We start from the raw sequence: 288,358 nt of genomic DNA on the forward strand, positions 1-288,358 counted from the left end.
AGGGCCCTTCAGGGAGCTTGTTAAAATTCAGATCCAGGCCGGGCACCGTGGCTCATGCCTGTGATCCCAGCACTTTGGGAGGCCGAGGCGGAAGGATTGCTTGAGCTCAGGAGTTTGAGACTAGCCTGGGCAACATGGCGAAACCTCATCTCTACAAGATATACAAAAATTAGCTGGGCATGGTGGCATGTGCCTGTCATCCCAGCTACTCAGGGGGCTTAAACACGAGAAGTGCTTGAACTCTGGAAGTGGAGGTTGTAGTGAGCCGAGGTCACACCAGTGCACTCCAGCCTGGGAGACAGAACGATATTCCGTCTCAAAAAAAATGCAGGTTCCAGGGCCCCATTCCCAGAGATGGCAATTCAGTGGGTATGGTTCAGGGGAAGAACAGAAATCTGCAGAGTAAACTCCCCGAGCTCCACCAAACACTGCAGGTGATTCTGGGACAACGGGTCCTCCCTGGAAAGACTCTGAGAAACACCAATTCAGAAGAGGTAGATTTGGGGCAGGACAGGAGGATGCACAGGACCCAAGGATGCAGCAGAGCCCCACCCCAGGGTGGGAGGCAGGAACTCTCCAGCCAGTGGTTTCCCAGTGCTGGGGCCCTGCCCTTCCAGCCATCTGGTCTCCCTCTGCCAAGATCTCAAGACTGTGGATCCTATCCACAGAGCTAGACCAGCTGAGCACTCACATCTCCCCAAGGGGAGATTTGTCAGGTGACTTGGGCCAGACAGGGACCAGAGCCAAAAAGTTTGAATTTTGTAATGTCCTTTTCAGTGGATAAAGCACACTGCAGTGTATAAAGTGCTCACCCACATCGTGAAGCACTTCCCAGTGAGTAAAGGTTTCCAGAGTGCTTCTGCCCTCCTTGCCTTTCATCTTCACAACCACTCCTTGAGGGGGACTTCTCATCACCATTTTGCAGTTGGGGAGACTGAGTCTGAAGTAGCCAGCCCAAGGGCCCCAGCAAGTGAGTTGAGACTGGAACCCACGGGCTCTGAATCTGAACTCTGAGCTTTTTCTGATCGGGAGGCCATGGAGGACAAGACGTGGCCTGAAGGTGTTTCTAACCTCAGATAACCAATGCTGCCACCCACTGATGGGGAAAATGCCCAGCACAGGGCATCTTGCCATGCCTTCCCCTCTCCTAGCATCCTTTGGCTCCTGGCACTTGTAGCAACAAGTCCTCGTCACTAGTTGAGGTCAGCTGCCTGCACATCCTTCCTGCTAACCCTGCCCTCTACTTTTCAAAAGGCTCCCATTAGAAGACCAACCCCAGCCCTTTATATCTAATCCTCATATGGACAGCTTTATTCCTGTTTCACAGAAGAAGAAACAGAGGGTCTGGGAGGTCAAGTTGCTTGCCTGAACTCACATCCACTGAACCAGTGTGGCAGACCTGAATCCAGGTCTAAGTCCTATGTATGTGCTTCCCACAGCTGAGCTGCATTCTCTACCCTGTCTTCGAAGCCTGGATCCCAACCACAGTCCTCAGGACCATCCTCAGGTGGGCAGAGACAGTGGTCAGTCCATCTATCCGCACCTGTCCCCAGAGCGGAGGGAAGGGGGCTGCATTGCATCATTCAGAGTGCCCCCTGGTGGAGCCCTCATCGCTGAGAGTTTTGGGATGTTGTTATTGCTGAATACTACAACAATTAATTGCAGAGACAAATTAATTGCAGATGATTCTAGGATAAGGGGTCCTTCCTGGTAAGACTCTGAGAAACAGCAATTCAGAAGGAGAGGCAGATTTGGGCCAGGACAGGAGGCACCAGGCCCACGGATGCCGCAGAGAAAGACAGAATTAATTGCAGAGACAGAAACAGAGAGAAACAGATGGAGACAGAGACAGAGAGAGAGAGAGAAGAGGATGGGCTGAGAGGGCCCTTTGCTGGATTCCTCTGTTGGCTGTGTAGAAAACAAAGAACAGAATTTTTTTAGGCCAGGCGTGGTGACTGATGCCTATAATCCATCCAGCACTTTGGGAGGCCGGGGCAGGCGCATAACTTGAGGTCAGGAGTTCGAGACCAACCTGGCCAACATGGTGAAACCCCATCTCTACTAAAAATACAAAAATTAGCTGGGTGTGGTGGCACAAACCTGTAATCCCAGCTACTCAGGAGACTGAGGCAGCAGGAGAATGGCTTGAACCAGGGAGGCGGAGGTTGCAGTGAGCCGAGATCGTGCCACTGCACTCCAACCTGGGTGAGAGATCAAGACTCCGTTTCAAAAAAAAAAAACAAATAAACAACAACAACAAAAAACCAGACTCTCTCTAACCTGGTGAGTGAGTTTCTGTTCAAGAAATGACCAAAAATAAATCTATAAAGATTAGGTTGGGACCCATAAGATGTGGCAAGGCCGCCAGTGGCCCAGAGCCTCTGAGACTGAAACAAACCAGTCCTGGGGGTCAGAAGAGGCTGCCACATACAGACAGGCAGGCCGGTTCCTGCAACAAAGGTACTAGGCCAAGGAGATGTCCAGTGAGGGGGAGCGGTCTGTCTACCAAGCCATTGCCACAGGCCCAGGGTTGTGCCCACCTGGAAGATGGGAAGCCTTTCTCTAATTTGTACAAAGATGCCCTATGGGCGAATGACAGTGCTGGTTCAGAGGGAGTGGGAACCTGGTGACCGTCAGTTTGGAACTATCCCCAAGCTAGCAAAAGTCTGGAAGGAAAAGGTTCAGTTTCAGCCTCATTGAGTTATACGGGAACCTCAACCTCCCACAGGAGAGAAACACAGAGCAGAAGAGAAGGAGATGACTTTCATTTGTTTTGATTTTCAAAATACCTTATTTGCTTGAAGATCAGAGATAAGCCATTGTTGCCAGGTAAATGCTACTTCAATTTTTTTTTCCTCTTTCAGGAGACTTGCCTTGTTTCAGTTTTGATGGGAATGATATTTTAAAGTGATTTTCATTGGAAACTTTTCCTTTGGAGATTCAAAGTCTAGAATGGAAAAGCAAACCCTTCCCAAACCCTAAGACTATCTAAATTCCATCCATCCGTGCATCTATTCATCCACCCAACCATTCATTCATCTATCCATCCTTATTCATCCATCAATTTTCCATCCATCCATCTATCCATCCGTCCATCCTTATTCATCCACCAGTTTCCCATCCATCCATCCATCCAGTTTTCATCTATCCATTCATCCTTATCTATCAATTTTTTTTTTTGCTTTCTTTCTTTTTTTTTTTTCCTTGAGATGGAGTCTCGCTGTTACCCATGCTGGAGGGCAGTGGCACGATCTCAGCTCACTGCAACCTCTGCCTCCCAGGTTCAAGCAATTCTCCTGCCTCAGCCTCCTGAGTAGCTGGGATTACAGGTGCACACCACCATGCTCAGTTAATTTTTGTATTTTTAGTAGAGATGGGGTTTCGCCATGTTGGCCAGACTGGTTTTGAACTCCTGATCTCAGGTGATCCTCCCACCTCAGCCTCCCAAAATGCTGGGGATTACAGGCATGAGCCACCGTACCCAGCCTATCAATTTTCCACACATTCATTCATCCATTGATTTCTGTTTATCTACCCATCCATCCATCCATTTATCTAGCCAGCCAGCCAGCCAACAAATGCCTTTATTCATTCACTGACTTACATATCTATTGAGCACTCACTGTGTGCCAGGCCCTCTCTAGGCACTGGGGATCTAGTGGTAAACTATGCAGATGGAATCCCTGTTCCCCCCACCTTTTTTTTTTTTTAATTTTTGAGATGGAATTTCACTCTTGTATCCGAGGCTGGAGTGTAGTGGCGTGATCTCGGCTCACTACAACCTCCACCTCCCAGGTTCAAGCGATTGTCCTGCCTCAGCCTCCTGAGTAGCTGGGATTACAGGTGCCCGCCATCATGCCTGGTTAATTCTTTTGTATTTTTAGTAGAAATGGGGTTTCACTATGTTGGCCAGGCTGGTCTCAAACTCCTGAACTCAGGTGATCCACCCGCCTCAGCCTCCTGAAGTCCTAGGATTACAGGTGTGAGCCACCACACCCGGTCTGAATCCCTGCCCTTCTGGGGCTGACTTTCCAGCTAGGGAAGACAGACAAAAGACAAGTCAAATAAGCAACATCATGTCGGTCAATGCCAAGTGCCACACCAAGAGTTAAGACACGGTGATGTGCCAGACAAAGACCACACTGAGACCACATGGTCAGAAAAGGCCTCTCAGAGGGAGTGACACATATACGAGACCTGCCTGGCAAACAGGAAGCTCTTCCATGCTGATGATCGCCCAGTAGTTGCTAATTACAATCTGGTGCACCAACATCATCAGCATGAAAGCTCTGCAAAGCATTTTATAAAACCTGGAAATATTCACAGCCAGGCTCATACCGGTTGGCAAGGCCAGTCTCTCAAGGTGATTGAGAATACACAGCTGGTCCTTGGTAACTATCTTCAGCTGACATCAAAAACCACGTATTGATTATCACTGATGACAATGATGTCCTCCACTTGAGGGGTGGAGTAAAGTGTAGTGTGGTGGGAAGATGAGAGGGATAAATTCCCTCATCCCTTCCTCTGCTGCTGCCACTCCTAATCCCTCCCTTTGAAGCTTCTGACAGCACGGCCCTTGGAGATCTGGCTCTGTCATTTCCAAGCTGTGTGACCTTGGACAAGTAACTTTGCCTCTCTCAGCCTCAATTTCCTCATTTGAAATGAAAACCTCCCTATGTTCTTGATTCGAAAACATGCATTTCCCTCCATATTTCAATGATGCCAAAATCAAAATAGGTTTTTTAATCCAGTGCCTCTCAGACTTCAGTGGGCACAAAAATCCCCTGGGGGTGTCGTTAAAAATGCAGATTCTGATTCAGGAGGTCTGAGGTGGAGGCCAAGATTCTGCACTTCTCCCAAGTTCTCAGGTGACGTGGATGCTGCTGGTTCACGGACCACCCTTCAATGGCCAGAAAGCAGCAGACTTATACATTTAATGTAGTTGTTATTAAATCTAGGGGCAAAGCTACAGTTGATGGAATTTTCGATTTCAGGAAATGCATTAACCCTGTGTTTCATTTTATTCCCCCAGTAACCCCATAAAAATGTTTGTAAAGCACCCAGCACACAGCTCGGTACGTCGAAAACATTAATAGATGTTAGCTCACTCCTTTGAAAACCTCAGGAGCTGGTGCGGGATGTGAAGGCAGACGCTGGACTTTGAGGTCCATCTATAATTGGATGCTATCCCCATGAGGCCGAATGCAGGAGGGGGCGGGACGCCGGCAGGCTCAGCAGAGAGAAAAATGTTAATTCCTCTCTCCATCCCCACATCCTCCAGCTCAGGGACGTGTTTGATCAGGCCTGCATCAAACGACACATTTGCAACAAGACAAAACCGAACGCAGGGGACTTGAGCCTGTTTGAATTGGTCCCACTCACCCCCCAGCCACCCCCACCCTGACCTCCTTCAGACGGACACGTGCAAAAGCTTGTTTCAAGCCACAAAAACTGACAAGCACCTGGACAATTCTGCCTGCTATGAGAGACTCCAAGGGGAGGGGCGGGCAGGAGAAGCAGGAAGGGGAAGCTGGGTTTCATTTAGGGACTGGGAACTTGGGAGCAGAGAAACAAAGAGAGGAAGAGGGTTAGTTAGAAAGGAAGTTGAGGAAGCAGGGTACTATTTATAACCCTCCAACCACTCATAACAGGAATGATGCCATCTTGTAAACGGCGTATTCAAGTTTGCACCTTACAGTCCATTCTCTCACCTGATATGGCAACAGCACTAGGAAGAGGCAGTAAAGGGCTTTATTACCTTTTATTTTTCAGCTGAGGAAACTGAGACTTGGAGACTTATTGCAATTACCCTTGAGCGAGTGGTGAACTGGATCAGTCGATGCAGATGTCTGGGGTGGGACCCTGAGATGCTGCGTTGCTCATGAGCTCCCAGGTGATGAGAATGGGCCTGGTCCATGGACTACACGTGGAGCAGCAGAGATGTATCGACTTGTCCATTGAAGAGACACAGACCAGGAAATTGATCTGCTGCCACCCCAGAACTGTGTCATTTATTTATTCTGCCCATACGTATTGGGTGTTTCTCCTGTCCCAGGCATTGTATTGAGATACAATAGAAGACTAGAAGATGAGACAGGCCTGCTCCCTGACCTGGTGGACTTTAGACCTAAAGCAAATAAATTAGGCTCTTACACAAAGTGTAATAAGAGGGGTTTTGCTTACAGCACACAGAAGTACATTATATTGTGGGGATGGATGTGATGTGTAAAACGGCCATGGCGAACAGACATGGGTGGGTGTAGCAGAGGCAGGATATCTGCAGACAGGCTTGAGTGCCAGACTCTCACTTCTCTTGAGAGTCTCTGAGAGTGGTATGCCTTAGTATGTCCATACAAGTGGTGAGAAAATTACCCCCCAACCACAGTATGGCGCTGAAGCCTAGCCCTCAGTTTACTGTGAGAGTTAGCTCTTTGGATTTTTTGAATTGCAAAGGATGTCACTGACCCCAGTGTTACCCTATCTTCACTGGGTCCTCAGAATTTTCTGGGCATATGGTTGCCGGAGTTGGCAAATAAAAACACAGGATGGCCAGTTAAATTAGAAATTCAGACAGACAAGGAATAACTAGGGGCATATGAGTATATCCCATGCAAAATTTGGGATATACTTATACTAAAAAATTTAGCAACCCTAACTGGGAAGCTTTTAAAAATACCAGTGCCCTGGCCACAAGCTCAGATATTCAGGGTCAACAGGTATTAGCAGTGTTTTGAAACTCCCAGGTGATTTTAATCAGTGGATGAGAGATGAGATCCACTGATTTGAAAGTGGCAAATCTAAGCTGGTGAAAAGAGCTAGTTCCACATGGCAGTGATCACCTGGCCTTATTGCTATGACCCTGGAAGAGGCTGGGAATCTCCTACATTCAATTTTAAAAGCAGTCTTGGGGTTAAACATACTACAGATGATTTTCAGCCCCTTGCCAGTGCTTAATAAGAACTACTTTGATGGGCCAGGCGTGGTGGCTCACTCCTGTAATCCCAACACTTTGGGAGGCTGTGGCAGGCAGATCACTTGAGCTCATGAGTTTTATAACATCCTGGGCAACATAGTGAAACCCCATCTCTACAAAAAATACAACAACAAAAAATTAGCCAGGCATGGTGGTGTATGCCTGTAGTCCCAGCTACTTGGGAGGCTGAGGTGGGAGGTTGGCTTCAGCCCAGGAGGCGGAGGTTGCAGTTAGCTGAGAGCATGCCATTGCACACTAGCCTGGCCCACAGAGACAGACCTTGCCTAAAAAAGGAAAAAAAAGAGAACTATTTTGATGGATTAGCAGCTGTGAATGAAAGCAGCAGCAATGAGTGAAATAGTAACCAACTCCTTAGTCTAATATGTAATATTATTATTACTTTTATTGAGCCCTTACTCTGTGCCAGGTACTGTGTTAAGCATTTTCACAACATGCTGTTAGTTTGTTAACTAACCCTCACAGCAATGCTATAAGATGGGCACTATTATAATGCCCATTTCAGAAATGAAGAATTTGAGGCCCAGAGAGGTTAACTATTTTTCTGAAGGTCACACAGCCCTTTGATGAACTCTGACTCACTGGCCAGACTGATGTGACTGGCTTGGTGGAAATCTAAAGGGAGAGGGGTTGGTAGAGTGGGAAGTGTACCACTTGCCCTTATCAGCCCTCCACTGGGCCAGCTCTGTAGAGGATGACAGCTCCTCCAAAACTGTAGGCTTTCCTGGGAGGAACAGTTAGAAGCTGACATCACCGGGATACATAGTTCCAGACAGTAGATCCAGAAGACCTGTTGCAAAACCTTTTTTCTCAAAAACTGTAGAAGAGAACCCTGGACGAGAAGGAAGCAAACTTCTTGGCTACTGAGAAGGACAGTGTGTGCGCTGGTTCCAAGGACAGGAAGGAGAGCTGGCACTTGAGTCCCCTGTAGCAGAGAAGGGGAGGTTGTCAGGACCCCATGCACTGAGCATCTCTTCTGTATTCCCCGGTCTTCCCTCTCCCCCAACCTCTTTCTGTCTCTCTCTCTCTCTCTCTCTCTCTCTCTCCAGGCTTCCCCATACCAGTTACAACTACTTAGATCTACACATATGGTTTAATGTGGTCACCTTGTACCTGCTGAGTTTACATATCCTCAGTCAGCAACAGATAATTCAATGTGGTGATCAGAACATAGACAAGGCAAGGTGTATTTGTTTGGAAGTCTGGAAAGTGTACTAGTTTCCTGTTGCTGCTGCCATTTGGGCACTTGGCTTAGCTTTCTGAGTCATCTTCCTTTTTTTTTTTTTTAGTAGAGATGGGATCTTGCCATGTTGCCCAGGCTGGTCTAACTTCTGGGCTCAGCCAATCCTCCTGCCTTGGCCTCCCAAAGCGTTGGGATTATAGGCATGAGCCACTGTACCCAGCCATCTTTCTTTTCTTTTCTTTACTTTTTTTTATTTAAAAAAATGATAGCATGTTTTCGGCTGAGTACTACCATCAGCCTATTTCCTGCCTGTAGAATTTTGAGAGACTGAGTGGCCAAGGCGAGATGGGTCAAAGTCAGAGTGGTGGTCATGGTCCTGGAGGTGGCAAGAAGGATGACAAGGACAAGAAAAAGAAATATGAACCTCCTGTACCAACTAGAGTGGGGAAAAAGAAGAAAACAAAGGGACCAGATGCTGCCAGCAAACTGCCACTGGTGACACCTCACACTCAGTGCCGGTTAAAATTACTGAAGTTAGAGAGAATTAAAGACTATCTTCTCATGGAGGAAGAATTCATTAGAAATCAGGAACACATGAAACCATTAGAAGAAAAGCAAGAGGAGGAAAGATCAAAAGTGGATGATCTGAGGGGGACCCCGATGTCAGTAGGAACCTTGGAAGAGATCATTGATGACAATCATGCCATCGTGTCTACATCTGTGGGCTCAGAACACTACGTGAGCATTCTTTCATTTGCAGACAAAGATCTGCTGGAACCTGGCTGCTCGGTCCTCCTCAACCACAAGGTGCATGCCGTGATAGGGGTGCTGATGGATGACACAGATCCCCTGGTCACAGTGATGAAGGTGGAAAAGGCCCCCCAGGAGACCTATGCAGATATTGGGGGGGTTGGACAACCAAATTCAGGAAATTAAGGAATCTGTGGGGCTTCCTCTCACCCATCCTGAATGAAGAGATGGGTATAAAGCCTCCTAAGGGGGTCATTCTCTATGGTCCACCTGGCACAGGTAAAACCTCGTTAGCCAAAGCAGTAGCAAACCAAACCTCAGCCACTTTCTTGAGAGTGGCTGGCTCTGAACTTATTCAGAAGTACCTACGTGATGGGCCCAAACTCGTACGGGAATTGTTTCGAGTTGCTGAAGAACATGCACCGTCCATCGTGTTTATTGATGAAATTGACGCCATTGGGACAAAAAGATATGACTCCAATTCTGGTGGTGAGAGAGAAATTCAGCGAATAATGTTGGAACTGCTGAACCAGCTGGATGGATTTGATTCTAGGGGGGATGTGAAAGTTATCATGGCCACAAACCGAATAGAAACTTTGGATCCAGCACTTATCAGACCAGGCCGCATTGACAGGAAGATTGAGTTCCCCCTGCCTGATGAAAAGACGAAGAAGCACATCTTTCAGATTCACACAAGCAGGATGACGCTGGCTGATGATGTAACCCTGGAAGACTTGATCATGGCTAAAGATGACCTCTCTGGTGCTGACATCAAGGCAATCTGTACAGAAGCTGGTCTGATGGCCTTAAGAGAACGTAGAATGAAAGTAACAAATGAAGACTTCAAAAAATCTAAAGAAAATGTTCTTTATAAGAAACAGGAAGGCACCCCTGAGGGGCTGTATCTCTAATGAACCATGGCTGCCATCAGGAAAATGGTTGGGAGATTTCTCAGTCCCTGAAAGGGATGAGGTTGGGGGAGTTGCCCAGAGGAATCCCTGTTCCCATTGATTTTTATTAGCAAAACATCCTGTGTCTTTTGGAGTACGATGTGTAAGTGCCCATTGGATGGCCTGTCTGTTGGTCACTGTGCAGCAGTCTGCTTCCCAATAAAGCGTGCTCTTTCACAAACAACAACAAAAAAAGAATTTTGAGAGACTGATAGCCTTTTTTAGTTTGTCATCTCTCTGTCCCTCTTAGTCCAAGGTGACAGTGTTTCTGCTGGTATAACAGTCTCAGAAACCTTGTGGATTTCCCATGCATGTCACAGAGACTCACTTCATTAGACAAGAGGCTCCTCCACAAATCTTTCCTGGATTGTCTCATCTCTATTCCTGTCTTCTGCTGAGATGGCTGAGGGAATCATCAACAAGTCACATGTTTAATCCCTCCAAAAGCCCTGTATGTGACTCGATACTGTGACCTTTGGGTCTTTCTGAGGCACTGGTAAGGTGCTTTCCAGCCATACCCTTGGCTTTCTCTCCAGAGCACGCTTTGCTGACAGGGAATCTACTAATGTTAGCATCATTTGCAATCCGAATAATCTAATAATATCTCAAATCTTCAAGTCCTGGTTCCTTTTTGTTTAATAGTTCTTCTCTGAATTTTTTTCTTTCCTCTCACATTTTACTTTAAGCAGCAAAAAGAAGCCAGGCTACACTTTCAACACTTTGCTTGGACATCTTCTCAGCTAAAATATAGAAATTCATCATTTCCAAGTTCTGGCTTCCACATAATTGCAGGACAGAATTCAGCTAGGCTTTCTTACACTATATAACAAGTATCCCCTTTCCTCTACTTTCCAAAAATGTGTTTTTATTTCCTTCTGAGCCTTCATTGGCAGAATCATTAGTATTCGTATTTCTATCATCAGAGAGTTTTTGATGCTTTAGATACTCTCTTAAGATGATACGGACTTTCTCCATCTTGGTCTACTATTCCTTCTGAGCCCTCACTGGCAACAGCTTTAACATCTTTTCTTTTTCTTTTCTTTTCTTTCTTTTCTTTTCTTTTTCTTGTCTCTTCTCTTCTTTTCTTTGGAAACAGAGTCTTGCTCTGTTACCCACCCAAGAGTGCAGTGGCACAATCTTGGCTCATTGCAACCTCTGCCTCCCAGGCTTAAACGATCCTCCCACCTCAGTCTCCCAAGTAGCTGGGACTACAGGTATGTCCCACCACACCTGGCTAATTTTTGTAGTTTTTGTAGAGATGGGGTTCTGCCATGTTGCCCCAGCTGGTTTCCAACTCCTGGGCTCAAGTGATCCATTCACTTCAGCCGCCCAAAATGCTGAACAACCACATTCGTATCAACAGTCTGTTTGAGGCAATCTAGGCCTTTTCTATCATGTGCCTCAAAATTCTTACAGATTCTACCTATCACCCAATTCCAAAGCCACTTGCACATGTGTAGGTACTTGTTACAGTAGCACTCCACTCTTGGCACTAAAATTTGTAACGGTTTTCTATTGTTGCTGTGAAAAATTACCATGTACTTAGTGGCCGAAGACAACACAAATTTTTTCTCTTACAGCTGTGGAGGTCAGAAATCTAAAATCAGCCTTACAGGGCTAAAAGCAAGATGCTGATAGGACTGACTGCTTCTGGAGGCTCCAAGGAAGAATCCATTCCTTGCTCTTTCCAGGTTCTAGAGGCTGCTTTGGCATTCATTGGCTCATACCTGCATCACTGCATTCTTTCCTTCTGTCTTCACGTTGCCTTCTTCCCTAACGTGGACTCCTCCTGCATCCCTTTTATAAGGTTACTTGTGGTTACATTAGGACCACTCAGATAATCCAGATAACCTCCCCATCTCAAGGCCCTTAACCTAATCACATTTGTAAGTCCTTTTTGCCATATAAGGAAACACTCACAGGTTCCACATGGATCTCTTTTGGAGACCACTATGCAGCTTACCACAAAAAAATATACATCAGGTTATGAACTGGTTATTAGGGCTAGGTCTGGGGTGGGGGAGGGTAACGAAGTGGAAGGTACGCAAAAAGAAGAGGACAAAGTGAGGAGAGAGGGTGTGAGGGAGGAATAACGAAAAAAACCCCTCTATTATAAGAAAAAAAAATGACCATATTTAAGCCAGCACATGTGACATGAGCCCATTCATTTAAAATTCCATTTATATAAAATTAGATATATGTGTGTGAGTTAATACACAAAGAAATGAATGAAAGAATGGTCACCAAATATAAATGGCTAACAAGATGATGGGCTTTCAGGTAATTTTTATTGCCTTCCTTCTATTTTTATGTAAAAGTTTGAATATTTTTTACAATCAGCATGTATTATTTACATAATTTAAAAATAATAAAACGATTTTATGTGACAGTTTTAAAAAATTAAAAAGAAAAAGATTAGATTCCCAATTCCAAACTTTAGGTGAGAGAGGATCTGATTAGCCCATCTTGGATCAGGTGATCACCCTTGATCCAATCAGCCTGGGAGGCAGGGTCACATGACACCAACATGGCTCCCAAGGGCTTTCCCCATTAGGGAATGAGGGAATGTGAGGTGAAGAAGGGTGTTGACCTGGCACACGCCTCAGAAATATTGATTACTCCATGTTAGGGATTTTGTTAAAGAAGAACTGTATGTGAGCCATGATCAAAGTGTTATAAACTTGAATTTGCTATTTTAATTTCTGACCCAATCTGAGTCAAGAGCAGCCATCTTGATGGAAAGCTCAGCTGTAACTCTCAGCCTTTCCTGGGCATGGATATGATTTCAGGCATTCTTCCTTGGTGAAAGGCTATAGCTAAGATGACCAATGGTTTCTGCTGAGACAGTGATGGGGCTGGCCCCTGAGCCAGGTTCCCAGGGAGGGATGATTTGTTGACCAGAGTTCCAGCCCTGACTGGGCTTCCCTTGGCTTCCCAGACTCCCTCCTGTAGCAGATCAATGAGGTGAAGTTCCAGAAGACCTTGTTTCCAGCCCTGCTTCATGTCTTACCAACTGTGTGACCTTGATCGACTCATTTAACCTCTCTCGGCCTCAGTTTCCTCATTTGTAGAGTAGGGATAATAATGCCTACTTCTTGGAGGTGCCCAGGGGATTCCTGGAGATGATACACATAAAAGATTTAGTACAGAGAAAATGCCTGATAATTTTTTATCTTCACGATTATCATGATCATCATCATCATCACTATTAACAGCCACAATGTGCTTGGATTCCAGAAAAGTCACACATGAGCATCCTGGGTCCAGATGCAAACAAGGCCCTCAGAAAGAGATACCAGGAGCCAGGAGCAATATCTGCCTCACTGGCTGTGTGAGGATTGAGGAATGAATGCCCATAAGTGTGAAGAGCTCAGGACAGTGTCCAGAACAAAGCACACACCCAATAAATGCTAGCTGTAGTGAATACCTATAAAGAGAGAGGAGAGGGGGGGAAGGAGGGAGGAGGAGGGGAGAATAAGAAAGTCACATCCACACCCAGAGAAAAAACAGAGGAAGAGAGAGAGGGAGGGAAGGAGAGACAGAAAGAGATGGAGAGAGTGAAGGGGAAGGGAAAAGGGGAAGAGAAGGAGGAATGAAGGGAAGAGAAGGAAAAGGACAAGAGAGAAAAAGGAAAACCAAACATAGATGAGGAGACAGAGGCAGAGACATGGAAAGATAGAATGTGAAAGAGACAGTATGTATCTAAGGGTCTCTTGTCCTCTCCCCAGATCACCACCCAAGCTGTTCCCACTGCCACCCTTTTATCCACCTTCCCCAACCTGGCGTGAAAATCCACACCTTCCACCCATCCATGCCAGGTTGCAGAGGGCTGTCCAGCTTGTTCCCTACCCACAGGCTTACTGATGGGGCTGTGGTGGGGGCTGGCTGTCTCTGCAGTCATCCCTCTTGGACTCATCTAGATCCTATCGGTCGTATGTACCACCGACCACAATGACCTATCTGCTGCCCCGCTGGCCTCCACCCCGGCTTCCCTATTGGTCCATCAGAACAATAAATGTCCTGCTGTCACTTTCTATTTGCCCACCACCCCTCCTGCTTGGATCCAGGACAGACAGGGCCACAAAAGGAGATTTATACAATAAGATCCTATCCCTATGCAACTGTCATCCTCCACCCATCTGCAGAGGGGGCATCTAGGGGCAGGGGGCTCTGTGGGGGCACCTGCAAGGGGCCCCACCATGGTCCTCACCCCTGGGCAGCAGCAGTGGTGCTGATGGATGAGGAGGCCAGCTTCCCTCGCACTGTCTGCCTGCACGCTGCTCAATACTTCTCGGAGTGGCTCTATTTGTATTGCGTGATATATAGGTCTATCCGGGTACCATTGTAGTGGATCCTGCTGCCACCTCCCCCTCCTCACCCTGGCGCCTCTGTCAAGAGGGAGGCAGTGAATTCAGCCAAATCGCTTCACCAGCCTTCTGCCTTCTGGTGCCCAGGGCAGTGAGCATGGCTGCGGCAGTCATGAGAGGAGGAGGCCTCCCAGGACATGTCACATGCAAGAGGGCATGTAGATGATGGGTCAGTTCAAGAAACAAGAGCATCTCCTATGTGCCAGGAACCGTGCAATACATGCGGGATCCGAGGCTCCATTAGACATGTTCCATGCCCTTGGGGAGTCTGGTGAGTTAGGCAGGGAACATGTCCAAAACCAAATAAGGATGAAGGAAACACCAAAGTAAGTGTCCCTTTGGGTGCCACGATCACTTGCTTATCCTTCAAATATTCAGTATGAAATGGTCACAATAGTTTCTGCACTTGGTCACTGAGAGGCTGGGAGGATGAAATACGTAGAATGCTCAGCACAGTGCCTGGCACCTGACAGGCCTGCAGGAAATGAGAGACCGCTGGAGTGAGGCTGCCTGGGTGCAAATTCCAGCTCAAGCTTGAGCAAGCCCTTAGTGTCTTTTTATTTCTGTTTCCTCACCTGTAAAATGGGAAGAATCATAGTAAGTCCCTCATCAGGTTACTGTGAGAGTGAAATGAATTAACATGCATGCAAAGCTCTTAGACCTGGCACGTCCAGGTCTGGCACGTCCGAATCTTGTGGAAGTGCAAGCTGTTTTTATTATTACAGCAGTGCCCCCTGACCTGAGGGGGATACATTTCAAGACTTTTAGTGGATGCCTAAAACCATGGATAGTAATACACAGATGGTCCCCAACATATGATGGTTAGACTTATAATTTTCTGACTTTACAATGGTGTGAGAGTGATATGCATTCAGCAGAAAACATACTTACAGTACCCATACAACCATTCAATTTTTTACTTTAAGTACAGTATTCAATATATAAGAAGAAGCTGGGCACAGTGGTTCACGCCTGTAATCCCAGCACTTTGGGAGGCCAAGGTGGGAGGATCACTGGAGGCCAGGAGTTCAAGACCACCCTGGGAAACATAGTACCTCGTCTCTACAAAAATAAAAATTAAAAGATTAGCCAGGTGTGGTGGCACGCACTTGTATCCTAGCTACTCAGGAGGCTGAGGTGGGGGGATGGCCTGAGCCCAGGAGTTCAGGGATGCAGTGAGCTATGATCACGTCACTGCACTCCAGCCTGAGTAACAGAGCAGCCTGTCTCAAAAATAAAATAAAATAAAATAAAATTAAGAGATGAGATATTCAATGCTTTGTTATAAAATACGTTTTGTGTGATGATTTTTGTTTCAACTGTAGGTTAGTGTAAGTGTTTTGAGGATGTTTAAGGTATGCTAGGCTAAGCTCTGATGTTTGGTAGGTTAGAGGTATTAAATGCATTTTCAACTTAAAGATATTTTCAACTGAACGAAGGGTTTACCAGGACACAACCCTATTGTGAGTTGAGGAACATCCGTACTGTTTTTTCCTATACACGTATGCCTGTGGCAAAGCTTAATTTCTAAATTAGGCACAATAAGAGACTAACAACAATAACGAATAAAATAGAACAATTGTAACAATATACTGCAATAAAAGATATGTGAATGTGGACTCTCTCTTTCTCAGAATATCTTAGTGTACTGTACTGTACCATGGGTAAAGGGGACAACTGAACATGGTAGCTATTGGTTTTACTTTCCTCGATGCTGCAGTTCTTTGGGAGCTTGAGGTTTTACCTGCAAACTGGGGATAATAGCGGTATCTACCTAATAAGTGAGGATTAAAAGAGATAATGTAGGGAGATAATGTATATTCAGGGCAACTTGAATCTATGTTCCTGGGTAAAAACATTATTTTTAATAAGACAGATAATGTATGCAAAATGCTGTCTTGGTCCACTTTCTGCCGCTATAACAGAATACCACAGACTGGGTAATTTATAAGGAAAAGACATGTATTTCTCACAGTTCTTGAGGCTGGGAAGTCCAATAGCAAGGTGCCAGCATCTGGTGAGGAGCTTCTTGCTGTGTTATCTCATAGTGAAAGGCGGAAACACAAGCTAACATGAGAGACAGACGGCAAGAGAAAAGGGGAGCCCACTACTGCGATAACGGTATTAATCCATTCACGAGGGCAGAGTTCTCATGATCTGATCATCTCTTAAAGTTCTCACCTTGCAACACTGTTGCAATGGCAATTAAATTTTAGCATGAGCTTTGGAGGGGACATTCAAACCATAGCAAATGCTTATCTCAGGCGTGGTGCTTAGCAGGCACACAATATACTCGTAGTGATGATTATCTGTTCACGCAAGCTTGTGTTGGAATAATTAAGGTATTTGACTTCTCTGTCCTCCAGAGGAGGTTCATAGTGACATACGTGGTAGCAAATATGTATCATAGGTGCTGTAACTACATAAAACAAAGGCACATGGGTCTGGGCAGCTAGGATAGACAATTCCAGCCTCATCTACATCTACTCTTCAGGCAGAGGAGGCATCCTGGCACCTCCATGCCTTTGTGCTGGTAGGATTTTCCTCCCTGTATTCATTTCCTAGGGCTGTCATGACGAAATGTTACACACTAGGTACCTTAAAATAACAGATGTTTATCATTTCACAGTTCTGAAGACCACAAGTCCAAAATCAAGGTGTTGGCAGAGTTGATTCCTTCTGGAGGCTCTAGTAGAGAATCAGTTCTCTGCTGTCTCTCTTTTCAATTTCTTTTCTCATTTCTCTTGTTTCTATATGCATTAAGACTCAATCTGGCTTAATGCCAAAGGGTATTTATGAACTCAAGTAACTGCAAAGTCCAGGAGATAGTGGTGGCTTCAGGTGCAGCTGGACCCAGGGGCTCAAATGATATTTTCAGGCATCTGCTCTCCCACCATCTCTTGGCTCTGCTCTTCTCTTATTGGCTTCATTATCAGGCAGGCTCTCCTATCATGGATGCACATATTATCAGTAGCCCAGCAGAAAGAGAGTGCCCCTTTCAGAATAGTTCCAGGCAAAGCCCTGCATGTCACTCCCTTGGTCTGGCTTGAGTCACAGGTCCAGAGTTGAACCAATCACTGTGCATTTGGTTGTCCAGGCTTGAGAGCTTCACTCATTTATGACTGGGGGAAGGAGGTGGTGCCTTCAAAGGGAAATTGGGTTGAAGTTTCTAGACAAAGGGGGAAGGTATGATGAGCTTGCCAAAATACTGACTATTCTCCCCACTCTCCTTCCTTTCCTCTGATTCCACCTCAAATGCTGAGCTGGACTCATGATGTATGCAGAGACCCTGAGTCCTGGGTGTTCTCCAAGAGCACATGCTAAGTGGTGGGTGGAGTGAGAAGAGACAAGCGTTTGAAAGGTGAGATGTCAGGGTAGAAGAAGACCACTCAGCACCAAGAGTTTCTTTTCAGGGAATAAAAATGTTGAGACTTGAGGCCATCAGGTCCACTGCCTTAGTAGTATAAATGGAGAAACTGAGACCAAGAAGGTGAAGGGACTTGCTTGGGGTACCCTGTGAGTCAGTGGCAAAGCAAGAAGCAAAACATTCATCTCAGATTCCTGGGCTGGTCTTCATTCCCCCACACACTTGCATGGTCAGATGGGTGGTTGTTTTGTGGGATGTAGCTACCTGCTTGAAGGAGACTCTGGAGATGGTGCCCAAGAAGAGGTGCCATTTTGGATGGACACTGAAGGATGAGTAAGCATTTGCCAGGGTTGAAGGAATGGAGCCCACACATCCAAATCCATACATCCTTCCATTCTCCCTCCTTCTCTTTCTTCCTTTCTCTCCCTCTCTCTTTCATTTCATTCTCCCTCCAGCCCTCCCTCTGGGGTGACTTCGGAGGGAGTGATCCTGGCTAGCACCTGGGAAGAGAGGGAAGACATTGTTACAGCATCCAGGAGTGGACCCATGAGAGCCTGAAGTGGAGGGGTAGCGGTGAGACCAGAAGTCATAGCATTCAAAAGCTTCCCAAGAAATGCAGGTGTCCAATCACGGAGGGTGCAGCTTCCCAGGAACAAAAACAAAACAAAACAACAGCCTCAAAACCAGGAACTGTACCTCCCTTGCCCAGAGTGGCCACTAAAAAAATTAATTTTATTGTGGTAATCATTTTGCAGTGTATTCATATATCAAATAATCACATTGGACAGCTTGAATATATGCCATTTTAACTTTTCAATTACACCTCAATAAAACTGGAAAATAAGTAAATAAAATAATGAAAGAAAAAAATTCCAATTCACCAGTGAGTTCAGGCGCAGATCCCTGGAGATAGCAAAGCTTGTGGTTTACAAATGCTTAAGGAACAAAAGGGAAACCTCGGAGTTGGAGAAAACCATTTAAAGCTACATGCCAGCCTCTACTTTCTCTGTGTCCAACCCCACACAATTTATAATCCCAGTCTCCCTGGCAATTAGCCCAGATCTCCCTCCGCGGGGAGGGGTAGTTAGAGCTGGTCATGTGACCACGGGGTCACATGGCCCAGAGCTGGGCAGAAGCAGTCCAGGTCCTCAAAGTGCTCCATGTGCTTTGCTCTGTCGGGCTGATTTGTCGCCCCTTCTGTCCCAGCTTGGCCTGCTTGGAGGAACACCTGCTGTATTGGGGTCTGCCTCTGCACTTCCCAGCCTGGTTTGCCTTCTCCTGTGCTAGAGGGGAATGACTGGGAGAAGAAGCTGGGGTGGTAGGCTTTGTGGCCTTGGGCAAGTCCTTTATCCTACAAATGGAGGCTCCTAAGTGAGCCTTAGTCCTCTCCTAAGTGAGCCTAAGTGAATTATCCCCTAAGTAAGCCTTAGTCATTTTCTAAGTGAGCTTCACCATGGCTTTCCTTGGCTGCAAACTCCAGGAGCTGCCCCTCTCAGGGACAGTAACAGCTGAAGTCCTCATGGAAGGGGGAACCTCTCCACCCTCATCCCCTCACCCCCTGCACCTCTGGGAGGTTCCTTTCCCACACCAAGCTCATTCCCTCCCCACTTTAGGTTTCTGCATTTGCTGTTCCCTCTGCCTGGCACACCATTCCCCCAGCTCCTCCAGTGGCTAATTTCTTCTCATCCTTGAGGTCTCATTTTAATTGTCGCTGTCTCTTGTCATCCAATTACTGCCTACCCTCACCCCAGTTCCCATCATTGCCTCATCACCCCATCTCTCCGTCTTCATAGCACTCACCCTATCTGAAACTATTTGTTCATCCGTCTATTGCCCATCTCCCTTCTAGAATGCAAACTCCATGACGTGTGTCCCATCTTACTTGTCTTGTTCACAGCTGAATCCCCGTTCCTGATAACTGTGCTCAACACAGTAAGGACTCAATAAAGTTCATGAATGACTGACTGCCTCATTTTGCAGATGAGGAAACTGAGGCTCAGGGAGAGAAAGTGATTATCTTAAAGTCCACCGCAAACTATCTGCAGACTCTGATGTCCTTATTCCTTCCTTAGGTTACACTTTTCCCCTCATCTGTAAAATGAGGACAATGGTGGCTCCTGACTCTTTCTAATGAGAAAGTTACAGGACCTAGAGATGCCGCTTCCTCTAGGTGGGAACTCGAATTAGAACAACACAAGCCCAGGTTTCTTCTCCCTCTTCAGGTGGGAAGCCTTTCAAACTCACTGCCAGCAGTGCCCAGAGAAGGAAACCATAAAATCCGTGACAGCATGGTTTATTGCACCCATGCAAACACACCCCCAGGCCAAATCAAGTTCCTCCCAAATCATAAAACCCTAGAATGTCAGCGCTGGCAGAGAACTGGGAGACTGTGTAGCCTGGAGGCTCCCAGACCTCACTCAGCAATGGCCTTACTTGGGGAACAATTTTGAAACTCAGATTTCTAGGCTCTACCCTGAGCATCTATGCTAGTTGGAAGTGTGAAGGGTTTGCTGGGCTCTAACACCTGGAAAAAACAAAGGGAGGAAGCAGGATGGGGCACGGGGTTGGGTCAGAACACAAATGTGCAGATATGACACATTTCTGCCAGCCCAGTGGGGAGCTGCAGATCAAAGGTGGTTAGAGGAGTCCTGAGTTGGGCAGAAGTGACCATGGCCCTGGTGCCACTGCCATGCTCACTGGCCAGGTGCCACCCTAAGGAGATCATGCCCTCATCTCCCAGGGCCTCGCTCAGCCACTGGCCAGGGGCAGCCCAGAAAAACCATCACCTTGAAGGATGCAAACATGGATGAGCTGGAAGTTATCCACAGAACACACCCCCGCAGCGGGGCAAGGAGGCTTTTCTTGAAGGGAAGGCAGCACATCTCCATGCTGCTGCGCTGCTCAAATCCATAAATCATAAAATCCCAAATCATAAAAGCCTAGAATGTCCCCTGGAGGGACCTGAGATTTGGTATTTTAGTAAGTTCTCTGAGTGCCTTAAGCTCCTAAATGACTCCTTTTCCAGTGCTCTTTCCTTTGCTCAGGCTTCTCTAGGCCAGCACAGTCAAGATGAGCATCCATCCCATATCTGGTAGCCACATTTCAGGAGAGATGGAAAGAGGCAGGTGGCCCAGGCTTCAGGATCTGAGAGAGATGGTTTAAGGCCTTGGTTCTCAACCAAGGGCAATTGTGTCCCCAGGAGACATTTGGCAATGTCTGGAGACAGTCTGGTCATAACAACTGGGGCAGGAGGTGCTAGTGGCCTTTAGTGGGTGGAGGTCAAAGATGGTGCTAACATCCAACAGTGGACAGGACAGTCCCCACCCCAAATAATTATCTGGCCCAAAATGTCAATAGAGCTGTGTTAGTAAATCCTGGTCCACGACCTTCCTGAAATCAGGGATGGTATTTGGTGAGTACTAGGTGCATTTTCCTGATTTTGGCTTCCCCAGTTTGGGCTGTGACCCAGACTAGGTTAGGACCTTCTGTCCTCTGGGCTCTGACTTGCCAGAGCCATCTGGTGCCTAAACCTGCCATCCTTGTGTTCCCTCCAGGCCTTTGCACTTGCTATTCCCCCTGCCAGAACAATCTCTCCTACCCACCCCCAGCCTTCTTCATCACCTGACGCCTTTATTCATCACTTACTCTGTGCCAGGAACTGTGCTCAGTACTTGCCTGGTTTTTCTCATTTAGTCCTCACAAGCACCACCCTCTGAAGGTGGTGTGATTGTTGTCCCCCATTTAGAGATGAGGGAACAGAGACATAAAAAGGTTAAGTGGCTTGCCCAAGGCCACACAGTCAGGGAGTGATAAAGCTGGAATCCCAGCTTAGGCAGGCTTCAGAGCCCAGAATCCTAACCACTGCACCACCCTGCCTCCAACAGCTGCCTTCCCACCCTGTCTGTCCGTGCACTGGTCTGCAGCCTCCTCCAGGCTCTGGGCTTGGTGTGGGCAGGGACCTTGTGCCTGGCATGGTTCCTTTTACAGAAGGGGCCCTCTGGAAACATTGAGTGAGTGGATGAAGTCATAGCATTCTGGTCTCCATTCTTGAAGTTCTATGGCTACACTCAGGTCAGCATCAGAAGGCAAAGAGCCTGTGACCCACCACTGAGTTCGAATTGAGCATTCGACTTCCTGGTTCTCACTGGAGAGTGATGGAAGAAGTGCCCACTTGAGGAAGGCTTCTCTAGGTTTGGTGGAAGCCATAGACACCTATGTTCATTACTGTGACTCCATGTCCTTTCTGTGAATGGTCACAGGATAGAGCTTGCTTTTGAGGACATTGTATCTAGGGAAACACTGGGCCCCTTCCTCACCTTGGCGTTTCCAGTGCTGGGTGTGGTGCCTGCTGAACAGTGGTGCATTAGGTTCCAAGGGCAGCTGTAATAAATTGCTACAAACTATGTGGCTTAACACAACAGAAATTTATTATCTCATGATTCTGGGGGCCAGAAATCCAAAATCAAGGTGTCAGCAGGGCCAGGCTCCCTCTGAAGTCTCCAGGGGAGGATCCTTCGTTGCCTCTTTCAGCTCCTGATGGCTCCAGCCATTCCTTGGCTTGTGGCTTCTTCACTCCAGTCTCTGCCTCCATCTTCTTGTGGGTATGCTTGTGGTCTTCTTCTCCTTTTCTGCATCTTATAAGGACACTCGTCATTGGATGTAAGACCCACCCTAAATCTAGGATGAGTTCATCTTGAGATCTTTAACTACATCTGCAAAGACTCTATTTCCAAATAAGGTCACACTCACAGGCATCAGGGGTTAGGAACTGGACATATCTTTTTGATGCCACTATTCAACCCATGATAGTGAAGTAGTTACAATAAAACAACAGTATTGGTATCAATGATACTGATATCCACGGTTAATTATTCATTTCCAATCCTGAGTCCTTTCCGTATGCCTTGGCCTTATTAAAGACTTTTTTTTTTTTTCAGAGTCTTGCTCTGTCGCCCAGGCTGGAGTGCAGTGGCGTGATCTCGGCTCACTGCAACCTCCGCTTCCTGGGCTCAAGCAATTCTCCTGCCTCAGCCTCCTGAGTAGCTGGGACTACAGGCGCCTGCCACCATGCCTGGCTAATTTTTTTTGTATTTTGAGTAGAGACAGTGTTTCATCATATTGGCCAGGCTGAACTCCTGACCTCATGATCCACCTGCCTTGGCCTCCCAAAGTGCTGGGATTACAGGTGAGAGCCACCACGCCTGGCTGGCCCTAAAGACTTTACCTGCAACTTCTTCTTTGATACTCACACCAACCCTCACTCCTCCCCAATTCACAGACAAGGAAGCTGAGACTCAGAGAGGCAATGTGACTCTCTTCCAAGGTCTTAAATTTCCAAAGCTGGCTGTGCATGTGAATCACCTGGGGTAGGAGAGCTTGTCTTAAAAAAAAAATGCAGATTCTTACACCTTATCCACAGGTGATTCTGACTTATGAAGGTCTAGGATGAATAAAAAAATCAGCATTTTTATCAAGAGGAAATTTCCTCCTAGTTAGGTTTGGGAATATGTCCTGGTTACTGTTGCTGTGTAAAAAATTACCCTGCTCCTTAATGGCTTAAAACACTCATTTTAATTTGTTCTGGGTTTTGTGGGCCAGGAACTTGGGAAAGGCTCAGCTGGGCGGTTCTCACTTGAGGGTCTCTCATGCGGTTGCAGTTCACATGTTGGTTGGGGCAGCAGTCAGTTGAAGGCTCAGCTGGGCTGGATGTCTGAGATGGCTCACTTCTGGTGACTGGCAGGTGATGCTGGCTCTCTGTCAACAGGGGCTTCTCCAAGTGGCTTCTTCAGCATGGTGGGCTCAGGGGCGCTGGACTTCTCAGAGAGAGGCTCAAAGGCTCCAGGCATGAGGAGATCACACAGCATCACTTCTTCCATATTCTTGGTTATAAGTGAGTCACAAGCTCATCCAGATTCAAGTGGGGGGAGGAGGGGGACATAGACCTCATCTCTCAGCAAGAAGACAGTCAAGGAATTTGTGTTCATTTAAAAAAAAAAGACTATGACAGAGTGGCTGCACACTACCTAGCAATACTTTCCTTTTGTCTTTTGGCTGAATGTTCATTGAAGTAGGTTATTTTAAGATGAACATTATCGTGGAAAAAGGACGTCAAGCCAGGCTGGAAGACCTCACTCCTACCTACCCCATCCACCAGATTCCCACCCCAACCAGATTGGAGAAATGTTGTTTAGTCACCAAGTAGGGGGACAAAAAAGAGAATGGAAACTTCTATGTCGGCTCTGACACATTCTCTCCCTCAATCCCATCCATGCCATCTGCTGTGGTCTAATGTTTGTGTCCCCCCAAAATTCCTTGCCTTTAATGTGATGGTATTAGGAGGTGGGGCCTTTGGGGGGTGGTTACGTCATGAGGGTGGAGCCCTCATGAATGGCATTAGTGCCCTTATGAAAGAGACCCTTGAAAAATCCCTTACCCCTACCACCATGTGAGGACACAGCTAGAAGGTGCCATCTATGAACCAGGAGACAAGTCCTCACCAGATACCTAATCTGCTGCCATCTTGATCTTGGACTTTCCAGCCTCCAGAACTAAGAGCAATAAATTTCTCTTGTTTATAAGCCAACCAGCCTATGGTATTTTTGCTACAGCAGCCCACGTGGACTAAGACACCATGCCTCGTCATGGGAGAGAGGAGGAAAGAAGGAGGTCTCTGTGTTTCAGTATTAACCAGTTCTAAAGGCAGCCACAGCCTTCTGGTTCCCCAAAACAAAAGTGGATCGGGGTTGTCTGTCCCTTGCCCTCCCTTGACAAATGCTTCTACCTCTATCTTTCTAGGTGACCAGCTCCTATTCTCTTTGCCTCAGTTTCTGCTCTATATCTGGGCTGAAACACAGGTTGCAAACTTGTTATCAGATTTCATGTATCCCTTTTAATGCTTTTAATCTGAATGTGCCATCATTTTTAAAAATAAGAAAATTTCACCTTTAAGCAAAATCTGGTTTAAGCAAAATCAGCACAGTTGGCCTTTCTGAGCCCCTCTTCCTGCATGGTAAAGACTGAATAGTGGCCACCCCCATACAGGGGCTGGGGCTCACATGGTGCCCATCCCTCAACGCTTTTCACATGTCTTCCCACTTGCCCAGCCCCTGCAGGCACTGGAAGCTGCAAGCCATGGTGTACATTGTACATTGTGAGTTAGATAGCGTGATGCCTACTCTGCAGATGAGGAAACCGAGGCACAGAGTGTTTAAGCAACTCCCCTGAGGCCAAATGCACAGGCGATTGCAGGGCCCAGATTCAGGACTCCTTCTCCCTTTTCTCCACAGGCACTGCCACCTCTGAGTGGTCAGCACTGCCCCTCAGAGAGAGGCCTACCTGGTTCATTTCCCAGAGAAGCACCTGAATGACGCTCCTCCCCGTTTGTCTCTTCAAGGGGCTGGGCTATTACAGGGCCAACCTCCTCACCATCTTCACCTGCAAGGCATTTCTCCTACAAGCTGGGAGAAGCCTGTTTCAGAGAAGATTCAAGAGACAGAGCAGATCCTGCTTAATGAGCAGTGGGCAGCAATGGAAGAATGAATGTCCAAGGAGGTGGGGGAGGGGATGCTGTAAGGAGAACCGGTGAGGGCACCCAGTGACTTCACGGAGCTGGCCACCCTCTCTCCTGTTGGTGCCTCAATCCATGGGGAATCCAGGTAAGAACTACCTGTGCCATGAGGGCCCTCTCGGCTCTCAGCTCCCATCAGGCTCCTCCTGTGCCCAGTACCCCCAGAGAGCAAGGGGTCCGGGGGTTCCTGCCATTCATTCACTCTTTTGCTCATTCATTTATCAGCACAAAGCGTATTTACTGAGCAACTACTATGTGCCAACACCAGGCACTGCCTTAGCACTGGGAACACAGCAGAGAATAGGTAGAAAAAGAATTCCTGCCCTGGTGGAGGTGACAGTCTGTTGGAGGCGGCGGCTGGTAAATAAATACATCGACACACAAAATCATATATAGGAGGACATGCTATGCAGGAAGAGCAAAACAGAATAAAAGGCCAGACAAGAACGGTAAGGGTCACTATTTTAGATGCAAAAAAAGGAGAGGAGGGGAGGGGAGGGGAGGGGGAGGGAAAAACCCCACCTCCCTGCAAAGGGACATTTGTAGAGACAGGGGTCTTGCTATGTTGCCCAGGATGGTCTTGAATTCCTGGCCTCAAGGTAATCTTTCCATCTCAGCCTCCCAAAGTGCTGGGATTAAAGGTGTGAGCCACCATGCCTGGCTGGGGCAAAGTGACATTTGAGAAGCCACTGGCATGAACTAAAGGAGTGAGTCATAGAGGTGGAATGTTCCAGGCCAGGGACAGCAGGCTGGAGTCCCTGAGTGGGTGGGTACCTGGGGCGCCCAGGCCGGGGTGGTAGGGTCAGGGGAGATCAGAGAGGTCGCAGGCAGGATCTGGTAGGTGCTTGGTTTTAGCCTGAGTGAGATGGGAGCTGTGGAAGGAGCAATAGGATCTGACTTAGGTTGTCAGAGGCTCACCCTGGCCACCAAGTGGGAAATGGATGTGGAGGGCAGTAAAGCCAGATGGAAGCAGGGAGAACAGGGAGGAGGCTCTAGTGTCATCCAGGTTAGAAGCAGTGGGGGCTTGGACCCACGTAGGTGTAGAGGCGATGGGACAAAAAGGTCAGACTCACGGGGAAAGTGACAGGTTTGGGCACCTCCACCCCAGCCAGCTGTCCTTCCTCCCTTTCCTGCATAGGTGGAAAAGGAGCAATAAGTGATAGGCCCATTTCCAGATTCCTGAATGGGTGAGAGAAGGGCTTCCAGCTCCTCAAAAAAGATGCCCTGCTGGGAATCCACTCAGCCTCCCAGGAGATGGGGCCTGGGAAGCCACGCTGGGGTTAGCAGCAGAACTGGTGAGTTCAGTGCTTGGGCAATGGTATCAAGTGAGACCCACGTTTCCCCTCTAGTCAGCCTCTCTAATGCTGGTCAGCCATCTCAAAATGCATGTCTTTTGCAAGAAGGGTCTATTGTGGCTCATGACATAAGGGCTAAGTCCCCACTCTGCCACTCACTAGCTGTTCGACCTTAGGCAAGTGGCTGCATCTCTGTGAGCTTTAGTGTTTCCATCTATAAGTTGGGGACCTTTAAATAGTGCTTATCATCTCAAAGGGTTACTATGAGGATGGAATGAGATAGCGTAATGAAAGCGCTTAGCACAGTGCCCAGCACTGGCCCTGTCAGAAATGGCCATGATATCTAGGAGCTCTTCCTATCAGGAGGTAGAATCTGTTTCCCCAGTCCTTGAACCTGACCTGGCTCTGTGTCTTGCTTTGTCTCCTAGAATGCAGGGGAAGTAATGGTGTGCCCATTTCAAGCCTCAGCCTTAAGTGGCCTTGTAGCTTCTGCTCTTGGAACCTGATGCCTACAAGCAAGGAAGCCTGCGCCAGCCTGTTGGATGATGAGAGACCCCTATCCCTGTGGACAGCCAGCCAGCCGCCAGACATGGGAGTGAGGCCTAGATCATTCAGCCAATGTTCAACCTACCAGCTGCCTGCAGACACATGAGCAAGACTGGCCAAGACCAGCAGAGCCAGCCCACACCAAAAGTGTCACCCAGCCAACTCACAGAGTCACAGACAAAATCAATTGTTGTTCTGAGTCCTAAATTTGGGGGTGGGTTGCTGTGTCATAAACACCAACTGACCCAAAGCCAACTCAGCTTATGTGCCTTCCTGTTGTCTGGGCTTAGCACAGGTGCCACACTAAATAATGCCCCACCCCAAATGTCCACATCCTAATCTACAGAACCTTTGACTATGTGACCTTCCATGGCAAAAGGGATTTTGTGGGTGCAATTCAGTTAAAGATCTTGAGCTGGGGAAATGATCCTGGATTATCTGGGTGAGTCCAATGTTGCCACAGGGATCTTTATAAGAGGGAGGCAGAGTCAGAGAAGGAGATGTGATAATGGACGCAGAGAGAGAGACTGGAAGATGCTACACAGCTGACCTTGAAGAAGGAAGAAGGAGCTACAGGCCAAGGAATGTAGGTGGCCTCTACAAGCTGGAAAAGGCAAAGAAACAGGCTCCTAGAGCCTCCAGGAGGAATGTAGCCCTACCAATGCCTTGATTTTGGGACTTTTTTTTTTTTTTTTCAGAGATAGGGTCTTAAAAAAAAAAACTCTATCAAAACTCACAACAATGATTGATTTTGTTTGTGACTCTGTGAGTTGGCTGGGTGAATCTTTTGGTGTGGATATGACCCTTGGCTATATTGCCGAAGCTAGCCTCAAACTCCTGGATTCAAGCGATCCTCCTGCCTCAGCCTCCCAAGTAACTGGGACCACAGGCATGCACCACTATGCCCAGTCTCAGGACTTCTGACCTTCAAAACTGTAAGAGAATAAATGTTTGTTATTGTAAGCTACCAGGTTCATGGTAATTTGTGACAGCAGTAACGGGAGACGAACACGGAATACTAGGTCTCTGTGCCCGCTGCACTTCCAGCCTTCTGATTAAAAGCAAGCTGGGAACCCGTTTTCCTTGAGACAGGTGACCCTGACTATTGACAGGTATAAGGAATCAGAGTAAAAACAGCAATCCTAATAACAGTTACTATTAATTCTTGAACCCTTATCACATGCCAAGCACATTAGGCTAATGGCTTTGTATATGTTATTTCATTTAATCTTCACCTAAGTCATATGAGGAAGTACTATTACCAGCCCCATTTTACAGATGGGAAAACTGAGGCTCAGAGAGTTTCTAAAACATACCCAAGGCCACACCACTAGAAAGTGGCAGGAGAGAGTCACATCTGGGTCTGTGTGATCCCTGACGATCAGACACTCAAACCTTCCCTGGGCTCAGCTCATGCAGGAGGAACTCTCTTCTCCCTCCCATCTCTGTTTTGCCTCTTCCCCAGGTGGGGGAGGGGGGCTTCCCATACATTTCCCTTGCTCTCAGCCCCTTTTTCTTTCTCCCCAAGCCTCAACAAAAGGCTCTTTCACTCTTCACATGCCATTTTATCCGGCACAGACAGCCTGGCGTTTTTGAGAGGAACTTTATTTTCTTTTGGCTTTCTCTCTGCTTTGTAGCAAAGAAAACAGAAATTGCAAAATTATAGAGAAGTTCTCAGACTGTAGATTTCTGATCCCAAGAATTCCCTGCAGCCAGGACCGGTTGGCACTGATGACTGGCACAATGCCTGGCTTCCCCTCCTCCCAGCTCCAGGCCTCCACCTGCTGGGCGGCATCTTGTCTCCCATCCTTGCGAGAGATTTACCTAAAATTAACAGTACACGATGATCTCACTTGTAAAGGACGTCTGTGACTTGTACTTGACTCCTTGTTATGTGAGAAGCACTCCAGTTTTTTTAGGGGAACCGCAACTTGCTCCCTCTCAGGCCAGGTGGCCTTGATGTAGCTGACTCCACCCCCAACTTGTGGGAGAGGCAGGTGACCCAAGGCCAATGACAGTGCCACATCCCCTCTCCCATAGTGACTGGTCCAGGCACGGGCATGTGCCCCAAGATGAGCCAATCAGAACTAAGGAGCAAGGATGCCTGTGCCTTTCCTGGCACTATCGGGTAAAAGTCACTCTCATTTTTGCTGTGGTCAGTGGCTGAGCAGCTGGCGACCATTGTTGCCAATGTATGGGGAGAGGGTGCCTGAGGCTGAAGCCAACACAGAGGAAAGTACAAGTGAGGTTTCAAAAAAGACAAACTCTTGAGGCCATTGTTTGAGGACCTGGATCCAGCTGTGCCTGAAGTCCCAGATATAACCATTAACTTTTCAGTCAATGAGAACATAAATTGCTTTTTGCTTAAGCCACTTTGTGCCAGGTGTCTATCACATCCAGCTTGACCAATGTAATAGCCAACGTTTATGAAGACCCATTTATTTTATTTTATGTTTTTGAGACAGAGTTTTACTCCATCACCCAGACTGGAGTGCAGTGGTGTGGTCTCGGCTCACTGCAACTTCCGCCTCCCAGGTTCAAGTGATTCTCCTGCCTCAGTCTCCTTAGCTGAGATTACAGGCGCCCACCACCATGCCCAGCTTTTTTGTCAAGATGGGGTTTCACCATATTGGCCAGGCTGGTCTTGAACTCCTAACCTCAAGTGATCCGCCCACCTTGGCTTCCCAAAGTGTTGGGATTACAGGCATGAGCCACCGCACCTGGCCAGAACTGTTTTAGTTTGGGTTCTCCTGAAAGCAGAACTTAAGACAAGGACTTGGGCGCAGATAACTTATTTGACCAGTGATCTCTGGAAGCAGGAGTGAGGGATGAGGGAGAGTAAGTCAGAGAAGGAGGAACGTCAATGTAAAAGTGCCATTACAGATAACAAAGACTCAATCTCTGAAACCTGTTGAGGGGTGTAGAGAATGCTTTCCAGAATTGTCTACTGAAGACCAGAAGACTGCAACAGCATCCACTGTCGTTCACTGTCACGAGGGGCTGAACTCAGGGGCGATGTGGTAGGCAGAATGATGACCTCTAAAGCTACCCATTTCCTAATCTCCAGAGCCTGTGAAATGTTCGGTTACATGCCAAAGGGTATTAAGAGTGCAGATGAAATGAAGTTAGCTAACCAGCTGACCTTAAAACAGGAAGACCATTTTGGGCTATCTAGTGGGCCCTGTGTAACCACGAGAGCTCTGATAAGTGGAAGGGAGGGGATGAGAGAGGGACAAGCAGAGATGGCAATGGGAGAAAGACTCAGCCCAAACATTGCTTGCTTTGAAGATGAAGGAAGGGACCATGAGCCAAGGATTAAGGGCAGCTTCTAGAAACTGGAAAAGGCAAGGAAACAAGTCTCCCCTAAGCCTCTAAGGGTGCAGTTCTTGATTTTTAGCACAGCGAGTCCCATGTCAGGCTTTTGACCTCCAGAAATGTAAGACAGTGACGGTGGAGGATGAATCCACCATCCTCCTCAATAGCAAAGCTTCAAAATCCTAAAATTGAGAAAGGAAAATACTCTTGGGAACACAGCTCTGCCTAAGAGAAATGTTACTAAAGGGATTCCAAATTCTTCCCTATCTCCACCCTATATCCACATCACCCCAAGATTTGCCTCTTCCATTAGGTCTTCTTATTACTTATATGACTACCACATGCTAGTAGATTACTAGTGTCTACAACCATGAAAATTGCTTCTACTTATTGAGCACCTATTCCATGCCAGACACTGTTATAGACCTGTGGCCTAAATTTTAGAACATTCTCAGAATGAAGGTATTAGCCCTACTTTAAAGGTGAGGAAATTGAAGTTCAGAGACATTAAGTGCCTCTTACTAGCCTAGGGTCACATCATTGCCACCCCTAGTAAGGGAAGTGCTCCCTTAAATGAACAAAACATAAAAGCAAGCTGCTTGCATTTAATAATACAGCATGAGGGGCCGGGCGCAGTAGCTCACGTCTGTAATCCCGGCACTTTGGGAGGCGGAGGCGAGAGGATCCCTTGAGCTCAGGAGTTTGAGACCAGCCTGGGCAACATGATGAGACCCCACCTTTACAAAAAATAAAATAAAAAATTAGCCAGGCATGGTGGTGTACGTCTGTAGTCCCAGCTACTCAGGAGGTTGAGGTAGGAGGATTGCTTGAGCCTGGGAGGTCGAGGCTGCAATGGGCCATAATCACGCCACTGCACTGCAGCCCGGGCAACAAAGCGAAACCTCTCTTAATAATAATAATAACAATAATAATAAATAAAGTATGAGGTCGGGGCTCAGATAGCTTTAAAATACTCAGAGCAAAAATGGGAGAATTATGTGAAAAGGGGACTCATTCCGTCATTTACTCATCCAGAGTTTCCTAAGCAGCTACTATATACTGGGTGCTGGGGCTACCGCACTGACTGTGCCAGATGTAGTTTCTATCCTCATGGAGTTCACAGTCTCCTCAGGGAGGAGAGACCACACACACAGGCCAGTACACAAACAACAAACTTCCAGATTGTGACAAGTGTCCTGGTGGGCATGAGGAAGGCGCCAAGATAGAGAACTTCAAGATGGCCTCTTTGAAAGCAGCTCTTTCCCTCCTTACAAACTCCCTCCCATCTGCTTTCTGGGCGTCTCCCAAGCAGGTCACTTTTATCCTCAGTGCCCAGTGGTACAAGTCCATTTTCTCAAAAAGCTACCCATTTCCCATCATGGTTCTCATTTCAGTCTCCCTAATCATTTTGGCTCACCTTCCTGTATTAATTAATTAATTAAACATTTATTGAGCTCTGACAGTATGAGGATGGCCGTATAGTTCACTCTGACTCTGTGATTAGCCCCATGAACTCTATTATCCTGGGTGCCCAAAACCATGGTGACTGAGGTATGAGGTCTACAATCCATATGTTAATAGACTGCTAGAGCCATAAGGATCCTGGAGTTTACTGCAGAGTTTGAAAGTTCACCAGCACTTTGGAAGGCTGAGGCAAGAGGATCGCTTAAGCCCAGGAGTTGGAGACTGGCTTGGGCAACATGCTGAAAGCCCATCTCTACAAAAAATACAAAAATTAGTCGGGTGTGATGGTACATTCCTATACTTCCAGCTACTCAGGAGGCTGAGGTGGGAGGATTACTTAAGCCCAGGAGGGAGGTCGAGGCTGCAGTGAGCTGTGATCACACCACCATACTCCAGCCTGTGTGACAAAGTGAGACTCTGTCTCCAAAAAACAAACAAACAAAAACCCACAAATTCCTACAGAGGGCAGGCAGTCACCATGAAGGTGTGAAAAGTAGCTGGGTGTAAGACAATAGGGAATGGTGGAAACTGTGGTAAACTGGAGACCTCATACTCTGCTTAAACATGGGGACTACTCCTCCTTTCCAGCACATGGCTGCCATGCGGAAATACAGGCCCAGCATGCATAGATTTTCCTATTTTTTTAAGAACCCAGAAATTAAACATTTTTTGCAAACTCTCCCAACTTTTAAATGCTGGCAATTAATGCAACTAAAAATAAAAACTGAATGGGGAACAGGGGGCTCATTGCCCATAGGCTGATCTGACTCTCCATCTATAACACTTTTTGTGTTACAGATGGGGAAACTGAGGCTCAGAACAGCGAGGTGGTTTGTCTAAGATTTTACAGGGCAGCTCAGTAAAATTGGCCCATTTTCCTTAGGACCAGAAGCCCATGGCGCCTCTTTTCCAGGGTCACTAACCCCTCCCCAGGAACTCCAGGGCAAAGGAATCTCCCCGTGGATGGGGACCAACGTGGGAGGTGGAGGCAGAGCTTTTTCTAAGTTCACGACTCAGCATGGGCACCCACATTCCTGATGCATTTTTCAGAGGCTGGAAAATGATTGTGGGTGGGTGGACACAAGAGTCCTTGTTTTCACTCCAGGTCTCCGCCTTTGTGTCTCTCAGTCTCTCTCTGTCTCTGTACCATCTATCCGTGTCTCTCAGTCCATTTCCTGGTCTCTCTTCTTTCCGTCCCTCTCATCGTTTCTGCCCATCTGTGTCTGTCTCTCTTCCTCTCCTTTCCCTCTCCTTCTCTCTCTTCCTGCTTCTCTCTCCCGCTTGTGTCTCTCTGCTCTGTCCGTCCCTCTCTGTCTCTCCGCATCTCTCCCTTCAGCTCTGCTGCTCTCCCTTACTCCCTTCCCACACCCCCGTCCCCCCTAGGTCTCTCCTCTCCTGCCCTCTGAGTCCCTCCGGCCACCACGGAAAGGTTACTGTAAACGGGAATGAAGCTGAGGGCAAAAGTAATCAACCCCCTGGCTGACCTCCGATCCCGCTCTCCACGCCCAGGCTGGCTCCAGCGGTGCCCCCTCCGCCGCCACAACCCCGGCCCCCCTCCCTCCCCACCCCCAGGTCCCCTTGCTGACAAAAGGCCTATCTTCTCTCTGCCTAAATGATTTAAATTCTAATCAAACATCATTTATAGTACATCTCGGAGCCGTCTCCTGGGAGCTGCTCCCACATGAGACGTTGCCATGGCAACCGGGGGGTCTTGTTTCAGAAATGTCAGATTGTATTATTGTCTTCACACTTCTCTGATAACCTGGTGTCTCTCCCTCTCTCTCTCCCGCTCCCTCACTCACACCACCATCCCCAGGATTTTATTCCTCCTCTCTCTCTCCCCCTCTCACTGCCTTTCTAACCTCCATTCAACCCCCTAGACTCTTCCCAGGACCCCCCAGCCTTCCTCCAGCCCCAGGACAAAATGGCCTGATCGATTTCATCCTCCAGCCTCTCACCAGGCCCAAGGCCCCCTCCCGTGCCTCTGGCCCTGGGGCCTCCTCCCTTTGGGAAAGGTGTCGTCCCCGCCACCACCCCTCATCTTCAGCAGACACGCTCCCCCCTCTAGGGGTTTGCTGGAGTGCTCTGCTGTCATTTTATTTTGCTAGATACGAAAATGAGACATAGATTTTTTCCAGCGATGCGTATGTGAAGTTCTAATCTGGCTTTTCAGATTTTTTTTTCTTTTTGGGGAGGAGGTAGTGGTGGGAGAAATCAGGCACCGGGCTCTTAACAGGATCCAAACGGAGAAGCAGAGCATGGGGCAAAAGATGTGATGAGGTGTATGCCCTTGTGCATGTGTGCATGTATGTGTGCGCATGTCCGTGTGTGTGCACGTGTGTGTGCGCATGTCCGTGTGCATATGTGTGTATGCGCATGTCCGTGTGTGCATATGTGTGTGTGCATGTCTGTGTGTGTGCACGTGTGTGTGCGCATGTCCGTGTGTGCACGTGTGTGTGCATGTCCGTGTGTGCATGTGCATGTCCGTGTGTGCATGTCCGTGTGTGTGCACGTGTGTGTGCATGTCCGTGTGTGCATGTCCGTGTGTGCACGTGTGTGCGCATGTCCGTGTGTGTGCATATGTGTGTGCGCATGTCATGTGTGTGCACGTGTGTGCACATGTCCGTGTGTGTGCACGTGTGTATGCGCATGTCCGTGTGTGTGTGTGCATGTCCGTGTGTGTGCACGTGTGTGTGTGCATGTCCGTGTGTGTGCACGTGTGTGTATGCATGTCCGTGTGTGTGCATGTCCGTGTGCATGTCCGTTGGTGCACGTGTGTGTGCGCATGTCCGTGTGTGTGCACGTGTGTGTGCATATCCGTGTGTGTGCATGTGCCTGAGTATATGCACACAAGAGCATGCCTGTGTGTATATGTGTGCATGTGAATGTGCGCTCATGCCATGTATGATGTGTGTCCATGCGTGTGTATGCATGTATGTGTGCGCAGGCCAGTGCCCATGCATGTATTCATATGCATGCACGAGTGTGCCCATGCCCCATGTGCATTGTGTACATGCATGTGTGTTCGTGTGTGTCCATACCCATGTGTGCATGTGTGTGTACATGCATGTGTGTTTTTTGTGTGCATGTGCCTATGACCATGTGTGTGCATGCATGTGTGTGACATGGGAGATGTCTTTCCCAGCCTGGCTGCTGGCACCTGACAGCTCTCAGGAGCTGTGCACTTGCCCTGGTTGTCGCACAGTCCTTCCTGTGCGTAAATGGGCACATTTCAATGATATTTTCACATTTAGGTTAAATTCTTCACCCTGTCTGCTGCGGAGATGCATTGGCCCTGCAATAGCCCAAAGAGATTTTTCTAAACCCAATGACCCCCTCATTCCACAGATGGGTAAGCTGAGGCCCCAGGAGGGGCAGTGGCATGTTCCAGGTCCATGGTCACAGGAGGGCCAGAGGTGGCACTGGAGCAGAAGTTTCCCTCTGCCAGGCCACTCAGGAGACTGGCCAGGTCTCAGGGCTGGAACTGATGGAGCCCCACTGCCCCTCAGAGATGGCACCTTGGAGGCACAGGCTGGCAGCATTTGTGCAGCCCCTGCAGGCTCTTATAGGGCTGGCAATGATGCTCACTGCGTGCCACACACTGCTAAGCCATTACAAGAATTATGTCATTGAATCCTCAGAACAACTAGGAGGAGGGTCTATCATTATTCCCATTTTGCAGCTGGAGAAACTGAGGCTCTGAGTGGTGATGTGAGGCAGCCTAAGTTTGCAGAACCAGTAAATGGCAAAGGTGGGACTGTCTGTGGTTCTACAGCGCACCTTTTCCATTCACCACACTGCTTCCTGCAGTGAGGGACAGAGAAAGCCCTGCCCCCTTGAGCACTCAGAAGACTGGGAAGTGCATTCGGCTTTGTCCCTGACACCCTGAGAGTCACATCAGCAAGTTCAGGGATCAATTACGGTGGTCAGGCGCAGCAGTGTGGGGTGGAAGGCCTGGGATGGAGCAACCACAAAACGTGATTCAAAATGTCCCCCAAAAATCTTATTCCCCTATTTCACAGATGAGGAAACTGAGGCTCAGGGAGGGTCAGGAACTTGTAAAGGGCAAGGATGGTGCCCAGCTGGGTCTGAGCAACTCTGGTGATTTCTACTGTGTGATGAGGAGCAGACAGCCTGGGTCTGCCCCTCTCTGGTTGAGTGACCCTAGGATCACTCCCTACTTGTCCGGAACCTCAGTTTTCCCATCTGTAAAATGGGGAACAAAAGCGTACGACCTATGTAGGATGGAAGTGAGGATGACGTGAGTTAACACTAGCCAGCACTGGTGCCTGGAGCAGGGAAGCCCTGGATAAATCTCTGCGTGTGATCCATGTTTTGCAGCCGTGAGCACCTCTGCTTGGATCTAGCCCTCTTCTGAGGCTGTTTTCTTTCTTCCCCCGTCCCCGCAGCTGAGTGGGGTCAAATCCTTAACACATGCCAGATTCCCCCCTTTCCCTGTTTTTTTTTTTTTGCCTATCTCTCCAGTGAATGGGGCCTGGAAGAGCAGTACGTGGGCTCTTATGGGCCTTCCACCCCTCTAACCCCATGCCTGGTACCTCTGCAGCCCCACCCCAGCACACATAGTAAGACAGAGAGGCTGCCAGGGCCCAGAGTGTGCCTCCTGTGCAGCCACGCACAGGAAATTCTTATTAATTTTTTAACATTTTCATTTCCCATTGGATTTTAAGAAGTATGGACCTGGTCTCGACCTAGACACAGCCAGACACGGAGAAACATGACCCGCCGTCTCTCACTGACTCTCTGGTTTCTCACTGTCTCTGTCTCCCTGGGAGTGTCTCTAGATCTCTCTGTGTCTCTCACTGTCTCTGTCTCTCTCTCTGGTGTCTTCCTGTCTCTGTCTCGCTGGGTCTCTCACTGTCTTTCTAGGTCTCTCAGTCTCTGTTTCTCTGTATCTCTCACTTTCTGTGTCTTTGTGTCTCTCACTGTCTCTGTGTCTCTCTCTGGGTGTCTCTCTATCTCTGTCTCGCTGGGTCTCTCAGTGTCTCTCTGGATCTCTCAGTCTCTGTCTCTGTGTCTCTCACTGTCGATGTCTCTGTGTCTCTCACTGTCTCTGTGTCTCTCTCTGGGTGACTCCCTGTCTCTGTCTCTCTGTGTCTCTCACTGTCTTTCTGTATCTCTTGGTGTCTCTCACTGCCTCTCACTGTCTCTGGGTCTCTCACTATCTCTCTGTATCTACCTCTGGGCCTCTCTCAGGGTCTCATTGTCTCTCTGGATCTCTCACTGTCTCTCTGTATCTCTCTCTCTCTGGGTCTCACTGTCTCTGTCTCTCTCTGGGTCTCTCACTGTCTCTGGGTCTCTCGCTATCTCTCTCTGTGCTTCTCTGTCTCTCTCTCTGGGTCTCACTGTCTCTCTGTCTCTCACTCCGGGCGTACGACTCAGCCCCAGGGACGGCATGTGGAAGCGAGGGAGACAAGGCGTCCCCGAGTCGCCGAGTCCCAGCCAGAGAGCGAGGAGGCGCCCTCGAGCCCCGCCGCCCCCACCCGGCCCCCGCGGCCGCCCCCCGCATGTTTGTCCAGGGCAGGCCGCATTGATCCGCCGCGGCCGCGCCACCGTCTGATAAATCCTGGCCGCGGTAATGAACCTCCCCGCACACCGCTCACAAAGCACACACTAGCCCTGGCCCCAGCGGTTAATATTTAACTGAATAAGGGCCATAAATATGGAAAATGGGACTTTTAATTAAATAAGCAGCTTTTAAAAGGGCCCTTGGGCGGGAGAGGCTTTTGTTTAAATATGATTGATTTGACATGTCCTTTAGCTCTCACACTCTCCCGAGCTCCCTTCCGACGTTAACTCTTGGCCCCCGGCCCCGGTAGCAAGTTGGCGAGGCCAGACCCTGTTCTGCTGGAGGGAGGGGGCTCCCTGCTGGAGGAAGCGGGGTACGGTGGGAAGGAGGTGCCCTGGGGACTGGGATTGAAAATCCGGCTGCCTGGGCCTCTCGCATTTGGCTTCACCCCCATTACAAGCTGCCTCCATTTCGCAGAATGTGTATTTCACCCTAAAAGAAGGGGCTAGTGGGCTAAGATGCCTCCAGATCCGGGGGCATAGGTTCCCTTTTAGAAGCCACGCCACCAGCTGCCTGTCCTTTGGCGGCTCAGCTGGTGGTCCGTCCTTCTGTGCCTCAGTTTCCCCATCTGTAATATGAGGATAACAATAGCACCTACTCCACAGTGCTGTGTTCGGATTAAGCACATCCCAGACCATGGGAGTGCCCACAGTGTTTGCCAGGATTCCAGCTGAGGGCTCTGTGACTGCTGCGAGGCGCGAGGCCACAGAAGCAGCTCGATGGGCACATTCTCGTATTTAGCGCCGACCCCTCATTTGCATTTTGCACTGAGCCCCGCAAAAGAAGTAGCTGGTTCTACTCATACTCACCCAGAGGCTCACACTCTTGGCGGCTTATGACTCATCTGACGAGCTTGGAATGCTCCAATTTCAGGCCGGGAAGAATTCAGCAGTCAGGGAGGTCTGTCTTCTGCCTCCAAGCTAATGGCCTTTACCTTTCAAAACTTTTCCAAAAAAAAAAAAAAAAAAGAAAGAAACCATATCCCATTATAAATTTAATATTTATGAAGCACCTTCCATACACCAGATTCTGCACATGCCTGACCTCAGAGCCCTGTCGTCTGCCCTACTTCTTGGGTGAGGAGGGATCTGATGCCCACAGACGCCAAGTAACCAGTCCAGAGTTGCCCAGCTAAGAAGCAGCCGGGATTTGAACCCAGGCTGCTTTGCCTCCAGTGCCTTAAGCCCCCTGTGGGCCTATCCTGGTGCAGGCCCATGCCCTGGGACTCATGTCTGATCTGGTCCTGGCTTCTCTGAGCTGACGTAGAAGTCACCTCCCTGGATAATTCTGACATTCTCCATTATCTAAGGAGGGGGATGATGGTGGTCACACAGCCTCCTAATTTATCAAGACTCTGCCCCTTATGCCCAACCACCGTTTCTTCCTCTCCCCAAGTCAGATAACTTAGTTTTTTCTTATTCCCACTCACAGGCTGCCTCTTCCAGGAAGTCTTCCCGGATGCACTCCGCTTGTTATGGTGGATCCCTTTTCTAACTCTTCCAGTATTGGTGAGTGTAGTGAGCATAGTGAGTATTTGACTACATTCTACTGTATTGTCATTTCCTGCAATCATTCATTCACATAGTCAATTACCATTTATTAATGACCTATTATTTTATTTCTCCAGCTTTAAGATGAACTTGTTTTTCTTTTTAACATTTTGAAACTGGGATCTAGTACATATATAATGCCCATTTTTATTTGATCCGGCACTTCAGAAGGCTGAGGCAGGCAAATCACTTGAGGTCAGGAGTTCGAGATCAGCCTGGCCAACATGGCAAAACCCTGTCTCTACTAATAATATAAAAATTAGCTGGGCATGGTGGTGCGTGCCTATAGTCCCAGCTACCCAAGAGGCCAAGGCACAAGAATCACTTAAACTTGGGAGGTGGAAGTTGCAGTGAGCTGAGATCACACCACTGCACTCCAGCCTGGGTGGCAGAGCGAGACTCCATCTTAAAAAAGAAAAAGAAAGAGAAATGCTCTAATTAAATGGATGCTGCCTCTTATAACGGATGGCATTTTCAGACTGTGGAAATAAAACCTTGTGCCTAGTCCTGTGCCAGGTGTTGGAAGGATTGGGGGAAATCAGACAGACTTTTACTTTGCTTTCTGCTCCCTGAAAACTTACTGTCTAGTGCAGAGTATATTAAGAAAGCACCCTTCAGCTGGGCATAGTGGCTCACGCCTGTAATCCCAGCACTTTGGGAGGCTGAGGCGGGCGGATCATCTGAGGTCGGGAGTTCAAGACCAGCCTGGCCAACATGGTGAAACCCTGTCTTTACTAAAAATACAAAAAATTAGCTGGGCGTGGTGGCGGGTGCCTGTAATCTCAACTTCTTGGGAGGCTGAGGCAGGAGAATCGCTTGAACCTGGGAGGCGGAGGTTGCAGTGAGCCGAGATGGTGCCATTGCACTCCAACCTGGACAACAAGAGCGAAACTCCGTCTGAAAAAAAAAAAAAGGAAAAGAAAAAAAGAAGGCACCTTTCTTTCTAATTCCCAAAACTCTCAATTCTCACTTGTTCACTCTTTTACACTTTTACTTAACCCTCTGAATTCTCATGGCCAAAAAGGTGTTCCTCTCTTCCTAGGAATGGGGTGATTTTAGTGAAGGTAAGAGGTTATGGACATTAAGTGTTTATATTCTGCCAGGCCCTGTCCTAAGATTTATCATGTATTATCTCATTTAATCCTCACCACAACCTAATAAGGTCAGTGCTACTGTAATCACTACCAGTTTGCAGATGATGAAAGGAGGCTCAGAGACATTAAGTAACTGGCCCAAGGCCACACAGCCAGTGAGTGACAGAGCCAGAGTCAAATTCAGGCAGGTCTGGCTCCAAAGGCCTCACCCCAACCTCAGTTCTTTCGACCCTTCCTTCATCCTCCCCCACCGCACCTGTGAGCTCCAGGCCCATCACAAAAAGGAGGCTCAGAAGCTCATCGTCCATCAACAGTGCAGCAGGGAGACAGCCCCGAGGAGAAAATGGAAGCAGACCGTCTCCCAGAGGGGCTGTAATCAAAGGTGTCATGTAGAGAAAGCTGGAAAGAGCCAGAGAGCTCCATCAGGAGGCTGGCCTGGAGCTCTGTGTCTAGTGACTAGTCTGTAGGAGACCTCTCCTTTGGCGGGATGTCCAGTGCCAAGTCCCCAGGGCCAGCTGCAAGGACAGTTTATGGTTCATGCACTCCTCTATAGGGGCTGCCAGCGGGCTGGGGATGGTCAGCAAAACTCCCTATGTCTGTGCCAGCACGTCTGTTGCCATGGTAACTCCTCTCAGGTATCACCCGGTTTTGGGTCTGTTTCCCGGGCTCAGTGTTGGGGTAGGTAGGGCTGAGGCTGGTTTTGGGATCGAGGCACAGGGCTGGTGCTGGTGTTGGGGAAGAGGCACAAGGGCCATTTCTCATGCAGACCACCCACGGCGGTGGCAGGGGGTTGGGGAGCACTGAGCGAGGCATCTGTATTCCTTCCTTGTAATCCCAGAGCAACAGAGGACAAAACCCTTTGTTGAGTACATTTGAGAAGAGACCTCCTCCCTAGAGAATCTCCTCCCTACACCCCTCAGGCTAATGGTTGGGGCCCTGTACATTCCACCTTCCCGGTGACTCTCCTGCTGGCTCCATTTCTTGCCAGCACTCGGGTGCACTCACTACCATCTCCTCGTGGACTGTTGTCCTCCTGACGGGGCTCCCTGTCTGGCAATCTGTCCCCATGGAACCATCCTCTACAGGTGAGCTTGATTTATCTATTTATATAGAAACAAAGTCTCACTCTGTCGCCCAGGCTGGAGTGCGGTGGTGCCATCATAGCTCACTGCAAACTTGAATTCCTGGACTCAGTGATCCTTCCACCTCAGCCTCCCGAGTAGCTAGGACTACAGGTTTGTGCCACCACACTTGGCTAATTATTTTATTTTTGTAGAAATTGGGGTCTTGCCTCTGTCTCAAAAAGGAAAAAAAAAAAGAAAAGAAATTGGGGTCCTGACCTCAAGCCATCCTCCCACCTTTCACTTTTGAGTAGCTGGAACTATAGTTGTGCACTGCCACGCCAAGCTTATTAATTTTTTTTTTTTTTTTTTGAGAGACAGGATTTTGCTGCATCGCACTGGCTAATCTTGAACTGGCCTCAAGCGAACCTCCCACCAAGGCCTCCCAAAGTGCTGGGATTAAAGGCATGAGCCACTGCACCTGGTCGCAGATGTGTTTTCTTGAGCCAAAGGCCTCCGCTTGCCCTGTCCCTCCCTACTCCTTTCCCAAGCACTGGTCCATCCAGGCCTCCCTCCACTCACTCCAGGCCACATCCATGCCGTGGGCAACGTGACGCCCATCAGGCCCAGGAAACACCAGAAATCAGTGAAGCAGGGAGCAAAGGTCGGGGTGAGGCCAACTCTTTTTGGTGTCAAAGGAGATTACGAGTCCGGCTCTCAAAGTTGAGGGCTGGGGCCAAAATCAGCCTGTGATCCCAAGTGGGATGAGTTCAGAGGTCGCCAGCTGGTTCCTTTGTGTGTCAATATTAACATGAGAGTCACCTAATTGGGGTGGGTCAGCCAGTGGCCAGAGCCAGGACACACATCAGGAGAAGAGAAAGGGCCCGATCATGCCCCAGGCAGTGTTGGGTGCTTGGCATAAGGCAGCTCATTCATTATATTAATATTACTACCTACTAATACTAATATAGGAGTAGTAGAAGAATAGCAGTAGCCACACACATTGAGTATCTATTAAGTTCAGGCTTGGTGGCTGGCACTTAATTCATTAAATGGCCTCATCGTTCCAACCTCTCTAAGAATTAGATTCTGTTGCTCCCTCATCCTACAGTCAAGGAAACTGAGGCTCTAAATGGTAAACCAGTGAGCCGTGTTCACACAACGTGAATGGAGGAGCAGAGACTTGGACCCAGCCGTCTGTCTCCTTGCAACAGAGGGATGACATCTCCATTTTACTGACGAGGAAAGCAAGTCTTTGAGATGGATCAAGGCTGTCCAAAGCCACACAGCTAGTCAGTGACAGGGCTGAGTTACAAACCCAGGTAGGTCTTCTCCAGAGCCCACAATACCCTTATTTTATTTTATTCTTTTCCTGTCTCAGGAAAAGAATAAAAGGCTGGAGTGCCTTTCATATCTCAAATGCTCAGTAGCCTCATGAATAAAATGGGGATATTAATATACCCTCAGTGCAGATGCAACATGAAAATATGTGTTAAACCTTTGCACATGCTGTTCCTTCTGCACAGAATGCTTTTCCTTGTTAAAATTAGCATCTTCTTTGTTAACCTAGCATCTAACCTGCACTCTAGGCTGGAGTACAGTGGCATGATCATGGCTTACTGCAGTCTTGAACTCCTGGGCTCAAGTGATCCTTCCACCTCAGCCTCCTGAGTAGCTGTGATGACAGATGTGTGCTAATTAACCAGTCCTGGCTAATTTTTAATGTTTTTTTTAATAGAGACAGGGGTCTCACTATGTTGGCCAGGTTGGTCTCAAACTCCCGGCCTCAAACAATCCTCCTGTCTAGGCCTCATGAGTCACTGGGATTACAAGTATGACCCACCACACCCAGCCTTCATCTCATTCCTTTTAAGCTCATCCCTTCTATGGGTTCTTTGAAGGCCACTTGTCCTTCTGTGTGCCACTGTTCCTGCCTTCCTGGACCTAAGGGAACAGTGACTGTCCATTGGCTGATGGATGAAGACCTGCCATCTGCATGGCTCAGGCTAGTCATATACAGACCAGTGCTCATCTCCATTGGTTTTGGGTCGAATGAACCCACGTGGACACTTGCTGGAATCATAGCATCCTAGTAATTTCAAATGCTCACTTCTGTGTATGCTGAGTCCAAAGAAACACTACTTACCTAAAACTTTTTTTGTTTTCAATTTTTAATTTTTATCTTTGGAGACAAGGTCTTGCTCTGTCACCCAGGCTGGAGTGCAGTGACAGGATCCTAGCTCACTGCAGCCTCTAACTCCTGAGCTCTAGTCATCTTCTTACCTCAGCTTCTCAAGTAGCTAGGACTACAGGGATGCACTACCACACCCAGCTAATTTTTAAAATTTTTTTGTAGAGATGGGGGCCTCGCTATGTTGCCTAGGTTGGTCTCACCCTCCTGGGCTCAAGCAATCCTGCCATGGCCTCCCAAATCACTGGGATTATAGGCCTGAGCACCCAACCTCCTAAAACTTCTGATTAGAGTCTAGTGCAATAGCAGTTAATGCACTGACCATTTCTCAAAGGCCTGCTCTGTGCAGGGTACTGGAGACATAGTGGTGAGCGGAAACTGACACTTCCCTGTCCCCCTGGAACTTACATTCTAGTAGGGGAGGTGGACATTAATCACATAGTCATGCCTAGAATGACACATTGATTCTTTAATGAAAGCTCCAGAGGATGGGACAATTTCACAGAGCAACGGGTCTTGGCCAATGAGGTTAGGGAGATAGCTCTGACAAAATGACTCTTGAGCTGAGACTCTGAAGATGAATAGATGCTAAGTCAGCAAAGAAGAGAAGGAAGAGCATTCTGTGCAGAAGGAACAGCATGTGAAAAGGTTTAACAAACATTTTCCCGTTTCATCTGCACTGTGAGGGGAGATATTAATATCCTCAATTTACAGATGAGGCTGCTGAGACTTTGAGAGATGAAAGGCCTTGCCCAAGGGCTTCAGGTCTGGAGGGAGCAGCAGGAATTTGATCCAAATCTGCCTGCCTCGGCCTCAGCAGTCCGATGCCACATTTTGACTCTCTTCCACACTGGTGCTTAGAAATAGCATCACATGGCCGGGTGCAGTGGCTCACACCTGTAATCCCAGCACTTTGAGAGGCAGAGGCAGGTGGATCACTTGAACTCAGGAGTTCGAGACCAGCCTGGCCAACATGGTGAAACCTCGTCTCTACAAAAATACAAAAATTAGCTGGGCATGGTAGCGCATGCCTGAAATCTCAGCTACTTGGGAGGCTGAGGCATGAGAATCGCTTGAACCCGGGAGGCAGAGGTTACAGTGAGCCCAGATTGTGCCACTGCACTCCAGCCTGGGCGACAAAGTTAGACCATGCCACACACACACACACAAAAAATATATATATATATCTCATATATACATACATATATATATATACACGTGTATATATATGTGGCATCACATGATGATGGGAAGAAAGCTGCTTTTGGGAAAAAAATTATGCAAATGGGCCAGACATTTGTGTCAGACAGAGCTTTTTAAGCTCTGTCTTTTTAACTCAACTCACACTGACTTAAGCAAGAAAAAGGAAATTTATTGTCCCATGTAACAAGAATCCAGGAATGGAAGACTTTAGGCTCAGCCGGACCCAGAGGCTGAAACAAGATCATCAGGGCTTTGTGTGTGTGTCTCTCTTCCCCTGATCCTGCTTCCTGGGTGTTAGCTTCCTTCTCAAGTCCCACGAGATGGCCCCCGGAAGTCTCTTGCTTACCCCTTCCTCGCTGTTAGCAGTTGCTGAATTTCGAGAGACTCCTCTTTTTCAGCCGCTCCAGGGAAATGCCCCTGGGTTGGCTCTGATTGGACCAACTTGGTCATGTGCCCATCCCAAAGCCAATCAGTGTAGTTAGAGAGCTGAAATGTTCTAATTGACCAAACCTTGGTCACCTGCCTATCCTGGAACCAATCAATGAGGCCAGGGGCTGGACTCCTTTGGCGGGTGCTGGGTCATGTGATCACCCTTGTATCTGAAGCTGGTTCAGCCTCACCCAAGCTCTATGGACTGAGCATGTAGGAAAATAGGAACAAGGAATAGGGAATGCTGGAAAGGAAAAAAAAAAAAAAGGCTGGACCCCCAAAAAACTCAAAATAGAAAAGTCAGCCAAGCGTGGTGGCTCACGCCTGCAATCCCAGCACTTTGGGAGGCTGAGGCAGGTGGATCACTTGAGGTCAGGAGTTCGAGACCAGCCTGGCCAACATGGTGGAACCCCCTCTCTACTAAAAATACGAAAATTAGCTGGGCGTGGTAGCACATACCTGTAATCCCAGCTACTCAGGAGGCTGAGGCATGAGAATCGCTTGAACCCGGGAGGCAGAGGTTGCAGTGAGCCAAGATCATGCCACTGCACTCCAGCCTGGGTGACAGGGTAAGACTCTGTCTCAAAAAAAAAAAAAAAAAAAAAAAAAAGGAAAAGAAAAGAAAGCTTGGGTTTTACTGAACACAGGGATGCTTATGAAGATAATTTAACTTGCCCTGCCCTCATGAGGGCTCTGTCCAGCAAGCATCCCAGATAGTCACAGCATCATTTAATTTCCCAAACTTTTATGGTTGAATCTCCCATTTTTATCTCATACCCCGGGTTTATCCCAGTTTCTGCTAGAAATTAAGATGTTCCCTACTTCTGAAACTGCCAGTTCTACCTCTGGATGGTTTTTCTACCTCATCTGGAAAATGGAGATCATTCTAATACCAACGTTACACACTTCAGGGGTCGTGTAAATAAATAAATTTAGCCCAATACATAGGCACATAGCATTATGTCAGTGTTAGTCTTATGAGCTTTATCACGCCCATTTTGCAGACACATAACCTGAGGCTGAGAAAGAAAACACAGCTTGCTTTCAGCTACGTAATGGGTGGTGGAATCAGACGCGGCCAGATGCGGGTCTTCAAAGCCTGAGCTTTGTCATCTCACCTCTGGAAGGGTAAATCTATGTTGTTTGTTGTGGTTTTTCCTTTAGCTGCTTGGGCCAATTCATAGAATGGATGCATTTATGCACATCTTATTTTAATCGCAATTCTTATTAGAAGATCCCTTAGACATGGATTCATCCACACATGGGTAAGTCGAGGGAATGTATCCATCACTAGAAATTAATCATGTGTTCTACTGTGCCCTACATGAGAATCAGAATCATCAGGTCTAGCAGATAACTGGGATGGTAGCACAAGGCAGGGATGCGAAGGAGACATCCCATGTAAGGCACTTTCAGAAAATTGCACTAAGTGCTTCTAAAGGCCATTACAATGGCTACTCTTTCTTCAGTACCTACTATGTGCAAAGTACATTAACACAATCTCATCAGATCTTCCAACAGCCATATGAGGGAGGTATTATCATGCCCATTTTAGAAACAGAGGTTCAGAGAAGTGAGGTGACTTGTGCAAAGTTGCAGTTACATGGTGGAGCCAAGATTGGAACTCAGGTCTGTCTCCAACTGACTCAGGAATCAATGTCATAACCCTGACCTTCCATCTTCTCTTAGGGTGTCCTGTGGTTTACATAGCTGGTTCTTGATTGATTGATGCTTAAACGGGTTCTGGTTTTTCAGCAGGGCTGGGCATTTGCACGACTCCAAGAATGGACCCTTCCTTAAAGTTTGGGCCTTCGGCACCTCTCTTGCCTCACCTGGTCCCGCTCCTGTTTTTTTCTTTCTTTTTTTTTTTTTAATAACAGGCAATATGTTGATTCAACAAGCATTTACTGAACACCTGTGATCTTAAATTAGACTCCCTTTCTAGGAAGAGCCTTAGAGGCTTAGGATTCACATGAAGTCTTTTATGGAGGCTGCGTTTGCCGGAGAAACCCGTGAGAGGTTAGGGAAGCAGGGCTGAGCAGGAGAAGAATCTGGGCAGATGTGATGGTAACTAGAGTCCAACCTCAATCAGATCCCACAGGGAACTGTGGGGTGTTACTGGTCCCACAGAGTTTCCCCCAACCCTGAGGCCAAGGGCTGGCCTTTTGTACCCCTGTATCAAACAGCATTGGCTGTGGGCCGCCTTAGGGGCTGCACGTGGCAAAACTTCCTACTCAATGGCAGCTCCCATTAGCAGAGCTCTGGTTCCTTCTCTGGACATGGAAGATGCTGACAGCCTAGAGGAACAGTGAGGGACAGGTCCATGAGTAAACAGATCTGAGTGAGATACCAGCAGCATCTACTATACCTACTATGTCTTGGGCACTGTTTGCCCTTGTGGTATTACCTACCTCATCCAGAAGGGCTATCATTTGCCTAACATTTTAGACACGTGGTCAAACTGAATTCTCCCTACAATCCTATGAGGCAGATACAGCCCATTTAACAGATGAGAAAGATGAGACTCAAGGAGATGTTGGTGCCAGAGCTGAGAAAAACACAAAGCCCATCTTCTGTCCCTGAGTCCGGTCCGCAGGTCTGGGAAGCTCCCTGCTGTGCTGTCCTCTGCTTTTGAGAAGGTCAGCAGGGAGGCGGAGACCCAGCCAGCAGCAGGCAAGAGCTATAGCTGAGGATGGCTTTAATGGCCCTGGCATTGGCTGACATTTGGGTTTTACTCTCTGTGGGAAGTGCACTAATTACTCCTCTTCACTCAGAAGTCCAACTTAACTACTGCTTGGGTTTTATGGAGTGCTTTGGGGTTGCCATTTCTTGAGACCACGATGGTGACAGGGAGACTTGCTTCTTCCCGAGTCTCCAGTGGTGGCTCGCACGTGGACCATTTACAAGCCAGATGCTGGGGGAGCCTCTTTGATCTGTTCTGTCTGTGCCAGGCACATCACACACAGCTCTGCCACCCTCTCAACCATCCTAGGAGGTAGGTTCAACAAATCCACCCCATTTGGCAGATGAAAAGACTGAGGTCCAGGGAGGGTAAATGGTTGCCCCAGCTCCCTGAGCTAGGAAGTCTGACGTCAGAGCCTGGATGGTCTCGACCGCTTGGCATCATGGTCTCAGCCTCCCTGACAGCCCTCAGCTCCCACAGGGAGAACTCTTCTCAATACCCTTGCTAGGTCTGCAAGGAAGATACTGAGAGCCCCACTTGGTAGGTGGCGAAACTGAGTCAAGAAGCCATAGAGCAAAGAGGTGGAAAGCACAGGCCACGATGAAGTTAGACTATCTGGTTGGAAGCCTAGCCTCCCTACACACCAGCTGTATAGTGTTGTGCACCTCTCTGGACCTCTGTTTTTCATCTATTGGGAGAATGAACTGTAAGGACAACAAACGGAGAGTGGAAAGTTCTTGGCACATGCTGGCGATGGCTAGGGTAATGAGTCCAGGGTGAGTTTGGAGCACTATTTTATGTCCCCACCTCTCCTGCTCTATGCTCTACCTGACCCCCACCTTAGTTCCTGGGTCTTTGCCCCCAAAAGCAACTGCTCTTAAGAAACTCTCTCCCTTCAACAAGTGTCCTGAGTTCCTGTGACTGGGGACTGCCACGATTTCTGCCTTTGGGGAAAAATATCACGCAGGGAACAGATACAGGAGTTGCTTCCAGGGAAAAGGGGGAGGGGTTTCTCAGTCTCATGTTAGAGACATGCTGGTTTCTCATCACATGGTAGACAAGAAGGAATTGCCTTATCCAATGGTCCCCTCCCCATGCCCCATTTTACAGGTGGGGAAACTGAAATGGCATCAACAAATATTCACTGATGAATGAATGAATGAATGAATGAATGAGTCACACATGAAAACAGGAGGCAACACCTGCCAAGCCCTAGGCCAAAGGCTGGGATCTCGCAGTGAGCAGAGCTGCCTGGTAAGGTGACTCAGCTTGTGTTCTGCAGACCTTTGTGGATGCTGGTCACTGGTCATGAGGTGGCAGGTGCCTCCAGAGTGGCCCTAGGTCTAGGACACAGACTTTGCTCCCAAGGAGTCCATGAATGGCTAGTAGAGACAAAAGACGACCATTCCACGTGATAAATGAAATACAGTTGGCTCTCCATATATCCATGGTTTCACATCTGTGGATTCACCCAACCTTGGATAGAGAATATTAAAAAAAAAAAAAACAAATGCCAATATACAATTTTAAAAATGCAAAAAATACGGTATAACAAGTATTTACAGAGTGTTTACATTGCATCAGATATTATATGTAATCTAGAGACAATTCAAAGTATAAGGAGGATGTGTGTAAGTTACATGAAAATACTATTCCATATAGTATATACCTTATATCAAGGACTTGAGCATTCATGGATTTTGATATCTCTGTGTGTGGTTGGGGAGGGGTGGGTGTCCTTGAATGAATTCCTCGTGGATATTGAGGGACAATTACAATAACAGTAGGAGGAAGCACCCATTACATGCAGGGCACCACTCTAGGTATTAGTTGCATCTTCTCAGTAACTCTCGAAGACGGTGTTACCATTCCCATTGTATAGATGAGGAAATGGAGGCACAGAGAGGTTAGGTAATATGCCCTAAGTCACACAGGACACAGTTGATATGGAATCCAAACCCAATCTCTTTAGGTCCAGAACTGCGTGGCTGGGACTGGGGACTGCCCACCTCTTCTGTCTGCCCTTGAGGGGAAATGAGTCTCTGAAGAGGCAGGAATGTGAGCCAGCTGAGGTTTCAGCCCTGGAATGTGGTACCCGGATGGGCAGCAGTCAAAGCAAAGCCCATCCAAGCCAGAAGCTTCTTAGCAAACTCCCTCCTCCTCCCCATCTCCTCCTGGGACGGGATTCAAACTGAGCTTAGCGCCTTTGTGTTCCGTCTGGAAAGCAGACATCCTGCCCCCACAGGGGCTCCGGCTTCCATCCCACCCCCTACCTTTCCCCAGATTCCAGTGGCTTTCAGTGCCCCACCAGGCCTTCTAGACAACTGACATTTTACACCGCCCCATGCTTTCCCCTGTGGTCAGCGCCAGGCAGCGGTAAAAGGATTAACCCCATGGAGGCAGATCACTTAATTAAACTTTGGGAGGAAGAAGGCTGTCTCCTCATCACAGCTCTAGGGGAAGGGGAGGGAGCTTCTAATGGGCCAAGTTGAGGGGTTGTGTCCCTCTGCAGTTAATACTGGCTCAACCAGTGGCCGAGAACACCCACCCATCATCTTCTACCTGTACATCCGTCCAACAGTCACTGAGAGCCCCACCTGTGCCCTGGCATGTGTTATCACTAGGGATAGATCAGTGGTGGACCCCACTGGCTTCCCTCTATCCACTCTTCCCACCTTTTGCCACCCCGTAGTTCATTCCTCACACAGCAGCCGGAGAGATCTGTATGAACCGTAGTGGGATGGTGTCTCTGCCCTGCTTAAAACCTTCCACCTTCTGTGACTCCAGCTCTCCCCCATCTCCGTGTTCTCCCCTTGACATGTGACTTGGACTCCACTTTTTGATGGGAGGAGCTTCAATTTCCCCACCCCTTGAACCTGGGCTGGACTTGGTTTGACAAATAGAATTTTGCAGAAGTGACATTGTGACAATCCCAAGACCTTGTGGCTTCTATGCTCTCTTACTAGTAGCCCTGCTTCCACTTTGAGAATAAGCCTAGGCTGGAGGATGAGTGATCACATGAGTGAGAGCCAAGTCCACCCAGCAGGGCCATTCTAAACCCACTGCCAGGAAGCTGACCCTCAAACAAGTGGGAAAGGCCAGCCTAGATCAGCAGAGCCACCTATGTGACCCCTAGCTGACCACAGAAGCATGACAGGGCCCAGACAAAGCCAGAAGGACTATGACACCTAGACTCACGAACTAATACTTAATGCTTATTGTTTTAAGCCACGGAATGTTGGGGTAATTTGTTTTGCAGCATTATTGTAGCACGACAGTCTCCCTTTGCTTTTTGTATTAAAGCCAACGTCCCCCTTGATCTCAGCTCTTCCCACTCCTCCCCTCTCTCACTCTCGCTCCCTCACTCACTTTGCCCAGTCACAGTTTTTTTGCATTCATTTTCTTATAAGCATCTCCCTTTTTCCTGCTTCCTGGTCTCCCTGACCATCCGATCTGGCATATGATAGGTCCTCAATAAATATTCGTTGAGTGAATGAATGAATGAATGAATGAATGAATCAGTTGATAAATGAACAGACACCATTACTCATTGTTCTTATGGGGTTTATCACCCAGTGGAGGAGATGATGTTACCAGATCACAGACAACCTGGCACAAAGGAGAGTGTCTAAGGAGGGAAAAGTCAGGCTATCGAGAAAGGCTTCCCCAGGGAAAGGACATCAGAGCTGGGATCTGAAGGATGAGTAAACATCAATTAGGTAAAATGGGCAGGGAAGGGCATTTCAGGAAAAGAGAACAGCAGGTGCCAAGGCCCTAAGACAGGAGGGAGTGTAACAAAGTCAAAGAAATGAAGAGAAGCGGCCAGGTGCGGTGGCTCATGCCTGTAATCCCAGCACATTGGGAGGCCGAGGCGGGTGCATCACGAGGTCAGGAGTTCGAGACCAGCCTGGCCAATACGGTGAAACCGCATCTCTACTAAAAATGTAAAAATTAGCCGGGCGTGGTGGCGGGCGCCTGTAGTCACAGCTACTAGGGAGGCTGAGGCAGGAGAATCACTGGAACCCAGGAGGCGGAGGTTGCAGTGAGCAGAGATCACACCACTGCATTCCAGCCTGGGTGATAGACTAAGACTCCTTCTGAAAATAAAATAAAATAAAGAGAAAAGGAAAAGAAAAAAGAATGAAGAGAAGCTGGAGAAGGGGATTTTGATTTTTTTAAAGCAAAAGGAGCCTTTAAAGCCCCAAAGGATGATCACCCCTTCCTTCCCCTGCATATGCACCCCCACCTTGGGAAGTTTGGGGCTATTTCATTAGTATTTTCCCACTCTTTCTCTTATGAGAAATAGGGGACCTGAATTACTAGAAAGCAGAAGATCCTAGGGTTTAGCTAACTACCCTCAAAACTTCTCCCAGGATTTGCTAGACCCAATTTCTTCCATTTGGGCTCAAATCTTCCAGACAAGGCCATCAGAAGCCCAAGTTGGAGCCAGTAACCTCGGAAGCTCCTATTTATGGGGCTCATGGCAACTCCCATTTATGGGGCTCATAGTATTGTGCTAAGGATTTTACAAACACTTTTATCTCAGACTTCAGGACTTTCCTGGTCATAAAAGAAACTAGCACTAAAGCAGCTATTTTCTTTCTTCTTATGGGGCCTGAATGGCAATGAGCTTTTATCACAGAAGCAACTCTATTTGATTTAATGGCTACCTAAGGTGGGAAAGATTGTCTTGATTGACTAGTAATGCCTGCCTTGGTACAGGAAGGGAACTTGCATAACGTGTGCTCCGCATTTGCCATTTTGCTTTAGGTAGTGCCCTAGTAGTTCCTCAAAATCTCAGCTCGGTATGTGAGCCAACTCTTGAAGATCAACTCTGCACTGACCAGCCACGGAAAGAGTAAAGGCATTCCCACCAGGGAAAACTTCAAGGAACAAGTTTTCGGAGGGCCACAAGGCAGGACGGTGGGGCAGCAGGGAGTGACAGGAGGCACGCACTTGGAAGGGCAAGTCCAGGACAGGTCAGGGAGGGAGGACATCCAGGGCTGGTGTAAGGAAATGGTTGGGAAACTGATTCAGCTTTTGGAATTGCTTGTGTTTTCCTGCAATCCTGATGCTCATACACACAACTGGGGTAATTTCAGCTTGACAGAGTGCTGATCTGGGTGGGTTTCTCATACTATGGTTTTGTTCCATTAGACCAGGGGTCAACAAACTGTGACCCGTGGGCCAAATCTGGCCTGTGGCTTGTTTTTGTAAATATGTGTTATTGGAACACAGTCACACCATTTGTTTACATACTGTTTATGGCTGCTTTACTCAACTCTGCTACAATGGCAGAGTTGAGTCATTGCAGCAAAGACCATCTGGCCTGCAAAACGGAAAATACTATCTAGCCCTTTATTGAAAGAGTTTGGAGAACCTCCAGTCGTCACTATACTAGGCAGGTCACACACAGTATTGCTTACTCCCAGCAACCCTGCGAGGTATTACAACGTGCTCTTTGCAGATGGAGAAACTGAGGCCCAACGAAGTAAAGTGACTTGCCAAGGGTCACAACATGGGTGATAGATCTAGGACTCTAACCAGATTTGTTTGATGATAAATTCTGCTGCTTCTTTTTTTTCTTTTTTTTCAACCTCTCACTTTAAAAGCTCTTAAGAGCTTTTTATACACATGAGAAATGGCAACTCCAAGGCATTACCCACTGTCAATTTGGGGCAGCGAGAATATGGGTGGCGGTTGGTAGTTCCTTTGTCATTTTCTGTTATTTCTCTTATTACTACTATTGAGTGATTACAAGGTGCCAGACACTTTATCTATCATTCTCAGTTTGTCCTCACAATAGCCCTATGAGATATGGTGCATTAGTATCCCCAGATTACAAATAGGGAAACTGAGGCACAGACAGGGGTTGCAGTTTTCCCAGGTCCTCTTAGGACGGCACTGGGATTTGAACCCTGGCTTGTTCTGGTCCCTGCCTGCAGGCTTCATCTGTCTTTGGAGAACATCGATCCTATTCCTCCCATACCTTTGTTTTCATGGTCCAGATTCTCCGAAATGTTCCCATCTGTTATCTCCTATGTGTGTTGTGCAGGAAGGGGTGCAGGTGGTGAGTGCAGGAGGGCTTTATTATCCCTGTTTTCTTAATGGGGAAACTGAGGCCCAGAGCAGGGAAGTGGGCCTGAGTAGCTAGGACAGGAGGGCAGGGCTCCATGCGTGGCTCGGTCCTTCCTCCCGCCCTTCGATCAGAGCTAAGCGCCATCCTCTCCCCTCCCTCCCGCGGCCCCCCTCCTGCAGACTCATCCCCACCAGGGAGAGCCAAGGAGGACACTGATGGATTTGGGCCAGCCTTCATTTTCATTCTCGATCCCTGCATCTCGCGCTCACTCTCCCTCCCTCTCCACTTCTCCTCCTGCAGACGGATGACAAGTGAGAATGTCTGTGACCCAGAGAAATTATCTTCCCTTCTCTTTCACCGCATAATTTTCTGCCCTCTCGTCTGGACAAGCCTGGGTGATTTTTAGCTACAAAAAAAGGGGGAAAATTATCATTCAGGAAAAAAAAAATAGAAGGAGGCTTCTAGCCATCCGACAGACAGGCTGTCTTCTGGGTGAAAATGAGAATCTCCTGTCTTGTGAACTCGGTGGGAGACTTTGCAGGGGGCGTTCACACCGCAGGATGACTGTGAGCACTCCAGAGGGCCAGGCCCATGCCCCAGCAGATTCTAGAGGCTTGAGGCCCCTGCAGATTTTTCTGGGAGTACCCCAATGTCTACCACATGTGGGTGCACACCTGGAGGACTTCATGGGGGAGGCAGCACGGTCATGAGGCCCCTGTGATTCCCTTGCATCACCTCACTCTCCACCCCTGTGCCTAGGACCTGGCAACTTTTCCCCAGCCTGTGGCTTTCTGGAAGTTTCTTTCTCCCTCCCCACCAATCACATACACCTGCCTGCCCAGACACTACGCTACATGCTCAGGGCTTGCTCCATAGGTCGACATACTATGTCTTATTATTTCTAAAACAAAATCTGTTTTATTTTTCTGATTTAAAATTTCAAACATTACAAGAAAAGGTTTAGCAAGTAAAGGTCCATCTTTTTTCTCAACCCTTTTAGTATAACCACTGCTAATGGGTTGGTATCTGTTTTGCCAGACTTTCCCATGCAAACATCATGATTATAAAAAGGTACACACACGCATATGCGCAAGCGCAAGCGCAAGTGCACACGCACGCGTGCGTGGGCGCACACACACACACACACGATTCACTGAGTTCCTCACCCAGCACTGCCATTTTCTGTGTGACCTTACGCAGGTTGCTCAACCTCTCTGAATCTGCTTCCTCATCTGTAAAACAGACACAGTTATAGATTGTAGGTTGTAGGGAAAACTGAATAAATTAACACATGTAATGTGCTTTGAACAGTGCTGAGTACATAGAAAGGATAGAGGAAGAGTGTTGGAATACACTCTCCCCAGCCCCAGCACTTTAATCAACCTAGCCTCTCTTTGTTTTACATATTATGAATTGTTTAGGAAAATAGGTTCTCCTGCTTAAAAGAGCACGCACACACACACATACACACACATCAGTTGAAAAGCAGCTAGCACTGGGGTCTGAGCAAGGCTGTGGTTAGCAGACTAAGCTGGTGTACTCCTACTGTGTGACCTTGGATGAGTGACTTTGCCTCTCTGGGTCCCAGTTTCGCCATCTATAAAATGGGAATAATAATAGCATGGAGGGCTCTTGTGAGGAGTAACTTAGGTAAAGTGTGTAAAATAGACAGCAGTGCCTGACATACCATAAAGATTGCCCCCAAATAGTAGCTGTTTTTGTTATTAATTAGCTATGAACATGACTGCATTGAATGGATTAGAGGGGGTGTGTCCTTATTCGGGGCCCAGAAGCAACTATGACCTCCCTCTTTCCCAACCCCTACTGTCACTTTGGGGTCAGAGATGGGCCTCAGAGGGTTTGTGAAACCTCTGAAATTATGTGCATGCACACCCCTTTTGCATCCACTAAAAACGGTTTTCTTCCCAGGCAAAGATCTTTCTCTTTCATCAGATACTAAAAGTGGTCATTAACCCAAGAGAGTTAAGAACCCCTGAGGCTTAACACAGGCTCTCTGCTTCCTGCAAAGATCTGCTTTTCTACTAAGGAGAAGCCAGAGTTTGAATCTCTAAGCAGTGTTCTGAGGACTCTTGATGGTCCCAGAAATCCTTCCAGGGAACCTGGGGGGCTTCTCCCTTTCTCGCCTCATATTTGTGTACAACTAGATTTTCTTCATATTCCTCAAGCAAAACAACAGGTTGCAAAAGTGGGTTTAAGAATCCAGGTGTTGCCAGGAGCGGTGGCTCATACCTGTAACCCCAACGCTTTGGGAGGCCGAGACAGGTGGATCACTTCAGCTCAGGAGTTCAAGACCAGCCTGGGCAACACAGTGAGAACTTGTCTCTACTAAAAATACAAAAAATTAGCCAGGTGTGGTGGCATGTGCCTGTGGTCCCAGCTACTCAGAAGGCTGTAGTGGGAGGATCACTTGAGCCTGGGGGTGGAGGTTGCAGTGAGTAAGCTGAGATCATGCCACTGCACTCCAACCTGGGTGACAGAGTGAGATCCTGTCTCCAAAAAAAAAAGAAAAAGAGAAAGAAAAAAAAAAGAATCCAGGTGTTTTCTATTAAGCCAGACAGTTGCAAAAATGTAGAACAATGCCAATCTGCAACCTCCACCTCCTGGGTTCAAGCAATTCTCCTGCCTCAGCCTCCTGAGTAGCTGAGATTATAGGTGCCCACCACCACGTCTGGCTAATTTTTTGTATTTTTAGTAGAGATGGGGTTTCACCATGTTGGCCAGGATGGTCTCAAACTCCTAACCTCAGGTAATCTGCCCACCTTGGCCTCCCAAAGTGCTGGGATTACAGGTGTGAGCCACTGTGCCTGGACCTCCTCATTAAATTTTTATTTTTAGAAAATTATTTGCTTTCTATAAAATATGTTATGTTAATATATAATGACTTTATAATTATTATTTTAAAATAATTAAGCCTTTTAAATGTCTTAGTTTAATTTATAAAACAGTAAATATGGATACACATAGCTTACATAAATAAAAGCTCTTTGAGATCCTCAATATTTTATGAAACCCCAAAAGTTTGAGAACTGCTGTTCTTTGGAAACCTACCTGGTTGTGATAGAAGGAGCTGTGACACATCCAGCTCTAACCCAGGGCTTTGGCTATGGGGCATTCTGGGAGATGTGGTAGGCAAGGCAGGCTAGTGGCAGAAAAAGGGGTGGATTAAGGATCAGGCCAGCTGAACAGTAGCCAGAAGCAGCCACCTTTACGGGTCATAAAATCAGCAATGGATGTGTAATAATATGGAGAAAATAGTGTTTTGTCCAATTCCTCTCAGGAGAGTCTTGTATGAGGCTGTTACAGGGATAAGTAGTGAGATCCCCTAGAGGCTTTCTCAAGTAACAGCGATGATTGCTAAACTGCCTTGTAAGGACTGTGTACCTAGTAACTAACTACAAGGCCATTCTTTGCTGAAGAGGTTATGCAAGTTTGGGGCCAGAACGGAATTGCTGCAGTTCCTGGAGGAGAGGCTGAACTTTGCCACCAGAGGGCACTCTTTCTTGCCATCTCCCCTAGAAGCTCTCTGCTACCCCTTAAAACAGTGCAGAGCAAATACCTTTACTGGCTTTTACTTGAAGGGGCAGCAAGTTATTGGTTATACTGGGCAGAAAATGTGGGCTGATTGTAAAGAAGGAACAAATGGAGAAGCAGGTGAAATCAGCAAAGAGGCAAATCAGGACTCCTGGGCAGGGAAGGGCTCCCTTATTCATCAAGAGTGAGTTTGTGGATCACTCTGTAAGACTCAAGACCCAAGGTGAAAACATGAACTCTCCCATTAGGAAATGATGCTTGCTGAGAAACATTCTCAGGGGCCACAACGAAGGTGAAAATCCCAAGTCTGCTCAGGAAGGAGGCTGGCTATAGGAAAGGAGTTTCCTTGACCAACTAGCGTGGATCATTTAATATGGAATGCTTTAAGAAATAGATTCAAAAAATTCCAACCCAAGGCTGACTCACATAGAACCTGGCTGTCTTTGCAGGTTGGAGGTGAATAATCAGGATATCTGTCTGCCTTGTTAAAGAGGCTAAAATTCTTTTCCTTCCCTTCTGTTCCTAGTTTTCCCTGAGCAAGGAGTGCAGTTACTGCCCACCTGAGGAAATTTTTAATGCTCTTGAAAAGGTTCTGGAATGCAGTTGTGAAGCCAGAGGTATTTCTTTCACAGATAAGCTCTGGGGCAGTTAGCCACAAGAGAGGCAAGTCATGCCAGGCTCTGCCAGTGGGAAGGACAGAGGTTTTGGGATTGGGGGAGCTGTGGATGACTCCCAACTCTCAAATCTTACTTCTAGAACATCCCAGAACATTCCTGTGGTATGTTCTTGGTTCTGTCACTGAGTCTCCATCAGCCAGGGTTCTGGGAGGAATGAAATGCTAATTGAAGGGGGTTTAAAGGAACAAATGCGTGGATGAGGTTAAGAGACATCAGAAAGGGGAGTGAAGCTACTTGGGACCGGCAGCAGTGAGGAGCCATTACACCTTGTTCCTATAAGGCAAGGTGAAGCAGAAGCTACTGGTGGTCCCCAGGGAGCTCATGATTTCTTAATAGGGTCAATTTCACCCCCAAAAGGGGCAAAAATTGATTATTGGGAGGTGAAACAAATCTTACTCTGTATGTAGAAAGCACAAATATACATACAGCACATAAACAGCAACACAGTATATCTGCAGTATTGTAATTTCACGGGGAGGATGAGTGATTAGAAAAAAGTCTAGAAAGTCTTCTTAGAGGGATGATCACTTTTAAAAAGGTTGGCTGAGTGTAGTGGCTCACACCTGTAATCCCAGCACTTTGGGAGACTGAGGTAGGCAGATTGCTTGAGGCCAGGAGTTTGAGACCAGCTGGGAAACAGGGAAACCCCCATCTCTGCAAAAAATAGAAAAATTAGCTGGGTGTGATGTCCCATGCTTGTGGTCCCAGCTACTCAGGAGGCTGAGGTGGGAGGATCACCTGAGCCCAGGAGGTCAAGACTGCAGTGAGCTGTGATTGCGCCACTGTACTCCAGCCTGGGCAACAGAGTGAGACCCTGTGAAAGAAAGAAAGAAAAAGGAAAGAAAGAAAGAAAGAGAGAGAGAAAGAAGGAAAGAAAGAAAGAAGGAAGGAATAAAGAGAAAGAGAGAGAGAAAGAGAAAGAAAGGAGAGAGAAAGAAGGAAAGAAAGAAATACAGAAAGAGAAAGAAAAAAGAAAGAAAGAAAGAAGAAAGAAAGAGAGAGAAAGAAAGGAAGGAAGGGGAAAGAAAGAAAGGAAGGAAGGGAGAAAGAAGGAAAGAGAAAGAAGAAAAGAAAGAAAGAAAAAAGAGAGAAAAAAGAGAAAGAAAGGAGAGAGAAAAAAGGAAAGAAAGAAATGCAGAAAGAGAAAAAGAAAGAAAGAGAAAGAAAGGAAGGAAGGGGAAAAGAAAGAAAGAGAGAAAGAAAGAAGAGAGAGAGAGAGAAATAAGGAAAGAAAGAAATACAGAAAGAGAGAAAGAAAGAAAGAAGAAAAAAGAAAAGGAAAGAAAGGAAGGAAGGAAAGGAAGGAAGGAAAGAAGGCCAGCCTCAGCCTCCCAAAGTGCTGGGATTACACGTGTGAGTCACCACGCCAGGCAAGACATGGATGTTTTTCAAAAACTCCCTAGGTGATCTTGATATTTATCTAGGTCCAGTCTGAATCATATGATATGCTTTATAACTATTATCTACCCATACATGTGTACATTTCTATCCTTCCTATGTTTTTTAAACTGAGATATAAATTAGATAATGTACACATGTTGATGAATTTTGACCTAGGTATACACTGTGTACCTATTACCCAGATTGAAATATAGAATGTTTCTCTTCCCCAAAGGCCATTGCTATCCTGTTACCACCTTCAGTTTTGCACGTTCTTGAACTTCAGGCCAGTGCTGCTGTGGATGCCAGTGGTTTTTCACTGCTGAGCTGTATTCTGTTGTGTGGATATACCACAATTTTATTATCCATCCTCTATTGACAGACATTTTGGTTGTTTCCAGTCTTTCGCTATTGCAAATGCTGCTGCTACGGACATTTGTATATAGATCCTTTGTCTATATTCTTATTTTAATGAAATTTTATTCCTTTCTCCTTTCATGTTATATTCCAAGTCCAATTTTCTTTTTTTTTCCCCACATCTGCAACATATTTATTTTTCAAAGGAATGGATTTTGAGAGAAAATAACATGGGGCAGAGATATGAAATAGAAAATAAATACAAGGCCAGGTACGGTGCTCACACCTGTAATCCCAGCACTCTGGGAGCCCAAGGCGGGCAGATCACTTGAGGCCAGGAGTTTGAGACCAGCCTGGGAAACATGGGGAAACCCCGTCTCCACCAAAAATACAAAAATTAGCTGGATGTGGTGGTGCGCGCCTGTAATCCCAGCTACTCGAGAGGCTGAGGTAGGAGAATCACTTGAACCCAGGAGGCAGAGATTGTAGTGAGCCGAGATTGTGCCACTGCACACTCCAGCCTGGGTAACAGAGTGGAACTCTATCTAAAAAAAAAAAAGAAAAAAAAGAAAAGAAATACAAATGTAGGCGATTTTGCTAATTGTTTTATAACCATAACAAACTAGTTCAGTGACTGTCCTGTATAAAACACAATGAAGGTTCCAAGATCAAGGGTAAAAATTTCAGTCTCTGGTTTTTGGGACTTAGGGTGCAGTTCTTGATTTTGGTTGGATCACTGGGTGCGTGGTACAGTCCATGCTTTTAAGCAGATTTGAACAGAAGAGTGGCCACTTGGCCCAGGTGGAAACAGATGAAGCATTTGGTTTCATGTGTCACATAACTCCTGAAGTTCCTCCCCACAATGCAAGCCGCATGGGATTGGACTTCTTGTCAAATTCCTTCTTGATATGAGCTGGAATGTCCTTCTCTATATTCTATTTCTCTAGCGCCCGAGTAGTGCACTCCACCAAGTCCTGTTGCATCTCTTCCAAGATGTCAGCATTTTTTATTATAGCCTTTAGGTTGCACATGGTTACCTAGGGAGCAAGCAACCCTCCTACCTTGGCCTCCCAAAGTGCTGTGATTACAGGCATGAGCCACCATGCTCAGCCATGTCTGGAGTTTTCTAGGTACAGAACGACCATGTCCTGGTTAAAATGCAGCTGGAAGCACATTCCCTAGAAGCAAATGTGGCATGTAGAATATTATATATTATTTCTGGGACAGCTACCTTGACATCCATCTTTTATGATAATCCTTTGGTCTTAGATGATTCCAGCACACAAGGCAGTATGTACACAGTAGGTAGGTATTTCTTCAACAAATGTTTGTTGGTGTATTAGTCCATTCTCACACTGCTAATAAAGACATACCTGAGACTGGGTAATTTACAAAGGAAAGAGGTTTAATTGATTCACAGTTCAGTATGGCTGGGGAGGCCTCAGCAAACTTACAATCATGGAGGAAGGAGAAGCAAACACGTCCTTCTTCATATGGCAGTGGGGAGAAGAAGAATGAGTGCCTAGTGAAGGGGGAAACCCTTATAAAACCATCAGATCTTGTGAGAACTAAATATCATGAGAACAGATGGGGGAAATGGCCCCCATGATTTAAGTATCTCCACCTGGTCCCTCCCACAACACATGGGGATTACAGGAACTAAAATTCAAGATGAAATTTGGGTGGGGACGAAGCCAAACTATATCAGTTGGTTACAAGTCAATATGCCACACACTTAGGCAGACAGCTGCATATTTAGCATTTATACTATAGGGCGGATGCCTTCTCCTTGGGCATGATGGTTTCTCTTGGCCCAATTGGACCTTAACACTTGCTGGCATTAGATTAAGTGGACAGGATGGGGACTGCCCTGATGCCGGATTCTTGGAACCAAAGCTCACAGTTTCATCTCATCCCATGTCATTCGTGCTCTCAGTCTTCCATGATTTTGAGACCTTAACTCTGTGCTATCTAGAACCTGTGGCCATCCATATGATTTATATTTCATTGCAGACTTTTACTTTACAAGAATTTACATGGGACTTGAGGAAACACAAAATGCAAATAAACGTTCTTTTTTGTTTGTTTTCTAACACTGTATAATGAATCTGCACATCCCATAACTTTTCTTTCATATTCCACAAAAAGTTTATTGTCACAATATGCCTCAAATCCTGGAAGCCCAGGGAATAGCAGAGCTCATGTGGAAAGATGTTCTACTTTCCACTGTTTTTCACTTTCCATCATCTTTGGCCCTTCCCCATCCAGGCTCAATGGATACACAAATTAAACCCCAAGAAGCAGTCTTTCTGCAAGGGTGCTGTCTGTCCACCAAACTTGCTTTTGGGTGAAATAAGGATCACATATAAAATAAGGATTCATGCCTATCTTGATTCATTTCATCTTAGCCCTTCCCCCAAAATATGGAACTTGAAGTGGAGATATTTAAGTAAGCAATAGATTCATTTTACCATCAGAGATGGCTCTTTCAAGCATAGTGTCCATCTTAGAGTCTTAAGGCTGCTGCTTTTGAATTCAGACTCACCCATATTGTTATTCCCCCATCCACAGCCCCAAACCCTTACTCCACGGATCAACTCAAGAATGCATTTGAGAGCAAGTAACAGAAAAGCCAACTATGGCTTAAACAGATGGGAGCCGTTCTTCTTATATAATGAAGAGTCTGGAGGGAGGTAACTGGTGTGGATTAAATAGCTTGTTTGTCTTTGTGATTCTTTTGTTTGCTTGTTTTTTGAGACAGAGTCTTGCTCTGTTGCCCAGGCTGGAGTGCAGTGGTGCGATCTTGGCTCACTGCAACCTCTGCCTCCTAGGTTCAAGCGATTCTCATGCCTCAGCCTCCCGAGTAGCTGGGATTACAGATGCGCACCACCACACCCTGCTAATTTTTGTATTTTTAGTAGAGATGAGGCTTCATCATGGGGGACAGGCTGGTCTCAAACTCCTGACCTCAAGTGATCCACCCATCTTGGCCTCCCAAAGTGCTGGGATTGCAGGCATGAGCCATCAAGCCCAGCTTCTGTCTTTGTGATTCTATTGGCCTTTGCCTCACGGTTGGGAAATAGCTGTCATGGCTCCAGACATCCCAACTGCCTCTGTTAAAGAAAGACAGAAAGAAGGCAGGAAGGGAGAGGGCCTACGGTTTCACTATCATTTTAATCAGGAAAACAAAAACTTTTCTGGAAAACTCCTAGCAGATTTCTGGTTTTTTTTTTTTTTTTTTTTTTTGATGGAGTCTTGCTCTGCTACCTACGCTGGAGTGCAGGAGTGCAGTGGCACGATCTCAGCTCACTGCAACCTTTGCCTCCCGGGTTCAAAAGGTTCTCCTGCCTCAGCCTGCCGAGTAGCTAAGATTACAGGCACCTGCCACTACTCCCAGGTAATTTTTTGTATTTTGAGTAGAAAAGAGGTTTCACCATGTTGGCAGGCTGGTCTTGAACTCCTGACCAGCGATCCACCCACCTTGGCCTCCCAAAGTGCTGGGATTACAGGCGTGAGCAACCACACCCAGCCAGATTTCTGTTTATGTCTGATTGGCTAGAACTCTGTCTTGGACACCCCCTAGCTGCCATCAGGGCTGAGAAATCAAGTGGAAGGCAGCACTGGTGAAGGGGATGGGAAATAACTGGTTATCCCACAGTGTCTGCCGCGTCCTGTTTTCACCCCGTCTCCTGCACCTCACTGTTGCATCATTGAACCTTCCAGTTTCAATGAATGGCAAGCTCTCAACAGTTGCTTCTATGAGGCTAAATATCTCTCCAGTTCATTCCGCACATGGATTGTGTTCCAGAAACCCGGGCCAACTTTACATCCTCAAACACAAAGTCTCCCCGCTTCTGGACTTTTGAACTTTCTTTTCCCTCCACCCCAGGTACTGCTGGCCCCAGCTCCATTCTCAGCAAACATGGGTGGTATCTTCTTAGCCTTCAAATCTTGCCTGAAATGTCACCTCCTTAGGGTGACCTTCCTGGGCCACTGCAACCTAAAATCAGCCCTTTCTTTACCCCTCATCCCTATCGGAAATGATAAATGTTTTTGTTCCTGCCTTATTATCTGTTTTCCCAGGAGACCTCAGAAGAACTTTCTCTCCTACTATAGTATGCCCACGTGCAAAAAACAGTGTAAAGATGTTGATGAATGTTTGTTGAATGAATGTGTGAATACGTGAAAGGGAGGAGGGAAAAATTCCAGTAGTCTCTGAACTGTTGGTATATATTGTCAAGTGGGGACCATGGCCCAAATAAGTACAGAACTTTAAATGGTTACTACAGCACTTGTTAGGAGTAAAATGCATGTACATGCAAACACGCACACACACACACACACGCCAAAATAAGACAATTAAATAAGAAAAAAGCAGAGGAATATTGAGGTAAGGGAAAGAAGTAGAGGCAAACTTTGTTGCCAGCATTTTTGCTTCATTATTCCATCTTAAGGAGTACGAGGCTGAAGGCAGGCGGCCTCACCGAACAGATAACAGAATTTGTCATTTGCAGTGGCCGTGTTATTTTTAGATCCAAATGCATTTCTTTCAACGTGGACTCCATATTGCTAGCTGCCAGCTCATGCAAATCGGGCCTCCATATGGAGGGACCAGGCTCTATTTTACATGTAATGCAGATGTGCATCTTTGTTTGAAATAGGTTAGCTTGAAAACAGCCCTGCTCCACCCAGCTACAGGGGTCTCAGTGCATGTGTGAAGTTGGTCTTTCATCACTGTGGCAACCTCCCACCTGGATGCCCCCTTTCTAAGAGGTCACCTGCATGCAAAGGTCATTCCCAGTACACTTCAGCCCTCCAAGACCAGAGACTGTGTCTCTCATGTTTGCCACTCTTGTGCTCAGCACCTAGTGGTGTTTATTAAATGCTCATAGCATTAATATCTGAACCCCATCTTGTTTTGCTCTTTCAGAAGCCTCTGCACCTCTCACATGGAGTTCATTCAATTCGTTCTTGTCTTCTGAACCCCACATGCCATTTTAAGCTCTTTCACTACAGGGTCTGCAGCTCTGCCCCTCAACGCCAAGCCCCGTGCCTGGTCAATCACAGATCTCTGCAAATGGCGATTCCAGAGTTGATGCCCAGCTTTCAAAATGCTGAGTACAAATTCCCTGCCTCTGTGAACTCTGAACAAAGAGAGGTGTTGCTTTTTGGCAAACGAGGTTGTCAAGAAGCTTGCGGAAAGAAGCCTCCCTCTGGCCCCTAACCTCCCTGAACCTTCCTTTGCCCCATCTTCTGCTTCTGGAATATTCTGGATTTGGAGAACATCAGTTACACATGAAGGGAGACATGAGGGAACCAAGTGGGTGGAGAGAGAAGCAGAAATCTGTCTCTGCAAAAGCACTGTCTAGAGTCTCCTCGAACCCTTGGGGCAAACCCTGAAGACCTTCCTTTATCTCCATCCTTCCTGGACAATCTCAGCAGCCGAGACCTCCTCCTCTCCATGCACAGTGCCCAGCCCCTCCTTCTCCCATTGCTGGACTCCATCCAGCCAGCCATGTTTGCTTCTGTGGAAATTTCCCCCACCCAAATTCTTCTCTGGCCCCAACTATCCCAGCCACGAAGGGAGAGTGAGCTCCATGTAGAACGAACTGAGCCTGCTGTGCGGAAGACAGACCTTGCCTACTTAGCAGGAGGGCAGAACTGACCTCCTTGCAGGCCCGGGTAGCCTCAGGTGCCCACTGCCAGGGAGCAAATGGTCAGGACCTCGGTGGCATTCTCCCTCTTTCTCAAGGACAGGAGGGTGACCATCTGGGCCTTGGCCAGAGTTCCACGGAGGAAGCCCCAGCCTTTTCTCTCCAGCAATGATGCCATTATCAAAACCAGGAGAGGGAATTTGAATAAAAAGGAGGAGGGAGAGAGAGTCACCCCCCACCCCCACTGTGGTTTCCAGGCGACACGTCGTCTGTTGCGGTCGCTGTCATACAAACCCTTTCCCCGTAAGACGGCGGGTCCCACGGGGAGAAAGGGTGAAGAGGAATATTTTATCAGCCGTGTACATATGTAACCAGAAAAGGGGCTGAAAAGCAAAACCTCGTTTCCCTGAATAGGGGGAAGGAGGGAGGGGGTGGGGACGCTGGTGGAGGTGGCAGAAGGGACTTATCTTTAGGAGGTCAACAGTGGGAACATGCGGTGACTGATTTCCACCCTCCGTCTTGTCAACGCGGGGAGCGTCTGCACAGACGGCTGTTTGGGGCACAAAGTTTAAAAGGCATCTTGTTTTTGTATTTAGATATAAGAACCCAATATACATAGCATAAGTGAAAGAAAAAAGAATAATAAATATTCTAAAACCATGCCAGAATGGGGTGGTTGAGTCTTTAGAGAATGGGACATGAATTTCTCATTCATGGGCTACTTCTCACTCATGGTTTGAAGATTACTTTGCTCCTTTGGGGAAGAAACCCTAAGCACTGGGAGGCCTGCCTTCCTCTGTATTGAAGTCTCACGTTCATTCTACAGCACGGGGCAGTGCGGCACTGGGCTGGAGAAAGTCCAGCTTCCCCGTCCAGGTCTGAGAAGCCTGGAGGCCTGGTCAGCATTGAATGTCCAAGCATGCAGGGCAGAAGAGACGATTTCATCTCTGCTCCGCAAAAGGCAGCCATCTCGCCCCTTCCCCACTAAGCACCGTCCTCAGAGGACCTTAACAATGAGTTAAAAGAAAACAATTGTGATGACACACGAGCTTTGCCCAAGAGTTTAGTGTGAATGCAACTAACCTTGCAGACAGTCACCAGCCCGCTTGCCTGGGGGAAGTGACCACTCACAAGGTACTTCACGAAGGAGGCTGGTTTATTTATGCCGCTTTGTTTATTGTGCTGGTTGGGGAAGTCTAGCGGGAGAAGGTGAAGCTGTGCGTTCTCTGGGAGGCATTTTTCTGGTGACTGGTCTGTAAGCCCGTTTCCAAAGAACACGGCATGAAAATGATCAGATGTGAAGACAGCCATCCTGCAACCACTCTACCCAAATGCTCGGGTGGGGCTCCTGTTACTACTGGCTCATTCAAAAGTTTGGGAGGTTAGGAAATAAAAAAGTTAAGCAAAGAGGAATGGAGACAGAATGAGAGGGAGAGAAGAGGAGAAAGAGAGAGAGAGAGAGAGAGGTGAGAAACGCAAGAACCCATCTGGACCATGCATCACATTGAAATTGCCCCGCATTAAAAATTCACCAGCCAGTGAATTTTCAAGGGATTTGTAGTAATTAGATGACAAAATGCTGGCAAATCTCAGGCTTGCCAAAGATGTTACTCAGGGGTCAAAGACTCGACACTTTCGGCTGGGTAATTTGTAAGTGTCAATCACTCGCAGCCATCAGAGAGGATGCAGCGATCTAACGGCTGCATTCTAAGTAAGTCAGGCGAGCCCGCAGCCGGCCGGCTGCCAGCAAGCCCCCAGACCCCGCGGCCTGCCGCTCTCTGCCCCGCTCCCGGCTGGGGCACAGACAGCGGCTGCGGCCTCGCCAGGGACTTGGAGCCAGGCGGGCCGACCCAAGTTTCCAACTTCTAGTTTGATTTGATCCCCATTTATTCTTTTTTGAAAGCTGCGGAGGCTTGCCAGGAGTTGAACGTCCCACCTTCGTGGAGGACAAAGTTCCCTGTTGTGCTGGTGCCATCAAAGGGTGACATGGGGCTCTCTGCATTTGTGCAGGGTGGCCATTTCAGTGTCAAGGAGACTAGGTTCTCCTGCTTCGAGCTGCGTGATACTCAGCCCCTGGGACCTCAGTCTTCTGATCTGTGAAGTGGGGATAAGATGACTTACCTTGAAGGGTGGTGATGACTAAGGAGGGAGCCCGCGGCACTCTCTGCCTACAAACTCGTTCACTCCATATCCATGTGCCTTTGTCCAGGCGTCGTTCTGGGCACTGGGGACTCAACAGAGACCAAGATAACACACCCTGCCCTCATGGAACATTCTAGTTGGGGAGGGAGGAGAAGCAATAAACAAATAAATATAAAGTATGTCAGACGATGTTAAGTGCTAGGAAGAAAATCAAAGGAGTTGGGGACAGAGCGTGTTGGGGGTGGTACTTTACACAGGATGGAAGGGAAGGCCTCTCTGATGAGGCCACATCTGAGCAGAGACCTGGAGAAAAGAAGCGGACAGACAGCATAAGCGACTGCAAGGTGGCCCTAGTGGCTGAAGTGGAGCAGACAATTCTAATCACAATGAGAATTATTACCATGAGGCTGGAGACCACTGGGCAAAGGCAGCAGGGATACAGTGGGGGCTCGGCTCCAGAAGCCTTTGACACTTTGAAGCTTCAAGAAGCTGGACTCGTGTTGCCCAGCCTGACGGCCCCTGATAACCCCGATTCCAGAGCCCTACGAGGGCAGAGAAAGCACCCCGAGATGCCCACATGTGGTGCCTGACCCTGCCTATGGGCCAGGGCTGACACTGGCGGGAGGGTCTCATTCCAGTTGCTGGCACTGATTAAAAGTGAGCTGCAAAGGGGACCAGTGAGCCTGAGGGGAAATTGATGCTGTGACAGCTGCAGCCGGCTGGGACTGCCTGGACCCGACCGGAAGCTGTTTGCAAGATGATGGCCCCGTTTTCTCCCTCCCTGCTCCAGGCCATCCAGGTATCTTCTGGAAAGAACACTGACTTCAGAGTCAGATGGACAGGGGTGGGGAGAGGGGGTGGATGGGTCTGAAGCCTGAGGCCTGAGTCTGTCGTTTCTGAGCTGTGTGACCCTGGGCAAGTCACCACACCTCTCTGAGCCTCAGTTGCTGCACCGAAACATGGGCATAAGAGCCTCCCTCACATGGTTATGGGCCGGCATTGTTAATGAGCATCTGGGGGAGGGCAGATTCTCAAAAGTAGCACTTCCAACCCCCCTATAACTAAAGATGATCACACCCCTGGCTATCACAATCAAAGCAAGAATTCTGCAGCTGAACCACACTTTAGGGAAATGGACCGGGGGCAAATTGCTGCTCTAAAAGATAAGGAGCTGCTACAGGATGTCTTTGTGCGGTTTGCTGTTCAGTTTGCAAAATAAATGTCCCAAAGTGGGATCTCTGTGCGGTGTCTCTTTTTGTATTTGGGGAATGCTTGTCTTGGAGCCAGAGCCAGTGTTTGTAAATCACTTTCTCCTTTGAGTTCTTCCTGGCCATTTCATATTTTTGTGTGTGTGGTGGGGGCAGGGCACAGTGTGGGGTATATTTGCTTCCCCTCACCCGCCTCCTTCCTGGGCCTGGGTCTCCATCCCAGCCAGCCTTTGCTGCAGGTTTAACTGGGCTGTGAAACTACTCAAGGGGAAAATGAGAAACTATCCAGTGTTTCATGGGAGGCAACGGGCTGGGCCTTCCGAGCTCCGATGGCAAACCCTCTCCAGCCGCCAGCCATGGATGCAGAGAGCCCCTGGATTCCCTCCGACCAGGGGGCAAGTGTCCCCTGCCCCCACTGAATCCTCGTGGTGCTTCCCCACATCAGGAAGGCGACAAGGCCCACTTGAGATGCAAATAAATATTAGCAGCAGTGGCAAGCTGGCCCATCTATTCCCCATGGCCCTTCATGAATATCGCTCATCTTTGCAGTTTAGATGGGGAAATTTCAAGCTGACCTGGCATCTGCCTAAGAATCGATGGGACCAAGAATAGGAATGTAAATAACAAGAACAGGCACCACACCAGTGGTGGCCGTTTACTGAGCACTTACTATGTGCAGGCCCTGTGTTGAGGGGCCCTGGACAAGCTTCCTCCCGGTCATCCTCAGGGCAGCTGTAGCATGACTGTCACCTCATCGGCGAGGCTGTGCCTGGGTCCCGAGTGAGGGCACTCCCTGACCGATGCGGTGCCTGCCCCTTGCTCTGACGACATTGCAGTCCCCTCTGCCTGACATTACGTTCTGACTTGCGGAATGTCTGTCTCTGGGAGTGAGATGTGAGCTTCAGAGGGGCGGGGCTTTCTGTCTGTTCTCTTCACCGCGGTATCCCCAGTGCCTAGAAAAAGTCTTGGCACTTAGGTGCCATTCAATACACACTTACCAAATAAGCGGATCCCCACTTTATAGAGATGGAACAGGGGCCACGAGGATCCCAGGGGCAGGTGGGCAGGGCTGGATCTCGGCCACAGTGCAGGGCCATGGGCCATGCCCTGGTTCTTGACCTTCCACCCACCCACTCCTGGACGTGTCCTTTAGCATTTAACATTTGATCAGGAGAGGGGGCACTCACCCAACCTACGCCCTGTTTCCTCACAATTCAAACCTTTCCCGTCTGGCTGACTCACACCTTCCAGCAAAGGGCCGGGTGACCACACAAGCTGGGAGAAGATGCTCAGAGTATGCTTTTGAAGCTCATCTCTCTCTCTCTTTTTTTTTTTTTTTTTTGAGACAGAGTCTTGCTCTGTCACCCAGGCTGGAGTGCAGTGGCAGGATCTCAGCTCACTGCAAACTCCACCTCCTGGGTTCACGCCATTCTCCTGCCTCAGGCTCCTGAGTAGCTGGGACTACAGGCGCCCGCCACCATGCCCGGCTAATTTTTTGTATTTTTAGTACAGACAGGGTTTCACCGTGTTAGTCAGGATGGTCTCAATCTCCTGACCTCATGATCCATCCACCTCGGCCTCCCAAAATGCTGGGATCACAGGTGTGAGCCACCGCGCCCGGCTGAAGCTCATCTCTTGATGGGCTCTGACTTCCATAGGCTGAGTGGTGCAGGCAGAGGTCCCGCCTGCCGGGAGCCCCCTGCCAGGAGCACAGGCAGGCGTGGAAGGGACCATCCCAAAGTTATGGTGTGCTGTGGTCAAGGGTATAGGCCCTGGAGCCAGATTCTCTGACTTCTAAGCCTACTCCTGCCACTTAGAAGCTGTGTGGTCTTGGGCACTCCATGACACCTCTCTGTGCCTTGTTTCCTTGTCTGGAAAAAGGGGAGAACACTAGTATCTGTTTCAAAGGCTGAATGAGTTCATTCACCTAGAGGACTTAGAACAGGGTCAGTGCTCATGGACTTCATGATCCAGAAGAACTGGATCCTCACACATGCCAGAGTGAAATGGAACATGGTGTGCCTGGGGTGTTTTTTTCTTTTTCTTTTTTTTTTTTTGAGATGGGAGTTTCACTCTTGTTGCCCAGACTGGAGAGCAATGGCGCGATCTCAGCTCACTACAACCTCCACCTCCCAGGTTCAAGAGATTCTCCTGCCTCAGCCTCCCAAGTAGCCAGGCACCCGCCACCACGCACCGCTAGTTTTTGTATTCTTAGTAGAGACAGGGCTTCTCCATGTTGGTCAGGCTGGTCTCGAACTCCCAACCTCAGGTGATCCACCCTCCCCGGCCTTCCAAAGTGCTGGGATTACAGGTGTGCCTGGATGGATGCAGCGTCTTCTGATTTGAGCCCCACATTTCTCCCGTCCCTAATCTGGGTTGACCATTGTCCCTGATGGAAGGGAATCTTTTGAAGGTAGAGAAGCTGTCCTCTCCTGGAGCTGGGCTGCAGCAGACACCATGAGTGGGAGCATGCAGTTGCTTCTGGGAACCGATCGCGTCTTAACGGCTAGGGACAGTGGCACCAAGACGGCGCTGCACCAGGAAAATAAAGGATTCGGTATGATTGATTCTCTGCAAATCCCCCCATCAGCTCCTGCTGAGAACCCAACGCTCCTTCTGGTGCGAGAGGGAAGGGGAAGTTCTGTCAGCCACCAGCAGCCTGCAGCTGGGGGCTGGAGGGAGATGTCCAGTTTCCAGAGCCTTCCATTGCTTTCTCCAATGGGTAGGAGCACATGCCTGTATTTAAGACATTAGGTAAAGACTGACCCAGCCAGCTGAGGGGTACAGCGCCAGGTGGAGAGCACAGACCCCAGAGTCAGGCCGCCTGGTTCTAACCCTGGCTCACCCATGAGCTGTGTGGTCTTGAGCAAGTGACAGGCCCTCTCTGGGCTCCTGCTTCCTCACGGGAGATAAGGATGGCAATAATGGTACCCATCTTGTGGGATGGTGTGAGGGTTGAATGAGTTAACCCATGACTAGGACAATGATGACAATCACATGTCACGGTAGTGGATGAACCGAGACTCCAACGGGGGAGGTGGAGGGAAGGAGGAAAGCGACCCTCATCCAATGCCCACAGTGTGCAGGGGGCTTTCTACCTCCCATTTCAGTCTCCTGACCTCACCCTACAGATGGGGATGTGGCTGAGGGAGGCACAGTGCTTGCCTGAGTCACACAGCCGGGAGGCAACACACCCAGGTGCACTCAGTTAATCCTCGGAGGTGAGTGTTCCTCTCATGCCTGTTTTAAAAAGGAGGAAACTGAGGCACAGAACAGGCCTGAGGTAACTGCCCTGAGGTCACAGAGCTTGTAAGCAGTAGAGCCAGATTTGCACCCAGCACTCTGGCTGGTTCCCATGAAACTGTCCACAATTCAGGCTTCCAGCTGGTTCTGCTGAAGATTGAGCCCGTTGCTCACAGGAAGTGCTCAGAACAGGGCTGGGTGCCACCCTCGACTCTCAGGGCCCCAAGCTCTCAGGGCGCTTTCTCCCCTGGACCGTGGCCCCAGGAGTCTCACCCCTCCTGGAGCACTCTGCCCAGACAACTCATCTTTCCTGGGATCCCCAGTCAGACCCCACAACTGCAGAGAGAGGCACTGGCTCTCAGCCGGGACGGAGAAGAGACCCGCAGGGCTCTCATGTTCCTGACGCCAACCAAAACACTAGGGTGGGCATCAGACATCCCTGAAAGGCTGCAGCCCTTTCCTCAGCCCTGCCTGGGACCGACAGCTGCCTCCTTCTACCCTGAGGAAGCCCACCAGCCCCTGGCCCCTCGTCACACTGCAGGGGTTTTTGAAGCATTCCCTTGGGCTACACATGCTCTGTGCCAGGGCTTAGAGCCTGCTGCCGGTGAGGGGACCTCCTCTCCCCAGGCTGTTTGGCGGCCCCTCCAGTGAGCAACCACGGCCACCTTGTTGCCTGTGGCTCTGCTGTCGGGTTTTCCAATTCTGGTCACATCATGCCCACACCTGCCTGCTGCCCGCCGCTGCCACTCTCCTTCCCCAGACCCAGTTTGGGGTGAAAGCCTTGCTTATTAGTCAATCTGGATCTCACTTACTGTGAATTACCAGGCCTCATTGATATTCATGAGTGGTCACATCTGAAACCTCAGTCAGCTGCCACGTGACTCCCTGCCTCGGGGAGGAGGCCGGTCTGAGGACAGGGGCACCTGCGCAGCCCTGACCCAAGGCGTCGGCCCCCAGATGGGGACAGTTCAGTGTCCTGGGAGCAGCCGCCAGCTGATGGCATTCCATCCTGGGACTGGAGGCGCCAGCAGGGCTTTCCAGCGGGGCAGGTAATGGAGAAGAGGGGCTGGGGGCTGGGGTTGGAAGGGAGCCGGCGCCACGCACTCAGTTCCCGCTGCTGCACCTTTGCACAGGCCGCTCCTCCCTCCTGAACCTCCTCTTCCCTTTGCTCAGCTGCCTGCTACTCTCCCTTGGCTGGAAAATCACTTCCTAGAGAAATCTGCTCATTGTTCCTCTGAAGGGGGCTCCCCAGCATCCTTCTCCAATGGCACCCTGCACTGTCCCTGCACACATATTACACAGGTGCCACTGGTTGTCATTTTGGGTCTGGATGTGTGGGGATGACTCCCATGGGGACCTGGATGTGGATCCTTGGCTTACCAACCAGTGCCTGGCACTGGGCAGCATTTAGCAAAACTTGGTGGAATGAATGGTTTATGTGTTTCCTGCAAACCAGGCACTCTGCCGTGGCTCAACACTCATCTCCTGGGTCTTCCTAACACCCCTGGGAAGGAATGGACACGTTATCCCTGTTTTCAGATGAGGAAGCAGATGCAGAGATGTGGGAATCGGGAAGGAGAATCCTGGCTGGGGTGATTTTCCAGCCTGTGCTTCCAGATTAAAGGGAGAAGCTTGACCTGTCACTCCTAAGGGACTGGGTTTCTTTTTCTGAGACAAGAGTCTCACTGTGTTGCCCAGGCTGGAGTGCAGTGGCGCGATCTAAGTCGCTGCAACCTCCGTCTCCTGGGTTCAAGTGATTCTTCTGCCTCAGCCTCCCAAGTAGCTGAGACTATAGGTACCCACCACCATGCCCGGCTAATTTTTGTATTTTTAGTAGAGACAGGGTTTCACCATGTTAACCAGGCTGGTCTTGAACTCCCGACCTCAGGTGATCCACCCGCCTCAGCCTCTCAAAGTGCTAGGGTTACAGGCGTGAGCCACCATGCCTGGCCAGGGCCTGGGTTTCTTGGAAGCACTGGAATCTCATCTCGAGGGGCCAATGTCTTCTGCCCCAGAAGCCAGGACTTTCAGGCAAGATGCAATCAAAGTAAAAACAGAACAATCAACTCAGAAAACACAAACATTGACTGCAACCCTTCCCATCTATCATCCCGCCTCATTTTGAAAACCGCTTTACTGAGTCCGTTGGGTGGAGGGCGAGGGGAGAGGTATGAATACACTATTCTTCTAAGTAGATCACCTACCTAACCAGAGAGAAGAGAGACTGAAGAATCGGGACTGCTTTTAAGACACCAGGAAGTTAAAAATCTGGGCATCTCTGGGCAGGAACAAGGACAAGTTGGTTTTTCATCTCCCCCCAGAAATGAGGCCACCCCAGCTGGGTGGCGAGGCAGGGTGGGGCAGCTTGCCCCCGATTCAGGGCTCCACAGCGAGGGCAGGGAGGCCTAGGGAATTGGAGAGGAAGCAGAATGCAGAGAAATGAGGCTAAATCCAAAACTCAGATTTCTAAATTCAAAGGTTTCCCAGGGAAAATCGGGTTTGAAATGACTGAGTCTTGGGAACCAGAATGAACTAGATCCGGCTGTTGAAGAGCCCTGGGGGCGCATTTTAAACCGGGGATGGGCACCATTTCCAATCCACACCGCAGCCAATCTGAGCAGGCCGGGAGAGCGAACGAACGTGTGGGCACGTGCAGGGTCTGCTACGGAGGAGGTGGGTGGGGGGAAGGAGGGGGGTCCGGTTTGCCATCTGCCCTGGCCGGGAAGGAGGGATTGGCCTTGAGCTGGCTGGGCTGGCTTCCCTTCCTTAAAGATGATTGGGACTGGAGGCTGCCTGGTCCGAGGGAACCTGTCAGTGACCTCTGGGTGGTCCTGGGATCCACCTGGCTGTGATGATCAAGCCGGTTGGACCACAGTGAGGGAGAAAGACAAAGAGCACAGACCCCTTTGGCAGGAGGGAACTAATTTGCTGGCCCACTCACACCTGGGGATTGGGGAGCGCCATCTGGGTCCCTTGGCAGCACAAATGCCCCTGAAGTCGGAAGACAACCATGGGTGAGGCTGAGCTCACCTGCTGGCCAGAACTTTCCTGGTTTTGGCAATGACAAGTCTCTGAATGCTCCGTTTCTCAAGGGGACAGACTAGGGGCTACCTGCATGCTAGCAAACACTTAGTGGGTGCCTCTCGCTTGTGGACGCTGCTGTGAATAAGACATGGTTTCTGTTCTCAAATTGCTGGCAGCAGGGTGACAGAGCACAGAGACTCTACAGTGCAGTGAGGGAAGTACCCTATAGCAGTGGCAAGCGCTACAGAGGACCAGAGGGAGAGCACCTGTCTTGGGTGGTCAGTGGACTGCTCAGAGGAAGTGATGTCGAGATCTCAGGATAAGCAGGTGGTAACTAGGGGAGTGGGGTGAGGGAAGGGGGAGAGGGAGGCTGTCCCACTAATCTAGGCAGCATATGGGGGCTGGCACAAAGATGGTGCCCAAGGAAAATGATGGATACAAGATATGTTTAAGAGGTATGTGGGAGACAGACTGTATTCATGGTCCCAGTTTTTTGTCCCTTTCTAGCCCATATCCATGCCTTCTGATAGACCCCTCCCTTGCTGACTTGAAGCTCCACCATGAGAATTGCTTTGACCAATGGGGCAGGCAGCAAACTTGGCACAAGAGGCTTTGAATAAACTCTTCCTCTCTGGCTCCTCTGCCTCACCCATGAAAAGATGCCTAGGCTGGCCATTTGGAGGATGAGAGAGCACCGAGTCAGTTCAGCCTGAGGCCAGGCCAGACAAGGAGACAGCTCTGAGATATGGAAGAGTCCAGCCAAGATCTGCAAAGCCACCTAATTAACCTGCAGCCGAGGGCAGAGGCATGAATGACCAAGCTGGACAAAGACTGCCCACCTCACCTGCAGACTCCTGAGCTAAATAAGCATGTAACGTTTTAAGCCACTGAGTCTTCTGATTGTTCATTAAGCAGCAATAGATAACTAATACAAGATGGAACTGGCAGAGCTTGTGTATGTAGCAGATATTTAAGGCTATGACTTTTCCTCTAGGCATAGCTTTAGCTGTCATCAGAACCATGAGTGTTTCTATTACTGCTGTTTTTAGAAGATATTATGCAATTTCAGTGTATTTTTTGACTCAAGTTCTTTCAGAGTTTTAATTTATAAGAGCTTTTCTTTCTCCTGTTTTGATACAAATTTCTACTTTTATTGCATGTAGTCAAAGGATGTAATCAATATTATTTCCTCTTTCTGGAATGTATTGAGGTTTTCTTTGGTAGCCTTATATATGGTATTCTTTTATACATGTTCCCATGATTGTTTGAAAAGAGGTACATTACATTCTATGTTTACAGCAAAGAATCTGATTCCTGAAGGCAGAAAATATACATGTACACTTCATAACGGTGGATCCCAAACTGGGATACAGACAAATTGCAGGGGTGGGGTGCATTTGCATTCTCACACTGATATAAAGAAATACCTGAGACTGGGTAATTCATAAAGAAAAGAGGTTTTAATTGGTTCATGGTTCCATGGGCTATACAGGAAGCAGAGCAGCTTCTGCTCCTGGGGAGGCCTCAAGAAACTTACAATCATGGCAGAAGGTGAAGGGGAGGCAGGCACATCTTATGTGGCCAGAGCAGGAGGAAGAGAGAGAGGGGGAAGGTGTTACACGCTTTTTTTCTTTTTTTTTTGAGATGGAGTCTCGCTCGGTCACCCAGGTCTGAGGGCAGTGGCGCGATCTCGGCTCACTACAACCTTCTCTTCCCGGGTTCAAGCGATTCTCCTGCCTCAGCCTCCCGAGAAGCTGGAGTTACAGGCATGTGCCACCATGCCCAGTTAATTTTTGTATTTTTAGTAGAGACAGGGTTTCACCTTGTTGGCCAGGATGGTCTTGATCTCCTGACTTCGTGATCTGCCCACCTCAGCCTCCCAAAGTGCTGAGATTACAGGCGAGAGCCACCATGCACTTTTAAACAACCAGGTCTCATGAGAACTCACTCAGTATCACGAGAACAGCACCCAGTGGGATGGTGTTAAAGCATTCAAGAGAAACCGCTCCCATGATTCAATCACCTCCTACCAGGCCCCACATTGGGGATTACTATTTGACATGAGATTTGGGGGACACAAATCCAAACCATGTCATGGGGGTAGGGGAGAAGGTGCCTGGCTCAATACAGAGTCTTAAGACTCAACCTCAATGGTATTAATTCATTTGGTACAAGGAGGGCCTGGTAATTGGGATTTTACCCCCCTCCATCCCAACCATAGCCAGGTTCTATGTAGAAAGTCACTGACTGTTCTTTGAATAACATTATTCTTTATCTTTGAGTGTTTTTTCTTTTTTTCTTGTTTTACTTTATGCAAATGTTCCCATTTTCAAATAATTTTATTTATATATATATATATTTATTATACTTTAAGTTCTAGGGTACATGTACACAACGTGCAGGTTTGTTACATATGTATACATGTGTCATGTTGGTATGCTGCGCCCATTAACTCATCATTTACATTAGGTCTATCTCCTAATGCTATCCCTCCCCCCTCCCCCCACCCCACAACAGGCCCCGGTGTGTGATGTTCCCCTTCCTGTGTCCAAGTGTTCTCATTGTTCAATTCCCACCTATGAGTGAGAACATGCGATGTTTGGTTTTTTGTCCTTGCAATAGTTTCCTGAGAATGATGGTTTCCAGCTTCATCCATGTCCCTACAAAGGACATGAACTCATCATTTTTTATGGCTGTATAGTATTCCATGGTGTATATGTGCCACATTTTCTTAATCCAGTCTATCATTGTTGGACATCTGGGTTGGTTCCAAGTCTTTGCTACTATGAATAGTGCCGCAATAAACACACGTGTGCATGTGTTTTTATAGCAGCATGATTTATAATCCTTTGGGTATATACACAGTAATGGGATTGCTGGGTCAAATGGTATTTCTAGTTCTAGATCCCTGAGGAATCGCCACACTGTCTTCCACAATAGTTGAACTAGTTTACAGTCCCACCAACAGTGTAAAAGTGTTCCTATTTCTCCACATCCTCTCCAGCACCTGTTGTTTCCTGACTTTTTAATGATTGCCATTCTAACTGGTGTGAGATGGTATCTCATTGTGGTTTTGATTTGCATTTCTCTGATGGCCAATGATGATGAATATTTTTTCATGTGTCTGTTGACTGCATAAATGTCTTCTTTTGAGAAGTGTCTGTTCATATCCTTTGCCCACTTGTTGATGGGGTTGTTTTTTTCTTGTAAATTTGTTTGAGTTCTTCGTAGATTCTGGATATTAGCCCTTTGTCAGATGAGTAGACTGCAAAAATTTTCTCCCATTCTGTAGGTTGCCAGTTCACTCTGATGGTAGTTTCGTTTGCTGTGCAGAAGCTCTTTAGTTTAATTAGATCCCATTTGTCAATTTTGGCTTTTGTTGCCATTGCCTTTGGTGTTTTAGACATGAAGTCTGGAGGCATCACGCTACCTGACTTCAAACTATACAAGGCTACAGTAACCAAAACAGCATGGTACTGGTGCCAAAACAGAGATATAGACCAATGGAACAGAACAGAGGCCTCAGAAATAACACCACACATCTACAACTACCTGATCTTTGACAAACCTGACAAAAACAAGAAATGGGGAAAGGATTCCCTATTTAACAAATGGTGCTGGGAAAACTGGCTAGCCATATGTAGAAAGCTGAAACTGGATCCCTTCCTTACACCTTATACAGAAATTAATTCAAGATGGATTAAAGACTTAAATGTTAGACCTAAAACCATCAAAACCTTAGAAGAAAACCTAGGCAATACCGTTCAGGACATAGGCATGGGCAAGGACTTCATATCTTTGATTGTTTATTGCTTTCTTGTAGACAGAGAAAGGGCCCTTAAAGTCTCTTGACTCCTCCCACTAATAGCCTTGCAAATTTGGGCAAAGCATGCCATCTCTCTGCAGCGGTTTCACTTGTCAAATGGGGACAACAACCCCATCAATTCCGGCTGTCGTGAGAACTCCCTGGCTTATTATAGTGCCTGGCCCAGAGTAAGGCTCAATAATTGTGACCACTGCTGCTATGATGGCCTTGGATTCCCATGTCTGTTCTTTAGGTTCTGATGCTGGAACTGGCTTTCAGGCCTCTGCTGACAAGACAATGACCTTTTGTCTCTTGCAATGAGTTAGCATTTACAGTTGAAATGGGGCTCAGCACCCACCCACGTAGTCAGTCTTCAGCAAACCAGACATGTTTCTAGATTTTATACACAGATGATGTAAGCTCACTCATTAAGCAAATATTCTTTAGCTCAGACTAAGTGTCCTGTGCTGTGTGGCTGCAAGTCATGGTCCCGCCTGAAGGTAGCCTTGCCCTCAGCTGAAACCTGTCCCCGAGTTGCCTTCTCTACCTATTCCCATTCCCCGCAACTCACTCCAGGCCCCCTGGAGTGGTACCTGCCCCACTCTCAGGAACATGCTTTGAAGTTATGCTTTCATAGTTCCAGAGTCCACAAGTCTGAAATCCAGGTGTAAGCAGGGCTATGCTCCCCTGGAGGCTCTAGGGGAGGATCCTTCCTTGGTCCTTCCAGCTTCTGGTGGCTCCTGGCGTTCCTGGCCTTGGCTGCCTCGCTCTGGCCTCTGCCTTCTCTACCCATCATTGGAACCTACCCACTCTGCTACAACCACGGCTTCAAAGTCAGCCAGGGAGAGAACAGGTCGGGCTTCGTGGGGTGAGGGTGTTGTTTCTGCAGAGGTGGCGGAGGGCTGGCCACAAGGTTATCTACAAAAGGAACCAGAAGGTCCACTAGAGGAATGCCTTCCCTGGGAGTGTGGGCTGCAGGGGCGTGTCCCTGAGTGTCGGGGTGTGGAGGGAGAGGAGGTGGCAGCTTCACAGGCAGCTGGGCATGGCTGCTGTCCTGCTCTCGGAACTTCAGGGGCTCTCTGCTGCCCTCAGGGTAAGTCCACCTCTCAGGGTAGCCCCTACTCACCTCCTGGGACACAGTTTAGAAGCCATGTCTTTTGGGAAGCCCTCCCCACCCTTCCTTTGGACACCTGCCTCCCTTCTCCCTTGGCACCATGACCACCTGTTACTTGGCCATCTCCCAACAGACTGTGAACTTTCACAGCAGCAGTGAGCCTACTGTGTTGTATGTTTACTTGTTTTCGAGACAGAGTCTCACTCTGTCGCCCAGGCTGGAGTGCAGCGGTGCCATCTCAGCTCACTGCAACCTCCATCTCCCATGCTCAAGTGATTCTCGTGCCTCCTGAGTAGCTGGGACTACAGGCGCCCGCCTCCACGCCCGGCTAATTTTTTGTATTTTTAGTAGAGATGGGGTTTTGCCATGTTAGCTAGACTGGTCTTGAACTCCTGACCTCAAGTGATCTGCCCACCTCAACCTCCCAAAGTGCTGGGATTACAGGAGTGAGCCACAGTGCCCAGCTAAGTTTTGTATTTTAGTAGAGATGGGGTTTCACCATGTTGGCCAAGCTGGTCTCAAATTCCTGACCTCAAGTAATCTGCCTACCTCAGCCTCCCAAAGTGCTGGGATTACAGGCAGGAGTCACTGGGCTTGGCCGATCCTGCTGTGTTGATTGCTGGATCCCTGGCCGCCAGTTCAGGGCTGGCCAATAGGAGGTGCTCATTAAATGCTTGTAGAGCAAGGAAAGGGGACTCAGATGGTCTGCAGAGGGTTGAATGGTGACCTCCCCCAAAATATGTCCACCTGGAACCTGTAAATATGACCTTATTTGGGAAAAAAGGGTCTTTGTGCATATAACTAACGATCTTGAGATGAGATTATGGGTGCCAACTGTCCTTAGAAGAGAAAGGCAGGCTGGGCATGGTGGCTCAGGCCTGTAATCCCAGCACTTTGGGAGGCTGAGGCGGGTGGATCACCTGAGGTCAGGAGTTCAAGATCAGCCTGGCCAATGGTGAAACCTTGTCTCTACTAAAAATACAAAAATTAGTTGGGTGTGGTGGCGGGCGCCTGTAATCTCAGCTACTCGGGAGGCAGAGGTTTCAGTGAGCTGTGATCGTGCCATTGCACTCCAGCGTGGGTGACGGAGCAAGACTGTCTCAAAAATAAGTTGAGCAAGGATCCTCCCCTAGAGCCTTCGGAGGGAGCATGGCCCTGCCACACCTGGATTTCAGACCTGTGGACTCTGGAACTGTGAGAGCACAACTTTCTGTTGCTTTAAGCCCCCCAGTTTGAGGTATTTTGTTACAGCAGTCACAGGAAATTAACATACTGCCCTATCAGTGAAAGCCTTTCTGAAGATCTGCGGAAAAGAAGGACGTTAGGGAAAAGCCAGCCTCTGTGTAGGCAACACCCCGAGGGTGCACTTGGTCAGACATGAGTGAATCTACACATGGGGCGAACTTGATGCCTTATTCCCCCGGCCCCCCAAATTGGCATTTTATCTTAATGTGTAAGCAACAAGATCCACATGTTACTCTGGAGTTTTTCACTGACAATCAGCACTAGTGTCTAACACAGTGGGTTAAGAAAAGTGGGTTAACTTTTCTTGGTTTAAGAATGTGATGAGGCCAGGTACAGTGTTCTGTAATCCCAGAACTTTGGGAAGCCACGGCTTGAGCCTGGGCTCAAGGATTACTTGAGCCCAGGAGTTTGAGGCCAGCCTGGGCAACATAGGGAGACTCCTTCCCTAAAAAAATTAAAAAATTAGCCGAGCATGGTGGTGCATGCCTGTAGTCTCAGCTACTCAGGAGGCTGAGGCAAGAGGATGACTTGAGCCTGGGAGGTTGAGGCTGCAGTGAGCCGTGATCACACTACTGCACTCTGGCCTGGGTGACAGAGCAAGACCCTGTCTCAAAAAAAAAACAACAAAAAAAACAAACAAAAAAAACCCAAAAAAACAAAAAACCCCAAAAAATCTGATGAACACATTAGATTCATGAGTCTTTTCTTTTTTTCTTTCTTTTTTTTTTTAATACTTTAAGTTCTGGGATACATATGCAGAAAGTGCAGGTTTGTCCCATAGGCATACATGTGCCATGGTGGTTTGCTGCACCCATCAACCCACCATCTACATTAGGTATTTCTCCTAATGCTATCCCTCCCTTAGCCCCCTACCCCCGACAGGCCCCGGTGTGTGATGTTCCCTTCCCTGTGTCCATGTGTCCTCATTGTTCAACTCCCACTTATGAGTGAGAACGTGTGGTGTTTGGTTTTCTGTTCCTGTGTTACTTGGCTGAGAATGATGGTTTCCAGCTTCATCCATGTCCCTGCAAAGGACATGAACTCATTCTTTTTTACAGCTGTGATACATGAGTCTTTAAACAATGCTTATGTGGGGTTAGGTTCTAACGTTAGCTCAAAAGGTAGAAATCAAGGACAGTCAAATTGACCTTGAAAATGCCCTGGGAAGACCCCAGGCAGCACCCAGCGATCTGTGGCTGAGGCTGCTGGCTGTCCCCAGCATTCGTTTTCCTGCTTCCTGTAGAAGGAGGGGCTGCATATTTTGAGGGGCATATGGCTGCCCAGGAGAAAGACCATTTCCCAGCATCTCTTGCAGCTAGGCTCAACCAGGTGACCATATTCTGGTCAAAGTGACATGAGAATGCTCAGGCTGTGTCCTTGAAGGGCAGGGCAAGCCGTCTTTTTCCTCCGCATTCCCAGTGGCTGGGTGGTGGCAGCACAGTGGGGTGCTGTCTGGGCCATGGAGGTGTGTCAGAGCGACAGTTCAGAGGTGCTGGGCCCCTGCTGCTGTCAGACCAGGCCTGCTCACCTTCCAACTGTCATGTGACGGAAATCCACCTCCATCTCATTTAAGCCCACTAATGTCTGGGTCTGTCACAGGAACCAACACATTCCCTGACCTATATACACTGTTGCTCTGGGAGGCGAACACAGCAGGCTGTCCCCTAGCACTGGGGCAGCTGCTGTTCTTTGGTAGAGCACTGGGTGAAGTTGTTGACTTGTGCTCAGGGTCCACAAAATACCTTGCAGCTCATGAGGACTGCAGTGAGTGAGATGCTTACACTATGAGGGTTGGGCAATTGAGCTCAGGAATATAAAGTCCTGGGAGGTGGAGGGGTTAAGGGCTCTGGACTCCACTCCTTCAGCCCCACATCTCAGCACCTCTGCGGAATGCAGTCTGAGAATTGTTCATGGGACGCAGTGTTTCCTGCTATCCCTTGCACGGACTGCCACGTATCCAGCTTCCTGTCCTCTTCCACAAAGCCAGTGGGGAAGGAGAGGAGGGTCTTTGACTGTGGAGCCACAGCCTGGGAAAGGGGACTGCGTTCTTTCTGGAACATCGGCCACGGGCTGCCTCCCCTCCTTTCCTGGAGCCTCAGTTTCCTCATCTGTGCCATGGCAGTGACAGCCCCTACCTAGTGACTCAGCTCCCACCTGCGAAAGTGCTTTGTAAACCGCAGGTGTACAAGGTGGCAGCGATGTTATCACCTGGAATCTTTTTGGGGACCAGGAGAAGGGAGGGTTCCTGACAGTTTCCAGGAAAGGCAGGAGCAGCTGCTATCCAGAAATCTGCACAACAAAATGTCTGCTGTTGGCCTAGGCCCAAGGATGGGACATGGTGGCCCCAGCGGACCGCTTCCATGAAATCTGCAATTATGGGGAAGTGGGGCTTATTAAGGAAGCTGGAGGGGAATGAGGCCCTGGCTTCTAGCAATGCTATAATTAGATTGCAGGGCCCCTTTTACTTTGCTGCCGATCCAGAAGGCCTTGGCCTGGGGCTTGTGCTGAAATACCCCGGCCTCCTGGGTGGCGGGTGATGGCCCAAGCCTGTCGGGGTGCAGGAGGATACTGCCTTTATGTTGGGGGGATGGGGTAACAACAGCTGAGGTTTGTGTAGTGCTCATGTGGGGCCGGCACCACTCTCAGCCTTCACTTCATCCTGGCATCTGCAGGAGTCTGTCATGTTCTCGGTTCACAGGTGAGAACACCAGGCACAGAGAGGTCAAGGAGGTTGCTCAAGGTCACATTGTGGCTAAGTGGCAAAATAGTAAAGAAGGGACATGAATGACGGAAATCAGGGGTCGCCAAACCACAGCTCATTTTTTTTTTTTTTTTTTTTTCTGCTACTGTTGCCTGGTCTTGTCACTAAAGTTTTACTCAGCACATGTGCCGAGGCAGCATTGCAGAGGTGAAAGAGCCGGAATGGGGAATTCTGCCACAGTGCGACCTTGTAGAAGACACTCTGGGCTTTCTAATCTGTAAAATGATGGGGGTTTGCTTTAGATCGGGGTCACCGCACTTGATGCAAAGGGCCAGATGGTAAATATTTCAGGCTTTGCAGGTCATAAGGTCTCTGTTGCTACTCAACTCTGCTACATGTAGCAACTATTGACAGTATGTAAACTAATGGGCATGGCTGTATTTCAATAAAACTTTATTTACAAAACCAGGCAACAGCAGCAAAAAAAAAAAAAAAAAAAAAAGAGGGCCATGGTTTGCCAACCCCTGATTTCGATCATTCACGTCCCTTCTTTACTACTTTGCCTTAGGAAATTCATGTTTTTAATACTTTTCTTTATACGAATTCACTGGTATTCCTTAGAGCTTAGCAACACCATAGGTTTGATGACCTAAACAAACACAGGTTTGTATTTGTGGCATACATGTAAAAATAAACTTGTGGGTTAAAAATTAAAAAGAAAAGCATGTGGGCCACCTAAACCATCCCCTGAAGCACAGAGGTCCATGCTCTGTGCTTTGGGAGACATTTTTTAGTTCAAATTTTTTTTTTCGAGATGGAGTCTCACTCTGTCGCCCAGGCTGGAGTGCAATGGCATGATCTCGGCTCACTGCAAACTCCACCCCCCGGGTTCAAGTGATTCTCCTGCCTCAGCCTCCCGAGTAGCTGGGACTACAGGCACGTGCCACCATGCCCAGCTAATTTTTTGTATTTTTAGTAGAGATGGGGTTTCACCATGTTAGCCAGGATGGTCTTGATCTCCTGACTTTGTGATGACCCGCCTTGGCCTCCCAAAGTGCTGGGATTACAGGCGTGAGCCACTGCACCAGGCCTAGGTCAGTGTTTTTCAAATCGCTGAGGTGTTGAGGGGGAAGAGGAGTCTGGGTGGGGGAGGTCAGGCCTGTACCCTGACTTGGAACAAAGCAGTTCTTGCTTAATCTGTTTAAGACATTTGTTTGGGAAACGGGTTCTGGGGCCAAAGGAGTTTGGAACCATCTAGAAGTGGCTTCAAAATGAACTTGAGGCCAGTGCAGTGGCTCATGCCTGTAATCCCAGCACTTTGGGAGGACAAGGCGGGAGGATCACCTGAGGTCAGGAGTTCATGACCAGCCTGGCCAACATGGCAAAACCTCACCTCTACTAAAAATACAAAACTTAGCCGGGCATGGTGGTGCATGCCTGTAATCTCAGCTACTTGGGAGGATGAAGTGGGAGGACTGCTTGAACCCAGAGAGGCAGGGGCTGCAGTGAGCCAAGATTGCACCACTGCACTCCAGCCTGGGTGACAGAGTGAGACTCCGTCTCAAAAAACAAACAAACAAACAAAAAAACCAAAAACTTGAAATGTTGAAGCCATGAGATTTCCCAGGCCCAGGTCTGTCTACACAGGGCTGTTAGTTCCCATGCTGACTCTTAGATTTCTTTTTTTTCCCCTTTTTTTTTTTTTTGGGAGACAGCATCTCACTCCGTTGCCTAGGCTGGAGTGCGGTGGTGTGATCATGGCTCACTGCAGCCTGGACCTCCTGGGCTCAAGTGATCCTCCCACCTCAGCCTCCTGAGTAGCTGGGACCACAGGCCCACACCACCACAGCCGGCTAATTTTAAAAATTATTTGTAGAGATGGGGGTCTCCCTATGTTGCCCAGGCTGGTCTTGAACTGGCCTCAAAGCGATCCTCCCACCTCAGCCTCCCAAAGTGCTGGGATTACAGGAGTGAAGCACCGAGGCTGGCCCCTTTTAGATTTCTTAACCAAAGAAGGAGAATTTCCCATTATACCTCGGTCCAACCCTCTCTCCTCAACCTGAGACACATATCCTCCAGTGTGTTCTCTACCTCTTAGCAGTCAACAGCTTACCAAGTTTAAAGCCAGTTCCTGCTTCCCTCCAAGCCGGCTCTTCCTGCAATGGTCTCAGCGCACACTAGCTCCCTTCTTCCCACTGCTTGGGTTGGAGCCAGGGCACTAGCCTTGGTTGTGCACACCCTACAGCCAAACCTTTAGGCCACTGGCTGCATCTTCGATCTGTCTGCAGGCTCGGGCCACCTCACCCCTCCACTGTTACCTCCCTGCTCTGAGTCACCACCTCCCTGCTCTCCTGGCCACTGCAATGGCTTCTGAACACCTGTCCCTGCTTCGGTCCTTGACCTTCTGCTATTGATCCTCAACATGGTGGCAGACTGGGCTGGCTCTGCTCCCCTCCACAGGCCCAGACTTGACACCCAAACCTGAGCCGGGTTGGTGGCCCCCTGCCCACTCTCCCTGGCTTTTTCTCTGGTCCAGGCTGTCCCCCTCACTCTCCCTTGAGCACACAGAGCTGTCCCCTTCTTCCTGGCTCTGCTCACATGCCACCTCCTCAGGGAGCCCTTTCTTGACCCTGCCAGACATCCCCAGAGAGAACAGAGCCTCAGCAGTGCCAGGGAAGCAATCCTCCGCCCACTCGTGTCTGGGTCTCCCCACATTTGACTACCAGCTCCTCGAGGCCAGGGAGTCTTATCTGCTGTGTCCACTCCTGCATTCCCAGCATCATGGCCACGCCTGGTGCACACAAGCTCAACACACACTTGCTGGGTGTTTCAGGTTTGAACCTCTCCCTTGCGCTCCTGGTCTGTATGAGCCCTGGAGGATGAAGCTGAGGACTCAGTTCTTGGAAGCCAACTGTCCTGAAGGTGGTCTCAGGGCTGCCCCCATCACCCCATTCTCTACCCTGAAAACCTATGATGCCAGGGCAATGCCTGGCACTGGCTGTCCACAGCCATAATGAGCTGCCACGCATGCCCACTGGCCCGGCACTGATGGCATTTGATGATATTTAAAAACAAAACAAAAAACACCCTGGGGGTTCCATGGCAAGCAGGACCTGAACAGGAGAACCTCATCAGGGGTGAGGAGACAGAGCCCTTCACCCACGGTGCCTTGAGGACAGGGCTCGAGTTGGCACACATTGGGCCTGCCCTCGCTGCCTTGAGGATAAGGCTCGAGTTGGCACACATTGGGCCTGCGCTCGCTGTAAAGAGGAGACAGTAGTCCAGGCCCTGCAGTAGGAGTGAGAGCGCAGGGTGTACCTCTAAAGCCCAGCATAGGGCCGGGCCCCCTGCATGTGGGAATTGCCCTCACTGCTCTGGGGAGGTAGGGGCTTGGGCTTGTGCCAGAGCGAGCTGAGTGTGAGCCTGGTGGCAGCCCTCTGTGCAGCACCGTCTTGGAAATGTCACCCACCTCTCCATTTCTACATCTCCCATCAACTTACCTCTCACAGTTGCTAAAAGGACAAAGTGGGGCCACTGATTCCTTCCTTTGGAGTAGATTCCAAAGCATCTACTCCATGATGCAGCACGCACAAAACAGGCACAGACCTTGGTCTCCTGGGACTTCCGGTCCAGAGAGAGGTCAGACATGAAATAAAAACACAGAAACTGTTCACAGCTGTAAGGAGCTAGGGAGGCGTTCGGTGTGACGAGTGCATCTAACGAGGGGCCTGGGCTTGTCTAGGATGGGGCTTGGGAAAGTCATCTAGGCAAGGTGCCTATTTCAATGGCCTAGGCGGCATGGGCGAATAAATTATTATTATGCAAGCATTCTATTAATCTTTTATTATTAAGACGGCTGAAAAAAATGATTACATATTATAGTGAAGCTCAGCGGAAGAGAAGCGGGTGGAAAGCTCTAACCCGAGAGGCTGCTTTCACAGGATGGGAGGATGGCTTACATTTCGCAAGGTGTACCAAAGGGTTAAAGTCATTTTCATTAAAATTTAAATTTCAGCAGGCGCTCACTCTCCCTTCCCCGTCCTTTGAACGTTTGACTGGCAACCATTTCATATTTCAATCTCGGCAGAACAAATTGAATTAGATGTTGAAACCAAGCTCGGCTCTGTTCACCAAAGCCTGCATGCTCTGCTCACACTAATCCTTTCCTAGACGCTGCAGAGCACAGACGGGCGCTGCGAGAGACGGCCCTGCACAAAAGACAAAAAAGACCAAGGCGGCAGGAAAAGGAGAGGAGGAAAAACAAGCGGGCAGAGGCCGCTGGAAATTGTCTTCCACCTGATGCATGGGGCTTAAAGCCTAGGAGACAGAGCCTGCGTCCACCCAGCAGGGAAGGCCCGTGTGGAGGCACACAGGGCGACCCGAGTTTCTGTCTTGTGTCTGGGGCAGCCAGCACAGTGCCTCGCACACAGCAGATGCCCAGCAGGTGTCTGATGGATGAATGAATGAATGAATGAATGAATGAGGGAGAGGACTCACTCTATCAGCCCATGCCTCTGGCCTGTGCCCGTTCCTCCCCTCTGCAGAGTGGGCCCGGCTACTCTCCTCACCCTCACAACTTCCTGAGAAGTGACAGCCTGCTGAGCTCAGTGGCCTCGTGGCTCTCCAGTCCCCGTGCCCAGTGCAAACCAGCGGAGGATGCCAGTTCAAGTTTCTGGGGAGGAAACAGGCAGACCTCCGGGCCTGGCTTGGGATCCCACTGGCACCCCAGGATCACCCCATGTTCGCTGGCTCTTTCTTTAAACTGTGTAAGTCTGTGGAATGACCTAGAGGTGCTGACCCAGGGGCCCCGAGGTCTGGTTTTCAGAAGAGACAGTTCTGCTGCTGTGGCCACGGAGTCCTCACCCACTTGAGACCCCCAGTCGAAAGGGTTAGGAACAGGCTGGGCATGGTGGCTCACACCTGTAATCTCAGCTCTCTGGGAGAATGAGGTGGGTGGATCACTTGAGGTTGGGAGTTCAAGACCAGCCTGGCCCACATGGTAAAACCCTGTCTCTACTAAAAATACAAAACATTAGCCGGGCGTGGTGCACACCTGTAATCCCAGCCTTGGGAGGCTGAGGCGGGACAATCGCTTGAACCAGGGAGGTGAGCCCAGGTCATGCCACTGCACTCCAGCCTGGGGAACAGAGCAAGACTTTGTCTCAAAAAAAAAAAAAAAAAAAAAAAAAGGGTTAGGAACAGACACACAGACACAGCAACAGACAGGCAGCTACTCCTGGGGGTGTGCTCACCTGTTTCCCCACAACCATTGGCCCATTTGGGCTTGAACTTTGGTTCTGTGCAGGAATAGCCAGGTGCTGGTTTGCCTACTGCGGCCAGTGGGCAGGGGGGCACCTCCTACAGGCTCCTTCCTGGATCATAGGCTCCTCCCCAACATGGCGCAGTGCCCTGTGAGTCCCTATCCCGTCCCAGCCTCTGGACGTGGGCCCAGCTGGCCTGACATCTGCTGGGTGCAGCCCCACAAGCTTGCCTTGTTTTGAAGTTATGTTCACAATAATGATGGCAACTACCATTACTAAGCACTCACTAGGCATGACACAGTCTGCTAACTACTTTCCATTCATGACCTTCTGTTTCTGTCTTAACCAGTCCAATGGGGCAGGAATTCCTGGACCCTTTTGAAAGACATGGAACGCAAGGCCTGGAGACACTGAGAGCCTAGAGATTCTAAGGCAGGCCTTTGGAGTCAGGGCCTGTGCATTCTGCTCTCCTCCTCCCGTCCCCACTGTCCCTCACTCGTGTCCCTCCTCCAGGCCCCACTGTCCCTCACCCCTGTCCGTTCTCCAGGACCTGTCTGACCACCCATCTCCCTCCTGCAGTCTGACTGTGTGCATCCTATAGTAGAGATGCCAGGGCCCTCCTCACCCATCCAGGGGTGGACCCTTGGTGGAGATGCCATGGGGACAGAGGGAGAGGGCGGGATGCCTGGAGTTTCTCTTCTACCAGCCTTCCAGGCGCCCGCTAGTGCCCACTGCTGGCCAAACTGAATACAAACCTCTTGACAAGGGAGCTTCAGAGACACAGCTCAAGGGGCCAGGCCCCTGAGACCCACAGTGGGTGGGAGACGGATGTAAGGACAGCAGATGCAGTTCCAGCCAGCCCTCCACTCTAGAAACAGCCTGTCCCCATTCTTCCCAGCTAACTGAGCCACACTCTGAACACCGGGTCACAGGCCTCATCCAGATGTGTGCCTCTGGCTTTTCTGAGGCATGTGTCCTGCTGACCTCCCACCTCCCTGTGTCCCTTTGGCCCCTCTGGCCTCTTGGTGTCACCTCTCCCTTCCTAGGCATATGCTCTGGTCCAGCCTGTCATGGTTCTCTTTCCTGGCTCTCTGGTGACCGTATCAGCAGGGGATGGGTCACAGCCCCTCTGAGAAGTGGCTGAGGCAGTTTCCTGCCCCCTGCAGCAGTCCTGAGCTGGGTCAGGGGGCCCACCGCCCTGGAGCAGTGCTCCTTCCTCAGTGCCACCTCTGTGGGTTATTTCTGGAATTTCTCTCCCAGATCTTCTGGGTGTCTGGGTCTACCAATGTCCCATCATTGCTTCAAAAACCACCAAAGCCGCCTTTCAGAAAGCTCCCGAGTCCCCCTCCCAGTGACAGCGGTGACTATCAGTCCCTTGCTGTCTTGGCTTGAAGGCTTAGAGTCTCCCAGTTCAACCCCCACATGCTGGATGGAGGAATTTCTCATAAGACGCTTTCACCAGTCCCTCCTCTCCAAAGGAAGAAGAGACGAAGCCCCTCCTCTGGGCCAGGCAAGTGACTTTCCCGAGCTCCGCTTCATGGCTACCTGGCTGTACTTTACTGCATTCTAGAACAATGATGATCGTAAGAAAAATCTTAATTGTTTTCCTAGTTCCTGTTTAAAACAGTTATTTTCGAGGGGGTAAAAGGCTCTGGGTCACTGAAATCTTGCTCACACTCCAGGTTGTCCCCTGTACTAAGTGCTGTGACTGAGAGGGACAGGGGATGGAAGATAGGGGGTTGGGGCTGGGTGTGAAGAGGAGCTGGGTGTGGTTACTGCAGACTAACTGATCGGGGGCTGTCTCCCTCAGTGAGGAAGAAGTTAAACCAGGGCATCCAAACTTTTGGCTTCCCTGGGTCACCCTGGAAGAACTGTCTTGGGCCACACATAAAATACAATAACACTAGTGATAGCTGATGAACTAAAAAAAAAAAAGTGCAAAGAAAATCTCATGTTTTAAGGAAGTTTACAAATTTGTGTTGGGCCGCATTCAAAGCCCAAGCTTGGGTTGGACAAGCGTGATTTAAGATCTCAAAGGAAAATAAAAAGGCGCCACACAGGAAGAATGTGAGGGAAGGGCATCCCAGGCAGAGGGAAGAGGCAGCGCGAGGGCCCTGGGGTGGGAGCCTGCTGGGAGGAAGGCCGGGACAGTGAGTGCAGGGTCAGGTGAGGTGGGGCCTTGGTGCTGGGGTGAGCAGCGGGACTCGACTTTCCATGCGTCGGGGAGGCCCTAGAGGGTTTGAAGCTGCAGACTGACATGATCCAGCTCACGGATCAGTCAGGCCACACTGGCTGCACGAGGACAGCTGAGCCGGACGAGAGGAGATGAGGGTGCAGTCTGGTGGGCACGGCATGAAGGGGCACCCCGAGATCTCTGTGGGAGTGGACTCCACTACTCCTGTGTGCTCACAGATCTGCCCCTTCCAAACAGCACGTGCCCCGGGCAGGGGCACAGGGGCCAGGCTCAGTATATGGCCTCTAGGCTGCCTCACTCCCCACTGCCAATCCCAGGCCAGGCCTGGCGAGTGACTGGAAGCTCTCCCTCCTCTATTCCTGAACCTTCCCCAGCTCACTGGCTTTTTCTTTTGGCCACAGGGAAGGCAGTGACGCAGGAAGGGTCACACAGCCCTGATTCCCATCATTTCACTGTGTGAGCCCTGGCAGGGGCCTGCAGCTGCCTGGGCCTGATAACGCTTTTGTGACGGAGATGCTACTTGCATCACCCCATTTTAAAGATGAGGAGACTGAGGACTCAGCAGCTTAAGTCACTTGCCCAGGTTCATAAGGCTGGAGAGTGGTGGACTGTTATGGAGCCCAGGCAGGTCCGAATACAGAGCCCATGTTTGCTCATCCTGCACCAAGCCCTGGACGATGCTGAATCCTGCTCTGGGGGGAGGTTCTAGAAGCATCCTCTGGGCCAGTTAAGTCAGTGCCAAAAGATGCCTGCCCCTGCACCAGGCCCGTGGGTCTACACCTGAGTTTTGGTGACCAGCCAGCCATCCCCGCTGGCTCTGGTGGTGTGGAAATATGAGTACAAATTGTATAGACCAGAAAGTTCAGCTAGAAGGAGCCATGTGCCGCCGAACAGGACACGATCCAGCTCACGGATCCGAGCAGTGGGAAGGCATGGGGTAGGTCTCCAGCCCTGTCATTCCGCACGACCCATGGCAACTTGGGACCCTGGTCACCTGAGGGTTGGCCTGGGTGTGGTTTAACAGAGACACTGTTCAGCCCCCACATCCAGAAGGCTGTGGTCGATGTGACTCTGTGAGCCACCCCACTATAAAAGCTGGAGAATGTGGCTGGGTGTGATGGCTCACACCTGTAATCCCAGAGCTTTGGGAGGCTAAGGTGGGAGGACCACTTGAGGCTGCAGTGAGCTATGATCATGCCACTGCACCCTGTCTCTAAAAAAATAAAAAATAAAGGGCTGGGGAATGAGCCATTCTGTGTCTTTTGTTTCCACGAATTCTCAGGGATGAGCTTGGATGGCTAAGGGGGTGTCTGCCCTAGAGGACACGAGGCACACGCTTGGTCGTGCAGGCTGCCAGCTCTGTGTGGCCTTGCCTGGGCTCTGGGCCACTCCGAAAACTGGATGAAGACTGGAACCTCATCCCCACCAAAATGCACAGACCATGTTTTATGCACAGAGTCTAAGATTCCCGAACTCTCACTTGGAGCCCCACCCAGTGATTCTAAATGAAGAAGAAAACAAAAGTGCTGATGAGAAACTTCTCTGGGCTTTACTTGGCTTGACTCACTTAATTCTGGCACTGTCTATCTGAGGTAGGCACAATTATCACCCTCATTTCCTAGAGAGAAAAACGGAGGCTCAGACAGGACGTCATTAGTCTGAGGTCGCACCTTGGGGAACGGTGATGTCTGGATTCAGACCGCAGTGAGATGCAGTGCAGTTCTTGCTCTGCCCTCTCCGTCTTGCCCTCTGGCTGGTGCTGGCACAGGCCCTTCCAGGCAGGAGGCTGCGTCTCAGGCTGGAGAAAATGTGAACATGGGCGCCTGAGAGAAGCCTGGGGATGCTGTTGGCCAGCGGAGAGGACCTTGATGCACTTCACAGGGCTCTGGGCCAGTGAGCAGAACGCATCCACCATGAGTGACATCATTCAGCTCAGCCAGGGAGCTTGGCATCTGGGCTTGGAGCTCGATGCTTCATGAGCTGCTGGGAGGCTTCCCTGGATGACTGAACCAGGGCTCGTGGTCCCAAGTGACGAGGATGAGGCAGGACAGAGACCAAGTCCCAAGCCGTGAACAGTCCCTTGGAAAGACATAGGTGGGAATTCTAGCTCAGCAGCCCTGGAGGGAGTGCAGGAACAGGGCTCAGCACCATGCCCGGCACTCTTCATGCATTACTGCGTTTATTTCTCTCTCAAATCTTATGAGGTAAGAACTAGCTAGCAAGGGGAAGGCTGGGCCCAAGGAGATAAGGAAACTGGGCCAGGGTCTCCCAGCTTGAGCTTGGAGACGGAGTTTCATGTCCAAGCAGCCTGATGCCAGAGAGCTGGCCCTCGTCCCCTTACTCTCCTGGGGTGGGGACAGGGGGAGCAGGGGTTCTAGCTCCCTGTGTAGCTGTTCCCAAGTCTCTCTTCCTAACGTGGCTGCTCCCTTGCACTCTTCCGTGTCTGCTACAGAGCAGGTGTGCAGTCAGTGTCTGCTAGAACGTGTCACTGGTGAAACCCAGGATGCCTGGGCCACTGGGCAGTGGCCTGAGGCCTTCCTCATCCCGTCCCCTCCGACCTTGGACCAGTGCAGGGTGGGGCCGCCTGCCGCTCCCTGCCCCGCCCCCCAGCCCACATGGTGGGGAGTGCAGAAGCTGGAGCGGCTGTCCCGGTCCCCAGGGCCCCGGAGCCATGCACCCTCTCGGCGCCAGCTCACAGCTGAAGGGTCTGCTCCTCTCTGTCGCTGTCACTGCCTTCCAGCTGCTCCAGGATCTCGTCCAACACCACAGACCGCTTTTTCTTCGGGGGCTCTGTGGGAGCCCAGATGGCAAGAGAGGAGAAAAGAACAGCCGAGAGGGTTGGGAGGCAGGAAGAGAGAAATGACAGAGGAAGGAGGGAGAGGGGAGAGATGAGCAGAACACGGGTGCGGGGAGACAGAAAAGAAGCGAGAGAATGTGAGAGAGGGAAGTGGGGGGAGAGTGGAGGGAGAGACGATACAGAGGGAGGGGGAGAGAGGACGGGGCAATGAAGAAAGACAAGGAGTAGGGGAGAGAATCAAAGGGGGAATGAGGAGGAGAGAGAAACACTAGGGTTAGTCTCAGCATCACCATGGCGGGGCTGCCTCCCTCGCACCCCCAGAAACTCTCCTGCTTCCCTGGCCATCCCCTCCCCATCTTCTACCCGCAGGGGAAAGGATTCCCTCGAGAAAAAAGAGGGAGAGGGTCTCCTGTGCTGCTTCCTCACAGCAGATCAGAGCTTGGCTTGGAGGAAGCTGAAACCCTTCAGAGAGGCTGAGCCAAGCAGTGGGCAACGGCTGGAGAGACAAGTACAAGCTGTTTCTGTTTTCTTGGAGGCCAGGCTAATGGTGTAGCACATGGCTGGCATACAGCAGGTGCTCAATAAGTGGTGGGTGAATAGAACATATGCAAAGCTCAAGGATTCCAGAGGAGGCATGGAGGGAACGACAATTAGAGGTGGCTTTGAAGAGGAGGACTATTTGACTTGGGCTTTGAAGAATGCAGAGGAGTTTTCTGTTAGGAGAGGGGATTCAGGGTCATGAAGAAAAGATGGAGGTAGGAAAGGGTTTGGTGGGCTTAGCCCCACAAGCACCTCCTAATTAGGCACCATCATGAGCCATGGCTCCACTCCTGTCAGCAACCCCACAGGCAGGTGGTATACTGCCTCTTGCAGGAGATGGAACTGAGGCACGGACAGGCAGGTCTGAAGTCACCCAGCTAGGAAGTGGTGGAGCCAGAATTCGAACCCCAGTCACACCTAAGCTCACAGTCTTTCTGCTTTTTATGAAAGTCTCGGGTTCTAGGCAGAGAACTCCAAGGGGATCAATGGTGGCAGGAGAGGACGTGTGGGGCCCCTTGGCCCTCTGGGAAAAGAGCGAGGCTGGGGGAGGCTGGGATCCAGGCTGGCTTCCTCTCAGTCCCTCTTCTAGTCTAACCACTTGTCAATGAGCAGCCTTGCTCGCAGATGAGACAGAGGCAGTGTAAAGAGGCTGTCCAAATCTCCCTTTCCACGGCTCAAACACCTCCCCAAATACATCACCCTGAGGCCCTTTACCTCCGTTCGTCCGCAGGCTGTGAGCTTCCTGGAGCTCACAGCAGCGGCCTAGCCTTTTCTACTGAGACCTCCCCAGGGCCAGCACAGTGCTTGGCCCAGAGATGAAGACTTGGTTTCCCTCTGCGTGTTCCTGGGTGAGCGATTTCACCTCTCTGAACCTGTTTCTTCAATCTCATCCCTCCCAAATCAATTCAAACATTGACCCTGTTTCTCATCATCTCCATGGCTGCACCCCAATCCAAGTACCTCTCAGCCCCTCACTAGAGACCCCCCTCCCACCAAGGGATCCCTCTAAAACGTGTGCGTCAGATCCACCACTCCCTAAGAAAGCCCCAAGTTCCTCTGGAGGCGTCACTGGAGCTGGCCCACCTCTCCCTGCTCAAGACATTTGCACCGGCAGCACCCAGATCTCCCTCTCCCTCTACCCCTGAGCTCCAATGCCACCCCACCCCCTGGCACTTTTTATTACCCACACTGCCGCAGGTCTTTCTTTGTGTGGGATGCTGTCTCACTGCTGTGTCCCTGGCCTTAGCACACTGCCTGGCACCTAGCAAGTGCTTGTGAAATATCCCAGAAAGGGGAATGAGCGGACGGAGCCAGGGTGAGAGACAGACAGCAGAGCCTGCCCCATGGTGAGCGTGCAGAAGGTGCGGGAGGTGCCCACCTGCCTGCCACCTGGGAGCCTCAAGGCCTTGCACTGTACCCATCATTGTTAATCATGAAAAGGGAGAGGGGAACAGGGTGGGCTGGGGTGGTGGGGGCTGGCGGCCTAGGGCTCAGACTCCGGCTTCCTCTCCTTCCTCGTGCCCTCCTAGACACTCTTGGTTTCCTTATAATCGCCAGCCCTGGAGGTGCACAATGGCCTCTGGAAATTGAATTTGTGGGCAGGTAATAGGAGCTGGAAAATAGAATGCAACGAAACAGGGCCTGCAGGCGATCACTGGCGCCCCTCCCATCTGCTAAGATGAGTTGGGGGTGGCAGCTCACTCCTGGGGCAGGGTCCCTGCCTTCCTGCGCCAGGCCTGGCCTGGGGTCTAAGGGATGGCCAGTGGTGGCGGCATGGGATTTTTTCTTCTCTCCCACATCCTGACAACTTGGAGGGACTGGCGAGGGGAGTTCTAGCCTCATCCATTGTGTCAGCTCAACCTTTAAGATAGACCTGGACTTGGGGCGCTTCTTCCCCACGTTCCTGCACTCCTGGGCCGCACCACCATCGCCTCTGGATTCCTCTGCCCACCCCTCCCAGAAGTCTGGTCTCGAACGGCAGCCAGAGGGAGCTTGTTAAATCCTCCATCACGGCATGCCGTTCCTTTGCTCAAGCCTGGGGCACCATCTCACCTGGGGAAAAGCTAAAGTTGTCACGTCGGCTGCCAGGGCCACTGAGCAGGCCCCGCCACCTCTCTGCTTCTCTCCCACTCTGCTCAGGCACTTGGGCCCCTTCCTGGCTCCTGGCTTCCAGCACTCCCACCTCAGGGCCTTGTACCTGCTGTTCCCTTGGTCTGGAATGCTCTTCCTCCACGGAGCCACTCAGGGGCCTTAGCTTTTCAGTGAAGCTTCCCTCCTTATTTAAAATCCCAAGTCCTCGGAGTGCCCTGATGTGCACTTCCTAATCCCTTTCCTGTCCACTTCCCCCACAGCATGTCTCCCGGTCTCACTGCGTGTCATGTTTCCACTTTACTATCTGTCTTCTGTCTGTTTTGTCCACTGTTGCATTCCCAATGCCCAGAACTGTGCCTGGCACATAGTAGATGCTCAATAAATGTGTGCTGAGAGACTGAGGGAGTGAATGACAGGGAAAATTGAGGGTCAAGTAGTGTAGGTTGTTGAAGGACAAACAGCAGCTGAGACGAGGCCAAGAGCAGTTGTTCAGAGCCTTCATTCCTGCTCTCATCCCCTCACATGACGGAGACACCTGCAGCACCTGCTCTGGGTTGGGCATGGTGGGGAACAAGCCTGGCTTGGCACCACCTAAGGCTTTCTGGTCTGGCAGGGGGAGATGGAGAAAGAACCAGATAGTTATGCCTCAATTTCTAACCTGTAAAATGGAAATACTAGGGGTTGTGGTGAGGCTGAAATGAGTAAAAAGGGCAATGCCCGGCCCCTGGTTAGGGCTCAGTCGATGGTGCTAAGACTAACACCTGTGTTACTATTATTGATAGGAAAGATGCTGACTTCGTGTCTCTCTTGGTCACTGGGGCAGTGAGTGCTCACGGGGCGGGGCCTCTTACGCGGAGCCTGGCTTTGTGGCCTCGATGAACCAAAACATCTCATTCCTTTACCTGCCAACTATGTACTCATGTATCATAAGCCAGCCTCCGTGCTCCTGGGCCTGGCATATCTGCCATGGTTCAGGCTGGGCCCCCAACTGCCCCCTGGAGGACACATCAGGCCCCGAGTTCCCACCAAATGACACCCCGCACCTCCCACTGGCCCTGCTTCCTTGAGGAGCACCCTGTTTGCAGGGAACAGCTGCTGAAATCCTACTTCCCCGACATCAAAAGCCTCAGTGGGTTTTCACCAAACAAACATAATGCAGAACCGGAGAAAGGTGTAAAATAAATAAACGAAACAAGCTGTGTATTTTCTTTCAGTATTACAGCTGCACCCGAAGATAAACAACAAGTGAATGTCACCAAACATCAATACCCGAGAAATTAACTTGACAAAAAGCTCAGCCGTCCCCCGACAACCCCCCAGTCCTGCCCCCCTCCCCCTCAACCTCCAACCACCATTTTTGCATTTCTGGAGTTCCCACCTAATGATTTTATTTTTCAATTAATTCCTTGACAGAATGCCAGCCTGTGTCTCTCCCTTCCCTGGCTGGAGCTGTCGGCCCTGCATGGGAGGCACAGGCAGGCAGGGAGAAAGGCGCAGGCAGGGAGAAAGGGCGGGGGGGCGGGGGGGGGGCGTCGGGAAGACAAGAGAAAGCGCTTCTTGGGGTTTTGTTCTGGAAGCAGACGTTGAGGAAAGGCAAGCTGGGGGAGAGGAGCGTGGCTGATAAGGGGAGAAGGGAGTTCTGAAAGGAACCCTGGGATGAGGCAGGCGTGAAAAGCTCGGGGAGGGGAAAAGCACTGGGCCAGGAAGCCCAGGGCTGGATTCTGAGCGGAGAGGCCTGAGGTACAGGGTGGAGGGTGCTAGATGCAGGGTGCTGGGTGGGTGAGCTGCCAGGATCAAACTCTGCTGCTCCTGGCTGGTCAACCTCGGGTAAGTTGCTTCACCTCTCTGGGCTCCTCTCAGTTTCTGCAGTTACTGAATGGTGATGAAATGTACACGCCTAGGGTGTGTAAGGATATTAAAAGAATGAATATATGTATGTAACGCCTTCACAATAGTGCCTAGCACACGGCAAGCTGTCAATACAGGTTGGTCATTCTTACTGCTGTTGATGGAATCTGTTACTGAGAGCACGAGGGTGGGCCACTCCCCTCCTCTATAACACGAGGATAGCAACAGCAGCTCTCGACTCTGTCTCAAAAAAAAAAAAAAAAAAGTGACCAATGGGATGGAGCAGGGCCTCCCACTGTGGGCCCACAGAAGAGCGTCTGGATTTGCTGACATGATTTGCCATGAATACAGAAATCAGTGACTAATGTTCAAAAACAGGGAGATGCTACATGAGAATCTGCACCTCTAGTTTCTCTTGAACCTGGAATGGCTAACCTGTGAGTGTGGCAGACCTGTCCCCTCCCTGCCTACAGGTAACTGATGAGGCTGTGCACTAGCTGCCCCTGGAGACAGGAAGCCTCACTTAAGGGGGCTTTTCTTCCTGTTCCTGGAGGCTCCTGAGTTGCTACTTCCTGAGACAGAGAATAGGCAAGGCTTCGACAAACTCCGCTAAGTTGGAGACAGAACTGATTCCAAGAGGCCGGGGTGAAGGGCAGGGGTCGGGGGCACAGGTGGGTGAGGGGAGGAAGGAGGTTGGGGCAGAGTGTGGAGGCCAGAATGAGGCACCACAATCTTCAGACTCGGTGGTGTGCAGTCCTAGGCTGCTGGGGGACACCAGCCACCTGTAGCTCCCACCCTTGGGGAGTATGAGGGTGCCATGGTGTGGGTACCGCAGGGGGCTGGGCACCCGGGGGCTGGCCTGGCTTGGGAGGCTGCCTGCTCTGGAAGGCTGGCTGAGCCAGACCCCCACCCTCAGCTGCTGGTGCCTCTGCCTGGGTCTCTCCCTGTCCTCCCTGGCTTCAGATCTTGCAGCCCCCACGGGCAGAGCTCTCCTACCCAGATGGGTCTGCATCTCAGGGCTCTGTGTACAGCAGGCACACATTAGGTAAGCACAGAATAAAGGGTACTCTTCAGGAGATTGGCCTGGCTCCTAAGACCAAGCCAATGTCCCTTTATTGATACAGGAGGCTGTTTTAGGGCTGTGCCTTTTTTTTTTTTAAATAGACAGAATCTCACACTGTCACCCAGGTGAGTGCAGTGGAGTGATCTCAGCTCACTGAAACCTCTGCTTTCTGGGTTTGAGCAACTCTTGTGCCTCAGCCTCCCGAGTAGCTAGGATTACAGGCGTGCACCACCAGGCCCAACTAATTTTTGTATTTTTGGTGGAAATGAGATTTCACCATGTTGGACATGAGCTCAAGTGATCCACCCGCCTTGGCCTCCTAACATGCTGGGATTATAGGCGTGAGCCACTACGACCAGCCAGTTGTGCCTTTTTAAAACACAGCGAGTCCTTCTAAGAACTAGGTATGATCTGAGAGGGTCCTTGTGCAGAGCGGGTGGGCAGGAGCCTGGGCCGCAGACGGGCCTCTGCCACTGTGGGACTTTCAGAAGCTGCTAAGCTCCTTAACTCAGTGCTCCCACCTGTTAAATGGGGGCGGTGCCTGCTCTGCTTATCTCATGGGGACCGTAAGGGTTCCTGCCTTCAGTCACTCTTAGCAAGCATGACCCAGCATATTCTATGTGCCAGGAATGATGCTGGGGATATGGCAGTGAACAAAACTCCACAGGATAAACTAAACCACCAGCCATGGGGGCCACACTGGGGCTCAGGATGGACAGGACGAGGTGGGACCTGAGTGCTGCCACTTGATGGTCCTAGCCTTCTCTGAGTTACCAAAGTTACTCTTCTGTAGACAGGACACAGTAGTAGCAGCCACTACAGGGGATTTGATGAGATAAAGCATGAGATCACTTAGCCCAGGGCCCGGCCCGTTGAGGTGCCAGGCAAACATGAAAGCTAACAATCAAAGGGTCCTGTGAGGCCACCCCAGAGGACAGGCAGTGCCCAGCAAAGGGGAAATCCAGCTGCCCAAGATAAAGCTGAGGGGCGAGCCACAGGGACCACTCCTCAGGCGCCTGCTGGCTCTAAGCAGCAGGCTGGCTCTGGACTTTCCTACAGAAATTCTACCAGCTGGGTAACATCATTGTCCCACTTTTCAGATGAGGAAGCAGCCACACTAGGGCTCTGAAGAGTCAAGTGGCCACACTTTCCAAGCAGGACCTTGAGCTCAGATAGGGTTGGCTCCAGCCTTGCTGGCACAGCACAGTAAAGCCTGCCCTGCAGTGGGGGGACACTAGCCCAGCCTCCCTAGGAGGGAGGGTCTCAACAGGAAAAGCATCAACAGACCTGGGCCATGTAGCAGCAATTTCCTTTTCAAAGGCCATTAGTTCTCAATCCAGCTGTCTGACAGAATCAGCTAGGGACCCACTGATACCTGGATCCTCCCTCCAGAGGTTCTGATGCAAATGGCCTGGGGTGGGCACGGGGTATTATGACTGCTATGATGACTGATGTTATTAATCTTGGTGCTGAGGACTTGGGCTCCCTGACTGGCTGGAGACTGGGTCAGTGGGTGGAGTAACTTCCCTCTGTGCTCTGGGTGTCTTGTGTGTGTGCAGAATTCTATGACTGGCCACGCACAACCCCATACACAGGGGCCGGTGAAGGTGCTGCAGCCCGGATACCCGTGGAGTTACCCTGAGCTAGGGCTGTGGGCGTGGGCTATATGCCTGGGGGCTTCTAGACTTGGTCCCACGTGTTTGTATTAGTTACAGATACTGGGAGACCTGTGCAGGCTGGGAAGCAAGGGGAGTGTCCCGGTGAAGGTGACTCACTGCAGAGGGAAAAGGGAAAAAGAACCAGGAAAGGTGGGAAGGCATCCCCTACTCCTCTGCCTCAGGTCTGGAGGAATCTCCCAAGTCTTAGGGTTTGGTCCACATTAGTTACTGATCTCTTTTCTTTTGGCATATGCCCTGGGTTGGAAAGCAGAGGCTGAAAGGGAGCAGCTGGTAACATCTCATAGGGCCAAGGTATAGTGGTGTCTGTACCAGGCTGTGTAAGTGCAAAGGCTCGAGGGTCCAGGTAGGAATATGACGGCATCAAACAGTCCAGGGGGTCGGCGGAAGACTACAGGGAGGGCTATGCATTGTGGGTAAGCAGAAGCCCAGCCTTCGTATAAACGTGCAGCCATTCCTTGGGCCTGGTGCCCTGTGGGAATGTGGAACCAGGCTGGCCAAATCTGATTTTTCAGAAGAGGTCAGAATCTTGAATTTCAGGTCCAATCTTCCAATAGGAAAATAGTGATGATTCACTCAAAACCATTGTTTTCATATCTGGTAGGCAAAATAAAGATCTAATTTCAGCCGACAACTTGCCAGTGTGGTCTCTGCTCTTTTCTCTGTCTCCTCTCTGTCTACCAAACCCCACTACTTTCACTTGTGGTCATGAGGCAGTAATAAAAACCTTGTCTGTGTGTTTTCCTTGGGTTTCTCCGGGCTGGGCCAGCCTACAGCTCGGAAATAAAACTGGCCACCCCCTACCACCAGCTACAACCCTGGAGGGAAACCCACCCTCCTCCTGTCCCTGTTTCTAGCACTGTGGTCCCCAAGTCCCCAAACCCTTGTCCAATCCTGGCCCAGCCCCTGCCCCTCCCAAGTCGCTCTGAAATTCTCCTTCTGTCAGTTTAATTCTGTGATCGATGAGGAAGAGCACGAGAAATGGCCCGGCACAGCTGGCTTCCCCGTTAGCCCTAGCAGGGATTCCTGGCCTTGCTGGCGACGGCTGAGTGAAATGTTTGCGGAACGCAGAGAACACAAGTCAATAACAATTTAGCTGGATTGGGAGCAAGTACCTTCCCCGCACGGACAGTCGCTCCCGGGGGAAGGGGAAGAGAGTGTGCGGGATATTGCCGAAGCACTTGGAATTATTTCCAAAACACCGCCCAGCGAGGCTCAGGCGTGGGGAGTGGAAGGAAGTAGGAGGTGGTGACTGGGCGATACCTGCTCCAGCTGGTCTCCAGGCCCCCCAGCCTCCCTGCACCACTGCAGGGAGAAGGATTTTGCTCTCTGATCATGGCTCCCTGCACGGCCAGCCATGTGCACCACTTGGGCGCACACTTGGGAACTGCCTTGACCGAAAGAATTCCCTCTCCTTGATTTTTCTCCTCTGGATTCAGCCTCCAGCAGCTGAGGTAGCTAGGGGTGTGAGAAAGAGTGGGTTTCCTGGGCAACCTCAACCTCTCCTGGAACCACTTCCCAACATGACCAGGAGCTGGAGATAGGTTAAAACACACTACCCTGAACACAAAAAGTGATCATTTCTTTTTTCTTTTTTTTCTGAGACTAAGTCTCACTCTGTTGCCCAGGATGGAGTGCAGTGGTGTGATCTCGGCTCACTGCAACTTCTGTCTCCCGGGTTCAAGTGATTCTTCTGCCTCAGCCTTCTGAGTAGCTGGGATTACGGGCTCACGCCACCACGCCTGGCTAATTTTTGTATTTGTAGAAGAGACAGGGCTTCGCCGTGTTGGCCAGGCTGGTCTTGAACTCCTGGGCTCAAGTGATCCACCCACCTTGGCCTCCCAAAGTGCTGGGATTACAGGCGTGAGCCACCACTTTTGGCTGAAAAGTGATCATTTCAAAGAGGTCAGGGATAAGTCACCCACATATCCCCATGCCCCACCCAGTCTCGGCCTTTCCTGTCAGGACCCGCTATGGCAATCCGGGACAGTCTCCCTTTTTGCCCACCTCCTGCTTAGGCCTTCAACACCTCTGGAGGAAGGGCTGCCACAGTCAAGTCTCCAGGAGAAAACAACAAGGACCCAGGTGAAGGAATGAAAATGGGAAGCTTACAGAAAACCTCTGTCTCCAGGTGGATGGAAGGAACCACCACCAAGGGATATTTTGAATAACAAATTCTGTGGCTTCACATCCTTGCTTGAACTTAAAGCCCGATGATTATGTTTTCATGGGCAAGATCAAGGCGGCCTATTCGCAAGGGTTGACGTGGGGATAACAGACTCTCTTGGTCTCCAGTCTTTTGAAAATGTATGGTCCTGTGAATGATTAAGTTACAGAAGTGGGGAGGGGGGTGAACTCTTGCAGGCTTTAAATATCATCTGTCTGCTGATGACTTCCAAAGTTATATCTCAGCCCAGACTTCGCCCCTGAGCTCCCAACTCATAGATCTATCTGCCTGACATCGAGGGGAGTCCTAATAGGTGTCTCAACTTCAACACATTCAGAACACCCCTGCCCAGCCACCTGTTCTTCCCACCTTCCTGGGCCTCCACTCACTACGCAGCACCACCATCCTGTGAGTGGCCTGGAGCAAAAACCTATGCACCAGTTTTGATTTTTTTCCTGCCTTCCAGAAGCAAGTCTGGCCGGCTCTACCTTTACGCAAAATGTTCAATCCACCTGCTTCCCCACCTCCACAGCCTCTGCTGCATGGTCCTTGCTGGCCTGGATGGGACCTCTGCCCTCCATTCTTGCCCTTCTACAATGCAGGGGATGAGGTCTGACAGTGTGAATCGGGTCTTGAGACTCTTCTCCTCAAATCTTCTGGGAGCTTCCCACTGCACCTTGAATACAAGCTGGGCTTCTTGCCAGGCCAGAGAAGGCCCCAGGAGGAACCCCTGTTGGCTTCTCTGCCTACTTTGAACACACTCTGACCCCAGGACCTTGGCACCTGTGGCTTCTGCTACCTGGGATAGTTCCCTCCAGATCTTTGGCTGGTTGGTCCCTTTGAATCATACAGAAATGCTGACTTGGCAGAAAGACTTTCCAACCACCATATTTGGAATCTCTCCTTTCCCTCTCTGGTCCTGAAGAGCTCATTATGCTTCTTTTTTCTTCTTTTTTTTAAAGAGACAGGGTCTTGCTCTGTTGCCCAGGCTGGAGTGCAGTGGCATAATCATGGCTTGCTGCAGCCTCGAACTCCTGGGCTCAAGCGATCCTCCCACCTCAGCCTCCTGAGTAGCTGGGACTACAGGTGTGCGCCACCATGCCTGGCTAATTTAAAAAGTTTTTTTTAGAGACGGGGTCTCCCTATGTGGCTCAGACTGGTCTCAAACCCCTAGGCTCAAGTGATCCTCCTGCCTCGGCGTCTCAAAGCACTGGGATTACAGGTATGAGCCACTGCATCCAACCATATGTTACCCTTCCTAATTTCCACCACAGGACTTGGTATCATTAGAACTTTGTTGCTATTTATTTATTTTTTTTGGTGAGGCAGGGGAAGGGGGCAATCATCTGCCTCTCTCACTCAAATATCAGCTCCATGAGGGAGGACTTTCTCTTTTGTACACTGCTTTGCCCTCAGTGCCTAGAGCACGGCTTGATAATAAGGTAATCAGTGAAGAACTGTAGAATGAATGAATGAATAAATGGGGCCTCCTATCCAGGGAAGCTGGAGATCTAAGCACAGGACTCCAGTTGCAGGGCACTGGGGGTACAGTTATGATGCCTCTAGAGTTATATGCTCTGAGAAAGTGGGGAGTCACCGTGGGAGGAACTAGCCACTCCTGGCTTTTGGATAAAATAAGGGCAGCCACTTCAGAAGGCCTAGGGGCTGCAAGCCCTTTCTTTGAAGAGCCAGAAAGTAAAAACTTTAGGCTTGGTGGGCCATAGGGTCTCCGTCACAACCACTCAGCTTTGTCCTTGCAGGGGAAGAAAGTAGCCCTAGAAGATATATGAACAAATGGGCATGCCTGTGTTCCAATACAACTTTATTTATAAAAATAGATTGTAGGCTGTGGTTTGCAACTGCTGCTGTACCTGGATCAGGAACCCAGATCCAATAAAGAGAGGGCAATTTGGGATTTAGGAGGTGCTGAGGATATAGGGTATGATGGAACACCCAGGTATAGACATTAACTACAGTTCTGCAGTGTCCAGACCTGTATGCCTTCAGGCCGGGCACTAGACTGCTCTGGGTCTTGGTTTGTGCTTCGGTAAAATGGAAGCAACACTGTTCTTCGGGGAGCTGTGAGCCTGAAATCAGACTGAGTTATGTAAAACCACCTGGTATCACTCTCTGCACATGGTAGGTCCATGACAAAGCTTTCTTGCCCTCTTTCTTTCCTTTCCTTCTGACTTGATCTTTATAAGAACTTACATGATTGCCTTTTCAGACCAGCGGTGCTTCAAAGCACCCAGTTAGGAATATCTGGCTTTGACCACACAGGGCTCCAGTGCCAACCGCACACCTGGCTAAGCGTGGGGCCTGGAGCACATTAGCCAGCTTTTCTGAGCCCGGCTTCCTTCCTTGTGGGGTGACTGTGAAGATGAACTGAGTTAATGCTCACACAGTGTCCAGCACCTATTAGATGCTCAATTAAATTCTAATCATCATTCTGATGATTAGGTTCTTATGTATGTTCATTTTTTCACCCCACAAATGGTCACTGAGTGCCTCCTCTCTGTGTTAGATGTGGGGCCCAGGCAGGGTGGGCAAAGGGCCTTGTACCCTCCCAAAGGATAAAATGTCACATGGAGAAGGATCTTAATTGCACACGTGAGCACCTGACAGCAGGCTGTGGTATTCGAGGAGGACCAGGGGAGGGGCATGACAAGAGAATCACGAGAAGGAGGGGTGTGGGGGAAAAGCTGCATCTTTGACACTCTGGCTGGGAGGCAGTGGGGGCCGGGGTCAGTGGGGGCTGCTGGGACCAGGGCTCTAGCAAGCAGGCTCCTTCCCTGCCCCCCGTGAGGCTGGGAGGGTGACTGTTTGCTAGAGGCCAGTGACCCATGGGGACAGCCACCCGTCTATGCCGGAAGAGCGCTTCTCTGGGCGCTCTGCTCATAGATCTCCCGCCCCAGCCCAGCCTGGCTTGGGCAGGCGGGGGAAGGCGCCACTGCCAGCCACTCGCCATGCTGGTCATGTCTGCGCTCCCAGCTCTGGAGGTGAAAGGTAGAGACGCTAACCACAGCCCATCAGTCCTCCCCAGCTGGAATAAGACAACACGGGAAGCAGAGCCACGCTCCCGGCCAAATAAAAGCCTGTTTGCCCGGCCTCCCTGGCTGTGAACGCCGTAAAACAGAGGGTTCTGCGCACGGATTTCTTCCATACCATTATATTCTCTCGGCTGCGCTCGCAGGTACTGTGGCCTGCCGTGGCCCTGAAAGCTTCTCGATGCCGTGACCCTGCTGGTTTGTAACACGCTCGGGAAGAAAAGGACACAGCCAGCGGCGGACTTTCCTCTTTCTTCCCTCCTTGCTCTCTCTTTTCAAACTCCCACATGCAAGGCAGTGAAGAATAGCACTTCACCTACCACGGGGCTGCTGCGCTGGAGATGAGAAACCTGATTTTTGGCCAGCAAGGAAGGGAGGAGGCGCGGGGCACCGGGCAGGGGCAGGAAGAGGACAGGGGAGATGGGGAGGGCAGTTTGGTGGAAAACGTCTGTCTTGCTATTCCCTTTTGAAAGCATCTCCGTCTGGTGTCAAGGTCTTTGCCTACTCAGGCCAACTTTTACAATGACTTTCAAAGCCCTGTCCTTCGCTGTTCAATTTGACAGGTGTTTTGCAAGCATCAACTTGCAAGGAAAAATATAATGCCCTGCCATTATACAGGGACAATGGATAAAATGAAGGCTTCTGCTTGGTGGGGAGGGGCTGGGGGGTTTACAACAAGCTTCTTTTGGCTGCCAATAAGGACCTGGATAAGCAGAGAGCTCGAGTCTGGGTGCGGAGCATAATGAGTTATTGTAACTGCCTTGGAAGGCAGGACATTACAGTTGCTGCTTGAGCAGCGAGTCCTCCTCCTTCTCCTCATGGCACCTGGGCACTAATAAGCTCCTACAAGGTGCCAGGCTCTGTGCTATGCCATGGAGACAAGGGAGAACGGGTGGCATCTGTGGCCAGATGTAAACATCCTATCCCAAGCAATGCTTATGTGTCAGGCATACCTGTCCTCCTCCTTACCCCACCCCCAAACACACATGTCCCAAGCAATGCTTATGTGTCAGGCATACCTGTCCTCCTACTTACTACACACACACACTCACACACACACGTCCCAAGCAATGCTTATGTGTCAGGCATACCTATCCCCCTACTTACTACATACATACAGACACACACACACACACACACACATACGTCCCAAGCAATGTTTATGTGTCAGGCATACCTATCCCCCTACTTACTACATACATACAGACACACACACACACACACGTCCCAAGCAATGCTTATGTGTCAGGCATACCTATCCCCCTACTTACTACACACACACAAACACACACACACACACACACACGTCCCAAGCAATGCTTATGTGTCAGGCATACCTGTCCTCCTTACTACATACATATACACACACACACATACACACACACACACACACACACGTCCCAAGCAATGCTTATGTGTCAGGCATACCTATCCCCCTACTTACTACACACACACACACATCCCAAGCAATGCTTATGTGTCAGGCATACCTATCCCCCTACTTACTACGCACACACACACACACACACACAGAGACACGTCCCAAGCAATGCTTATGTGTCAGGCATACCTATCCCCCTACTTACTACACACACACACACACACACACACACACACACACACGTCCCAAGCAATGCTTATATGTCAGGTATACCCATCCTCCTACTTAATACACACACACACACACACACACACACACACACACACACATACGTCCTAAGCAATGCTTATGTGTCAGGTATACCCAGCCTACTTACTACACACACACACACACACACACACACACACACACACACACACACACACACAAAGTCCCAAGCAATGTTTATGTGTCAGGTATACCCATCCTCCTACTTACACACACACAGACACACAGACACAGACACACACACACACAGTGTTACTGCCCAGGCTTATAAACACCAGGGCTCGTCTCTGTGTCTCGGTCCTTTGCCCAGAGAGCATCCTCCCTTAGCCTGGCCTGACTGGAATGCAAAGAAAGTGGGAGTATTTTTGGCAACTCAGAAAAGGAAGAGAGAGTGCCCCGAATGACAATGAGGCCCCTCAACAATCCTATTTGTTGACTGCACGTGATGTGCCAGGAGCTGTGCGCCATCTCCTTTATAGGCATCCTTCCCTTGGAGCCCCACCATTTCCCTAACGAGGTGGGCGCTGTGGCCCCATCGTACCAATGACAGAGCTGAGGCAGAGCGACTTGCCTGAGGTCACAGAACGGGTATGAGGACACATTCAGGTAAAATGCAAGCAGCAGCCGCTCAGAACAGCTGATACAAAGACTCGGTACAGCAGGATGGTGGAAAACACAGGTTTGAATCCTGGCTCTGTGGTCAGTAGCTGGGTGCCCTTGGGCAAGTTACTTGACCTCTCTGTGCCTTAGTTTTCTCATCTCTAAAACAGAGGATTGCGACAGTACAGTAAATTGACAGGTTCATAGGTTTTTGGCAATCTCGCAACTTTTAGTGAAAAGATGTATAACAAACTCAATGTTACCACAGGCTAATGGATGTAAACAAGAGCTAAACTCCTACACGCTAATGTATTTCTAATAACAAAAACATCACCAAACTTCTGAATAAAGACACCAAAATGTCTAAATATTAAACACTGAAATAAATGTGAGCTATATGTACATTTAAGACAGATTAGTAAAAACAAGGAAGATAATGATTTACCCAACGATTCCAGTTCACGGCTGCAGGTGGCCAGAGCCTCTCCTGGCAGCTCAGGACACTGGGAGGGAACCCACCCCAGGTAGGGCACCGACCACACACATAACTGCACTCACCCACTCTGGGACCACTGAGATGTGCCAATTCACCTGGCGTGCATGGCTTTGGGATGTGGGAGGAAACCAGAGGACCTGGAGAAAACCCACATGGGGCGAACACACAAACTCCACAGGGTGAGCACACAAACTCCATGGCGAGAACACAGAAACTCCATGGGGAGAGCACACAAACTCCACAGGATGAGCACACAAACTCCATGGGGAGAACACGCAAACTCCATGGGGTGAGCACGCAAACTCCACGGGGTAAGCACGCAAACTCCACAGGGAGAACACATAACCTCCACGAGGAGAACATGCAAACAACACGGGGAAAGCACACAAACTCCACAGGGTGAGCACGCAAACACCACAGGGAGAACACACAAACTGCACACAGACAGTGGCCCTGGATGGGAAGCCATTTTTTTCTTATCAATTATGATAAAATGATGTTATCTGAGGACCTGTATTTACCTCCCAGGATTCTGCAGGACTCATACCCATGAAAGCTTGCAGATAGTACCTGGCCGCCAAGTAAGGCTTGACACATGAAGATTGCTAGTTACGGTAATGATAATTGGTATTATTTAGCTTGAACTACAAATTGAACGTTCTACTATGACCTAGGTGCCTCAGGGACCCAGGGGAGATGAGGCCAGTCCTGGGAGCTGGGAAGCTGAGCCCAGGGGCAGGGGCATTCTAGGGTAATTCACACTGGTGGGGCACCGACCACATCCAGGGCTTCGGCTGGTGCCAAAGCTCCACTCTATCTGCTCTGGCCACTTCCCACTGTCCCTGAGTGCGGCTCACAGGCTACGGTGTCACCGGCATCTTCCTGCCAGGCCCTGCCGAATGTTACGATGCCTGCCTTTCATTCTGTAGCCCACATTCTGCAGGGAGCTCTTTGTTGTGGCCTCAGAGCTCGGCAGCCTCCACCTGAGATCTGAGTGCCTTCCTGGCAGAGTTCAGGGCCGAGGCCGGAGCCAGGGGAGGGAACTGGGCATGGACACCACCTGCCCTTTAGGGTCTGCCAGGGCCCCGGGAGCTCTGAACAATGCGGATTTCACACAAATGAACTGAGTATTTTTCTCCATGGGAAAAGGGCACAGGGTGGGGAGAAGGGTCTGGCCAGGAGGGCAGGAGGCCAGCAGGCCTATTCTGAACATTTGAGGCTGCTGTGGGCACCTCCTGTGTCCCAGAGACATCAATCGGACAACGGGTGTCTCAGTGGGTGAGAGAGACTGACATCTCTAGTGCGCCTGCTCTGTGCTGGACACACTCCAGGCATCACCTCACTTTCCCAATCCAGTGTCACACTCCCAGGGGAGGACAAATAGAGAGGTAAACCTGAGTACTGTCCAAGTTCAACCATTCACTGCCTGTGTGACCTTGGGCAAGGTGCTTCATCTCTGCGTGCCTCAGTTCCCTCAACTGTAGAATGGGGAGATGAACAGCATCTCACTCATCGGTGTGGTGTGTGAATGACATGAGACCCCTCACTGCAAGGGATTTAGAAGAGTTCCTGGTCCCCAGTAAGGAAAGCTGCTACTATGGCTTTTGTTACTTTCCTGATCACCATCAAATCAATTCCAGAAGGGGTACTCCCGTTAACATCTTTCAAATGAGAAAACAGAAGCTCACAGGGCAGAGCGACTTGCCCCAGGACAACAGCCAGAATGCAGAATCCGGGTCTTGCTCTGGGACACACAGCCAGAATGCAGAATCCGGGTCTTGCTGACTCTAAAGTTGACGCTCTTTTTCCTAAGCTGGTGGTTCCTAAACCTTTTGGGGCCCATGATCTCCTAGAAAATCTGATGAAAACAAAAGATCCTCTTGCCAGACACACACATAGACACAAACGCAATTACCAGGCGTTCCCAGTCCCTTTGAGGCCAACCATACTGGAAGAAAAAGTTCCATGGGTTCTTAGTTAAAAAAAATCCCCATCTCACATCTTGCTGTATTCTACAGAGTGTGTTCTTTTGTTTTCAAGGGATTATCATGTTTCTTTGGAAAACAGTGCTGAAAAATGCAATGAGGAATTCAGACTCTGGCTCCAAACTCTCAGGCCACCTTCTTGCCCCCTCTTCCTGGTCCCCACAGGTGAGGCCAGCAGGGAGGTCTGACACTCTGCTGTGCTTGGCCCTGACACCTGTGGATGGGTCACATCCAGGACCATATCAGCATCCTCTCCAACCCGGGCACTGTTTCTCAGGGCTGCTCCTGCCCCCAGGAAAACACAACCCCTACCCGTGGCAACATGCACTGACATGTACGTAGGTCACCATACATGCTGGACATTCTCTGTCTGGTCCCTCCACATCCATCCTCTGTCCTGCTCCATCCCCGGAAAGCTGAACCCCACTGAATGTGTCACAGGGACAATTTGGGCCTGTGGCCGACAGGTGGGATGGCCTGATGGGAGGCCGCGGCCGGAGAGCCGAGGGCCGCAGGAGAGAGAGCTGCAGCTGTTCTGTCCCCAGCCCCTTCTTCCTGCTTTGCTGCTGTCCTCTGGCAGGGGCTGTGTGCCTCCACACTGCAGTGCCCACTGGTAGCTGCTCCTAGGTTCCTGTCCTCACTGGACCCCAGGAACATCACTTCCTCCCCCTGCCCTTTCAGCCCCTGGGGTGGTTAAGAGCTCTGACACTACTCCGCTCTGGGAGCCCCAGCATCCCGTTGCTCCATGGGCACTGCCTATACCCCCATAAGCTGCCATGGCATGACAGGGTCTTTCTATAAGGCTCCTGTGCGAATTCTGTTCCCTCCTGGGGCCTCGGCCCATCTCCCGTGGCAGTGGGGAGGGTCCGTTAGTGCTCATCTTTGACACACTCGGGGAGCCCAGAGCTGATGTCCCCTTCCAGAACCTGGGAGGACAGTGTTCTTTCAGAGGGACTCAGAGGGGTGGAAACACGCGGCTCTGACACTCAAGCCCGCCCTGAGGGGCCTTATCTCACCTATGCACGTCGGCTTCCTCATCTATACAATGGGGACAACGAAACATGCACATGACAGGGCCTTCTATGAACACACGCTGTGCCAATTCTGAAGGGCCAGCAGTGTTTGTCATTATGATTTGTTATTCATTCTCTTAGTTTCTGAAGGAACCCTGCAGATCTTAGGTTCATGGTCTGGATGAGTCAGAAGGGCCAAAGCCATGCAGTCAGTAAACACTCACACACCCCAGGTTTAGTGAGGGCCTGGGACTTTCTTTTTCTTTTTTTTTTTTTTTGAGATGGAGTGAGTCTTGCTCTGTAGCCCAGGCTGGAGTGCAGTGGTGTGATCTTGGCTCACTGCAACCTCTGCCTCCCGGGTTCAAGTGATTCTCCTGCCTCAGCCTCCCAAGTAGCTGGGACTATAGGCATGCACCACCAAGCCTGGCTATTTTTTTGTATTTTTTGTAGAGACGGGGTTTCACCATGTTGGCCAGGCTGGTCTCAAATTCCTGACCTCAAGTGATCCACCCACCTCGGCCTCACAAAGTGCTGGGATTACAGGCCTGAGCCACTGCGCCTGGCCAGGAGTTTTTTCTTGAGTGACGTTTGCTAGTATAACATAGTTGGGACCGGTGGGTGGGGTGGGAGGCTCTAGACATGGTCTGGAGATCAAGTCTGAACTCTGCCACTTCCTCGCTGAGTAGACATAGCACTGCCTACAGCTGCTACAGTTGCTGTGAGCACTGAGATGATGCTGGTGTGAGGACGGCCCTCTGATGCACAGTAAGTGCTTAATAAACACTAGTCATCATAAATTACTGCAGTGCTTGGCAGGCCTCAGTTCTCTCATCTGTGAAATGGGGCTAATAGTGCCCATCTCGTAGAGCTGCTAGGGAGTGAATGGGAAGATGTAGGCAAATGAAGAACTGTCTTTGTTACTGTTATCATTCTATCTGCCCCTGTCTGGGCCTTGGCGGCTGGTAAGTGGCTGTGGAGACAGTCAATCCCACAGAAATGCTGCCAGCCAAGTCTTTCCACTGTGGCGAGGCAATAGTGCTGTCTTTGGAACTCAATTTATTGAAGGGGGCTTCTCTCTAAGGCAGGGCAGAACCGCTAAGCCTGCACTCCTCGGCTGGCCCCGGGGGTGGGGGATGGGGGTGGTGGGGGAGGTGAGCCCCCGTCTCCACTCCGGGGAGAGTCCCTTACACAAACATTTGCCGACGGGCGCATTTGGGCTTGTCAATGGTTGTCGATAAGGACAGGCTCTCTTCCTGCACGTCAGGATTTGGGGTCTTATTGAGTTGTGAGCTTGCAACTGTGTATTTAGCCTTCATTTCTCTGGTTCCACATCTGCCTCAGCTCAAATATTCCCCAGTCTGAGACTGGGAGCCTGGCATGTGCCAGGTACTGTGCTGGGCACGGGGGACCCAGGGAAGAACTGATCACTAAGAGAGATGAGCACGACACAGCCCCCATGTTGGGAAGGCACGGGTCCAGAGAGGATAACAAACCGTAAAGAAATAAGTTACAACTTGGCAAGAAGGCACGGCGACAGAAGAGGAGAGTAGAGGATGGAGAAATTACTGATACCTGTGGAGGGGGAGGGAACAGGGAAGGCTTCCTGGAGGAGGTGTCATTCTATCTGGGTTTTGAAGGCATTTATCCGGTTTAAAAAAAAGAAAAAGTGAGGGGCAAGGCATTCTAAGCAGAGGGAACAGCTTGTGCAAAGGCACAGAATCCTGTCTGGAGTCTGGGGAGCAATGAACTTTGTGGAAAGGTGCGGTGGGAGGAAGGAGGAGTCTGGGAAGACCATAGGCACGGGCAGGAGGCAGTGTTCTGAAGCGTGTGTTAGCTGGGCTAGAATCAAGGGGCTTCCCTGCTATCTCTGGAGTTCCAAGTCCACTTGTGGGGGATGCAGTCCTGCTGCATTGCTGAGACGCTTCTTCTCAGAAGCCCAGTCGTTTCACCCTAAGCAAGACCAGTGGCCCCACTGGAAGGCTCCCATCTCCATAAGAGAAACTGTTCCCAAGGTGCTGCCTGGTTTGGCAACAGAGTTGCACCGGTCAGGTGAGGGAATAATCACTCCTGGCAGGTGTACACAGGATTATAGAACCTGTGTAGACAGGTTCCATATTTACACAGAGAAGTGGGGTTGGGGGATGCTGGCAGCAAACACCCCCAGTCTGTGCCCAGGTGACACCCGAGGCCCTGAGCTGCCCCACAGAGAAGGGATGGATGAGGGCACAATGGCGGCCCCATCCAGGAAAGCTCCTGAGACCTGGGACCCAGGCGACAATGAGGTGGGGAGGAATGCGGTGGCGTGCCAGGAAGACCTCAGAGCACCACGGGTGGCACCACAGACAGGACTGTTGCCTATCACGGAGCCTGGCTTTTCTGGGCATGCAAAAGACAGAGAAGCTCCCCAGCTGGGTGACCCATCGCCAAGTAAGCGGGATCCAAAGTGGGTGGAAAGCCAGCAGCTGCCCTTTTGCTGCCGGGCCCAGGCCACAGTGGAAGCACTTCTGTGATGGGAGGCGGAGCTGTGGAGATGGGGATCAAGGTCAAGTACCCCTTGATATCCCAAGTTTGGAGGGTGTGTACCCGACAGCAAGGGTTACCTGTCATACCTTCCATGTGCCCAGGGTGGAGCGATTCTTGGGGCTGTCTCACCCTCTCCTCACCTGACTCAACACAACCTCTCGGAGAAAACGAGGCCCTGCCTCGTCTCCCTCTCTCCTCCCTCACCTCCAGCCACGCCGGCCTCCCTGTTTCTCACACATACCGAGCTTGCTCCAACCTTGGGGTCTCCCCTGCCCCTGGCCTCCTGCTTAGGCAGCCCTTTGTTGGGTACAGATGTCACCTCTGCAGTGAAGCCTCTCTAGCCCACCTGATGAGGAATGTGTCCCAGCCTCTTCCACCTGAGCCTAGGGCCCTGCTTGGTTACTGTCATGTGGGTGCATGAGGGCACAGTGGGCGCTCAGTATTTTCTGGCCACCACCTGAATAGTCACTGAGGCCACGTGACACCACCAAGGTGGGTAAGAGGTGAGTGAGACCTGTGGGCATCAGCCCTCCAGCAGGAAGTGGATGGCGTCATGCAGGAAAGTGATCGGCAAGAGTGTGGTCCCCAGGGCTGGCCAGCAGGAAGGCCGTGAGCATCCCTGCCCTGCGGACACTGGAATCTGAACACAGAGCACTGTGAGGACAGAGCCAACAGCCACGAGCTGTGACCTGGCAACCTGGCAGGCAGGGAGGGATAAACACTCTGACCTCTGTCTCTTCCTGCCAAGGCCCCCAGTGACCCAACCCGACTGCAACCCAAAAGGGCACAGAACCCAGATACTTCTACACAGGCCAGCCTCCCGGCAGGGAGTGCCCAAGGAAAGTGGAGAGCAGGTCTGGAGGGGCTGCGGGAGGATGCCCAGCAGGAGGTGCTTGGCAGCCCTTGTGCCCATAGCCTGCTGGGTCGAGGGCAGTTCTCTCAGATGCCCCACCCACCTCTTGTGTTCTGCAGGGGGCCCATGAGTCAGCCCAAAAGACCATCCCGCTCCTACCGTGAAAGTGCGCGGCCGTCTTCCGCCGCAGGGCCTGCAGGGTCACCTCGGAGTCGGCCCACTCCAGCACCAGCCTCCGGCCGTACAAGTGGGTGCTGTGACACAGGGCGTTGAAGGCTCTCTGCAGAGGGACAAGAAGTGAAACTGCACATCAGCTGGATCAGCACGGCAGACACTCCACTCTGCCCGCCAGCTGCCTGCCCGCGTCTCAGATGCCAAAGCCCAGGTTCTGGCCCCGTGACATCTGATCTCTAGTGAGGGTTTGGGGAGCGGTTGGGCGCATCTATTTAATTAGTGGGTTGCATTCCCAGGGAGAAAGCTGCAAGTGACTGAGCAGTCAATATATCCGCCGTCTGGGCTGTAATTGGTGCCTGGGCCGAGGCAGCCGTCTATTTGCCGCGTGTCATCCGATCTGTGGAGGGCGACCCCATTAGTGGGCTTGCCTCCCACCCGGCTGTCTGCATGGCGGCCACTTGAGAAAGCCGAGCCCTGGCCAGCCGCCGGATGACAAGCGCGCAGGCCTCTGGGTGTCACCGGGTGTCGCTCTCCTTCACTGCCCTGGTGACTCTGTCCCCCACGCTGCTCTTGAAGGGGCCCCTTCTGTCTCTGCTGCCAGTGCCCTTTGCCTCCTTGCTGGTTCCCCCAGCCCTGCACTCCCAGCTCCCACCCCCAGCTCAGCAGCCTGGGTTCTGGCACAGGCTGTTCCTGCTTACTCTTTGCTGTTCCCGACTCCCACATGCTGCCTGGTTCCCTCTTTCTGCTTTTTAACAGCTATACTGAGACAGAACTCACATACTATATACACTGCTTGTCTGAAGACAATTCAATGCATTTTAGTATAATCACAGAGCTGTGCAAAATGTCATCACATCCATTTTAGAACGTTTTCATCACCCCCAAAGGAAACCGCACATCCCTTAGCTAGCAGTCCCCCAGCCCCTGGCAACCACCAGTCTGCTTTCTGTCTCTATGGATTTGCATATTCTGGACATTTCATAGGAACAGAATCATACGATAGTGATCAGTACCGTCTTAAACATTGCTAGGTCTCAAGTTCAATGGCACTGCACAGGGACGCCCTGACTGGATGGGCTCATCCCCAAACACTCCCATGGCACAGAGGCTGTAAGCATAGTGGCCAAAAGCTTGGAGTCTGAGGTCACCCTGCCCAGGAAGGACAGACCCTGCAGGTCCTAACTTGAAGATCTTGGGCAAGTTAAATAAATCTTCCTGGACTCTGTTTCCTTATCCATAAAATGGGTATGTTCATATATGCCAATCTCAATGGTTCCAGGGACAAAAATGAGTTAACAGCGTCTAGAACAGTATGGGCACACCATAATTACTCAATAGATGCTACTTCTCGTTGCTGTTGTTTTGCTACCGTAGACATCACATTTGCAGCTGCTTTTTCTCAGCAGACAGCTTTCGGAAAGGCATTGGTTTAAAGAGCAGTAGGCTCCAGGTGCTCGAGCATTGGCAGTGGAGAGCAACAGTGGCTAAGAAGGCCCTTTGCTTTGCTTCTGGGTTGCAGAGAGCACCAGTGGGTACAAGAAGAGGAGGGGTTTGCTGCTCTTGTTTCTTATATGCTGTGAAGAATCATATAACCGGAAGGGTCTGGATGGGAACCCATCCAACTGTGCTCCTTATCTACAATGTAGCTCTTATGGTCAGACCCTGTCCCGCAAGAGGGGCCATGTTGAGTCCTAACCCCCTGTACTTCAGTATGTAACCTTATTTGGAAATAGGTAGCTGCAGATGTAATCAGTCAAGATGAGGTCATACTCGAGAATGGCAGGCCCTGAGCCAATGACTAGTGTCATTGGATGGCCATGTGAAGACAGAGACACACGGCAAATGCCGTGGGGAGATGGAGGCAGAGACTGGGTGATGAGTCTACAAACCAAGGATGCCAACTGTCCCCAGCAGCCAGGAGAGAGGCACCAAACAGGATTTCCCTCGGAAGGAACCAATCCTGCCAGCACCTTGATTTTGGACTTCCGGCCTCCAGAACTGTGAGACACATTTCTGGATTTTTAAAATGTGTTTTGAGGCAAGGTCTCGCTGTCACCCAGGCTGGAGTGCAGTGGTGTGATGATGGCTCACTGCATCCTCGAACCCCTGGGCTCAAGCAATCCTCCCACCTTTGCCTACCGAGTAGCTGGGACCACAGGCACATGCTACAATGCCTCGCTAAGTTTTTACTTTTTTGTAGAGACGGGGTCTCCCTACATTGCCCAGGCTGGTCTTGAACTCCTGAACTCTAGTGATCCTCCTGCCTCAGCTTCCCTAAGTGCTGGGATTACAGGCCTGAGCCACTGTACCCAGCCCATTTCTGTGGTTTGAAGCCATCCAGTCTGTGGTGTTTTGTTACAGTAGCCCTAGGGAAAGGACACAATGCCCTTGGGTAATCAACTGCCACATCTTGAGCCTCCGTTTCCTCATCCCTGTTGGGACTGGCTGTGAGATTTACACAAAACGAGCACAGAGGGCAGCACATAATATACATTCAATAAACAAATGAATCTGAAGAGACAAAAGGGAGGTGACTGGAACATGCATCTTTTTAAAACTAGACATGCAGCCAAATTAAAGAAACGCTTTGTTCTCCTCTGTGCTGTTCTGAGAAGGACCAGGTGCAGAAAACTTTTTCTTTCCTTTTTTTTTTTTTTAACTTTAATTTAAAAAACTCTTTCTGACTGCCAGCAGAGCCTCTGCATTTTTTTCCATGTGGATATAAAAATGCATCTGGACTCCGAGCCGAAATGGCCCATTCAGAGCTTTAAAACACACGCGTTCTCAGCTGGCGAGGCAGAGAAACGGCTTGACTGGGGGAGCTGGGGTTTTAAGATGGGGGGAGAGGAATTGGTGGGGAGTCTGGTGTGGTGGATGTTCCATCCTCGTGCCAGGGTCCCTGAGGAGCTGTGGTCCCGGGGACACGGTGGGGTGGGGGTGGCCAAGGGGATGCATCTGGTGAATGCTAGGCTGGAACTCTCAAGAACGGAATAAGATCCCAGGAGGTAGGTCTGGGTGAGAGGCTCCAACCCCAGCCTCTCTGATTCCCACTGTCAGATTTCAATGTTTCTTTCTCTCCCTTGGAAGCCAGTTCTCTATTCCTGTACCACAGAAAGCCCGAGAGATCTCTATTCATTGCAGGAGTCACTAAAAATTCCCTCTTCTGGCTTCTTTGCGACATCACCTCTCATAAATCTTTCTCTCTTCCCTCTGCACTCCTCTGACACGTTATTGGCCTCTCTCTGGAAGAGCTCTTCATGGTAAGGGAGGAGGTGGCATGGCAGTTTAGAGGGTGGGCTCTGCTGCTGGCCTGCCTTGGTTCAAATCCCTGCTCTAGTGCTTATGAGCTGTGTGATCTCAGGCAAGCTGCTGAACCTCTCTGAGCCCGAGCTTCCTCATATGTAAAAGGAGGGCAGCAGCAAAGAGTACTGAGAATTCAGAGAACTGTTAAGTCTGACACTTAGAACACTGTCTGGCACATAACATGTGTCACTTAAGATTGGCTGTTATGATGATGATGTATGCCTCCACTTTTCATTATCAGGCTAAAGAGCGAGGAGAAGGGAAGGTAAGACACAAAAGCTCTTTTGTATTTGAAGTTAGAGCACAATACGTGGTTCTCCAAAAATAGCAGAATTACCCTACTGAGTTCTAGTCCCTGCAGGTTAATATGAAATCAGGTTGCGTTCCCAAGTGCCCACTGCCTGGGTGGCTGGAATGTGGTGGCCTCAAACTGTCGCAGGCGGTGTGAGGACAGTGATTTGAGGCTAAAATAGGCCCTGGATAATCCAGAGTAATTGTGTTTCATTAAAAGAGCGTAACGAGAGCTTGTTATATTTGACACATTCTAGGGGCAAGGCAGGTGGGGAGGAGGAGGAAGATGCAGGCCCGGGTCTCAAGGGGCTTTCGGGTTGGCACAGAAAAGACTGTGAGGAGCTTGGAAGGTTCCAGCCATCACAGAAGGAAAAGCGCAAGCCAGAGAGGTCCACTAGCAGCTCCCTCCCTGGTGTCTGCCTACACTTGACCCCATTGAAACTTGACCTCCACCTTCTCCCAAGCGTTTTTCTAAACCTCAGCTGCAGGCATGGTGCTCCTCTGCCAAAACAGCCCCCGGGCTTGTTCATCTCAGGAGACTGAGGAGTTACTGCACCTTTGTTCCTCTCCAAGTCTGGCTCCTGCTGTCTGATTTTCCTTTTGTGGCATCGAAGGCCTTCTTAGCATGGATGATCCTATCTCCTAGCTCCACGGAACTCCAAGCATATGACCTCAGCCTACTCCTGAGAACAGATATTATTCTCCCATTTCAATGAATGAGAAACCTCCAGTTTCTCATTCTGAAGGCACTGGCCATTCTGAAGGCACTGAGGCACTGGCCAAGGTTCGTATGCAGGTCAACTTCCTTCTCCTTCTTCCTTTTGGCCTCTACACGTTGTCTCTGGCCCCTTACACAGATGGCCCAGAGAGGGTTCTGCTCCTCCTGCACAGGCAACAGCCAGGCACCCTCCCTGTGCCCTGGACACCCGGCCTCCGTTTCCAGAACCTGCTCCCTGCCCCGTAATGCCTTCTGTGTGCCAGTCTTCCTGACTCAACCTTGAACCCTGGAGGGAAGGCGCTCCATGCTTAAGATCCTCAGCCTGGTGCTGGGGCAGAGGCCACTCAGTCAATGTTCACAAAGCACACTGTGGCGTCTCCTTCACTGGGTGTCTTGAGAACACGTCTCCAGACTGGGGTAATTGGTTAGGCTGGTCCTAGCCGGTGATGGAGGGCTGGCTTAGATGTCCTGCCACAGTTCCCTTCAAACCCCTGCACTTTATAGACTACAAACGCAGTGGGGATAGGAGTGTGTCCCGTTCTGAGAGAGCAGGCAGTGCCTGACCATCCAGACGAGTGGGACATTTGGCCTTTTGAAACGATACACAAATAATCTTGGGTCTGGCTCTGCTCCCAACATGCCTGGCTTGGGGCTTTGCAGGACGGGAACAGTAACCTGCATCACTAGGGCTCGAGAGATCGCATGTCAGACCCCCAGATGGTCTGCTGGAGAGGCCTGAAGATCCAGCACAGAACCCCGAGGATGCAGGAGTCCAGCAAAACGAATGTCACAGAAGAGAAGCCACCCCTGCTGTTGGGAACACTTCCTGCCATCATTGATGGCCAGGGCTGGTTATTCCTGGTCCCCCTTCCCCCATCCTCTATGCTTTAGGAGCCGACTCCACACAGTGTGACCAGGGCTCCCTCGGCCTCTGGTTTCTACTGAGGTGAAGCAAATGGGTGGCACTTCTGGGAGACTGGAGGAAAGAGGGGAAGAGGGAGGAGAGAGGTTGGTGCTGTGTCCCTCCCCCTCCCTGCAGGGCTGTAGCTCCTGCTAAAGGCCTCTCCTCGGCAGCTTCAGCCCTGGCTTTCCTTCCAACCCTCCTCTTGGCCCAAGGGAGACGACAGTTCTGGGGGCTTTGCCATCCCTGGGGAATCCCTTAGCCCTACCTACGCCTCTGTAAACACCTCTTCATTCACACCACCGGGGGGTGGGGGTAGATTCTGTTTCCTGCCAGATCCCTGGCAGGATCTGGAGTTCCTTTGCCTTGACCGGGGGACAGGTGGATTTCCTACTTCAGATGGGGTGTCTCGCATGCCTTGGCCCTACTCAGAATTTGAGGCCTACCCAGGAAAGCTCTGAGCAGGTCTAGCCAGACTCCAGGGCTGCCCTCATGATCCAGCTCTCTGGCTCTGCTGTCCTGAAATCACAGCTCTTTCAGCTCCTCTGACTCAAGCCATGGACTCCAGCCATCAAGAGGCCTGGCCTCCTGCCGCCTTTTCTGAATTCCCTTAGAAGGCAATCTGCTAAGGTGGTGTGGGGTTGACAGCCGCAGGCTAGACTGTGGCCCGGCCTGGCGGCCTCTTTCAAGAACTGGGAAGGCATTGGAAGGCTGCCAGTGCAGCACTGGGCCTGACCTTTCTGCAGCTTCCCTGGAGACAGACCTCCTCTCAGCAACAAAAGGCATTGCACGCCCTTGGCAGGACTTCCATCCCAAGGGGCTGCGAAGAACTGCCCAGGGCCATGGCTTCTGGGCAGAGCTGAGGACAGTATTCCTGTCTTTAGAACTCTAAGGCATTCTCCTGGCCCCTTCTGCTCCTCAGGGAGCTGTCTCTGGCAGAGCCAGAGGGCTGCATCTCTCAGCAGACGCTAAATCTGTCCTAACAAGGACAACACCAACCCCTCCGAAACCCGCTGTGCCCCCGACACCTAGAGTAAGTCGCTGGCACTGTTGGGGCCTCTCGGCAGAGGTGGTCAAAAAATTGAGGCCAAGGACTTCTGGGAGGAGGGTCTGCCTCCCTGGGGTGTTTTAACGCCATCACCCTGAGAGAGAGATAGATCCTTTCCTTCGCGTCCCAAGGCTCCCACTGTCCTGTGAGTAAGCTCTCAGCAAACCTCACTAGCTGCTTCCGTCCTCACAGGGTAGCTGTCTGCTAGGTAGGAGTTTACCCAGAATAAGTCAAGCTCCCTGCACAATCTTGGGCGACTCCCATCCCAGTCCCTTCCCAGAAATGACACCATGGAGCTGAGGGTGAACTTCTAGGAGAGACATCCAGGGTCCGCTTCTGGGTGATACTCTCTGAACTCTTCAGACAAAGAGGCACCTCTCCCTCTCATGCATTCATTCCCTAGCTCGCTCAGCTCAGTGCGATTCGACTCAAAGTCTCCGGGGAGCTGATTGTGAGGCAAACACGAGATGAGGAGACAAAGGTGGGACACACTTCGGACCTCTGCAAGTTTATAGCAACCCCTGGGAGAGGAAAGAGAGCCACTAGGGAGAGAGGGTCAATGCCAGGGACCCAAGGGCACCAAGCCACAAGGCCACGGGCAGCACGGGCAGCTGAGGCTCTGGGCTCCCCTCAGGCACAGGCCTGGGCATGCTGCTTTCAATAAACTTCTCTGAGTTTTCACTTTTTCAACGGCAAAATGGGGGTGCTTCAGCCTCTCAGAGCTGCTGGGAAGCATAAATAAGACAGCAAATCTTCCTTTAGCCCAACGCCTGGCATAATGGGAAGGGCCTAATTCCTGGTACCTGTTGCTGGTGCCATTTGTGGTAAAGTTTTTTTTCTTTTTTTTTTCTAATTTAAATTATTTTAGGCTGGGTGCGGTGGCTCATGCCTGTAATCTCAGCACTTTGGGAAGCTGAGGCGGGGGGAATCACTTGAGGCCAGGAGTTCGAGCCTAGCCTGGCCAACATGGAGAAATCCCGTGTCTACTAAAAATACAAAAATTAGCCAGGCGTGGGGGTGCACGCCTGTGATCCTAGCTATTTGGGAGGCTGAGGCAGGAGAATCGCTTGAACTGAGGAGGTGGAGGTTGCAGGGAGCAGAGAACGTGCCACTGCACTCCAGCCTGAGCGACACAACGAGATTGTCTCAAAAAAAAAATTATTTTAATGCTGTTAAAAGGGAGGAAGGCTGTCAAACTTGGCTGGGAGTTTTACCTTTCCTTGATGACTAGTACTGCCTGCCTGATAAATCTGAAATGAGGACGTCTGAATCTGAGTCCTTCTCACTCTGATCTCTGTAGGACTGTGCAGTCCTCAGTCCGCACAGAAGCTCCAGGGACACAATTAGCAGAGGGGTCCGTCCTGGCACTGAGTCTTGGCCACAAGGGCTGCTCACCTGCCCGTCTGAGGAGGGCAGCCTGTCCTGATCCCAGGTCTCAGCCCATACATACGTGGGCTGGCCGAGCCTGCCTTGAAATGCAAGCTCGGGATACAAACACATTTTCAATTCCTCCAGGGCTCGGCTGAAGAAAACTTGGCAAAAAGCCCACAATTACAAAACAGTCATGAGCACACACACGTCACATGCACACCTGAACAGAAAAGTGGGGACAAAACTCCAATTCCTCAATTTGCTTTCGGTTAACGCTTTGGGACACACAGGACAATGGACACCTAGGTTTCAGGCTGCAGCACCCTTGATCCCCAGGGGCCCAGAGGAACACTCAGCCACCCTCACTTCTTTGGTGTCACGTGCCACAGCCTGTGTTAAATGCTTTGCACGCAACATTCTGCTTCATCTTCACAAACGCCTCAAGGGCAGCCTTATTATTGCCCGTGTGGGGACAAGTCACTTGGGCTAGAGGGATCTGAAGTCCCTTGTCCATGTTCGCACAGCTGCAAAGAGGCCGCTTGATGTCACAGGCCACACTAACCACCGTGCAGCACGCTCCTCCTTCTCTGCACTCAGTTTAAACAAACGTGTTGAATGCACGCCACTGACAATCTAATAGCGATGGTTTACTGTGTGCACGACACGGCTCAGCACTGTGCTGGGTGCGCTGGGCACCCGGCGAAGAGGAAGGCTGTCCCTGCCTTAATGAGCTTTGTCCAGCTCGCTCATCACTGGTCCCTTCCACTCCAGGTCCTGTTTGGCTAGAATCTGCCAGGTGAAGACGGTAGGCTCACAGAACATTCCTCGAGAGGCCCAGTGTGAGCCTCTGCCAAAACACTGGCATCCCCTAGGCTGGGGAGGGCCTGGGCCACATGTCCACATCCCTTCCTCTGCTCCCACCCTTGGCAGAGTGGAAAAGTGAGAAATGAGGAAGGAGACATTAACTGGTGCGACCCTACAATGAAAGCTGTGGTTGTTTACCACAGTGAGAACAGCTCTGCCTGCCAACGCCAACCACCATCGCGTCTCCCTACTGCCGGCTCCCCCCAAGTGTTTATTTAAGCCAACACATTGCTCTGCTAATTGGATAACATTCCATGTGAAAATAGACCTTTTAAAACAACAGCAGCCGCGGCAAATAAAAACAGCTGCAACTGCAAAAGTACAAAGGCATGGCAGGCCTGGGGAAGGGAAAAATTAAAGGCGCATTGCATGGGAAAAAATTAATATTCTGGCTTCTGGGCTGCAAGTCTATTCTTTGTGGTCTTCCCCTTCCGTGTTGCCCTTCCTTTCTTCCTTCAGGACCAGCCCGGTCTGGGTAAAGAGAGAGGAGGTGGTGGCTTCTAACTGGAATCCCAATGGCTATTGGTGGCCACTCAGCCAATGGGGATGAGTGTACCTGGTAGGGAGTCCCCATTACAGCTGCCCAGGTGAAAGGCTGCTGCCTCCTCAGTGAGGCTACTCCTAGGGATCGGCAGGGTTGGAAGGCAGCACGGTAGAGTGTGCTAGTGGGGGCAGCTGACTGAATGCCCACTCCTCCTCTGGGGGCTGGGGGGAGTTGATTTCATTCTGGACTTGTTCCCAAGAGACGTTTTAAGGGACAAGCTCTTGGCCTTCCTCCAAAGTGTCCCTCTAATTGGAGAGTCCTTCTCCTTGGTGAGGTGTCAGGGCTGGGTGAGAGGTGGTACGCACGGTAGGGAGAAGGGGCGCTACCCAGAGCCTCGCGTGGAGATACACAGAATTTAAGTGAATCAGTGAATGAAGGGAGGAGGAATCCCTGAATACAAGCTTTGGAATCAGATTTTTCCCAGCTCTGCCAAGTACCACTATATGATCTTGAGCAAGTAACTTTGTCCCTTTGAGCCTTGGTTTCCCCAGCTGTCAAATGGCCTCCTAGCACCTATCTCCTAGAGTCCCACAAGGATTAAAACTTATATATGCAAATATCCTACACCATCCCTGCCAAAGACGGGCTTCCAGAAGTTGATAGTTTTTATCAACTCAAAGATACTGCCCTTTTAGAAACTTCCAGGTCGTGTGGTCCCCTGGTTGCGTGGCGCTGATGACACAACTGACAGCCATGCACACGGTGTAGACCCAGGCCACCCAGGAGACCACTGCATTCAGGATGCAGTCCTGCTTGAGTCCTTGACTTCCTACACCACCCCCATTCTCCTTTCCCCATCAACCTCTGTCCCCTGCTTCCCTCCACATGTGGGGAAGTCTCTTTAAGAAATGCCAGATCATCACACCTGGAGGTTTAGATAACACCAGCATTTTCAGAGGGACTGATATTTACTGCCCAGGACATCAGGGGCTGATAGAATGTCCTAGGGTGGGAGAATATGCCAGCTCATCGATCCTGCTTCCTCTGAGCAGGCCTCTGGTCACCAGGGCCCGTGATGAGGGCAGATGGTCAGGACCCACCCCTGGTTCACTGGAGCAGTTCAGTAACAGACCAGGGTCTGGGCTTCCCATCAATTCATAGGGCTCCACGGTGGCTTCAGTGCTGGAGCTTAGCAAATGCTCAGCGAGACTCGGGAGGGAGACTGGATGCAAATCTCCCGCCCGATGCTGGGGCTGCCGCAGGCTGGGGTAGGGCAGTGAGAGTGCGGTGAATGTCACATACAATGCTGGCGTGCTCTCGGGAGCCTCTTGCTATTATCATCAGTTGCCTGGTTACTTTGAGCTCTGCCACAACAGCCTTCGAGGAGCCTCTGGCTAGGATTCTCTTTCCAGTTTGGGGGTATGTGTGCTGAATCCAGAAGGGGCTTGATAGATATCACAGAGCCCTCGAGGATATGCACAGTGGGACGTGGGTCTCATGGAGAAAGGTCAGACAACTCAGAACCCCTCAGTTCAGGGACGGTGGAGACGGCACATGCTCAGGGCCACAGCAGGGACTGTGGTGTTGAGGGGATGCCTTAACTCTTCTATCCTCTGTCAGCAGGCAAATGGACTGGTGGATGATGGGGAAAGAGCACTGTTCTGGGAGTCGAGATACCGGGGATCAAGCCGCGGCACTGGCCCCTCCCAGAAACCATTCATTTCTCCATTCCTTTTCCAGCCTCAGCTTCTACAATAAGCTTAGCTGCCCCCTCCTTTCAGCCTATCTCGGTCCCTTCTTTCCTCCCATCTGACGATTGCTGGGGCAGACCTCCTGGCTCAAGAGGTGGCCGATGCCAACACAGGGGGTGACTATTTATCTTCATGGAGGGTGCCATGACAGGAAATGGGATCAGTGCCCTTGGCAGGGGATGTGAGTGGGTCAGGGTTGAACTGAGCCCTGGGAAAGGTTTCTGAAGGAAATCTCCTTCCCTAAGAGCTTCAACAGGGGGAGGATGCACAGGAGCCAGCCCTGAGAGGCTGGGATCATGGAGGATCCTCTACCAGCCCTGGGTTCTCACTAATTCCTTCTGCTGAGATAAAAAAGATCACCAGTGCTTTTGACTCCATGTCTCTGGCAGTATTGCTCTCCCTCTTCAAACTCACGCCCACCCTCGAGAGCTAACTAGATATTTACAATATTCAGAATCCTATTCACTAATATGCAGTGTGCACGATTCTACAGGTCAGTGGAGAGTGCTAAATGTTCCACTCAGAAGACAATAAAGTTCTCCAGACAGACCTGGAGCTGGGAAGGGAGAAAGCAATGGCAGCTTCCCTAGGAAACAAAAAGAGCAAAGGGATCCTTGCAGGAAAGATGTGCTTCTGATGGGCTCCTCCTTCCGGGAAGACCAGTGCGTTCCGTGGCACAAGCCCCAATGTGGGAGAGGGAAGTCACTACAGGGATGGAGGGGCCAGAAATAGCCACCTGACAAGGAGAAGGGCCAATCCTGGAGAGGCTGTGAGTTGAGCCTGTACTGTCCTCGGCTGCCCTTTCTCCTCCCAGAGCCCAGAGTAAAGGCAGGGAAGGGATGGAGGGGGAGGAGCTGCCACCTCCATAAATCACTAGAGGGCTGTGCTGGGCTTCAGAACGAACATCCGCAGCCGGGCCTGGGTGTGCCAAGTGCGAGCCACCTGGGCACTGGGTGAACTTCCTCAATAGCACTCACTGCCTTGATTACCTGGGAGTCCACCTTCTGTCCTAATAAAGGTGAAGAGCAAAACTGAGCCAACGGTGACATGTCAAAGGGCTCACGGCTGGGGCCCAGCCCTGGTTGGACCCTCCATGTCTCAAGGGCTGTGTCAACTCGGCATCAACCTCTCGGTACTGAAAGAGGGCTTCCAGTGAAGGGGCTCCAACACCTTTGCTCTCTGCTCTCATCAATGGCTGGGATCCCCTCCACTTCTGACAAGCCGTTCAGAACAGCAGTGAGCGTTTCCTGGAGGTGCACCCACTGGGCTTTAAATTTAAGGTTGGCATCACAAGAGGCCCAGCGGGTGGGTGAGAAAAGAGGCCCAGTGGGTGGCCAAATAAGAAGGGGAACACCCTTTCTTATTTCAGACCATCACCACTGTCACCACCAACGCCTTATGCCTCCTCATCACAGCCAACAGCCAGTATGTAGGGGCCAGGCCCTGTTCTAAATTATCACCCCATCCAAACCTCACAATGACTCTATGAAAATATGGAAAACCCTATGACCATTTTACGAGGGGGGGAAACTGAGGCACACAGAAAGGATGTCACTTGCCCAAGGTCACACGGGAGATTCGTGGCAGCCCTGGGGTTCAAACTCAGGCAGTCTGGCTTTGAAGTTTGTGTTGCAACGACAAGCTCTCGTATTGTTCTTTGTAAGAGACATTTCTTAGGAGCAGAGAGTGAATCCCTCATTTCTCCCCCAAGCACAGCCTCCTATAGGAACTCTGATATAAGACAGATGACAACACTTCTACACCATCACTGCCCAATCCCCTCGGATACCCAGAGCTCAGTGGAATGCAGTGGAGAAAAGACACTGCCCTGTACTCTCTTCTATCCACAGAGCATCACATGTGTGCATGAATCCACGGACCAAGGGTGGCTCTGAAGGGAACCAGGCTGGTGGCAATGAGAAGGAAACGGTGTACCAGTATCGAGTACCCACCACATGCCAGGACCGAGTCAGTGTCTCCCATGCACCACCTGCCCTAACCCTGGGAGGGGGGCGCAGCCATCATTCCCGTTTCACAGATCAGAAAACTGTGGCACAGGGAAGGCCAGTGTGGGTTGAGCTGCCGTGGGTAGGAGCTCTGAAAGGCAGCCCTCCGCTGCTGCCCTGAGCCAACGCAGGGCACCACGTGCCTGCCCCGCTGTGAGGGTGAGGGCAGTGACCTGCTGCATGCAGGTGTGTCCCCTGCTGTCTCTGATGAGAGGTGAGGGAAAGGCTGCCAGCCAGGAGGAGAGAGGAGCAGATGTCCAGACAAATATGGCCATGTGTCAACAAAACAGGCACTTGAGCTCAAGACTCGGAGACAAAGGTGGCTGGCGAGGCGCTCCGAGGATCCCCATGCGCCTTCTCTGCCTGTGCGTGTTCCCAGGGCCCACAAAGGCCGCAGCTGTGTCCCGGAGCTGCCACCTTTGGCTCTGCACAGCTGACCCACCGCCTGAGCCTCTTGTGATGCCAGCCTGCTAAAGCCCAATGGGTGTGACTCCAGGAAATGTTCACTGTTCTTCTGAGGAACAGCTCGTCAGAGGTGAAGGGGATCCCAGCCATTAATGAGACCTCCCTGTCACTTTATTTTAACCTTGAGGAACAGTGAGGCTGAGAGAGGGGACAGGCCACCTGTGGGCAGAGCTCACGGAAGGCAGCCCACTGTGACAGCTCTGCAGCCACCTTCCTTCTGGATTCTGACCTGGAGCTCAATGCCACGAGGGCAGTGGCTTTGGGTACAGCCGGGCTCTTGTTCACACAGCCTCTGCCCCACATCGGCGGCTGGGCCCAGCACCCACTGCAGGAGCAAAGCCTGGCTGTGCTGCACTGAACCAATTTGGAGATGCCGCCTTGCTTCAAAAATAAAAGGTTCTCAAGGAGCCTGGAGGGATGTCGGTACGCACGCTTGCATGCAGCTGCACCTGCCAGGGCTGCCCTCACAGATAACCAGCACAAAACAGAAGCCCTGGCCATGAGCGGAAAAAAGGAAGGGAAAGACGCATTCCTGTGGCTGCTTCTTGGGTGTCTCTTACTCTCCTTTCCAAGCGCTCTGCCCTCTCCGCACTGTTCTGCGTGGCATTTCCCATATTGCCTACCCCAGGGGGCCACCTGAACTGAGGAATTTTCTGATGACGTGGAGAGGCCTGGGAAACCCATTTGCTTCCCATCCCCAGTTTATGTCCCAGGTTCCTGCATATGTGAAACGGGGGGAGGGAAGGGGACACAGAAACTGCCCCTTCCTCCAAATACAAAACCCCCAGGATCTTCTCCAAGGGTGTTGTACACATTAAGCAGAATCAAAGGCAAAAAAAGAACACCTGCATGGGGAGGTGACTCTGTGTGTGTTAGAGGCCTGGCTGCCTCTCCTACAATGGGTACTGGAAAGGGGAGGCCCGGACAGGTGGGGAAGGGAGTCACAGTCTCACCTTCGCATCCTGCTTGGTGAGAAAGTCCACAAAGCCGAAGCCTCTGTGTGTGCCTGTCCCAGTCACCTTCTTTGGCAGGCGGACCGTCTTCAACTCCCCAAAGGTGCTAGAAACAAAAGGCAAGACATAGGGATTTAAGAATAGAGGCCCGCAAGGGAGGTCGGGAAGGCAGGACTGATTCTCACACGTAAATCCCTTTGAGTTATAAAAGACAAGTGCATGCAGGCACATAGACGCTCGCATACGTCAGCTTAGGGGCATGAGCGGCCTTCTCCTCCCAGGCCCGGGCCATCAGGCAGGGCAGGGAGGGAACAATCAGGCTGGAGATGTGAATGCAGAATTTTCAGTTCCTCTGCAACCAGCTAGAGACTCCCTGCACCCATGGGGCCCCACTTCCCTGCAGGGTAACTATGCACTGGGGAGGACCCTGCCTAGCACACAAGTAGCCAGGCTCTGGTTGGGGGGCCTGGGGGCCTGGCCAGAGCAAGGGACTGCCCATGTGTGTGAGTTGGGGCTCTGGACATGTGATCAGCAGGGTTGCCTGACCTTTCCAAACTACCTGTATGTCTGAGCTGAGTACAGGGTGACCCCAGGCTGAGCAAATGGGATGGGGCCCTTTCTCCTGGATCTGGGACCTGGGACATGTGTATCTTCAGCGCTCAAATGATACGCAGCTACTCCCTCTAAACCCTGCTTCCCCTCCCTCTGACCTTTCATTTCGGTATCTTCTAAGCCAAAGTCAGGCAAAGCTCTGGAGAAGAAAATGGCTTGGCTCCTCCTGACAGGGATCAAACCAGTAACCACGGCCTTGGACCATCCCCCCCGGTTCCCTCCTCTCCTCTCCTCCAGGTTAAACCTTTGAGAAATTGTAGGACAAAGGGATAGGGCTTTCTCAGGCCTCCCTTGCCTCCCTGTCTCACTTCCCACCCCCTAATTCCTTCCTAATGTCCATTTATCAAATATATACGCACAAATTGCTACCGATAAATATTTAATGTGCACGGCATCTAAAGAGAGGTATTATTTTATTTGAAAATCTACACACACTTGCGGCTGCCTGGGCACACACACATATGCACGATGGTCTAGGATGCTTCGGGGCCAAAGACCGATTGGGTAAAAAACACAGTAAAGGCCGTAAGCTCTCGTGAAATGATATAAGCTAAATCCAAAGTGTTAACCCACAGCCCTGCCAGCATGACCAGGCATCTGCCAGCCCAATTTCTGAAGGCAGGACGGTGTGTAAATGTGGCATTATGAATCCTCAAAATGAATCTGCACGTCTCCTCGGAGCTCTCCCCAGCAGCTCTGCTCCCCCCTCCTGGTGCCTCCTCTGTGCAGGCAACGAGAAACGGCAGAGAGGCACTGGTGACAAGGCCAGCCTCCTGGGGAGGGGAAGGAGCCAGGAACGTGGGGAGTGGAGCCCAGTCAGGTTTCCCTGCTGGAGGGGGGCCGGGGCTGGGGACCACAGGCTGGGCAGGTGGGGACAAGGTGAGATTGGAGAGCTGAGGAGTCAAGCCCGCAAACCCTGCTTCATTCTGCCACCTAAAGGCGGATGCATCCCATGACAGACACTGTCTCTCTTCCCTCCACCAAAGCCCCTCTGCCATGCTGGCTTTGAACAGGGAGGGCAGGGCGTGGACAAATTTTCTTGTAAGCTCGTTCAGATGAATGGTTCTTTGGGTCCAAGTCTTCAGAAGCCCACTGGGACTACAGGGATGGCACATCTGGTGGCTAAGGGGCTGAAGCCTGACAGCGTTCAGAGCTGGTATGAGGCAACTGAGAGGCACAGGGAAGACCAGGCTGGGTGCTTTCTCAACATGGCCATAGACAGCCACTGGGTGAGCTGGTTCCTCCGTCCCTGCCTTGGCCTCACCTAACTGCACTAGCCCCGAGATGTCTTTCCTGACCCCTCGAGGCTGGGGTGACTGCCCCCATCCACAGTGTCACCGCTCACTGTGCTCCCCGACCAGGGGTCTGTGGGGTGCATGCCTTCCCTGGCCGGGGCTAGGGCTCAGCTCCGCAAGAGTCCAGGCCCCATCTATCTTGCTCATCACTGGACCTGTGGCAGTGAGCCCAGGAGTCTGGTTCAGGGTAGAAGCCTGAAGGTATTTTGGAACGAATAAACAAGCAAATGGTAGCCCTGAAAGGTAGACATTACCATGGGTAAATTACACCTACCCTCAGAGGGCGGTGATGAGGGTGAAATGAAATACACATAGCACAAATGTGAACCATTGTTAGCCTTATCATTCCCATGTTACAGATGAAGAAACCGAGGCTCTGGGAGCCAGGGGGTCCTTCCTCACAGGCAGCAGGGTTAGAATGTGAATCCAGCCATGTCTGACGTTAAGCCCAAGCTCTCTTTCTGCTGAACAATGACTCGACCCCCTTGTATCATCTGGACGGGGACTGGCCACTTGCAAGAGCTGGGGCCTCTTTCTTCCCGAGTCTCGGCCAGGTCTGGGGTGAAGCAGGAAGGCCCCATGTGGGGTGGCTAGGAATGCCCTGTGTGGACTCCCAGGGGTCCAGTGACTTCCCTAAGACCACCAGGCAAGGTGGGGGTAGACCGAGTCCCAGTTCCTTCTGCCCACACTGTGTGCAAACCCTCTACTTCTGCCCACAAGGGCTATAATCTCCTATCCCTTGATGGTCTCAATGACCTCTGCCCAGATTTCTGGTAAGCCAGACTCTGTGTGTGTGTGTGTGTGTGTGTGTGTGTAGGAGAGAAGGGGTCGGGGGGGTGGTGTGAGAGAGAAAGAGAGAAGGAGAGAAAGAGAGAGAGAGAGGGAGAAAGAGACTGTCGAGGTTAATTCCTCCCTCTCTGCAGCACATTGCAAGCTGTGGATGCTCTGTGCATGGTAAGCAGCTAAGGGTCCGGAGAAAGGCGAGAAAAATAATTAAAAGGTAGAGAAAAACGCCGTTGAGGAAAGGCTGCAGAAGCCATGCTTTTGTGGCCTGCAAAAGTGGCATTTGAGAGTTCAGCAGGGAAAGCTGGGACAGAAGGGCACCCTGGATCTACCAGGGATCGTAGGCAGGGATCAGGGAGCTGGGGATCCCATCCCAGGCAGCTGAAGGGCCTTGGGGAGGTCACAGCTGTGGTCGGGGGTTTCCAGGCAGACATCAGCATGACAAATGAAACGCCGCCCACGAAGACTCTAGAAGCTTCAGAAATCCTATTATTCTTCAGAGTCGGAGAAATGGCTATGGTGAGCAGGTTTCTTTTCTCCTTCTAAGAACAGGACATGAGAGAACTGAAGCTTAAGGAGGAGCTGAAAGATCAGGGTTAGATCTTAGAAGGAACTTCCCGAAATGCATGGATGAGGCTTCAAGACACCACCATTGCTGCCATCATCTCCGCTACCAATGAGTGCCTGCAATATGCAGTCTTTTAAATACATCATCTCCATGCCTCTGTTTTACAGATGGGAAAACCAAGGGCCAGAGAAGAAAAGTGACTTGCCCATGTCTCACGGCCCCAGGAACTCAAAATCCAGCCGAGATGTTTCTCATCTGGGCTGCTTCTCCCAGCCCAAGAACAAAGCTGGACAGTGAGTGGCTTGGTCACTTGTATAACGGTGTGGGATCATATAAGGCCAATACTAATGATCTCAGAGAGCTATCGAAAGAGAATTAAAAAGAAAAAAAAAGGTTGGGGGAGAAGAAATCGATGAAGTACCTTTAGCTCCTTGGAGATAAGCGATATATAAATACCAGCCATTATTAAGGTTCTTATCTGACAGCAAGGTCTATGAAGCTGTTTTTAAGAGCAGCTTTTGAAGGAAGTTGTGCATGAACCTTTGTCTCCTGGGAGCTTAGGTCGCTGTTGGGGCGAAGCTGCGCAGGGCCACCAGGGACTGGGGAGGAGGAAAATCACAGGGCACCCAGGAACTCCTCCCTGAGCCCAACTCTGCCGCTCAGGGGAAGGAGACGCACACCACACTCCCCACTGTGCAGATAATAGAAACCACAAAGTAGCAATTACTGTATCAGAAGCTGTGAATAAAGAGGACATACCGGGCTTTTAAACATAGCCCTCCTTCCCTCCCCCACCAGGCTCACACTTCGGTAACAAACTCACACCTCACTTTTCCAATTATTTCATTCACCCTGGGTTCACCAATTACTCCCCCACCCTGCAGCCCCACCCCCTCTGCCATGCCAGGAGCATGATTGGTGGTGGGTTTGTGGGTTTTCCACAACTGGAGTTTGTTGTCACGTTTCTCATTTCTTTTGAGGTGTGTGGTGGGGGGAGAGAAGGGAGGAGGGGGGAGGAGGTGGGATGGGGCTCCGAGGTGTTGCATGAGGCAAGCCAATTATGCCCAGCACTCATAAACAAGTCGGGGGATGGAAATCGTGTTTGCACACAGGCCTGAAGGCAGACACAATATGTGTGTGTGTGTGTGTGTGTGTGTGTGTGTGTGGCCAGCGTATGGGTGGGTGGGGATTTCCTCTCTCCGTGCAAACTGCGTGCCCCCTGACTGGTCTTGCCCCAGCCTTGGCCAGCAGCTGCTACCGAAAAGGGATGAATCATCTTGGGTCTCTCTCTCCCTCCCTGATTGAAGTGACAGGCTCAGGGGGAAAGAAGAGAGAGGAAGGGTGGAGCAGAGGAAGCGAGAACCCTCCAGAGATGCGGAGCTGGACAGTTTTGCAGCTGTGCTGGTACCTGGAGCCTGGGCAGGCTGGGAGTCCTGCTTAACCCCACAGCCTGCATGCTGGCACCAACTGGGAGTCAAACCTAGGGCCTTCTGCTCCCAGGACATAAGTCCCCCTCACTATTCAGATCTGCTGGAAGAACCAGAATCCCAGCAGAAGTGCTGAGTCATGTGGGGGAGTTTGCTGGCATAACTTCTCCCCACCTGTGCCCAAGGCATTGTTGAGAAAAGAACGTCTGCTGCCACCCAAGAGACCCAGAGTCAGAACAACGGTGTGATCTGAACAAGATGAAGGGGTGGTTTCATGATAAGAATAAACTGCAAGCTTCTTCTGCTCCTTCTAGAGGTAAGAAAAAATAGCTAAATCTCTTGGCATTAAAAAGCCTTTCAAATATGCCACCCCCACCAATTTTCTAACGCACATGATGCACATACACGCACATCTGTCCATTCACTGGGTACTTCCTCAGTGCTTACGTGCCCAGCAGCACGTTAGCACCTGCTGGACATGAACTCACAAGGCCCATGTGAGCTGAGCAATGTCAATCCCATTTCCTAGATGGAGAAAACTGAGGCTCAAAGAAGGAACATGATTTCTCCAAGGTCTTGTTGAGCCCTTACCTACCACAACGGGCGAAGTGACTTGCCCAAGTTTCCATGGGCAGCATCAGGCTGAGCTAGGCTCAAAGTAGGCGGTGTGCCCCACAGGTCTATGCTTTGCTAAGAGCTCACACGATTGGTCCACCTATCCACAAGCAGCCAAAGATGATGCAGAGTGCAGGGAGGGAGTCACCAGCAGGTCAAGCATTAACCTTGCCCTCACCTTGATTGGGGGCAGCTGCATGGGAAGCCTCTTAGCTGGGAAGCAGCCAGTGAGCTCCCTCCCCTCTTCCTCAGATGCACAAGAAGACTATGGGATAAAGCCACTTATCTCAATTGATAAAGGTCTAGAGCTGAGGATGCCTGATCTTTGCTTACTGCTCCCCTGGCCCCATCCTAAAGAAGGGCCCCACCAGTGAACTTATGGACCCATGGAACCATTCCCATTAGGCAAGAAATATGGTAAGATGGCAGCTGCCTTGCATGGTGTCCTGTCTCACATTCCCCTTCCCTTACAGAGTTCCCACGTGGCCAAGGGCCCCAGTTGTGGCAAGTTGGAGAGACAGACCAACTGCACAGCTAGGAACAAACCTATCCCTTCATCTATAACGGGCAATTTCTGTAGTGGAGGGAAGCTTGGGAACAGAACTATCATCTAAAATTCTCACTTTTCCTGAGATATATACAAACTAAAGCCTTTCGTGAGGGCTGGTCTCAAGCCTGCCTCATCCAACTCTCTAACAGAGGCTAATCCAATCAATCTGGTGGGTTTCCATGGGTACTAGTGCCCCGAGTTTCACAAATGTGTGCTAGTCATCACCACTCCCACAGTGGGTTTCAATGGCTACTACTGTCCCCAGTTTCATGAATATCTGTTAGTCATCACCATTCCCACAGTGGGTTTCAATGGCCACTACTGCCTGGAGTTTTGTGTGTATGTGCCAGTCATCATCTCTTCCAAATTGCTTAACTCTCTAATGGTTTTTGCATCCTTAGAATAATTTCTGAGCTCCTTACTTGGGAATCAAGACTGTGCCTGATCAGACATACTTTTCTTGCTCTCCAATCTTATCTCATGCCCTGCACCCCCTCATTTACTATGGAGAATCCACACTGGCTTTCCCCATTCCCTGAATCCACCAAAGGTATGCTTACCTCAGGGCCTTTGCACTTGCTTTTTGCATCACCTGGAACTCTGCTTGCCTAGATGTTTTCACAATTGACTCTTTCTTGCCATTCAATTCTCCGCTGAAATGCCACCTCCTCAAAGAGGCCTTTCGTGACCATCCTGTCTAATGTTGCCTCCTTTGCACACCCGCCCCCACCTGTCACATCTGAGCACTGTCTGAAATGGCTTGTTTACTTATTTATCTTTCCCTTCATTTTGCTAGAGACTGAAAGTGGAGTCCAAGATGTCAGGGTTCTTATACTCTGTTGTGTCTACAGAACCTGAGACTGTGTCTAGCACTCAGAAAACATTGTATCCATTCATTTAATCATGAATTCATCATCTACTGACATGTCCCCGAGTGCCAGGTCCCTATACTTCACATGCATTATCTCATATAACTGTATGTTCTTGTGGAAGCATAGTCACACTTGGGCGCAACACATTCAGTCTTTCTGTCCCATAGGATGATGCTCTTTTATGCAGTGCAACCATATGCTATTACAAGGAGCGTTTGGTCCTCAAGAATCAACACTCTTTCCAAAGTATCCATGTTTATTCCTTCCAGGCAATGAATCACCACAGCAAGAAAAAAAAAAGGGCCGGGGGGGGGGTGGGGGTGGGCAGCTAGATCATTTACCAAGGGAATACTGTCTGGATAATGATGTTCAAATCATGTGCTGCTTGGTGGGAATGAGAAGACACTGGCTCCTCCACAGGCAACCCTGGCCAAGATGCAGACACAAATAAGGAGTTTCAGCATGGTTTGCCCTGCACTGAGATGCTTTCTCTCCCGCAGAAGGTTATGTTGATGAGTGTGTACAAAGTGCAGGGTCAAGCCTGCTCTGAAAAGAGGCAATGGCTTTGGAAGCCATTTAATGGAGGCATATTTAGGTGTGGAGTTTATTCCTCTTCTGTTCTTGCTCTCTCTTCTTAGAAGTGCCTTTTAGACTGAACTTCTCTAGTTACTGCTCATCATGGTGACAGCCAGGTGTAGAAAGGTTACCTTATCACCATCAATGCAATATTCCCTTTCATTTTTGCCTCCTGGAGGCTGAAAAATGGCCTAGTTTCCAAGAAAGTGAAAAAAAGAGGTGTGGAGGACGGCCTTTAGCTTTTCTCAATAGCGTTTCATTGGGGTCCTTTCCAGGCAAGCATGACCCTCCCATTTTCTAGATGAGAAATCCCAGGGATGAGCACTTAAATGGTCTTTCTAAATCAGAGTCAGGGCCTGCGTTTCAGATGGAACCCACGGACTCTCCTGAGAGGCTCTGGATGGGGGGGATTTGGTATGCAAAAAGTAGGCTCCTGGCCTGCCTCTGCCCTCACCAACTGGGTGAACCTGGGCAAATCATTTCCAGCCTGGACTGATCCCTGGACTGGTAGCATCGGCATCACCAGGGAGCTTGTCAAAAATGCAATGTTCTGCCCTCCTCTTGTCTTTCTGGATCAGAAGCTCTGGGGCTGCACCAAACCCTCTAGGTGAGTGTGGGCCTGCTCAGGGTTGAGGTCCACTGCCCCACTGGAAGGGACAGGGGCCACTCAGCCCCAAGCTAGACAGCCAGGTGGACATCTGGGCCCGGGACTAGCAGATCTTCCCCTTCTTCCAAAGAAGCTAGTGGTCCAGATTATTTTAAGAAATGAGATTTTAAAATATTGGTAACAAAGTCAAGACACCGTGTTGCCAAAAACAACAGAAGGAGTCTGTAGGCTGCCTTGGGTACTAGGTTCTACATCTGGGCTCCATTCTGATTTTGGTTTCAAGAGATTATAAGGGCTGGTCTACTTCCCAAAATGAGGAATCCTCTTAGCTCCTTATGACCTGGGGTTAGGTCTTGGGACAAGCAACAGGGCCTTTCTGACCTCTCCTTTGGCCTCTGCAGCCTACCAGCCCTCTCAGTTGTGTTCACATCATGTAGCCTCTGCAGGATTCTAAGCTCCTTGGGGACAGAGAGGGTCTTGCAATGGCAATTTGCTGCACAGCATCTACCTCAGATGTGAACACATTTGTGGCTACACTTAATGAATGAATCATCCCTCACCAATCTCCAGCACTGAAACCACAATTTGAAGCTTGGTAGGAATTTTCATGGGACTCATCGTTCAGATACTATGGATCCTGCAATCACCAGGCAAATATTTCCCAAGCATATCCTGTGTGCAGGTACTAAGCTCTGGGCTGGGAAAGAATTGTGGATCTGATGTGCTCTGGCCTCCAGGGGGCGTGGATTTTAAGCCAGTGGTTTTCAGTCCCCTCCAACCCAGGGTTGGTGCACACTCTCAGCAAAATAGTTTTCAGAATGCATCTCCAATATATGTACAGTTTAAAACTGATAAATGATATGCACATGTACCGCTATTTCATTCTCTATGTAGATCTTTAAATAAAAATTAGGAAATTTAAGGCCGGCTACGGTGGCTCACACCTGTAATCCTAGCACTCTGGGAGCCCGAGGTGGGTGAATAACTTGGGGTTAGGAGTACTAGACTGCCCTGGCCAACATGGTGAAGCCCCATTTCTACTAAAAACACAACACAAAAATTAGCCAGGCGTGGTGGCACGCACCTGTAAACAGCCCAGCTAGTGGGGAGGCTGAGACAGGAGAACTGCTTGAACCCGGGAGGCGGAGGTTGCAGCGAGCCGAGATTGCACCACTGTACTCTAGCCTGGTCGAGAGTGAGACTTTATCTCAATAAATAACTAAATAACTAAATAAATAGGAAATGTAGAAGGATGAAATAAAACCTAAGTAGAAATGAACATTCTAGTATTTTTTCTCCTGCTCCATCACAGGCACCTTCTGTAGTCACACCCTTTATTTAAGAGCACACAACAGGCCAGGCATTGTGCTAAATATAGTCCATGTATTACTCTTATGCATCCTCAGTAACCCTGTGAGGCAGCTATGTGCCCATTTTACATACAGGAAAAATGAGTCTCTGGCTGCTTAAGGTATTTACCAAAATGTACAAAACTATTAAACGGTGAGCCAGGTCTCACATCAAGGCCTGATGAAACCCCAAAGCCTATGCTCTCCTCACCTGTTGCCTCACAGTAGACAGGGTAGATCTGTGAATGGAGTTTAGAAGCAACTGAAGGGGGAACCCTGTCTGCTGAACCTGAATAGAGTCCTCGGGCAGAGAATTTCATAAAAATAGAGTTTTAAAAATCAGAGATAACTTTTTAAAAACAGTGTTTCTTGAACTTGTCCTGAAAGATATTAATAGATATTCTGTGTGTAAAGTCTTCTGGGATTTGGTAAGTTTGGGAGACATCTGTTTAAACAGAGTTCAGCAAGCTTTTCTGCTGCAGACCTTGACAGTGCCTTTAAGATGTCAGGTGCATGGAGGATTTCTCTGGGACAGGAAAAGACATAGTATTTCTCAAACTCCCAAACAAGGAAAGCTATTAGCATCTCTCGGGACACTGGTATTCCATGGAACACAGCTGGGAGGTACCATGTGGGAGAGGAGAAGAAGGCAGTCATTTCAGAAGGGCCGAGCATATACATTAAGGCACAAGGCCTTGGTCTTTAACTAACATTCAGGTAATACTTCTAACTCACCAGGGACTGTATACAGCAGGGAGCTTCTGCAGAGGAAGTCTAGCTCTGACAGCGAGGGGCTGAGTCACAGCATCACCAAAAGAACCTAAGTGTGGAGCCAGACTTTGGTTCAGATCCCAGCCCGGCACCTGCTACCACCTTTCTGAGGCTCAGTTTTGTCACCTATAAATAGGCTCCAAGCAACGCCCCCCAGCCCACACAGTGTCGTGGAATCCACGGTTCCTGGCATATATCAGGAACTGAAGAAATGGGAGCTGTTGTGAGTAATGCACTTGTCTGTGAAAAGGATCTGTATTGGTGCCAAGCAGGTGACCCCTCCTAAGCCCTTATGGTGTTTTGGGTCAAAGCGAGGAGCTGGCTGAGAGAGTCCGACCCCTCCTAGTGAACATCAGGAGTTCCCAGAAAAGAGCTGAGATAGCAAAGGGGCCTAAGCAGAAGAGGCCAGATGTGATTCTGTGATTCGTGGAGCTCTGAAGAAGCAGCAGATCTCCCTCTTATCCACATGGATAATTGCAAGAAATTGTCCCCAAGGAGGCATCTCTCAGCCAGACCCAGGCACCTCTGCCATCCCTTGGGCAGAGCAAGCCCTTGGGACCGCTGTGCATGCTCCTCCTCTCAGAAGAGGATGGAGGCACGATTTCTGGCCTGGGGTACTGCATTCTGGTCAGTTCCACCCCTCTGCCTGAGTGAGTTAATGAAACACACAGTGGACGCTCTCCCCCACTTTCTCCCCCTCTGGTCTTCAGCTGCCTCAAGTACAGCTAATCCCATTACAAGAAAATAAAGTGGATAATTTAGGCTAATGAAATCGTTACTAAAATGTGGCCAGCCAGAGGTGGACATTCAGAACCCATTTAACACCCTTTGGTGTCGTTATCCTCAGTACACAAAATGTTTGAAAAGAGGAAGGACAAAAATTAAAGAGGGAAAAAAAAAAGCCATTTGCTTGTTAGCTTAAAAACGGTTCAAGAATTAATCAGCCACATATCTTGCTTTTTGCTATTATCTCCATCAGGCCTGATATCTCCACGGTAACTCCAGAAACTCCAAGAGGAGATGAAGAGAATCCACGAAGTCACCAGCTGTGGTGAACATTGTGCCTAACTTGACACCCTTTGTTTTGCCCATTTCGGCTGCCACTCTAAGAAAAGCCACTACGGGGTGAACTCCTGGGCTCCCAGGGCTGCTCCACGTCAACACCAAATCTAGAAACCTCTGGTACTGGATTTAACTACCCCTGGGGTTGCTATGAAGATGAAGTTCCAGGATCCTGGAAGGCTGAGGGTGGAAACCAAGTTAGTGACGAGGCAGGAGGAGAAGATGGGGTGAGCTCTCTTGTAAAACAGAGCAGGGAGCTGGACCTACTGTTTCAGAGTGAGCAGGCGATGGCAAGCAGGGAGACACACTGTGTCGCCGGCTCACACCCACTCCTGCTGCCTGCTGCCTACTGATGGCCACGCCTCCTGAAAAGGCTGGATTCAGGGTGGCCGCTCAACTTCGCAGCACCTGCTATCTCCACTCTGTGCCCACTCCTTCACCTGCCACGTCTCCTACACACACTGAAAGGGCCCTATCAATTTCATTTGGTTCCAGAACCCTAATGTGGTCTGCAGAGCATGAATCCAGATGGCCTCGGGTTGCCTTGCACCAGCCCTGTACTGTGCTGCTCTCCCAGTCTGTTTTGACTCCTCGACCTAAGGCAAGAATCTTCCAATGACCTGGATCCTCCTATTTAGAGAACGAGGAGGGCAGGTGATGAGAATAAGGGGGCTATCAATGGAAAAGTAGAGCAACAAGATCTTACAAATACAGGGAGAACATCCACTGAGCTTGCAGGGTTTTATAGGGATCAAGGGGCACAGGTGGGTAGGTAGAAAGTTCCAGTCCCCAGGAAATTAGAAAACTCTCCATGTATCGTCTCCGCACTAACAGCACCAAGCAGCAGCCCATAGTCACCAACACCGGCTTCTGCTTACTGGTCAAGAGGAAGACATCCCAGGGAGATTTGAGATTCGCGACATAGCAGTTTGTGACTATCAGGGTGCTGACCTCTCTGAGAAGCACAAGGTGACACACCTCAACATCCAGACACATCTGCATGGTTTCCAGAGGGCATCTCTATGACAGGGGCCCTCCAATGGCAGCAGGAGGCCCCTGCATATGGTTCAGGGAACCAGATTCCTCTTGTGGGGCACAAATGGAATGTGAGGCAATGCCACCATTTAGGGGCCAGCACAGAGACTCAGGGGACAAGGAGCTTAGAGCAAAGCAAGTCACATGCTGTTAAGGCTACGTGACTACTACAGCCTGCACAAGGAGATGTTGTCACCCACTCCTCAAGACTCCAGAGAAGCCAAAATAAAGAAAAGAGCCCCTGGCAAACAAAATGATGCCTGAAACCCACATACTAAGCTTCTACCTGTCACCCATGGGAAAGCCCTTGGCCCTGTCCCGTGGCCCAGCCACTGAAAGCCTATTTACTTTTATTTTAGAAACAAACTCGTTTATTTAATTTCTCACCCCAGAGGAGTTGAAAAGGGCACTGGGATTAATAGTGGCAGGTTCCTAAAAGACTTCCAGAAGTGACAACTAGCAGCCACGAATTAGACCAGGGATACACACATTTTTTCTATAAAGGGTCAGACGGTCAATAATTTTAGCTTTGCGACTACTCTACTCTGCCCTGTAGCGCGAAAGCGGCCCCTGATAATATGTAAATGAGTGGGTATGGCTAGGTGCCAATGAAAGTTTATTTACAAAAACGGACGACGGGGACGTAGGCTTTAGTTTTTTGATCCCTTGATTACACAGAAAGTATCAAAACATGATATTAAAACCACTGGAAAAGCACAGCAGTCTGGGGCTATTTAGGACAGGGGAAAACGGCAGACACACCTCAACAGATCTGACCAGTGTCTCCAGGCTGTGGCCTGGGCTCAGGATTCCTTGCACTGGTTAGAAAAGGCACTGTGTGTTTTAGGAAGATTTCCACTGAATGGTCAACATTTTCAGAGGGCTGATACTTAAAGGTATAAGGTGGCAAAGTCACTTACTGGGGAAACCCCTCATTCTTCAGTGATGGGAGAAATGAGACGCATGATGCGGGTGATGAGCTGAGTTACATGTGTCTGGACCAAGTGGGGAGTGCTGTGCCCCAGAGGGCCAAGAGCCAGACATCTCGCCATCACCCTGGAGACCTGCTTAGCACAGAGACAAACAGATGAACCTAGAAACCCAGTCATCGCCCTGCTAAATGGAAACAGAGAACAGCAGCAAGGTGGAGGGTGCCACCTCAAAGGTGCTCCAACCCAGGTTGCTTGTCTGCACACGACTAGCATTTGCTGTCACCCTGCTTCATTTGTCACCTCGATGTTATGGGACTTTGCATTCTATTGTGCATTTTTTCCCCTCTATTTGTTTATGGTTGGTCTTCCTTGCTGACTACTGAATGGCCGGCATCCAGAACAGTTCCAACAGCACCTGGCACGCAGTAGGTGCCCAGTAAAAAGTGTCTGTGGAGTGCTGACGAAGGGAGTTATTAATGAATGCTTGTCTTTTCCTGGCTTTTCTGATTTCTGGCCCCTCTCATGATCGGGCTCTCAATACCTGAAATAAGAAACGGGGAGTGGGAGGAAGCGGCACTTGCTGAGCACCTGCCCTGGCCACGCCGAATGCTCTACATGCGCCGCCTCCCTTCAGGCCCAGAGTGGACCCACTGGGCGGCAGGCCTCCCAGGACGCATGGGAGACCTCGAGGGGAGGTCTTATCTGAGGTCAAAGGACTTGCGTGCGGGTCTGTCTGACTGTGGATTTTGCTTTGGCACACTGTGCCCCACTCTGGGGATAGGAACCAGCTTCAGCCCTTGAACTCAGTCCTTACGTTCTAGCTGGAGCCCGCCAGCCACTGGGAAATGATGGCAGAAGTGGAAAAAGAGGCTGAGGAGATGATGATGGATAGGGAGGGTGGCTTCTGAAGAGCTAGCATTCTAGAGGTTTCTGACACCTGCCATGAGGAGGAACACTCCAGAACCCCCAATGATGTTGGAAAGCCCAGTTCAGACGCTCCTCATCCCCTTGGCAAAAGGCCCAAGCATCCAAATGGCCCTACTCAACAGCTGCAAAGAGGGAGCAGGCATGGTCACTGAGTCTCCCTGGGAAGTCGCAGACCAAGAGGTCACAGCCATGAGGGGACCACTTTTCCAGACCAGTGGGGTAGAGATTGGGGTGTACTTCAGGTAATTGAGTAGCTTCAACATCTGAGCTTCTCAAGAAAGCCAGGCCTACTGTCAACCAGGAGATGAAAGCCAAGACGCCTCTGCAGAAGATGCAAGCGGCGAAGCCACAGTGCGGACCGTTCGACAGAAAGCGTTGGAGGCCTCCCAGGGACATGTCAGGGGACTCGCATGGGAGCGAGTGATTCATGCCACACAGCCTGCCAGCGCTCATCGGGAGGAGAACGACTCACCCTGCTGGGACAAATATTATTTTTAAAAGTCTGGGAAAGAAAAACAACAACAAAACAACCCGAGCTCAGGATGACTTGTGAGTTTTAAGATGCAGGGAAGAGTTGAAATGAATCTGCGAGTTGGACCATTTGTTTGAGGCCAAATAAACCAACAAAGAACTTGATTCAATTACAAAAGTTTAGAATTGGACGGTGAGTCAGAAGCTGAGAGCCCAAGAGGTCTAATCGGGTCTGTGCATGGCCTGGAGTCCAGGACCGAGAGGAATGGACTCTGGAAGGCTGGTTCCTGGTGGCGATAGGAGAAGGCAGAACATGTGAGTCAGAGCACGCAAATGTGACAGCCCAAGTGGGGACAGCCCTTGGACATCTTGGTGTATGTAGGTGGGAGGCTCTTTTCTTAATAAGAAACCCAATTAGGACCAGATAGGATTTGGGGTGTAGCAAAACCAAGGAGCCTGAGGCAGAAGTGAAGAGAAAGAAGAGAAAAATCAATGGTCAGGAGGCCCCTTGCAACAGCCAGTTTATCTCACAAGTGCGTTAAAGAGCATCATTTGCAAAGTTCGCGCGGAGGGAAAAGTCAATGATTGTGTCTCTGGCGATGCACAAAGCCCAGGATGTGCTTCATCTCCCAGCTGCCTCTCTGTGCACGCACAGGAGAGGGGCTGTTTGTGTGAATCTCGGCTGCACCTCCCCTGTCCTCACTTCCTCCTCCTCCGTTCCATTTGGAAGATGGGGAAGTGTGGTCACAGCTTTTTCTGAGGCACAGTGATTATTCCAGCAGGCCTGTGGTGACGTGTGCCTTGGGGTGGGTGTGGGGTGGGGAATTTATTGTTAGAGGAAGAATAATCAAAGGTTTTCACACCCTCATGGGGCAAGGTGGGAAATAATTAAAACCAGACTAGGATTCTCTGGCTGGAATCAAGTCCCCCATTAAACAGAAATTCTGTCTGGATCAGATGTTGTGTTTCCTATATCCGGGTGGGAGGCTGCTCCCACAACTGCAGGGCAGAATCTGCAACCTATGCTGGGAGTGGCCGCCACCCACACTGGGAAGAAGGTAAGTCTAGAGGCATAGTGGGGAGGTGGGGGTCATGAGTGTGAGCCTGTGAGTCCAGCTGCCTCCAGTGCTTATGAGCCTCTCTCCTCCACTTGGCCTCGGCTTGCCCATCTGTGAAATGGGGACAGTGGTCTCCATGCTCAACAGAGTTGTGTTAAGGCTTAAAACAGATAATAAATCCATGGCAATGAACACAGAGCTGGGCCCATAGTGAGTATTCAAGAAGAAGTAAAATGGGGTTGATCATGGTGGCTTATGCTTGTAATCCCAGCACTTTGGGAGGCTGAGGTGGGAGGATCATTTGAGCTCAGGAGTTCGTGACCAGCCTGGGCAACGTGGTGAAACCCCGTCTGTACCAAAAATACAAAAATAAGCTGGGTGTGGTGGTGTGTGCCTGTGTTCCCAGATACCGTAGGGGCTGAGGTAGGAGGAATGCTCGAGCCCAGGAGGTTAGAGCTACAGTGAGCTGAGATCGTGCCACTGCACTACAGCCTAGGTGACAGTGAGACCTTGTCTCCAAAAAAAAAAAAAAAAAAAGTAATAATAAAATAAAAAATGTAAAAAAAAAAAAAAGAAGTAAAATGGACAAATTAAATGAACGAATGACAGGATGAACTTTGGGATTACATGTGGGGCAGTTTAAGAATAACCCTCCCTCCAGAGTGTTCTGACACCTGTGTTCTCTCCTGGTCCTCGGACCCAGTGAAGGGCCAGGACTGAAATCCCACTTTACACATGAGGAAAGGGAAGGTGCTTGCACCTGCCTAGGTGCAAAATGTCAAGCCACAGAGATGGCACCTGGAGCCCACCAAGGTCCCATGCCCCCAGTGGGCTGCCCCTGCAGCCACAAGGATGTGTGGCTTGTCTCAATCTCTGCAAATCAAGACAGGGAAGCTTCTCTAGGGTGTGGAGGTGATTTTACTTGAAACAAGGTTTCCGTCGGGGAGAGGCCCTCCTCTGATACACCAGTGACCATTGGTGACCGTGAACCACAAAGACCCACAGGTTGGAACTGTGCTGTCCCAGGAACATTGGGTGGGGGGAGGCCCATTACCATAGAAGAAGCATTACCTGCTTGCCAAGTATCTATGGCCCCCACTACCCCTCCCAGACCCTACAGGGAGGTGGAGTTAGGGGAAGCCTTGTGGCCAGATCTGGCCTGTGAGGTGTGAGCAGAGACCTGAGTGTGGGGCTGCAGCTGTCTTCTCCCCGGCCACGGTGAAACCTGGGGGCCTGAGTGACTATGTAGAGCAGAGCCTCCTGGACGTGTCCATACACTGTAGCTAAGGTAAGCTACTGAAGTTTGAGGCTAAGTTGTTACTGCAATGCATCTAGTCCATCCTGACTAAAACAGTCCTCAAAAAGGAAGTGCTGAAGGGAAGATCAGGACGGGTATGAGCAGGCAGCAACGAAAGCAAGAGAAATGTAAAAGGATAGCAGCTGCAAGAATAGCAGCCCCAGGATGAGAGCTCATGTAGACTGGTCTTCAGAATCCAAGTTGGGTTTGGTTCTCTACTCAGTTACAAATCACCTACTATGTGCAGGCACCTACTATGTTCAGAACGGATGGGTGAGGCCGGCCCAGTTCCTGCTCTCTAATGTCCACTGGGACAGCAATTCCCATTTCAAATGATAGAGGAAAAAAAAGGAAAAAAATGACTGGTTCTTTTAGACAAGGGCTCAATAAACCACGGCCTACCGGCAGAATCTGGCCTACTAAATATTTGGGGTAAATACAATTTTACTAGAACACGGCTACACTTACTCTCTTATGTCTCATCTATGGCTGCTTTCAAGCTATGGCAGAGGTGAAGATCTGAGACAGAAATCACATGGCCCATGAAGCTAGGGTATTTACTCTCTGGCCCTTTACAGAAACGTCGACGACCCTTGTTCTCAACTCATCTCCTCCCCATCCAAACCCCACTCCATCCTTAGGCATCACATCACCACTGTATCCCCAGCCCAGGGCCCCTCTCTGCCACTATGTCCTCATCATGTCACCCCAAACACCCGGTGTCTTGACCTCCTCACTCCCTGAGTTATTTGTTTTCCTTAATCAGGCACTTACAGGGGGCACTTATTAGAAGCCGTGAGAAGATCAAGTCAATTGGTAATTAGGGAGGTTAGCACAAAGCCTCATTAGGCCTCTCCACCTCTGCCTCCCAATGTGTCTTTACCTGAGGGGGCCTTAATAACGGATAAATTTCCAGGGATCCTGCCACTGTAGACAGCTGAACCTGGCATCGGCCATCACAGCCCCCATGCTGGCTCTTTTCTGCAAGTGACCAGGAGATGGGACAAGCCACCTTACCACCCTGCCCTGAGAGTGGCAAGTTATGGGGCCCAGAAGGAAGAGGGTGCATCCATTCTCCCTGACACACACACACACAGACACACACACACACACACACACACACACCCCTCACTCAGCAAACGTCCCATAGCACGGGGATGGCAGGAAAGCCGCCCAAGGTCACCTATGTGGAGGCCCATTAGAAAACTGCTCCCTAAACTGGACCATAGCCAAGGCATGCGACTGAGGCGACTGAGTGAAAAGAAAAACAGCCAGGTGCCAAAGAATTGAAAAAAAAAAAAAAAAAAAGGCGGGGGTGGGGGGCAGTGAGAGGGTGAGATTGGGGGAGGAGATGTACATATGTGTCTATGTATGTGTATCTGTTGTGTGTCACACACGCGAGTGAGTGGCACACAGAGCATTAGTTCTGGAGTGACTGCAGGGGCTGCCTGTGGGAGGCAGAACTAAGAACTAGACCGTGTGTCCCATCCCCGCCGTCTTGCAGTGTGGCTGCAGCTGCGGTGGATGGTCCTGTGAGCACTTGGCTTCCCCGTCCCCACCAGTGTTCTGCCCCTCCTGGCCACCCATCCTGCCCTGGGAGCTTGCTCAATCCATGGGGAAGGAAAGTGAAAGCCTGGGGCAGTCCTCTGTGGGGTCCACCAGGGCACAGGACACCAGTGGGCAATTCTGGACCATATTCTGTACATTTCTTGCATGTTATGTTCATTGCAGTGGCTGCAATGACATACGTATGTATGGACCTGTCCCTTCCCTGTCTGTCCTGCTGTCCCAGCTCCCTGGGGTCATCTGTACCTAAGGTCTTCTGGTTTGGAGAGAACAAATTAAGATAGACATTTAGCATTTTTCCATACTCTTTTCTGTAAAAATGATCATACATACATTTTATATATATATGGACTTTTCTTTTTTTAAAGGGAAAAAGAAAACCCACTGACACCTCAAACACTAACCCCTCCCGCCACGGCTGGATGACTTGCCCATTCCTTCCTCCTAAGAGCTTAGTGCACAGAAAACACTGTTCTGCCTTGATCCCCGTATCCATAATGCCCAGGAGAATCACTTGCTTCCCTTCCTCCCTAGGCTGCCGGGGAGCTCGGGCTACATCCAGCATTCCATTGCAGGAACCCTCCTTAGCCTAAGTCTCCTGGCACAAATACCACCCTCCTCCACCCCAGCTTGTACATGGCTCCATTTGTCCTTTTCCCAGATGCCCAATGGAGGGCAGTACTGTGACTCCTAGTGGGCAGGCGGAGGGTGAGCAGAGAGGGGCTGAGGCATTTCTTCCTGGTGCCTTCTTGCTTAGAAGCCCCTTCTCTGGCAGCAGCTCTGCCCTCCAAAATGACAGCTCCCTGGGCAGCCCCTCCTCTGTGCTCAGTGCTGGTTCTGACTGTCTCCCCAAAGCCCGTCACTCTGGTCCCGGGGGTGGTGATGAACGCCACCAGACAAAACGAAGAAGGCTCACTTAAGTATAAATTCCAGAAAAAGAACAAATAGGTATTGCATGTACATCCAAGTACTGTATGGGACACACTTATACCAAAAAAACAAAAACAAACAAACAAAAAAAACACTTAAAAAATTTTATCTAAAATTCAAATTAAATGGTGAATCCTGTTGTTTTATTTGCTCTGATACCCCCTGAGGTGACAGATTCTGTTTGCTGTGGTTGGTCTCTGGGCATGCTGAGTACATCCCCTACCCCTCACTGGTTCCTCATGGGTTCCATGATCCTGCCTACATCTGTAAAGATCCATTCGGTAAGTACTGAACACAGCGACATGAATTCTGTTTCTAGCTGAGATCCTGACAGGTACGACAGCTCTTATTCTGTGAGCCTTGTCGTAAACATTCTTCTGCATGAGGGTCATATTTCAAGTGGCTTCAGTCTCAGGGGAAGCAGGGTGATGTCACAGCTGCGAACGGCGAGACTCTGGGCTACAGCCCTACTTATTCAGGGCTGGGGCACCTGACATTCCCCCTGCCTTGGTCTCTGCTAGCCTCCCGTCAAAGACACCTTTCCAGGGAAACCTTCCCTGCCCACCGAGCTACACTCCCAGGCTCCCTCAACCCCATCGCCCCATAACAAGCCTGCATCACGTGACCACTCTCTCATGCCCCCTAATTTACTGTTCCGTTTTCCCACCTGTACATTAGCTCCGTGACTGCAGGGGCCTTAACTGGTCTTGGCCAACAACACATCCCCTGTGACCCTCTCATGTGCTCAATAATTAAAGAAATGAATAAATAAGGGCAAACATCAGGAACGTAGACAGAAAGAGGCTCTCTCTGCCTTGCCCCCTTCCTAAAAACACTGCTGTCATCAAATGTCCCTTAGTCTGCAAACGCGGGTGAGTTTTGGGCTGTGAACATCAGTACCCACATCACATCCTGAACACCATCATCCCCTCAATTTGCTTCCTTACACACGCAAGGCTTGCCTCAACTGGGGCGCTGCTCTAATGGGTCTGAGGAGGCAGGAGGGAGTTCTGGAACGCACACCGTCTTGGATTCCCCACCCAGCCCCGATAATGACTTTTCTTGAGCGAGTTTCTTGGTAGCTGCAGCTGCAGAACCACGGACAGGTACAGTTGCCATGATACGGCCGTTGTGGTAATTTAGCCTCAGAGCTCTGGCTCCCCTGGAATAATTTAACGATCTGTCATGGGAAGGGAGGAAGGAGGACAAGTGTCGTGTGGCTTGGTGTCTCCACCTCCAAAAAATAATCTAAGTTCCTGTAGCCAGAGGAGGCCCACGGCTAGGGAGATGGAAGAGTGAGAACAGTTTTTCCAGGACCCAGGTGGGAATGCCTGACTTCTCTACTTTTGGGGGAGGAAGCAAGTGAATTAGAAAAACGGCAGGGACATCTACACCAAACGGTGTCTTCCTCCGGCCACCAGTTCCCTCCCTTTTGCATTCAGAGCCTGGAGTGTCTTTCTTTAAAGTGACAGCTTATATTAATAAAAACCCTGATGTGGCAGCCTCTCTCTTTCCCTCAAGGGCCCATTTCATGGAAGACGAAACTATGGCCAGACAGGAAGGCAAAACGATGGGTGTGAACAACTGTCCTGGCTCCCTGACTTAAGAGGAGGTCTCTTCCACAGGCTGGACAAAATCCTTCCTTGTAAAAACCACATGTTGCTTCCTTGCAACACCAACTCTTGGAAAGAACTGAGGCCTGGTAGTGTCTCTTCGGGAGGCCCAGTTATTCTGTGGGGTAGAAGCAAAGCCTTCCTGCAGAGACGGCCCACATGCCTCCGCCCATGGGGGTGCACACACACCCTGACTGTCACTGATTGTGCTGCTGGCCACTCGGTGCAGCTGGGTCCTCTTATAACAGAGCTTCTGTCCTCAAATCCTCCAGGTCCCCATGGGCTGGTCACAGAGTCCTGGTGGCCCCTGTTCTCTGGGAGTTCTGTCTCAGATCTGTCAGCTTGTGTGCTCTCCCCTCTAAGGGGAGAAGGGCTCTGGCAGCTGGGATGAGGAGACAGTGAAGGGCAGGTGTGTAGGGGAGATACGTGCTGGGGCCTCATGGCTTGGGGTAAAAAGAAAGAGAACCCCATTCCTCTTGCATAGGACAGGCACCAGGTGTCTTAAGGAGGACATGGTTCTCTCTGTCTCAACTGGCCATTGAGAGTTGTCCCAAACCTGGCCTGTGGGGCTCAGTGACCTTGAGCAAGTCACTCACACCCTGTGTGAAGTGGAGGAATGGCCTGGCCACCTCCATGGGAGTTCAAGGCTCTGTAAACCTTAAAGCATGATCCTAAATCACCAGAATTCTGTGTTCTAGAAAACTCTTCCTCCTCCAAGGTAAAGAATCAGCATATTTTATTTGAAAGGAGCTCTAGGCTCATAGTAAAAGGAATCTCAAGATGAATGACTGGCACAGCCTGCTCAGTACTGAAAAGAGCCAGAGAAGGCCCTGGAGCTGAGTGGATTCTAAATGAGAGCTGGAGGCATGGGGGGAGGGGGAGGACTGAGAGTTATGGGAAGCGGGGCCCATGCCGAGCCCAGGGGTGGCTCCAAGGAGCAGCTTGGGGTATCTTAACCCTCTGGACTACCACTAGCCCCTCCCCAGCCACCCAAAATCTACATAAAAGCATGTGCTTACTGGACAAATGGAGCTCCCTGGCAGGTACCCTCAGATGCCCCACAGCATTGGAGAAATTCTGGAGCCACTAAGAGTCCAGAGATACAAGAGTTCAAGACCCAGCTCTTATGCTGAGTCTGCAAGCCCTGTATGGTCACGTTGTCAATAATAAAGCAGCCCTCTTTTTCCCAGGAGAGGCAGTTGCTGGCAACATGAAGCCCTTGGGATGCCTTGAAAAAATTGCCAAGCCTAAACATTTTTGGGAAAAGGGAAAAGGAGAGAAAGAGAGACAGAGAGAGAGAGGGAAGGAGACAGAGACAGACAGAGAGAGGTTGTGGGGAAGGAGGGAGAAAAAACAGAGAGAGAATTTTGAGGAACAGGACATGCAAAAGGCAGGTCATCGCCTCTAAAGAAAACTGCCCAGAAATTTCAAGAAGTCACCTGTGGCTACCAGAGTGACAGTGACAGTAGGAAATGGTGAATAGAGTGATTGCAGGTGGTACTCTGGACAATGCAGGCCTGGGCTGGGGGTGGCCAGTTCTGGCAAGAAAGCAAGAGAGGCTGCTGTCTAGTGCAGACAGAACCCTCTTTGATGCCACATGTGGGTCAGGGTGTCTGCTGGAATTAGCTGGCTGAGCTATCAGTCAAGGAAGAGGGAAAAGAAGGGGCTTATCAAATATTGAGAAAGACCCTCTTGTAGTCCATCTTCTCTTTTCTTCCGGAAGGTTCTAGCAGAACACTGCACACTAACAGGGCACAGTGACTGACTCCAAATTCTCAATCACAAAGACAGCTATTATCTTCCATAACCAGTGATTCCACAATAGTGCCTACAGATATTTTTCCCATTTTACACATGAGGAAATCAGGCAGGTTAGGTAACCTGGCCAAGGCCATGAGACTGATCAGCATTGAGCTGGGATTTGGACCCAGGTCTGTCTGGTTTCTGAGTCTCTGCTCTTTCCCATGATGCCATCCTGCTGTAGATGGCGCCACTGTGGGAACTCAATTGCCTGTCCACCAGCCTTGGATAACAGCTGCCTGAGAAGACAGCTATAAACATGAAAAGGGGGAAGTAGAGAATGAACACTGTAATATAACCCTGGACAGGAACTGCAGGTATCAGTGTGAACTCATGATTTTAATACAGATACAGAAATAGAGATAGAAGTATATGCATCCGTGTGTGTATTTAAAAATATATATGTTGGGCACAGTGGCTTACGCCTGTGATCTCAGCACTTTGGGAGGCTGAAGTGAGAGGACAGCTTGAACCCACGAGTTCAAGACCAGCCCAGGCAACATAGGGATACTCCATCTCTACCAAAAAAAAAACCAAAAAACTCGCCAGGCATGGTGATGCAAGCTTGTGGACCCAGCTACTCAGGAGGCTGAGGTGGGAGGATGGCTTGAGCCTAGGAGTTTGTAGCTGCAGTAATCCATTACAGCACCACTGCAATCCAGCCTAGGTGACAGAGCAAGACATTGTCTCAAAAAAAAAAGTATATATATACACACACACACACACACACACACACACACACACGTATTGTTTGCTAAGACAGATTGGTTCTCAATTGGGCAATTTTGCCCCTGTCCCCACCTCCATCCCTCCAGGACATCTGGCAATGTCTGGAGGCATTTTTAGTTGTCATATCTGGGTGAGGGGCGCTACTGGCCTCTAGAGGGTAGAGGTCAGGGATGCTGCTGAACATCCCATAATGCACAGAATGGCCTCCCACCACAAACAATTATTCAGCCCAAGATGTGCCAAGGTTGGGAAACTCTGTCCTGGAGGCAATGAGACCCTGTAGCCATGAGCACACCTGGCACCCAGATCTTGGCTTCTAAATACCATCACCCACTGCAGAGAACTAGGGCTCCCTGGAGAAATGGCTGATTCCAGGTTGGCACTGAGAAAGTACAAGATGAATCTGAAATATCTTCATAGAAAATGCTTAAGAAAGAATAACTTAAGGGTCTAAAAAAAAAGATGGGGGCACATCAAAAGGACACAATCTACCTTGAAGGGGTTCCCACTGGTCAAATTAGGGACAATTTGCAAAACAAAATAAATAATGATAATAAATGATTTGTAACTCATTAAATAAAATAACCACTGACACCACACTGATAAAAAATAAGAAAGTAAATAACTATGAGGAGATGGAATGTGAAGAAAAGCCCTTCCCGCGGGAGAATACCCACTAATAAATGTCATGTGGGAAGAATGATGGAATTACACAATCATCAGTTGGCCACCAGCACAGTGATGAATAATTCAGGCAAGGATTTTCAGTGGAAGCTAAAACTAGTAAAGTGCGTCCAGACACAGGATATTTTCAGGGTCTTGAAGTATCTTCCAACATATTTCTTAATTACAAAGGGAAAAATAGTAATTTGGTGGAGAAAACCTGGCTGAAACTACTTTAACCAAATGATCAAAGATAACATCACCAGCAATGGGACAAATCTTTGGTATTTCTATGAGAGAATCCTAACCCATCCAATCAGGATGAATCATCCCACAAACCCAATCGGGGAACTTCTACAAAGCAACTGGCTTGTACTTTTCAAAACTGTCAGGGTCATGAGAAAGAAAGCAATACAGGGTAACATTTTCAAAATTAAAGAAAACTAAAGAGACATGAAAACGAAATGTAACGTGTGGTTCTGGATGGGGTTCTGAATCAGTTGTTTCTGGTTCTACGAAGAACATTATTAGAATCAGTGGTAGCATTTGGAATAAGGTCTATAGATAAGATAACATTGTCTCTAGGTTAATTTCCTGGTTTTGATAGCTGTACTATAAGGTATAAAAAGGATCTTGTTTTTTTAAAAAATATACTCTTAGATATTTACGGGTGAAGTAGCATCATCTATGTAACTTACTTTCAAATGGTTCAGAAAAACCAGTATGGGATATAGAGAGAATGATAAACATTAACTTTTGGGAATATGAGTGAAGGATATCTGGAACTCTTTATAATATTCTTGCAACTTTTCTATATGTTTGAATTTTTTTTAAGTTAAAATAAGTTTAACATCATATGCTTTTATATTGCCTCTCTCAGCTTTGCCTTTTTTTTTTTTTTGGAGACGGAGTCTCGCTCTGTCCCCCAGGCTGGAGTGCAGTGGTGTGATCTCGGCTCACTGCAAGCTCCGCCTCCTGGGTTCATGCAATTCTCCTGCCTCAGCCTCCCGAGTAGCTGGGACTACAGGCACCCGCCACCATGCCCGGCTAATTTTTTTTGTATTTTTAATAGAGACAGGGTTTCACTATGTTAGCCAGGATGGTCTCAATCTCCTGACCTTGTGATCCGCCCGTCTCAGCCTCCCAAAGGGCTGAGATTATAGGCGTGAGCCACCACCATTCTGTTGCCCAGGCTAGAATGCAGTGGCGTAACCACAGCTCACTGCAACCTCTGCCTCAGAGGCTCAAGTGATCCTCCCACCTCAGCCTCCAGAGTAGTTGGGACTACAGGCATGCACCACCATGTCCAGCTAATTTTTAAATTTTTGATAGAGATGGAGTTTCACTATGTTGTCCATGCTAGTCTCAAACTCCTGGGCTCTGCCTCCCGAGTGCTGAGATTAGAGGTGTAAGCCACCGCAACTGGCCAACTTTGCTATTTTAACCAGTGACAGACCCAGGCCCGTTAAGATAGATGCAGACTCCTCTAAAGCTTTTTTGAGTAAGTAATCACATAAAGTAACGCATGAACAGCTGCACTGGAGTCTTACTCCTGTGCTGGATAAAGACTCAGCTCTGCATAGTCCACCATAGACCTTGCAACTGTGGTGTGGCCTTTCTCAGTAGTTTGGCCCTAACAGGCGCTTTTTGCAATGTGGTTTTTTGTTTTTTGTTTGTTTGTTTTTTTTTAAACCCAAAGATTTGCTCTTGTCTTACGTGAGGAAAAAACACTCATTTTCTTTGGATGGGGATCCTATGGGTCCACCTCCAAGAGAATCCATTAGTTCCAACTTTAACATGAGTTTCTCAAACAGTAAACATCACACAGGCCACGCAGCCCAAGGACAGAGGGGTCTGGGTGTGCAAGCGCAGAGGACTTTAGAGATGAACACCTGTTTCTCAGAGGAACGCAGAAAGCCTGCGCTGAGAGGGAATTCTGTGTTCATTTAGACCAGGGGTTGGCAAACCGTACCGCCTGTTTCGTACAGCCATCGAAGCAAGGGTGGTTTTTACATTTTTAAAATATTTTGGGGGGAAAAAAATCACAAGAATAACATTTTGTGACACAAGAAAATCATATGAAATTCCAATTTCATCGTCTATATACAGATTTACTGGAAGAGCCACACCCACTTGTTGACTTCTTGTCTTTCCTTTTTGAGCTGTAGGCAGAGTTGGGTAATCCTGATGGAGAGCTGGGGGCCCACAAAGCTAAAACTCTTGACTGTCTGGCCCTTTATGGATAAATTTGACAATCTCTGATCTAGAGGAGCCTTTCTCACCCATGGCTGCATATCTGAATCACCTGACAGGGAGTGTTTTAAAAAATGCCAACATTGGCTGGGTGCAGTGGCTCATGCCTGTAAATCCCAGCACTTTGGGAGGCCAAGGCGGGCACATCACGAGGTCAGGAGATCGAGACCATCCTGGCTAACACAGTGAAACCCCGTCTCTGCTAAAAATACAAAAAATTAGCCAGGCGTGGTGGCACGCACTTGTGGTCACAGCTACTCGGGAGGCTGAGGCAGGAGAATCGCTTAAACCTGGGAGGTGAGGTTGCAGTGAGCCGAGATCGCACCACTGCACTCCAGCCTGAGCAACAGGGCAAGACTCCATCTCAAAAAAAAAGAAAAAAGAAAAAGCCAACATCTAGTAGATCTGATTTCACTGATCTTGGGTGGGCTCCAGGCATCCCAACTTTTTTGTGTGTGACAGGGTCTTGCTCTGTCACCGAGGCTGGAGTGCAAATGGTGCAATCTCAGCTCACTGCAACCTCCACCTCCTGGGTTCGGGTGATCCTCTCACCTCAGCCTCCTGAGTACCTGCGACTATAAGAGTGCACCAACATGCTCAGCTAGTTTTTAAAATTTTCTGTAGAGGTGAGGTCTCACTATATTGCCCAGGCTGTTGTTGAACTCGTGGGCTCAACTGATCCTCCTGGCCTGGGCTCCGAAAGTGTTGAGATTACAGGTGTGAGCCACTGTGCCTGGCTCATCCCAACTTTTTAGAAGTCCCTGAGGCCACCTGGATGCACAGCCAGACCTGTGGTTAGCTCCCTGGACTTGCTCCCCCCACTCCCTGGCCAACCATCAGAAAGCTGGAAAAAGAGAGCGAGAGAACAGAATGCTGCTCTATTAAGATTCTGAGTCAGGGGCCTCTGCCAGCATGTGCACTGCTTTTACTGAAAAAAACTCAACACTTTACAAACATTCCCTTTGAAATGACATTATATAACCAATCTGTTTAATGACATAACAAATAACAGAATCCCGTGGAAGCTGACATCACATCCGTCAAAGACTATTTGGTTCTGCTTCGCAACCACTTTGTAGATTTCAGCCCAAATCTTGTCTGGCTTTAAAACTTGACCTTCTAAGTCCATATTCCAGTGGCCACTGTCTCACCTGTCAATGTGGGGCCCATAAAGAACGCTCTTCACTGTCCACGTGATTTTAGGTTCTTCCCAGGAACTGTATGGCAATTTCTGTATATTGTATACGATTTTTTTCAAAGCCCCTTTACGTACATTCTCTTAAGATTCTTAAGAGAAACATGTGAGAGGACAGGCATCAGTTCCCCCACTCAACAGACGAGGAAACTGAGGTTCCCAGAAGAGCAGTGCTCAGCAGAGCAGTTACAAGCAGAGACTGGCCTCTGCGAGGGCTGGGCTTTCAACCTGTCTTCCCTGCATTTTAGCTGTAGGCAGGGACACTGTCTCTGTGGGCTGTACTTCCTGTCTTCATCTCTAAAATGGAGGTAAAAACTTCAACCTCATGGGACTATTGTGAGGACCAAAGGGATATTAAGAGAACTTAGCTTGGCATTTGGCATATGGTCAGCACTAGAAAAATAAAATATAGATAGAAATAAAGGCAGCGGTTTTTAAAGGGTGGTACTGCCCCCCCGAAAGCCTTTGGGGGGCTGTTTTGGATGTCGCAATGACTGTGATCATGGCTGGTATTTAGTGGGTGGTGGCCATGCATGTGAAATGCCCACAGGCAGAGGACAGCCCTCTCCCCGCATACCAACAGAAACACTGGGATGCTCCCGGCTCCTCTGCTGTTCCCTTTACACATTTCCTTCTGGTCCTTTCACTACAGGCCACAGTCTCTCGGCCCCATCTGTCCTGTGCACTGTAGGGTGTTGAGAAGCACCCCTGGCTTCCATCCACTAGATGCCAGCAGCACCCTTCAGGTTGCAACAACCAAAAGTGATTCTGGACATTTCCAGATGTCCCCTGGCAGGCAAAGTGCCCCGGTGGATCAGCACTGCTATGGGGAAAGGCACATCCCGAGCTCCCTTCTGCTCTTAGGTACCCACAGGCAAGGAGAACCCACAGGAATGTGGGAGCTGCGCTCTGTAAAACCCAACTCAGCTCAGCCCCAAACCTGGGCACAGCAGCTGAAGCCTGAGTCAATCTGGGGAAATTTTGGGGGTAGCAAACAAAAATGACACATGGTCTCCCTCATCTGGGACACAAAAATGGCATTCTCCTGCAGTCACTCTGCCTTTAAGACCAGCCCCACGGGTCCTCAGTTGAAAGCAAAAGTGTGCCTGCTTCCTGATCACCAAATATCTGCTTTCTAGCGTCTCTGACATTTGTTTTTCATACTAAAAAAACAAAAACAAACAAAACAAAAAGGCCCCAAACCCCCAAACAAATAACGAATTTTAAACTGCTTAGGTAAAAGGAAGAGAATATAAAGCATTATTTATTCCTTTGCCTGGATGCACGGCTCTTGGAAAGAAACACATGTGGAACGATTTATATTATGGCTAGAGGAGTCTTCGAGGAAGAAGGGAAAATACATGCATTCCACTGCATTTCAGTCAAGCTGAGGGGGGAAAAAAAAAGCAAAGAAAAGGCGTAATCGATCAGAGAGCCTCGGCACTCAGATCCGCACCTCCTTCTCCAGCTCCCCAGCTCTCTGCTCCGAGGCTGCAGCTACCGCTGGCTTTCCGGGCTGGAGCCCAGGCAGCTGGGAGCCTGGGAGTGGTAACCTCGCTAATTCAATAAATGAACTCTGACAAGCCTAAATGGTTGTTTGGATGGATCCTCTCTCATTCCCCCCTCCCTCGCTGCCCAAAACCTCAAATAAAATAAATTAAATAAAACACGAGACACAATCTGAGTCTTTTACGGCTGCCTTCTCTGGTGGGAGTCAGAAAAATGCTAATGATTCTGGGGCTGCCGGAGCCGAGCCAGGCTGGCTCTGGGCCGTGAGTAGCCGGGGTGTTTTCCCTTCCTCTGCTCTGCTGTTTCCTTTTCCTCCCCTGGCACCCCCTTTCCTCCCTGCCTTGCTCTCTGGTGGGGGCAGGAGTGGGCTGGAATATTATTCAGCATTCTGCCATAGGTGTCTGCAGCCAATCGGAGGTGATGGCAGCCGCTTGCACCTTGCTGACAGTTGCTGTCAAAATACTCTCACAACCGGCAGCTCGATAATAACTCGAAAATGAGATACAAATGAGTGACTCTTCATGAGTGGAACACGCTGCCGATCACCCCCACCCCACTGGCTTCCGAGCGTATCGGGGAACGTTCAAGGATGGCAGAGAGAAGCTCTGGCCACGGTGGAGAGACCGGTTGAAAAACAAAAACCAACCAGCTAGAAGTGCTGGCTTCTCCCCATTCCATGTCCCTAGGGCGAGGCATGGGTGTCCCACAGGACTTCAGAACAGTTCTGAGATCCTTCCCCCAAGGGATGCTGTGTGCTCCCCGATGCAAATGGATGCGCCTGTGGAATATATATCATTTTTGAGACCGGGTGTTGCAGTGTTGCCTGGCTGGAGAGCAGTGGCGCGATCACAGCTCACTGTAGCCTCAAACTCCCAGGCTCAAGCCATGCTCCCACCTCAGCCTTCCGAGTAGCTGGGACTATAGACTACAGGTGCATACCGCTATGCCTGGCTAATATTTCAATTTTTTTTTTTTTTGTAGAGACAGGGTCTTGCTATGTTGGCCAGGCTGGTCTCAAACTCCTGGCCTTAAGGGATCCTCCTGCCTCAGCCTACAAAGGTGTTGGGATTACAGGCATGAGCCACCAGGCCTGGACTTGATAGAATATTTAGGTGGAAACAACCCATGGTGCTATTTCCTAGCCACCAATTTAGGAAGGGCTGCATCAAGATCCCCAGCAAGAGAAAAGAACCTTCTTCCCAGGAAACATCCCGCCATCCCCTGCCCCGTCCTGTTGTCCACAGGTGGGACGCTGGTTGCTTTTATTTGTCCAGCCAACTCTCTCTTGCTCAAACTTGGGCTGTTCCTCCCATGGGGAAGTCAACATTAGCACAACTTGTTTAGAAAAGCACCAGTAAGCCCCAGGGAGTACAAAGAGTGTGGTCAGCACTTTTCCACGTTTCTCCAGCAGAGAGGGGGCTGACAGCAGGAGAGGGCAGAGACTCAGGCAGATCTTAAACTTCTTTCCCATTTGCCAGGGTTGGTTTGGACCTGGCATCACTCTCTGCTTCTCAAGGCAGAGCTGGAATCGTCCAGGTGGACAGGGAGGAAGGGGCTGTCATGTTCACTTACTTGAGGATATAGTACGTCTCTGAAAATTGCAGAGTGCACACCACATCCATCCAGGAGGCTTAGAGGCCCTTAAAAAAAATTCACTGACTTTTTAATAATAGACCATTTTGGGTTGCAGCTGCTGCTCTGCTATATTAACAGAAGCCGAGGTGATGGTTCAGGCTGGGATGAAAAAAGATAAAACTTTTGCAAACACGCCTCTGTTAAAGGGACTTGATTTAAATTTCAGGTAGGCAGAGTATAATTGCCCCACGAAGTGTAATCACACTGCCTGGATTCAAACCTCTCCTGTGTGATTCCCTCTGTCTTCCCGCTCATTTCCCTGTAGAAAGCCTTTATTCCTCCGTCATGTGTCGGGTAAACACTGAGATCATTCTGCTTGTATGTGACAACGCACATCCTGAATAACCCTGTCTGTATCACCCGTGTCTACTTTAAATAGTAAACTCCTGTAAAGAAAGGATCAGCCCAGTGTAACTTACTCTGTGAGCTGAGCCATTATAGAAGGCTTTTAAGCACTGCACTTGGAAGGATAAGAGGCTCTCAGCATCCTATGAATAGGTGAGATGCCTATTTGGGGGTTACATCAAGCCTCACCTACAAAGCCAGGCAAAGAACACAGACTAGAACTCAGGCTCGGGCCTCGGTTCTGCCACTTAACCAGCCACGAGACCTCAGGTGAGTCACTTAACCTCTCTGACCTGCTATCTCCTCATCTGTGCGGTGGTGATATTAATACCAGCCCTGCCTCCAGAGGCATACGAAAAAATGATGGGGCAAGGCAGATAGAAACAGATTGCTATTGTTGTCCAGTGGGGACTGGGGTGGTTTTCTTTTGCGTTTGCTCAATTTCCCAAACTCTCGGGAATGAGATTCGTTTTATAATCAGGAGAAAGAATTTTGAAAGAGTAAAACTTTGACTTGCTAATAGGGTAAGATTCAAAAGAGTTTTGTGTATGAAAGAGTTTTGAAATGATATAAAGTGCTGGGCAAAAAGACAGCAGAGCAGTATTGTCCTGGCTTCGTTTAATGCAATTAGGTTTTTAAAAGGGTCAGCTTCGGAGTTAAAGAGGAATGCTGAACAGAGACGGGGAAGAGAGAATGCAGACAGCCACTCAAAAGGTTTATTAAAAGTGAAATGGGTCTTGAGTTTGAACCTGAGTATCTCATGAAACACCCTCCTCGCCCTCCCCTGACAACTGTGATAGAGCAATGAACAGCTGTCTTATTTTGAAGAAATATTTTTTCTTCTGATTCTAAAGTGGTACCTGTGTTCGGTGTAGGTAATTTGCCAAATGCACAGTAATATGTGGAAGGAAATAAAAAGTGCCTAACAACTCACCAATAACGATCTTTATTTTGGGTGCATTTCCTTCCAGTCTTTTTTTCTACACATACATGTCTATGTGGGTCTACTCAATGACCACACTGTATCTTTTTTTTTTTTTTTTTTTAATAAGAGAGATGGGGTCTTGCTCTGTCACACAGGCTGGAGTGCAGTGGTGCAATCATGGCTCACAGCAGCCTCCAACTCCTGGGCTCAAGCCATCCTCCCACCTCAGTCTCCTGAGTAACTGGCACTACAGACACATGCCACCATACCTGTCTAATTTTTAATTTTTTGTAGAGACACACTGGTCTTGAATTTCTGGGTTCAAGCCATCCGCCTACCTCAGCCTCCCAAAGTGCTGGGATTACAGGTGTCAGCCACCACACCTGGCCACCTAATTTTTAACTTTTTTGTAGTGACATGCTGTTCTTGAACTTCTGGGCTCAAGCAATCCACCTACCTTGCCCTCCCAAAAATGCTGGGATTACACGTGTGAGCCACCGCGGCTGGCCTATTGTTTTGATTCTTGCTTTCTTCCCTTGATTGCTGGATGGAAAAGCATTTCTCCTTGCAGTAACATTCTTGATAGACACTGCGGACGTCTTTTCCTTCCATCATTTAGCCCGCCCCCTCTCACTGCTGAACACTGGTAGTGTTTTGGCTATCATAAGCAACCCACCATTGAAGATCCTCGCATTTAAAAACTTTGTCCACATTTCCAATTATTTCTTTAGAATAGAGCTCTAGGAGAAGAATCACTAGATCAAAAGGTATCAGCATTTTAACGAATCTAGATCTGTGCTGCCCAATATGGCAGCCTCTGCCATATGTGACTAAAATGAGAAAGATACAGGTTTTTGGCTCTTTCAACTGACATTGAGTAAAGTGAAAATTCAATTCCTTAGTCACACTTGCCAGATTTCAAGTGCTCAGGAGCAACACGGGGCCAGCAGCTACTGTACTGGACAGCGTAGATGGAGAGTATCTTTATTGCGGCAGAAAGTTCTAACGGATGGTGTTGTCTCGGCACATACAACAGAGTCAGAGAGCGCAGGTGAGCAAGGTGGGACAAGCTTGGCACTGAAGATCAGCACTGAGCACTCCACCTTTTCCCGGTCTGCACCACCTTCTCTCTTTCATAGCTCCCTTTTCTGCCTCTTTCTCTCCACTTATGAGTTAGGCCAAGATGTCTCAAAACTTCCCGGCAACACATCTTTCCCCTTCCCCTGAATGGTAGGTGAGAGGAGCGCACACTTCCAGAGGCTCAGGGGGTGTGAGTCAAAGTCATCTTGTGCTTATTTTAACCCTGCATGCCAATTTTGCATCCTGTTCCACAACAGGGCAGTATGTGTGCAGCAACATTCAAAAAATAAGTTTGTGCTATATTGCTGAGTAAAACGGATGCTGCAAGAGGCTAAGCCTTGTTAATCTTGAAGTTTTAGGTACCAAAATACAAACAGAACATGCCCTCTACAGCCTGAGAAATAACAGGCTTAATCTAGCCTGCCAGAACCCTTGGCACTCTCTGAGGGAGGGGCATCTCTTTAGAGGGCTGGGTGGCAGAGTAAGAGTTAGCAGGCACAGCGCCTCTCCCCTTTCTTGCTTTGGTTGCTAGGGAGCTCTGATTGAAGTTTTGTGCCCCTTTATCAACATACTCCTCAGACTGGGGGTTGCAACGTAATTTTCTTTCAACTGACATTTTTCTCAAATTCTGCAGGGATGAATTAAAGTCTTAATTATCCTGGAAGCAGATGAGGAATCTACCTGCTTACAGAGCTGCATTTTCCTGAAAAGGGAATAATAAGCTACAAACCTGCTTCTCCAAATGAAGGTCTGGGCTAAGACTCAAAGCCTGTGCTATCTGAGAGCAGAGTCCAAGCGCTGGCCGAAGTGCTTTGCAGACAGTCAAGTGGGACACACCCTTGTGCAACGACACTAAGGCCACAACTGGGACAGCCACATGCTTGACCATTTTGATACTGGACAGGGGCTGTCCTTCACCTGAGCAAAGCCCTTCCCCAAGCCTGCTCTTCTGGCCAGAGGACAAGGCCCATCGCAGGGGACGTGGCACACCATGAGAACCACTTAGGCCAGCAGCCAGGGAACCTCACTCATCAAGGCTTCTGTGCAGTATGCAGAATGATAGTTGATATTTGCAAGGATGAAACAGGGCCCAGCAGGTCTTGAATCACCTTCTGGATCATCAAAGATTTCAATTACACTCCATCGAGTTCCCATGTTAAGTATATTTTATTATATTTGAATTCCCTGGAAAGTGGCCATCTATGGTATTGATGGTAACTCTCCATTAACCTGCAAGGTGGCCTGTCAGGAAGCCCAATGCCTCACCTTGGTTGGGCAGGAGGGAGCGTGTGTCAGTCCATGAGGGATGATGGGGCAGGGAAGGTGAGCTGCTGGGAGGGAAACAGTCAGGACCACCTCTCAACCACACAACATGCCCGGCTCCAAACCCACTCTCCTCATCTGTGAAATGGGCTGCCTGGCCTCCTGAGAGTGAAGGATACATGTGGCATTATGAAAGATGAGGACAGTTACATGGGTGAAATAGGCAAGATTGCCAGACACATGTCAGAGAGGGGAAGACGCCTAACAATACAGAAAACATGACATCATTTTCTCTAAATGGACACAACACTATCACATCCGTCACCTACAGGTTCACATATGCACACAATGCAAAGACAAAGATCTAGAAGGAGATTCGCAAATGAGTGGCATGAATTTCTCCAGGGAGGAGGGTGGCACAAGACTTGGGTGGCAGTGGATGAAAGGATATCTTGGCCTTAAATTTTTCTTTCAGCAAGGAAAACATATTCATGTTTTAATTGTGCAACTACATTTTTTAAAAAAGAAAAAATCCTATATATAGGATATATACTATATCTATATCTATTGCATTATATATAGAATATATACTATATCTATATATATGATTACATATAGGATTTATTTTATATATAGTATGTATATATATAGAAATCCAAGATATACATTTCGTTCTCTCTCAAATATACATGTACATATCTATGTATCTCTCTATACACATATCTATAGATATATATGCAGAGAGGAGAAAGGGAGAGAGAGCTCATGTGTGCTGGGTGTATGGTAGGCGTACAATAAAGGATGAACGATTATAATTAGGCTGTTTTTGAATGTCAAAGATGACCACATATTAGCATTTTTCTGTAATTTAACCTGTCAACTGTCAGCTAAAGGGTACCCCAATCCATGAGGTCGCTGGAGGTAGCCAGAATGAGGATGGACGTGAAAACAAAACAAAGCAAACCAAAGAGAAACATCCTGGGCCCTGGGTCCACCTATCTTCCCTGTAATGTGCTTTGTTCGCTTGCCCCTGAGCAGGGAAAACCAGGCGAATTCTCCGGAATGCAGCCGCCCCATCACCTGCGGTGCTTAGAGCTCCGGGGAATTTCTGGGCTCGGGGGCGTGTCCGCCTTAAAGGTTCAGGCCCAGGCTGTCCCCACAGGCTCCGCCCCCCATGGGAGGAGCCACACCCTGGCTCCAACCTGGAGGACCAGCTCTTGCCAGGAACACTGGGAGGCACAGACATTACAGTGAAGAAAATTAATTTTCTTCTGAGACTTTTATGTTTTGGATGCTCTTGTGACACCCCTTTGAGATGGCTGCAGGCAGGCTGGGTTTTTTTTCCAAAATCTGGGCTGAGAAATCAATGTTCTGAAATGCATTTTACAAGAGAACAGAGGTGAGGAGAGGGAAGGCGGGAGGAACAGCGAATAACCCTGGATACCAATCTCAGCGCCTCCAAGACGATGGTGAAATGTATGAAGAGTCGAAACAAAATGGAGTCTTGAGGCCAGCACAGCCTTTCCGGCTCTACTACAACAAAAGAACCTCTCCTACTTATTGAGTGCTGATTTTGCACCAAACACTAGGCTGCAGGATCTTTTCATGGCACTCCTAGGCCAAAAGAAATACCTAACGGTTTGTTTATTAAGTAGTTAGGGCTAAACAACTTGATAGTAGCAGTTTACACCATCTCTGACAGATGTGGCTGTTTTTCCTCAGAAATCTGAAATAGCCCACAGGGAAGCTGTCAGTTCACTGTGGCACCCTGAGGTGCCTTGGCACACAGTTTGGGAACCCTTTGGGCCAATGGCTTTACTTGTTACTTTACTGAGCCCTCCCAATAGACCCGGCAAGTATTTATTATGATCTCCCTTTTATAGATGCAGATACTGACAGTCAGTGTTTATTTTTTTATTTTTTTGAGATAGAGTCTCGCTCTGTCGCCCAGGCTGGAGTGCACTGGTGTGATCTCAGCTCACTGCAACCTTTGCTTCCTGGGTTCAAGCGATTCTCCTGCCTCAGCCTCCCAAGTAGCTGGGATTACAGGCGCCCACCACCACACCCAGCTAAGTTTTGTATTTTTAGTAGAGATGGGGTTTTACCCCGTTGGCCAGGCTGGTCTCAACCTCCTAACCTCAAATAATCCACCTACTTTGGCCTCCCAAAGCACTGGGATTACAGGTGTGAGTCATGGCACCTGGCCCCGAGTGTTTAAATGACTCGTCCAAGTGTGACAGCTGAAGGAGATAAGATTCAAACACCAATCTAGCCAGGTGTGGTGGCTCGCACTTACAATCCCGGCTACTCAGGAGGCTGAGGTGGGAGGATCACTTGAGGCCAGGAGTTCAAGACTGGCCTGGGCAATATAGCAAGACTCTGTCTCTTAAAAACAAACAGAAACACCAATCTGATAGACTTTCAGGGTGGCTACGTTTGGTCGTGCAGGTTGAATACTGCACAATCCTAGAGGCCGCCACTCCTGCAGATTATAGTACTGACCATCTGAATCACTATGCTAGCAGTTGAGGCTTGACTGTGCACAAAGCCTCCAGCTGTAGTAGCCGTTCTCTCTTCACTGAGCAACCTCTTGCTTTGACTTCTATGATTACCTGATCGGAGCCTCTGGCCACATCCCATTCCCAGGTAAACAGACTCATAGGACATGCCAAGGAGCACCAGAAGCTTCATTTAACCTTGGTGGCCAAGTAGCAAAATGACTAACTCCAATAGGTAAATTGCATCAAAACCAGCAGCATTTCAACCACAGGTGGGCTTGGCTGGGAAAAAGATCTACAGGTCTAAGTGAACCTCACAGGTATCCTGGAACCTGAAATTTGGACTAAAGTAAGAGTCCATTTAATGGAACAGTTTCTCTAATTAGGGTCTGCTGCCTCTTAGATACATTTGGGCATATATACCTGTGCATGTGTGTTGAGGGTGGGGTGGGGATGGAGAGGATTTGCTCTTTTTGTAGGACAATTTCAGATTTTTCTGTTTTTATTTAGACAGTCTAATTTTTAATATGTGTACATACATGTGTATCATGATAGAACCATGAAGAGATTTCAGTGCCTGTACTGGACTTCAGGGATGGGCAAGTGACGTCCTACAGACACAGACATGACGCCTTTGGACACTAGAGTGTTCAGATCATGTCTCTGCACCTAACCAACTGGCAACAAGAGATCAATTCACTGGGATGAACAATGAAACATTTTTCTGTTCCCAATTCCAAGAGTAATTGGTTATCCATTCATTCATAATTTCAATAACACTACAATGCTAACTTTTATTTTTAAGTGATCAGGATAGAACCAATAGGCACCGCTGCATGAAAAGGGGTGTTTGATGACAGGCAAGACTCAGAGAAGCAAGAGGTCTAATCGTGCTGAACCAGCAAATGAAGCCTTCAATTCGGTATTCTCATCCTGCACAAGCACTTACTTATGCAAACAGGCATTCTCTGCATTAGTATTACTGACGTAAAAGAACCAAAACAGATTATAGATCTGGACCTGAGGCTACATCTTTCTAATATTAAAAACCCATGTTCTGAATTTAGATTCTGCAAAACGACATCATCCATCACGCTAAAATAATGTTGTTAATTTGAATTTTATTGATTTTAAATTTTGTTTGTATTTAACGTGAAATTGTGTTTTGGTTTTATACTCCTAAAAGAACCATAAGCATGAGTTGTCAATTTCTTCTGAGTTTTATATTTGTACATAGTTAAATAACATAATAATAAAAATATTTACATTATCACCATGGGGAAGGACTGTGAAATTTTATTTTACTTTAAAAGGACTCTTTATACCTTGCTCAAGTTTGAGAAACACTGTGATGGCCCAAGATTGCATGCGATGTTACTTTAGGAATGAAACTCAGAGACCATCACGTCGTTGGGAATTCCCGTACTTCAGTTTCCTTGGGGAGGATCAGGAAGGTTAGGTGACTTTCCTAAGAGCACACAGCTAGTTAGCAGCAGGGCTGGGAGTCATAGCCTAGTCTCCTGGCTCCTTACACAGCCCAAGTGTATTACAGAAGTCGGAGGCAGGAGCCACAATAGAGATGACAGCAATCCTAAGCAAGGAGTGATACCAGGTGCTTTACCAGCCTCACTGACCTTGTATCTTACAGCAAACCAGACACAGCTGTTAATCCTACCATTTTACAGAGACAGGTACTGAGTCCCAGAGAACTCATCAGACCAAGTTGCTAAGTCAAGACAAAACAGCATGCACAATCCGGGCCTCTACCCTGAGGGTTTTAATGGGGTAAGCCTTGTATCCACCTCCCTCTAAGCCAAGACGGTTCCTTCCCTTTCTGGAGTTCATGGTTGTGTCTGTAACCTAGCACCTGGAGCAGTCCCTGCCTCATTAGTGATGCTTAGTAAATATTTGCTAAACCGACAAGTTATTTCTTAACTAAAAAGCAGTGTTTGAGACCTCCCTTTTCCGTGGAAAGCTCTGCGATGCGTGAGGGGAGAGAAGCTGTTCCTAAAGAGAAGTCCCCCAAGCTGTCTGGGGCTCCCTGCTGCCTTTCAGCACCCAGAATGCTGGGAGACATGGCGCACAATTATCAGCTCCAACAATGAGCCGACGGCGGCCCTCTGAGCAAGCCCAGACAAAGCACAGAGACCTTGCAGCTGAAAAGGCTCTGAATGCAGACAGGGGAGGTGTGAAAGCAAGGTTAGAGTGAGCTGCCGCGGCTGCTTGGGGCAAGAGGGGAGGAATGAGGGCGCACAATGCCACCCTTCCCCCGGCACAGGCACGCTCTCCCTGGGGCACCCCGTTCCACTGTCTGAGCTTTTGTCGCCCACTCTGGAACCAGTCTAGGCGTGCAGTGAGGGAAAACGCCAGCTGCAGCGGAAGCCCGAGCCTGCGAAATCTCAAAGGAAGGACGAAAACAACGGCAAAAAAACCCTTCTCAGCGCTCAGGGTTAATTATTTATTTTTTTAAGGAGGCAAACTAAGGAGGCTTCCACGTGGCGGTGGTTTGGGATTGCTCGACCAGTTAGTCTGGCAGATGGAAACAGCCTCATGGCAGATAAATGACATACTCTTAGGCAAGTACGTGCAGCTGTTGACTTATCAAAGACGCTGCCCCACGTCTGTGGCAGACATCACTAATCAATTTCGGTGCCATTTTCCAAGGAGCCCAAACAGTCTCAATCCTCCCGCACAGGGTTCCAGGTAGCCATGACCAATGGGTTTGTGTTGGCTTGGAAATGGCAGGCCTATCCCAAACCTTTCATGGAATCATTCAACAAATGAGGCCCGGAGAGGTCATGTAATCACCGGAGGTCAAGCAGCAGGGCCCAGGTCAGAATTCAGGTCTCCTGACTCCCTGGCTAGTGTTTTTTTTCACTTGGAAAATCACACTGGCTCCTTTCCAAGCTGACAGCCAACTCCTGATGAAGGAGGAGGAAGGACAGCATGAAGACAAGAACTCAGCTAACCCGAGTATGTCCTCTGAGCAAGTGGCACTTCTCTTGGCTTGAGCAGCAGTAACTTTTACAGCCTCTGATCATCCTCTGGACATATTGGTAGGATGATTAAAAAGGAGAAAAGAGTCTGCAAAGCCAGCTTCTCCAATGAAGAAGGTATCACTCAGTAAACATCCCTCCCAAACTCCTTGGGGCTGCATTCCCAGAGATCTTAAATGGGGCAGTGCATGTTCTGAGAAACATCGCTTTGTGCACATCCTGCAATATGGAGAATCTGGAGAGACACAGATAGATAGGAGCCTAAGAAAGTTCTGCACTGGTTTCTTTGCTTTCTGAAAAGGGTCTAGAAAGATCCCCAGTGTTTCCTCACACTGCAAACTGAAGCTTAATATTTTCTACATTCTTTATAGTACAAGGTTCATGTATGAACCTACTAAATAAAAATAGATCCTAGATAAAATGTACTTACTAGGTCAGCCTTTTGATTTCCCTAGGTACAGTTAGCCTAGATTTAAGTAATAAACTGTATAAATTGTCTATATGGAGTATAAAAGTTGGGATAATTTCTCTTCCCCCACTTATCCCCCCTATCTGTTGACTCTGTGGCAGCTGAATATTAGTTTCCTTCTGACCAAGGAACCACCACCTGCAGGTGACCCTAAAGCCTAGAGGATTCTACCTTCTTTGACCCCATAAAAGACTACTGCTGGCATACTTTGGTGAGGAAGTTTCAAATAGAGAGTAAGCCTGGCCTCTCACTCCATCAGGAATTCCTTCTTTTATTCATTCATTCATTCATTCATTCATTCGATACAGAGTCTTGCTCTGTCACCCAGGCTGGAGTGCAGTGGCATAATCTTGGCTTACTGCAACCTGCACCTCCTGGGTTCAAGTGATTCTCCCACCTCAGCCTCCCGAGTAGCTGGGATGACAGGCGCCTGCCACCACGCCTGGCTAATTTTTTTTCTATTTTTGGTAGAGACTGGGTTTCACCATGTTGGCTACGCTGGTCTTGAACTCCTGACCTCAGGTGATCTGCCCGCCTCAGCTTCCCAAAGTGCTGGGATTACAGGCGTGAGCCACCATGCCCAGCCCCAGGAATTCCTTCTTAAGCATCCTTAACAAACAGTTAACCTTGACATCACTTGCTTACCCCTGATGATGGGCAACTCATTACTGCAGGAAATGGCCTTTTTCTAATGCTTTATAGTTTGGGATATTCACTTTTAAAAAACCTTTGAATTTTGAGATAATTATAGATCTATATGCAGTTGTAAGAAAGAATCAAAGAGATCTTATATGCCCTTCACCCAGTTTTCCTCAATGGTGACATCTGGCAAAACTACAGCACAATATCATCATCAGAAAATCAACATTAATAATTGACCTTATTCAGATTTCACTAGTTTTATATGCAGTCATTTGCATATATGTATTGAGTTCCATGAAATCTTACGAGTAGTTATGAGTGTCCACCACAATGAAAACACAGAATGGTTTTATCACAAGGACCCCCTAAGCTACCTTTTGATAGACACAGCCACCTCCCTCCCTCCTGCCTCCCACTCATCTAATTTTGTCATTTCAAGAACATTATAGAGCTGTGTGTGGTGGCTGATACCTGTAATCCCAGCACTTTGGGAGGCTGACACAGGAGGATTACTTGGGCTCAGTTCAAGGCCAGCCTGGGCAACATAGCAAGCCCTGTCTCTACAAAAAAATTGAAAAATTAGCTGGGCGTGGTAGCACGTGCCTGTAATCTCAGCTACTCAGGAGGATGGGGCAGGAGGATCCCTTGAGCCCAGGAGTTTGAGGCTCCAGTGAGCAATGATTACACTACTGCACTTTAGCCTGGACAACAGAATGAGACCATCTCAACAACAAAAAAAAAAAAAAAAAAAAAAGACAATGTTATATAAATGGAATCACACAGTATGTCATCTTTTCGGGATTATCTTTTTCTACTTAGTATAAATCTCTGGAGATTTAGCCACGTTGTTTTGTGAATCAATAGTTTGTCCCTTTTTTACTGCTGAGCAGGATCCCATGCCTTGAACATACCAGTTTGTTTAGCCATTTTCCTACTGAAAGACATTTGGGTTGTTTCCAAGTTTTGGCTATTTATGCATAAAGGTATTATGAACATTCATGTATAGATTTCTTTTATCGGGGGGGTAGCAGCTTTATTGAGATATAATTCACATCTTATACAGTTCACTCATTTAAAGTGCATAACTCGATGGTTTTTGCCACATTTACAGAGCTGCGCAACCCTTGCCACAGCCAATTTTAGAAGATTTCCATTACCTCACACGGAAGTCCTGTACCCTTTACCCAGTAACTCCCAATCTACCTTCCCCTTCCCTAAGCAACTGTGAATCTACTTTCAGTCTCTACGGATGTGCCTAGTCATCCCTCGGTATCCACAGGGGTTGGGTTCCAGGACCCTCATGGGTACCAAAATCCAAGGACGCTCAAGTCCCTTCTGCATTATTTTCGATCTGTGGTTGGTGGAATCTGTGGGTGCAGAATCTGTGGATGTGGAACCCACAGATATGGAATCATAGGATACGTGGCCTTTCGTGTCTGGCTTCTCTCACTCAGCATCATGTTTTCAAGTCCACGTTATCAGTAGTCCATTCCTATTTATGGCCGAATAACATTCTATTGTATGAATACACCCCATTTTGTTTATCCACTCATCAGCTGACGGACATGCGAATCTGTTTTTGTGTGAACATGAGTTGTCATTTCTCTGTTGTTGATGTCCAAGAGTGCAATCACTGGGTCATAGAGAAAGTGCACGTTTTACTTTGTAAGAAACTGCTCACATTCGGAATTTCCCAGAGCGGCTGTACCATTTTTGGCTCCCACAAGTAATGCGTAAATAATTCAGTTTCTCTGCATCATTGTCAGCATTTTGTGTCACCACTATTTTTTATTTTAGCCATCCTGACGGCTAAATGAATATACATGTATATTCATTTGTTTGTACCCTCAGCAGAAATCTGATTTTCGGTAACGTTTGCTGTGAGTCGGAGCCCTGAATATTCCTCTTGGGCATTCCTTTTGTAGGCTGGCCAACCCTAGATCTTCTATCTTGATATAATCTGGGTAGTTCCTGTCTCTCCCTCCTAAAACAAGAGGATATACTTACTCATTTTACCCATTAAAAGACAGATTTAAGACGTAGTCATGCCATAGAGGAGTTGAGACCTCTGGGATCTGGACCATGGGATTCTGTTGAGCTACATCCCATATTTGGTTAATGTGAACCCTGGAGTCCACTAAGAACTCAAGATCTTTTTTTTGAAATAAAAAGGTATGAGGCAAGGACTCCTACATTGTCTTGGGGCCATTCCCTTAGTGGAACTGATTCCATGGCATTTTGTAGTCACTGCCTGGTAGCCATGCTTGTCTTGCAGGTGGCTCATCACTTCCTTAGACTGTGGTTATTCTGAGGGTAGGAGGGGGCTCTTTGAAACTGGTAGAGCGCTGAGCTGTCAAGAAGCACGCGGTATTTGTGGACTGCCCTTGATAAGCATAGTGGACAGTAAAACCTCAGAGGTGATGCTTGCTGAAGATAGGCATGTTGTAAGGGCTCAGCAGATATGTGCTGAATGGGCACATGAAAGAGTTAAAAAAAACTCTTTCCCTTGAATTCACAATAGGAAAGACAGCACAGGAAGAGTATCCATGAGTGCAAATACGGCTTCGCCACTTGTGCAGGGTTTTATAGCTGGGAAGCCATCTGACTTGTGCACTTCAGTTCCCCAGGCTTCTTGGCGGGGGAATGAATGAAATCCTGAGCACAAAAGCACTTCAGGCCCCGGCAGGGCCCTTGGGTAAGGTGCTGTGCAGACATCGGGAGGTATCGTCAATGGTGCCTCGCTCACATAGGCAGAGAATGCGGCGGCAAGAACTATCAATACTCAAACGCTGGTGCTGAGGCTGACATGCATGGATCCCGACAGGAATGCTCACAGAAGCCCCCAAACACACAGACACACAGCCAGATGAGTTGAGGCACACAACCTTGGCATCACGACTGTGGCCAGTGGTTATTTGTGCTGTATGACAGGTGAGGAGAGGATGTGTGTGTGTGGAGTGGGGCTGTGAGGGACACACATTCTGCCAAGATGGCAGCTTTCTCAGACTTTCCTGTCCCCAAATGTGGCCAATCATCCAGCTAGCTGCTTAGGACCTAAATATAGGCGTCATCTGCGATCCCTCTCTCTGCCACAGCTCTCACCAAAGCCACCATCAAACATATTCCCAAACTGACCTGGCATCCCACTTCCACGGCCAACGCCTGGTCCAAGCCACAGTCAGCTCTGGCCCAGGTGAAGCAAAAACCCCCTCTTGGGTCTCCTCACACCTGCTAGTCCCCCTGAGAGACTTTTCTCCTTACAAGATCTTTTACAAATGTAAGTCAAGAAAGCCCAAAGACCTGAAGTGCTAACGGCCAACCCCAGCCAGGCAATCATGAGAAAGAACAAAGCCACTGGATAGCAAGTCTATTACAAAGCCTTGGTAATTAACACAGGTTGGTATTGGCACGGGGGCAGACAAATAGACCCAGGGAGCAGATTAGAGTCAGAAGCAGACCCTCACAAACAGTCACCTGATTTATGACAAAATCAATGCTGCAGAGGGAGGGGAAAGAATGGTCTTTGCAATAAATGATATTGGGCCAACTGAATATCCAAGTGGTAAAAAAATGCTCCTTGGTCTGTACCTCACGCCATACGCAAAAATCAATGCCAGATGGATTGCATACCTTGATGTGAAGGGTCAAAGAGAAGCCTTTCCTTTTAGAGAAAAATATAGGTGGCCACCTTCATGAGCTCAGAGGAGGCAAGGATCTCTTAGCAGACACAAAAAGTTATAACCAGGAAGGAGAAAAAATGACAGTGACAATATCTAAGTGAAGAGCCTCTGTTCATCAAAGGATACCACCGAGAAGGTGAAAGCAACCCACAGAATGGGAGACACTGCAATCACACAGTCCAGAATACAGAAAGTTAAATAAAAAGTAATTAGAAAATTGAAAAGAAAAGTAAATTTAAAAATCATACGAGCCAGTTTTTAAAAAGTGGGCAAAAGACTTGAACAGACATCCCACAAGAGACAATAGATATCCAAATGGCTCATAAACATATGAGAAAATATTTGACTTCCTGAACTATCAGGGAAGCACACATTAGAACCATAATACGGTAATACCACTGTAGCCATTATCCACCTACCAGAATGGCTAAGGAAAAGACAGACAACACCAAGTGTGGATGAGGATGAGGGGCACCAGAACACCATAAACTGACCATGGAAGGAAGCGCAAACTGATACAACCACTTTGGAAACCTGCCTGGAAATAAATATCTACTAAAGCTAAAATATGCATACCCTGTGAGCCAGCAATTCCATACCTACACATACACTCTACAGGGACGCATGCATGTGGATGCCGAAGAAATGCTCACAGGAGCAGTATTTGAAATAGCCCAAACCCTGCCAACTACCCAAATGCTCATTGGTAAAGTGGGTAAGTATATTGCAACATATTCACACAATAGAATTCTAGATGGTCACAACAAGGAACGGATTACAACTGCAACGTAACAAGTGCGGATCTCAGAAATAGAATGATGAGCAAAGAAGCCAGACACGAATGAGAATATATGTTCCAGTTCCATTCACAGAAAGTACAAAAACAGGCAACACTAATACATGTTTTTCGAAGTTAAGAGAGTGGCTGCTGTTGGTGGGGGGCAGGTAGTGACTGGCAGCAGGCGCTGGGCAGGGGCTAGCTGGAAATGCTCTGCCTCTTGAGCCAGGTGCTGGTTACACAGTGGTGCTGAATTTCTGACCACCTGCCATACTGTCCGCTTAGGATCTGTGCACTTTTCTGCACGCATGCTAGCTGGCAATCACACGGGGCAAAGCTGGTCCTGCCTTGTCGGGGCTCGGCATTTACTGTCTCTGGATCTGCACGTGCTCACTCCTTCACAACCCATGTCTCCATGCAAATGTCCCCTGCTTGGAGGAGCCTTACCTAACTGCCCAATCTAAGATTCCCTGTACTGGGTGTCTCCCAAATGACGTCTACTTGAAGCCCGTAATGTGACCTTACTTAGAAATAGGACCTCTGCAGATGTGATCAAGGTCAGATGGGGTCATATGGATTAGTGCGGGTCCTCGATGCAATGCCTGGTGTCCTTATCAGGGGAAGACACAGAAGGAAGAACACCAGAGACGACAGAGGCAGAGACGGGACTGACACAGCCCCATGCCAAGCAATAGCAGGGATTGGCAGCAGCTGCCAGGAGCGGGAGGAGGCGAGGAAGGATCCCCCCTGCAGCCTTTGGAGGCAGCACGGCCCTGCCCACACCTTGAAGTGGGACTTCTGGCTCCTGGGACTGTGAGAACACATGTCTGCTGTTTTAAGACCCCCATTTGTGGCATGTTGTCAGGGCAGCCACAGAAACCGGTACTGGTCTCGTTCTCATCCCTCCTACCTCTTGCTTTAACTGTCTTCAGAGTGCTCACGCCACCATGTCACAGAGTTTATTTGTTCATTTGTTTACTGCCCCTACTGCCAACCACCATTAGAACATAAGAGCCACGAGGGCAGGAACTTTGCCTTATTCACAGCCACCTTCCCAGTGCCGAGCAATGCACCTGGTACAGAGAGAGGCTCCATCAACGCCAGAGGAATGCCAGGGGAATAACTCTGCGTCTCCCGTGGTGCAGAGGAGACAGGAGGCGCCCCGTGCACACTGAAGGAATGAAAGCACGCATTCATTCCATCCTTTCAAACCCAGCAAAGTAGGAAGAGTGGGAATATCCTGATAGGAAAACAGGGCAGAGTGGGGAAATGACCCGGTCCTCGCGGCCAGTCCTCCGAGGGGGTCAACAGGACTTAGCTTTATTTGTAACCGCTGTATGTTTTATAAGGGGAGGAAAAAAATACCTTATTTGTGTAACTGAAACTAGAAGGCCACAAACCCCGTTCTCTGACTTCAGGTTCCCAGTGCTCTGTGAGGACGTGCCACATCCCCACTTAGGCCTTGTATTTAACTGAGTCCAGGGGTTGGCAAACTTTTCCCAGCCAGGGCCAGAGCATCGATATTTGGAAATACCTCATCAAGGCAGGATGAGGTCATATGGATGAAGTTGCAAGCTCTTAACTCTGCTGCGGAAGCCCCAAAGCACCAGGCAATAATGAGCAAGCATAGCTGGAGTTGGTCAGTGGCTGTGATGCCCCCTGACCTAGGGCCTCTCTGGGGAGGTGGATTTGGGAGGAGACGACCTGTGCAGAGGAGAGACACCTGGGGTCAGCCTCATCCTCTTCACCCATCCCTTTGAGAACTTGGCTAAGGGTTTTCTCCCACCCCACACACCTCACTCAAGCCATCCTGCCTGGCTGGCTCTCAGGAGCTGCTTGAGCCTGATTTTTGCAGAGTTTCTTCAGGGAAAGCCTGGAGAATGGGAAGTCCTCCCCTATCCTGCTCTGTGTCTCTGCCCTAGCAGATTAAAGGGCTCAAAGGGCTTGAAGCTTTTGGAAAAGTACTGCTGACACCCAGGAGTCAATCGGGCAGTGACCCCATGCCTGCGTGGGGGAGACAAGGGAGGTGTGTGTGGGGAACATGGGCGAGCAAGCTGTTCTCGGCCCTCCCTCCACCGTCACGGCCACTGCAAGAGGAAATGAGAAGGCCAGGAGGCCAGGGACGGACAGACGCTGCCCATAAAGCAGGCACAACAGGTGTGGGGGGGACAGGAGATGCAAGCCATGTAATTAAGATCTCCAGACACCTGTTGTGAACTCTCGCCCATTCACACCCTAGCAGGTGGTTCACACCTCGAGGAAGAAAATAGCAAAAAAAAAAAAAAAAAACAAACAAAGATGCTGAGATAAAAGGAGAAAAGTAGCTCTCCATCTGCCAGCCTGCAATTGCTGCCTGCTCTCACCAGACATCCCTGACCCATGGCAGGAGTTCCAGGGCGATAAGTGAAGCTCTGGAGAGAGAGCTGGTTGTGCTGCCTCAGAGCTGTGTGACCTCGGGCAGACTCCTGAACCTCTCTGTGCCTTACACTTCGCGTTTCTACCAGGATTGTACAGAGAAAGGCTTCACACAGTGGGTACGCACTCCACAAACATTATCACAGCACCAGCTATGTAGCAGGCACCTGTGGACATGACAGTGAGCCAGTCAGACTGTCCCAGCTTATATTCGGGGGTTGGGGATCAGTACACTAAGCAACCACATGGAGCAGTTCCAAGGGAAGCTGAGGCAGCTGGGGTGCAATGGTAACGGGACTGCAGGACCACAGGACAGGTTGAGCTACCCTGGCCAGGGGTCAGGAGTTAGTCAGTGGAAGAGTGTGCTGGAGTGTGCTGAAGGCCTCATTTTATTCTATTTTTTTAGAGAGAAGGTCTCACTCTGCTGCACAGGCTGGAGTGCAGTGGCCCGATTATAGCTCACTGCAAACTCAGACTCCCAGACTCAAACAATTTTCCTGCCTCAGCCTCCTGAGTAACTGGGACTACAGGAGTGCCACACAGTTCAGCTAATTTTTGTAATTTGTTGTAGAGATGGGGTCTTGCTATGTTGTCCAGCATAGTCTCGAATTCCTAGCTTCAAAGGATCCCCCTGCTTTGGCCTCCCAAAGTGCGGGAACAGACTTTTAGCATTTGCTACCCTGGTGATGGACATGCGGGCGATTTTCTCTCAGGGGCCACGCTCAAGGAAAAGCTAACTGACCAAAACCCCAACCAAGAAGTTAACTCTCTTACAAATGTCCACCTGACTCCAATGGCTGGAAGGCAATGTGAACCACCTGTCGGTAAAAAGGAAGGGAGGGAGCGGTGAAGGAAGAAAGCGAAATCGGGTCTTGACTGAACCTGTGGATGCCAGCTTCCCACAGAGAAGACAGCGGAAGCTCACAGGTGGAAAGTGAGCCGGGGGACTCTGGAGTACTGTGTATGGACAGGCTAAGCGTGAGCTGCCCAAGCCTTCCTTCTCACCTCCAGACCCACTTGACTCTGTCTTCCTAAACCTAACCCCAAACAGTGTTCCTGACGTGGCAGACCACCAGAAGGAAACACAGTAATAACAGCTACGCTGGCTGGGAGCTTTTCATGAGCCCGGCACTACGCTAGGCGTCTCACATACTTGACTCATCTTTTATCACCCAGCTGTCAGGCAGGGTCTTTTCATCCCCATTTTACAGATGAGGAAAACTGAGGCCCGGAGAGCTAACATGACATAGCACAGGAAGGGGGAGAAGTGCATTGAACCCACAGATTTATCGCCAGAACTGACTCTTCACCATGACTTGACCTGGCCTAGACTTCAGAGCTGCCTAGACATTCCCAAGCCATCCTCAGAGAGGCAGGTCTGAAACGCGCTCCTTAGCAGTAATCCACAGAGGGCCTTAGTGATGATCATGACAGTGACAGACAAGCTCCCATAAACGCCTCCCTCCTTTGGTCAGCCTGTCCACCCACCCTCTCCCTGAGCCTTTCACTGCCTGGGCAGGGAGGCAGGGGAGGCAGACACACTCTGTTCCCACCTTGCAGACGAGCAAACTAAGCCTGGCCAGTGGCCACTACACCCAGGCTCCAAACTTCCCGATTTTTCCACTGGTTCGCAGGCAGAACTGGCTATATAATTTGCAGGGCCTGGTGCAAAATAAAAATCCAGGACCCCTTGTTCAAACATTACTAAGAATTTCAAGATGGTGACAGCAGTGCATTTAACCAAGTGTGAGGCCGACACTGTTTGCAGAACCTCCTTCCTGGAAGATGGAGGGTACTGCCTGCCAGAACCCAGGTGGCTCAAACCAGGCTGCCCCATGGACTATGACAGAAATGGGCAAGCTGAGGGTCCATCTAGGAGTAGCACCGTTACTGTCTGTACCCTAGTTTCTTCATCTAGAAGGCAGGTTTAACAACAGTCTTATCATGTTGGGCTGCTGTGTGGACAAACTGATACAAAGACTGCATGGGACGTGGTTCACCCCATGTCCCATGCCTCCCGGATGCCTGTATTAGCCAGCTCTGTTTTTAACACCACTTCCAGCTTTTGAAATGGGGGCGGAAATAAGACCCTCTCCACCAAATGCTTGAGCTCTGTACACAGCTGCTGTGTATCAGCAGGAGAGCCCCAAGTGTAAGCTTCATTTGCATGTACACACTTAGGCCCGATCCAGGCCCTGAGCTGCCTCTCTACCCTGGGCACTTCCTGGTGGAGACAGGGAAAGAGGAAAATAAACAACATGGCAAAACACACATGTGCAACACACCTACTCTGGAGCAAACCCAGATGGGGTGGCGGGAAGCCCAGTCTCCACCTCCTTCCTTCCTTCTTTTAGATCCATACTAACCTAAGACTCTGGGCACCTGCTGGGTGAGCTGACCACTGGCCATTTCCGTCCTTGTTCGAGTGGTGGGGTGAGAAGTTTGTGTGTACATGCACACTTGCACAGGCTGGGACACCCCCATTTGTGTGTCTTCCACATTTCCTTTTCGGGGGTAAAGAGGGGCTGGCTCCGCTTGTCCCTCAAGGTCCTTCCTGACTCTCTGCCCCAGAACACAGATGAATGGGGCAGAAAGAGAGGATTACAGGATTACAGCCTTCCTTTGCAGGAAAAAAAAGCAAAAACAAAAACAAAAAAACAGGAAAACGCTGCCCAAGACCTTCAAGGCTTCAGCACTGTCGTTGTGGACCTGGGTTCTGCCTATAAAGTCAGATTCAAACCCTGGGTTCAGATCCTGGCTCCACTGGTTTGGTGCTGTTGAATACCACAGTCAACATTTATCAACTACCTGCTACCCTGCCAGGGCTGGATTAAGTGCCTCATTTGCACGATCTCATTTAATCCTTATAGTTCTTGAGGCCTCGGAGCAGGGTGGCGGCCTGAGGCATCTGATGACCCGATGGGTGGAATTTGGGCTCCGGAGCTGGTTTCTTCACTGAGAAACAGAGACATGAAACTACTTTACTGGGCCACGGTGATGAATGGGCCCTCAGAAACATGAGGCACTGCAGCGCACGGGGCCGGGGACATGAGAAAGAAATCAACACTCACACATACTACCATAGCATCATCACAATATTAGTGTATGTTATCACTAGTGTTGCTACCACTAGTTTATGTCAGGGGAAACTGAGGTCCAAAAAGAGAGCCACAGAGAAGACGAGAATCGCTGTCCGCAAATCCACTGCTGTGACTCTCTCTGAGTTTCCAAAAGCATAATCCTTGAGTCACCCTAGACAGCAATCCCACAGAAGCACGGAAATGCAGTGCCTCTTGATGCCTGTCTGGTTTAACCCAGGACTGGTTAGTTAAAGGGCTGGAGTGCGGTGCACTGAGGCCCGAGTGCAAGGCTGGTGGCCTCCGGGAAGGGCCCCAGGCACTGCTGCCTCGGGCTAGGAGGCTGCCTCCTCTCCCCTCCAGCAGGCGGGGTAGCTTGAGGCCCTGCCTGGAGAATGCCCTCCGGAGCCCTGCACTCTCACCTGCACACCTGTCCCACTGGCTGTCACTGTCAGTTTCCTCTCTGGTCCCCCACAGAGAGTCCTAAGTCTCTCCTGAAATGGCTACATGCCTTGTGCCTAGCACAGTGCCTGGTACAAATGACACACTTGCTGTCATTTAGTCCCACTGGAATGATCTGGAGGAAGACAGTTCCTTCTAGACCCCAGAGAACAGGCAGCAGAGAGGAGTGGCTCCAAGCCAGGGCTCTGGGTTAGGCTGACTTAGATCCAAATCCCCGTTCAGCGGCATGGTCCCAGGCAGGACACTCCATCTCCCTAGTTTCCATCTCCAGTTTCTGTCTCGGTGCAAAAGGGATGACAGCATCCATCCCTCGCAGGGCTGCTGTGAGGCTTAAAGGAGGTGATTCTGCACGGGAAGGCATTCAAGCTCAGAGCCCTGCACACAGCAAGCGTGTAATAAAACGGAGTTGTGATTTTTACTACACCTGGTAGAAGAAACCCATAGAACCTGCCTGGCCAAAGGGACCAGCTTGGTTCCCCGAAACCCTGAAACCTCCCCCTGGCTAATAACCTTTATCGGCCAGTGGCTTTGTCTGAAATCCTGTCTGGGGCTTCCCTGGACAATCTCAAAGTCCCTGAGAAGGCTCACAGCGACCCCTGCTGTCTGCAACGAGGAACTGCCTTACATCCCCAGCCGGAGTGAACAATAGCGGGTACGGCCCTCCAAGAAGGGCTTACGTTTCCAGGGGTTTAAGAAAACTCTCATCAGAACAATGGCAAGGAGAAGAGCCACCACATGTAATTATGTTCAGTGGACACTAATTCCCTGTCTTCTAAAAATAAATATAATACATGAGATCAAACAAAATGCTCTCTCTTCCCTTGTGGTCTTTTGTTTCCCCGGATAAGTGTCATCCTAAATATACTGCAGAACCAAGTGAAACTGTCATTTCGGCGGGATATTATTTCCCGATCAACATGCGCTCTTCTTAGCAAGCCCGTTTTAATCTGGCAGTTCTTAAATTGGACTCCTTTTAAAAAGCAGAGCATGTTAAAACAAGCAGACATACTGAGAGGCTAAGGATATGTACCTTCCTGGAGGGACGACTGATCAACCGAGGTTTGGGGAAATGGGAAACATCCTCCCCAGGTCATGACCCCATCTCGCCAGGCTGTTCCTGCTGTGCAGGATACCCGGAGATCATAGCTAAGATCCTGCTTTCCAGATACAGGCAGGATTGGTCTCTGCCTCAGATCCCAGCTCACCACACACCACATCTGTTTATGAACTGAATGCTAGTGTATGATTTAGAACAAACAGAGGGGAAAAGGAGGACAAAGATATCTGAAGTTCCCCACATGACTTCTTATTCTTCAAACTACAGAGTGAGAGCAAAGAAGGTAGATGCCACACAAAGGTAATTCTTTCTCATCTCCAAAACACAAGGCTTATTTTGCATCCACGGATTACCTTGCAAGATGCTAACTGGCAACTCTAACAGACGCTTCACTCTCGGACCCTTGTGCAAGCATAGAGTGAACGAACGAGATCTAGTGTGTAGAATCCTAAATGTTCACCCACGCACAGGCCACAGTGCTGCAGGTCCCCCGAGCAGTCCTGGATCCCACCCAAGCCTCAACAATGTGTTTGGGTGAAGCTGACTTCATCTCCCGTTACACTCTGAGAGCTAGATGGTCTCTCGACCACCCTGCCCATGCCTGAGGGGGGCCTTGGCTTCAAGCATTCCCTTCTTAGGCCCATTGATATGAGGACGTTTCTTTCATTCAGGGCTTGGTGCTGGGTGGTGCCTACCTAATCTGAAAAGCCAAACACTGTAACATGGCAGCGTAGGGATCACCAACTAGGGGCCCTGGGGCAGGCCAGACTTGTTTTGTTTTTAAAAAGTGAATTAGTTGCTGATGAATTCTCCTTAAGAATCCACATGGCTGGTTTCTCTTTCAAAACATGAGAACTGGTCTTACGAAGCCTGAGTTCCTGTGTGGCATCCCAGTTGGATGACCAGAGAGAGGCCCGCCTGCTGCTCATTCCCTACCCAGCCCGCTGCCGTTACCGGCTGGGTCCCTGCGACAGCTGCGTTTTCCAGCCCTGTGCAAGCAGGTGCTGATGGACGGCTTTATGTGTACAGGTAATTCACCTTCGTTTCCATACAGCCATTTAGGCCACTGGTCCCCAACCCCGGCTGGACATTAGGATCCCCTGGGAAGCTTTTAGCAAAACACCGATGTCTGGACCCCACTGCTGAAAAATGGAATCCAACCCTCTGGGGGTGCAGCCTTGGCAAAGGTACATTTTAGCCATCTCCAGGTGGCTGGAATGTGTGGCTAAGGTGGAAAACCAGCACCTTAAACCAAAGGGGTGGCCTGGATGGAGGAAATTTCAAGCAGATCATGGGTAGGGCTGGGTTTTAGCCACTGGGGCCCCTGCCCCTCTTGCACGTTGTGGATGGGGACAGGGAAGCCTGCCTGCCCTTTCTCCATCTGCCTCTGAGAGGGGGAAGCCTGGCTGTTTTGACTTTTTTCCTGCACAATGCTCTGGGGAGCCACATCTGAGATTAAGGGAGACAAATCAAAAGCAGCCAAAAGATGACCTTTGAAAGACCACTGCGCCGGCCTGCAACGGAACCATCCAGGACCCAAAGGCCACCTTCCCTGAGACTCGGGCAGGCTCCCCGCCCACACGCCAGTCCCCTGGACTAAATGAGCGCTTCTCACCTGAAGAGCTCTCGGATCTCCCGGCTGTGGGCCTGGAAGGGGATGTTCCGCACCAGGATCTTGGAGGTGGTCTGCTTTCTGGGAACTTGTTTCTTTCGAGCCGATGTCACGGCTGGCCTGGAGGGTGGGGGGAGAGGGTCCAAGTTATTCGGGGCTTCAGCAGCTCCAGCAACATTGACTCCACTATGCCTCCATCAGAATATTCAGGTGATGGATTCAAGGAGTGTGTGTGGGGTGGGGGACCAACGTGAAAGGAGAGGAAGGCCGTCTCCCACCAGGTGATAGGACCCAAAACAGCTGCAGATGTCAGGGGGACACATCCGTGCTTGGGTGGCTGCTGCCCTTCATTTGAGAGACTCTGGGGCCACCAGGGACTTAAGGAGCCCCGCTAAGGGTGGGGCTGGTTTCTCACCAAACCCAATCTCCATTGTGTCTTTCTCTCCAGTTGCAAAGAAAGACCCTGGTTGGTTTCCAAAGGTCTTGTGACACTTCATCAATAACCCGAGGAGGAACATGCAGGGGCCTAACCATGGAGATGGACCAGGTGGCGAGCAAGGACACTCTCAGCCCAGGTTCAAGGCCATCCCCAATGCAGTGCTACCTGGCCTGTCCCCCTGCTCTCCCAGGGAAACCTCCCACTCCACCAAAACAGGGTAGGGAAGTGAGCAAGGCTGGGAGTTAACAAGCTGTGTGTGAATGCCAAATCCGACACTTAGGATCTGTCATCTTGGGCAAGTAACATGGCCGCTCTGGGCTTCCGTTTCCTCCACTGTAGAATGGGTGTAATGATAGGCCCACCTAATTTGATTGTTTGAAGATTTAATAAGCAGACTCAGCACTGGACCCAGAATGTGGTAAACATTCAATAAACAGCAGCTGTTATGTTAGGACTTACCTAACAACCATGTTAGGACTTACCTCCTTCAGGCCTGCTCCATGTCACCTCCTCACAGGCCTTCCCTGTCTCCATTAAAATGGCAACCCCCTCACCCACAGCCCCCAGCTTCATTTCTCTTCCTGGCACTGATCCCTGTGCTAGTACATTATACATTTAATCATGTTTCTTTTCTTTTTTTGTCTTGTCATTTTGGGGCTATGCTGTCTCATATGGCAGCCACCAGCCACATGTGGCTAGTTAAATCTAAATTAAAATGAAGCAAAACTAGGCTGGGCATGGTGGCTCACACCTGTAATCCCAACACTTTGGGAGGCTTAGGTGGATCACCTGAGGTCAGGAGTTCAAGACCAGCCTGGCCAACATAGTGAAACCCTGTCTCTACTGAAAATACAAAAATTAGCCAGGTGTGGTGGCAGGCGCCTGTGATCACAGTTACTTGGGAGGCTGAGGCACGAGAATTGCTTGAACCCAGGAGGCAGAGGTTGCAGTGAACCAAGATCACACCACTGCAGTCCAGCCTGGGTGACAGGGTGAGACTCTGTCTCAAAAAAATAGAAGCAGCAAAACTACAAATTCACTTCCTCGGTTGCTGGGGTATCAGGCTCCAAGATGGTGCCTAATGATTCCTGGCTCTTGGTGTTCATGCCCTGTGTAATCCCTTCCCATGCTGTATCAGGGCAGGTCTGGGTAAAGAGCAGGATACAGCAGAGGGATGGTGTGTGAATTCTAAGACTAGGTTGTAGAAGACATTGTGGCCTCCTTCTTCCCCATTCTTGGATCACTCACTCTGGAGAGACCCGCTGCCATGCCATGAGGACACTCAAGCGGTCCCAGAAAGAGATCCCCGAGGTGAGGAACTGAGGCCCCCTGCCAGCAGCCATGTGAGTGTGTCATCTTAATGACAGATCTACCAGCCCCAGCTGAGCCTTCAGATGACTGCTGCCCTAGCCGACATCCTGACTGTAACCTCATGAGAGACCCTGAGCCAGAATTCCCAGCTAAGCTGCTCCTGATTTCCTGACCCATGAAACTATGAGATAATGTTTTCTTTTCAGCCTTTAAGTTCTGGGATACTTTGTGATGCAGCAATAGATAGCTAAAACAGTTGCACTTGACTCATCTCAAGAGCTAAACAGCCATGTGTGGCAATTGGCTACCATCTTGGACAGAAGAGATGTGGAACATTTCCATCGCTGCAGAAGCTTCTATGGAACAGCACTGCCCTAGGGTGTAAACTCCCAAGGAAACACCAGCCCCAGTGCCTAGGAGGAGGATGTGGTACACAGTGGGCTTGCTGTAATTTTTTCTTGAGTGAAACAATGGTTCCATGAACCCTGGCTAGGAAGTGAGACCTTGCAAGGCTGAATTCAGGCTGGCTCTCTGGAGATAGGGTACTGGAAAGAAACCGCCGGCTCAGTGCTCATGGGCACTGCAAGTGCTGGACGCTTAACACACAACCTCTAGTTAGCACATTTCACTTCAGAGGCAAAGTCACCTATGCAAGGTCACAGAGCTCCTGGATTAGAAACTACAGGTGTGGGGCTCAAAGCCTGAGCTCCTTCTGTTATACTGGCAGCTCAGGAACCCCCATTAGACTTCTGAGGGCCCCTGTACCAAGCCTTCTTCCCTCCAAGGATGCTTAACATAGCACAGACCACAATGGGTGAAAAATACCAGAGCTGGCCCAAGCTGGACTCACAGGAAGCATTAACAACAAAGAAAGAAGGAAAAAGAAAGGTCAATTCGCTGGCAGCTAATTTGCCGGATGACCACAACAAATGACCAACTTGTTGAAAACTACCGAATAAATATCTGAAACCAGCTCTAGGGCTGTTAGAGGCAGTCGTTTTATCACCCGAGGCAAGTAGGTGATAATGACAATAACGGCTTACGCTGGGCACCTGTTATGTGCTGGACACTGTTGGAGGCACGTCGGGTGTAATAGCTCATTTAGATATACAAGCAGGTAGAAATGGAGGAGCAAAGATAAATCTCCAAACAATCCCCCCACTTCAGTATACTGGTCATTGGGCAAATTGGTCTGCCTCCATCTCTAACATCTACGGAATCTCTTTCACATTAACTGGAGGCCATCCTAGGCACTGTCATTCAGCTCTAAGAAAGCACGTCCCATAAAGCGGAACGTCTAGGTTTTACAGCTTCTTCTGGTTCATCCACAGCACCAGCAACCTCCAGCTCTTCCTTGGTTTATTATCCCAAGATGAGTGTTGTTTGCCTGTTTCTCCTGCACTTGTTCCTTTTCTTATTAAAAAAAAAAAAAACCCTGTGCATTAAACATCCACCCAAAGGACTAACACTGTCGTAGTTCATTGGGAAAACCGGGGTCGGAGTTGGTAAATGCTAACTTAATTAGGCATCTTAATTAGGAAGAGTCCTAAATGGTAAAGGGATAGGTGGAAAGGACATTTAAGGGTTGTGAGACAGCCTTCAGGGTGGCCGGCAAGCACAGGAAGCCCCAGCTCGTAGGAAAGGAAATGAGGACACTGAAGACTCACTTAGTGGCTCGTTCCGAGATCCTCACTTCCAGCTTGTGGCCGTCCACGATGTGACCCTAAGAGAGAAGACAACGTGGCTCATCTCTCTGTCCCGAGAAATACTCACCCGAATCCTTGCCCTTCACCAGAGCAGAGCCCTGGCTCGCAGATGGGAGCCTGACTGTTCCCTGGGGAGCAGGGCTAGCTGGTCTAGAGGACAGAGGATGGTTTTTCCCTGAAATGGCTCACACCGTGCCCAGGCAGCAGCTGGTGGTCAGAGACTCAGCCCTTGGACGCTCTCTTAAGCCACGGGTAGGCCTTGACCTAGATGTCATTCAAGGGACACGGAATTTTCCATTGTTTATAAGCATGTTCAGGCAAAGTAAGGCTCTTAGGTCTGGCTTGCAGAGAGTTGGGTTTAGTTTGTATGTTCCTGAAAAATATTCTAAATCCTAGTGGAGGTGCATCTAAAGCTAGGTTCTAACATTGGTCCCTCAAGGCAGAACTGGTGTATTAGCAAAATTACCCTTGAAAATCCCTTAAATCTCCCATAAAATACAGCACACAGAGCTTCGTAGGAACAATTCTTGGAGGCAATATTCACATATGCATGCACACAATGATGTCCAGAACATAATACGGTACATGTGCAAAGTGAAATTTCATAGAATCTTATATCACGTGAAAGAGTAACATGGACCACTGAACCTGCAGAGCCAATTTTAAGTTAAATGAGTACACAGCCCCTGACCAGGAAGGGCCTAGGATGTGGGGCATTATGAAGGGAACAGAGGATACCTTCTCAAGCTACTAACACCTACTGCATCTCCTTCACTTTAGCTGAAGGCCATCCTAGGCACCATGCATCATGATGCATCAGCTGCATCATCTAATGCAAAGCCACAAAGCTTCTGGATTAGAACTTAGGCCAGGCGCGGTGGCTCACGCCTGTAATCCCAGCACTTTGGGAGGCTGAGGTGGGTGGATCACGGGGTCAGGAGATCGAGACCATCCTGGCTAACACGGTGAAACTCCGTCTCTACTAAAAATACAAAAAATTAGCCGGCCATGGTGGCAGGCGCCTGTAGTCCCAGCTACTCTGGAAGCTGAGGCAGGAGAATGGCGTGAACCTGGGAGGTGGAGCTTGCAGTGAGCCGAGATCGAGCCACTGCACTCCAGCCTGGGTGACAGAGTGAGACTCCAACTCAAAAAAAAAAAAAAAAAAAAAAAAAAAGAACTTATAGGTGGTGCAAAATTTGCCCTTTGGAATGGTGCCAATCCCAGGCTGTTTTGCTCTCCACAGCCCTAGCTCCCCTCCTGCTAGAGGGTCTCAATCTGTCCTTGTACTTAGGATCTAGCAGGAAGGCATATCTCCCTTCTCTGTCTGAATAGGATATTGAGTCTCTGTCCAAACAGCTTTCGATTCAGCCCTGTTCTCCCCCGCTGGCCAAGCCTGGATGACTCAAGGGTCTCCTACCTGCCCCCTGCCCCCAGCCATTGTCCCCTCTCCACACCAGCAGCTGCAGAGGCTGGAGCAGAAGCCAGTGTGCTCACAGCCCCCTAATGGTCTCCCACTGCCTTTAGGCTGAGCAGTAAAATGGCCTAGAAGATCCTGCCCTGCACACCTCTCTCCTCATCCTGCACCCTGAACCGCCACCCCACGCCGCCCCTGCCACAGTGGCCTCTTAGCTTTTCAAATGTACTAAGCTCATTCCCACCTTACAGCCCCTGCCTCAGACCCTCTGCACATGGTCCCTCCTCCCCAGCTACCTCCCTCCCAGATCTCTGTGCAGCTGACTTCTGGCCAAGTAGGTGTGGGCTCAACTGTCACCTCCTTAGAGAGGCCTTCCCTGACCACACAGCCTAAGTGCCCCACCTCCACCCCCAACTCGCAGCTTTGTCTTCACGACCTGGTCCTGCATGTTTATTCAGAGGTCCATGGCCTGTCTATCCCACCAGAAAGAGGGGGCCACGTGAGCAACCTCTCCCAGGCCTAGCACCACCCCTGGCACACGTCAGGCCGTTGGTAATAGTGCTGTGGATCGAATGAATGAACTATGGTGACCGTGGAGTGTTGGGAAAGGTTCTTAATTTTTTCTTGGGCCACAGTCCCGTAGAGATCTGGGAAAAGCAATGGGCCCGGTCAAGCGTAGACTCCACACACATTCTCACTCAATTTCAGAGGGCTGAGGGGACCTCCCACTACCTGCCAAGTGTCTCCGTGGCCCTCAGCTGAGAATCTTCACTTTACCTGGAGCTGCTTGAGAGCTTTCTGGGCTTGCTCCGGCTTTCTGTATTCCACAAATCCAAACCCCATGGAAAGCAGCGCTCCTAAGAGACAGAGAAGTGGAAATCACACCAGTGGGTGAAGTGGAAGCACAAGGCCAAGTGCAAGGGCTGTGACGGGCCCCCAGACCTGCGCTGTATTTTCTCTTCTCTTCATACCCCCTTCATTCCCCCCAAAAATCTCAGCGCCTGTCTTGCTGTTTATTACTAGTCATCTTGACGAATCAGCCAACACAGTTAACATGGCTGCCACCTGAGGCCCATTTGACTATTAATTAACAGATGACTGACATGATAATTAACTTCATAATAGGATTCTGCTTTGGGAGGGAGACTGACCTAAGAGAGATGACCATCATGAAGGCAAGTGGCAAAACCTCTACCTGGGCAGTCCTCTGCCTCCACACGTAATGCCTAAAATGAATACGTGTGTGAGAGTCAAATGCACCAAAGGCTTGCTCTCCACAAATATTTCTCACCAGCCAATCACATTCAGTTCCTGGGTTTCAGATATAAAGTTTGGATCATGTGGGCGACTGCATTATTCAAACTTCTCTGGTTCCTTACTTCTAGGTTGCAAGTAGCAAGAGTTCAGATAGCAAAGAATACTGCAAAAATTTCATCAGAAACTTCTGCTTCCTCACTATGTATAACTGGGGAGGGAGGAGTGTTTTTATAGGGCACTAAAAAACATTAAGATCCCTAATTACATCTTGCCCTCTTGACATTAGATTTGATGTCCTCCCACCTTCCACCCACACCCCAGCATCTCATACATATTTGTTAGGTTTATTCTTTATTGTGAATTCAAAGAAGATTCACTTCAGTCTGATGGGTTCAAATGAGGCTCGAGGCTCTCTACCTTTGGCTCACTTTGCAGTTCCTATCTTTACCTTTACTGTGCTGTTTGTGAGACCTATGCTCCTGCCTTTCCATTGACAGTAGGTGTTACAAAATAAAAGCCAGGTGCATTAAGGAATTCCATTAATTGTCCATACATGGCTCAGACAGAACTGACAGCCAGTGCCACCCCATGGCGACTTTAAATGTTAATTCTGCAAGCAGATACTGCTCGAAAGCTCTCTTTTGGAGGCTCGAGGCTGCAGGTGGTGGGCTGGCATGTCCGTGCACCTGTGAGATTTTAAAAGCACAGTGACTGTGTGAAAGGCAACTGTGAGAAGGTCAAGTTCATCTCTGAGTTACTGACACTATGCAGATCCACTCTCCACCACTGTCCTCTATGGGAAGCTGACCTCTATAGACAGCTCTACCTGGGCTCCCCAGATTCCTTGCTTCCTGTTGGGATCAGCCAGCAAGAGGCTCTGATCTGGCATTGGGGAGTGGGGAGATGGAGGAGAGAGAGGGTGGAGTACTGGATCCTTCCACATGTCCCCACCCGCCTCCTTGCTTTGGGTTGCTCTGCAGTGGCCACGTCCAATCCACAGCCACCACTCCTGCAGGTTATCTCATGGCTCCAACTCTCAGCTGAGCTCTGGTCACACGCTTTCCTCTAATGTCCCTCCAGGCACGGCAGGGGGAAAGGCATTCTTCCTGTAGAGCCCACTCCCTGGACACCCCTGTGGGCTCCCTTAGCCCAGCCACACCTCAGCCCCTTTCTTACAGACATCTCTGCTCCAACCCCAGCTGAGAGTGCTTTCTGTTTCCTGCTGCAACCCTGACTGACATACTTTGTCTAGATTTTCCCCAAACTGTGACGGATGGGCCTCAGAGAACAGGGCTCTCAAATACAGGCCCTTGAAAAAGAGAGTGTATGTTATAAGTGCTGCTTATGACATGGAAAGATCAGATAACCACTTCTACAACATGCTGAAGAGCGCTCCCCAGGAATACAAGGCTGGCCCCACAGAGCATCTGACTGGGTGCAGTGAGAGGCAGGGACAGCCACTTCCACCTGCTGGCCTGGGTGCACCTCTGTCTACTGACCCCCATCCTGGACTTCAGCAACAACTTTTCTTTTTTCCTGAAATCCTCACAACTGGTCCTTCTCATCATTAACTTGGTACTTAGCCACCTTTCCTTGCATCCAAAACTATATGCAAAGACCCTGGAGAACAGGGATGTTAAGGGGTGAACAGTGTCTTCCCAGACTCACATGTAGAAATCCTGACCCCCAGTATCTCAGATGTGACCTTATCCGAGACAAGCTCTTTACAGAGGTAACCAAGTCAAAATGAGGTCACAGGCCAGGTGCAGAAGCTCACACTTGTAATCCCAGCACTTTGGGAGGCCAAGGCAGGCAGATCACTTGAGGTCAGGAGTTCGAGACCAGCCTGACCAACATGGTGAAACCCCATCTCTACCAAGAATACAAAAATTAGCGGGGCGTGGTGACACACGCCTGTAATCCCAGCTACTGGGGAGGCTGAGGCACAAGAATTGTTTGAACCCAGGAGACAGAGGTTGCAGTGAGCCGAGATCACACCACTGCACTCCAGCCTGGGCGACAGTGAGACTGTCTCAAAAAATAAAAATAAATTAAATAAAAATAAATTAAATGCAGTCATTAGGGTGTGCCCTAAATCCAATATGATTGGATGACTGCTGTTCTTTTAAAAAAAGTGTGGGTGGATTTGAAAACGGGATGGGCATATACAAGGAGGATGCCCTGTGAACATGGAGGCAGCCATCTATAAGCCCAGAGACAGGCCTAGAATAGACCTTCCCTCACAGCCCCCAGAAGGAACCAACTCTACTGGCACCTTGATCTCAGACTTCTAGACTCCAAGGCTGTGAGACAACACATTTCTGTCATTTAAGCCACCCAGTCTGTGGCACTTTCTTATGGCCCGGCAAACGAATACAAGGGATGCTCTGACTTCTGTGCTGTATGTCTGCTTAGAACCCTCCATGGCTCCCCAGTACTTCTGGGGAAAAGTCAAAACTCTTCTGTGTGTGTGGCATAAAAGCCACTTCATGGTTTGGAACTCGCCTACCTTCCTAGGCATATCTCCTGCCTCTTCCTCAACAAATTCCCCAGGCTTGGCCAATGCAGTGTGAGTGGCCTCTGAACACGTTGTTCCCGCCACCTGGCTGCTCTGCCCCCCACCCCTCCCAGCCTCGGGCTGATGTGCTGTCCCCTGTGCTGGACTCCTGTCCCTGCCGTCCAACCCCTTGCTGCACTCTGCTGTAACCACCAGCGCATTGGTCTCTCCAGCTAGACTGTGCGCATGCTGCGGGCAGGGCTGCGTCTCCCTCAGTCTTATATAACTAACAATGTGCCTGCTGCCTGGTGGGGCCTGGGGACTGTTTGAGAAGTAACTCAACAGCAGACATTCTGGCCACCCAGTACTTTGCATGCAGCAGGTGCTCAGGACACAGTTTGGGCTGACACATGTGGCATTCCTACAAATCCTGCCAAACCAAAGGGACTCAGGATAGGGCTGGTACGGCTGTGCGAAAGCAAGGACGTATCCCCTGCAGGAAGCCAGGGCTGGAGCCCAGCAGAGGTCAGGAGACTCAGAATAGCACCCAGGGCCGAATGGAGAGATGAGGGTACTCTCTGCCTGCCCATGTACCCACTGGCCTGGGAGGTGCATGGTTAATGACTCAGGAAAATCTGTGTGGTTAATGACTTGGTAGAATGTTCCAGAAGTTCTACAACTGGGTTATCTCCCTCAGAAGGGAAGAAGGAGAGTCCAAGACTGGTTGTTTCTTGCTATTTCCTAGGAAACTTCTAGAGCACAGAAGTGCTGGGAGGAGGCAGAGGCTCCTGATACCATCCAAGGTCCTCACTATCTGCCCACAAATGGCACCGCTCTGAAACCACCCCTGACAGTTTGAGGTGGTGGAGGCTCTAGGTTCAGAAGGATCTGACCCAAGAGGCTGCTTCGACTGGAAAGCAGGAACAGAAAGAGGGGCTATTTCAAAGAGTCTGAGGCTGACCATGCTTCAGAAAAAAGAGAACCTTCAAAATGTGCAAGGGAGAACTCCCCCAACCCCTTGTCTGAAGCTGGAGCTTCTTTTGGAATCCACTCTTTCCAGCTGAACACTGAATACTTTCCGAATTTCATGCGGAATACCTGCTTTGTTCTTCTTCTTGGAGATAGAGCAGCTCTTCACTGTCCCCACTTTTGAGAACACCTGGATAAGAAAGTAACAAGTATCATCAGCAGCTCTAAACCACTATGCAGGCAAGGGCCCCTGTCAAACACTATACCCCCAAATTTGCCATATGGACAACTTGGGGTCCCAAAAACATTTTGAGGTGACGAGTGATGACCTCCTTTAAGTAACCTGGGCAGTCTCTTAGGGTTCCCCATAAGAGCAGCTGGGCTTGTTTCTTGTTCCAGTTTTAGAAGAAGGAAGTAGGACACAGAACAGTGAGAGACTGACTGCAGATCATGCAATCGGGAAGCCGGGCCTAAGTTCCGAAGCATGGGGTCTACTGCCCCAGTCCGGACCTCTCTCACTGCCCCCTGCACCAAATGCCAAAATAATTTTTACAAAAATTTTAAGTCATAGTCTATTCTATTTTTTCCTTTACTTTTTCTGTCTCCTTTGCTAGAATTTGAAACCCAGCCAGAGCAAAATCCATGTTTACCTGGTTCCCGGCTATGTCTTCAGCACCACACACAGGCCCAGGGAAAGGCAGGTGCCCAGTAAACATCCACTAAATGAGCAATGGGGAAGCCCAGGGGCTGGGGAGAATCCTGAGAAACAAATACTATGAGCAACAGCCGCTTACTGACTCTTGTGTTTAAGGTGTCAGATGCTTTATTTGGAGTATCTCCTTCATCCAAATCATCAAAACAACTCCATGAGAAGAGTCTATTAACATCCCCATGTTACAGATGAAGAAACTGAGGCACAGAAAGGCTGAAGGACTCACTTAGGGTCACATCATTAGCAAAGAGCAAAGCTGGGATCCAAGCCCAGGCAGACTGATCGCTAACCATGACTCTCCACTCAGGGTACTGAGACAGGAGCCCTGGGAACTAGGGGCTCTTCCCCGCAGGGCCTCAAGTGTGTGACCTAAGGACAGTGAGCCAGCCTCTCTGAAGCTCAGTTTCCAGCCATGTTCCATGAAGAGACTGAACTAGGTCATCTTGGCTGTGACTTCCAGCTCCAGAATCCTTGAATTCAGAGGATGCTCTTGGGCTGCTGTTTGAGTGCATCTCCCAGGAAACACTGATCCCGGATAATGATGTTCCCACACCAGACCCGCACCAGAAAAAAAATAAAACTAACGTTCAAATCTACCTACCTCTTGGATGCTACAAGCACATGCCGCCATTTAAAAGCAAAGCAAAACTAAAATGGAACCAGGAAATCGCCAAAGACAAGTCTAAGGGTGGGTTTCCAATTGCTTAATAAGATGAATCTTGGCTCCTTAAACGCTGCTGTTTTAGTCAGGGTATCTCTGCTGTTGGGGCTGCTCTTCTAATAGGTAAGGGGACAGTCACATCATAGAGGCTGAGCCAGAGAGTGTCAGAGGGGCTCTGACCCTCTGACTCTCTACTACACCCCAAATGTTTGCCTCCATATCATCTGCCCACCATGTTCCTACCCCTGATGTTCAGTGGACAGTCTTCTCTCTTGACCCCATGATCGAATTTTAGGGTTCAGAGGGATTTTTAGAAATCAATCATGTCAAGTCTTATGGCCAGCTTCCTTCCCAGAACAAGTTGATGGCTATCAGCCTGCTGTTATTCATTAAAACAAAACAAAAAGCTGAAAAACCCATTGAGTGTTTATTCTGTGCCAAACCCAGTTTCTAGAAATAAACGGTCTCCTGAGGGAGGTGCCACAAATTGGGGACCTTGCAGACCCCACTCCTTTGGAACTGGAGGCCCCGTTGTTTCCTGCTGGTCCCGCTGGTCCAATTCCTTCTAGGAGCCCCCGGACCTCACTCAGGGCAGCCCTCATTTGGCTTTTACTAACCTTCTATTTGGAGCTCCCTGTCCTTTCATCCCCTTCCCTCTTCCCATAAATGCAAAAATCTCATCTCATCCAGGGATTCCAGGGTCAGGCCCAGACCCTCACTCACTGATGTGGCTTCTCCATTATTCCCGGCGGGCCGAGAGGATTGTGCTGACATTTACTTTTGGGTAGTTTACATCATAGAAACAACTATTGCCTTCATATTACATGGTTTCCCTAGAGATTTTGGTATGCCTCCAAAGCATATGTGGTAGCCCCTCTCAGGCCCTCCGGCCAGCCCTGCTATATGCTCTAGTCTTCAGCTGAGTTGTCTACTGGACACCCCAGGGGAAAGGGTCAAGTAGGTGGTGCTGGTTGTTGCCCCCAAGTGCATATTAACACGCGTCATGTTTCAGGGCAGAATAAATGCAGTGGCCGTATCAGTAGACTGGGGTTTCCCATCCCACGCCCCTCCCTCCTGGGCTGAGAAACCACTCACTTCCTTCAGCTTCTCTTCTGTTGTGTCGAAATTGAGATTCTTAATAAACAGAGTACATCCTGGGAGGCGCTCTTCTTCTTCTTCCTCTTCCTCCTCCTCCTCTTCCATCTTTGCTGAAGAGTTGTCTGCTCCTTCCTCTGTTGGATTTTCATCTTCTGGGGTTTTGCCATCAGGCACTGAACCCCCATCAAAACAAAAACAAAAACATCAAATCCATGAAATAATGTCAAACCCACCAGAGCCCCGGGGCCAACTGCAAAGAGCCCTCTAGGTAAAGGGGTTCTGCCTCTGCGGGCAGTGGCAGGAAGGGGCACCGTGATCCCCAACTTGTGCTGAGCTTCAGCAACTCTTGAGACAGACAGAAAGTCCTGCCCCTGCTGTGTTGTAAAGAGAAAGGAATACAAAACACAGCCCCCAAACGGAGCCTTAAACAGGACCAGCTAACACTAATTTGAACTTCGAAATAAATTACCATGTGAACTGTTTTACTGAACCACAAGCCTAAGCAAAATGTTATTTTTCCTCAAAAAAAAACCCAAAAAACAGCACTTAGTGAACTTTCAAACTAAAATGCAACTTAAAACTTTTAAAAAATTACAGAATGGGAGCAAAACTTAGGAAGAGTCTAAATACCCCCTTGAACCTAAAGAATGTTACATACCATCGAAATCCCTCATATGCATTACTTCAGGAAGCATATACACAAAAGGTGTGGTTTTGTCTATACATATTAAATTCAGAGTTATGCATCCCAGGGAAAAACGGAAAATACTCTATGTTCACAAATAAGAGACTAGGTAAGGTAGAGTATCACCAAAAGCTGGAAAAATATGTAGTCATTAAAAATGATGTTTCCAAAGAACGTTTAATGACACACAACAAAGCTCATCATATAAAAGTTAGAGAAAAATTAAGATATTAAAAAAGTGTATACTGTAATTTTAGAAAATGTTCAACGTAATTCAAACCATGATCTAAGCTAGGTGCGGTGGCTCATGCCTGTAATCCCAGCACTCTGGGAGGCGGAGGCAGGTGGATTACTTGAGGTCAGGAGTTCAAGACTAGCCTGGCCAATGTGGTGAAACCCAGTCTCCACTAAAAACACAAAAATTAGCCGGGCATGGTGGTGGGCACCTATGATCCCAGCTACTTGGGAGGCTGAGGCACAAGAATTGCTCGAACCTGGGAGGCAGAGGTTGCAGTGAACTAAGATCATGCCACTGCACTCCAGCCTGGGTGACAGAGTGAGACTCCATCTCAAAAATAAAACAAAACGAAAAACAACAACAACAAAAAAACCATGATCTGCACATTTATGAGAAAACATACATGTGCGTATACACACACACACACACACACACACACACAGTGATCACAGGAAGGAGATGCACAAAGTGTTCCCGGTTTATTTCTAGAGAATGGCATTAGGGATGGTCGTCATTTCAACCTGTCACTGCTAGCACTTTGTACTGCTTCCACTCCTGCTTCCACTCTGAAGGAACAGCATTTTAGGGAGAGGAAGAGCAGATGTGAAGTTGTGAGTTAGCAAGGGATGTGTGTGTGTGTGTGTGTGTGTGTATGTGTGGCTGCAGCTCAGGGAGTTGGGAGCAGGGAGACTAGACCTGCTAGCCTGCAGTGGCCCTAAGCATGTAGATTTCATTCTCAGCTGCCAGAAGCCTCAGGAAGTTAGAAGAGGGCAGTGTCATGATCTTTTGAGAAATCTTAGGAGGAAATGTGTTCAATTCGTTTCAAACTCCCCAGTTTCCCCAAGTCACGTGATTAGGACCTGGAGACAAATTCCTCCTCCAAAGACAAGGCTTCTGAAGCTATTCCCATATCTCCCAGGAAATCAAACTGTCTTAGCAACTCTTCAAAGCAGTTCTCAGGCTGTGCCTTCACACCCCTCACCCTCAATGTTTCTAAGCAGATGACCAGTGACCTCCCTTAAGAGTTAAACCCTGCACCCCAGCCTGGCAGAAGCACCTGGAGGTCCCATGGGAGGGTACGCTGGAGCTAATGGAGACAGCCTGCTTCTTCTACTCACACCTTCACTTGCACAGTTCAAACTTCTGTGTGATGTAAGGGGGCTTCTTGGGGTTCAGCTGCATCCCACATACTCTCACCGCCAAGCACCAAAGATGCCTCTGTCTGTCCTGCCCTTTTTGATGGAAGCCTAATGCTTTCAAGTCCTAATTAAGCTTTGACCACTTTGTCATAAAACAACCCTTTTAAGCCCTTACAGAAACAGCTACTGTGATAATGCTGTCTCTTTAACATCAGTTGAACATGCTGCCTTCCTCCCTCGGGTAAGCCCAGAATCGAGACTCAGACACCAGGACAAAAAGAAGAAATCTACACAAAGGCTCCTCCCCCAACCAAGAAACTAACACAATTTACCCAACAAGAGAGACTCCATGGTGTGGCCCTTTGTACTCAAAACCCAACTTTCAAACAAAGCTGGAGGAAAAAGTACCACTAATGGTGAGAACGAAAGCTATGCAAGGCAGCTAAGACTTCAGGTCCTGGACCAGAACTTCAATGGAGATGAAAACCATGACCTTCAGCAAGGAATATTTCCACCCCGCTGGCTCTCCTTGGCATTTGACATCTTGGAGATTAAAGAAGAAAGGAAAGAACACTGATGAGATCCCCTACCATGCACCAGGCATGTGGTTGGATGCCCTGAGTACAGTCTCACTCATGACCACAGTAGCCACATCACAGAAAACAGGGGGCCCAAGGAGAGTTCTGGAGGCTGCCGCATCTGTACCTGAAATCTCAGGCACCTTCTGGTTGGTGAGACAGGTTCGTGGAAGACTGGAAAAAAATTTTATAGAGAAAAGCATAGTGGGGATGATGGTGACCAGGAGGGCTCATGGCCCCTTTAAAGGAGCAGCCCCTTCTTGGCACTGGCCAATTGACGGAAAGGTCAACCTAGCATGGCCAGAATTCAGATCTATTAAGAGAAGTAGGAAATCCAGCTTTACAGATGAAATCCCATGGTTTTTAAATCTTGGCAACTTAATGGCAAGTGACTTTTGAATTAGGCAGTAGTCAGCAAGTACACCAGCTCATTGAAGCCTCGGTGCTCTGCTCCCTGCATCTGGCCTGCCCCAGAGCACTGACAAAGATGCCCTTCCCTCTTTCTCCCTCAAGGTCCCAGAACCCAGCCAGTGTTCAGCGTGGCATTCCAGGAGTTCCCAGTCTCACAAGGGTAACAACCCAGGGAGCCCAGAACCCCTCAGCATGGCTGGAGTTGACTCCACCCTGTCTCCCTGGTCTACGAAGGGCATCTTTAAATGCCCAGGCACCTGCCCAGGGAGGTGTGATGTTTGGGTTTAGTAACAGAGCTGAGACCAGGAATGGATAGATCTCTTCCCTGGCAGATCAGCTGCCCTTAGCCCCAGCCCAGGAAGAACAAGAGGGAACTGTGAGGAAGGTGAAGACCTATTATCTGGGTGTGCAGTTGGCCTGGCATGGGGCTCACCTGGCATCTCCAATCTCCCATAAGTCACCCTCTTACCCTCCCCTTTGGGAGGAACACCCAGCTTGAAATGAAAGATGTGCTCAAAGGGGTCTGCCTTTCCTCCAGCAGCGCAGGCTCTGCTGACTCTGGAGACGTCCGTTCTTTCCCTGAACCTTGCGTTCATAGCAACAACTGCCCTACACCTGAAACTTCACCCTGGATCCTAGAAGAACTAACAATTCAAGGGCATCACAGTCTTTAGAGATCTGCTGGAGAAGGGGGCCTGGAAAAGACGAGGAGGGCAGGCCCAGCCCCAGCCCTGCCACAACCTGGCTGCATGGCCCTGGGCGAGTGACTTCACTGCTGTCTCGGCACCCTTACCTATAAAATGGAGCTTATTAAAACCACCTCTCCCCTAATACCAAAAATACATACACAAACAAAAACCCCAAAGTCATGCTCATTTGTAGGAAAATTGGTAAACAGAACAGTGAGTGCCTGTAAACTCAATTACCAAATTTTAAAAGGACAATAATGTAATAATTATGAACAAGAAAGAATGCAAAATCTACATTTGAAGTTTAAATGAATTGTAAATTAATGTGAGTATATTGTATAGGATGTATTGTATAGGTTGTTTCAAAACCCAGCAAAGCGCAGGTGTATACAGACCACTGGCAAAGATAATGGTTCTTCCCCCTCTCTCCCACAAGGCCCCGGAACCCAGCCAGTCTCCAGCGTGGCATTTCAGGAGTTCCCAAGTCTTACAAGGGCAGCAACCTGGAGCGCCCAGCAGTCCTCAGCATGGCCTCCCAGGTCCATGAGCGGTGGCTGGTGTGCTTTGAAGGGAGAAGAGTTGTTATCTTTGCCAGCAATCCTCATACACCTGCACTTTGCTGGGCTGTTTGGAAATGCAAGTATCCACTATTTCCTCCACGTGCCAGGCCATGGCTCTGTCACCTCTCATCTCGCTTGGACGACTGAAGAGCCTCCCTGCTGCTGTGCCCTCTGCCCTGCTCCCTGGCTCACCACCTTCCCTGACTTCATCCCTCACCCTTTACTCTTCTCTCGTCACCTCCATTCCAAACGCACTGGTCTGTTTTCTGATGGCTGAGCCTGCCAAGCCCCCTTCCTACCACAGGGCCTTTGCACCTGCTGGCCTCTGCCTGTTCTGCTGGTCTGCTGCTTTCCCAGGCCAGGCTCCTTCTCACACAGCCTCCCTGCAGGGAGCTCATCCTATCCACTCTAGTTCAAGCAGTCTCCAGCCTGGGCCCAGCCACTTGCTGTTCCATTCTTCTGCTTTCCTCTTTTCAGAGCCCTGTCCTGTTCTGGCATCACCATACTGAACAGTTTGCTCCTCTATCTGTGCTCCGCAGCTACACAGGGAGCTCTAGGACAGGACCCAGTCTGACTCAGTTGGCACTGCATCTCCAGCACTGGGCTCAGAACAGATCTACTTGTGGGCAATGAGTATGTTGGGCACTCAGCATGTGCCTAGAACACAGCGATCAAGAAATAGCGCTTATTGTGATCGAGAGGAGCTGTGGGGTCTTAGGTAGGAGCACAGGCCTCAGAGTTGAAGGCTTCAGGTCATATCCCGGCTCTCTCCACATGTGTGACCTTGGTCAAGTCATGCGAACTCTCTGTGCTTCCTTCTTTCCATCTAAAAAGGGGCTGGCCATCATGGTGCCTACTTGCAGGACGATGACGAGAATGAATGCAGAGCAGGCTGAGACCTGAGCCTGGGCCTGCAGTGAGCACTGGGAGAGAACGGTTTCGTTCTTAGTATCACCCTTGCTACCCACACTGCCCAGCAGGCCTTGCTGAGAGAGAAATCCAGGGGAAAATGTTGGAAATCCCTAACCCTGGGAGAGATAAGACAACCCAGTGTGGGGAGCCCTTGGCCCTCCTTCTCCTTCTCCCTGCAGGGTGAGCTGCTGGCTTCAGGCTCCCAGGAAGGCTAGCCAGTGCCAGGCATCCCAGTCCACAGCTGGGCGCCCCTGCCAGCCAGCTACTGCTCCCTGAGTCACCAGGCCAGGCTGTGTCCAGAGAGGCGTGGAGACAGCCAGGAGCCAAGGCCATGAAGCCAAAGGTCATTTTAAAAAGCACTTCTGCTGCTGGCCCCAACTGGGGAGACAAAAGAAAGATGGGAAAGAAAAAATAAGGTATTGTGAAACTCAAACAGATGTTTGCCAACAAAAACACCAGGAACCAGAAAAAGAGGGAAGAAGTGAGAAAGGACTCAGGGCTGGGCCTGGGGGCGGGGGAGTCGGGGGAAGGATCTAAAAGCAAGGTGGGCTGGAGGGGCTGGGAGAGGCAGGGGAACTGTGCTTCTATCTGTAGTTAGCACAATCAAATCCAGTCACGCATCGCCACATGGGGCTTTATTATAATCAGGCCACAGAATGTACTGCGGCCTCCTCCCCTTTCCCAGCTCTCAGTGCTGGAGCTGACAGCAAAGACTGTTATCAGTTGCAAGCAGCTTTTCAGGACCTCCCCCCACTCTGAGCCCTTTATCTGGAGGTGAGGGTCTTGGTTGTGGGGAGATAAAACACGCTGTCCCCCTCCCTCGAGACTGGTACAGAGAACAGGAGAGCTTTGCAGAAAGGAAGGGGGTAAAATAAAAAAAAAAAGCTATGTCCACTCCCCTCCTACTCTTCTTCCATGGGAGCCTGAGAAAATCCAGGGCTTTCTGGGCTGGCTGAGTCCCCCCAGCCCTCATCGTCCTTGTACAACGGGGGACTCAGGGATTTGGTGAAGGTTCGGGAACAATGCAAAGAGGGTGGGGGTGGGGGAGGAGCAGGTGAAAAGAACAGCACCGGCCAGGAGGGGCTGTGCACGTGCTGCGTGCAGTGAGGGCAGGAGGAGGCCCTGGAGATCAGCTCTGTGGGAATTCACCGATGACGTGGGACGCAGCGGGGCTTGGAATTAGCACAGACACACACAACTTCCCGGGCCAAAGGAGGCCCGGCGGCTGGGCTCTAAGGCCTTCTTTGTGTGAGTCATGGTCAGGCTCTGGAAAGCAGCCCCTCTGGGAGGTAGGGGCTGTTGGGGACATGCTCAAACCTACAATGTAGACCCAGGAAGCAGGGGGACCCACGGGCAGGGGGTGGGAAAACACTCTGACCGTAAACTACAGCATGCTATCTCGGTGACGCACCCTGTGCTGTGATGCAGACATTTCTGTACTCAGGGCCCACTTCTATTACTACTTGTGACATCTCACTTGTCCCCCAACAGCTCTATTGTCCTCCACAGCTCAAAAGCTCCTGGGGAAGGGGGTCTGTGCATCTGTGTGGTGTCCATCTTGATCACCCAGCTTGGCTGCTGGCTCGGGGCTGGTGCCCATGGTGAGTTAAAGACTATCCACTGTGACATATTTTTCTAAATTTTAATTTAATTTTTGAGATAGGGTCTCACTCTGTCACTCAGGCTGAGTGTAGTGGTGCAATCTCAGCTCACTGCAGCCTCGATCTTCCAGGCTCAAGTGATCCTCCAACCTCAGCCTCCTGAGTAGCTGGGACTACAAAGCACGCACCACCACGCCCAGTTAATTTTTGTATTTTTTGTAGAAATGGGGTTTTGCCATGTTGTCCAGGCTTGTCTTGAACTTCTGGACTTGAGTGATCCTCCTGCCTCAGCCTCCCAAGATTCACTGTGATTTATATTGCTCAGTCACCCACAGCAGCGGAAGACTGGTGATGTGCATGTGACATCCCACCATGCCCTCAGGGGGCGGGGCAGATATCATGCCCATTTTACAGATATGGAAACTGAGCCTCAGAGAGGCAGGTGGCTTGCCCAGTCACAGAGTGGCTGCTTACTGGAAATCTCAGGGCCATTTCCCCAGGGGCTCTAGGCCTCACATGATGAGGACGCCAAGGACTTAGAACCATGCCTGGCATGGCATAACTGCTGCTTTTTCCCTTGGGTTCGCTCACACACACTTCCTGATCACTATCAGCCACTGGGGCATGTTCCCGGGTGCTAGGATACTGCAGTGAGCAAGGTGAATGGGCTCTTGGCATGTGGAGTGGCCATTCCAGGGGCAGAGTCCGACAGACCAACACCAGGGAAAGGAACCCATTCATGACACAATTCCAGGAAGTGATAAGCATTTGAAATAAAATAAAGGGCCATTTGTGAGAGTGGGGACAAAAGGGAGCCCCCTCTATTATTTTGATTGATGGTGTTACTGTTACCACTGTGTTCTGAGGCTGGGCTAACAACGAAAACCAAACGTTCAAACCTAACTAAGCTTCTACTATGTGCCAGAGGCTTGGGACACAAAGACAAATACAACCCGGCCTCATCTTTCGAAGGGACAGAAAGGCAGATTCTCATGCATTCCCTCACTCCCTTGACACCTGTGAACCGAGCCTCCCTATGCCTGGGCCCCCCGGGTTGCTGGGTACCAGGCAGTAAAGGAGACAGCCCCATTCCCTGCCTTCACGGCTCGAAGTCTGGCTGAGATAGGAAACAAATACAAGTAACAAATAAACAGAATAAATAGAAATTGTGACAATAGTGTTAGAGAAAAAAGAAGACAGCAGAGAGGGAGAATCCCCAGGACACAAGGAAATGAAGAGCCTGGTGGAAGCGGTCACCTTGGGAGCCACCACGTGTCCCCAGCCTGCCTCCTGTTGCCACCCAAGGCTGCGGGAAGAGGCCTCCACCGATTTGTTTTCAGTGCCGCTCAGCCCTGGCTGATCTCTGCGTTTCAAAGGAGAACTCGCTTTGGGCCAAAAAAAAAACATTACTTAGGTTCAAGGGTGGTAACTGAAGTAAAAATCAAGGCAGCTGTGATTTGTGGGAGACAGTTAAGAACAAGCAAGGATGACATAAAGAGAATTTTGTTTTGATGGGAGCAGGCACAGGTTTTGAAGGAGACCCTGATCCAAACTGAGTGGAGAGAGCTTAACTCATAAACGAGCAGGAGATGGGCTTTTGCAAGGTTTACACCAATCATCATTAACCCCAACGATGTGGGATGCTTCTGGGTCCTCAAATTGCAAAGGGACTGAAAGATTTTGTTTCCTGACTGAAACAGGCCTCCAGAGAGGCACTTCCTGAATGCCTTGCGCTGGCTGAGCCCGTCCTGAAGATCCACAGTGAAACAAGGAAAGAGAAATGCAGACAAGGCAGGGGAGGTTAGGTACAGCAAAGTCTATTTCACTAAAATCTTAGACTGGGCGTGGTGGCTTATGCCTGTAATCCCAGCACTTTGAGAGGCTGAGGCAGGCAGATCACTTGAGGCCAGGAATTCCAGACCAGCCTGGCCAATATGGTGAAACCCTGTCTCTACCAAAAATACAAAAAAATTAGCCAGGCATGGTGGTGGGCGCCTGTAGTCCCAGCTACTCGGGTGGCTGAGGCAGGAGAATTGCTTGAACCCAGGAGGCAGAGGTTGCAGTGAGCCGAGATCGTGCACTCCAGCCTGGACAAGAGCAAGACTCTGTCTCAAAAAAAAAAAAAATCTTAAATCTGACAATGTTCCTCCCTATTTTTTTTTTTTAACTATGAAATGTCCTTTAAAAAAAAAAAAAAAAAGAGAACAAAGGAGAGAGTAGCTGAGGACTTATTATTTTTAACACCCTTATTTTAATAAGTTAAACAACTGGTTGCTGTATTGTGGGTGTGTATAGGGGAGTGGTTATTACTGACAAGGAAAATCGTAACATCTGGATAGAATGACCATGGTCCTATTGGTCTTGGCCTCTAAGATGTGGTCATGGTCCTCAGACTATGAGGTCCTCAATGCGGGGGGTACACCGCCCGCTGTGGGCATCTAGGAATGTGTGGGGGTGTTCCAGGTTGTCACAAGGACTGGGGGCACTCATGACACCCATGGCACAGGCCAGGGATGTGAAATGTCTCGTGACTTGCAAAGCAGTCCTGACAAGAAAGTACTGCCCAGTCCCAAAGCCCAATGATACCCCTTTCCCCAGCTAGGAAGCATTAGCCAGGGGGTGGGGGCTGCCCTGTCTGGCCCCCAGGGGCCACGGCTTCCCCTTCCTTTCCTGTCTTTGCAGTCACTGGACAACAGAGGGCACTGCCACTCCAAGGACATAAGAATAAGTATCTCCCATACCAGCCACCCTCCTCCCTGAGCCATTCTGGTCCATCTCTGAAACAGGAAGGTTGTTTATAGTTGCTCTGCTTTGAATCCTTGTTAATATATTGTAATTTTTTCCCCTAAAAGCTTTAATTGACAAACTAAAAGCGTGTTGCATCCATAATTTTGACACTGTTTTTTACAGGACATGCCCATAAAATCTGAGAGTCTGAGCCTCACTGGTCTCTAGCATGAACACAGAGCTTTAAACCAGAGGCTCGATGAGAAACTTCCCACTGCCCCCCACCCTCCTCCTTCCCCTCACCCGTTATCCCAAGGCATCCTGGTCTCAGACTCAGCTCTTACCTGTTTCTGGCTCTGCTGGGTCCTTTTCCATGGGTTCTGAAGGTGCGTCTTGGAGCTTTTTCTTCTGTGGGGCTGTGCTGGAGAAGACGCCAATCGGAGCCCACTCCAGATACAGGGGGACATGGTGGAACTGCAGAGACAAGAGTGATGGCCCTGTGGGTCTTCATTACAACACACTGCTGGGGAGGGACTCAGTCCCATGCACATCACAGCCCAAGGGTCACAGAGGATGGGCAACTCACCCAAGAACGGAGCCGGAAAGAGCCCAGCTCAGAGCCCTGACTGCTGTCTACTCCCTGAGGACAACATTCGGCCCCCGTGCTGCATCTCAGGGTGCAGGAGAGAGGCTTTAGTCTCTGTTGCCACCAGACATATGGCAGCTCCCAGGCCCACTTTGTGTTTTTTCCAATCAGAGTATGAAACTCTAAAGTTTCATACTTTAGATGGGAGTGGGACGAGGAGCGACCACATCATTGGTAAAGTGCAGCTCTCCAGGAGGAAGTGTAAAATACCCGTTAAGAGAACACACTTTCTCTCTATGTGCATACATCCACAGGCAACACCTGTATACGTGTGCGTGTGTGTGCATGCAAATGTTATTTTTTTAAAAGGATAGCTGGGCATGGTGGCACACACCTGTAGTCCTAGCTACTCGGGAAGCTGAGGTGGGAGGATCCCTTGAGCTCAGGAGTTTGAGGCTGCAGTGAGCTAGGATTCTGCCACTGCACTCCAGGGAAATCCTGCCTCTTAAAAAAAAAAAGAAAAAAAAGAGGGGCCGTGGGCAGGCGGGTGATAAACACGACACTGATGACACCTGCCTCATTAGGCGGTTACTGGGGAGCTGCAGGACAGGGGTGGGAGTGAGACTTGTCAACAAATGCCCTTTTTGAATCTTTTCAAATTTCCTACTCCATGAAAGCCTTGCAAATCAGCTGTTTTCAGAAAAATACACATGCTTCAAAGTGAAACAGATTGGTGTGCAGACAGCAGGCTGCATCACTACTTAGCTGTGTGATCGTGGGTCAGGGCACCTCTCTGGGCATCAGTTTTCATATGTGCAAAATGAAGACAGCAGTCTTCTTGTCGGTGAAACAGACAGTGCCCAAAACAGGAGGCCTCACCTAGTCAGTGTTCTCCAACTGTGGCTCATACAGAGAGAGCCTTTGGTGATGGGCATGTCCTCCCAAAGCAGAAGGAAGAAAGGATGGTGTCACATTCCAAAGGATGCTCACCATCTGAGTCATGGGGCCCCATCTAGATAATTTTTCTTATGGGTCAGGTGCAGACTGACTTCCTGAGAGCTTAGGGGCCACAGAGTCCCAAGCTAAAGACTATTATGGGGTTAAAGTGGCAGAGAATGAGAAATCATTTCCTCACCAGCAAAATGGAGACATGAATACCTATCTCTAAGAATTGCTGGGGGGGACATGAATATCTATCTTTAAGAATTGCTGGGGGAGACCAAGGTCTGCGAAGTGCTAAAGTGCCTTATAAACAGAAAATACTTGTAGTGGCCCCGCAAGGGTATGTCTATATCTTGAACCCCTAGAACCTGTGAGTGCGCCCTTATTTGGAAAAAGGATCTTTGCAAATTTCATTAAGTGAAAGATTTTGAGATGAGATCATCTTGCATTATTCAGGCAGGCCCTAAATCCAATGACAAGTGTCCTTATAAGAAAAATACGGAGGAAGACTGAGAGGAGAAGAGGAAAAGCCACGTGAGGATGAAGGGAGAAACTGGAGTGATGCAGCCATGGGCTAGGGACACCTGGAGCCACCAGAAGCTGGAAGAGACACAGATCAGACGCCCTAGAGCCTTCAGAGGAAGCACAACCCTGCTGACACCTTGATTTCAGACTGTGGCCTTCGGAACCGTGGTACGATCTATTTCTGTTGTTTGAAGCCAACTAGCTTGTGATAATTTGTTGTGACAGCCACAGCCAGTAAACTAATACACAACTGTTGGCTTTTTTCTAAACCAAGAACCAGGAGACAGCCCCACCTACAGAACTGACTTTCATTCATCTCATTGTAGCTACAAGATTGCAAAAGCATCAAGAATGCTCATTCTTGGGCAAAATAGGGAGACCTTTGTCTCTACAAAAAATCAAAAAATTAGCCAGGCGTGGTGGTGCATGCCTGTAGTCTCAGCTACACGGGAGGCTGAGGTGGGAGGATTGCTTGAGCCCCAGAGTTCAAGGCTGCAGTGAACCAAGATGGCGCCACTGCACTGTAGCCTGGGTGGCAGAGTGAGACCCTGTCTTTAAAAATAAATAAATACTTTTAAAAAAAAATAATGAACATTTAATTAAAATTAAAATGTTAATCCAAATTAACATGGGTAAAGAAAGCCAAAGAAAAGCTAGAGTCAGGCAAGGAACCAAGGCATGCTTTCTGGAGGATGGTTCAGAACTTCCCTCTCCCAGCCCGGTGCAGTGGCTCACGCCTGTAATCCCAACACTTTGGGAGGCTGAGGCGGGCGGATCACGAGGTCAGGAGATCGAGACCATCCTGGTGAACACGGTGAAACCCTGTCTCTACTAAAAATATAAAAAAATTAGCCAGGCGTGGTGGCGGGTGCCTGTAGTCCCAGCTACTTGGGAGGCTGAGGCAGGAGAATGGCGTGAACCCGGGAGGCGGAGCTTGCAGTGAGCGGAGATCGTGCCACTGCACTCCAGCCTGGGTGACAGAGCGAGACTCCGTCTCAAAAAAAAAAAAGAACTTCCCTCTCCCATTCTTCCCATCCAGACAGGTTTTCAGGCGGTAGGGATGATATTCAGCCATGATGGTGACGGGTGGTTTAGGGTGAGCGCCCATGTGCCACATCTGTGAATCCATAGCCCACTGCACCCTCTCCCTTGAAGCAGACCTCACTGGTCCTTCTCCAGATCAACTCTGGGTCTCCGGCAGCCCTACCTTGGAATAGGCCAGATGCCTGAAGGCCTTGCGGGCCTCCAGGGGCTCCAGAAACTCCACGATGGCAGTGATTCCGCCCTCTGGCAGCAGCACGCGGCCCAGGCTGCCAAAACGGCCGAAGGTCTCCTGCAGCTCGGCCGCCAGGGTGCCTGCCGGGAGGTTCTTGACCAGAATCACAGTCTTGCTTCGCTCTGCTGCAGCCTGCAAAGAGGAAATGCACACACATGGGACCACAGGAGGGAGGAGGGTCCCCAGCTGACACCAGCAGGGATTGTGGGGCTCTCCAGACGAGGCTCTCCATTTGGAACCTCAGCAACCAGGCACTTAGGAGGAAGACCCAGGAGGAACGACCCTCCCTGGCATGATGCTCGCTGCAAGGCTGTGAGGCAGCTCTGCAGAGGGGGTAAGGCCTGGGACTCTGAAGCTGGAGCTTCTGGATCAAATCCCAGCCCCTCCTCCACTCCTGAGCAGGGCCACACTTTCCAAGGCTTCCAGTGGCTGGGGTCTGCATCTCAGTACCAAGGCTTTTTTTCCTGAACTACAGACCGCCCACCTGCTACCACGTGCAGCCAGCAGGACGTGCTGCAGAGTTAACGCCCCCTGGGAGCAGCCCACAGCTCTCAGGAGTTGCTGCACTCCTTGTCCTTGGGTGGGATGAGACTGAGGTGTGAGCGCTGCAGGCTTTCCCCTAGGCAGAGCTCCAGGCAGCCACAGGGCAGCGTACTGCAGCAGCACACTCTGCACCCTGGGCTCCTTCCCTTCCCTGCATCCCTTTCTCACCAGGGTTTTCTGCATTGCCCCCAATACTGTTTGCCCTTGAATCCTTGTCTCAGAATCTGCTTCTGGGAGAACCCAAACTAAAAGACTAGCTATTCAGCCTTGAGAAATGTACTTAACTATGCCTCGGCTCCCACAGCGACAGCAAGGACAGAGCATCTATTTCACAGGATCGCTCCAGGAAAAGTTTTCATTAAATGGGTTAGTAAAAGTACATGTAATATGAGCACTCTGAAAACGTTAGCAATAATTTTATTAAAAAATAATATTGGAGGAGGATAAAATATAATTCCAATAAAATATAATGGAAAAATCTAGGCATATGGCCTATCTGGGAATGTCTTAGCTCAGCCGCTAATGTAACCTGAGACCTTGGGTCAATTACCTTGTTTCTGTGGGCCTCAATTTTCTCATCTGCAAAATGGGCTAACAGTCACACCCATCTTATAGAGGCCACACAGGGTTACTATGAGGATTGAGTGAGGTGAGGGGAGTGAAAACCATCTGCAGGTGGGAAAGGCTGGGCACCTGTGGGCCTTTTAGGGGCAACTCAGGCCGCAGTGTTACAGTTAGAGAGAGAGACTCTGGGGCCAGAAGGCCTGTGTTCAAACTCAGCTCCACCATGACAAGCTGTGAAGTGACCCCCTCTGTGACGTGGTTCCTTCTGTAGAGTGGAAGCACAGCAGAGCTGCTTTCACAGAGTGGCCATGTGGATGAAATGAGCTAACTAAACACGTAAACTTAGAAGAGTGCTCTGGTGAGTCTTAATAAATGTTAGCTATTAGTATATTTATTTTATCCATCTATCTACCTTTCCATCCATCCATCCATCCATCCATCCATCCATCCATCCATCCATCCATCCATCTATATTCATCCACCATCCATCCATCCAGCCATCAAGCCATCCATTCATCCACAGTCCATATTCATCCTCCATCCATCCATCCATCCATCCGTCCATCTATCCACCCATCCCCCATACATCTTCATTCATCCATCCTCCTCATCCATCTTGAGGTAAAAATGTAAGGCCTGGGAAGGCTGTTGAAAGGGCTGTTTTGGGAGTCAGAAGCCCTGAGTTTTAGTCCAGGCTCCTCTCACATATAGACTGTTTGAGCTTGTAAGTCACCTCCCCACTCTCTGAGCGTTGGTATCCCAGATTGTAAAATGAAGGGGTCTCATGATGTCTTAGGGGCCCTCTAAGCTGCAGTCATCCATAAATCTAAGACCTGCTACTTGGTGGAGAACAGGCACATGGAGGTGCTAGACTCTTCCCTGCTAGGTTCAAGAAGGGTCAAAGTCCCCGAACAGATAACAGATGCTCTGGGAAGCCACTGGGTAGGGAAGTGAGATGTTGGGGGTGCTGATCTGTGTGGGGGAACTGTGGGGTTATAGGCAGACCTCTTGTATATGGCTCTGGACAGACAGAATCAGGGTCAGAGAAGCCACTTGTCTCAGCCCATGTAACATTTCTTCCTTTCTTTAGAGACAATTTAGAAATCAGTAATAGTCCTTAGAAGGCCAGATCCTTAAATCCATCTGCGTCTCCCCTGGAAAGGCCATTCTCGACTCTCCAGTGGCTGCTGGCTGGCACCGCCGAGAGCACCCACCTGGCTGAAGGAATCCAGGCTGACCCCGTTGTCTATGAGAAAGCGCCGCACTTCCTGGACGAGCTGGGTCTCCCCCAGAGCCACGCGCACGGCCACGCTGCCCTTGGTCTCCTGTGGGAGAGGAAAGGAAGAGTTCTGGTTGGCTGTCGGCCAGATGACTTGCTGGCCCTCCCATCTCCCAACAGCCTGAAGAGGAGGCTGGGATGGAAATGGATTCCACAGATGCTGCTCACCTTCCTACCTTGATCAGATGCCCCCAACGGCTCTGTGCTTTTTTTTAAAGAAAGACAGGGTCTTACTCTGTCATATCTGTCCCCCAGGCTGGAGTGCAGTGGTGTGATCATGGCTCACTGCAGCCTCAGTCTCCCAGACTCATGCAATCTTCACACTTCAGCCTCCTGAGTAGCTGGGACCACAGACGCACCCCACCACATCTAGCTCATTTTTATATTTTTTGTAGAGATGGGGTTTTGCCATATTGCCCAGGCTGATCTTGAACTGCTAGGCTTAAGCAATCCACCTGCCTCAGCTTCCCAAAGTGCTAGGATTACAGGCATGAGCCACTGCGCTTGGCCCCCCAATGGCTCTGGCTTCCCAGGTCTCTCATAGTAGATCTGGGACCCCAGGGTCCCCTCTCCTGCACTCCCTCCCCTCATCACATGGGTCTTTGCTGCCACCCCACGCTGAGCTCATCTCACCGCAGGGCTCCTGCAGTTGTCGACCTTGGCCTCCACAGCTCTTACCCCACATTTCCTTGCTCCATTCAGTTTCTGCTTAAGTGTCACATTGCTGACCAGCCCACCCTTGCGGTGACACCCTATCCCTCCCTTGGCTTTTCTGTTTTCTGCCCTCACCAGGCCTGCCGCATTGCACCTCTGCTAATGTGTCAGTGTCTTTTCCCTCATTGGAAGGCACCAGAGGAACCTCACTGCTCCTGTTTGGGGGGTTGCTGCATTCCAAGAACTCAGAGTACTCGGGGGATTTGAAGCGGCTGCAGGCCCCCAGCTGGCCTGGGTCTAGAATTGTGCCATCCAACACAGTGCCACAAGCCCCTCAGAGCCACTCAGTATGTGAAATGCAACGCGACACATCCAAAGTGCTCTCTGTGGAAAACACACATGCAATTCCGTGAGGAAAAAAAGACTATAATAGCTTGTAATTTTTTTTTTAACATTGTGCATATATTGAAATGATATTTTGGACAGCCCAGTGGCTCACGCCCATAATCCCAGCACTTTGGGAGGCTGGGGCAGGGGGATCACCTGAGGTCGGGAGTTCAAGACCAGCCTGACCAACATGGAGAAACCTCGTCTCTACTAAAAATACAAAATTAGCCAGGCATGGTGGTGCATGCCTGTAATCCCAGCTACTTGGGAGGCTGAGGCTGGAGAACTGCTTGAACCCGAGAGGCAGAGGTTTTGGTTAGCCGAGATCACACCATTGCACTCCAGCCTGGGCAACAAGAGCAAAACTCCATCTCGGGAGGGAGGGAAAATATCTTGGATATACTGAGTTACATGAAATATATTATTAATATTAACTTTGTTTGTTTCATTTAGCCTTTTAAACACGTGGCCACTAGACCATTTCCAACTACACATGTGGCTCACATTCCCTAATGGACAGCACTGACCTTCAGCGCCTGGTGGACAGCAATGGGCAAGGAGCTTACGAGCCAAATCCACCCATGTCAAAAACATTCCCAGGTTTGCCTGGGAAGAACTCAGCTGCCTCTAACTCCAGATGCATGGTTTGTTTTTTTTTTTGGGACAGACTCTCACTCTGTCGCCTGGGCTGGAGTGCAGTGGCGTGATCTCGGCTCATTGCAACCTGCCTCCTGGGTTCAAGCGATTCTCCTGCCTCAGCCTCCCGAATAGCTGGGATTACAGGCATGCACCACCACACAAGGCTAATTTTTGTATTTTTAGTAGAGATGAGGTTTCTCCATGTTGGCCAGGCTGGTCTCGAACTCCTGACCTCTAGTGAGCCACCTGCCTCAGCCTTCCAAAGTGCTCAGATTATAGGTGTGAGCCACCGTGCCCAACCCAGATGCGTGCATTTTAAAAGAAGGTATGAGGATACAAAATATACAAAGAAGGGGGTATTTTCAGGCTTTCTGCAAAGTACCTTAGACAAAGTATACTTTGTACTTCATATATAGAAAATATACTTTATATGACTCCTGCCTGTAATCCCAACACTTTGGGAGGCCAAGGTGGCATGATCACTTGAGCCTAGAAGTTTGAGACCAGACTGGGCAACATAGTGAGACCCCATCTCTGCAAAAATAAAAATAAATTAGGCATGATGGCATGCATCTGTAGTCCTAGCCACTCGGGAGGGTAAGGTGGGAGGATTGCTTTAGCCAAGAATTTGGGAGGCTGCAGTGAGCTATGAGCTATGGTCATGTCACTGCACTCCAGCCTGGGTGACAGAACAACTCTGTCTCAAAAAAAAAAATTATATATATGTGTATATATATATAAGAATGTGTATATATATGTATATTTATATACGTATATATAAAAAAAGTGTATATATACACATTTTTATATATACACACACACACACACACACACACCCCTACTTGAATATACCTTTTAAAAAGTATCCTTTTATAAAGATGGTACAAAGCACATATAGGATCCAAAGTAGAAAGAATACAAAAGAGCAGATATGTCAGCTGCGTAAGTCTAGAGATCTAATATAAATGTACAACATGAGGACTAGAGTTAACACTGGAGAGTTCTGCTTCTAGCAAAATCTTTTGTAGTGGATTTTAGGTGTTTTTGCCACACACACAAAAAGGGCAAGTGTGAGATGATGGAAATGTTAATTGGCTGGCCTACGGTAAGCATTTCACTATCCATATGTCTATCAAAACATCATGTTGATTTTTAAAGCTATGTGATATGGAGGAGCTGGATGGATGGGGAAGTCAGAAGGAATAAGGCTAGACTTGGGAGAGAAGGAGGAACGGAACCCAGTGACCCCTCCTCTGGCTTCAGAGACCTGGGCTGCCTGGGCTGCGGAAATCGTGAGACGTGGTTCAGAGCCAAGGCACCGGAGTTGGCCAGACCTGGTGTCCTCCCACCTCCACCTCTTTGCAAGTCTGTGACGTTGGACAAGTTACTGTGTCCCTGGGTCTTGGTTTCTTCATCTGGACAATGGGATACAACAACCCCTACTTCACAGGGCCACTGTGAGGAGTACCACGAGTACCACGCACTAATGCTTGTGGCCCAGCGGAGGGCTCAGGAATGTCACCTGTCAACACCACTGTCAATCACATTCTCCAGGGTGGCTCCACACCAGGGCATGAGAAGCCACGGCTGGAGCCTGGCTGGGGATGTTTCCAAAGGGAAGGCTGGGAGAGCACCTTCCATTCCAGAGGCCTCTGGGAAGGCCCAAGAGGAAAGCCCTGGCGGCCCCAGCCTCACAGCCAACAGCAGCGCAACGAGCCTCCTGCTCTTTCTCCCCTTCAGTTTGGCCCAGATCCCAGAGAGGACGATTGGCCTTTACTCACGTGGTCAAACACTTGACTCTTGGTGGCGTTGTACTTCTGTGCGATGGCATCAGCCACGGCATTCGGCCCCATGAATAGTGTGTTCCAGTTGTGAGAGCTAAGAGGCAGAGGCAGAACAGGGAGATCAGACCGCAGCTGGATGAGGGGAACTCGTTCTCAGACACGAATCCTGTAAGAAATGGGCTCCTAGGCCTGCCTATCTATGTACCCCCAATTTCCCTATCATGGGCTACATATATAGGGCCTGAAGACAACAAGACGGATGATGACAGGGACCATCCCTAACAGTGCTTCATCTGTGTCAGGGACTAAGGACTTCGCATACATTCACTCATTTAAACCTTACAGCACCATAAAAGTAAGGCACTACTATTCTCCCATTTTACAGATGAGAAAACTGAAGCTTGGTAAGGTATGAACTAAACCCATCAAGAGTCAGAAGACCCAGGTGGCTTAGAAAGGGCAGGGTGAGGGTGGCAGAGGGTTGGGGTTGGAGCTCAGCGGCTTCAGGGGCACTGAGGACCTGGCACTGTTGGCTTTGTCCTGGGCCTCCTTCTTCTTCTTGTAGGACGACGATCCCAGGGCACTGGCATCCTCGCTGGCTTCCTTCTTGATGGTAGATGGTAACACGTGGAGCATCCTGCCCTGGATGGGAATGACGGGAAGGGAGTCAACAGAAGCCTTGCCTGTAAGCCCTGCTTCCTGCCGGAGGATGCTGGCTTCTGCCACGAGTAAGCTGGACCCGGCACTGAAACCCTGACCAGAGGGTGGGAGGGAGGTCAGGTAGAACGTGGCCACTCTCTTTCCACCTGATACAGGATCCCAGTGTCGTGAGGGGGCCACCTGACACAGCTACACACACGAAACTTCGATCAGTGTATAACCCTGCACCCGCAGCCCTCTCCCTACCCCTCAGGCCTGCACCGCATCCTGTCCCTGCACCAGTGAGTGACAATGTGAGGTCCATGCCGGCGGGGCCAGGTCTGGCCTGATGGCAACAAGCGGGTCAAGAAATCATGAATAAATAAATGAATGAATGAGAAAAGGAAAAAGGGGGATGATGAGGCAGCCTGGGGCTTGAGGATGTATGCTAAGTATATTACTTGGTAACACTGGGAAAAGAGAAGTTTCTTATATTCCACTGTGGCCATTTTAATAGGTCCCTGTCAAAATTCTTTTTTTCTTACTCCTCTTCTAAGGTGGTATCTATAGAGATGGAGAGCAAATTCATCCATTCAAGGAGTATTTTTTCAGTGCCTGCTAAGTGCCAGACACAGGTGTAGGTGCCACAGATCAGTGACCAGAACAGATCAGACACTGTCCTCACGTGACTTCTTACCCTCTAGTGGCTTGAGTGAGGCGGTGATTTAGTATGCCATTGCATGTTTTCTTAGGCCCACAAAGTGGATGCCTGTGTCCACACACAGACACACGCATGCGCACACACACACACACACACACACACACACACACACACACACAGCCTTTCCCAACCATGTGAGCCCCACAGTCTCCTGGCCAGCCCAGGAGGGGGCCTCACCTGGAATACCTGCCCGTCCACCTCCGAGTAGGCCTTCACAGCATGCTCAGGGAACATGAAGGTGATGAATGCAAAACCCTTGGGTTTCTTGGTCAGGCTGTCGATGGGATAGTGGAGCTCAGACAGGGGACCTGAGGACAGGAGAAGTGTCGGTCTCTGGTGGGCCGTAGCCACTTGGCCCCAGGGAAGAATGTGGTGAGCACCAGCTGTGAGCCAGCCTCACAGGTCACGGGTGTCATTTCCCAGTCCCCTACGTGTGTCTATCCTAACAACAACAATACCTGGGCTGGAGCCCAGCACCACCACCTACTACACGTGTAGCCTGCCTTGAGCAAATCACTAAGCCTCCCCATGCCTCAGTCTTTTCATCTGTAAAACAGCACAACAGTACCTAGTCATGGGCTAAATGCGTTAATGCGTGCATAGTGCACTAAACAGTGCCTGCTAGAGTTAGTGCCAAAGAAATGTCTTCCATGATGATATTAGCATCATGCTCAAATTAAAGCACACCCTTTCTGCATTGGTTTCAACTCTGAACACCAGGGTGTGACCGCGTCCCCTCTCTGGGTCTTTCCTTCCCAAATGGACATTTGCAGTATATCGAGGAATGCTTCTCCCCCTGAGCCCAGCCATCAGGTGTAAGCCAGGACGCCAGCCTGTGTGAAGGATCTGGTGAGCAGATTGGTGAATGGAACACACAGTTCCACTGGGGCAGGCCCCAGGCTTGGGGGTCAGGTCAATTTTCCTGATGGCATGCTCCACTCAGGGCATCCTTACCCTGACAACGGGGCCCACATCAGGTGTTCAACCTACATCTCCGATCCTCCACAACCTACAGCTGGCCTCTGAATAGACATGGGGAGACACTGCAGGGATCTCAAAGGTATCAAGACCTCCCCTCATCCTGAACCCTCCCTTCCTGCCCTTCAACAATGGTAACTCCACAAACAAACACAGCCTGTTGTGACCGAACTGGACTACAGGCCCTCAAGCCCATGGCCTGAGAAATAACAGCAACAACAACACTAACCTTGACACTATCAAATCTATTTGGTGCTCAGCTTGGATAACAAGACTTTACATAATTAAGAGTTCAGATATGGAGGAATGCCGTGTAGGTATATTCGTCAGGTGAAACCTGTACAGTTACTCAATTCCAATACTGAGTGGCAAGACTTTGGACAGCAAGGGAATATCTCAAAAAAGTCATCCGAATCGCTTAAATTCTGGATTTGGAGAAGTTAGAGATTTCAGACAGCAAAGGATGCCAGTGATGCTATTAATACCTTTTACTTCCTGCCCTGCGAATCCCTGCATTCATCAAGTCACTGAATCCTCACAGCAGCTCAGGGGTACTTGGTCACATTTTACAGATGAGAAAACTGAGGCAAGAGATGTGGAGTCGTGTGCACACTGGGACTTGAACCCAGGACGTCAGAGTGAGAGCCCAGCTCCCATAGCCGCCGGGCTATCCATGGCCTGGAGGCCACATCCCTACCGTATTTGGAGAAGAGCTTCTCCAGATCCTCCTCGGTGCTGGTGTAGGGCAGATTCCGTACAAAGAGCCTTCCGGATTCGGCCAGGTCCTCCTCCTCTTCGTTCTCCCCGAGTATCCGGCCTTGCCAGGATTTGGTGGTATTCTTTGGTGCACCCTTGGTGGTGGGGACGTTCTTTTCTCTGAACACCTCGATGTAGCGCCCACCTGCAATGAAGAGGAGTCAGGGCTCCAGGGGGAGGCCAAGAACTTGCCAACAACTGCTTGCTGGTGACTCCAAACTCTTCTCTGCTGCCTTCCAGAAAACACAATCAAGGTGGCAGATGACGGCACCCAACACCTGCCCTGTCACCTGAGGCGGCAGCATAAGCCAACACCAGGCCTGAACCCAAATCTCACTCACCCTGCCAGTTCAGCTTCAGCCCTGGAGGGAGCCTGCCTGAGTTATCCCAGACCACAGTGATGCATTCTCTAAACTCTGGACTGTATTCTCTGGCACTGCTTGCTGTTCTGCCTTGGGAAGGGTCTTAGGTGACAGCCCAGCCCTGGGTACTTACCTGCTGAAGATTTATTTGCACGCACAGCCCCTGTGCCTGATTAGGGTGCTATTATCACCATATCCTGCACAAGCGCTACTAGCTGCTCAATAAATACCCACCTCCTGACTTGCTAACAAGATTCCCAAGGCTCTCCATCTTCTCTAACACAACTCATGTCTTCACTGGGGTTGACGGCTGGATTCAAATCACTTGTCTTGGCCAGGGATTGGTCAAAGAATACATCCCTGGGTATTGTTCAGAAGACCTCCCAACTCCAGGGAATTTGCACGTGCTGTTCCCTCTACTGAACATCCTGTCCGTAGAGCCAGAGCCTACACAACTGCAGGTTTGTGTCCCAATGTCGCCCCTCGGTGAGGCCAAAGCAGACAGGACCCTGTTTAAAGCTAAGCCTCCTCCAATCCCTGTCCTCCCCAGGTCCCGTGCCTGCTGTGTGTTTCCCTGTAGCACGGATCACACATTTAACCACCTGTCTCTCCCTCCTAAGTCAGTTTACTCTCTGTCAACCCCGAAAGGGCAGGGATTTGGGTCTGTTTGCTCCCTGCCGTGTCCCCAGTGCCTAGAACAGTGTCTGCAGAGACACTGCATTCTTGGTGGTGGTGATGGTGCTGGTACAAGAACGTGTAAAGGAAATGAAGGAATGAAGAAACCCTGTAACACAGAGACGGCATGTGGCCAGGGCTTCCTTACCCATGTACTCCCGGTTGCATTTCAGAGCTTGCTTCACTTCCTCTTCATTGCTGAAATCCACAAAGATGTATCCTGACAGAGGACAATGACAGAGGTAAAATCTGCAGGCCTTGCAGACACTTGTGGCGGTCCCCAGAGGAACACCCATACTGTGCTAGGAGCAGAAAATGAGGGAGAAACCTCTACCTTGGTCAAATCTCCAAAATACAAAGGGTCTCCCTCTCTCTCTCTCTCCCACCCACAGCCAAATTTCCCTCTGCAGGGAGCGTACAGACCCCAGCCCGGTATTGTGGATGAAGATGCTGAACGCCAGGAGTCAGAAGCCCAGGAGGCCTTTCTGTCTCCCTCCAAGCCTCACCCCCCTGCCCCCGACTGGCACCTGCTCCAAGCCATTCTCTGGAGAAGGGCCTGTGGCTGCAGCATGAGGACCCATCTAGGCACTGGAAGCACCTTCTCCACACCCACTCTGCTCCTGGGCACCAGAGGCCTTGACTTGCACAAAAAACCAAGCAAATGGGGGAGTCTTTCCTTTAGCATGAGAGGCTCTGCTTCCTGACCTCTTTGGGCCTCAACCCCGTGAGGCAACAAGGTGAGGACCATTCCCCTGCTTTTCTGGAGCATTAAAGAAATACTCCCGGGGCACTCGGCTAATAGCTGGCAATGTCTAATACTTGGTCCAAAGCCCTTGGGTTTTCTGCCTTTAATCACAAGGCTGTTTAGATTCTTTCTGGGACTCCTCCGTGCCCTCCTTTCCTATATCCAGGCACCTCATCCATCCCCATAAACATCTTCCATCCTTTTCCCTCCCCTCTCCGTGGCCACACTCTAGGCCCCATCACCACTGATCCTCCCTTAGAGGATGGCAAACGCCTGGCTCCAGGACCCATTCTTCACCTGCCAGGGACCATCCTAAATCTGATCACTGCCCTCCCCTGCTCTAAGCTCCCAGGGGCCCCTGCATCCAGACTGAAGCCTACAGTCTTTTTGAGATTGGGTCTTGCTATGTTGTCCAGGCTGGATTTGAACTCCTAGGCTCAAGTAATCCTCCCACTTCAGCCTCCTGAGTAGCTGAGACACATAATCTTTAATGAGGCCCCTAAAGCTTAAGGGGCCCAGCCTGCCTCCTCCCTAGCTCTCCTGCAGGGGACATTCTGCTGCTTTTCAACATTTCATGCTTGGATGCCAGCCAGCTCTCTCCAACTCTGGGGCCTCCAATATGGTTTTCTCTTGGGCCTGACAACTCAGATATGCTTCTTCCTGCTCCCTCCCTGGTCTCTGAAGTGCCATAAAACCAAGGGTACCAGCACCATCACCACCACCACCATGAATATTAACAGCAGCTTTCATGGAGTGTGCAACAGGGGCTCAGCACTGCTCTAAATGCTGTACACAGAGCCATTCATGCAACTTGGTGAGACAGGTTTACCTGACTGCGTGCGCACACACACACACACACACACACACACACACACACACAAACAGAGGCTAAGTCCCTTGTCCAAGGTCATAGGGCTCCTACCTGAGATCTGCACTTAGGCAGAGCCCTTTACCCTGACCTCACCCTGCCCTGTAATCAGTCTGCAAGAAGGATGGGTGGCTGAATGGATCAGCCGGGTAAGTGGGACTTTCGTGATAAGAGGAGAGTTGGGGAAGAGATGCAGAAACATGACAGTGAGGAGAATATCCCTTAAGCACACGTTCTTCCCCACATGTCAGCCTAGGTAGATCTCAACTGCTCTGCCCAGGCCAGTGTTTTCTTGCCAAAGACAGAGTACACATCCAGCGGCTTCCAGCCTCCAGCCTCCAGCCTCCAGCCTCCCCGCAGCTACAGGGCCTCAGTGTGGTTCTCTTGAGAAGTAGCAAGTCAGCTGCTGAATCTCCCACAGTGTCCTGGCCAGCAAGAAGTAGGCACGGACAGGTGTCCACCTCCCCGAGCTCAGACACTCTGCCTTCCAGCCACACTGCTCATCTCAGGGCGACCAGAACCCAGGGCTCTGAAGCCAAGGGAGGTGCCTGGTTGCCCAGAGTATAAACCTGCAGGGAGGGTGGCACGGGGCAACACCACACATGCTCAGCAACTCAGAGCCCTGCCCACCAATAGAGCTGCCTGTGGACTTGGCCTAGCAAACCCCAGGACCTGTTGGCATTTGTTTCAGCGTAATAGGTGAGCCCACTGAGATAGGCAAAGGCTAAGATGAGGAAGGGAAGGATGAAAAGCACAGGTGAGAACTCCATCCCTATACACCAGGTCACCAAAGACTGGGGCAAGAGATGCAGCCTTAACCTGCCCAGGCTGACCACATCCACACAACTGAGAACCACAAAGAGGAAGAAAAACGGGTGCCCTTAAAACTTCTTCCTTATTCAAGTACCCCAACCTTCAATCTTCACTGTCTACCCGCTTTCCTGCCTGGAAACATCCCAGATCTTACCTGTTTTATTCCCATGAGCGTTTCTCACAATTCGAATGGCCACTGGTTTCAGGGGTGCCAGGAATTCCATAACATTTTTCTGTAAGAAGAAGTTTTTTCCCCTTACCAACCACATAATAAAAGTACAACCCAACGAAAAGACATGGGGCAAATTTCTAAATCAGAAAGGATTACAAAGTGTTTCATTCTTTAGTTTTTCTCTTTCCTTATACGTATCTCTTCTCCAATTACCTTGGAGAAAATTTGAAAAAGAAAATTGGAGAAGAAACGAGTAATATAAAATAGCAGTATCGCTATCAGCATTAAAATAGCGATGTCACTATCTGCATTTTAAGGTACTGTTTCCCCCCTAGATAATTTTATATACTTGGGATTAAATCTGGCTTTTTTCGCTTCTCATTAAGCTTGAGTATTTGGTTTTTGTGTATTAGTTTTGCAAGTAGTCACCTAGTGGTTTTTGTTTTGTTAATTAAAGCATGTGATTTTCTGAATGGTTGGTACTGAAAGAATTCTGACAAAACTACAAGACAACTCAGTGAGTTTAATAAAACCTACATGCTTGCTACTCTGAAGTCTGATAAGTTGTAATTCAGAAATTTATAAACATAGAGTACCAGAACAGATAAAGACTTCAAGAGAAAAAAGGGCAAAAGACATGATCGGGCACTTTCCAAAAGAGAAGATATATTGGCCAGGTGGGGTGGCTCATGCCTGTAATCCCAGCACTTTGGGAGCCCAAGGCAGGCGATGACCTGAGGTCAGGAGTTTGAGACCAGCCTGGCCAACATGGTGAAACCCTGTCTCTACTAAAAATACAAAAATTAGCTGGGCATGGTGACGGGTGCCTGTAATCTCAGCTACCCGAAAGGCTGAGGCAGGAGAATCACTTGAACCCGGGAGGCGGAGGTTGCAGTGAGCTGAGATTGCACCATTGTACTCCAGCCTGGGAGATAAGAGCGAAACTCTGTCTCAAAACAACAACAACAAGATATACACAATCTACAAATGTGGGAGAGTATGATCCATCTTACAAGTAATTTAAAATATAAATTAACATGAGATGCCAATTTTACCTATCACACTGATAAAACATTAATAATACCCAGGGTTCAGGAAAATGGGCACTTGTAGACTCGCTGCTACAGCGAGCATAAACTAGCAATGCTCCCAGAGGGCAACTGATATTCTGTGCCAAAGCCTTAGAATTGTACACACATTTGCCTACATAGAATATTTATCTGGAGCAAAGATCGGCAAACTATGGCCCATGGGCCAAATATCACCATGGTCTGTTTTTAAATGGCTTGCAAGCTAAAATGGTTTTTACATTTTAAAGGATTATTTACCAAAAAAAGAGAAAACAACGAATATGTGACAGAGATTAAATGGCTTACAAAGCCTAACATTTTTACCATCTGGCCTTTACAGACGAAGTCTGCTCACCCCTAATCCCAAGGAACTGACTTATTATTTATAACAGCAAAAAATTGGATATAACTCCCACGTCCCAATTTAGGGGACTGGGTAAACCTATAGAAGTTTACCCTGAGTAAGGAAGAGCGTGAGCATAAAAAACGCTGCTGTAGCAGAGTATATTCAATATTCAGAGGTCTATGACATATTGTGATGAGGAGGAAAAAGGGGTTTCCAAAGAGTTCCCAGTAAAGGATTGCTTCTTAGACATACAAAGACAAAAACGTCCAAGAAGAGGCTTCAGTGAGCTATGATGGCACCACTGTACTACAGCCTGGGCAACAGAGCGAGACCCTGTCTCACACACACACAAAATAATAATAATAATAAAAACTAAAAACAAAGGAAAACAAAACAAAAACCATCTAAGAAGACACACCCAAAATGTATCAGTGGACGTCACTGGGTAGATACAAGTGTGTTGGCCAGGGCAGCCCTAGTTTGCCTGGGATGAGTTGTCACTGTATTTGGAGTCGTTAGACCTGCGGTAATTACATCCACAGCCTGGCACCCCATTGGGGTAGCACCCCTCTCACTCTCAATTTAGTGTAGATGATAATTTAGTAGTCATACTACTTACAGGCAATTTTTAAATATTTTTTATTTAGCTACATGGTTTTGAGTTTTCTATATTGAACTTCTATTACTTTCATGGAGAGCGAAAATTAAAAGTGTTCTTCTGCTGTTACAGACCAAAGGCAGCAAACTACAGTCCACAGGCCAAATCTGGCCCACTGCCTGTTTTTGTAACTAAAGTTTTATTTATTTGTACCTACTTTCTGAGACTGCTTCCTCGCTATAAGAGCAGGGTGAGTAGTCACAACAGAGACTGTGTTGATCACTAAGTCTTAAATATTAACTGGCTGACTGCCCCCCCAACCTTTTCTTTAACAGAGCGTGTGCCCACCCTGGTGTGGGTAGTAGTGAGTGCAACCAGAACCTCCTTTGTCTTGGTGTAGCCATCCCTGTTTCCTGACCCTGACGATGCCGGAGATGTTATTTCTCAGCCTTTTTGGCCCCCAATTCCTTCCAGCTCATGTCCTCAACTGACTCTAATGCCCCCATGCACCAAAGGCTCCTGGCCTCCCCACCCTCGTCTCCTGCTCCCACAGGCTGCCGACCCTTGTCCTCAGTTAGCACATACCTCTGTGACATTGAATGGGGCTCCCCGCAGCTTCACGGTGTGGCAGGTGGTGGGTTCCTTCTGGTTTGCTGGTTTCTCTGTCTGAGTGATCAGAAAAACAAACAGAAGTGGCCACGCTAACCCTTCGTACAGCTGCAGGAGGTGGCACACTGGGACATTTCAGTACCAGAGAAGGTGCCTGCTGCCAGGGGGAGCTGGGGAATGCCGGGAAGAATCAATGTCTACCGTGCATGGAGTCTGGCCAGAGGTGGGGCTGGGTGATGCCAAGTCTCCATGTGCCCCTGAGATGAGGGCTGGAACCAGAGCCTGGCAAGCTATGGGCACTTGGACAGGGGCCCTGGGACCACAAGGAGGGGCAGGGTGGGAATGAGAAGGAGCTCTGAAGAACAGGGGTGTCAGTACCACTATGTAGGGCTTATCAGTGCCAGACACTGAGCCAAGCACTTTACAGATGCCAGTGATCTACTACATCTTCACAACAATCCCATGGGGATTATGGGTTCAGGATCTTTTTCCCACAATTCCAGAATCCAAACAGCTCTGAAAAACCTAAGTTTCTGGTAACTTTTATGGCAAAAAAACCTGCCCCGACTTGAATGCACTTCCGAGCAAAGCCTGCCCTGAGTGGATGTGAGCCCATTTATAGCTTATGCTGACTCACGCAGCACAAGCAGTCTTGTCTATGCATTGCAGAAATGTGACTGCGCTTGACAGTGGGCTGCTGTCTTTTATCCTGTATTTAGTAAGAAGGTAGGCAGAGAGGAGTGAGCCCTGCTGGGGGTACTGCATTCCAGAGGGTTCTCTTCCTGAAACCTGAAGAGTCCAGAATTCCAGCATATACTTAGGCACAGGGTCAGAAACCGGAGGCAGGGAGCAGTGCTACCATGAGTATCTTCTTGTAGATGAAAATTAAGAGGCTGAAGGAAGTAAAGTATCTCACCCAAGGACCAACAGCTACTAAATGACGGAGCTAGGATTTGAACTCATAATTCTGACTTCCCCACACTCTACTACCTCGCTGAAATATACAATTTTGGGGAAAAAAAGAGGACAGGGTGCATAATTAGAAGAGGCAGAAAAAAAAGGAGGGAGGAAGAAGAAGGGGAAAAGAGGAAAGAAAAGAGGAGGATGAAGCTTGCTTTCATCTCATTTGAAAATACAGGGCTGGGGCCAGGTGCAGTGGCTCTCGCCTGTAATCCCAGCAATTTGGGAGGCTGAAGTGTGTTGATCACTTGAGGCGAAGAGCTCGAGATCAGCCTGGACAATATGGTGAAACTCCATCTCTACTAAAAATACAAAAATTAGCCGGGCGTGGTGATACGCGCCTGTAATCCCAGCTACTCGGGAGGCTGAGGCATGAGAATCACTTGAACCCGGGAGGCAGAGGCTGCAGTGAGCTGAGATCGCACCAACTCCAGCCTGGGTGACAGAGCAAGACTATCTAAAAAAAAAAAAAAAAAAAAAGAAAATACAGGGGTAGGCAGGGAGAGAAGTGATGCTTCACAGAGAAAGGAGGGAACAGGGACCTGGACAACATGTCAAACTGCTCTGTCTCTGATGCAGAGAGGACTCCCAGGTCAGAGACGAGTTGGCCAACCTCCGGGGAAGTGCCCATGTTTATGATCTCGACTTCAGACCCCACAGACCTGGGGCTAAGTCCTGAACCCACCATTTCCCAGCCATGACCCTGGCTGAGGCACCCTCCTTCTCCAGGCCTGTTTCCTCACCTGTAAAATGGAACAAGAGCAATACTGCCCTCAAGACAGTGATGAGATGCAACGGCATGGCAGGCATGGTGCCTAGTGTGTAGCGCAGGCTCAGTTGATCCTCCCTATGATTGCTGATGACTGGTCTGCACCCCTCTGCCTGTGTTGTTACTAAATACAAAGGATAAAGGCTCAGAGCCATCACTCAGCTCACTTCCGCCCCATTGGTGGGATGTGAGTGTGATGACCGGGGCTGCTCCAGTTTGCCCAGGATAGTTATTCACTGTATCTGTAGTCATTAGACCTGCAGTAACTACATCCACAGCCTGGCACCCCACTGGACCAGCATCTCACTTTTAACTTAGTGTGGATAATAATTCAGTTGTCACCCTACTTATATGCAATTTCTGGAAGGCAGGTGACCTCCCCAGGTTAGCAACAGAAAATAAATGCAGAGGCTGGGTGCAGTGGCTCATGCCTATAATCCCAGCACTTTGGGAGGCTGAGATGAGTGGATCACTTGAGGTCAGGAGTTTGAGACCAGCCTGGCTAACATGACAAAACCCCATCTCGACTAAAAATACAAAAAATTAGCTGGGTGTGACTATAATCCCAGCTACTCAGGAGGCTGAGGCAGGAGAATCACTTGAACCCAGGAGGCGGAGGTTACAGTAAGTTGAGATTGCACCACCGCATTCCAGCCTGGGCGACAGAGTGAGACTCTGTCTCAAAAAAAAAATAAAATAAAATAAAAATAAAAACAGAAAAGAAATGCAGAAAGAACACAAGGCGAGCAAGTGGCGGGGCCAAGATCGGGAGCCTTTGGACTGCAGAGCTGCTTCTTTCCCCAACATTCCACTCTCCTAACAGAGGAGCTGTGGGGACTATGGGCAAGCAGGAGAGCGCACCTCCTCCCTTGGCACCTGTGGGATACACACGCACCTCGGCTCTGGCCTCCGGTGGTCTCTTTTTCCCAGCTGGCATCCCTTGCTCTTGGCCTGCACCCTTGCTGTTTCCTTCCTGCAGGACTGGGGTGGTGGGGGAATCCTCTTCCTCAGCCTCACTCCCTTCATCACAGTGCACGGCTTCATCTTCACTTTCCTCTTCCTCCGAGGAAGAGGACGACCCGGACTTCACCATCTTGGATTTCAGGTAATCCATGTCTGACAGCTCCTTCTGCACAGCTGTCTTCGGTTCGAGGCTTGCCTCTTCTGGAAAAACAGGGAAGCTGGGATCAGTGACAGCTATGAGCAAACCAGAGGTCAGAGGCAGCAAATGGTAGATGGTCCTCCTAGTGAGAGGCCTGAGGCACCACGCCCACCATATCCATGGCCCCTGTGCCCAGCACCCCCATGAGTTCTCTGATTAGCAATGACAAAATGGGGTAGGGCTACTGCAGCTTTGATATTCTCTGTGCCACACACTGAGCTCCTGGCTCCCTGCCACCAGCCATGTCTTCCCAGTCCTCTATACGGCAGCCTCCGTGACACTTTACAGAGTAGGTACAGGACAGTCAGTCTCTGCTTAACACCCTCCAGGGGTTTCTGAATGCTCAGGGTGAAACCCAGGCTCTTCATCAGGGCTGGCTGCGTGGGCTTCTTCCACTGTCTCCTCCTGCTCAAGCCATCCTAACCCACATTGAGCCCCTCAAGCCCACGCACTTTCCTTTCCTCTGTGTCTTTGCGATGCTGTTCCCTTGCCTGGAACCCCTTTCCTCTCCCCTCCCCTACCGTGTCCCACTAAGTTCCCTGAGGTCCTCGGATGTGAACTTAGTGCAGAAACGTTACCAGGCATAACTGCACTAAATGCACATCCTCTCACCTTTAGACCCAAATAGACGCCCAGCTCTCCACCAAGCACGTACCCGCCTGTGTTGCAATTGTTCCCTTGCCCACCAGGCCTCCCCCCACACCACAAACCCCTTCTGAGGACAAAGGCTCACTCCCTCACCTCCTCAGGGACGCCTTCCCTGATAACTCTCCTGTCCCCCTTTCCTGCTTTCTCTCTGTAGCATTCATCATCCTATGATATACCCAGCAGTGGACTTATTTGCTTATTGTTTCTCTCTACAACCATAATCGCAGCTCCATAGGGGAATAGACCCTTCTGTCTTTTGCTTATCAACATGGTCCCAATGCCTGAAGTATGCCTGGCAGATAGTAGGTGCTCAAGAAATATTTGTTGACTGACTGACTGACTGACTGACTGACTGAATACACAACTAGGATCAGTGAAGACAGATGCACCTGCAGAGGGATCATCACCCCCCCCCCAGTGGAGAGCTCAAGGGCTCACCTGACTCCTAGAGTCTGCACAGAGGGGCCCCCAGTGCTGGTTAGCCCAATGGCAAGCACAGGTCCGTGCGCATGGAGCACACAGTCCCCATGCCCTCACCTTCCAGGTCCTTCTCGGCTCCCTCCTCCTCACTCTCCTGCCCAGAATCGGAGTCGAAGTTCAGGTAGTCACTGGCAGGCTTGCTCTTCCCTTTTGACGACTCAGCATCCGGGCCATCGTTCGCCCAAGTGGCTGCCTGCGCCCGCCTCTGATGAACTGACAGAAACTCCTGGAACTCTGTATCCTCCTTCAGCTGGTGGCACCAGAACCCGGGCAGCAGGGACACGGGAAAAAGGGAGAGGAAGAGGCAGAGAAGGCTCAGGTGGGGCTTATCTTTCTAACTCTTAAGAGGGTGAGAAGATCCCTTAAGCTCATTTCCCCCATTCTCTAGAGGACCCTGAGGTTCAGCTGGGTCAGTTCTGAGGAAGGCAGAGTTGACTCCTCACTAGACAAAACTAAGAGGACACGAAGACAAGGCCAGGGGAGATCAGAGGCACAGCTCTGCTTGCCAGGGCCAGCCTCCATCCTCTCCAGCCTCTTCCCTCTCCCAGCCTCCTCCCTCTCCAGCCTCTTCCCTCTCCCAGTGTCCACTCTCTCCAGCCTCTACGGTCTCTTAGCCTCCACCCTCTCCAGCCTCTACCCTCTCCCAGCCTCTACCCTCTCCAGTCTCCACCCTCTTCCACCTGCTGCCCGCCCTCCCTCCTCCTTGGGCAACAGGACAGACTCACCTTCTCCAGCTGACCTGCCACCTTTTTCTTCTTCTCATCCTGAAAACAGAAGGCACAGAGAGTGAGGGTCACACAGATGAAGAGAGCTGGGAAACAGAACTGCACTGACCTGGGAGGGCCCATCTTTGGGAACCAAAAGGGAGTGACTACCCCGCTGGCAGTGGGGACAGAGGCTAGAGTGACCCTTTACATACTTTCTTAATTTCTGGAGTAGCAGAGTCTTTTGGAGGCTGCTTGGGCTGGCTTGGTTTCTGGGCATGTTTGCTCCAGGCTCTGGGTTTGGCCGGGTCCCCGAATGACTTGCAGAACTCCACCTGTGTGGGAAAGAGAGTGATTTTCACACCTGCCATGGCACCCAGGCATTGGGTGCTGCCCTTCTGCAGCTGGGAGCTCGGGCATTTTAGACAACTGCCACTGCCTAGCTGAGTTTGCTGACGTAGATTACACGTCACCCCTTAGCCTGGGCTTTGTTTCCCTTCAAGTCTAGAATATAATACTTTAACAGTCTATCATTATGAGTCTGTAATACTGTAATGGTAATAGCTGCCACTTACTGAGGAATTCCACATGCCAGGTACTGTCTAAAGTGCTCTGCAAGTAGATACACCGAGCCTCTCACATCAGTGACAGCTATGACTTTCTACAATTCAGATCAAGAAATTGGAGCATCAAGAAGTCAATTTCCCTGGGTTACCCACGTAATAAGTGACAGAGTGAAGACTGGAACTCAGGGGGTCTCTGGGCTCTGGAACCTGAGTTCTTAACCATCCACTCTACAGGGTGGCTGGGAGGACGGCATGAGATGACCTGGGCCAAGCACTCAACCAGGCTCTGGGCAGGGTAATGTGGGGCACTGGCTACCACGGTTACCCCACACTGCCCTGGGTTAATTATCATAAAGTAAGCTCATCTGGCTCCAGAGAACAATTCTAGGGTGATAGGGGCACTGGGGTGACCACTGGAGGGACGGAAGAGTACTGGAGACCCAGCCTGAGCTGATGCACTATTCAGGCCCTAAAACCTCCAATACACTCCTCTGAGAGGACTTTGAGAGCGCTGGTTACTGGGGCATCCACCAAGGCAAGCCACTCCCAGCCACAGCTAAGGCTGACGCTGGTCAACCAACCACTGCCCCTGGGGGAAGGAGCTGCCACCTGGTTGCAATCCTTTTTAAGACACAGGGTCTCACTCCATTGCCTAGGCTGGACTGCAGTGGCATGATCATAGCTCACAGCAGCCTCAAACTCTTGGGCTTAAGTGATCCTCTTGTCTCAGCCTTCTGAATACCTAGGACTCCAGGCACATGTCACCATGCCTGGCTAATTTTTTTTTTTTATTTTTGTAAAGACACAGTCTTGCTATGTTGCACAGGCTGGTCTTGAACTCCTGGCTTCAAGTGATCCTCCCACCTCAGCCTCCCAAACTGCTGGTATTATAGGCAGGAGCCACCACACCTGGCCAGTTACAATCCCTTTTGTGCACACTTTCAAAATAGACTTGTTATCTCTATAATAATGACGTGCTCACGGTACAAAATTCAAATAATATACAAAAGTACAATGAAAGTTAAAAAAGATGTACTCCAATTCCTATCACTCATAGAGAGGAATGATTAGTATTTTGGTAGAAATCCTATCCTATGGCCTTCTATGCATTTATTATATATGTATGGATAGAGGAATACGATTGTGTCTATATAGGATCACGAGACATACATGTATTTGTCCATCATCTGTTTTTTCCTTCTCAACAAAGTGTTACAGATGTTTTTACGAAGTCACTAAATACACGAGTGACCTGAGTGGAGTCCCCTCCTCCAGGAAGCTTTCCTGACTCCTCCCTGGTCAGGCTATAGATCTTTGTTCTCCCACAGTCCCTGGGGCTCACCCTATCATAGCACTGATGTCACTGAGCCAAAGCAGCCTGCTGACCTGTCAGCCTCCTGCCTGCCCAGAGACAGCAGGCTCTATGAGGACAGGGGCTGAGGCTTCACCTTTTTCTCTAAACTCCCAGCATCATTGAGTGCTTGCTAAATGCATGAGTGAATGGATGAGGTAGAGCTGTGGTTCTCAAGGTGTGGGCCTCAGACCAGCAGCATGGGCGTCACCTGAGGGCTTGTTGGATGTGTGAATTCTTGGGTCCTGACTCCATGCACTGAATCAGATGCTCTGGGGACGGGCCCAGGAAGCTGTTATAATAAGCTCTCAGGTGATTCGTATGCACATGAAAGTGTGTGAATCGGTGAGGAAGAAAACCAAAGACATCACAAAGTGAAGAGGGACGGTCTTTGAACTCAAGTGTTGAGTGAAAGATCAAACAACGTCACACTTGACAGGCAGCTAAAGGTGAGACTCCTGCCCACTCACTGTGATCCGGGATGTGTCGATGAAGCTCTTGTTGAAATGCTTCAGTGCCTTCTGGGCCTCTTCCTCGGACTTGAAGCCAATAAAACCAAACTTGCGGAACTTGCCATCTTTGGTGAACTTCAGGCTGCAGTCTGTCAGCGTGCCGAAGGCGGCAAACAGCTGCCTGAAACGCTCCTCTTTCATCTAGGACAGAGGGAGAGGAATGAGAGACGAACTGGAAAGTCCCCAGAGCAAGGGGACAAATGGGCTGGAAACCTGAGGCCACGAGATTCTCCAAGGGTGGCCTTAGATGAAGAGGGGCAGTGTGTACTTTTCTAGTTACAACAGGTTCCAGCTCTGACTCTAGCACGAGTTGTGTGGCCTTGAGAAAGTCCCTTAACCACTCACTGATGTGGAAATCATGACTCATAATGGCTGCAAATGACATCTTCCTACCCTATGGGGCTGCTATGAGGATAAGACCAATTACAGAAGCAGTATTATGTCTGCTACATAGTAGATACCTAATAAATACTTGTTGGAATAAATCAATGAATGAACAGGCATGGTAAGCTATATATATCTTTGTTAATGAAGCCCCTCCAAAAGATGCCCACATCCTAATCCCTGGAACCTGTGGATATGTTACCTTACATGGCAAAAAGGACTTGGCAGTTGTGACTGATGTGGAGATGGGGAGATGATATGGATTACGCAGCCAGGCCCAATGTCACCTCAAGGGTCCTTATGAGAGGGAGGCAGGAAGATCAGAGAAGATGGAAACAGAGAGATTGGAAGATGCTATGCTGTTGGCTCCAAATATGGAGTATATAGCTATGAACTAAGGAAGACAGGTGCTTCTAGAAGCCGAAAAAAGGCTAAGGGACAGACAGATACTCCTATAGAGCTTCCAGATGGACTGCAGCCCTGCCAAAGCCTTGATTTTAGGATTTCTGTAAGATAACAAATTCGGATTGTTAAAAACTGTAAGATAACAAATTTAGATTGTTTAAGCCACTAAGTTTGTGCTAATTTGCCATAGCTGCACTAAAAAACTAACACACTAATATTATTATAATTTGGTCAAGAAGCCCCATACTATGGAAAACAGACTCCTGGCTTCTCACCATCTTCACTGCAGCCAGGCTACCCTCATAACTCAGTTTTCTAAGCAGATACTGGGATACTTGTGTGTGTGGTAGTGGAGTTGAGGGGACATTCGGGGCCCCATAAACAGCCAAAATAAGTTTGAAAATGCAAGAAGCTAGAGGCCTTGGCGGTCCAGCCAGAAGATGACATTTTCTGAGGTCATCTTCCTACTAACTGATCTAATCAAAATCTCAATCACACTGGGAGTTAGGAATTTTTATCCACATTTTATAGAGGAGAAAATGAAACTCATAAGGGATAAATGATCTGCCCCAGGCCTACAGAATCAAGGTTTGTGACGCAATTCAGAAATATAAGACAGTGAATTCAAGTCCGCGGTGCCTGGGAGAGACCTGGCTCAAGTCTGAATCCATCATTCCTTTGCCAAAAACCTTTCGGTGACTTTCTGGCACCAAAGTCTCAAGGACGAGCACCTAAAGGAAAACATGCAATTCTTCAAGATCTGCCCCTGACCAACCTCTTCAGCACCACGCTTTGACAAATTCCTCACAGCCTTCTCACTTCTGAGCTTTTACTTTGGTTGTCCCCTCTGGGTGACATTTCCCAAGACAGGCCCTGGGTAACTCCTCATTCTCAGTTCAATCATCTCCTATTCCAGGAGGCCTTTCTTAGATGCCTTAGATGGACGAGACAACCAGCCCTCACTGTGCTCCCACAGCACCCGGTTCATAGGTCAATGATGCACCTTGCGTCATAATGATCTGATGCCTCTCTTCTGCTAGCCTGCAAGTCCCATTAAAAATAAGGACCCAGGCTTATCCACCTTTATCTACAGTGTCGGCAATATCACAAGTACTCACTACTAATTATTTCCTCAATTCAATCCCTAAACTAAAGATTGCTCAATTCAATCCCTGCTCTATAAATTACACCAGCGTGTGACCTCAGGCAAATCCCTGTACCTCGCTGTATCTTGGTTTCTTTACCTTTAAAATGGGCGTAAAAATAAAACTTACCTCACAGGGATATAGTGAGGATTAAATGTTACTTTACCTAAAGCACCTGGAACAGTGCCTGGCACACAGTAAACTCTCCAAGTGTCAGCTGCAACTGCCCTTGTTTTTATTATTCTTTCATTCATGAGATAAGACAGAAAATGATAAGAGAGTCAACTACACCGTGAAGTGCAACAAAGCTGAATTTGGGAAGAAAAGGAAGTGCAGCCATGCTAAAAATCCTCAGCGCACAAAGCAAGGCATCAAGAGACACTGTCTAACCTGATGGATGGATCAGTAATAGATATTTTTAAGTATACTACTCAGAGATTATGACAGGAGAATTAAAAACAAGAATATTACAGACACTGGAGAGGAGGAACAGATGATCTAAATTCCTTATTTTTCACAGTCGAGGCCTAGCAGATAGTCACTGGGGCAGGCAGGTCAAAAGGAGGAAAGTACACTCCTTGAATATACAGAGATACATGTGAGGAGTCCCAAAAACAAATCAATGAAGATGGTTACTCCTGGACAGAGAGGGAAGGTAGGACAGAGCAAAGACTTTGCTACTCATGTTATACACTACTATACTGTTTGAATTTTGAAAGCTGTGTGTTACAAAGTTCCTTTGTCCCACCTGACAAAGGAAAAAAAAAAAAAAGCAAAGGAAAAAACTCACAGCATTAAAACAGATATGGGGGCCAGGCGCAGTGGCTCACGCCTGTAATCCCAGCACTTTGGGGGCCCGAGGCGGTGGATCACCTGAGATCAGGAGTTCGAGACCAGCTTGGCCAACATGGCGAAACCCCATGTCTCTACTAAAAATACAAAAATTAGTCACGCGTGGTGGCGCGTGCCTGTAGTCCCAGCTACTTGGGAGGCTGAGGCAGGAGAATCGCTAGAACCCGGGAGGCAAAGGTTGCAGTGAGCCGAGACTGCCGAGATTGCACCACCGCACTCCAGCCTGGGCGACAGAGCCAGACTCCGTTTAAAAAAAAAAAAAACAAAAAACCAAAACCAAAAAAAGCCATGCAAGAGAGAGAGAGAAAAAAAAAAAAAGAGATAAGACAAACAATGATAAGAGAATCAACTACACTTGAAGCACAACAAAGCTGAATTTGGGAGGGAAAGGAAGTGCAGCTACGCTAAAAATCCTCATCCCACAAAGCGAGGCATCAAGAGACACTGTCTAACCTGACGGATGGATCAGTAATCTATTTTTTTAAAAAAAACAAAAACAAAAAACAAAACAGAACAAAAAATAGCGAGAGAGAAAAAGGATGATCCATTCGAGCCCACCACATCTAATCATCTAATATTACGTACATTCACCTATTTTGCCTACCATGTGTCGGGTTCTGTGCTGGGCTCCAGGAAAACAAAAAAGTATGGCTGGGTCACCACGCCCCACTTACTGGATAAATGCTGTAAAGCCCTTTACCCACTCCGTATTCCTACTTGCCCTAAGGATGGGAGTAGGAATTGGAACGCAGGTCCGCAGATTAATATTGCCCATGTCTTCCCCAACAGTTTCCAGACTGGGAGAGGAATATAAATACAGTGTCGGACCATGTCCCGGGTCAACAACTAAAAAACAGTGATCGAATGAAAGAGGTTGTGGGAGCAGGGTATTCGCCACAAGGTGGGAGTTGTCACCTCCCCGGGAAGAGTTGGGTTAGGAGTCAGGTACCAAACAACCGGCCGTGAAACCGTAAGCAGTCACTATTCCTCTTTCCTTGGGATCAAATGGGGATAAGCCCAGGATCCCGCCCCCTTTGAGTTCAGAATTGGCCCGCAGTCCTGCCCCAGAGCAAAAATTCTTCGATCACCTCCAGGCATCTCTTCCCTACCTCACAGCTCCCGGATGGTCTCATTTCAGATTCCCAAGTCCTGCCTCTGCACTCACCCCATTCGGGAGATTCTTCACGATCAGTCGCGACATGGCGCAGGGTCCCCGCTGTTTTGATTCCAACACGACTGGACACCGTCTTCCACCAACAAGTTTCACGCTACCTCCCTGGGCGCCGCCATCTTTGCCGAGCCGGAACACAGTCATGTGGCTGAGACCTTGGCCTGACCTGTCCGGAAGTAGGCGTGGCTAAGCCAAAGCTACTCAGGGAAATCACACCCCACAAGGGGTGGGCCTGGGCGCTTGCATTTTGCGCAGGCGCAGGGTCTTGGGAGGATTCTGGAGACGCCAATGCAGCGGCGAAGACGGCAGGGGGCGCTGGTCCCTAACGTGCGCCAGGTCAGCTCGGTGTTAAGGGTCGCGCCAACCGGGCAATCGCGTTCTCGCCTTTTTCCTATTTTATTTTTATTATTGAGCCCTAGGACTGCCCTGAGAACGGGGGCAAGATTAGGGACCCTTGCCTCCCTCGTAGAAATGGAGAAAGTGAAGTTTAGAGAGATTGCCAGCCAACATAAATCAAGTATTGAGCCTTTTGTGTAAATACTTGGAATGAACATGTTGGAAATAAACGCTCTCATTTTGCAGGCAGATAAACTGGGAATCGTGCGTGTAAAGCAGCTTGCTCAAAGTCTTATAACTATGAATTGGAAAGTCAGATTCGAGCTAGGGGCTGCCTAGGGCCCTACAATGAGTCTCTAAGCCTTCAACCCCAGCCCCACAAGCATTTTGCCTCCCTTCCTAATGTTTGGAACTCTCAGCTGGCCAATCTTCTAGCTGAGAGATCTTGGCCAAAATGGCCTCTGAGCCTTTGTGTCTACTTCTGTAAAATGGGAATAATTATTATGCTAGGGGTTAAGGAGGTGAGAACGTAAAAGGGATGTTATTTTCCTATTGTTTTTCTGAGCATTCTCGGTACCCACTCTTGGATGGAGACATCCTATGAAAACCCGTTTTCACTCTTGAATGACAGTATTTCTTTTTTGTTTCCTCACAGTGCCTCAGCTGCACTGGACGTTGCTGCCAAGCTTTTGCAATTTCCTTCACCTAAAAGACATTCCCTTGCCGCTTCTTATTGTTAACAGCTTTATCACAAACCGTGTAATTCACCCACTTAAAGTGCACAATTCAATGGTGCTGAGTATATTTACAGAGGTGTGCAGCTATCACCACAATCAATGCTAGGACATTTTCATTACCCCCAAAGAAACACCGCACCCTTTAGCTATAACCTGCCAATTCCTCCCTCTCCCTTCCCCCTGATAACCACTAATCTACTTTGTGTCTCTATGGATTTGTCTATTACGGACATTTCATGTAAATGGAATAACACAATATGTAGTCTTTTGTGACTGACTTCTTTCACTTAGCATAATGTTTTCAAGGTTCTTTCATGTTGCAGCATGAATCAGCACTTTACTTATTTATCTGTTTATTTTATTTGAGACAGGGTCTGACTCTGTCACCCTGACTGGAGTGCAGTGGCACAATCTCAGCTCACTGCAACCTCCGCTTCCCAGGCTCAAGCCATCCTCCCACCTCAGCCTCCTGAGCAGCTGGGGCTACAGGCACATGCCACCATGCCTGGCTAATTTTTTTTTTTTGTAATTTTTTGGTAGAGGCGAGGTTCCAACATGTTGCCCAGGCTGGTCTTGAACTCCTGGGCTCAAGCAATCCACCTGCCTTGCCCTTTCAAAGTGCTGGGATTACAGACGTGAGCCACCACACTTTTTTTTGCTGAATAGTATTACATATATGGATGTACTACATTTTATTTATTCATCAGTTGATGATGGACATTTGGGTTGTTTCCACTTTGTGGCTATTGTGAATAATCTTGCTGTGAACATTACCTGTAAGTTCCTGTGTGGGCATATATTCTTATTTCTCTTGGCTATATTCCTAGGAGTAGGATTGCCTGATCATAACTCTATGCTTAACCTTTTTAGAACCTGCTAATCTGTTATCCAAAGTGGCTTCTCCATTTTACATTCCTACCAGCAGTATATGAAGGTTCAAATATCTACACATCTCCTCGAATGTTTGTTATTGGGTCTTTATAATCATAGCCATTCTAGTGGGTGTACAGTGGTGACTCAATGTTTTGATTTGCATTTCCCTGATAACTAATGAAACAGCATATTTCATGTGCTTTTGGCCACTGGAACATCTTTCTGAACCCACTCCCATCCCCTCTCTAAGACCAGCTCAAATATGGCATCCTCAAATATGCCTCTTTCCTACTGAGCCCCCAATGCAGGGAGCTCATGCATCTGCCACAGCATAAACCTACAGAATTCGCTGGTGAGGAGCACACAGTGTAGGTTCAGAGTTATAGATGAAGCCACTTGTTCTCTCTACATTATGTTGCCATAGGGGTGTCTTTAGATCCATCTTTGCAAAGCATCACACCGGGCACCAGGAGGAGACAGGTAATAGGAGTTCATTAAATGCTAATTGTAAATTAAGGTCTGTCCATTCAACAGAATTCTATGCAATTGTTAAAAACCAGGTAGGTATGTAGCTGTAAATGTTTTTGAAGGAAATGCATCAGTCAGCAGGACACAGATGTATACTCAAAAGGATTTAACAAAAGAAAATCTGGACAAAAAGCTATTTACGGAAGTGTGGGCAGTATAGTGGGATGAATGATCCCCTGTCCCCTCACCACTACACACAGTGGGGGCATCCTGACCCCTGGAAGCTGTAAATGTGACTTTATTTGCAAAAAGGGTTGTATTAGTTTGTTCTCACGCTGCTAATGAAGACATACCTGAGACTGGATAATTTATAAAGGAAGGAGATTTAATGGACTCACAGTTCCACATGGCTGGGGAGGCCTCACAGTCATGGTGGAAGAGCAAGGGATGTCTTACCTGGTGGCAGGCAAAGACAGAATAAGAACCAAGTGAAAGGCTTTCCCCTTATAAAACCATCAGATCTCGTGAGACTTATTCACTACCACGAGAACAATATGGGGAAACCACCCCCATGATTCAATTATCTCCCACTGGGTCCCTCCCAGAACACATGGGGATTATGGGAGCTACAATTCAAGATGAGATTTGGTGGGGACACAGCCAAACCATATCAAGGGTCTTTGCAAATGTACTTAAGGATCTCAAAATGAGATCATCCTGAATTATCCTGGTAGACCCTAAATCCAGTGACACATGTCCTTTTAAAGGACACACAGAGAACGTCATGTGTAGGTGGAGGTAGAGTCTGGAGTGATGCAGTCACAAGTCAGTGAAGACCTGGAGCCACCAGAAGCTGGAAGAAGCAAGGAAGCGTTCTCCCCTGGAGGTTTTGGAGGGAGCATGGCCCTGCTGGTACTTTGGGGGATTCTGGCCTCCGAAAATGTGAGAGAATAACTTTGCATTGTTATGCCATCTAATTTGTGGTAATTTGAGACAGCACCTGCAGAAAATGAATACAGGAAGGGTTAAGGGAACCAACAAAGGATGGCCAAACCCCAGGGCCCGGCAACAGTGGGGAGCTATCACCACCCCTGGGGCTGAAGGGCAGAGCGGGACATGTCATCCCTGGGCTTCAGTGATGCCAGGAGCCGTGGAAGAGGGACGTACTTTAAGGACTAGAGCTATAGAGAGATACAGCCGCTGTGGAACCACAGGTGTGTGTGTGTTGGGGATAAATACACTGTCCCCTCTTTCTCTTCCCAACTGCAGTTTCCTGCTGGAGCCTCCCCTTGGCCTAACCAATGGGAAGCTGGAGGCATGATCACAGGTATTGCAGTGCACACAGATTGCATCCGGGGCACAGAGCAAAGTGGAGGAGCAGGCTAAGGGAATGGGAGATGGGCTGTTAGAGAAGAACTAGCACATGGGACAATCTCCAAAATATATTGTTAAGTGAAAACCAGCAATATAGTAAATAATGTATTATGTATGCTTTCACTTAGGTAAAAACCAAAAAAAAAAAAAAAGGGAGGGAGATGGGTGAGGATACATAGATACTTGTCATGTTTGTTTGTTGGCCAGGGTACTCGAAATTTCCAAATGTATTGTCTTGCAGTTCTGAAGGCTAGAAGTTCGAGGTGAAGGTGTTGGCAGCGCTGGTTCCTTCTGAGAGCCATGAGGTTGAATCTGTTCCTCCCTGTCTCACTTCTGGTGGTGTGCTGGCAATCTTTGACACTCCTTGGCCTGTAGACATGTCACCCCGATCTCAGCCTTCATCTCCACATGACAGTCTCCCTGTGTCCATGAGTTCATGTTCAAACTTCCCCATTTTAAAAGACACCGGTCACATTGGATTAGAACTCATTCTAATGACCTCATTTTAATATAGTTACCTCTGTAAAGACTCTGTTTCCAAATAAGATCACTTTGTGAGGTATGAAAAGTTAAGACTCCAACATAGGAATTTGGAGGGGACACTATATATGATTTATGTAAGCAAAGGCGATCTCAGAAGATACGTGAGGAAGTGGTAACAGCAGTTGCTTCTGGGGAGGGGACCGAGGAAGTGGGTATATGGATGGATGGAAATGTCCTTTACCTTGAGTAACCTTTTGTAATTTTGATATTTCATTATGAAAAAATTACCGATTATTTTTAATACATTAAAATTTTAATCATGTATAAACTACATCTGCATATATTTATACTTAACAATAGGGTAAAGTCAACAAGCATGTATATTAATTGTGGTCATTTCTGCAGGATGGCTTTGGAGGGGTGAAATTGTAGGGAGCCTAATAAATCTTTATGTATCTATTTTGGGTTTTGTCTTTTTTTTTTTTTTTTCTTTTTTTTGAGACAGTAACTGGGATTGTAGGTGCACACCACCATGCCTGGCTAATTGTTTGTATTTTTAGTACAGGTGGGTTTCACTATGTTGGCCAGGCTGGTCTGAAATTCCAGGCCTCAAGTGATCCACCTGCCTTGGCCTCTCAAAATGCTTGGATTATAGGTATGAGTGACTGTGCCTGGCCTTTTTTTAAATTTTTTAAATTTTTTATTTTTTGAGACAAGGTCTTGCTCTGTCACCCAGGGTGGAGTGCAGTGGTGTGATCATGGCTTACTGCTGCCTCGACCTCCTGAGCACAAGTGATCCTCCTTCCTCAGCCTCCCAAGTGGGTGGGACTACACGCATGCATCACCACACCCAGCTGATTTTTAAATTTTTTGTAGAGACTGGATCTGGCTTTGTTGCCCAGGCTGGTCTCAAATTTCTGGGCTCAAGTGATCCTCTCACCTTGGCCTCCCAAAGCGCTGGGATCACAGGCACACACCACCATGCCCGGTCTGTATATGTTGGCAAACTTTTTCTTAAAAAGTCAGAGAGTAAATATTTCACTATGTGGTCTCTAATGCAGCTTCTCCACCCTGCTGCTGTATTTTGAACACATCCAGAGCTAACATTTGTGGCCAGGTTCCAATAAAACTTTATTTACAAAACCAGGAAGCCACCCCAGGAAGCCTGTAACCAAAAGAGCTGTAGTTTTAAGTTACAGGATTATGGGGTGTATTGATTTTCTAGGGCTTCCGTATCAAATTACCAGAAACTGGATGGCTTCAAACAACAGAAATGTATTCTCTTGCAATTCTGGAGGCCAGGAATTTAAAATCAAGGTGTCAGCAGGGCAGTGACCTCTCCAAAGGCTCAAAGTGGGAGGATCCTTTTTTGTCTCCTCCAGCTTCTGGTGGCGGTAGGTATTCCTTGGCTTGTGGCAGCATAGCTCCCATCTCTGCCTCTGTTTTCACATGACCTTCTCCACTCTGGTGTCTGAGTCAAATCCACCTCTGTATGCTTCCTCTTAGCAGGACACCTGCCATTAAGCTTAGGACCCACTCTAACCCCAGGTCAATCTCATCTGGAGATCCTTAGCTAATTATATCTGCATAGACCCTTTTTCCAAAAAGAGTCACATTCACAGGTTTTGAGGATTAGGATGTAGGCATATCTTTTTGGGGGCTGCTATTTGATCCATGAGATCTGCTTGCTTTGTAGTAGTTTACTCTGAAGATCAGATTTCACCCTCTCTCTGTCTTGTGTAGACTGTCTATTCAATTAAAACACACATGCATGTAAAAATGTACCCTCAAGCCTGGAGTCGATGACTTATGGGTCACTGTGTTTCAAAGTCAACAGATATTTATTGTTATGTCTTTAATTAAATAATAACTGGAGGGTTGTTTCCTGTACACTGTGATATTTAACAGATATTTATTGATATGTGATATGAATTAAATGACAACTGGGGGGCTGTTTGCTGCAAACCGTGACCCTGGTTAGGGTGGGCTGGGGCAGGCTTTATGAGGCAGCTCTGAGATATTAGTCTTTTACAAGAGGTCCAATGTTGCCCAGCCAGTCCTAGTTTCACGTACTTTTATTATTTTCATGAACTGCCTTTATTAAAACATACAATTCAATGTAGCCTGCCCTAAAAAAATTCACAAATCAGAAGGTCTTTCAAAGGTATTAAAAGAAAATGGAATGCCGGTTACGAATCCCCACATCCCAATTCTGGGTCCAGAAAATATGGTCGCCACATGTGGGGAGGAGAGACCATTCTCAGGCCATATATTCCCCTGCATTTAATAAGCAGCCACATTATAACATTATTATTAGTCATCCTGCTCTCCAGCCTTCCTGTTTTGTCTCCTGCCTCCTTTTTTCTCCCAGCAGAACTAATCCAGGGGCACCTAGATGCCACCAGGTTGGGCTCTCCAATTATACCTAGATGTTTAAAAAATTCAGTCCGGTCTAAGCCAGCTCCATCCCTGGGCTTCATCAGCGTACTTCTTTGGGAGGCCGAGATGGGAGTATCCCTTGAGCCCAGGAATTCAAGACCAGCCTGGGCAACATAGTGAGATCCTGTCTCTACAAAAAATTACAAAAATTAGTAAAGTGTGGTGGTGCACGCCTGTAGACCCAGCTACTTGGGAGGCTGAGATGGGAAGATCACCTGAGCCCAGGAAGTTGAGGCTGCTGTGAGCTATAATTGTGCCACCACACTCCAGCCTGGGCAACAGAGGGAGATCCTACCTCAAAAACAAAACAACACAAAAAACCCAAAACAAAAAGCATAAGTGTATGTACTTGAGGACGTGAGAGAAGTAGTGCCTGGTCCCTGAGGGAATTAACTTCCCAGCTGGAGAAAGGCCAGTTATTGGGGAGGGATTCTAGAAGGTTCTAGAAGAGAATGGAGAGAGGAGAGTAAAGCAAACTTGATTTCCTTCCTATGTCAGTTGGTCCCAATGAGCGAGACCAATGGGCACCCAGCTGCTCTGGCTAGAAACCTAGGGGTCATCCTCAGCCCACCCCTCACTCATCAGCCTATGTCTAACCCATCATCAAGTTCTGCCAAACCCATTTTTTAAAGATTTGCAGAACACATCATCTTTTCCCTGTCTCCACTGCTATCAGGCTAGTCCAAGCGCATATTGTATTCATTTCCTGTAGCTGCTGTAACAACCCCAAATTTAGTGGCTTAAAACCACATGCATTTATGATCTGCAGTCTGGACAGCAGAAACACTAAAGCCGAGGGTGGTGGGGTAGGTGGGAGGCGGCAGGGATGCTTCCCTCTGGAGGCTGCAGGGGAGAACCTGTTTTCCTTAGCTCGCGGCTCCTCCCTCCATCCTCAAAGTTCTCTCTTTGACCCTCTGGTCTGTGGTCACATCTCCTCTTCACTCTGACCCTCCTGCTGCACCTTTGTCACTACACTAGGCTCACCTGGATAATCCAGGGTCATCTCCTCACCTCAAGATCCTTAATTTATCAACTGAAAAAGTCCCTTTGCTGTAGAAGGCGATGTACTTACAGGTTCCAGGGATTAGGACGTAGACACCATTGACGAACATTATTCAGCCCACCAAAACTATCGTCTTGCCCATGTTATTCCAACAGCACCCTCATTGGTCCCCTTGTTCTGTCTTTTACTTCTACGGTCTTGTTAAAATAAAAGCCAGACTGACCAGTGCCTTCTCTGCCTAAGCCTCCCGGTGCCCCCAGGGTCTGACCCAAAGAAGAAGGTGTCACCTCAGTCTCTGACTTTGCTTCATCCCTTCCAGCCTCCCTGCTTGTCCTTAATCCCCTCCTGCAGGCTTCTGCCCCGAGACCTTTGCAATCTGCCATGTTCTCTGCCTGGAGCACCTTTCCCCCTCCATGGATCCCCTCCCTCACTTCCCTCAGGTCTCTGATCAAAGTTCGTCTTCCCAGAAAAGCCTTCCCTGGCCACCATCTCTGAATGGGCACCAACCATTCCATTCTACCCCATCCTTCTCATCCCCTATAGTCCATTTTTTTCTGTTTTTCTTTCTTTCTTTCTTGTCTTTTTTGAGATGGAGTGTCTTGCTCTGTTGCCAGGCTGGAGTGCAGTGGCGCGACCTTGGCTCACTGCAACCTCTGCCTCCAGGGTTTGAGAGATTCTCCTGTCCCAGCCTCCTGAGTAGCTGAGACTACAGGCGCATGCCACCACACCGGCTAATTTTTGTATTTTTAGCAGAGATTGGGTTTCACCATTTTGGCCAGGATGGTCTCGATCTCTTGACCTTGTGATCCACCGGCCTCAGCCTCCCAAAGTGTTGGGATTACAGGCATGAGCCACCGCGCCTGGCCTAGTCCATTTTTTCATCGTGTTATTATGACCTGGCATTTCTTACTTTTTATGTGTCTGTTTGTTGGTCTCCCCCAGCAGCAGCATTATCCATGAAAGCAGAAATTGCATCTGATTTATGCCCTGGGTGTCCCTGGCACCCAACCCTGTGCCTGACCAGACCCTCTGAGGCAAGACCTTTGGTTTGAATTGTTTTCTGACCCTTTATTGACCAAACCTTGAGGGATTGACTCGATGGGTAACCGCAGCTGCAATGCAAGAGAGATTTTGGGTGAGGGTTGGGGGTTGGGAGAGAAAGGAGAAAGAAACTTTCCCTGCTTGGCATGAGATGGGCAGAGTGAGGACGGCAGTTTCAAGAGGTGAAAATGTGCACAGGAACTGAGAATTCAGCTTTGTTCAGGGTGAGGGGTAATAGGGAGAAAGCTGTTGCTCTCTTGCCCCAATCCTTCCGTCCTTTCTGGGCATGGTTCAGAGGCACTGGGGAGGACTTGTAGCAATGTATCATATAGCTATGCTGACACATTAATATTTATTGCAGCATTGTTTGCAATCACCAAGGATGGGCAACAGCCGAAATGCCCATCAATAGAGTACTGGTGAGACAATGGATAAAATAACATGCAGATGTTAAGAAAAGAATGAAGCAGTGCTCAAGCCTCGATTTCAAATCCGTTCTTTAATAAAAAGGACCAGGGCTCTTTGGAGTAATGGCTATTTCTAGGGCTGGAGCAGGGAATACACAAGGTGAACCTGGAGTATATTGTAATGCCAAAAAGTAAGAACGAGCTCAAAACAAAAATTTTTCCCTAATGGGACACAAGAGCCAACTGAAAGGGCTTCCAGTGTCCAAGGCTGGAATATTTTGAGTAACAAAATAAATAATATGGCTGGGCGCTGTGGCTCACGCCTGTAATCCCAGCCCTTTGGGAGGCTGAGTTGGGCTGATCACCTGAGGTCGGGAGTTTGAGACCAGCCTGGCCAACATGGTGAAACACTATCTTTAGTAAAAATATAAAAATTAGCTAGGCATGGTAGCGGGCGCTTGTAATCCCAGCTACTTGGGAGGCTAAGGCAGGAGAATTGCTTGAACCTGGGAGGTGGAGGTTGCAGTGAGCCGAGATCGCACCACTGTACTCTAGCCTGGGCGACAGAGCGAAACTCCTTCTCAAAATAAATAAATAAATAAATAAATAAATAAATAAATAAAGTAGTATTGGATTGTAACCCAAAGTATAAAATAAATATTCATAAGTCCAGTGATATAAATAAGTAATAGAAAATAAAATGGAGGATAGATAAGTTGAGAATTTCAAATCATTTATGATAATACTTGTCCCTCAAGGCTGGGCATGGTGGCTCACAGCTTGTAATCCTAGCTCTTTGGGAGGCCAAGGCGGGAAGATTGCTCGGGCCCAGGAGACCAGCCTGGGCAACATGGCAAGATCCCATCTCTACAAAAAATGGAAAATTAGCCAAGCGTGGTGGTGTGCACCTGTAGTCCCAGCTACTTGTGGGGCTGAGGTGGGAGGATTGCTTGAGCACAGGAGGTTGAGGCTGCAGTGAGCCATGGTCTCACCACTATACTCCAGCCTGGGCAACAGAGCGAGACCCTCTCTCAAAAAAAAAAAAAAAAAGAAGAAGAAGGAACATCACTTCCCAGCCTTATGTGTGGGCTCTGCATCATGACTTCCAGAGACTACACTACAGAAAAGGAGGGAGAAGAGTAGCTTTATTGTGGAGAAACCTGAGAAACATGACCTTAGCCAGGTGGTCAAGGTTAAGATCAACAGTGATAAGTCATGTTGATGTATGTACGCTTGATAGGAAATGACCGTTCACCTCTGTGGTCATCCCCCCAGAGACCCATAACCAAAGTCTAATTATGAGAAAACATCAGACCAACCCCTGTTGAAGGACATCCTTCAAAATCCCTGGGCAATGCCCCTCAAAACTGTCAAGGCCATTGAAAACAAGAGAAGTCTGAGAAACTGTCACAGCCAAGTAGAGCCTAAGGAATAAACTGAATATGGGACACTGGGACAGAAAAAGGACATTAGATACAAACAAACAAAATATCTGAATACAGCATAGACTTGAATGAATAGTCATGTATCAGTATTGGTTCATTAATTGGGACAAACATTCCAGAGCAATGCTGACAATAAGGAAATCTGGGTACAGGGAATTCGGGAACTCTCTGTAAGGTTTTGACAACTCTTCTGTGAATTTGAACTGTTCCAAAATAGTTTATTAAATATTTATTTTGTTGTTGTTGCCCAGGCTGGAGTGCAGTGACGTGATCTCAGCTCACTGAAGCCTCCGCCTCCTGGGTTCAAGCAATTCTCCTGCCCCAGCTTCCTGAGTAGCTGGGATTACAGGTGTGTGCCACCACACACAAGTAATTCTTGCATTTTTAGTAGAGGTGGGGTTTCACCATGTTGGCCAGGCTGCTCTTGAACTCCTGACCTCAAGTGATCTGCCCACCTCAGTCTCCCAAATGGTGGGATTACAAGTATAAGCCGCTGCACCTGGTCTATTAGATATCTCTTAAAAGACATTTTGAAAATGAAAAAAGAAGGGTGCAGAATTCTGTATTTATAGATGTGTATTAATAGCCAAAGTATATTCCAAGTCATCAAGAAAGCGCACGGCTGCACCTTGCTTTTTTGGCAACAATTCTGCAGGCTCACATGGCGCTGTATCCTTTACAGTGCACCAAATTGAGAGGCATGTGACATCAATTTCCCTCAAAACTGATGATGGTAACTTTATCTTTTATTATTATTATTTTTTTTTGAGACATAGTCTCGCTCTGTCGCCAGGCTGGAGTACAGTGGCACAATCTCACTGCAACCTCTGCCTCCCAGGTTCAAGTGATTCTCCTGCCTCAGCCTCCTGAGTAGCTGGGACTACAGGCATGCGCCACCAGGCCCAGCTAATTTTTGTATTTTTAGTAGAGATGAGGTTTCACCATATTGGCCACGATGGTCTCAATCTCTCGACCTCATGATCTATCTATCTACCTTGGCCTCCCAAAGTGCTAGGATTACAGGCGTGAGCAACTGTGCCTAGCCTGATGATGGTAACTTTCATTGCTTGGTTAAGGGGGTGCCTGTCAGGTTCCTCTTTTGTAAAATTTTTCTTTTTGTCATTAACAAGTAATCTATGGGTTTTTAGAAATGTTGCTAGTATGTAGAAAGGCTCAGAGTTGGTACATTTTAGTTAATTTATGTTTTTTTTTGGTGTACGTAGGTCCTGGGGCAAACTTCTTCTCATCTGCTGACATACAGGGAAACTGAGGCCCGGAAAGGAGGAAATACTTGCCCAAGATCACATTGTAGAGACCAAGGCAAGGTTCGAGTTTGGCTCCCTTTGCTCCTCCCTACGTGTGACCACCCCTAGGGGTCAGGAAGTGGAGCCAGTGGAGGGGGTGCTAGAGATGGTTGCCCTGGGGTGTCACCATCTGCTATGCTGAGTGTCACCAATGTAGCCCAGCATTTCACTGCCCACCCCAAAAGCCCCTCTGAAGGGCAGCCTCCTATTCCCAGGCAACTGCAGGGGAGCCTCAAGGGAGAATCCAAGTGGCCAGGATGATTGGAAACAGGAGACCAGGTGTGCACTAGCTTCAGCCACACCTGCACGGAGACCAGGCAGTTCACCTGTGGCAGGTGGCAGTTGAGCCTTGGCCCTGGTGGGCCCTGCTGGGGGCCCAACATTAGAGATGTGGGGGCCCCTCCTTCTCTTGGCAGTGAACCAGAAATATTCACCTGGGAGGAGCAGAAATAACATCATTCATCAAACAGACTACGGCTGGGAAAAAGCTAAATTCACTCTGAGAAGACAAGCCAACAAGGGTCTTATCCCAGGCTCTGGAGGCTGCAAATTCCAGTGCTGCTTTAATTGGGGCTGGCTATGATGCTCAGTGAGGACTCAGGCAGTGTGCTGGGGATGGGTTGGAATTAAAATCAGAATCATTGTCTTTCCTTTTTAAATTTTCCGGTGGTGCTGTGGGCTGATACCTCCTTCACACATACAGAGAATCATCAAGGTCTGGCTTAAAAGAGAGTTCGGTTGAAGGAATGGTTTGCCAGAAAAAAAATAAATGAAAGAGAGCTCTTTTTTTTTTTTTTTTTTGAGTCAGGGTCTAATTCTCTCACCCAGGCTGGAGTGCAGTGGCACAATCACGGCTCACTGTAGCCTCGACTTCCTGGGCTCAGGTGATTCTCCCACCTCAGCCTCCCAAGTAGCAGGGACCACAGGTGCACTCCACCACACTCAGCTGATTTTTAAAACAATTTTTGTAGAGATGGGGTTTCTACATGTTGCCCTGGCTGGTCTCAAACTCCTGGGCTCAAGTGATCCACCCAACTCGGCTTCCCAAAGTTCTGGCATTAGAGATGTCAGCCACGACACCAGCCCCATCACTAAATTTGATTATGGTTCAACTAGACAGGGAGCTGTCTTCAGGGAGGCAGACACGATCATTCATTCGCTCACTTATTATTCACATAGTTCTTGAGCACCTGCTCCGTGCCAGACCCTGTTCCAGGAACGGAGAATATAGCAGTGGTCAGGACAGACATGTTCCTTGTCCTTAGGAGGCTTATAGTCTAGTCAGAAAGACTGACATTAAAAGGCACACTCTGGCTGGGCATGGTGGCTCACTCCTGTAATCCCAGCACTTTGGGAGGCCCAGGCAGGCAGATCACCCGAGGCCAGGAGTTTGAGACCAGCCTGGCCAACACGGCGAAACCCTGTCTCTACTGAAAATACAAAAATTAGCCGGATATGTTGGCACATGCCTGTAGATACTTGGGAGGCTGAGGCATGAGAATGGCTTGAACCCAGGAGGTGGAGGTTGATGTGAGCTGAGATCGCATGACTGCACTCCAGCCTGTGTGACAGAGCAAGACTCTGAGTCTCAAAAAAAAAAAAAAAAGGCATACTCCTATAATTCATCATTATCATCATTGTTGCCATCACAATGAATGATATACTCATTGTGGGACAAGTTATTCACCTTCATAGGCACCATCTTGGAGGAGAAGGGGCTATGCTTCTCCAAGGTCGTGTCCAAGCCTAGTTTCTGCTTTGAAATGAGTAGAAAGTCCTCCTCTTCAACCACGGGCTGTGCCTGCCTACCCCTCCTGGCTTTTTTCTTGAAGTAAGCAGCATCACCATCTCTCCAGTTGTCCTCTTCCATTCCACTGCTGAGGGGAGCCCTGGAAAGTCACAGCCATGAAGTAGCTCATCTTTGATGATGACGTGGAGCCCTGGAGAGAGCAGAAACATAAGAGGTAGAGAGACCCGAGTCCAAATCCCATCTCTGACACTTCATGCTGTGTGACCTTGGGTAAGTCAGTCACCCTCTCTGAACCTCATTCCTCATTTGCAAAGCAGGACCAGTAATGCCTTCTTCCAGGGTCGTGGTGAGGATTAGAGAGAATACATTTATGCTGCTTAGCACAATGCCAACGGCAGTAATAACAAAATTGTATTTTGATGTGCCAGGTACTGGTTAAAACAGACTAGCTCATTTCAACCTCACAGCTACCCAGTAATGTAGGTAGAATTATTACAGATGAAGAAATTCGAGCACAGAGAGGTGAAGTGACTTACCTGGGCTCACTCAGCCAGGAAGCAGTGAACAGAGATTCAGAATCTGCACTGTATCCACTATGCCATGCATCGAATAGCTGGAGTCGATGCCTCTGCTGGCGTTACATTTTTGCCTCCTAGTATTCTCTGTAATTGCCAGTCCACACTTCTCACCTTCTTTCCTCTTTTTCTTACTAGGCGAGAGGCATCTTAACTCAGCTGATCTTTGTGAGGGTGTCAGAAAAACTGCCTACAATTCTATATAGCTACCAGCAGGGGACGCCAGAGGATCGTGGATAAGCCCGTGCTGAGCCTTAGCAGCAAGGCGAAAAATCCTTAGGAGGCTGAATTAGGAGCGCTGGGACTTTGATGACAGCGAGAGACATGTGCCCAAGCTGGCCTGGTACACAATGGATGGAGCTTATTCCTGATTTTGCCCCTGTGGGGAAGACAGAATTCGGCCTTCTTACTGGAAGAACCCTGCTCAACAGAGCGCCCAGCTGTAGTTGGTCAATAAATATTTCTGCATAAATAAATATATAGATTTGAACCGGGAGGAAGTTAAGGCAGAGGTGCCTCAATACAGACAGTAAGAAGGACCTATCTGGCTGGGGAGGGAAACTGAGCTCATGAGGGTCCCATGCAAGGAAGAGGCCACTGAGGTTTTGCAGCTACTTCTATGAAGGTGGGGCCAGCATAAGGAAATGCCAAGAGGTCATAGGGCACCAGGAACCTGCAACAGTGGGAGTCACGGTAGGCTGAGAAATGGCCCCTTGCAAAATATGCACTCCCTCAGAAAAAGGGGGAAGGTCTTTGCAGATGTGATGAAGTTAAGGCTCTTGGGATGAGAGATTATCTGTAAATGCCATCACATGTACCCTTACAGGGGGAGGCAGAGGGAGATTTGACACATGATGGAGATGGAGCCAGGCGTGGTGGCTCACGCCTGTAATCCCAGCACTTTGGGAGGCCGAGGTGGGCAGATAGCTTGAGGTCAGGAGTTCGAGGCCAGCCTGGCCAACATAGTAAAACCCAGTCTCTACAAAAAATACAAAAATTAGCCAGGTGTGGTGAAACACACCTGTAGTCCCAGCTACTTGGGAGACTGAGGTGGGAGGATTACTAGAACCCGGGAGGCGGAGGGTACAGTGAGCTGAGATTGTACCACTGCACTCCAGCCTGGGCAACAGAGTGAGACCCTGTCTCAAAAAAAAAAAAAAAAAAAAAAAAAAAAGAGAAGAAAGCACTGTGGAGATGGAATGCAGAGAAGCTTAAAGGTGTCAGCCTTGAAGACTGGTGTAATGCAGCCACAAGCCAAGGAAAGTTGGCAGCCCCCTGAAATTGGAAGGGAGAATGGGGTGGGTTCTCCCCTAGAGCCGTCAAACGGGCCCTGCTGATAACCTCAATTTTAACCCAGCCATACTGATTTCAGGCTTCTAGCCTCCAGGGCTGTGAGAAAATAAATTTGCATTGTTTTCAATGTGCGTGGTCATTTGTTACAGCAGCCACAGGGAAGGAACCCAGATGCAGGGAGAGAGAGTGAGGTTACTGGGCTGCTTAGAGAGGACCTGCAGACGGAGAGACGCAGCCACCAGCAGAGCCCTGGCTGGGCCTGGGGGAACTCTAACTGCCTCTTCTTACCCCTCCTGCTGCAATCACCTGTTGGCACCTCCCATGGGCTGACCCCAGCCAGAAAGTGAAGGAGAGGTAAGGGAGCCATGGGTGGTGCAGTCCATCGGGCCATCCTCCAGGGCACAGAGCTGGGCGGTTGAGGGGGACACATGGCTCATAACCAGTGCACCTGCTCTGTGCCCAGCATGCATGTGTGTACCCAGCCAAGATCTCCATTCCCCAGGACAGCTCCAGATTTGGGTAGATTTTCCTGTCTTCAACAACAGCAACTTACGCACATTGCAATGTGCTTTAGCTTTGGTGCTTTGGAAACACTTTCTTGAAAACACCTTGACTGATTAGGCAAAAAAGAGTTATCCATTTGATTGCAAATGGCTTAATTTTGAGCTTGGGAAAATGGGGAGACTGAATAAATGTGAGTCAGGAGTCCTGCCCTCAAAGAACCTCAAACCTAACTGTATTTCATACATTCGCAAGAAGTGGACACCCAACAGTAACAGGCAGTACTTGATTAACTGGTGGGATTCAGGCTGAGTGGATGTAATCCAGAACAGCCCCCAAATCCCAGGAGGTGTTTTCATGGAGTGGATGAAAGCATGCATTTTGGAGTCATCTGCCTGGGTTTGTAATCCCAGCTCTGCCTCTTAAGAGCTGTGTCACCTTGGGCAAGACACTTAACCTCTCTGTGCCTCATTTTTCTTACCTGCAAAATGGGGATAGTGATGATAGTGGTTCTCCACATAGGTGTGCTGTGATGATTAAATGTGTTAATAAGCAGACAGCGCATCACACAGTGCCTGGCTGTGGTGAGCACTCCTAAGCACTTGTTCTTATCCTCACTTAAATAAATAAGCAACTTTGGGAGGCTAAGGTAGTGGGAATCAGCTGAGCCCAGAAGTTCGAGATCAGCCTGGGCAACATGCCAAAACCCTGTCTCTACTAAAAATACAAAAAAATTAGCTGGCATTGTGGCATGCGTCTGTAGCCCCAGCTGCCTTGGAGGCTGAGGCAAGAGGACCCCTTGAGCCCAGGAGGTTGAGGCTGCAGTGAGCTGTGATCACACCACTGCCCTCCAGCCTGAGTCATGAGAGTGAGACCCTATCTCAAAAAAACAAAACAACAACAACAACAAAAAAATCAGGAACAGTTGCTAATTGCTTAGGGCTTGCTATGCGTTATGAATTATTGTAACAAAATCCTTACCACCAGCCTCCAAGGTGGGTTCTACTCTTCTTCCTATTTTCCGTGCTGAGGAGGCTGAGGTCAGGGACTTGTCCTATGTCACACAGTGAGAGGCAGAGCTGGACTCAAGTCTGTCTGGCTGCAAAATTTGTCTTCTTAACTATTACTCCTCGTTGCCTCTAACATGGTGCAGAGATATTTCAGGAAACAGATGGCTTAAGGAAGAGTGTCACAGAGACTTCCCAGCACAGGGCTGTGCCTGAGGTCTTGCAGCTTCCTGGTCTAGAAAGACCCCTTCTTGCAAATCCTAGTACACTTTGAACTCAGTGGCACAAAGTGGCTTGGGTCATTGGAGGAACTGAGTGACCTGAATCCATCCTGGTTCCTGAACCGCTGGAGGAACCACTGAAGCGCCAACTGCCTGGCCATGCCCAGTCGAGCCTGAAAGAAATAGCATGTCCTGAGCTTATAAGATGGGGATGCTTAGTGCAGCGGTCTGGTGGAATCTGAAAAATTAAAAGGCAATTGTAGTCAGAAAATGGTTCATGAGGGCAATGCTCCTTTTATCAGCCTGGCTCTGCCCTCAATTCAAATTGAGGAAATTGAGGAGAGTTTGATAAAGGGGAAAGTTTACCAATATGTGTGCAGGCTGTGGGAGAGCACGGTGCTCAGGGCTACTCACAGCGAGGAGCAGGACGTGTCTAGTACTGAAGAGGGAGGGGAGGGCATGGCCTCTGGACCCATCAAAAGGGATGCAGGCTGTGTCTGATGGGAGCTGGGGCCTGTCAGGCATGTGACCAGCCCAAGGCAACTCTGCAGGGACGCGCTGGTGGAATAAATGTCCCAGCCCAACATGCTTCCCTCCCTGCAATCTCTTTTTGGGGATCCCCTTTGGCCAAACCAAGCTGGAAGCCAGAGGGCACAGCGGAACCTGCAGGATCCATTCCAGGCCATCTCCCACAGCACTGAGCAGCATGGAGAATGTGGGCGTAGAGAAGGGCAGACAGCAAACAAGCCTGCTGGAAGTTTCCCATCACCTCCCCTTCTCCCTGGGGGGATGTGCAGGTGGGACTCAGGATCTCTGGGCTCCCTCTTGAGGGTTAAGTCCTTGACCCTTGGGACAAGGAGGAGAAAACCAACAACCTGTTGCAATGTCTTTAAGCCTGAGGATTAAGTTTCTGAGCATCTTGGAGAGATGATTTAGTGAAGTGAGGTTGGGGAAGTTGCTTGACTTCTCAGCAACTTCAGAACCCAGGACCCTTGCATAAGTGTCTCCTGGAATCCTCCAAAAGAGTCTGCCTTCTTCACTCCCTCAGGGAACTTGCCCTCCTGACCCAGCGGAATCAGCGAGGCTTAGGAGAGGAGTATTTCGCTTTGTCACTTAATATCTGGGTTCAAAATTCAGCAGCTAAACTTGGAAGCTGTGTGGCCTTAGGGTAATTACTTAACCTCTCTGAGCTGGTGCCATGAAGACAAACCTCTAGACTAAAACCTGGGTTCCAAGCTCATCTGAGCCATTAGAAGTAGAGGTAGAGTGACTTCCCCAACTGTGTGACCTTGGGGAAGTCACTCTACCTCTCTGAGCCCCGGTTTTCTCATCTACAAAATAGAGTACCTATCTTGACTATTTGTTATGGATTGAATTATGTTTCTCCAAAAGAGATGTTGAAGTCCTAATTCCTGTGTGTGACCTTATTTGGAAATAGGGTCTTTACAGATGTAATCACATTAAGATGAGGTCTACTGGAGTAGGGTGGGCCCTACTCCAGTATGACCAATATCTTTATAAGAAGAGAACAGAGACAGACACACCGGGAGGACACCAAGTGACAAAGGAGGCCCAGCCTGGAGCGATACATCTATAAGACAGAGAATGCTGAGACTTGCCAACAACACCAGAAACTAAGGAAAAGGCACGCACTCCCCCACAGAGCCCGCGGAGGGGGCAGAGCCCTGCCAACACCCTGACTCTGAACTTCTGGCCTCCAGAACTCTGCATGAATGAATTCTGTTGTTTTAAGGCAAGCAGACTGTGATAATTTGTTATAGCAGCTCTAGAAAGCGAACACATTATTTTTCTAGGTACTAAGGTTGCATAACAAATTATCCCAGACCCGATGGTATAGTACATCCATTCATTATGCTCATGGATTCACATGGGTTAGAATTCAGATGGGACACAGGTGGGCTGGCTTGTCTGGGGCCTCAGAGGCCTCTTCATGTAAGTTCTTAGCCTAGGTTTGTTTCTGCTTCCTGACAGCATGGTGGCTTTCCCTGGGAGCAAGAGAGACAAGCAGAAACTGTGTGTAGTTTTAAAATATAGCCTCTAAAGTCATGGAACATCACTTCTGCTATACCCTGTTGGGCAGAGCAGTCATGGCCCCAAATGGACTTAAGGATGGGGACACAGACCTGGCCACTTGCTGGGGTGGGATTCGGGGAGTGTCAGCTGCATTGTGAGAAAAAACACATAGGATGGGAGCTGTGTATGGGATCCTGCATCCTAGGTGTGGGTGTGAGAATTAAACAAGCTCCTGTTCAGCAGAGCATTTTGGAAGCTGGGAAACACTAGACTTCCCTGCTTGTCAATGGAGGTTGTGCTTATCTGTTAGTTACAGTGGAGAGGAGGTGAATTCTAGGCGAGGGATGGATGGTCATCTCAAAGATGATGCACAGCTCAGTAAGATTTTCCTGTCAGCTTAATATTTATAAAAAGTGCCATTTTTCTTTGGGGGAAAGATGCATATTCATGACCATTTTCCACCCTTGGTTAGGCAGAAGGGTTTATTTTGTGCTTCAATGAACTTGAAGGCAAATTCAGTTCAACCCAAATGGGAGGGGGTCCAGGCCTGGTGGCTCATGCCTGTAATCCCAGCACTTTGGTAGGCTGAGGCAGGAGGATCACTTGAGTCCAAAAGTTCAAACCAGCCTGGGCAACATAGCAAGACCCCCTTTCCACAAAAAATACAAAAAATTAGCCGGGCATGGTTGTGCATGCTTGTTGTCCTAGCTACTCAGGAGGCTGAGGTGGGAGTTTGAAACTGCAGTGAGCTGTGATCGCATCACCGCATGCCTGGGTAACAGAGTGAGACCTTGTCCCAAAAAACAAAACAAAACGAATGGAAGGGGGACTGAAATGCTTCCCAAAAAGGGAAGAGCAGGCTTGTATGGAGTGAATTGTGTCCTCCCATCCCAATTCATACGTTGAAGTCCTAACCTCCTATGCAACTGTATTTGAGATAGATAGGGCCTTTAAGGAGATAATTAAGGTTAAATGAGGTCATAAGGTGACAAAATAAGACCTTGGGGTAACCCCAAAAGGGGATTTTGAATGATGTCTTGGGATCAGAGGGCAAGGCTGGGCCAAGGTGCTGAGATTAAAGTAAGGATGGGGTGAGGGCTGGGGTGGGAGCTCTAAGACCTGTCTTCCTCAAAGGGGATGTGGCCTCCTCTTTGGTAATTATGGCATAAAACTCTCTTCACCAATACCCTACCTCCAGTGCTGGGCACACGCCTCCTAAGCTAAGATCTGCATTGCCTGGGTTCCCCTTCCGCTCCATGTGGCCGTGTGACTTAAAATGTTGGAGAAGGTAATATTGAGTTTGTACAATGTGCTGAGTACTGCTATAAGCACTTAAAAGTAACTGCCTTAGTTAATTTTCATACTAATCTCCCTATTAGGGAGATACTCTTACGATTTCTATTTTATAAATGAGGAGACCAAGGCTCAGAAAGGGGAAGTAACTTACCTAAGGTCATAAAGCCAGACAGTAGGGGTGTAATCTGTCACATTTTAATTCCAGTGTTACATTGTAATTTGTACAGGTCACATCGTAACATTATGATTACAATGTTAGGCTGCCTTTCTCATAAGCAGAACCAAAGTATTTGTTCATTCAAATGTTTAAGTTTCTACTTTATTCCAAGGCATTTTATTAATACGTGCATGATCCATCTACTCCTACGCAAACTACTGGCTTCAAAAACTATCATTATTGTTGAGACAGGCTCATACTCTGTTGCCCAGACTGGAGTGCAGTGGCATGATCTCAACTCACTGCAGCCTCGACCTCCCAGGCTTTGGTGATATTCCCACCTCAGCCTCCCGAGTAGCCAGGATTACAGGCACACACCACCATGCCTGGCTAATATTTGTATATATATTTTTGGTAGACACAGGGTCTCACTATGTTGCCCAGGCTGGTGTCGAACTCCTGGGCTCAAGGAATCCTCCCACCTCAGCCCCCCAAAGTGCTGGGATTACAGGCGTGAACCACCACACCTGGCCAAGGACTATTATGATGCCTATTTTGTAGATGAAGAAGGTGATGCCATGGAGGTTGAGTGACTTGCCCAAGGTCACACATCTGAAAAGTGGCAGACCCAGGATTTGAATCCAGGGCTCTCTGGCTTGGCTTTTCTCTCCGTTCTGCCACCAAGTGCAGCCTTGCTGGGGAGGGGGCTGGGGGATGAAGTGCCAAGCCCAGAGGGCATGAGAGCCACAAGACCAGCTCGCCTTTCCAGGCTCTCTCTGCCCCTGGGACTCTGCCTCACTCACACGTACACAGCTGCCAGGGATCAAAGTCCTCTCCAAGATGTATTTGCTGTGAGTTCTAAACAAATGAGTGTTACCATGTAGTTAAAAGAAACATTGGGAGGACACAGTGTATGAAAGCTGACTGGCCTTTAAAGTCCTGTTGATTGATCAGCTTCCTCTTTGGTCTCATGCTCTTAGGGGGCCAGGGTGGAAGGCTGGGGAGACTCCAGCTCTGAGAGCATAGAGGCAGAGCTTTTCAGTACTTAGGTGGCACCTCCAGACTGCCCAATTCATCTCTGCTTCCCTTCTGGAGAGAACTCCCTTTTCAGTCTATAAATCCATAAGACTAACACACACAAAATAATAATAACTACCATTTATTGAATGAACATGTTAATTACACGAAGCACTTTGGATACGTTATCCCTTTTCAGGCAAACCACAAGGCAGGTGTCTTTATTGGCCCATTTTATAGACAAGGCTAAGAGCACAGAGCTGGTAAGCAGTGAGATTGGATGCCAGCTGGCATTGAGAAAATATTGATTGATCTGGCCAGGCACAGTAGCTCACACCTGTAATCCCAGCACTTTGGGAGGCTGAGGTGTGCAGATCACTGGAGGTGAGGAGTTAGAGACCAGCCTGGCCAACATGGTGAAACCCCATCTCTACTAAAAATACAAAAATTAGCTGAGCATGGTGGTGGGCACCTGTAATCCCAGGTACTCATGAGGCTGAGGCAGGAGAATCGCTTGAATTTAGAAGGCAGAGGTTGCAGTGAGCCGAGATCACACCACTGCTCTCCAGCCTGGCAACAGAGCAAGACTCTTTCTCAAAAAAAAAACCAAACAAACAAAAAACAAAACAAAAACAAAAACAAAAACTAAACCAAACCAAAACAACAACAACAAACAAAAAAAGAAAGAAAAAGAGAAAAAAAAGAGAAAATATTGATTGATCAAGATGGTGGGATACAGATCCTGTTCTTCAGTTGTTGACGTTCTTCAGAGGGAGACAGGTGGGAAATAGAATTTTGTGATTCAGTGTGATGAGGGCTAAGGCTAAGCAGGGCTGATGTTCAGCTGCTGCACAGCAAGGTGGGTTAGACAAATTTTTTTATTGCAAATGTCTTTTCTGATTGGGTCAGAGTTGATGGTGATGGATTACTGCAGCTTACCAGGTGTTAGGTATTTTGATTGTCAGTTTTGGCAGTTTATATGAGAGCCTGAAGGCCACAGAGGAGGAGGCTCTCACCTGCCCGGGTTGGGCGGTGAAGATAAACCAAGAGAAAGTGGAAAGAGGGGACCCTAGTTGAGGCTGGAAGGAGAATGAGAGCAGCGATAAAGGAAGAGACAAGGCTCCAGGGAGGAAGAACAACCTGTGAGCACATAGCAGGGATGAGGGAGGACTTGGCATTTGAGAGCCTGGAATGTTTGCATGGTGGGATCACGCAGGACAAAGGAGGAACCACGAGAAACCAAACTGGAGACATTCACGTGGCTCTAATCCTCTCGGATCTTGGCCTTGCTAAGGAGTTGGGACGTTGACCAAAAAGCTTTGGATTGCCGCATCAAGATTTTGGGCAGGAGAACGAAATGGTAGATCCAACTTCAACCCCCTTGGCTGTACACAGTTCCCAGGACTGTGAGACGTCAGCTTGGGGATTGAAGGCAGATGCTGCATCTAGTGAGAGAAGAAAAATTAGGGCATCTATTTGTTCTGGCCTTTCTGCATCTCAGTTTGCACACCTGTTAAAACCAATATATAATACCACTTGATAATATAACCGTGGTTGTGCAGGTTGGAAATAATGTATGCAAAGTGCCTGGCACAGATCACTCTTGAAAAAGGCAGGTGGCATTGTCTCAGGTCCGGTAAGAGTTTGTGGCTTTGGAGTTTCTGATGGTGGGAATTCAGGCCCATCCAGCACACCATAAATTTTTATTTTGCCTATGGGAATTGGAAACTGGAGCAAGAGAGGGTAGATGGTGTTTGCTACTTGCCAATCAGGTTGCAGGTGCTGGGGGTTCCTTGTATATTCCAGCATTTTTTTCAGCCTTATATCATGCCTATCTATCTAAGTATCTATGTATCTATGTATCTATGTATCATCTATCTATCTATCTATCTATCTATCTATCTATCTATCTATCTATCTATCATCTATCTATCATCTATCTCTATCTATCTATCTATCTATCTATCTATCTATCTATCTATCTATCATGTATCTATCAATCATCAATCTATCAATCATCTATGTATGTATCATCTATGAATCTATCTCATCTCTCTCATCATGCCTTTTAGAAAATTGTTATTGAAGCATATATACCATTTTATATTTTGCTTAAATTTTATAATTTTTTAAATAAAAATAACATATTAATTCTGCAAAATAGAGATGAGCCTGTTTCTGGAATCCAGTGAACATTTAATACATCTTAGGTGTTATTATTTCAAAACATGCTCATAAATTTTGTTGAATCGATGAATGAAGAAAAAAAAGCAAAGGGAAGTGCCTTCTCCCTACCCACATGTGGCCACTGAATATTCTGGCGTATGCACGTCCAGTGTTTTTTTTTTCTTTTTCTCGGTTCTTATAACTGTATTTTAAAAAGTAAAATGTCACAAGGCTATCACCTACATACTGTTTCATGCTTTTTTTAATTTAATTAACTGTAAACAGAAAATTCAGCTCTCGAGAAACCTGGTAGAAAAGATGGCTGGAGCCAGTGCTTTGAGTCAGGTAACTGATGGGTATTATTGTCATGGGTAGAGCTACTGGCAGCCTCTTCCTTCATCTCTGAGATTTTGTTTCTTAACTCATTTTGAGGCTAGGGCCCTGAATCTAGCTCCAGCATTTTCAAAGTTAAACATCAGTTTATCTGCTCAGCGTTGGTGGACCCTTGTCCTTCTGAGACCTTGCAGTGACAAGAGTAGGTCCCCAAGCCCGGCTGGCTCCCCCTCGACTCAGCCTATCCCTGCACAGTGGCCCAGCGTGTCTCCATTGTCACGTGGCTGTTCCTCCACCCTCCCGCCCTCCCACCTCTCTCTTACGTGCATCCATAATCATGTGCTTTGGGGAGGGACTGGGTAACAGCTGCCTTTGATCAGCCCAACATCTGGGCTGACGGGTCATCAAAGATGGGAACGCTGTGACAGCTGAGACTTGGCTGGGACCCAGCCTGGCTAAATACACGTGTGGGGGAGGGAAAGGATAGGCCTGGGAGTAGAGAGGAAGAGGGATGGGGCGGGGGAAGGTCGCAGAAGCAACTCACCAAACCCAAGGGTCCTGGTGGAAGGGCAGTGGGTAGAAGCATGAGCTTTGCCTCTGTGACCTTAACTCTCTGAGCCTCAGTTTCCTTTCCTGTAAAATAGGACAATAATGTGAGGACAAAATGAGGTAAGGAATAGAACAGTGCCTGGTTCCAGGAATGAGAACTCATATACACCACCTGTTATTGCTGTGCTGGGATTATTGCTGTTCTTATTCCTGGGACCAGTCAGGGAGGGAATGAGAGAGTCTGGTCTTTCCAAAAGCTTTAGTGCCTGAGAGTTTGTAATGAACCATTTTGAGCCTCAATTTTCCCATGTGTAAAATGGAGAACCATGACAGGACTTTGGAATTCGACAGGGACAATTTCTTTCCATTTTACCAGTGGAGAAACTGAGGTCTTGAGATGAGAGGTCATGCAATGAGGAACCAGCCCAGTATATTCCCACCTGGGAGTTGCCCCAAATTGGCTGGTTGGGCTCCTGCTCAGGAGTGCTACCAATAAAAAGGAGCCCAAAGCAATGTCACTGGGCATTTTACATAAGCCAAAAATGTATCCACTTTCTCCTACAGCTTGGAGTTTAATAACGTCACCACCACCGGCAGCAGCAGGTTATTTTATTTTTTGCTTTAGACTTCTCATTAAAATATACGATATATACAGAAGAGTGCACTTATCAGCACATTTGACTTATCAATAACTGTACCCACCCACTGGAACCAGCAGCTGAGTAGAGAAGCAGAGCATTCCCAGCCCCCATGGAAACCCCTCTCGTACACCCTTCTAGTCACTGTCCCCTCCACTAAGAACCAGATAAGATAGGCACTGACCTTCATAAACCTTGCCACCACACTATGAGGCTAGTGCTATTATCATGCCCATTTTACAGATGAGAAAATGGAGGCATAAAGAGTCTAAGTAACTTGTCCACACATTGGTAGGTGGGGCTTCAAGCTCCAAGTCCTGGCTGCAGGGCTGTAAGCACTTGCTGCTTTAGGGATACTGCTCTTCCGGGGATGATCGCTTGCAGGGATGGCACTCTTGGGAGTGGGTCAGCAGGGAGAGTGTGTTTTGTATTTTGGGAGGAGGGTATATTAGGAAAGCAAGCTTACAAATAATAGATGTGTAATGCCTCAGGGCTTCTTTTTGTATATGCAAGTTGTATATGCAAAGTTGCCCCCAAATGCCAGGGAAGTCAGGAAACCAAGAAGGAAACAGACACATCCAATTTGTTGGTATAGGGGGTTTAATCAGGGGAAATTACAGGCAGAAGCATGGTCTTGTGTGGCCGCAAAACCGTGGTCTTAGATTTCTGCACTATTACTCCCGAGACCCAGGGCTTACCTACCATAGGGAAAGGGGTACATGCTCCAGCAAGACAACTAAAGGCCATGCTCCAGAATAGATAAGAATGCTACGTGTGTCATGGCCGGCCATATATATGATAACATTAAGGTTGACGTATTCTTATGCTAGGGACATACAGCAGAAACTGGAGGGAGTTCATGGGACTGGGGCTGATCAGAAGTCAGCATGGAGGACTAGCACCCAACCCAGAGTCTATTCTGTCTTCACAAGTGGCCAGCAGCTTACTCTCAGGAGCAGGAAAGGTGCAGCTGCTCCTGCCCCTGCCTGCCTCTCTCTCCTCCCACCCCCTCAATTCTCTTCTCCAAAAGCTTTGCCTGTCCACACAGGAGATGTGCTGTTGACACCAGGGAGAAGCCCACTTCTCCTCCCTCTGTGGTCTGGCATGCAGAACGTCTCAGCCTGGGCCTGAAAGCAGAGCTTGAGGCAAAGGTTCATGTGCAGGCAGTTTTCTTGGGAAGTGATCTGATATGGTTTGGCTCTGTGTCCCCACCCAAATCTCACCCTGAATTGTAATAATCCCCAAGTGCCAAGGGCAGGGCCAGGTGGAGATAACTGAATAATGGGAGTTTTCCCCCCATACTGTTCTCATAGTAATGAATAAGTCCCACGAGATCTAACGGTTTTATGCAGGGGAGTTCCCCTGCACACAGTCTCTTGCCTGTTGCCATGTAAGACGTGACTTTGGTCCTACTTCGCTTCCCACCATAATTGTGAAGCCTCCCCAGCCATGTGGAACTGTGAGTCCATTAAACTTCTTTCCTTTATAAATTACCCAGTCTTAGGTATGTCTTTATTTTTATTTTTTGAGAAGGAGTCTCACTCTGTTGCCCAGGCTGGAGTGCAGTGTTGTGGTCTCGGCTGCCTGCCACCTCTGCCTCCCGGGTTCAAGTGATTCTCATGCCTCAGCCTCCCAAGTAGTTGGGATTACAGGCATGCACCACCACACCCAGCTAATCTGTGTATTTTTTTTCTAGCAGAGATGGGTTTTTACCATGTTGGCCAGGCTAGTCTCGAACTCCTGACCTCCAATGATCTGCCCCCGTCAGCCTCCCAAAGTGCTGGAATTACAGGCGTGAGCCACCCCACCCAGCCTCCAGTATGTCTTTATTAGCAGCATTAGAACACACTAATACATGATCCCAGGGAGAAGGAAAAAGGGACAGCATAGGAAGGAGAGGACTTGGCCACCACTGCAGGCATCTGGTGCATATTTTGCAGGATCTATGAAGCCTTCTGAGAGGCATCTCAGAAGTGTGTGCCCAGGGCAGGAGGGAGAGAAGCAGTTATCCATGGGCTCCCTTCCCCGCTTGGTCAAGGAGGTCCTGTGGCTTTTAACTCATCCAGCTTTTAGGTTGTGTGATGGTGTGGTCCTTGCTTTACTGACAGTATCCACAAGCTCCTGCACCAAGCTGGTGGCAGCTGACCTGCAGCTGCTTGCCCTATCAGCAGTAGGGGTAAGGGATGGGCCTGAGTAAACAGAAAGGGGTGCATGAAAGGAGCTGGAGACACTGGATGCCTCTAGGGAGGCTTCTCAGAGCCCATGGGCTGAGGCTGGCTCATTCTCCCCATAGTCAACCAGTCCCCTCCACTCTCAGGGGTCCTTCCTCCCTCCCACCCTCTACTCAGATGAACACTCTTCTTCCGTCCTTTGCCCCAGCACCATCCCTGACAACTCAAGATATTGGCCTATCCCACTTTAAGACGCTCTGTTATGCGCCAAATTGTGTTTCCCAAATATTCACATGTTGATGTCCTGACCCCCAGTATCTCAAAATGTCACCTTATTTAGAAATAGGTAGGTTGAGTGCAGTGGCTCATGCCTGTAATCCCAGCACTTTGGGAGGCTGAGTTGGGTTACTTGAGGAGTTCGAGACCAGCCTGGGTAACATAGAGAGACATCCCCCCCACTGCCATCTCTACAAAAAAAAAGTTACTCAGGCATGGTGACATGGTGGTGTACACCTGTGGTCCCAGCTCCTCAGGAGGCTGGAGTAGGAGGATCCTGTGAGCCCAGGAGGTTGAGGCTGCAGTGAACTGTGATCATACCACTGCACTCCAGCCTGAGTAGCAGAGAAAAGCCCTGTCTCAAGAAAAAAAAAATTTAAAAAGGTAGTCACAGATGTAACTTGTTGAGATGAGGTCATACCGGATAGGGTGGCCCTAAATCTTATAGAATTTGTACCTTTATAAAGAGGGGAAATGTGGACACAGACAGACAGACAGACACACACACACACACACACACACACACACACACACACACGGAGAACACCGTGTCAAGGTGAAGGCAGAGATCTGGGTGAAACCTCTTCAAGCCAAGGAATGCCGAAGATGCCAGCAATTATCAGAAGCCAGAGAGAGGCATGGGCCAGGTTCACCCACAGAGCCCTCAGAAGGGACCGATCATGCCAACCTGGGTCTTGGACTTCTGTTCTTCCTGAACTGTAAGACAGTAAATTTATTGTTTATCTGGCATGAGCCACCCAATCTGTGGTTTTGTTTGTTTTGTTTGAGATTGGGTCTCGCTCTTTTGCTCAGGATGGAGTGCAGTAGTGCGATCATTGCTCACTGCAGCATCGAACTCTTGGGATCAAGTGATCCTTCCACCTCTGCTTTCCAAGTAGGTGGGACTACAGTGCACAGCTTCTGCCTGGCTAATTTTTAAGATTTTTTTTTTTTTTTTTTTGTAGAGACAGGGTATTGCTATGTTGCCCAGGCTGGTCTTGAACTTCTGGGCTCAAGTGATCCTCCCACCTTGGCCTCCCAAAGTATGGGATTACAGGCTTGAGCCACCATACTCAGCTCTTCAATCTGTGTGTGTGTTTTTGTTTGTTGTTTATTTGTTTGTTGTTGTTTTTTTGTTTTTGTGGGTTTTTTTTGACAGAGTCTCGTTCTGTCACCCAGGCTGGAGTGCAGTGGCACAATCTTGGCTCACTGCAACCTCCATCTCCCAGGTTCCAGTGATTCTTGTGCCTCAGCCTCACAAGTAGTTGAGATTACAGGTGCCTACCACCACATCTGACTAATTTTTGTGTTTATGGTAGAGACAAGGTTTTGCCATGTTGGCCAAGCTGGTCTTGAACTCCCAAGCTCAAGTGATCTGCCCACCTTGGCCTCCCAAAGTGCTGGGATTACAGTTATGAGCCACCATGCCAAGCCTGTAGTATTTTGTTTAAACAGCTCTAGCAAACTAATAAACATCCTGATATAGAAAATTCAATTCTACCAAAGAGAGGAACTTTTATCTTGGATTTATTTTGGGTCATGAGCCACCTGGATAATCAAACGAAACAATGGATCCTCTCTACAAAGAACTCATACCCACATCGAATTTTGAAGACAACTTTCAGAAGCTCTCCAATATCCTCAAGCCCATTGGTAGCTTCATGGGGGAGTGAAGAAACATCTCTGGGCTGACCAAGTCCAGTAGGTTTGACATATAGATGTTCTTTTGTTATGAGCTACCTTTGTAGAAGCATAAACTGTAAGCAGGGAGAGAAATCTGTAACTTTCACAATAAGAGGAGCAGGGTGGCAGAAACTGTTGGCAGGGATTTGATATAAATAAATGCCCAGTTAGGTCATATCACAGATGCTGACTTATAATAGGGAGGTTTCTGCAGTCTCCTGAGAAGGAGGGACATACCCAGGAAGAGGAGCTACTACTTTGTACACCAACGGAAGTCCCACAAGATTAATCCATTTTAATCTGATCGCCCAGCTGTCTAGCAGATTTGCATTGTTGATGTCCCACTCAGATTCTCTTTCTTTTACTGCTTCTGTGCAAATATTCTCTGGCTTCTAGGAGCTCTGGCTTCTTGTGGTTGCGACTGTGGCTTTCTCTGGAGGCCTGCTTTTTAGGCTACCAGCTGCTCTGCCTTCAAGCCCAGAGAGCTGATGGCATCCGGAGGGAGTGCAGCTCTGGGGTGACCACTAGCTGAAGACTGACCGGTGCAGGAGCATGAAAGCCCAACTTCTCTGCCTTGAGTGAGTGGGGACGCACTCAGAGCATAATTTATGCTGAGAGCTCCCCAGCAGGCTCAGCTAGTGCTAAGGCTTTGCTGAAATCTCACGCTGGCTTGGCTTCTTCCCTTCCCCACTTTTGCTCCCCCCATTGCCTGTTGGTTTCTCCTGGAGCACGTCCTTAATAAATCACTTGTGCAAGACTCCTCGGGTCCGTTCCTGCCTCTGCAAACCTGACATAAGACATAAGGCAGGGAGGTTTAGACCCTTCTAAGCCCCCCACCTCCCGAATATCTTCTCAAATATATTAGGCCGTCTACTGTGGCCCAGGTCCAAATTGTGCATAAGTGGTTCAAGGAGAGACTTGAGTATCGTGAGAGAGAATAACATGGGAAACCTCCATCAGTTAATGAGGTGATCAGGGAGGGTGATCTCATATTAAACCATGGTTTCTCCATCTTGCTACTATTGACATTTTGAGCTGGATAATTCTTTGTTGGGAAAGGCTGTCCTGGGCATTTTAGGATATTGAGCAGAATCTCTGGCCTCTATCCATGAGAGGCCAGTAGGATTCCTCCAGCTGTGATAATAAAAAATGTCTCCAGGCCAGGTGTGGTGGATCATGCCTGTAATCCCAGCACTTTGGGAGGCTGAGGATGGAGGATCGCTTGAGTCCAGGAGTTTGAGACCAGCCTGGGCAACATAGTGAGACCCTGTCCTGCAAAAAAAAAAAAAAAAAAAAGAGTTAAAACAGCTTGGCTGTAGTGTCACATGCCTGTGGTCCCAGCTTCGCAGGAGGCTGAGGCAGGAGGATCGATTGAGCCTGGGAAGTCAAGGCTGCAGTGAGCTATGATCATGACATTAGACTCCAGCCTGGGTGACAGAGCAAGACCCTGTCTCTTTCTTTTTTTAAAAAAAGCCTCCAGACATTTCCAAATGTCCCCTGGTTGAGAACTACCACAATAAACCAAGGCCTGAGAGAGGAGTAAGGCTTAGCCAAGAGAAGTCAGCATTCCAGGTAGCAGGAACAGCATGTGCAAAAGCTCAGCGGTGGGAAGAACTTAGATCACTGGGGGAGACAAAGAAGGACAGTGCAGCTGAGTACACAGAGAAGGGGAGAAGCAGTGCGAGATGAAGCTGGAAGGGTGGCCAGAAGCCAGATCATGCGGGGACATGCAGGCCACTGCAAAGACTTTAGATCTTAAGAGAAATAGAAAGCCACAGATGGGATTTTCCCCATTCAATTTATTTATCAAATACCTGCTCTGTTCCAGATAGTGTATGAGTGACGGTGAGAGAAGGGGTTTCAGAGGAAGGATTGTAATGAGTGGTGAGGTCCCCTCTGTGTATATAGTCATAGTTGAGAGGACCAATTCTGTGCATTTCTTCTCAGTTCTACATTCAGTGATGTCCTATCAGTAGCTTGACCTTGCATGTGTGGGCATATTTATACCTCTGAAGTCGGCTAGTGCTACAAATCAGGACCTCACCCTCCACATGCCTTACAAGATCACAGTATCCACAAATAGGGTTTTACTCCATCCTTCCTTTCTAATCTGATTGCTTTTTCTATTTCTTGCCTAATTCCCTGGCTTGACTCTTCAGCAAAATAGTGACTAGAAGTGGCAAGGATGGCCATCCTTATGTTCCTGATCTTAAGGGAAATGCTTTCAATTTTTTGTCATTAAGTATGATGTTTACTGTTGTTTTTTTTTCTCTTTTTTTGGGACTTGTTCTGGCTCTGTCACCCAGGTTGGAGTATGGTGGCATGATCATAGCTCACTGCAGCCTCCACCTCCTGGGCTCAAGCAACCCTCCTGCCTCCGCCTCCCGAGTAGCTGGGACTACAGGCATGCACCACCATGCCTGGCTAATTTTTGTATTTTTTGTAGAGGTGGAGGTCTCACCATGTTGCCCATACTGGTCTTGAACTCCTGGGCTCAAGTGATCTGCCCACCTTGGCCTCCCAAAGTGCTGGGATTATAGGTGTGAGCCACCATGCCTGGCCCTGGTTTCTTACAGATGCTCTTTATCAGGTTGAGGAAGTTCCCTTCGATTCCTAAGTTGTCGAGTATTTTTTTTTTCTTCACAAAAGGGTGTTAGAAGCCGGGAGTGGTGGCTCACACCTGTAGTCCCAGCACTTTAGGAGGCTGAGGCAGGTGGATCACGAGGTGAGGAGTTCGAGACCAGCCTGGCAGAGACAGGTGAAACCCTGTCTCTACTAGAAAAAAATACAAAAATTAGCTGGGTGTGGTGGTGTGCACCTATAGTCTCAGCTACTCGGGAGGCTGAGGCAGAAGAATTGCATGAACCTGGGAGGTGGAGGTTGCAGTGAGCCAAGGTTGCACCACTGCACCCCAGCCTGGGCAACAGAGAAGACTCTGTCTCAAAAAAAAAAAAAAAAGGTGTTAGATTTGCAGAAGGATTTGCAGAGGAGTATGTGCTGGTCTGAATGTTTGTGTCCTGTGAAATCCTAACACCTAAGGCACTGGTCTTAGCAGGTGGGGCCTTTGGGAGGTGATTAAGTCATGGGATAGAGCCCTCAGGAAAGGGATTAGTGCCTTATAAAAGATGCAACAGAGAGCTCGCTAGTCCCTTTCACTATGTGAAGGTGTGGCAAGAAGGCACCATCTCTAAGCCAGAAAATGGACTCTCACCAGGCACTTTGATCTCGAACTTCCCAGCCTCTGGAACAGTGAGAAATTTCTGTTGTTTCTAAGCTACCTGGCATATGATATTTTGTTATACCTAGCCTATGATATTTTGTTATAGCAGCATGAATGGACAAAGACAAGTATGTTGAGTTGATTTTTACTTTTAAAAGATTTGTCTGGTCATTTTGAAGAAAATGGGGAGGATTGAAGGGAGGAATGGAGGCAGGGAGACAGGGTAGAGGCTGTGTGGTCACCCATGAGAGATGATGGTGGCTTCAACTCTGGTAGTGGCAATAGAAAGAAGGGCGTAGCCGCAGGAAGTACTCTGGAGGGGAAGAGGACAGCATGTATTGCCCTAGGTTGGGATTCGTAGAAGCAGAGTCCAGAAGTTGGCGAGGAGCTGAGCCAGGATGTGGTCTCAGGTGCAGTCTAGCCTTGGCCTGACCCTCAGGGGGATACTGGAGCATACACTGCATTACAGAATTGTCCCTATATCAGTCAATGATTGACTGCCCCCGGTGAGAAGTGGTATGGCCTCCAGGGGTCTGCATCTCTGGGTAAAGTGACTTGACTCAGCCAAAGTTTATTCTCCAGGCAAGGTGGTTGGTGTTTGTAAGCTGCCTGTAGTACTTGCAGCATTTAAAGAATGGGTACATTAGTGTCAAAGGGGATGAGGGGGGTGAGGGGGATATCAGCTGCATCTACAGTATTTATGGACCATGTACATGGGACTCAGCATTGTGCCTGGAGGGTCAAGAAGAGGAGTGTGGGACTAATGTTTGCACTTGAATCACCAATATCCTTGAAAAGATCAGGGTTGGCTAGGGGGTGTGTTTATGTGTGTGTGTGTGTGTGTGTGTGTGCGTGTAGTTAGCAAGACTAATGAACCACATGGTTTTCTCAGGACAGAGGGGTTTCCCAGGATGCAAGACTTTTCTATGTTAAAATCAGGAGAGTCCCAGGAAAACCAGGATGGTAAATCATCCTATTAGTGGAAGGTGGGCTGAGCCACCTAATCCATAGGATTCTCATATATCAGCTTTACCTGCAGACCAGAGGTGACATACCTCTACTAAGTCTATTCCTAGTAGTATGTCACAATAAACTGATAAGCTGAAGCATCTTCCAGACATTTCCTTATTTTCCTCCTGGGGTTGCAGAAGATGGCAGTTTGGTGGCTGTTGACCTGAGCCCTAGTTTTGAAGATGGAGAGATTTTGACTCAAGATTAGTTCTGTGCTGACAGGTCACGAGGCTGAGTCAGAGGATCCACCCTCCTGTTTCTGCTTCCCAACTGCTACCAGAAATTGGGACTCTCATTTCTGGTCTTCCCACATTTGCATCTTTCTACTCTACAATCTCTCTAAAAAGAGAGAGTGACCAATTTAGATCACTGCGTTAGTTTGTTTTCACACTGCTGATAAAGACATACCCAAGACTGGGCAATTTACAAAAGAAAGAGGTTTAATTGGACTCACAGTTCCACGTGTCTGGGAGGCCTCACAATCATGGCAGAAGGCAAGGAGGAGCAAGTCACATCTTACGTGGATGGCGGCAGGCAAAGAGAGAGCGTGTGTAGGGCAACCCCGGTTTTTAAAACCATCAGATCTCATGAGACCCATTCACTATCATCAGAACAACACAAGAAGGCCCGCCCACATAATTCAATCATCTCCCACCGGGTCTCTCCCACAACACATGGGAGTTATGGGAGCTACAAGATGAGATTTGGGTGGGACACAGAGCCAAACCATAGAAATCACGAAGCCTTCTTTATATCTCCAGTCCACCAAAAAAGGCTCCAGCTGTCTCAGAGCCCACCCTGGCTCTCTCTCTTTTTTTTTTTGAGACGGAGTTTCACTCTTGTTGCCCAAGCTGGAGTGCAATGGCACGATCTTGGCTCACTGCAACCTCTGCCTACCGGGTTCAAGCAATTCTCCTGCCTCAGCCTCCCGAGTAGCTGGGATTACAGGCATGCACTACCATGTCTGGCTAATTTTGTATTTTTAGTAGAGATGGGGTTTCTCCGTGTTGGTCAGGCTGATCTTGAACTCCCTCAACCTCAGGTGATCCACCCGCCTCAGCCTCCCAAAGTGCTGTGATTACGGGCTGTGATTACGGCCACTGCACATGGCCCCCTGGCTTTCTTCTCCACAAGGATGGGAGACGCAAATACCCTTCTTATAAAATGACTATCTCCCGGACCCTCCTCCCAGGCTCTGCCAAGATACATACAGTCTCTGCCTTTTCTCCTGAGCCCAGCACCCAGCTGTCTTGGAGAGAATGAGCCACTTGTGAGCCCTGCAGGGCTGCCCTGCCCAGGGTGGTCCACTGGCATCTCCGTGAGCCTTACCTCCTCTGCCCTGGGCTCAGCTGGCCCTGTCTAGGGAACTGGCTGGACTCCCCAGGGCTCCTGGGCAGCTTATGACCAGGGAATGGAAAACTACCTCCCATGCTGGTTAGAATTTTGAGTTTTCTTGGAAGCATTTGATGATTTTTCAAAAACCTTATTCTACTTCTTTTCCAAAAGCAGCCCATAAAACAATCTTACAGCCAAAGGAAATGCATCTTGGTTGGGCACCACCCAAGCATGGGCAAGCTGATGAAGAGAGATTTCCTTTTACTCCTTTCTGTCTAGTGCTTTAAGAATGTGATAACTTGGTCTTGTGTTCTCAACATTTAGGGAAGGTTGTGTGTGTGTGTGTTTCAAATGTGCCACTTAGTGATCTCCAGGTCCCTGGATCCTCAGAATATCCTCAGGACATCCTCCTGCCCCCATAAGACTCTCTGCAGGCTGATAGTCACCCCCTTTTGAATGGACATTGAAAAAAAAATCCATTGCATAAATTGTAGCATGTTGAGGATAGAGAGATGAGAGGGTGTCCAGGCTGAGAGCCTGCGTGGGGCTCTGACCTGGGCCCTGTGATATCTAGTACTGCAGGCACTTTGCCTATTTGAGGTGGGACAGGAGCAAGGGAGGCTGCCGTGTGCTCCAGAGGAAGGTTGCAATGCTGGGCAGCTCAGGAAGCACCCTGGGAAGCCCTCTTCTCCTAATATCCTAATATTACCTGCCTTGGTGGATATAAGCCTAGCCAAGCATATCAGACACATGAAAACAACCTCAGCCCACATCAGCAGAGGGATCAAAGACTCAAACCCCTAGTTTGGGAGGTATCTTGGGCTGGACTCCCCAGAAGCCAACCTAGAGACAATGAATCCAGTGAAAGTAGTTTGTTTGGGAGATGAGCCCAGGAAGCATTTGGAAAGGGGCAGGGAAGTGAGATGGGGAAGAGAGAGAACTGAGCCCGTGGCTCCAGAACCCTGTCTCTTATTCTTCATTCATAACAGGAAAAGCTTTGACTTGGTGGCTGGCAGTCCTGTGTTAAAACAAGTTGTCTGAAATACAGCACTTTAAAAACCCGTGTATAGTATTTTATGTGTCTGTGCCAGCTTCTATAACAAAGTGCTACAGGCTGGGTAGCTTAAACAGAAATGTCTTCTCTCACCATTCTGGGGGCTAGAAGTCCAAGATCAAGGCGTGGGCAGGGCTGGTTGCTTCTGGGGCCTGTCTCTTGGCTCGTTGATGGCCTCCTCCCTGTATCTTCACATGGTCATCCCTCTGTGTGTGTGTCTGTGTCCTAATCTCTCCTTAGGAAAGCAATCATATTGGATTAGGGCCCACCCTAACAGCCTCCTTCAGCTAAATTACCTCTTTAAAGACCCTATCTCCAGCCGGGTGTGGTGGCTTATGCTTGTGATCCCAGCTCTTTGGGAGGCCGAGGCAGGTAGATCACCTGAGGTCAGGAGTTCGAGACCAGCTTGGCCAATATGGTGAAACTCCCTCTTTACTAAAGTTACAAAAATTAGCTGGGCATGGTGGCAGGTGCCTGTAATCCCAGCTACTTGGGAGGCTGAGGCCGAGGCAGGTAGATCACCTGAGGTCAGGAGTTCGAGACCAGCTTGGCCAATATGATGAAACTCCCTCTGTACTAAAGTTACAAAAATTAGCTGGGCATGGTGGCAGGTGCCTGTAATCCCAGCTACTTGGGAGGCTGAGGCCAGGAAAGTCACTTGAACCTGGGAGGCGGAGGTTGCAGCAAGCCGAGAATGCGCCATTGCACTTCAGCCTGGGTGACAGGAGCGAAACTCTGTCTCAAAACACACACACACACACACACACACACACCAACCACCTCCCCCCATCTCCAAATACAATTCCATTCTGAGGTACTAGGATTAGGAATTTAATTAATTAATTTTTAGATACGTGCTCTTATTGTGTTGACCAGGCTGGAGTGCCATGGAGCAGTGATAGCTTGCTGCAGCCTTAGACGAGATCAGGCACATTAGGGTGGTATGGCCGTTCTCACTGCAGCCTCAAACTCCCAGGCTCAACAATTCTTCCACCCCGTCTTCCCTGGTAGCTGGGACTACAGGCACGTATCACCACGCTCAGCTTAGGAATTTAACATATGAATTTTGGGGACTACAATTTAGCAGATAAGAGATAGTGACACTGGAAGTTGTATTGCAAGCCACAGGAACATTTTTGCTTACTGTTAGGATGGTTGAGTTTTTGGTTTGTCTTGGAGGTATCTTTATTCTCTACAATGCAGTCCCTTAGTATATTTCATTAAGTGATCATCTTTAAGAGACTTCTCGACTGTGGCATCCAGCACATGCTATGGTGAACTCATCCCGCTAGGAATAATTAGGCCCTGTCTGAGTTAGGGATTTAGGCTAACGAGGAGTTATAAGTGCCAGGTGGTTTCCACGAGCATTGCACACTCGCAGGGATTGAGAGTGTTCTAGGTGGGGGTTCTCAGGCTTGACTTCATCAGTGAGTGCTGAAAACTCCTTATGCCAAGCCCAGCTCAGCCCAATTACAGTCTGGTTTTCTGGGGGTGGGGCCTGGCATCAGGGCTTTTAAAACATCCCAGGTGACTCCACTGTGCAGCCAGAGTGTAGGAAACACCTTTTTAGGCTAATGTATCTTCCCTAAGTAATACTTTGTCGTTCAAAGTAATACTTGGTCGTTCAAAGTAAAATAATGGAGAAGGCTCCTGTAATACGGAAACTTTGTAAGAATTCAAAGATAATGCAAATTCTTCTCTTCTAAGGACTGTATATTATAGGTATGTGATAATATATACTATATATGTATTATAGTATATAATTACAATGTATGGTTGATACACACACACACACACACACACACATATATATATATATTTTTTTTTTGGGACAGAATCTCACTCTGTCACCCAGGCTGGAGTGCAATGGCATGATCTTAGCTCACTGCAACCTCCGCCTCCCAGGTTCAAGCAATTGTCTTCCCTCAGCCTCCTGAGTAGCTGGGATTATTGGTGCCCGCCACCACGCCTGGCTAATTTTTTACATTTTTAGTAAAGATGGGGTTTTGTCATGTTGGCCAGGCTGATCTCAAACTCCTGACCTCAGGTGATCCACCCGCCTCAGCCTCCCAAAGTGCTGGGATTACAGGCATGAGCCACCCCACCCAGCTGATATGTTGTATATTAATATATATTATATGTGTTTTGGAGGTGGAGGGATTCTCTGTCTTCTGTTCAGGCATGGGAAGTAATTTGGTTTCTGTTTGTCTGTCTGCTTCTGTATAGGATCTTGTCTATTTCCCCCCCATTCTCTACCCCTCTAGATCTACTCTCCACCCTGTTCTGTGTCCTGCAAGGCTGACCTGTAAGCACCATCCATGTACCCCCTTAGCCTTGACTTCTGGTTGGTTCTGGCCAGCCTGAAGCGGGAGCCTAGACAAAGGAGAGTTAGGTCAGGTTGTTGGTTTGTGTGGCTCCCTCCCTAGGAGATGGTCTTGGGCTGACCATGGAGATCCCTGTTTCTCTCAAGTTGGCCTGCTCTGCACGTCTCCCTTTGCTTACAGGTTGTGATAGTTCCTCCCCCTGGTCCCTTCTGGTCTAAGAGTGCCAGTAATTTTCCTCTGCTACCCAGGATCCTGTGTTCTCCCTCCTGGTCCCCTTCCACCCTGCCATACTCCTGCAATGAGTGCTTTGTAGATCATCCTAACTGCACTGTGTAATCCTGTTGGGACCCTGACTAGTAGGTTGTAAATGGAAAATCAGCTCTATTTGCTGTCACTTGCAGGGAACCATCATCATAAATGTAATAAAAATGATGTTTATTTTTGACCAAATGAAATAAAGTCTTTAGGGGTGTCTATTTAAATGGACATGTTAAAATCATAATAGCACCAAGCTGAGACTTTCTTCTCCAGGTAACTTAAAGGGTTGAATAGGAATAAACAATGAGTTAGTTAAAGAGTGTGGAATTGGCTTTCTCAAGATCATATAATGCTATGTGCACACATTCTATCCCATTCTGAACCACCAATGCAAGATGGTCCACCCCAGTTTTTAAAATGTACCCAGGATTTATTTTAATCATAGATGGTAAGATACACAGACATGGAAATGACTGTTATGAAGAAAGAAGGTTTCCTCACGTGACCCTAAAAACTGGAGACATATCACCTACGGAAGGCCGCACAGGGCAGCACCAGAGTTGTTCAGGAGGTAGCGGGAGATGGAGGCAAAACGTGGGCAAGAATCTTTATTGTGGCTTTTGCAGGAAGACAAGACAAGGCAGGGTAAGTATGCTTAGGATTGGCAAATTGGGATAATTCTAGCAGGTTCTGGAGCATAGGCACAGAGGGGCTGTCCCTAGTTGTCTGCTCCCCAGCCCTGGGGTGATTAAGGCAGGGGAATAGTGGCCTGAGTGTGACAGCCCAGTAGAAAAGGTGGCTGGGCTGTGGGCTTCAGATTAGTTGGTTTACACATGACAGGTGCACTTGCAGATGAATTCCTTACTATCTCTAGAAATTAGCTACCCCTGGAAAGGATATTCTCTCCAGGATCAGTGAAGCCCCAGATGTCAACACATCAGAAAATACAGAAAATAAAAAGACACAATTTATGCACCTACCTCACAGCAACCAAAGAGGAAGGGGAAGGAGAAGGGAGGATGACCTTCCCTAGGCCACACGAGAGACCTGTTAAGTTTCACTGCTCATAAAAGTGGTTATGAGGTTGCTAATGTCCCTGCTGGTCCCTTGGTGACATTTGTTACACAGAATTCAGAACCAGCCAAGGGTGGGGAAAGGGTAAGAAAGGAAACTGAGAGGGAGGAGACACAGAGCCGGCTGCAGGACAGTGGCGGACAGAGCCTTGGCAGAAAGGTCTGAAGAGCACTGTGTCCAACGGGACAGGCATGTGGTCAAGTCTAGTTAGCCAGGTGACAATAACTGGACAAGAACTCTGCCAGGACACGGTAGCCCTGAGGCTCCCGATGCACAGGATCACCTAGGATCACATGAGCATCTAGGGAAGGAGAGATGGACGGATGGAGGGTGAGAGAGAGAACCCTGGGCTGTTCTGCAGTCTACAGTCTGTCTGCTCAGCTAGGACCCAGCGAGGAGTGGAGACTCACCCAAGGTCTCACAACAAGGGTGGGGCAGAGCAGGTTCTGAGATTCAGGTCTTTTTTTTTTTTTTCTTAGATGGAGTCTTGCTCTGTTGCCCAGGCTGGAGTGCAGTGGCATGACATCAGCTCACTGCAACCTCCGCCTCCCAGGTTCAAGCAATTCTCCTACCTCAGCCTCCCAAGTACCTGGGATTACAGGCGTGCACCACCACACCCAACTAATTTTTTGTATTTTTAGTAGAGACGGGGTTTCACCATGTTGGCCAGGCTGGTCTCGAACTCCTGACCTCTGGTGACCCGCCCGCCTTGGCCTCCCAAAGTGCTGGCATTACATACGTCAGCCACCCCACCTGGCCCCTGGAATTCAGGTCTTCTAATGACAGAGGCACCGCAATGAGTCCCCCACGTCTCCTTTGACACAGCTGGACCCCTATGGTAGGTCCCTCTTGGGTTTCTAGCTTCTCCTAGAGGCGTGAGATAGGACAACACTCTGGGCTCCATGCTGGCTTCCCTAGGACCCATCCCCATTACCTCAGAGTCTAGCATGGAGCCCTTTCTGACCTCGGCTCATTCTGAGCCCACACACACAACTCAGGCCCAGTCTGTTTACTCTCTGAAGCTGCTTTCTAACGCAGCTCACACAGAGAGTGAGTTACAACAGTGCCAAGCCTGGGCATCTCTATGCTAGATGCCCTTTGAACACTTACATGCTTTGTCTCACTTACTCCTCACTCTAACCCTCTGAGGCAGGTTTTATTATTTTTCTATCTTACAGATAAGGACACTGAGGTCCATTTTTCAGCATTTCACAAAGGGAGAGCAAGTGGGATAGAGGCCCTTCCCCAGGCAGTGGGGTCTCATATTCTTATTTACACTGTTCCCATATTGTGAACTTCCTTTAATTAAACACTTACTGCTAAGCACTTTTTAATTTTGCAGTGAGCTCTGTTGCCCAGGCTGGGGCAGTGATGTGGTCATAGCTCACTGTAGCTGTGAACACCTGGCCTCTAGCAGTCTTCCTGCTTCAGCCTCCTGAGTGGCTGGGACTATGGGTGCATGCCTACATGCCTGGCTACCTTTTTGTGTTTGTTTTGGAGATACAGGGTCGTGCTCTGTTGCTCAGGCTGGTCTCAGACACCTGGGTGCAAGCAATCTCTCCCACCTTGGCTTCTCAAAGTGTGGGATAACAGGGATGAGCCACTGTGCCCAGCCTGCTAAGCACTTTATATATGTGATTTCATCTCTTCTTTGCAGCCACCTTATGAAATTGGTGCCATCAACATCCCCATTGATGAGGAGGTTGATGCAGAAAGAGGTGATATGACTTCAGATGACATGACTAGCCAGTGGTGAAGCTGGGATTTGAATGGAGGCCATCACATAGTGTAGGTTAATCATGAAATCTCCATGCCTCTGTCCCTTGTCTTGGGTGGAAACATTTGGGGCACGTGCTACGTGGTTTCCCTGAGGGTGCCCAGGTGAGACTGAGACCACATGTCCCTAGTGGAACCCAGCTGAATAATGCACCTGCAAATCGGCTTTCTCTCCTTCCCTATCTCACCTCACCCCAGTCCCCTGCTTCCACTCCCGGGAACCACTTCCCCAAATAACCTTTGTGTTGGGCTCTAATTTGGGGAAAACTCAAGGCTAGGCAGTTAGTATTAATACTATGTCTCTATTCAAGACAATTTTTCTCAGGATCTAATAATTAAGCATCTCTGTTCCCCAGGCACTAAGAGTCATTTTCACACATTTCCTCCTTTAATATTTTCTACAGCTCTAGAAGTACATGGTTTTTATTTTCCTCTTGGTACAGATGAGGAAATGGAGTCTCAGACAAAGTCATTTGGCACCATTTGGTCGTTTGGTGTAATTCATTTCACCTCCAGACTCCCTGCAATTCCTTTAATTTTTTTTTTTTTTTTGAGACAGATCTCACCCTGTAGCCCAGGCTGGAGTGCAGTGGTGTGGTCTTGGCTCACTGCAGCCTTGACCTACTAGACTCAAGCAACTGTCCCTCCCCAGCCTCCTGAGTAGCTGGGACTATGGGTGCATGACACTCTGCCTGGCTTTTTCTTTTTTGATAGAGATGGGGGTTTCACTATGTTGCCCAGGCTGGTCTTGAACGCTGGTCTCAAGTGATCCTCCTGCCTTAGCCTCCCAAAATGCTAGGATTATAGATGTGAGCTGCCCTGCCCAGCCACAATTCTTATTAAGTCACTAGAACGCGCAAATATCAGAAGCAAGGCCTTACAATGCTTAGGAATTCTCTAAATCAATGGTTCTCCAGTAAGGCGGATTTTGCCCTCTCCCCAGGGCACATTTGACAATGTCTGCAGATATACCTGCTCGTCATGACTTGGTATGGAAGTGCAGGTGCTACTGGTATGGTTAGCCGAATAAGGCCTCTTAAGGATGTCTATGTCCTAATCCTTGGAAACCGGTGCATGCGTTATGTAACATGGTAAAGGGAATTAAAGCTGCAGATGAATTAAGGCTGCCACTTGTTTTACCTTAGAATGGATAGATTATCCTGGGTTATCTGTGTGGGCAAATGTAATCACAAGGGCCCTTAACTGAGGAAGAGAGAGCCAGAGGACTGGGTGCTGGGAGCTTCTAATGGAACAATCCCAGTGACTCCCCTCAGCACCAGCCCCCTCTGTGACAAGATTCCAGCAGCCAGGGCAAGCAGACCCCATATGTGTGCCAATGAATTAAGAAAAAAAAGCCAATCTTTTCTTCTAAAACCCTGTGGTGGGCTGCACATCAGGGAATGTTTATTCACCTGTGAACAAGAGCAACAAGGATTCCATCCTTTCTTTATATAGGTAGAGTGTCAGCCGAATGAATTAGTGCACAAAGAATAGATTCTGAGATGAATTACACACACTTCCTGGCATGAAGGACCACACTGCCTGGATCCAGGTACTGAGTGTTACGTTGCATGTGTGACATCACAGTGCATGACAAGGAATTGCATGTAAAAAGGAAATTGAGGTAATATGGAGGCTTGGAGTGATTCTCAGATGTTTGGAAAGGGGAACCTGGGAAGGCTTCACAGAGGTGGTGATGTTGGAGATAAATCTTGGAGGACAAATTCAAAATACTCAGGGAACAAGAAAAGAAGGAACAACGTACACAAAGGGGACGGCCCATGCAAAATCACGATTTTCAAATCCCCCAGATGGCAGGATGGAGAGGCTGAGAGTCTGTGAAAAATGGGCACAATGATATTACTTCCCTCGTAGATTTATCAATGAGAAGTGTAAGAGAACCCAAGCAAAGAGTCTAGCATACACGAAGGGCTCAGAAAACATTATTGCAGAATAGTACTAGATTTACCTCTCTAATAGATCATGCAGCATAGCATGCTTAACCTTAAGTTTTACGATTGTATGTCTGTGTTGGCAGGGAGTACCCCAGGCAAAGAAATGAATTAGGAACTGTCTTAGTCTATGAGACTATAGAGTCTATATAAACAAAATAGCATGAACTGGGTAGCTTATAAAGTACAGAAATGTATGCCTTACAGTCCTGGAGGCTGGGACATTCAAGATCAATGTGCCAACAGACTCAGTGTCTGATGAGGGTGTTTCCTCATTCATAGATGGCACCTTTTGACTCTGTCCTCGCATGGTGGAAGGGACAAGAGATTTCTCTGGGGCCTCTTTTTTATAAGGCCCCTAATACCATTCATGAGGGCTCCATGACCTAATCACCTTCCAAAAGGCTCCATCTCCTAATGCCGCAGACTGAAGGCGATACTGTTGGCTTCCTTACTTTTGAGGTTTTGGGACTCACACTGGCTTCATTGCTCCTCAGCTTGCAGACAGCCTATTGTGGGACTTCACCTTGTGATCACATGAGTCAATGCTCCTTAATAAACTCCCTTTCATGTATACATCTATCCTATTAGTCCTGTCCCTCTAGAGAACCCTAATACAATTGATATAATATTAAGGATCTTCCTCCTCTTTCAATTTTGCATGAAATTTTATTTCTTTGCATTAAGAGGTTTTCCGCTCTATTTGATGCTAGAAATTCCCCATGAATTGCACAGACAGTTAGGGCCAAGAGGTGTTTCTTAGAACCTTCTAAGACAGTTTGGGTTGATGGCTTGGGAGTTAGGAAGCTTTGACTCTCATTCCAACTCTGCCAATCAACATGTCCTGTGACCTTGACATGCCACTGCCTCTCTTGGGCCTCTATCCTAATCTAAAACCCTCATTTAGTAGATGAGAATATACAGTTTTTCTCAAAGTGTGGTATGCTTAGCACTGGAGGCATCATGAAGCATAAAAAACACAACAAAGGAAAAGGATTTTATTAAAAAGGTTATCTTTTGTTTGTGTCTAATACTGGTTTTCAATTTCATGGTGTATTAATTTGCTAGGGCTGACGTCACAAAGTACTGCGGATGGGGTGGCTTAAATAACAGAAATTAATTTTCTCATGATTCTGGAGGCTAGAAGTATGAGATCAAGGTATTGGTGAGGGTGATTCTTTGAGGTCCCTTCTCCTTGACTTGTAGATGGCCATCTTCAAGTTCATATGACGTTCTCCCTTTATGAACGTCTGTGTCCTAATCTCCTCTTCTTATAAGGAAACAGTCCTATTGGATTAAGAACCATCCCAATAATCCCATTTAACTTAATAACCTCTTTAAAGACCCTTCCTCCAAATATAGTCATATTCTGAAATACTGGGGATTAGAACTTCAAAATATGAATTTTGAGGGGTCTCAAATTAGCTCATAAGACATGGTATTTATATGTAGATAAAATTTGTTTAAAAATATGGCAGAAATGTAAGTCAATTTAAAGGAAGAAACTTTTAATAATACATTCATATAGCAAAATTATGAAAGTGGTACAAAAACGGCAATTTCTCTTATCTATTGATGGGTAACGAGCTGTCTCAACATTTGGTGGCTTAAAAGAGCCATTTTATTTTGCTCATGGTTTTGTGGGACAGGAATTCAGGAAGGGCTCAGTGGGTAATTTCTGTTTGATTCACTTGGGGTCCACTGGGGCAACAGGATCCACTTCCAAGATGGCGTCTTCAACTCACATATCTGGAACCTCGGTGCTCCTTGTCCTTCACGCTCCATTTGGTGCCTTATTTTCCAGGCCCTTTTCCCTCAGGTAGCCTGGGCTTTCTTACAGCATGGTGGCATCAGGGTTGTAGGATTTCTTACAAGGCACTGACTTGTGGAAAGTTTTCAGGAGCTCCGAATGAGGAGATTCAAGGGCTCTTAGACGACCAAACGTCGGCTGTCCCAGTACATCACTTCTTCCACATTCTAGTGGTCAGAGTAGTCACTAAGGCCAGTCCAGGTTCGCGGAAGGAAAATTAGATTCCACGTCTCTATGGGAGGACTAGCCATACTAAGCCACTGCGCTGGTTTAGAACTGTCTGAAGGCCCTCCTAGAGGTCGTGTGTTTGATTCTGCATCTCTGTGATTTGTGAATCTTGCACCATTTAAATTCAGCCTTACACACTTATGCCTTTGGTGCCGTCTCAATATTTAGGTGGCAAACTCGTAGTGGGTAGAGATTCAGGCTTAAGCTTCCAGCCTGGCTCTGAGGAGAACTGTCTGGGGCTCCCTGCCCTCTTCCCCATGGATGAGAATCTTCCCAGCCTTGGGCAAACACAGCGGAGAGGTGGCACCGTCTGCCGCTAGACACCTCCTCCTTTTCCTCTTGCCCTTACCATGACTCCCGAATTATTCTCAGAAGTAAAAGCTTTCCACGCCTGCTCTTCTCTCCTGCAGCCAGGAGTGCAAATTTAGATATTGGAGCTGCTCAGGCAGAAAAATGGCCCTGGAATCAGGGAAGCAGAAACCTGCAGCTGCCACGAAAGGACCGCGGAGATGAAGACCCGGAAGCTTGCATGTGCTGAGGCCCGGGGTGAGGGGGACTGTGGTCACCTACTCGAGGGTGCTTCAGAGACCTCTGGGAAGCCCTTTCTGCCCACTCGAAGCCTGCGCCTGTGCCTGACAGTCTTCCATCGGGAGCGATGTCATAAAGAAGAAATGGAATTCAGTGGGAAGAGTGGTGGACTCGGGGACAAAAGATCTGGGTTTGCGCCCTGGCTGTGGCCTAACTCACCAGCATTATTGGAGGCACGTTAGGCAGGCAGGTGCTTGTCACAGTCCTGCGTTCTAGGTGTTTTACAGGTGTCCACTTACTGGATCTTCATAACACACCTATGAGGCAGGGAGTGTCATCTCCATTTCACAGCTGAAGGATCTGAAGCTAAGCATCATGTTTGTGTGTGGAGTGAGAGAGGGAGGCCGAGAGAGAGGGAGAGTGAGAGGGAGACACAGAGAGAGGGGGTGGGGCAGTGGAGGGGGGAGGGAGGTGGAGAGGGGGAGGGAGGAGGAGGGGGGAGGGAGGTGGAGAGGGGGGAGGGAGGTGGAGAGGGGGAGGGAGGAGGAGGGGGGAGGGAGGTGGAGGGGGGAGGGAGGTGGAGAGGGGGAGGGAGGTGGAGAGGGAGGAGGAGAGGGGGAGGGAGGTGGAGAGGGGGGAGGGAGGTGGAGGGGGGGAGGGAGGTGGAGAGGGGGAGGAGGGAGGAGGAGAGGGAGGAGGAGGGAGGAGGAGAGAGGAGGAAAGAGGAGTGATGGGGGAGAGAAGGAGTGATGGGGGAGAGAAGGAGTGATGGGGGAGAGAAGGAGTGATGGGGAGAGAAGGAGTGATGGGGGGAGAGGGAGGAGGGAGAGGGAGGAGGGAGAGAGGGAAAGACAGAGAGAGAGAGGGAGAGAGGGAGAGAGGGAGAGACGGAGAAAGGGAGAGAGGGAGAGATGGAGAAAGGGAGAGAGGGAGAGACGGAGAAAGGGAGAGAGGGAGAGATGGAGAAAGGGAGAAAGGGAGAGAGGGAGAGACGAAGAGAGGGAGGAGGGAGAGAGGGAGGAGGGAGAGAGGGAGAGAGGGAGGAGGGAGAGGGAGGAGGGAGAGGGAAGAGGGAGAAGGGAGAGAGGGAGAAGGGAGAGAGGGAGAAGGGAGAGAGGGAGAAGGGAGAGAGGGAGAAGGGAGAGAGGGAGAGGGGGAGGGGGAGGGGGAAGGGGGAGAGAGGGAGAAGGGAGAGAGGGAGAGGGGGAGGGGGAGGGGGAAGGGGGAGAGAGGGAGGAGGGGGAGGGGAAGGGGGAGAGAGGGAGGAGGGGGAGGGGAGGGAGAGGGAGAGGGAGAGGGAGAGGGGGAGGGGGACGGGGAGGGGGAAGAGGGAGATGGAGTGATGGGAGGGGGGAAGAGGGAGATAAAGGGAGTCGGGGGAGGGAGGGGGAGGGAGGGGGAGAGGGAGATGGAGAGAGGGGGAGAGGGAGATGGAGGGTGGGAGGAGGGAGGGGGAGGAGGGAGGGGGAGGAGGGAGGGGAGGGGAGAGGGAGATGGAGGGAGGGAGATGGAGGGAGGGAGGCGGGAGGGGAGGAGAGAGGGAGATGGAGGGAGGGAGGAGGGAGGGAGGAGGGAGGTGGAGAGAGGAAGGAGGTGGAGAGAGGAGGGGATGGAGGAGGGGGAGGGAGGAGGGGAGGGGGGAGGGGGAGGGGAGGGGGAGGGGGGGAGGGGGAGGGAGGGGAGGAGAGAGGGAGATGGAGGGAGGGAGGGGAGGAGAGAGGGAGATGGAGGGAGGGAGGAGGGAGGGAGGAGGGAAGTGGAGAGAGGAAGGAGGTGGAGGGAGGAGGGGGATGGAGGAGGGGGAGGGAGGAGGGGAGGGGGGAGGGGGGAGGGGGAGGGGGGAGGGGGAGGGGGAGGGGAAGGGGGGAGGGGGGAGGGAGGACGGGAGGGGGGAGGGGGAGGGGGCAGGGGGAGGGGGAGGGGAGGGGGAGGGGGAGGGGGAGGGGGATGGGAGGGGGAGGGGGAGGGGGGAGGGGGAGGGGGACAGAGAGGGAGAGGGAGAGGGAGAGGGAAGGGGGAGGGGGAGGGGAGGGGGAGGGGGAGGGGGAGGGGGAGGGAGAGGGAGAGGGAAGGGGAGGGGGAGTGGCAGAGGGAAGGGGACGGGGAGGGGGAGGGAGAGGGAGAGGGAAGAGGAGGGGGAGCGGCAGAGGGAAGGGGATGGGGAGGGGGAGGGAGAGGAAAGGGGAGGGGGAGGGGGAGGGGGAGGGGGAGGGGGAGGGGGAGGGAAAGGGAAGGGGAGGGGAGGGGAGGGGGAGGGGAGGGGGAGGGAGGGGAACATTTCAAACTTGAGTGGTGCACCTAGTGATGGAACACACTTGAATCATTCAGGTGGGGAAACTGAGGCCCCCAAAGAGGAGCTTTCTTCCACAATAGTTTGATAAGTATTTTAAAATATTATTTTCTAGAACAATGTTTTTCTCCAGAGGAAAAATAAAGCATTTAGGTTTATAAACTTGGACAGTACAAATAAGAATAAAGAAGGTCAAAAATTACCTTTATTTATCTCGCCATTCAGGTACAACCATAGCACATTACTTCAATGTATAACAAGAAGGATGTAAAATGCAGATTTTGTTTTTGTTTTTGTTTTTGAGATGGAGTCTTGCTCTGTCACTAGGCTGGATTGCAGTGATGCGATATTGGCTCACGGCAACCTCTGCCTCCCAGGTTCAAGCAATTCTCCTGCCTCAGCCTCTGGAGTAGCTGGGATTACAGGCACGCACCACCACGCCCGGATAATTTTTGTGTTTTAGTAGAGATGGGGTTCCCCCATGTTGGCCAGGCTGGTCTTGAACTCCTGACCTCAAGTGACCCACCCACCTCAGCCTCCCAAAGTGCTGGAATTATAGGCATGAGTCACTATGCCTAGTCAAATGCAGATGTTTTAAATAAAAAGACGGATCAGGTCTTATGTGATTGCTTCCCATCTGCTTTTTAATGAACCTTTGAACATTTCCTTTCCAAATCAATGTTCTGTGACATTGGTTTAAATGGCTTCTTATATATATGTAATATATATATATATTCATTATATAAATCAATTTAGTCAATCTTTTGTTTTTGGACATTTGTGTTGAATTTATCTTACCAATGTTGAGATGAAATAAATCAGTTGCTTCCTTCCAATCTTCCCTCCCCTTCCCCCCTGGGGACCAGTCGGCTTTCTGTCTGAATGGTTTTCAGGTGAGACAACATTTTGCCACAAGGGGTCCTCCACACTCTTTAAGCAGAAGCAACTGTTTGCCCACGTTGAAAGGGATTTGGAGCAAGAGAAACTCTGGTTTGCATCCCAGCGCTGCCACTTGCTCTCCCTGAGACCTTGGACAAGTGATTGGGCCTCTCTGCACCTCAGCTTTCCCTGGGGAGAGCCATCATTTACCCACCTTATCTCATTTTCATAACAATCTTGCAAGAAAAGTGCACAGCACAGTGCCTGGTGGGCACTCAGTAAGTGAAGGTTTTTCAACTTATTAGTTCTACTCCAGCTCCTTCCCGAAAAATGTAGTTTGCAATAGCTCATGGGGTGGTGGGAGGATTAAATGAGATCACACATGTAACGTATCTAGCCAATAGTTTTAGTTGATTGGATTTGAGACCTAGTCTCACTGTTGCCCAGGCTGGAGTGCAGCGGCACGATCACAGCCCACTGCAGCCTCCACCTCCTGAGCACAAGTGATCCTCTCTCCTCGGCCTCTCAAGTAGCTGGGACTACAATTTGCACACCTGTAGTCCCACCATGCTCCACTAATTTTTTTTCTTGGTAAAGATGGGTTTTCTCCATGTTGCCCAGGCTGGAACTGTTAATGTTAAAAATCATTACTACATAATATTTTTATTATACAGAAAGCGGTAAGAGATAAATTAGGCTAAGCCTTTGACAGGAGGCCAGAAGGGACAGTGACTTCTCTTTGGGCCTGGAAGTTGACCCTTCCATCCCAACCCCGACTTCAGCACACTTCCCAATGTTATCAGCAAAGCAAATCCTGAGTGGGACTGCCAGAGATGCCCAACTCCAAGAGCAGCTATTCACATAGACTCCTAAGAGTGCAATAGAAATGGCGCTTCTCACAGGCATGCGGCAAAATGGCCCAGCTCCTCATCCATTCTCTCAGAGGACCAAGTACCAACTCCTGCAGCACAGAAATCCCTTTCAACAGTTCTAGCCCATATGGTCTTTTCTTGAAGAAATTCATCTAAGTGGCCCCAAATTTTACAGACACTTCCCATCTGACACCAGCTCTGCAAGGGGTAGCAATAGAGTGACACTTTTCCAGCCTCCTTGTCAATCATGGTGGCTGTCTTGGGAGACTTAGTTATCTGCAGAGCAAGGATTTAAAACCAGGTACAGTCTGAGTTCAGCACCAGAGCTCTTATCTAGTATTCAAAGGACAAATTACTGAAAAGAGTACATGCTTAATATTGGCTCTGTTCATATGTGTGAGAATATATACAGAAAATAGTATATAACGTAGATAATATGAGTACATATACATCTTTTAGCGTTTTTGCTTTTATTTGACATAATTGCACATATTTATAGGGTACAGTGATATTACAATAGTTATACAATGTATAATGATCAAATCAGGGTAATTGACATACAAATCACCTTCAACACTGATTATTTCTTTGTGTTGGGAACATTCAAAATCTGCCGTTCTGGCTATTTGAAAATATACAACAAATTGCTATCAATTACAGTCACCTACAATGCTATAAAACACTGGAGCTTGTTCCTCCTAGCTAGCTGTAACTTCGTATCCATTCACCTACCTTGGGCTTTCTCCACCTGCACCCCTGACCCTTCCCATCCTCTAGTAACCACTATTCTACTCTACTTCTATGAGATCAACTTGTAGTTCCCACATGACAACACGCAACATGCAGTATGCCTTTTCATGCATATGATCTTTTAGTTATAACCACTCTGAGAGGTACTGTTATGCCCATTTCACAGAAGAGCAAACTAAGGCCTGGAGATGACAGGTGACTTATTTCAGAGTCCATGCTCTTAGCTGTAAGCTCTGCTATGTAAGCGCTCAGCCCATGGTGGCTGTTATCACGGGAGGCTCTGAAGGAACTCTAAATAGGCAGCCACGGGGATCCTCCACTTTGGATGCCTTTTAACTGATCTTCTGCCAGGTGGGGGCACGGAGCTGGGTTATCTCACCATGGCCTTTCAACCTCTTGGAGAATCGGGGTCAGGGCAGGGGCAGCAGGCCTGCTGAGAGCTGGTGGGCTGAGCAGCATGGGCTGTGTCAATGTGAGATGTCCCAGGAGGACCAAGGAGGTGATGCCCTGCAATCCACATGCCTGCCCAGGAGAACAGGAGGGAAGAGGGAAGCTGGGGGCTAGGAATGAGGCTTGCTCCACCTTCCTGCTTCAACCAGCAGCTCCCAACATTTCAGTTTTAAAGTTTACCTTTGTAACTTATTCAATATTACAAAGCTGTATCTTTAAGGAAAAGTAATGCAGAGAGCTATACTGTCCAATCACTCAGGACTAACCAGTCATCATCTTTTGATGTATTACTTCCCCCACTTTTCTCCATACTTATATAAACATGCATACATGTAGGATTTCCCCACTTTGGCAAAAGTGAGATTGCTGGCCAGTCACAGTGGCTCACGTCTATAATCTCAGCAATTTGGGAGGCTGAGGTGGATCACTTGAGCCCGGGAGGTTGAGGCTGCAGTGAGCTATGATCACACCACTGCACTACAGCCTGGGTGACAGAAACCCTGTCTCAAAAAAAAGAGGGGGGAATTTGCACTGTATTGTTATTCTGCAATGTGTATTTTTTGCTAATACATCCTGGACACATTTTCAACATAGAATTCATGGGTCTCTTTTTAACAGTCACATGGTATTCCATACCAGGGGTGTCCAAACTTTTGGCTTCCCTTGGCCACATTGGAAGAATGGTCTTGGGCCACACATAAAATAAAATACACTATCGATAGCTGATGAGCTAAAAATCATTGTGAAAATATATTTTAAGAAAGTTTACAAATTTGTGTTGGGCCACAAAAACCATCCTGGGGTGCTTGCAGGCCACAGGTTGGACAAGCTTGTTCCATAGTCCAGACGGATCACCACCCCCAGCCTCTTCCTTATGGATGGACGTGCAGGTCATGCCCAGTTCTTTGGATGTTATAAGATGGGCTACAGTCAACACCACTGTGTGCCTGTTGAGTACTTACTATTGTAGTTACTATTGCTAGGCTAGAGTTCTGCAAGTGGGTCAAAGGCCATGCAATTTTGGAATTTTAGAGTTCACTAGATTGCTTTCCAAAAGAACTAGCAACTCACACTTCCTGATAGTTCACTGAGAAACTCACTTCTACATAGCTTAAGTGTTGTGGAGGGGGAGGAGGGAGGATCATGAATTGAGTAGACAGAAGTCTTAAGTATAAAGAGTTGGCAGTTTTCATGTAACATGCTGTCAGAAGAAAGTCCTTCTGACTGGAATATTTCATTCTCCCTTTAAAACACTGCAAACGACCACTTCATTTCACAAAAGAGAGATAGGATTTGTAAGGGGACCTCCACCCGGTCCTGGGACTAGGACAGTAATGACCAGAGGGACAGCCGTCTGGGGGTGGGGGAGGCTACAGCACACGTTGCAATAGATTTATGGTCACAAGAGATGAAAGCAATGAAACTTCCCGTGGGGTATTGGAGTTGCTCTGGCCTCACCCACAGAGACAGAAGTGTCTGGGACTTTATGTTCTAGGGCAGCTCTCCATGCAGTGACTGACTGGTGGGGACAATAGAAGCCCAGGTCCCTTGCTGGGAATCAAGACCCATTAAGAGGCTACACTGTGCCCCACAACACCCTGCAGGATCAGGCTCAGGCTGAGATTTGCCTGAAATCATACCCTTGCTGGAATTCTACCTTTTCCTATCCTGCTTCCCCTCTCCCTTCCCAGTTCCTCCTGGAGACAATCCATTGATAATTCCCTGGCACACAACTCCTTGTCTCAAGGTCTGCTTCTGGGAGAACAGGAGGGATGATGACAGTGTCAGGAATGCTCTCTTTAGGGGAGATACCTTCATTCAG

General features: G+C 49.1%; 2 protein-coding genes, 1 long non-coding RNA gene and 1 pseudogene across 7 annotated transcripts; 1 reads left to right on the forward strand and 3 right to left on the reverse strand.

Annotated features, from left to right (window-relative positions):
- The first annotated feature begins 8,509 nt into the window (after nt 1–8,509).
- Nucleotides 8,510–10,051, forward strand: LOC129010066 (26S proteasome regulatory subunit 4-like). The gene is given in 3 exon segments (XM_054443793.2): nt 8,510–9,077; nt 9,079–9,143; nt 9,145–10,051. Coding segments are annotated over 3 exon segments (1,314 nt in total). The 5' UTR covers nt 8,510–8,519; the 3' UTR covers nt 9,836–10,051.
- A 6,034-nt stretch (nt 10,052–16,085) lies between these two features.
- Nucleotides 16,086–44,895, reverse strand: LOC129010068 (uncharacterized). The gene is made up of 3 exons (XR_008492917.1): nt 44,828–44,895; nt 38,192–38,325; nt 16,086–18,108 (listed from the first exon to the last, which is right to left on the reverse strand). It is a non-coding gene; the product is annotated as an uncharacterized LOC129010068 (long non-coding RNA).
- A 15,505-nt stretch (nt 44,896–60,400) lies between these two features.
- Nucleotides 60,401–60,669, reverse strand: LOC129010774 (dynein light chain 1, cytoplasmic-like; annotated as a pseudogene).
- A 32,087-nt stretch (nt 60,670–92,756) lies between these two features.
- Nucleotides 92,757–235,341, reverse strand: RBM19 (RNA binding motif protein 19). 5 transcript variants are annotated; one of them, XM_063647120.1, is made up of 25 exons: nt 235,143–235,341; nt 231,150–231,332; nt 228,978–229,097; nt 228,784–228,822; nt 228,116–228,308; nt 226,664–226,932; nt 224,016–224,096; nt 221,399–221,477; nt 218,967–219,038; nt 217,723–217,926; nt 216,225–216,355; nt 215,208–215,329; nt 214,685–214,781; nt 211,159–211,269; nt 208,769–208,969; nt 205,853–205,982; nt 195,966–196,141; nt 193,627–193,687; nt 189,552–189,631; nt 187,322–187,377; nt 183,908–184,024; nt 129,906–130,011; nt 115,736–115,856; nt 93,926–94,019; nt 92,757–93,346 (listed from the first exon to the last, which is right to left on the reverse strand). In XM_063647120.1, the coding sequence occupies exons 1-25, from the start codon at nt 235,290–235,292 to the stop codon at nt 93,157–93,159; spliced, it is 3,183 nt and encodes a 1,060-aa protein (XP_063503190.1). In that variant the 5' UTR covers nt 235,293–235,341; the 3' UTR covers nt 92,757–93,156. The 5 variants fall into 5 exon arrangements, with proteins under 5 accessions (XP_063503190.1, XP_054299769.1, XP_063503191.1 ...); XM_054443794.2 differs by having other exon boundaries at nt 92,757–93,308; nt 235,143–235,326; XM_054443798.2 differs by having other exon boundaries at nt 93,182–93,308; nt 93,907–94,019; nt 235,143–235,305.
- Between the last annotated feature and the right edge of the window lie 53,017 nt (nt 235,342–288,358).

Source organism: Pongo pygmaeus, chromosome 10 (assembly GCF_028885625.2).
Source record: "Pongo pygmaeus isolate AG05252 chromosome 10, NHGRI_mPonPyg2-v2.0_pri, whole genome shotgun sequence".
Lineage (NCBI taxonomy): Eukaryota > Metazoa > Chordata > Mammalia > Primates > Hominidae > Pongo > Pongo pygmaeus.

What these genes read in the sequence shown, in the direction of transcription:
- RBM19 (XM_063647120.1), bottom strand. Translation starts at nt 235,292, where the DNA reads ATGACTGTGTTCCGGCTCGGCAAAGATGGCGGCGCCCAGGGAGGTAGC. An exon ending in GACAAAGCCAACAGTGCCAG is followed by an intron (nt 214,782 to 215,207) that starts GTCCTCAGTGCC and finishes TCTGCCTCTTAG; the next exon opens with CTCTCACAACTGGAACACAC. An exon ending in GGCATCTGGCCTATTCCAAG is followed by an intron (nt 205,983 to 208,768) that starts GTAGGGCTGCCG and finishes TTGTCTCTGCAG; the next exon opens with TTCCACCATGTCCCCCTGTA.